General features: G+C 44.5%; 2 protein-coding genes and 1 long non-coding RNA gene across 5 annotated transcripts; 1 reads left to right on the forward strand and 2 right to left on the reverse strand.

Moving 5' to 3' along the window:
- Positions 1-1,292: 1,292 nt before the first annotated feature.
- Positions 1,293-24,117, reverse strand: EXOG (exo/endonuclease G). The gene is made up of 6 exons (XM_080386925.1): positions 23,873-24,117; positions 22,470-22,619; positions 18,882-19,021; positions 17,041-17,117; positions 14,014-14,128; positions 1,293-1,880 (listed from the first exon to the last, which is right to left on the reverse strand). Exons 1-6 carry the CDS (start codon positions 24,111-24,113, stop codon positions 1,419-1,421), a joined length of 1,185 nt encoding a protein of 394 aa, XP_080243051.1. The 5' UTR covers positions 24,114-24,117; the 3' UTR covers positions 1,293-1,418.
- Positions 24,118-25,200: 1,083 nt separating this feature from the next.
- ACVR2B (activin A receptor type 2B) lies at positions 25,201-133,991 on the reverse strand. Its single transcript, XM_080386922.1, has 12 exons — positions 133,494-133,991; positions 53,848-54,055; positions 49,984-50,093; positions 48,482-48,633; positions 47,201-47,344; positions 45,947-46,090; positions 44,900-45,048; positions 41,156-41,270; positions 38,366-38,504; positions 35,901-36,031; positions 33,803-34,753; positions 25,201-28,856 (listed from the first exon to the last, which is right to left on the reverse strand). Exons 1-11 carry the CDS (start codon positions 133,543-133,545, stop codon positions 34,559-34,561), a joined length of 1,539 nt encoding a protein of 512 aa, XP_080243048.1. The 5' UTR covers positions 133,546-133,991; the 3' UTR covers positions 25,201-28,856; positions 33,803-34,558.
- An 81-nt stretch (positions 133,992-134,072) lies between these two features.
- Positions 134,073-139,362, forward strand: LOC308063658. Of its 3 annotated transcripts, none has more exons than XR_013928031.1 (4): positions 134,073-134,196; positions 134,965-135,200; positions 136,437-137,592; positions 138,980-139,362. It is a non-coding gene; the product is annotated as an uncharacterized lncRNA (long non-coding RNA). The 3 variants fall into 3 exon arrangements; XR_013928032.1 differs by having other exon boundaries at positions 137,348-137,592; XR_013928030.1 differs by having other exon boundaries at positions 134,965-137,592.
- The last annotated feature ends 148,996 nt before the right edge of the window (positions 139,363-288,358 follow it).

Genomic DNA, 288,358 nt, shown 5'->3' on the forward strand with positions numbered 1-288,358 from the left:
ATGTTCTTGGCAAACACAAAAGTGTCATGGGAAATGTAACTGCTTTATAAAGTGATCTACTTTTGGATACTGCAATTGAACTGAGATGAAGGAAACTATACAGTTTTTTAGAACATCCAGACGATGATTCACAACATCCAAATAATGCTCCTGATTCATCCTTTATGTAAACAGCCCAGTTCAACCTGGCACTACATGACCCTTCTCAGAAACCATTAACTCTCGTGTTAAAACTACTGAAGGTGTTTTTATGGCACAACTCTAAAATTATATAGACTCTTACCACTAAAAAAAATTCTAAGTATTTCCAGTTTTTACTCTTTATTTCCAGATGCAAAATCTGAGGATCAGAGGATACCAGTCATACTGATTTATGTCTGAAATTCAAGATGTATATACAAATAAAGTACAAAACTAGTGAAAAAAAAAATCATTCAATCTTTCAAGCAGATGTAAATCTACGCAACTTCAGTTGCTGCTGAAACAGAACTGGAAATGCATTTTTAGTCAATCTTCTGTTTTCACACATAAGTTTTGTTGCGAAGTTTACAAACCAAAGACTGATGCTAGGGAAAAAGCCAGTGAATGACTACTACAAGCAATGAGAAAGCCATGCTTACCTCTCAGATCAAAAAATACGCAAGAAAACAAATTTATCCAAACTTAGTGGTGAAAGTGAAATATTAAGCTTACATTAATTTATGAAGACCCAGTCTACACTGGTAGCAACTTGTGTAAAGTCTGCTTCTATTGCTTTTTTAAAAGAATTGCAGAATTATATATGAATGGAAGAAGTCTGCTGCAAATGACAACAGTTGACAGCTACTGACACGCTGAAGTATCCAAAGCACACAAGGTCAGGAGAGGTTAGAGACAATCTGATTTGGTTAACACAACTAAGTGAAGACTGTAAGGGATTCAGATTATGTCGTACAGGTCTGTAATAAAAGATTTCTAAACTAAACATTTCCAATTAAATTTTTAAAAATCCCAGAAAGTACCACTGCTTCTACAACATCATATGGAAAGACATTTACAGGAAGAATTACATTTAAACATGTTCCAGTTATACTCCCAAGGTGTCTACAGTCTATTTTTATAATATTCCTAGAAGGGATTCCATACAAACCCCAAGTCTGACGTCTTGCTTGGAAAATAGCACATAGCCTTTTCTGGACGTCCAGTATCTATTCATGCCAGAAAGGGGTCATTTTCATTTCCCACATCTAAGTACTGCAGCAAACCATGTGTGTGCATCATGTTACACAAGAATGAACGTTATTCCAAACCCATCAGCTTCCAAATGTTTTATTGCTTTCACAACTCAAAAAAGGATAATTCATAGAGCTCTTGTCTTTGTGTTTGTCTGCAGCTCCCTTTTCAAAGTACAAACCCCAGACATCTTCCTGAGCAAGTACTCAGCCAGCTTTTCCCTCTCTAGCTGCTACTTGTTTTTCCTGTAGTAGCTCCTCTTCTTTCTTCTTGTGAAGTTTCCTAAGATATTCATCAGGCTCAATTCCTGCCTCCCTTAACTCTGCCATGGCTTTCTCCAGCCGGTGCAATGTACGGGCACTCTGCACTTTTCGAGCAGTGATGTACAATGTAAATTCCTTGAAGCCCATCAGTTTACAGGTATCCACTTCACAGATATTTTTAACATCTTTGGTTTTGTCCACCTGGGGGAAGAAAACTAAACCTGACATCTTTTCCAGATCTTCAATATTTACTTGGAACTCAGTGAGGTGGTGACTGAAACCTATGGGATTGTTTGGCACCACAAAAGCCCCCAGTACCAAGGGTTCTGTAGATGATGCGCTCCGTCTGGCAAGGATCACCTTGTATAGGTGGGATGGCACAGCTACATCATCCTTTCCGATTACCTGTCAAAAGGAAAGCTATGTTACAGATACAGATCTTATCAGTTGAAGGGGAGTTAAAAAAAAAAAAAAAGATGCAAGACTAATCCTACTATGTCTAAAAATGAGCCATGGCATATAACTACACATCAAAACCATGTGCAATGTTATCAGACCAGAAGCTTTCCACAGAGGGTGGAAAGTAGCTGGATTGGGTCTTGCTGGGATGGAGATAGCTTTCCCCGTAGCAGCCCTCACAGTGCTGTGCTTTCTGTTGGTAGCTCGAAAGGCAGCTAGAACACACCAGTGCTTTGGCTGCTGCTGAGCTGCGCTTGCACAGCATCCAGGCTGTCTCACCAACATGCCCCCCTCACCAGCAGGCTGAGGGTTGGCAAGATCCTGGGAGGGGACACAGCCAGGACAGCTGACCCAGAATGACCAAAGGGATATTCCATACCATACATCTGCTCAGCACATACATCCATACCATACATCTGCTCAGCCACAGCGCTAAGAGAAGGGGGAGCAGGGAGGCATTCATCATGATGTTGGTCTTCCAGAGCAACCGCTATGCACACTGAAACCCTGCTTCCCAGGAAGCGGCCAGACACTGCCTGCTGATGGGAAGCAGAGAACAAATATTTTATTTTCCTTTGCTTCTGCATGCAAGCCTTTGCTTTTGCTTTATTAAACTGCCTTTATCTTGACCCACAAGTCTTTTTGCATCTTATTTTCTCCCCGCCCCCCTCCCTGTCCTGTTGAGGAGGGGATTGATGGAGCGGCCTGGTGGGCACTTGGCCAAGTCAACACACCACAGCACCATTTCTTTGCAGCCCCTTATATAGCTGTTCAGGAATGAGCTAGTTTTTTGATGCCTGAATCTCTCAATCAGGAAAAGCAGGGCAAAGAACGCTTCACTGCAGGGTTATTCGCTCACTGTTGGTAAAAAAGTTTCCCAGAAAGTTCTCTGCTTTTCGCCTCTAACCCACTGGCATTATATTATACTGTTAAGAACAACGATGCAGTCAAAAGGTCAAAAGATTAGTCAGTTATTGCCTAAATATTTGTAAAGATCAGCAACAAGAAGCTCTGGTAGAAGAACGAACTCGAATCTCCCAAGCAGATGCAACTTCAGCTACAGCTGAAACTGAACCAGAACCAAATCTGAAAAACACGCTTGGAAAGAGGGAGTTAGCCAAGACCCCAGCTCCCTGATCCTGGTGCAGATCCCTAAGTGTACTCTACCTGAAGGGATGGTAGAGCTCATTTCTCATACTGCCCCACACTGCTAATGCTTGGAAAGCTGTTTTCAGTAACGGTGGCTCTATATTAAGTCCCTGACCTAACAGTTCCAAATCATATGCATTTTAACATGCATTTCAAATCAGCTCTAACTTACCTTCTGTCAGCTTTTTTTTAATCTCTATTACCCATACACAGGTTGCATTTAAAAGCTATGTTACCTAAGTAAGCATTTTTTTGAGGGGACCTGGATATAAAGTACATTCAGTCACTCAGTATCTTGGAAGAGAAGCTATCCAAAGAAAATGCACCTGTTTCTTCCACAAATTCACTACAATTCAACTTAAGAGCTTGTACATGTTGGGTTTCCTGCTGGGTCACTCAGACAAGGATCCAGGAAATTAACTGAAGCACTGGGAGTGCAGGATCAGGACTCTGAATTCACATGACATCTGTTAAAAGCTCTTACATGTATGTACACAGTAGACACCCCACCCTGGAATAAGGTGTCAGGAAGAAGTCCAAGGAAATACACCTCTTGATGATAAACATAATCTCTCCAGAATTCAAGATGTGACGCTCGTACATGCAATGTATTAGGTTTGGTGTTTTTTTCTTCAATATTGCTGAACTGAATCTGCCATGCTAAAAAAGTACAACAGGCTCACACACGGAAAGTCTTGAGTTTTGCATAACCCTTCTGTGCAGCTACCCTTCTAAAAGCTGTACTTCTATTCTAATGGCAACAGAAGAAAAAGATACAAACACCTTACAAAAACTATAAAGGCATCTTATTTCACACATAAACCCCAGTAATTTGGTACTATTTCTAGTATATGCACTACCTGCAAAAGCAAAGACTGCTTGTTTTGATTTTTTGACAGTTTTTGTTAGATACAGTTAAAATATAATTTCAGAGAAAGCAGGTATTTATTTTACTGCCACAACAACATTAATAGAAAGTATTTTACAAACTAATTCCATGTATCAGTCCAGACAGGCTTTGTCCATTCATATGTCTGATATAACTCAGTCACAAAAGAAACACTTCCTATGTATGCTTTATTCTGAGAGTATTCAGCACTTTGGCAAAAGAAAACATGTTTTTACAACTAAACTTTGCCTGTGGCTACTGAATCACCAAGGTTCACATCAGTCTATTCCAATAGTTAATTAATCTCAGTTACGAATTCTTTCAGCACTTGAAGTGTGTCTTCTACCTCTGTTGTCAGTTTTTTACGTGACCAGTCTTAAAGACTTACTGGTTAGACCAAAACCAGAGAAAGTACCTTCAAGAGAAAGGGAAAACTTTGATAATGTTTTTTTTAGGTTTTGTACGATAATGTAGTAGTAACATTACTACTGCCTCTCCCAAACATGCTCTTAGATTTCTTTACTCTGTTACAGAGTATTTGCCTCCCCGTCCCCAAACTAGGCTATTTAATAGCTTTTCTATAGTTTAAACTTTTTTTCTTGTGGGTTGGGGTTTGTTTCTTGGTTTTGTTAACAAAATCGATCTTGCTTATGCCACCAGCCTTCTCCTAAATAAAGCTCTGCCTAGACATCTAACAGTCATTGAAACTGGTAAGCAATAAATAAATGCCTTATGCCAAATCTACTTTCCCTTTCAACGACAACAGATGTCTTGATAGGGAAATCAGAGCTCCCGAGTGTCAAAGCACTTTGCATTTAGCATTCAGTGTGGGTGAAACCACAGTTACAGCTCTGCAGGATCAATGGCATAAATAATCAAAACTGACTGATGCACAGGTAATTTTAAAATATACTAAAAACTACGCATCAACACATTGTTATACCTGGTGGGTTAAAACTGAATTCCAAAATGAATGGTGTTGGGAGTTCAACCTATCTGAGATAGGTGGCACTCAAACTGGGGAGTTTCTACATGCGTCTTACAGGGGTGAGAAGGAGGGAGCCAAGAAGCATTAAGAACCCTGAGGGGGAGAGGAATGAGTTCATATTCCCATATTCACCCCAATGCATCCAGTAACTGACACTATTGAAGGCAGAAGGTTGCAGTTCCTTTTCTCCCGCTGCAGCGGGCAGCTTGCAGCGCCTGCCCTGCAATCCCACCTTCTGCACACTCTAGGGCAGGGCAGAAGAGAAGGGAGGCTGTACACAGCTGCACTATACCCTGAAGCTGCTGGAGCCTCCTGAGAGAAGGCAGTAGCGAGACTAAAGCCTGTTCCCCAGATTATCCCTGGGCCAACAATCTCCTGACCTGCAGCATTCCTGCGCAGTAAGCCGCGCACTGCCTTTTCCAGGGCCCTTCACATACTTTTTCCCCACTATAAATACATGTCTGTGTACCAGGTCCTCCCCAGCTGAGTTCTCTCCCCTTCTCAACACCTCCTACAACCGCCCCCCGCCCCCAACCTCTGCCTGTTGTATAAAAGACTAGAGGAAGAGCAAACATGCAGATGGAGCTGCTACAAGTATCTCCAATTAGGGGGTATATAGCATATGTAAAACAAACAGGTGAATGAGTGTTGAGTGAGCTAGCAGAGGGAACAGGGGATTGAGTCTGAGGACTGAGTGGGTGGATAGAAAGGCTGGGGAATGAATAGAGCTGCACACAGAATAGTTAGGTATGAAATGGAAATGCTGAATGCCTGAAGTGGGTGTTAAGGAAAAACAGACCCCGTGCTTATGTAATATTATGCAAATATATACATTCTATGCAAAATAATGCACATTTATGCATAGTATATGCACCTATGAAGGAGGTAAGGAAAGAGAGGACTAGTTCAAAATGAAGGAAGAATTGGCCTTTTGAGAAATGTAGCTCTTAATACAACTCAACTCTACACAGGCAATGGCCATACACGTAATTTATGTACCACTTCAGTTCCACATAAGCTTTCTTTTGAGGTTTAAAATAAAATTTAAGTAGTGCACAGGCTTTATACTAGTTCTCTGAATAGCTGTAAACTACTCTAATTACATCACTGAGTTCTAATACTGTCAGAGTGATTAAAACTTCAGCCTCTGAACAGCCAGAGTCCACAAGTGTCCTTTCCTTACAGGAATCGGGGCATAAAGTTCTATCCCCAGCTCATTCTGCCGGAGGAGAATACTATCAAAGAAGGGTGCCCAATTTCTCTGACAGAGTAAATATGCATTACAAAGAATATCTAAGTTTTGTCCTGCAGTTTAATGCTTATGTGAACCAGGCACAGGATGCACCACCAATAATTTATGCAGCCAGTGTAACCCAATGATTTCTGTTAGAAAAGGAATGCAGTTCTGGAACATGCCATATTTCCATCATTCTGCTCTGTAATATACCACAGTTTGCTTTTTTATGGGAGTAGGTAGAGAAGCTATAGATAAATGTTTCCATAGGCACCCCCCGCATACAGCTCGACAGACAGGGAAGGAAGCTGGATTCTCTAGAAGTCAAGTTTGCAACAGAAGCAATAGGTAGGAAAAACAAACTCAACAATTCATTTCCTATTGCCACCTAGAGGATTCTCCTACCTAACTACAGCGGTCTGAATCATTGTTCTGATCTGCACCATTTCATTTATCTCAGTGCATGCCTAATAGAGCCAGACAGCATATGCTTCTATTGTAACGGAATAGAAAATAGGTTAAGATTATCCATGCACAGATGTTGACTTTGATTTGTACTAGTCTATCCACAGGCAGCAGATGATCTTTCAGCAATCAATGCCTGAAACAGCTAGCTGTCACAGCTGGAGAAGAGCAGCATTTTTAACAGTATCTGTGATTCAAAAAAAAATTTATGTGCTAATACAAGCAATAAATTCCAGCAATGGCCTGTTGAAAATCACTACTGTCCCACATGTCTTCACACTACGGTGATAACAGGCCACAGGGTAAATTTTTGTGCAATCCTTCCATTTTGTTATTCCTATAAAATTTTGCTTAATCTTTCAAATTTTCAATAGCCTCATAATAGAAAAAAAAAAGCTATCAAGCTAAAAGCCTTCTTTTTATAGCATTAAATATATTCTTTTCCATTCATCATTTGGGAAAACAACGTGAAATTTCAGATACTATTTCTCTTCGTTGTCTGTATCAGTCCAACGTGAAAACATTCATTGCCCTAACTTTCAGCAGCTGCTTGTTCCTTTCACTTTTGCTTTGCTCTTACTTTCTTTGGTGATTTGGTGGTGGCTGAAGTCCTACAAGTGAACTGTAGTCATCTAATAATGCAACATTATGATAATGTAATTTTCAGCATAGTGTTTATTGGTTTTTATTATTATTGACATTGTTATTGACATTCCACAAGTGTGTATAAATTTGTTATACTCCTGGATGCCCAATTAAACGTGGACAGCTGTCATGAGGACAGGCCATTAAAATGTGTGCAATTCCTGACATTTAGAGATGTTTACATATTGCTAAAACAACAAACGTGTTGGTAAGCAGTTATACAAACTTAAAGAGCTCACAGGGACAGATAAAGATAAGGGCAGAAGTAATATGATTTCTTAAAACAGAGAGAACTCGGTGAGCTTTGATAAATCCGGTCTCTTAGCCAAGTCACTGGATGGGGATTTGTCTTAAGCTTGGCTTTCCTTGTGATTTTTGCCAAATCCTTAAACTGTTCTTGGTCGTAGTTTTTAAAATTGGAAGGACTAATTTGATACTATCTGGGGAGTGCTTAAGTATCACAGTAAGTAATGAAGACATTTGCTAAAGTCATGTAGGGTAAGTTTAAGCACATGCCATTAGCTAATTTTACCTTCGTGGTGGTAGTCAGGCAAATAGGAGGTAAATCCCTAAAAATGACAGTCTGGAGTTTATGAGAAAGAAAACTCCATTCTTAAATAAACAGGAGAAAAGGAATACATAAGGTGTAATGGCAGAACACTTCATACTATATTAGAAGAAAACAGAGTGTTACTCTTACCAGAAAGTTTTAAAAATACACAAATGTTACCATATTTTCACTTTATAATGGAGTTCTTAACATCTTCCCAGAGCAGTAACAAAATTATCTTCTTCTGAAAGGGTAGGAGGAATTCTTAAAAGCAAGGACTCTCGAATCTGAAAGTAGTATTTTGCCACCTAGTGACTAGAAAATGAAAATCAACCGTGAAGAGCATTAGCAGAAGGAATTAGCCTTTCATCAGCCAGAGCCAGTTCTGGACTGGCAATTATCTGAGATTCTCTTAGAACCTGGTAAACAGAAATCACATCCAATAATGCCTTAACTGCCAGCACACACCGAAGAGTCCTTGTACCAGAGGTACCATCATCAAATACGTTAAAATGATAGCTCCAGAAATTCCCTCTGCACTCTACTCTTTCTTCACTCTCACTCTCGCTCTGTATAATAATCTGACTTTAGAAACAAGCCATACTGCAAACCAGAACAGACTGAAAACAAGCATACACACAATTCTCTGTGTAACAGTGCTTCCATCTACGTCTGGCAGCAACAAAATTAAGACTTCTGCCGCACTTCTTGACGGACAGAACTCAAGGACATCATTCTTGTCAACCAAAATAAGACTGTAGCTTTCTCTGAATAGGCATTCATTTTGTTTTAGCTGTAACTTGAGGCATGATACTGATGAGGCCCACCAGATGTTCTACTGTAGATAATATTCTTGCTGATACAACCCCAGGTTTGACAACCCAGAGCTTTATTGTAATTTGATACTAAATTCTGTATAGAAACAGACTTTTTGGCATTATAAAAACTCCCTTTGCTATCAGTATAATTTTATTTACTTGATCATTGTGACAGCATTAACTGCCTTCACTCCAGTTCCTTTTGGATTTGTGTTAGGCAGCACTGATGCTGTTGATATTGTTTTTTCCCCAATATTTGAGAGAACTCTGTCAGATAGCATTGAGAAGAACCGAGGGATGTGAAGGCAAACCTAGCAATACAGAAAATACTACAGATAAAAATCATAGTAACAATCTGCAACAACACTGCACAGCCAAGCACTCCAAAATGCAAATGTACGTACTTGAGGAAAATTTAATTTGTTATGGCTGGTCTGATTGCTACTGCCAAATCATTTGGCAATCCTAAAAAAGAAAGAAAAAAAAGAGATGGTAACCCCCCCCCTCCCCCGTGCCTAAATACATATTTATGATATTAAAAGACAGACACTTCACCACCACCCCCTTGTTGATTTTTTTTTTTTTAATTAAAGAGGGTGTGTATACACATTATGATACTGCATTTATATGGTGACCAATGACTACTACTTCCACAGAATCCACTTAGGTTACTTAACACTGAATGCGCTACAGTCCCTATCACTACTCTTCCCATAATAAAAGAACCTTTGGGATGGGTACAGTGCTAAATAAAAGCAACCCCATAAATCTGTCCTGCACGTTTGGTGTCTCTTCTCCTCCAATTTTAACCCACTGTGTATTATTTTCATTTGTACATCATGTCTAAATTTAGGGCTGACAGCTCCAGACGTTTACACCAGCTGATCTAAGATCTAGTCTTTTGTACGTAAGTTTTATGGGACGTGTATAATGGACCTCGATCCATTAGTTGCCTGTGTAGCCTTGAGCCTATCTGGAGCAGCCAACAAAAAGTAACAGTCCCCAGTTTATTTCCTCCTTTAACAAGGTTTCCTTTCCCTGTAGCATCTTGGCTAGGAGAAAACCTCTACTACTTCTGAAAGTTGACTGGGGTAAACCATAAAGTACCATCTTATATGTGAGAGGTGCAATGATTTCCCAGGGACTTATCTGCCACAGACCTAGGTGACAAGTAAGTATATCTTCTGGTACAGTTACCATGCATCTCTGGCACAGCCTAGTCATTCAATTTTGAAAATTAAACAGCAGATATGATTCCAGTATGAACCCAGTATATCACTGAAATGTACATTAAAATGTTTCTTCAAACAACAAACAAAATTTTATCCAAATTTTACTTCCATTCACTAACCAGAGCCAATTCTTCTTAAATTAGTATTTACTACAACGGCATTGGGAATAAAGAGGGTGAAGCATTGAGTGTGACACGGTAGAATTATTGCAAAATTTGTACTTCAAATTCCAAAATCTGCTGACAGAGGAAAATCACTACAGTGACAGTCACTGGAGAAGAGTAATGTATAAAACAAGACAATGTCATTTTGATTTGATCTGGACAAAGATGAAAAACCTGTGTCCGCCTCTCCCATGACATAGAACAGACCTTTCCTGTTGGCATTCTATTTTACATATATTCACAAAATATGTTTTTCAGCTACCAAGCATGGTCATCAATCTACTCTTTGCAATAAAAGCCTCCACTGCAGACAGATGAAATGACAGAACATATCTGAGGATACTGCAAGTTCAGCCAATAGATAGAACAACACTGGCATCTAAGGAGTTCAAGGTTAATTCCCTTTCTGGAATTAAACAACAAATGGTACCAGAGTCCAAGCAGGAACTGGGAACAATGCCATGACCGATGCTCTGTTGTTCCTCTATAGTGATCTAAAAATAACCTTTTTGGATGTCTGATGAGAAAAACACCAGCCTGTGAAGCCATGGATACATGTTTCACTGTTCCTTTAGTCAAAAACAAGGAAACTAGGATTGAAAAGAGGATCTGAGACCAATCGGTGCAGGCACATTCACTGTAGTACTTCAGTGTTTTCTTTTTTCCACAGTTCTAGTCTCAGAGAAGAAGAAAAACATGAGAAAGGAGCCCAGCCTTAGCAGTCACATTGTCAGATTATAGGTTGTAAATTTCAGTACTATTGTGTATACTGCAGCACTTCCAAAACAGCACATACAAAGGACACCTTCTCATATCAGCTTCATAAGCACAAACAATGAGGACTAAAAGCCTTTCATTTCTACGGCACTTGTTTGAACCCAGCAGAGTTCACTCTGAAAGACGGCTAAGAGGTACCTTCCCTTCTCATCAGCTGCCAACTCTTAGCACTGGTTTAGGGGCAGAATCCCAGACTACAACAATCAACGGCAATGGCTGCAATTATATCGAAGGTATCTGTTTGAAAAGAATTTCTCTCCAGTGCTTTGACAGGTTGTGTTCCCTCTTCTAAGTGTATGTGTTGAGATAAGAAGGGAAAAATAAAACCAATCCCAAAATCCAACACACCACTCCACTTTGAAGTCTCTCTCCCCAAAGGACAACTTCAATGACAAGCACAAGAACTTCTGCCATAAAGAGATTTCAAAATAACAAAACAATCCTCACACTGTATTTATTTACACTTAGGAGTGTAGCCAAAGGGAACCCAAATAAAACAATTTAATGTTTTAAACAAACAAACAAACCCCCTCAAAAGTAACATTTTACTTTTCCCACTTGTAGACAGCATTATCTGTACTTAAATACAGCTTAAATACAAACCAATTTACATGATGAATCTCACCATAGGAAGCTGAGTAAAGGATTTATGCGTGTGGCCAAATGGTGAAACGAAAGCATGAATACCATCATGTAGCATTCCACCGTTTTCAGTCCAACACTGAACTTCACTTCAGTTTATATTAAGACCAAAAGTGATAAAACATTCATAAAAGACCAGAGTTGTCATCAAACCCAAAGATGATGAAGACATCTTGGCAACAGACAAGAACAGAACGATATGATAATCTAAGCAGCATGGACATTTTGTGCCACTATTATTCTGTCACCATATCCTGGTAGCAAGTTATTTTGAATAAAAGGCAGTAAGATGCAGTGCCTGCTCTTATTTCTAGCTGGAGAATATTAACATTTACATTTCAAAACCAAAATGGGGAGCCACAATAATTTCTCGGAAAATGTAATCTTTCTCTTCTAAGTAAACACTTTCTCTAGGGGAAAACTAGAGAAAAATGACCAAGATTAAAGTGAAGCAGTTCATAGATGATTCAGCTGCTTCCTGGAAAATCATTTCCAGTTATAAAACGTTCAAGTCAGCTCAGGATTTTTAATTCTTTGCTATGTAAGACAAATACGTATTTTTAGGGATAAAAAAAAAAATGCAATATCCTGACAGCTACAAGGAGGCAAATTCCAGCAATCTATGTGCAAGTCTGGAGAACTCTTATGGTACCGTTCTGCATGACAGTAAGCTAAATGCTCAGCTCAAGGCCGTTGAAAGGAAACATCTCCCTCCTGCTCCCAGCTATGTGCTTTTGGACGTATTCATGCTGTCACCAGTAAGCGCTGGACTCCTCTGTGTGCTGCTCTATCTTTCTAGGGCAGTAGAAAACAAGCCCAATAAGCAAATAAAGAGTCTGGTATGGATGGTCTTCTATTGCATTGAGTAATTAGGCATCTTGTGGAAAGATCTGACAGTCATCACTGCTGGCAGACAAGGGAAAGGACTGAAAAGTATAATGGGCAATGGCAAAGTCATCACTCTCCCTTTGGGTGACAAGGAACCACTGCCAGTCTAAAGCTGATTTTGCCACTAACATCACGTGGCATTGGTCATATCCCTTAACCACGGCTTATTTATCCACTTGCAAATGAGCACAGCTGTCACCTTCCTCACAAAGATGTGGTGAGAGCTGAAGTTTGGAACTGCCACTGAATATGCAATTATTATTACTGCATTTTCATATGCATAATACATGACTGTCTGGGGAAAAAATAACAACAAACCCAAACCCAAAGCTGTGATTTCATCACAGTCAAGGTTATAGACGTGCAGGTGGGGATATGAGACAGTTTTTAAAGAAGTAAAAAGGTAAAAGTGAACAGGAAAAATTAAATACTATTATGACTGCATTCCAAGTTCAATCAAATGGAAATCACCTGTGTATTTATAATGGAGAAACAGTGCCTAAATCTTACCGCTAAACAAGCCAGTATTGAAAACTGAACATCTCTTTCTTTTGTGTCTCTCGTATCCCTCTGAAACAGGGGCTTGTTGTAGCAAGCTCATTCATTGCTCCTCAGAGAACTAGTTGGACAGCTGAATCACTCACAAGCTGAAGCTGCAGTTGATCCAAGTACTTATTTTCAAGGAAAAGTGTTTTTTCAAGAGGCGCAAAATACAGCATTTGTTATTTGCATCATGCTAGCTTTCATCTAGCAACTGAAGACAGCAATAATATCTCATTACAGCAGGGGCAGAAGGTAATACTCCCTCCCTTGAATGCCTTACTATGCTCAGATCCTACAGACATCTAAACACATGCTCACAAACAGCAAATCCAGATAAGTAGTATTAATTCACCCCTCAACTTGATAGCTTTCCCTATCTGTCTGTCTATCAGCGATGGTTTCTAACAACTGTGCATGATCAATCCTACACCCTCAGGGTATTTTAAGCAGGTAATAAAAATAGTGGACCAAAAGATGAAGGGGGTGTATCAGTACCATGGACCAGTGATTACACTGCATCCACCTAAAACCTACGGAACTTGCAGCTGACTTTGGTCTGCTCAGAATCTCAGTTGCAAGGTCTCATCTAAGTGATGCATGCAGGATATCGGCAACCAACTGCTTTTGAATTAATGAATAGAAGTATTCCAATACCCTATATAGTTCTGAGAAACCTAATGAATAGAAGTATTCCAATACCCTATATAGTTCTGAGAAACCTAAACTACCTTTGTATTGCACGGTCTCTAAAATACATAAATAAATGACTGAATAGATGCCTACATAACAGCAAAACCCACTAACTCTCTGCTTAGAGCCTGACATGTATTATGGAAATCAGGAAACAGCTTTACTGCAAACTGTAAACAGACATTTAATAGATCCCTCTTTGTAAATAAAACACATTATTTTAAAATTACACTTTTTCATGTGTAGGCAAGATCGAACATCACTGCTGATCTTGTGCCAACTGGTACTAGACATTCCCTACATTTTGCGTGTACTAGGATATTTAACTTTGTTTTATCAAGCTACAGTATCACTTTTAAATAAATGTTACTACTGCACTGTTAACGCAGCAACATATATACATACCTGATAAGTAACACTCTTCTTTCCATCATCACTTGTTTCAGGCAAGGTCAGAGGTCCAGAAACTACCCAAACATCCTCAAATCTCTGGGTCAATTCCCGACAATACATTTCCATTCTGGAACATATTTGTCAGATAGGGTAAAGTCAGCTGGGAAAACATAATAAACTTTGAAACATACTGTGAAGGGCAAGATAAACATCTGACAGTTTGGGAGCAGTTTTCCAAACTATGTGACTGACTCAATTCAAAGAGGGAATAATGCAGGTCCAAGTCCTACTTGCCACTTGTCACAGGTTCACTTATTTACAAATAGGGATGTATTATCGCACACATTTGAAAAAGGTTTCTGTAGCCTTACCACTGGTGCTGAAAATCTGAGTTCTCTACTTACTGCCACACTTGACACTAGAAAGATACCGTTGATGGTCACTTGGGGTTAGTAAAATACTTATTTTAAACAGCAGGTTGTGGCATTCTTACTGCGAAAGATTTTACCACGATACTCAATTTGTTATGCTCCTTCCCAAGGAACCAACATCCCATAACAGAAAGCTCTTTCTGTAGCTCACAGTACTTAGGAAAGTTTCTATGCACCATTCCCACAATCTACTTTATTTTTTTTTTAATATAAAACTGTTTAAACATAGAGTAGTATGTTGCTTTTGCCTTTTAAACTAACTGATTCAGTTCACAGCATAAAATATTTCTCCAAATAAGAAGGTTTCTGGATCATGCCTATTTTATATAAAACAAAAGATTATAGCCTGTCTTCGATCTAACACCCCAAGTGTTAAATGAGTCACGTACAGTGAGCACCCACTGGTCCTTTACTAAAAGACAGAGTTGCACTTAAACAGACAGAGACCACAACATGAGCCAGATGAACCCAGCTAATCTGGCTGCCTCTGAAACAGAGAGGTTTCACCCCCTTCTTTGTTTCATCCCTATTCCTCACACCTCTCCTTTGGGCCACCTTTAGCACTCTTCATCTCTCAATAGCCTAGAACAAACTGTTTTGATTTAATGAGTTAAATCAGCTCACACAAATCAGAATTAGCAGGAATGAGCCCTTTCTTCATGTGATATGCCAAAGCATTGATCACAAGCTAATTTTTTTTCCTGCTGTTGTCAGCTTTGCTTCCAAGCAGCTCAGCTCCTCAGGCTGTCTCATGGCATGGCAATACAACCACCACCTGGCACAAGGAAAGAATGGGAACAAATGCAGCTAGGGAGCAAAGTGCTTTTGGTGGTAGCCAGGACAGAGAACAGATTACAGTGACCACGAATCACACTGAAGACAGAAAACAACAGTTAAACATCAGAAAATAAGAGAAGCACGTGTGTTAGTGGCAAGAGAACAAGAAATGATTAAAGTGCAGTTAGACCACACCACTGAGCCAATCTAATAGCTTACTATCTAACAGCTTGCTGAAAAATGCAGTCCTGCTCTCCCCTTTCCTACTGCTCCCCTTGTCTGCCCCAGCTGAAAGTCCTACTCCATCTTCTACATTGGCTCTGGCACTTATCTCACCAGTTGATCCAATTTTCTAATCTGGTAGAAACATAATCAAGCAAAACAAGATGCAAGTCAGTTCAACTAGGTTTGCAAATGGAACTGACTCCCCAAGAGTCAGATTAGTACCACAGCTGGAACTAGGAAAGCAGCAAAAATACATGGCTGGAGGGCAAACACCACTTAAAAACCCCAACAGATTATTAAACTAAATTGTATTATTTACCTGCACCTCAGAAGACAATTCAAGAAGCAAGCAAGGAGAAGGAGGGGGAGGAAGAGAGTACTGAAGCCAGGAAGGGATACAACACACGTGAAACACGGTATCCTTAAAACTATTCATCACTATACAAGTGACTGACAGAAAAAGTGGCACCAATACCTTCGTCAAGCATTTAAACTGTGGGGTTGGGAGAAGGTGCTAATAGCTGCTTAAATGGTGGGGCTGATAGTGCCAGGGGAAATTTTCAAACACTCCCCACGATCCCCTTATTAGACAGAGATCCTGCTCAAGGGAAATAAAGGGGGTTTCCAACCTTGAATTAGTATAAATGCCTAGGTTTGGTATAAGGAAATTTTATGCTCAAATACTTCCAAGTATTAAAACAATACCAAAAAATCTCTTAACATGTTATAGCATTTTATTTGTCTATAAAACAGTACAACCTTACTGAAAGCCTCATAGGATTTTATATGCATTCTTGTAAAACTGGAAAGCAGTGTGTAGTTGAATGACAATACACTTTTGGTAGACTTTTAATACAGTACTGTATATAATTCTGCTAACCTTTCCTTGAGTGAACCTTGTGAAAACCCTAATTTTCCCCTCCTGTTTCTGAGTCTTAACATTCTGTAAGTCCTACGCAAGGAGCACTGGATGAATGCTACTTTTATTAATGTTTTCCTCTGCTCCCAGGAAGGAAAGAATACAAATCCTATGTGAAGAGATTTAAATTTATCAACCACTCACTTCACCTCAAAGCCAATCTAGCCAGTGCTCACAAGTGACAGAGAACCTGCCTGACTGCTACTTGGAAGCCAGCACTTGAAGAAACACCTAAGACCTGAAGTAGTCACGACTCAGTGGGGAGCACTCAGATCTTCAATTCAAAGTGAACCAATGTCCACATACAGAGATGGGAAGCACTTTTTTGAGGAAGAGGTGTTAAAGCAAGATCTAAACCCTTTCCTTGCTTCTACTGAATTTTCCTTGAGGACAGAGATGTTAAGCCTGGTACCTCTACCCACATCAGCCAGAGAAGTAATTTTATCTTTTTCCAAAAATGTCCTTTAGAGTTTTATTGAATAAATAACTAAAGCAATTGTTATACTGTTCTTGCACTGTAAGGACTGAGCTGCCTTTCATTTGAGAGAAAGTTCCTATGATCTCTACAGATAGCCTACAAAGTGCTGTAGAATACCTGGACATGAAGAAGCTTTATAAATATAGCATTTTTTGTTTATGCCACTGCCTGGTGTTTTTCACTTAGTTTACTTAAAAGCAATTTCTCACCTGTTCCAAAATCCAGCATTATTTTCATAATTCTGAGGCACGATGTTGGACAGATAAAATGTTTCAGCCATAGCTCTCTGCACAGAGAAAGAAAATAATATAATTTAAACATTTACAAGCTGAAAACACATTTTAGAAGTTTTCAGATCAGAATCCATTTCTAGTTTAGTCTTCACATGATCAACATAAAAGTTCACATAAAATCTAAGTCAGAACATCTCAAAAAAATATTTTGGATTATGAGGTGCATAACTGAGGTTACAAACCTTGCAAAACGTATCTACTTTTTGGGGCTTTGGGGGCGGGGGTTGACAGAAATACAGCACAAGAATGTCCAATTCTAGAGGCATAGGAATCACTGTCACCCAGTGTCAGTTTCATAACGTCTTTGGAAGTGACTAGCTACTCTTTTTTTTTGAATGAGAAGGATGCTTTCACCCATGCTTGTCATTTATTTGACTGCCTAATGGGTAACTTTTTCTTTCCCTTGCAAGTAAAAGTTTTATTAAAAATATTCATCATTATTTTATAAATTCATAACATGCAGGTGATGAAATTATTTACGAGACCGTAATGGTCAAACATGTACATATCTGCCTAATTTTATCTTTCAAAAGTGTTATAAACCTCTCTGAACAGAAGCCCACATGTCTCCAGATACAAAGGATGTGGCACTGAAAAACAACGCCCATGCAGGCAAATAAAGAAAAAAATTTCCAAGATCTTAACCCAGAATCTTCACAGGTCCTGTACTTGTCAGTGTTTTTTACATAGTACTTTGTCAAATTGAAGGGGCTGACAGAACTCCTTAGAATAATGAGCAAATACTACCCACACTAATTACAACTGTGAAATAAAAATTTTATAATCCTTTATTTGAAAGATTGTATCATCTCACCGCATTTCAAGCCAGGTACAGGATCTCTGCACAGGTAGCTTACCAGCAAAATCTCCCCAAAGACCACAAATAAATAACCACAAAGGCATTTCCAGTAGAAGTAAAACAACTGGTTCTTTCATCTACCACATGCCACTGCGCTGTCACTCTACCCCACCGCATACTGTTCTGTCTGGTAGAAATACAAATTCAAACTGCTTCTTAATTGACAAATTGCTGCATTAGGCACATTTCACAAGAGGATCCAATAAATCCAAGGCTGCTTTGTTAGTCCGCCAAGGCATTAGAGCATGCTTTTCTTACAGCTCAAATAAATGGCAGGTGAAGACATTTTATAGACTGAAAGAACTATGGCAAAAGGTGGTTCTAATTTACCTCATACACACTGCCAGAAAGGAAAAAGCCTTTTAAATCATCCAAGCAATCCCCTTGCCGATACAGAACAGTACTTAACAGCTTCTTTGCTCTGCCCAATCTAGCCTTAAACATCTCAGCACCTGTTGGCCAGAATGAAGTCACCGTACCCTGTCTCCCTTGAACTGAGCTTTGGAAGACAATTGAGGTTAGTCTGATGAAGGTTATCATCTTCATTTTACAGGTAGACAATGTGACATACAAGAGGTTGAGAAGACTTGCTTAACACTACACTGTTCAAGATATACTCACATCTTCTCTGCCAAACAAGCTAATCAAGGTGTAATTTGATGAAGTATGTCACCAGAGCATGCACCTGATTTAGATGCCTGAAGCAGACTGTGAGAGCATCTACAGTGCTCAGTCAGGAACAGACCTTGTAACTCCAAGTCCAGATCTGTGCATCAATAATGAGATCATGTTCCATCTCAAAACAAACTGTAAAAGGAACACTGCACATTACTTTAAAGGGTCTTTTGACCCTTTCTGACTGAAAAACACAAATTAAAAAGAAAAAATAAAATCCTACTGTTGAAAATTTGTTATCTCCCGCTGGTGCCATGTGTCCTCGTGACCATCCGCTCCCAAGGTAATCTTCATTGACAGCACTAAACATTAGAGGGATGTTAGGATCTGGTCTGAATTTACAGTGCCTTCGGTCCGCACTGCCTGAGGAATAACACACCAAATTGTTAGGTTATCATTAAACCATCATAAAAACAAGACAAAAAACTGGTTCTGTCCCATCTTGCCAAGTGACCCAAGCTTAAGGATTCCACACATTCATCTAAATTGGGTATTTGTCTTCTCAACCATAAAAAAGAATAACTCTGCTTAAATACCTGTGCTTCAGTTCTCAATCCGTCCCTACTATACACTGGAAATTCTAACATGCTTTTACAGAGAAAAAGCAAAATACTTTGGCCTTATCATAAATACAGGCACATTAAAGGCAAGATTGCTAAAGATATAAAGCAGTATATATTCACTCTTTAGGACAATTAAGATACACAGATCTTCACTACAACCATTTCTTCTTTTTCCAAGCCTAGCCTGAAGTAGGATGGGTATATCTTTATAAAATTAGACTTTGTAAAATAATAAGACTTTCTCTTGAATGGGTTAAGTAATTTGTTCTTCATGAACACAGAAATAAACATAGAGCTTTCCTGTTCCTTTCCAAGATTCCCCTTCTGCCTGTCCAGACATTTGGGAAATGTCCACAAAAATGACTAGGCCTAAAGTCTTCTGGTAGACAACAACATTTTGCAGGGAGGGTTGGGAGGGGAGCTAACTTAACTGTTGAAGAGTTGGCAGCCCATTCTAAGTTGCTGTCTTCACTGGGGAGCCTGTGCCTTCTTCCCAGGTTTACTGGTCATACACCTACGTTTGTGTCCTTCCACTGTGTGAAGTCCCAGTCAACTCCTTGGAAAAGAAATTACGCTGAGTAGGCTGCAACTTTGAGACTACTTCATCCCAAACACTGACTGCCTCCTTGGAAAAGTGATGGTCAGAAGAGCCCTGCATGAATTATTCTGGCACTGACAACCTCCTGTAACACACCATCTTTCTTAGGAAACAGCTTGGGACCTAAGAACTTCCATAGTTAAGGAAGCTGTTCTAGAGAAGCAGCAGAGGTACGTGCAAAGGCTAACTCAGCTGTGCCTGTGCAAGGGCTCCACACAGGGAGTGGCACAGCATGCAGCTGGAAAATAACTGGCTTAGAGCACCATCACTGTGTCCACATTTTTTTCTCCAAAACGACAATATAATTCGAAGTATCTACAGCATACTGATTTCTTTCTTTATAAAATTCAGGGTGTCATCTTAGGCATAATTTCATAGATGCAATATACAGGACTGTTTTATAGTCTCTTTTCATTTAAGCATGAATCCGGGCCTGTACACACCAGAGAATTTTCCTCAAACTCAGCAGTTTATAGAGCACCTCCTGTTGCTATACAACGCGAATGGCAATTTTCAATAGTGATCACTGCTAGCTGTTAAAACTATTCTTTCTTCTATAGCCGACTGTGCATGCACAGGCAAACTGCAGCACTCTGGCTTTTTTGTCATGTCAATACTATCACTGAGCACGTTTGCACCCTATGCTTTCCTGTGCTCCATACTGAGAAAAAAAGTGTGGTACATGTCTCCATTTGGCAGCTCTTTGAAGAACACAAGGATACGCAAAGACCACAAGGAAGAAGGGATGAGGCGGACAATGAGCATGCATATGGATAATGCATTTCTTGGAAAACAGTGCCTGTAAGCAATTTCCTCTTTGCATAAGTCCATGGAGGTGATGTCAAAACATAGAGGTGGTCAGAGCACCTTTATGCACTGCAGGTAGAAGGAAGGAGCTTCACCTCTCTTTTATTTTGGTAAAGCATGTGACATGATACTTCAACACAGGAGTGATGCTTAGGAAGCCACACGGACAAGTTTATCAGTGTGCAAAACAACAGAATTCTTATTTTTAAAAAATCCTATTTAATCTCAGTATTTACGACAAAGTATAATCTATCAATTAAACTTGAAAAACAGAAAAATATATCCTTATTTATTTTGTGTTCACTGCTCTGACGAAAACAGCTAATTTCTTCTGTAACCAATTTTGTACATCTCATATACATGTAAAGATAATTTCTTTCCACTATGTTTTTTAAACATTTAAGTTCTTACTTATCAATAAAGTACATTTTTTTACATCACAGCCTTTTAAAACTCCGGAACACCAAAGGTTTTTGTGACCTTCCCCGAACAACACAGTTCTACCTCAAATCTCAATTGGAGTAGCTATCAGACATAAATCAAGAGTTGAATGCCTCAAGATGCTTGATCTCAGCTTGCAGGTTACTTGTATCTGATCATTTGGAAAACATTTTAGCAATTCGGCTATTAAGGCCCACTTGAAAGTAAGCCTGGCATTACTGCTTTCTTCTCAGAAACAAGTGGAATCAATGATGCTACTTAGGGGTTGGTTATAAATATTTTCAGGATCACGCTTTTAATTTTGAAAGGTAATTTGAAGACAGTGATTAAGATATATTTAGAGGGCTACTGCATTCATAAAACATTTTACAATTATACAGTTACCTCCATTACTAATAATTTGCCTTATAAAAACTGAACTAATGCTATAAACTTAATTTACAATGACTGTATACTTCTCATATTTCATTCACTACTGACAGCAAAAAAAATCACTGAGCCTCTGTCTTGCATAAAGAACAGGAGAGAGAGTATTAGATAATGCACATCAGAAAATACAACAGAACTGCATCAGCGTAAATAATGGCTGCAGTAAGTAGGTAATGCCCTATCCATCTTTGAACAATTACAGCAGTTGAAGTCCTTTGCTCCATTTTTATCTCACAAATGGACATTCCTCTTTTCTTCCCATTCTGAGCAAATCTCTAAGATCTGCACATGAACAAGTCTGGTCACTAAAGGCGCTGACTCCACAAGCATTCACACATATGGGGCAGTACCTAAACTGGCATAAACTGGACCACAGAACTAACTACACTAGCTAAGGAAGCAAAAGCAATTTTCATGTGCTTCAGCAGTAACACTGATCTTTGCAGGTCTGAATCCAGTAAGGAAAGTTTAATTTTCAGCATTTCATCTTTTCTCCATTCATGTTTAAAAGAGGTAAGTTAAGCTTCACTCCTGCAACATGACTTAACAGACACAGCTATATCAATCTGGTGCTTACAGACTGTTTCATAGCAGAAATTTCCCACAGAAGGTAGCTCTAGTTCTCCTTCATTCCTCCCTTTCATAGCCCTTGGGCCAAGTGTATCTTGCAGGCTTCAGGACATTGTACATCCAATACCAGACTAGTCCCAACAAGTGAAAGAACACTGAAGAGGCCTGCCAACCTGCAATGACAGATCACTTAAATCACTAGCAACATTAGACATATACTCTCATGAAACTGACATCCACCCAGAGGCACGCTGCCTCCAGTAGGATTGTGAATGGGTGGAAAAATCCATACCTAGAAATCACTATAGTATTTTTCTCCCTGCTTGCTCCTGGGTCCACCTTTCTGTGAACAGCAAAGCCCATTCTAGGCATCATAAACGTAAGCAAATAAATACCTACATACCCAGCATCTTCTGTTTTGAAATATGTTCTATCACCCATCTAGGCACTCGTTTTGCCTGGTCATAAGACAATGCATGATTTGTATAATATCTGGTCTCTGTTCCAGCTTCAGGGAATCCATATTTTTCCAGCAAAGACTCTTCTACTGGTTCTAAGAAGAAAAATAAACAGAAAGCCATCCAAAGATGAAATGGGATCAGAAACAAGACAGTAAGAAAAGTATGTCAGTGGATGTAAATATACTGTATAGGGAACTACTTGAGGTTACTGCCACAATTAAGACCTAAAAAAAATATGGAGAGCTATCCAGTGAAACTCCCTTCTACAAAAAAAAAGTTGTGCTTTTCATTGTGTCCTCACATGAGGATCTCAGCTCTAGGACTAACTCACCCACTCTACTGCCTACCAATATCTACCTAGCAATTGCCTTGGGCTGGCCTTCAGAAGAAAAGCTAACAGATACTTCGGAACAAATCAGTCAAAAAAAGAAGTTACGGACACGGGAAATCAAAACACACCCATCTCACCCTTCAGAGTTGGAAATTACACTCCTCCTCACAAACTGAGATGTAGGAGTTGAGCAAAAGCATGAGTCCTGCAGTCACCAGGAGTGTGTGCTTACACTCTTCTGAATGAATGAAAGCTTCACGTTGAGGATTTGTTGGGGGTTTTTTTGTTGTGGTTTTTTTTTTTTTTTTTTTGCAAGTGACATTTTTGTCTCATGGAGGAATATTTACAGCATCTTACTGACTTCCTTGTCCTCCAGCCATCTGTTCAACAGCCACTTGTGTTTTTAGAGCCGTTCTTCCTGTGCTTTCCAACAGTCCGGTGCTTTTAAAGCCTTCAGGTTTCCCCCCGGGCCCGGTGCCCCCCGCAGCCCCCTCCCCACGCCGCAGCCCCCTCGGCAGGTGGGCCGGGGCCTTCCCAAGGGGACAGCCACCACCCGTGCTGGCCACAGCTCCCCGGGGCAGCCCAAGGCACGCAACAGCTTAAACGTAGCTATAGCCCGACCTGAACTGCATGTTTAAAAAGAAATATATATATCTGTGTGTGGTGACATTACGGGGCCGTTACCAGATCACACCAGGCTGCTGCCCTCCGCTCCCCACTGCCACACGGGACGCTTGCTGCCATGGTGGCACGAAACCCCCTCCCTGGCAAGCCACCAGCGCCTCGGCGGGAGCAGGTGCGGCGAGGAGGCTGCGTTTCCAGCGCAAGTTACAGCCCAGCATCCCCAAATAAGCCCCCCACGCCCCCAACCCGGCGCAGGTACCAGGGAACCGCCCGCCCTCCCGCCCCAGGCTGGGAAAAGGCTCCCCTGAGGGGAGGACGCCGGTTCGGGGCCGCACGGCTGTGGGGAGCCGGGCCGCCGCGCCCGGCCTCCCCTCTGCCCGCGGCTCTTACCCTCCGGCAGGGCTCGTCCGGGGACCGGCTCCAGCTGGCTCTGGCTGCGGAGAAGCCGCCACGCAACCCAGCACGACACGGCGGCGCCCGCCGCGGCCCCGCAGAAGAAGCCGCCCAGAAAGCGGCGGTGCCGGGGCAAGGCCGCCATGGCGGCGGGCGGGGGTGTGCAGCCGCGGCGCCGCGCTACCCCGCAGCGCCCCCTGCCGGCTTGGCTGCGGCACCGCGGGCGTCTGGGCGCCATGGCGGCGGCATCGCCTCAGCGGCGCCGCGCAGGAAACCACCGGCAGGGAGGAGCGGCGCGGGGTTTGCCCGAGAGCGGTGGGGGAGGGAGGGCGAAGGCGCGGGGCTCGCCCTCACGGGGGCCGCAGGGACCGCTCGGAGAGGGGCGGCCTACCGAACCGCCAGCCGGCGAGCACCGCAGCGTGCAGCGCGGTTGGCTTTAATCACCTTCTGGTGATGTGGCATCAGGCTTTCTGTCAGGACCACCACCAGCCCGATTACTGCTGGGGAGTTTTCCCGCACAGGTGCCCGGTAGTGTTTGTATGGGCCTCATGTGGGCCCACTGCAAGCATTTCCAAGCCAGCACCAAGCGTGAGGCGTTTCTGCTGAAAAAAAGGACCAGTTTAGCCATGGAAAACACCAAAACATGAGGGCTGCGTCACCACGCTGTCAGCTCACTGAAGGCAGCTTGCCCTGTGGTCTGGCCACACTTTGGTTTGTGGCTGAGGGCATCTTCTTGTCTCATGTGGGGACTAGGAGTGCAGGGGACTTGGGCTTCTTTTTTTTTTTTTGTTTTTTTTTTTACCTTTTGTAATCTTCTTCCAGCTCCAGTCCCCCTGCCTCACAGAATCTTTTTCGGTGCCCTGCTGAAGTGGGGAAAAACCCCACCAAGCCCACGGTGTATGGAAGCTGCACCTCGGTCCCCGGCCTCAGCTCCCCCTGGCAGCAGATAGCTCACGCCGAAGCCATTTCCCTGACTGCAGTTTCCCCGCCTGGGAACCTTGCAGCACTCGTGCATGCTGCGTGGTTGCTAACAGCCTCCCTCGGAGGAGGAAAATCTCCAGCCGTCTTCATCAAGGACCTGGTTGTGCGGTTGCTGTGGGCACACTGTGAACAGGGGTGTGCTGGTTCACAGCAGCTGTACGTTCAGTGTTGTAACTTTCACTTCCAGCAGCTGTTAGGGAATTAGCGGACAAATTTTTGTAAATCAGGTTAGAACCATTTAGGCGACTGCTGTCCCTTGCTCTCTGCTCTGCTCTTCTGCTAGAGCTGGTGGAAGGGAAGGGCAGGCACTTCACTGCATGGTCCTGAGATTTACCTTACCCCCCCCCCCCCCCCCCCCGCCATCACTGGCAGCTGCAGCTACCTTGCTGGACTTTATTGATAGAGCTTAGCATGCATGTAATTCCCTGTGTAAACAGGTTTTTGCTGGGAATGATAAGCAGTGCTACCATAGCGCTAGAAGAGGCAACACACTTAAAAGCGTACAGCAATTCAAGCTAATTCCCTCTTCCCTCTGGAGGAGTTACAAATGATGGGCAGCAGAGGCCTCAGCTATGCCTCTGCAGGGATTTTGTTAGGGATTTTGGATAGCTGAGAAGCTATTAAAACACCAAAACACTCTTCTATAAAAAAAGGAAATACTCCAGCTAGATGCTAAAGACAACAAAGTAACAATGATTTTTAACATTGCACCAACAAAAGAAGCAATTATTTGTAATTTACTGTTTATTTTCATATACAAAAAGATAAACTTGAAATAGGTTCTTTCTAGTTTTTTTCCTCCTATGTGTTGGGGTGTAGCTGCTTCACACAGGGCAAATACTACATTCATACTGATTTATTCAGACACCCAGTGCAAAGCTGAAGCAGCAAAACTCCAACTTGGCAGATCTAATTTCAAACTTGAGACTCATTTCTAAAATACCACAGTAAAAAGGAACAAAGATCCACTGCAAATTCATGAACTATGATACAATGTTTTTTCCAAAATGTCTTCATTTCATAACTGCAATACAATGGATGTCTGCATTAGGCCATTTTATATATACATTTTATATATATATACTTTTGCAGAATACATATATAAAATATACATATATAAAAAATCAGCACACTTCAATCCAAAAGGGGTTACAGCAACGAGCTTAACTCTGTATACTTTTTTCTTTAACAGGATACTTTAGTATAACTTTTGTTAACTCAGTAGTACAAGCTATCTCTGTTCTACATTTTTATAGCTACAAGAGTGAAATATAACCTACAACATTTACATTTCACATATCTTGGTATACAAACAGTACTTATTGAATTTGAGCCAAGGACCAAAAGACTCTTTAAAAATTATTTCACCATCTGATAGAGCTTCCTGTAATTTACACTCAGTTTATTCTGCAATCTTCTAAATCATTTACTTAATCTCATAGTTTGAGTTTAAATCCATTCAAACTGGAAATCCTGGAGAAACAGGTTACTGCAAACTCTTATGTATACTCTATATATACAAGTTAAGTAACACAGCGTAATAAGACTTAGCTATTTATCCTAAAACTGATATACACATATTTCACTACGCTAGACAAGTCTTAGGATTTTTATTTTATTTCTTTAAATAAAGCACAAATTTAGAAGTAGCTGGTAAAACTTACAATAAGATGGTTTAAAATGACAAATGGTTAGGGTGAAATTTCTTTCTGCTGGTGCCAAAACTTTTTCTTGTGAGTTTTGTACTATGCTGTGTTGTTTAACTGTATGCATCTAATGTTACATGCAGAAAGCTCTTTCCACAAGAATTGACATCAAACTGTACTTAAGTCAACTTTACAGTATAAAATTTGTCAAACTTAAGGACGAATGTGAAAATATCAACAGGTGAAAGATCAGGCTTTCAACTCTATCATGAGGATCATGCAGAATTCATAAGTAGATAGTTTGAGCAGATTGACAATGGCATTGTGCGGACTTATGGCATAGAATTGAGGTCAAGAATGTTACTTAGTTTGCAGTAACCACCTCCTTCAATTCTCATCCACCAATAGATCAACTTTTGCATCATAGTTATTCCATTGGAAGGCCAGCAGCATTGCAAAATGCCTCCTCCTGGGAGATTTTAGTATTTTTTGTAAATGATTTACCAAAGATAATCACAAACCATCGATAGCCATAGAAACATTAGACAGTCAAGGAAAAAACAGGGAAAGGGAAGCATCTCCTTTTCTTCCTGTAGTAATAGTAAGTTAATTACTAATATTTAATTAATTAAATGAATTACTAGTAATAGTAAATTCATTACTATTTGGATTGGAAAGCTATTATTTTGTCCAAGTAAAATACAGACTGTAATGTTGCATCAGCTACATGGACACGATTTTAAAAAGACATTTGGGAGGCGAACACGTACATAACGTGTAGATTAAAAGAACGGTGTAACTTTTTTATTTTTTCCCCAGAAAATATATCCAGAACAGAATTCTCTTCAGCAAAGTACCATTAAGAAGTCATTATGGTTGAAGGTCTGCTTTTATGAGAAGGTTCTTGGGAGAAGGTGGTTGGAAAAAGGAAAGGGCCAGACGGGTTCTAGGTCTTGCCAACATGTTTTTTGCTATTGACAAAGTTGTTCTGGTTCCAAATCCACCTTCAGGAGCTATGAAATGCTCCAAACTCCTCCTCCTCCTCTCTCATGGCTGGAATTTTGGTTTGGATTGTTTTTTTTGGGGGGTTGGGTGGTGGGGGTCCTAGTGTTTTAACAGGGGTGGCAACACAAAGATGCCAGTGACTACTAAATTAGGATTTTAATTGACTAGGATGGTTACTGGTTAAACTTCAGTTCCTCAAAACAGTGGAAAATTTGAATTAAGTATGGCCAATGCCTGCCTTTTCACAAAATCAGAACCTATGAAGTCTTCCCAGAACATGTTTTAGTTTTGCAATACTAACCTTACTGGAATGTTATACACTGAGGTTTGTTTTGGTTTTTTTTAACAACTGGAAAGATTAAGAGGCCTCTGCTTAAAAATGGGCCAAAAAATGCAGAAATAGTGTTTTAATCACATCATCTGCCCCATTAAAATACTGAAATAAAAGGCTAACAAAGGAAGCACTTTTCAGAAAACACTTTCTTGATATATATCCAGCACAATGCCATTATAGAGCTTCAGAGAAGCCCTTTTGGTTTCAATGTTGGAAAACAAAAAAGTTTCGCTTTTTTCCTTCAGTCCTTGGGGATCACTTTCCATTTACATATATGTATCATATATATACCTGTATATAAGTATATGATACATATATATAAACACCCATATATAGCAAGGTTCCTGTTTGTGTATGTTACAATATTGTAGTATCAAGGAGAATCCAGATAGCAACACTGTTGTTTAACATGAGGTTTGAGGTAATTGGTTCTTGAAATACCTGGATCACAGACTGCATCCAGAAATAACAGCTGGGCAATGAAAAGTGTTTTTTCAGACAGAAAAAACTAGTAAAAAAAAAAAAGCTTACAGCAGTTGCTTTTACATGGAGAAACAAAGGCACAACAGAATCGCATTACATTTCAGAACAGCTTGATGGACATAACGCAAGTATGATCTCTTTCTGTGGATGTGTCCTGACAAAAAGGATTACTGCTTACTCGATAGGTTACTACTTCAGTCAGGCAACCGAGCGTCACCCTAGAAGTAGAGTTTTAAGAAAGAAGTCCCATGTAAGTAAGGGACCAGGTGTACTTCGAAAGTGCTCCAGGAACAACACGCACATTCACGGTCCCACAGAACGGGATGGCACCTCTCCCGCTGGCTTCCACAGGGCCAGGACTTCACTAACACCACAGATGTAGGACTCCGCAATTGCAGGAGCCTGCTCAAAGTCGTTTAAGCACTGGTTTCAAAAGGCACACTGTCAAGCCAGCTTCAAGGTAGTGCAATGTACTGTTTGGTTTAAAGCTTTTCTCAGTAGCTCTTACCCTACTGACACTGTGCTGTCGAGGCTAAGGGAACCAAAAAGACCAGAGTGAATTTAACGTCCAATGGGAGAAGTTAGCTGAAGTGAAAAGAAAACATTTTAAAGTGGTTTTTTTCTTTAATACTTCGAGAACACCTTGGATTGGCTACACAAATTTGGAATGCTCTTTTTCAAAGTAGGACTTTGGACATGACAGTGCTCCTTTTCTCTAGTGCCTCCAGCCCAGCGTAAAATCTGATGCTGGGAACAGAGAGCACATATCTGCGTGTCTGGTGAAGCCTGATTAGTTGTGTCATTTCAGAGAGCAGGAACTTCTAGGAATTGGTTTTATCAGGACTCTACTGGCAACAGCTCCTTACAGATCATATTGTCAATGCAGCAGACACAGCTGCTATAAACGGATACGGCAGTGAGCGAGATCAGCCCCGCTATTTGGTCTTGGTAAATTCTTAACACCCTGACTTCACAACTCACTGCAGCACCATGGCATACGCCAAACGACACACTTCTCACACATGGATACTTGCATGAATACGTGAAAAAAACTCTTCCTGGTTAAACTGAAGATGGTCATAGAAAAGCAATTAAGCGTATTTAGCAGAAGGGATGTGACATGCAAGATAACCTAAACATATACTCAGTGCCGTCCTCAAAGCATGTCCAAGTACATCCAAACTTGCTCCTCTAACTGGTTTCAGGCTAAATGTGTTCTATCCTCTAGACTTTGATGTAGTGCACACAATTTAGACATCATATATATATTTATTTATTTGCTGTGCATACACAGACCTTTCTCCCCTTTCCCTGCAGAAACATATTAGACATTACAAAAATAATTTGTGGTATAAAAGAATTCTCACACAATGTAGAATTTTTGTTTGTATATGTAACTAAAATATATATATATATTTCCAAAAGTAAAAAAGTCAAAATGTCCTTATGTTCCTCTATTATATAGTCTATTTTATTTACAATGTTACCAAACAATATTCTGTATGTAAAAGTGATAATAGTGTACGGGACACTTCCTGCTTAGCAACTTCTCAAGCAGAGTGTGGCTTGAAGAGGACTGCAACAACAGCACTGTCACAACGTTATCAACCAGCACCTTCACCTGCAGTACGAGTTTCTTCCATACTAAGTGAAATCAAATCTTCCCCCTATAAACAGGGCAAGTTCTGACAGTCTGCCCAGAAAGCAGCCCAAGAGGAATGAAACCTGTGTTCTCCGCTTTCTGCTGTGATACTAAGGGGGATCGGGATTCCTAACAGCGAGGCCTGATCCAGCCAACCTGGAAATGGCCCCCAGCAACGCTGCACTGCGTGGACCCACAAGGCTTCTGCTGCTTCTGCTGAAACCAACAACTTCAAGTGGGAAAAGCAGGGAGTCAGACACCCAAGTAAAATGCAGTGGAGTTACCAGGGTGCACTCACGGACCTTCTCTTTGGAACAAACATACACAAAGATCTCGGCATTTCCATAGGTGTCACTTTACCTAGCATAGCATATTCTGTAAGAGAATTTCAGCTGAAGAACACGGCAGAAAAGAAAATGGCTTTCTTTTATCTTAAACAGAGAAAACTTTATGATCAGGACTAGCTAACACCCTTAATCATAATAAGCCTGGTACTACTTAACTGATGGTTAGACTGGTTTCTAGCCATCTCTTAGAACATGCACATGTATTTTCACATGAGCCACGTACAATTTCCAACCTTGCTCTACTAATGCAATTTCATTAGAAAGTCACAGCTCTATCATCTCAAAAAAAGTGGTGTTAGCTCCTGTGGTACCTCCACTTCCAAACTGTGAACTCAAACTTTCTCCACCTAGGAAACCAGCCCAGCTAGTGCAATAAATTCATAAAGGGAGTTACTCCAGAGAGATGGGGAATCCTGGCTCCTAAAGTCAAGGAGAATTTTTACCCAGGATAGTTAAGGTTAATATTCACCTAAGAAATGCCACACAAGAGAGGAAGGTCAACAATAAAATTCTGCAGCAAAGTTTTTGAAGAGCTACTTCCTCTAAGTCTGAATGGGAAGAGAAATTTGGTGCTTGGAAAGTACCGTAAGAGGTGTTGTACCCAGCATATTCAAGGGAGTGTTAAGAGGAAAAGAGCCGCAATTGCTTATTACAGCTAAATGTATGGAGGTGCCTGATGGCTGGCTGGCTGGCTTGGAAAAAGCCTCTGCAGTACTGAACAGAACAAAAATCATGTTGTCAATGAGAGTTCAAATGCTAGAGTAGCGCTGAGGAAACCACTTGCTTGACAGCTCAAGCGTTGAAAGACCACTAAGTTAATCAGAGCTTGCCTTCATTAATAAAATAAATAAATACCAGTTTCAAAGAACAGCTTTAGCTAAACTGGTACAAATTTGTAAATAAGCAAAAGTTCAGCATTTCTTTCTCTGCTGCAACAGCAAGACACACATACCTACAAACATTTACAATTTGTAACTGAGCACACACGCAATTTGGAAATTCTTTTAAAAATCATTTTCTGAATCCTGTTGACAAGATGATCTATAAGGAACCATTACACCAGGGAAGATGTAATACTTTACAATCAACATTTGGTCAAAGTTTGTATGGTCGTGCAGTTCCCTGCAGTAAGATAAGCTACACGTGAGAAATTTTTATGCTTTCTCAAAAGAGAAGATTTCGGAGACTGTCTAATAGGCTATTAAAATCATATGGCACTTTCAATAAATACTTTAAAGCTTCTTAAAGAAATCAGGATAAAAAAGCAACTGCTGTAATAAGCCTGTTTTAGCCATAATACATAATGCTGAAGGAAAAAATCCAGAACAGCAAACAAACAGGTATTAACAGTTAAAAGACAGTACAGCTTTTTTCTTTCTGCAGCAATATGAACCAGCTCCCATGCCTGGGGAAATGGGAGCAAGCCCACCTCAAAACAAGTATTCACTCAATCTTAACCGCTCTACGCTCCACCCCAACCCTTACATCACTTCACTACTAAAACATAGTCACATTTTTATATAAATCTCAGTGCAGAAATGTATTAAACATGAAAAATACTGATCCTGCAAACTTTTATGACCATGCCTGACATTAAGTGAGCGCCTAATGTCATGACGCCAGAAGAGCTACCTACACACTTAATGCCAAGCATAGGTATGTTGCAGCATCAGACCCAAAGATGCCAACCACGACCAGGGACATTGGCTGGGACAAAATGGTATGGTTCCGTCTGGTTTTGTCAAGGTGTTCTCAACAGAAGCACATCAACAATAGAAACTTCCAAACCTACACACAGAAATACAGTTACATGTGTGTACATACTAATATGCAATATACATTCAGTAACTTGAAAGAATAGGTTAAGACTTTATTCAGATAGACAAATTAAGGCAATTATCTTAATGTCTCTTCAAGATAAAGGACCATGTCCTCATTTGTGATCTCTAGGTTTTAAAGCTATATTTTTCAAGAAATGTGTTTCAATTTTCTTTGTATTTTCTCCAATTAGTGATTTTTGCTTGCTTAATAAATTATAACTGTGCAAGGGTGCACGCTGACAATTTGGCAGTGGCAAGTCCAATTAGTTTATATAATACAGACTTTTTACATTTTCATTAGAGGGTGATCAGTTTAGAACTGCATTTTGGTTTAACAAACTGAAAAATTTAGGAGTTCTGGCCATTCAATGGATATAACTTTGTCAGTCTAGCAAGACACAGAATTCATGTTATATTCAAAGTCAAAAAAATAAAAATAATTAAAAAAAAAAAAAAAGATGTACTGTCCTTTCACTAAAACAGACCGAAAGAAAAAATAACACAGAATGGAAACAGCCTTCACAAATAAGAGTGAATAATGCCCAGGTACCTTATATAGGCAGTTATTCTACAACTGTATACAGTTATTTACAATGGTGCTTTATAAAACAAACAGAAAAAAAAATGGTAGCACTTCCTAAAAGATTTTGGAACTTTTTTTCATTTTTTTCTTTTTTTAAAACTCCCTTGTCATAAAAGCCAACTTACATTAAAATATACTTACTACAAGACAACACAACTAACAAAATATATAATAAAACTCATACAAGTAGAAAATTCTGAGGTATTTCTGGTTTGAGGTGGTCTGTGGTCATGAAGTTTTTAATTTTTTTTTCAGTTTAAACCTCGGAAGCCACGTAACGTGTGTGTGTGTGTGTGTTTTGTGGTTTTGTTTTTTTTTTTTAAGTTTTTTTTTTAAACATTGCATGTTTTGCAAATTAAAAAAATATTTCAATGTTGAATCAGCAGCATTAGGAACATTCACTGACTAGAGCGAGTTTATGGCATAATAAGAGTAACGGTATTTTAGAATATGCACCACTTTAAGACAAAAGAGTTTCATCACAGAGTGAGGAGAAAGCAGCGTCAAAGAAACCAGTCGGAGAGATGCTGCGATAATCACTGCTGCTGCTCAGCTGCCTGGACATCCTGCAGCTGGGCAGGTCATAGGTTTCTCGGATGCTACAGGAGCCATCTGCCACCAGTTCAGGTATTTCCACCCCCGCCCCCAACCCCAAATTAATAAGGGAAAAAAATTAAAAAAATTATAGAGCCAGTTTTCACACTTTTCCTCTTTCCACCATCTGCACTGGTAGCTTGGGCTGACAGATAATCAACCCTAAGGCCGAATTCCCTGAACTGACTCACACTTCAAGTGAGATCCAAAAATTTTCCCATCTTCCAGTATTTTACCAAAGTGCTCCTGAAAACACACTTTCCCACCTCTTCTGATTACATTGCTTGAAAGCATCCTTCCCATTACTATCTGGAGTCAAAAAATAAAACGTAATTATAGTTCTGCGCTGTTCTTTTACCACCCAAGCCTGAGATACTGGAGGAAGAACTAGTGCCTTGCTTACAACCACTGGCTCTTTAACTCAGCTTTCTCCATACACTGCAGCTGTTAATACTCTGCCCAGAAATGTCCTTCCCCTCCTCTAATGGTTACCTGAGAAGTAGCTCCATAGCAAACGATGTTTCCCCAAATGCTGCCAAATCCAACGTCACTCTCCCCACCCCTATTCTATGCTCCCCCCTTCAATTCTACCATCAAGAATTAACATTCTCCGCCCAGTTACTTTTTTTCCATGTTACAATGACACCCGTTAGATCCGTAAAAGACACATCTGCTGTTTTTTTTGAAGCTCACTTCCAAAAAAAAAAAAAAAAAAAAAAAAAAAGGAACTGAACCCAAAACCTAAACAAAATGGGGAAAAAAAATCCTTTTGAGGAAGGTGTATTCTTTATATAACAGTCTTTAAGTTTCCTCCACAGTTTGCAGCATTGCGTTTTCAAAGATGGTAGGTGGTTTTCCTTTATGTCACAGATGCTCCGCTCAGAAGACAGACCGATAAAGAGAAACCCAGAAAACTGAATAAAATAAAAACAACTGAAGTGAGTTTGTTGAGGTTCTGAGGTACCTGCACCTTTTCTGCATTCATTAGTCGGCACCTGAATGCTTGCTGAAATGTCCATTTTCTTAATACAGTAGAGCAATGTGCTGGTAAAATTGATCCAATCCAAAAAAATAATAATAATAATAATAACAATAATAATAAAAAGTCAAGATAAAATAGCAGCTGCATTCATGTGTTTGTTGGATTTTTGTGTTTTTGTTTTTTTGTTTTTTTATGTGGTTTTTTTTTTAAACTTTTTTCTTTTTTTTAAATCCACTGAGTCTGGAAAGACAAAAGTGAACCAGGACTTAGATACTAGACTCTTTGGGTGGCAAGTCCACGTTGGTGACGGATGTCACGATGGAGACGAGGCAGTCCGAGGTAGTGCCGTTTACGGATTTGCGGATCTGCGCAATGCGCTCCTCGACACAGCCCGCCGAGAGCCGAGCCTCCGCATCGTGGTCCCAGCACTCTTCGATGGTCACACAGAGCTGCGCCAAGCCCTGCGGACAACAAGGGGGAGAAAGCACCTTCAGCAACGAAACCTGCTCCAGGGACCACCTTTGCAGCGAACGGGGAGGTCCACTTCACACAGCCTAATGCTGTAAAGAAAAACTAAGAATATTTCCTCCATGGTATGCCAATTACCCTAAAATTAGCTTTAAGAATTACTTTCAATATGTGGTTTGGGGATTTTTAAGATTCTGCTTTCTAAGGCTGTAGAGCTTGGTCACATCCAGCTTTTTTTCATAGCCCCTAAAGTATTTTTTTTAATATCAAAATACACCCCAAGATTCAGTAGTTAAAGCTTTAAAAGACAAGACATTAAGTATTACGAACCCCATGATAAAACCATGAGAGCTGGCAGCACCATATCAGTTACCACGAAACCATTGCTTTGTGGGCAATCACTGCTGAGGATATCCCCAAAATAACCAAATTCAACTCTGCTGGAAGAGCACAGCTCTTATTTGAACCGTCATTTGAACTGGAATACTCATTTTTACAACCCACAGCTCTCCTTGACTTCTAGCCTATGAGTTAGTACACATGAGTGTAGCCAAAACCGTGGCTGTTTGGTCAGAACAGAGGCATTTAGCTTTTTCCTGAAGCCCTGTGAGATTTCATCATCTGCTCAGCTTCCCAGTCTTAAAAAAAATGACCTCTTTTATTAAAAATGCAAGCCTGAAACAATCTACCTCTGGGAAACCCACACTGCGTTTTGCTTCATTGTCTGCTTGGCTTCACATTTAATTAGTTTTTCCTCAAAAAATTGTTAAATCTTGTATGTTATCTAGCTAGTGAGGAACACGCCTCTAATGGTATGGATCGTTTTCTTTTTCTTAATGGAACGGACTTTATTTTCCATTCTTTAGACCCACTAAACCACCACAAGCTCCGTGTTCAGCACTGGCTGACTTCAGACAGCTGATTTACCCTCTAAATACAAGGGACAAATGGGAAGTAGAGCATGAAGGTGTCGAGCAACCCCTAATGCCCTGGCACTGACACTCTAGCACCAGGGAGCTGGTCTGTGCACCAGGGTGGGCTGGTTAGCTTCCCTCCAAAGCTAACGAGCGATGCATAACCACATCCCTTGTTCCCATCACACAGGAAAGTATTTTCCACCGTTAACCAGGAGCGACGTACAGGGTGTTTCAGCCAGTGATCCTTGAACACAGGGCGCATCTTTTTGTGAACCACCACTTCTTGCAGGTCCTCAAGGGATGGGTGCTGACCTATTTCTTCTTCGAAAGGCAGCATGTATTCATCCACTGGACCTGAGGTGCACACAGAGAACTGAGTTAGTACAGAAACGTCCTCCGCAGAGCTACCTCCTCCCCATGCATGAGTGAGCTGCGACTCCAGAGCAACCTCAACCCGCTGCAGCAAAGCCTGAAGTTCACATGTCATTGCAGACAAATGTGATTTACATTCCTCCTGCACAATGGACTTTGCTGTCCCCACTGTTTGTCTGGCCACGCATTTTCCACCTCACTGAGTTATGAATCCAAACCCTCAGCCAGGCCTCCCGATCCCACTGCTCTCCTGGAGGAGACTCGCCGGGTAGTCTGGCTTAGTTTAATAGAAAGAGCAAATCAGCCCGTCCTCCTCACATTTTAGCACAAATAGCACAGCAATTTGACAGACAACAACCTAGAGAAAGGTTTCAGCGTAAACACCATTTCATTTTAGGCACTGACTAGCAAGGTCAAGCACATACACCACTTGTGATCCGGCTTGTTCATAGGTTTGATTCAGCCCTGACATGCTGGAGCCAGATGCACTTGTCCCAAGTACCAGGTTTAAGTGCAAAATGATTTCTGAACACTTTAGTTATACCAGTTATGGCTGTGAACTGCCCGGGGCCACAGGAATGAGACAACTGTTTCGAGTATCAGTGCAGACGCTGGACGGTAGCAATAATTTCTGCTTATTGAAACATCATTTGGCTTTTGGTGATGCATAGATGCTCTCTCACAAATGGCAGCCCAGCTTAACTGACAGGCTTTCTCAGGGTGCTCCGCAGCATCACTTATGGTTTCTCCATAGCAAAGAGTGACCTCTTTCAAGAGTGGAGATATTTCAAGAGGGCCTTTCCAGACTAAAATAAAAGAGCTGACCACTTCAGCTGGTCATGAACTGTGACACCAACAACCTGACATTTAGGTAATCCAGAAACACTCATTCCAACGTATGACACAGTAACTCTCACAACGTCCCCTTCCTCTTCCTCCAAGAGGAATCAAGGCTACGGAGAGCTGCACTGGTGACCTCCAAGCCAAATCCGGTGTTTACACATCACTTCTGAGCTAGAAGTGCAGATGAGGTTCAGCTCCCTGTTATCCCAAAGGAAGCCTCCTCTCTGATTTAACAGTGCTGCGTATGGCACCTGGAGTAGCTTGGCCAGCTTTGGCCTGAGAAGTGTTGGAAGGGTATCACAAACATGACAGGCAAAAATCCAAGTGGATATTTGGGGGGCCTCAACAGAGAAGGGTTATTCTTTATATGAGTAGATCTGGGTACCACTGTTTCACCCCACTGTGCTCCTACGTCCCTGCTCCTCTGGCATTTTTTCTAGTTAGTGAATTTTTGAAAAAAAGCCCTCCTCTTACCACACACCTATGCAGCCATCCTAATTATAATCAAGCTCCTTGGTCCTACTGTAATACTAACAAAAACATTTGAAGTCCAGGTGATGTACTGTTAATTTATGAACTTGATATTCAGTCCAGAGTACCTATAACTATACAGAAAGAAAGAAGTTGGAGCAAGCAGACTTGGGGCTACTACAATGAAATGATTGGTTCCCTGGCCGGGGCAAGGTCCTGCAAGTGGCCAGGGTGTCACCAAAGGGCAGCTCTGCTATTTGGATAGAAAAGATGCCCCATTTTGCAGCATCGTTTCAGGATGAAAAACCTGAGAAAGGAGACACCATTAAAGTTCATTCTTCTGGATTACTGAGAAGAAAGGGACGTTCTCTGAAGTTGTTCCATCTACAACAAACTCAGCCCACTGCTGAGAGAAGGCTTGATCAGCAGAAGTCAAAGTTTAATACCAAGCAACTTATGATAGCAGGGAAATGGGCATCCTGATCCAAGATGATCTTTCCAGCCCTGTGGTCCTGCTATTTCACCGAGGTGTTTCACTTCTGGGCTTTCCATTCAGGCTACCACACTGCCCTGTAGAAGTGAGGTGTGACAGCCAAGCTGGAGCTGAGGGCAGCTCTTCTGTGGAGCTCAGAGCCTGCCCTGGTCACAGGCAGGAAAGCAGAGTGCCACAGAGAGCAGCACAGAGCAGGCTCAGGACTAAAGGACACCCGCCACTGACGGAAGATTCATGTACTCCTCCTCACTCTGAGTTCTCAGCCAATATGCAATGCAACCGTAATTAAAGGCACTTTGAGACTTGAACACTACAAGGGTTGTTATCTACAGAAAATGACAGCTTATGCCAAAAAACAAGCAAGTGAAAAACAAGTTAGCTGCTTAATAAAAATATGCCATTGATTTTTTTTTTTTTTTTTTTTTAAACAAAGCCAGGCCCATGCTCTGGACCACTAAATCATGCTGAAACAGAGCCCTCCCCAGGGAAGAGACAATCTTTATTCTTACCATCAACTGCTCTGCATCTGGAGACTAGCTCCCACAACACCAGTCCCATTGCATACATGTCTATTCTCAGGAAGGCGTCTCGTTGGAAGTTGATTGCTCCCTCTAACACTTCAGGAGCCATATACCTCCTTGTTCCCACCTACAGAGGAAAAAAACCCCACAACTCAAGTTACATTCCAGTTGGGCCTGTCAGCCTCTGCTGGCTGGAGACAAGTGACAGGTGGTTTCATTAGCCTTACGGCTACTTCTGCTAAAGTTGCACCTCACTCGAAAAACAAGCAAAAGGGAGCTGATTTTTCTGACACCGAATTCTCATTAAGATCGCCTGAGTCTAGATAAACTACCTGAAGAAAAAAAGCAAAGTGCATGGCTACATGTGTGATATATCATTCAGCGTATGCTACAGGTCTAAATTAAATGCAGCGCGGCACGGTGGGTACAGATGAAATCCTGCCTGCTTTGCATCCCACCACATCTCGCTCCAGCGGCACACACTGCATGAGAAAATGCACTCTCTGGAGACACACAAAACCCCCTGAGGGCAAGTCAGACTTGGTTATTTTAACTGTTGAAAGTTCAATCCCCTTTTACTAAAAAAAAATAAATGTATATCAATATATATATATATAAAAAAAAAAAAAAAGAGGAGAGTAAAATTGACATATCCTGAAATGATAGGAAAAGGTGTTGGTTTGACAGCCCCTGAATAAAACAAGTCTCCTGCATCCACAGGAGTAGTAAAGCATGAACCCTGCAAAGTCTACCCTGCCCTGGCTTGCCATGATGTGGTTCAGAAAAGATCCCCTCTCACTTGAAGGGGATTCAGTCCTCATTATACTGCCTGTTTTGTTGTGATTAGCCCAGGTAGAGCCATACTGAGCTCCTCATATAGTTGTGGTTACATATGCAGCAGAATTACAGCCCATAATGTAGGGCAGTGGAAAGGAGAGCAAGGGGAAAAGCACCTTTATAACATGGGAACTGAAATGCTTTTAGTATTTTCCTTTAGGAAATTTTCATCTGTTCTTGCTGTTACCTGAGGCAGTCAGGACAGGGGGAAGCCAGGATATGAAAACATGTGCAAAATATTGGAAAAGTTCAAAAAACAGGTGGAAAAATGAGGAAACCTGTGGGGAGGAGCTAACCCAGAAGTGTTCACTCTTCCTGAGATAAAGGTAAAAAGGTAGCCTGCACTGGAGATGGGCATTTGGAAAACCCCGGAGGCACAAGGAGGGGATGCTGGCCTTGCTGTGCCCTGGTACAAGAGCAGAACGAGGAGCTTTGCTCTCTGCAGGGCAAAGGCAGAAAATTAAGAACCCATAAAAATGTAGTAGATTGTTTACGCGGCACACAGCCAGCTCACAAGATCTGCCATTGCTAAACGTCACCCAAGCAGTCAGCTTGGCCGAACTCTTAAAACTAAATTAATACTTTTAGGAGTATTACTATTTGTAGTACTAGCATTAATATTCAGGAGTATTAATATTTACATTATGGTCTAGACAAGTGGTCCATGTGGTGGATGGGGAACTGGCTGACAGGCAGCACCCAGAGGGGGTTAGAAAATTGCTCCTTTTCAAACTGGCAACCTGTTGCGAGTGGTGTCCCCCAGGGATCCATATTGGGCCCAATGCTGTTTAATATCTTTGTAAGTGATCTGCATGATGGGATCAAGTGTACCCTGACGAAGTCTGCTGATGATACCAAACTGCGCGGGGAAGGGGACACTTCGTAAGGGAGGGCCATCCTGCAGGAAGACCTGGATGGCTGGAAGAGTGGGGTAACGAGAACCTGAAGAAGTTCAACAAGGACAAGTGCACCTGGGAAAACATAATCCAGGAGTGCAGCACAGGCTGGGACCTACCCAGCTGGGGAGCAGCTCTGTGGAAAGGGACCTGGGGGTCCTGATGGACAAGCTCAATATGAGTGAACAGTGTGCTGCTGTGGCAAAGAAAGCCGACGGGATGCTAGGCTGCATCACCAGTAGAGGTAAAGAAGTCATCATCCCATCCCACTCAGCGCTTGTCAGGCCACAACTGGAATATTGTGTTCAGTTTTGGTCCCTGCTATGCAAAAAAGATGTGGACAGGTTGGAGATGTCCAGAGAAGGGCCACAAAGATCACCAAAGGGCTGGGAAGCCTGCCATGTGAGGAAAGGCTGAGACAATAGGGTTTGTTCAGCCTTGAGAAAAGAAGGCTTAGGGAAGACCTTATCACTGTGTTCCAGTATTTAAAGGGTGGCTACAAAGACGACTGAGACTCCCTTTTTGCAAGGCATTACATGGAAAAGACAAGGATTAATGGGTACATCCTGGGGAGATGCCGATTGGACACAAAAGGAAATTTTTTCACAATGAGGACAATCAGCCATTGCAATAATCTCCCCAGGGAAGTGGTGGATTCCCCAACACTGGACACTTTTAAGATTTAGCTGGACTGTGCTTTTGCCAAGGTTGGACCAGATGATCCTTGTGGTTCCTTCCAACCTGGTATTCTATGATTCTACGAATATTTAATACCGAGGCAATAAAGAGCCAACAAGTCCTGTGTTTGAAGGACGAAGCTGCCTGCCCCTGGGACTGGGGGAACCTCACCTGCACAGTGGTCAGGGGGGGTCTGAGCACTCTCCCAGATCAAAGCAGCTCCTGGAATTTATGTCTGAGCACAAGCTTTTATGGAAAATACATATCTCAAAGAGAATTAAATGCATCTATACAAACTACCTCCCACTTCCAAGGAGCTATGGTAAGCCCAAGTTTTTAAAATGTTATTGTTGACGATAATGATTACCTGTCCATGAGTGTCCCCTGGAGGCTTTCCAGGTTCAAACCGTACAGCTAGTCCAAAATCGGCTAGCACTGCTGTCAAGTCGTTCTTCAGCAAGACATTTTTACTCTTGAAGTCCCTATGGACAAGCCAAGAAGCAAGTTTGGGAAGGGTTTATTACAGCACACGTCCAAATCACATTGCAACAGATCACGCTGTAAGTCTCTAGGCTTAGCAGCCCCCGGCGATCAGCTCCTTCCTTCCCCAGCTGCCCGGCACAGCTGGCTCTGACAAATTCAGCTGCCTCTCACTGCCCGTGTCCCTAAAACACAACCAAGCAGCCCTGTGCTGCCCGGCAGAGTCAGTCAAACTCTGTGGTGAATTAACCTCAAAATAAAAGCAAGGGGTGATATGAAGGGGGGTGTTTAATTAAAGCAGGCAGTATAAGGCACCATTTCTGGCTCTGAGCACCAGCTGTGGACCCCCACCTCTGAGCACTTCTTACTAGTTCTCAGTCCCAACAACAAAAGCAAGACAGGTTCAGGCGGTGCATTTACTCTTTAACCTAGTAAGGATGTTTGCTCCTATCTACAAAATTAGATCTTCCTGGAAATTAACAGATGCTGGTGGGACTCTTTTCACCCTGACAACACGCTTCAACAGACTTTTGCCATAGTCATCTATTACACTTATGTTTTAATTGCTGGATCTATCTTCCCTGGAGAATTTGGAGGGTTGGAAAGCAAGCAGGGAAGGGGGTGAGCCCACACTCAGACAAGCTGTCAGGATCGGACTGGGCAGCTGCTGGGCAGGTGTAAGTATTTGCAGAGAGATGGCGGGTCTGTGTTGAAGGTGGCATTAAGGGGACATTTGTGTCAGTCCTCTGCTGTAGCAGGATGGTTTCAGGGCAGCTCAGGTAAATCTGCAGGGGCTGCAGAGGGAGGGGGGAGTGGAAGAGGGTCACACTGAGATGCCTAATCCAGTCAAGCCCTGTTCCCTGGGCTTCCTGCATTTTCATCTGAAAAGGAATGTTTGGCAATCTAATTAAATTACAGACCTTAGACAGCAGATGGCAATTGTCCTGTATGCTCAGCATTATAATTTCCCTATCATCAATTCACTTGGTGACCCTGCTGATTGCAGGACATTGCAGGCCTGCACAAAATAATTAATGAGGGCAGATACAATTGTTCCGCACTAGAGAGACCTGTCAAAATTCTTTGGGAAGAGAGAAACTGCTGGACCATAGAGAAGGGCTGCTCACTGTGGCCTCAGATGCCAGAGCACCAGCTCAAAGCACCACGAACAAAAATCATCCTGTACCGCCCAGCCCCTGATTCTGAACTTTAAAAATCAGAAGAAAGGATTTTTGCTTTCTAAACTAAATACAGTGTGATGGGTATTTCTGGCTTGACGATTATGATGGGGGAAGTGAGAGTGAAGTTGGAGAGCACCATACACCAGGGAGCCCCAGCTGAAACCAGCCTCCATCACCACAAGGGGACACACAGGGTTTCTAGGGACACAGTACAGTTTTGCAGAGCCCGCATAACATTTGTACTCCTCTGTTACACAGAAAAACACCATTTACCTAATACCTGTCGTCTTAGAGACTGACTGCTTCCATGTATAGCAGTTTCCCCACAGGCTTAGAAAACAGCCATCATCTAATGACATAGATAAACTCCTTTGCTCAGTCAGCATTAGGGGATTATGCCCTCCAGGATGATACAGATTGTGCACGAGATTTTTGCAAAGCAGTGGCTCAGCTAGGACCACACAGAAATTATTACAGTCTGCTAGAACGATATGCTTCCAAAGTGAAGTGGGATGTAAATCAGTATTATTGCAAAGGCATTTCCTGCTGGTTTTCACCAGCACTGCCCTTCGGGCATGCAACAGTTAACTACCACATCTTGATACATGATGTAGGGACTTCCCGTTGTATTTCCTTTTTCCCCCCAATTTCGATACATATCCCCATTTTTCCATGCTTTCCTTCCTTCCACAATCCCCCATGAACCAGCAAGTGTGAGTTGCAATGCAAACATACCCAGGACAGGGAGACAGACTTAATCCAAGCCACGCCACGTAGAATTCCCACTAATAGCTGATGCATTAGACCATCCTAAAACGGCCACTGGTAAAGTGGCCTGAAAAGAAGAAAGCGTCTTTTTCTGTGCAATGCTTCAAACTAGGGAATAAGAGAGCAAGCACGGGAGATTTTATTTTCAGCTTCCACGTGGGGGCACTTTCGCACCAACAAGCGATCCCAGAACCTTAATCCTCCTCGTAGTGCCAGGGGCCAGTAAAGCCTTGGCTGAACCCCTGCCCAGCAGTGACTCGGGGAGTCCCACCTGGCAACCCCGCCTCCTCGCACGCATTGTCTGAAGCCATTCAAAAATCCCACCCCCCTGACTGAAAACGTATTTGGTGGTTTCTTTTAAAACAAAAATAAAAGGAATGGGGTAAACCAAGGGAGATCCCGTGTGTCCTGAAATTCTTCTTCCCTAGGTATGTGCTAAACTCACACAAATGGTGCATTCTCGTCTTTTATCTTTTGCTAAATGGATGGGGACACTAATGAGCACGATCTGTGGCTTTAAAGCTTTTCTATAGCCTTTCTCTGTTCCCCACCCTTAGGAATTTTCATGTATAAACCACTGCCTTTATTCCACAGGGACAAATGTCAGGGACACAGGGGTCAGCTCCAGGAGCAGCACAAAGGCAGCTGCAGGCTCTTTCAACAGCCCCCAGCTCTCAGAAATCTTCAGGTTCCGGGAGGGGGGGTGTTTTGGGGGCAGGGACAGCCTTGCGAAACCAGGGATTATCTTGCTGTACATGAAGACATGCCCATTAGACCGGGTACAAATTGCTGCAGCTGGACCGTGGGGTTTTAAGTCCCTCCTAGATGAAATGCAGTGGGTGGTGGGGGAGTACGGCAGTGGATTACAGCATGTAGCCTGCATAAATCCCTTCTGGAAAACTCCCCCCTCCTGCCATGACACTAGCAAACCAGCTGGTAGAGATGCTTTAGTCCAGGGCAAGCAATGTGGAACTGGGAGAGGGGCTAAAACAAGGATCTTTGCATCGAGGATGGTTTAACCCACTGCTTTCTGGATTCCCGCTGTTCCCACAGAGCTGCCACCCAGGTGGGGTGGAGCATGTGCCGAGACATCTCAGAGGCACCGTGGTGCCTGCGCTGGTGTCCATCTTAAGCACCCTGGCACGATTTCAGCACTATGAAGCTACAGTGAAAAATAAATAGCAGCCATTTTCTGCATTTCTACAGTTTCTCCATTTCTTACCTAATGATCAAAAACTCTGTGGGAAGACATGCAGTGGAGTTATCAGTCTAAAACACTTAGGGAAAAACAGGGTCCAAATCTTGGTACAGCCACAGAAATACACAGATTATAATGTGATTTATCATGCACAGTCCTTTCAAAGAGCAGTTCTGCAGCAACCAGATTTTCCTTCCCACTACATGTCAAGAGAAGAGTTGATGGCAGAGGGAAGCACCTAGCCTCCAGACATTTGCCATGAACCACTACCAACTGCACTGACTGTTTCACAGACAGGACACAATGCCCTTCACCGTTTCATATGTGACTGAAAAAAATTCTTGCGTTAGCATCGGATTTGTTGGGTTAAAAGGCATTCACATCCTAAAAGCCCAATTTCCTCCTTCATTCAACAGCATCATTTCAAAGAGATTGTAAACATTTGAACACAGCACTTGAATGGTGTCAAGGAAAGAAGCCGTACCTGTGTGCTATAGCAGGTTTATGTCCTTCACCTTTGCACCAAGGGACATCTTCATGAAGGTAGGACAAGCCACGGGCCATTGTTTCTGCAACATGGCAGAGCTCATTCCAGCTGATAATATTGCCCTTCAGGTAATCCGTCAGAGAGCCCTGCGAAACAGGACATCGCATGTTCTTAATCGCAGACCCTGCTACGTGACAGATGTGCCAACGCATCAGTTCAGAAAATGGTTTTAATGAGTGCTTGAGAAATCTGAACCTTGATTCTACAGGGGGAAAAAAATCACTAGCAGAAGTAAGAAAGAAGAAGAAATTAAACCCAGAAGCGTTCGTGAGTCCTCAGCCCCTGACAGCACAGCAAGTGTCTGGATGTCTAAAAGGAGTGTACTAATCTGCCAGGCAAGTGGAGGGAGGTAAGGAAGGGACAAAATAATCTCAAACCGAGCAATTCATCTAACCTAAGAAAGGGGAAAGCCTTCCATGCAAGAAGGTGATGCATCATATCAGCTGGTTGTGGCAATGATTGACTCAGTAGACCTTGGATTAAACAGAGGGATAACACTGCTGGCTCAACTCTGGATTTGCGTGTGTTTGTTTTATTTTAAGTGTTAGTCCTGTTTGATAACTAAAGCAATTCATGAAGCCGGAGGTGTGCCCCGAGCTTCAAAAGCAAACACAGAGCCCATCCGCAAGGGGTGAGTTGGGACTACAACAGTCTGTGACACCTGGCTCCCACGTGCTCAACTATGCATGGTAAGGGATGGTGACTACCACATATGTGAGCTGTAGTCTTTTGTGCCTCTCTCTCCCCCCAGGTCCCACCTTTATTAATCTTATATTTGTGTAGGAAAGCCTTGAAAGCTAAAGGAAGGGCCTTTGAAGTAGGGGGGGAGGAGCATTCTTCCACTACCACTGAGCCATAGCTCACCAGGGACAGACTGGAGAGATTACAGGGGAGTTTCTGGGAGAATATTAGACACCAAACCCTTCTGTTCCACAACCAGCTGCCTCTCTGCCTTCCCAAAATGTATGTGCAATGATACGTTACCTTGTCGTGGAAAGCTGTGATTAGCCAGAGCTCCGTCTCTAAGTTTGTCCCTCTTTTCTCTGCTGCGATAAATTGCAAAAGGTTTTCATGCTTCATGCCAGGCGTATTGAAAATCTCCCTCTCGCTCTGCCAAGATTGCTTATCCTAGAGCAGGGAGAAATGCACCATCAAAGATCACGCTTCCCTTTAAAGCAAACAGCTCTTTCAGCTCAGTCAGAGATGCTCACGGTCGGTCCTCTTAATATCACCCTCCAGCATTTGGATGTGATGTGTCCCTTCAGAATGAGGCTGTTTTCCTAAAAGGTAAGCGCTGGAGAAAGACTGGAAGTAGCTGTTCTCAGTCTCCCTTCTCCAAAATCATCCTCAGCTATTCCTAGAGCACATGTGTGGGGAGCGGGGAGGAATCCAAACTCAACCTCACTGAGAAATAAGATTTGTCAAGATTTCCTAAGGATGCTTGCAAGAATAAAGCCTGTGCATACAGCACCCAGATCCGCATTGTAGCTGAAACTGTTATGAATGCAAGATGTAATCTAGGCTCTATTGAATATTTACCAGTAGGTCACAGCTGGCTTGGACAGAATATGTGCAAATCTCCTTTAACGACACTATGACAACAAATACTGAGCAAAAAATTAATGAAGAAGGAGATAGCAGAGAAGCGCAAAGAAGTTTCAGTCATTCTTCTTTCATTTGAGTTTTGATTGCTTTACTCTTTCCATCTGCAATTCCTAGAGAGTCAAGTCAGGAGTGTTCAAAGGTTTCCTAGAGTGGAAGACGTGAGCTGACAGAAATGCTGCTGTGCAATTAAGCTTTCACAGCGCCGGGGCTGTGCCTTTGTAAGCTGTAAACTGTTTGCTAGGTTCGGGTCTGGATTTACAATCTACCCAGGCAAGACACACAAAGCCAGGGCTTTGGTCCTTTGTGTGTGCTTTGGGCATCACAGCTGCACGCTGCCTTACTGGACTTTAACACCACGGACATTTGCAGTGAAGTTAAAATACCCTGCAGATTTCAAAATGTGCTTGATTTTGCCCTTCTTGCAACAACTACTACTACAGGATGCATTCGGTAAGGAGATACCACAGAGAAAAGTGTAGGAACGGAGGGTCCTTGAACTTTTTCCCCCAGTGGAAGAGTCCAAATGCATTTTTGTTATGGCCTTAAAAAGCATAGCCTCCATGGGCACTTAGAGCATCTCAGCACAGGTGAGGAAGCCCAGCAAGTAAGAACCTAATGCAATGCCTTTCTCACCTGAATAGGGAAGATTTTCACTGCTACGTAGTCGTTCATCAGCTGAGCCTTCCACACGCAGCCAAAGCGGCCCCTCGCCTTGATCTCCAAGAGCTGCAGAGGCTTTAGGCCAACCAGGGGAGAAGGGGGTGGCGGGCCAGGGTCCTGCATGAGAGAAAAACCTTGTCACCGGCTGAAGACAGACAGTAAAACAAAGGGAGGGGAGGAATGGAGATATTGCAGATGGGGAAAGAGGTGTAGAGAAGTAACATTTTATTTAATACAAATTATTTAGCCGTACCGTCTGCAGCAAGAGCAGCCCAAAATTCCCTATCTTGCTTTGTAGGGTATTTGTATAGAACATCTATAACAACCTATGCCTCCAGCTGTCACTTTGTGTGTCAAACTCCTACCTGCCATCCTCTGGGCAAAACCTGATTTCTCCCATGTTCTCAAAGCAAGAGCTATTTTGGGCTGTAAAACACTGATGACCTCAAGGCTACCTCCTGCCAAAAGTAGGAACTTCTTGATCTTTGTGACCCAACAGCCAACTACACCGAAAACCTCCCACTGCTTTGCACTTCATTAGCCATGTTTCACATAACCCTAGCAATGGGCAGTAAACAGGTCTGTCAGCATCATAAAGATCGTATCTGTTTAAACTCTGCACTGGTCCAAGAGAACAACGCAACCCTGCAGGATGCGTGGGGCTGGAGCTCTGTCCTATCTGCTTTCAGCCGGGAAAGGTTCACAGTATGGGCTGTAATGGGTAGAGGAGGGAGGGAGAGGTAGCTGCTCAGCCCTTCAGAAGAAACCAGAAGGCTCAGGGCACAGCAGAGCCAGCAAGGACCAGTTCCTGATGGCTTTGGACCATGAGGATGACCTCCTGCACTCATTCTCTGATGGCTCATAAAAACGAGCTTCAACAGGGAAAGCATCTCCCCTCCCCCTGTAAAGCTGGTACAAACTTTATCATCTCTCTGATCTCTGCTCCTCTGCTGAAAGTTGGCTGAACACAGGCAACAGCTTGGAGATTTTGGGGGGAAGGGTAGCCAACAAGCAGGGCTATGGAACTACATCCCTTAGGAATCTCAGACGTGGTGATAACCCCATCTAAACCCATCAGCCTCACAGGGGATGCTAACACCACCACGTTGGCCAGCTGTACCACCAACTTCAAAAAGATAAGAGAAGAAAACTTAGGCCACCTGAAAAAGGGTGGGGCAAAAGTGGATGTGAACATATGCTACACAGCCTCCATGCCTTTTGTAAGGTCCAAACAAAGGGGAGCAACTCCCTCACCTCGTTAATGTCGACATGCCCGTAGGGAGGCTTGCGGTGACGGTACATCCAGAAGGCCAAGAGGATGGCCATGGAGAGGACAGCGATGGGGAGCAGCGAGTATACCAAGATGTTGAGCAGGGAGGGCGTTGGTGGCGGTGGCTCGTATATGACTGCGAGAAAAGAGCAGGGTAAGCGAGGGGAAGGACCCTTCAGGCATGCAACAGCACTGTCATCTACATGTCCAGATGCAACCCAGCCCCATCCTTCCTCCTACTCCAAAGCTGACAACGCTTAATGGCATGTCCCATCCCATCCAACAGTATTCATAACGCTCTGCGGTTTACTCTTTTCCATGTGGCTATTAGTAATGGAGTTACAATGGTCCAAACAACACTTTGCAAGGTGAGCCTCCATCTGACCTTTATTTAAGATGGGTATTTCTTGCTGGGATACAGCAAGAAAATTTCCTCCTCTTAACCCTTCCAAAGGTATTAAGTGAGCATGAAATCCCTAGCAGTGTTGCTTTGCCTTTTACAGTGATTGACAAGGTGTCAGTTTTTAGTAGAATGCTGCCGGAGCCACAATCAAATGCACTATTCCCACAGTAGTTCTTGTTCCAAATTACATCAGTGCAGTTGAGACACAAACAATGGGAATACTAAATGGAGCCATGTTGCTATGTTGGAGACAGGGAAGGAAAAAATAGCAAGACTTGCCAAATTAAACAAAAAACTGTGAGAGAAATAATATTTGCTACTAGGTTGCTACGGGTACATTAATAACAGGAGATAATAAACCCCATGTAAACAATTAAATACCTAACAGGAAAGCCCAGGAAAATTTGATAATGGTCTATTGGAACATCTCAGTAAATGTAAGTAGTTGATAGCAAAAGAAACCATCCTAAGGAAAAAATCCACCTGCTTCAATAATTTGTATTGAATGATACTTTAGCAAGCGTACAGCTGAAAGAATCATCATCTCTCTATTAGCCTCCGAAGAAGTACCAGCTATTACTTTCCTTCCTTGAAGTATACCCACAAACTCTGAAAGCTGACACACACACCCATTCCCTTTCAATCCCCAGACCAACAAAGTAGCAATCAAATACAAAAATTACAAATGCTCAAGGTATCTGGAGACCTGTGACCTATGAAAATTAATGAAGAAGGTGTCAAATACCTTTTAAGAGTTTGAGCCTTCTTCCGTGCTGTATAAATCACTCTGCCCTCTTCCCCTTGTGCAGGATTTTGGTTTTGTAATATCCCACTGTGAACGTCCACCATAAAGAAAAACTAATCCTTGCTGGTGGTATCTGAGGTGCTGGGACAACACATTTTACCCACAGAGTGAAAGAGCCTTAAAAAACTATTGTTAAAGAATTGTAGCAGAAGGATTTCTGGACCTTGTAACCAAAATGGTGCTTTGTGTCCTCTCGGATGTATCCAACAACCCAGAAGTCATCACAAACTGGGTCTAGAGGAAGAGACCCCCAACTCCCCGTCCACCCAGTCACTCACCTTCTGGGCCAGTGACTTCAGGCAAATGGGTAAATTTCTCATTGCAATAGTTGCCCTCGCAGCAGCAGAAAAACACTTGAGGGTTTTCTTCTGTGGCTACGCATTCCTGCCTGCGTCAGGGAGGGACAGACATGACAATGAAGGGAAGAGAAAAAACAACGTCAGCCAACTCCTGCCTCTGGTCTTGGGGAGCTGACCTGCCCCAAATCATCTTCTCCATGCACCTTCTCCTGCTGCTGCGCTGCACAGATCAGCAGTCTCCACTTACAGAAAACAACTTGGTGTTCAAATACCCCAGCGGATAGCAAAGACCCTTGAAAAGACTGTAAAGGAAACAAATGCTTCCATATGTACTGAAGGCATTAGATGGTGAGTAATAAATAACAGCCGCCGCCGCTAACTGAAAGAGCAGCAGAAAAACGATGGAGAGATGCCTTGTTCCCTGAACAGTGTCATTCCCACAGCCTGTATGTATGCTGTCAGGGGAGAGGAGTATTTGATCATGCAGTTAAAGACTGTGCCATAAAGTACATAAGATGAGGGCTGAGCGAGGACTGCTCTCACCGCCTTGAGCATCGCTAACTCTACGTGCTAGAAGGGCACCGAACACCAGCAGCAACGGTCCCACTGCAGGCAGGAGGGAGGCTGCAGGTTTGGGTTGGTTTTTTTTTTTTTTTAAGTTTAATTTTCAAATGCTATCTCCTTCTTTAAAAAAGTTATTCCCGCATGAAAGCCTTTAAGAAAAACAGGTTGCAGCTCTCTTTTTTTTTTTGTATTTGCCTGTTATCCAGGTAGCGCTACAGCCTCCTCAGCACTGAGGTTTCCTTCTACACTGTGCAAGGTGTTAGGGGACTTCCACGGATCAGACCAACTCCACTTTCACACATCCTCCCTCTCCCACAGATCAATGCCAAAAGAGCCGTGCAGTGATTTCTGCACTGCTCTAGCAGTCATTTCTTTCTCTTTCTTCAATGTCTGCTTCCCTTCCCTGCCACCTTTTGCTACATTACCCTCTGCTTTTAGTTATGAGGGTTGCAGAGCTGCTCTCCACAGAAAACTGTATCAAACTATTTCCTGAAGCCCAGCTAAATTATATGCATAACTTCCTTCCTTTGACCACTCGGAGGAAGTAGCAAAACAATCATATGTGTTTGACATTATTACTCATTTATGAACCCATGCCAAGCCTCCCTTTCTGTGGTATCACTGACATACTGCTACGAGAAGAAAGAGCTCTCTTCAGTCATAACACGGGGTAGTTTTCAGTGCTTTACTCCTTTTGGGGGGGAAAGGTGGCTATAGCCAAAATGTCTCCTGCAAGGTCTAAGCTGGGAAATGCTTGGTTTGTTTTTCAGGCTTTTATTTTTTTAAACTTCAAAGCAAAAAAAGCAGCTATTTGACTTATTCAAATGAACAAAGATTTAACAAGTTAAGCAATGTTTCCAGATGCTTTTTCGTGAAATCAGATAACAAGCCCTTTGGATTTAACAGCATCAGTATTGGAGTCTTCAATAGAAAACACATCCTTTGCTAAATCTGTTGGTTAAGAAATCAAGCTAATGAGTGAAAACAGCCTGCTCCACATCTGCAATTCATTATCCCTGTCTTTGAGTTGGTGTGCGCTCAGGGCAGCCATCCAGGTACACATGACATGTTATACTTAGCAAATATTACAAATGAGACAGTGGGAGAGAATGACACATTTTTCTATGGCACTGAGGGCACGTTTCATAGCAGTACACGTGCTCTTCAAGGGAACATGAACACAATCTCTCTGGTGGGGCTGTGTAAATAAACAAAGAGCACACAAGTCGATTCTTAAACACTACCTTTTCCTATAACCTTAAATGTACATGTGCCACGTCCTTGTTTCCTTAAGATACAGAACAGAGTAAGGAGCCATCACCCTCAGCATCCCAACCCTTGCACTCCTGCATTTTTCATCTTCCAGCAACAAGGAGGTAGCATCTGGCATGTAGCAGCATGTGCTGCCTGTGCTCCAAGGGGAGCTGCAGCCTGGAATAACAGGACCGTGCCCTGCATCCAGGGGACACTTTTGCAGAGATAGGTACAGATGCATCTCCCAAGGCTGCACCCAGGAGTCCGGCATCCAAAGATGTTGAAGATAGAGACAAAAAGGGCGTCAGCGCAGCAGCATCAATTGAAAAATCATCTTTTTAGCCATTTTTCCTGTCTTGGGATGCAACACTACCTGTATGAAAGACTGCAGAGGGCACTCAGGGAAAGGGGGGAAAGAAAAAAAAAAAAAAAAAAAAAAGACTGCATTTAAACAGTCTTTATTTAATTAAAGCTAACCTTTATTTCAAATGTTGCTTTCAACACTTGTACTGTTTGTTAATTCTCAGAAGATCTTTTAGCTTTGCCCTGGAACTGTGTCTTTGAAGAATCAGCCTGCAGGATAATGGATGCTCAAACCTGGGGCTGCAAAAAGGCTTGTGAGGAGCCCTGGGAACTTTTTACCATTTTAACAGAGCAACACATTATGACAAAGTTTAAGAACCACTACATCCCTGCGCAGAGACACTCAGTGACAATACAAGTGTCACTGTATACGAGAGCAGGCATTGAAAGGAGAAATCTGTTTACAGTAAACACTTCTGCTTCGAAGTAGGAAACTAGAGTGACCTTCTGTTCTCAGAAGGATCAGCATTAAGATGACTAATGGGCCAAGGAGGATTGATTTATCGGGAAAGAATAAAAATTTAACTATATATAGAGCTTGGCTACGCAACTGGCAAGGGAATAGGTGTGGTGGGAAAGCAACCCCGGGGCTAAGAATAGAATGAAGATGAGGAACGACTCACACTTGGGAAAAGCTAAGACAACGGGCACAAAAGTAGGGATAGCATACAGTGCCAAAGGGAGAAAACTCTCCACCCATGGGAATAAATCTAGTCCCAGCTTCAGACCCACAGTTTAGGACATGATGTCCTAAAATGTTTGGAATTAGAAGCTACAAAGATGCTCAGCTGGGAATTGGACAAAGGTGTGATCAACCTATACCGGTGTTTTATCAGGTGAAATCCCTGAATTTTATGTTCTGTTAATCCTTACTGAAAGGGCTGGGTTTGGGTGGCTTGGTTGCTCATTGGTGTGTTTTTTTTTTTAACAGAAACACTGAGTCTAGAGCTACTGAACATTACCCTTTCTAACCGTGAAACTTCAGAGGGCTATTTTCTTTAGCTGTAATTCTTTTCCCCTCTGTAGAGTTCCATCAAGGGAAATGAGAAAAAACTAGTTTATTTTCCCAGCCATTTAATGAGGTTGGAGTCTTCATACTACAAAACCTTGCTCCTTTTCAGCTTGCTACAGGCAGTGACACACAACCACGCCTGTTGCTTTTGCTGCCCCACTCTTTCTCTTGGCCCGTCTTAACTCAGCCAAAGAACAGTGAAACTTTTTGCAACATCACGCCAGGATATCTCAACCTCTAACCACCCCCAGATATCTGTGCTTTTCTAGAAAGCTCCAAATGATTCCAAGTTTTCCTTTGTATCGCCAAACGCTCTTGGAAGAACATATTGCTTTTCATTTGATGATACAGGACAGGTTTTTCAATGCATGCCAGAACTATCAAAGCTTTGCTAAGGAAAAAAAAACCCCAACCACCACAACCAAACCCACAACAAAAAACCCTAAAAGTACCTTTTGCAGCTTCTATTTAGAACATCAACGCAGAAAAGTGACAATTCTGAGACCTGCATTAGCAACAGAAGTAATTACAGGGGATGAATGGGCCGACTGACTTGGACTTGGCTTTCTTTTCCTTGATGCAAATATCATGAGCCTTTGCACTTAGAGGAACAATTAAACCTGGATTCAGAAAACCAGTTAGGCTATTACCTGTCATAACAGTTGAAGTCATCTAACCAGCAGCCTTTCTTCACCAGCTCGATGGAGCCCGAGTTGTTTCTCCAGGAGGCGTAGCAGTGGAGCCGCTTGTCCTTCTCCCCCTCGCAGCGCTCCACGCCACTCTGGTTGGTCTTTTCCAGCTCCCAGTTGGCATTGTAGTAAATGCATTCCCTTGTCTCAGCCTCTCCATGGCCTGGTCCTAAAGCAAAATTCAAACCCCAAGAATGTTCAAGCAAAATCAGAAACAGATCCCAGGAGACACATCTCCAGGTGGCTATGCTTTAGGTGATGCATACATTTGCCTCCTGGGAACTAAGCAGCTCATCAAAGTGAGCTTCAGCATGGTGTTGAAGGTTATTCTTTGCTGATGTGAGATGGAGAACAGAGAGCACAGGTTTGCACAGGCTTACAATTTGAGCCCATGGTGAAGTCAAAAGCCCAGCTGAGACCCAACCCCCAGGTCTCCTCTGGCCAGTGCTTCAACCGCAGGGCCCTGACATGGGGGGATGTACGAGGCGATCCACACCCAGTTACCTTGTAACCACAAAAACCCTGTTTAAGCAAGACAACCTCCCAGGGTGCTACATGCCGCTTGCTGGGGTGTCACACAATGGAGTTGCCCTCTCTCTCCAGCACTATTTTGAGAAACACCACCTAAAACCAAACGGTTTCTTATGTGTATAGGATGTAACTGAGAATAGATTCTATCCATCCTGCTGAGGAGGGCCAGACCAGTGCCTGTTCCACACTTAGATCCCAGTTCAGTCTTATTTGGATAAGTCTCCATAGAATAAATGGCATGGTTTTAGCTGCAGTTGACACAGCTCACACTGCCTCTCCACTCAAACAAGACCTTCAGCAAAATGCAACTGTTCCCCAAACAGCTCTCACCACCCCAGACATGTGGCCACACGAAACAAAGAGTCTCCGCAGCCTGTGCATCTTCCCTCCTTTAGAACCTGGTATCAAAGGACCGAGGACCTCCTGCTGCCCCAAGTGAAACAATTCCCCCATAGACACCATGGCACAGAACTGAAACACGATTACAGACACTTCAGTTAAAACTGGAATCAAGCAAGGAAACACAGATGGCTTGTTTTGTCCTAAGCCTTAGAAATCCTATCTCCATTTGGAAATATTCTGCTTTATGACATTTTGAGGATTAGTTTAAAATGAGAAGAAGAATGAAACAAACACATGACATAAGCAGACAATCAGAAAAGGTACCATGAAGCTTTTGACTTTGTAAATCCTGAGATGCCCTGCAGCCATCTCTCTTCGGGATTACCCAGCCCAAGGCAAGGTCAGACCTGGCTGTTATTTTTCTGGACTGCAATCATGAAAAATATAGGTAGCCCAATAAAATGTGTTGACAACTAAGTAAAAAACACGAATGGGTCCCACAGGATGGTGAAATGAAACTGCTGCGCTCCCAGAATAGCCAGACCTTTGCAAAGCACAGAACTAAATTTCTGGCTGGAAAAATTTGCAGTACTTTCACGACTCTATCTTCTCCAAAGGCGACACAACCTTTAATGTTGAGATTAAGGCAGTCAGGGCCATGTCTGCATGATCTAACTGCAACCCAGCTTGTCATTCCCACTCAACATGGCAAACCAGCCAGTTCTGAAAGGCCTCTACAAAGTAATGCAATTCAGCCTTCGTAAGATGCTGAGCAGCAAGTGGCTTACAGCCAGCAGAGAAGAAACACCAGCCTGAGCACAGGCACCAGCTCCAGGCCCCGGATACCTTCCGTAGCTTCATCGTTTCCACACCTGAACACCCACCCACTACTGATGTAAGTACCCTGACAACACCCAGCTATGGAAAGGAGTATTACTTCCAACTGAAGATCCAACATGCCAAGATTAAATGACTTGTCCCAAGGGAGCAGGAAGCTGGGAGAAGCCTGATCTGCCTTTCCACAGCCTGCAACTCCTCAAGTTGCCAAGTCTGCACGCTGTTACCTCACGGCAGGATTCACCTCCAATTTTGCAGTGCACAGAGAGCCCGTTAAAGATGGTGCTTGAGCCAGAGATTGCATTCGAACTATTCAGTGTAGCCTGATCTGCTGTAGGAAAACAACCTTCTGCTGCCAACACATGCCACGCAAGGAGTGCAAATGATCTGCCACAAAGCAGAAGTGGAACTGCAAGAAGGTTGCAGGAGAAACCATAGCTTATGCACAAGCTAGGGGAGCTGTGTCCAGCCTGCTCCCATACCAACACCTGGAATCAGCAGTGGGAAATTTTCATGGTACGGCACAAACTCATCAGACTAGGAAGATCTCTTCGCAAGTTGAAGAGGTGCTCCATCCTTCAATAACTCTTTTGGGGAGGAATGTTTAATCTGCATCGTGGGAGAGACTGCAAGGGAAGAGGGGTATGAGAAAGTCATAAAGCTGACTTCTGAAACTAGAAATTATATTGACAGCACACATGAACAAGAGCTCAATTTCAATAGCACCTGCAGGTTTTATCGGCACTTGCAAAGCTACATTTGAGTTTTCCTCTGACAAGTTGCTTACTATAATAAAAACAACCTCCCGATATCCCTTAACACAGAACTGTGTCAATATTGACGCTCCTCATTAAAGCCTTGGTATTTGTTCTCTTGATACTTACACCACACTTTGTTAGGGCAGATTAAGCATTTTTCCTAAATACTGGTTAAATCAGCAGGAAAGCGAAGGAACACTGCCTTGTGTGCAGGGAGAGCGATATCTTTTTATTTATAAAGGAATGAATAAATATCTTAGCTTCGTTCTAATACTTCACATGGCTTCCAGCTGATACTTCATAGCTAATAACTCACTATCGCCTTCTGGTCCAGCCCTTGAAATACATTTTGTAATATCATTTCCATCATTCCAAACCCAATCTCGCTTTTGCTCTAGATGGAAATTTCCTCTCCCTCCCCAACCCCATCTCCTGGAGAGCAGGAAGGTTTAATGAGCCATTTGCCTGGGAAGCGGACCCAAAATCTAATCCTGGCTCAGCCACCTCCATCTGTAACCTCGAGCAATATTATGTAGACTCTGTTTTCTTCCACCTGCAATGAAGGCCAATGCAATGCACAAAGCTGTGGTGAGATTTGATGTTTCCACTCTGCTTTGAAAAGGGAATGTTAAAAAGATGTGAAACAGGAGCTGTATCAGCTGTGGGACCAGCAAACTGAGGCTGCTAAATCCTGCGCTGAGCCCAGGCTCCCTTCCCCCAAGACAGTTGTCTTTTCTGGAACAAGTTTCAGCTGAAGACTAAGATCTGCTTGCAAACATGCAAACCCAACTCTGCAAACAGCAACCGTGCCAGGAAAAAGGCCTTTCACAGTTTTTCCCCTGCTGTCAAAGTTTAGATTAGTTGAATAAAAGCATGTATAAAGTTTTGGATGACTAAATGTATGTATGCTTTCCTTAAGACAGCTCCTAAGGATGCTTGCATTAAGGAGACACTTTTGAAACCTGCGTGTTTGCTACCTGCTTCCAGACCCTTTTAAAAAGCTGTTTGGTGAGGACCCTCATCCCGCTGGGTGCTCAGAACTGCAAGAAGCCCTTCTGTTTGTGCCCAAGATGGTCTCAGCAGGAAGAGGCATGACTCCAAGACTTGGGTATTAATTTACCTGCTGCTTTAGCTCATCGAGAAACACTCGTACCTTGCCTCTGTAATGGATCACACAGAGACCAAAGTTTGTAGCTAACTGCTTTACCTGCACTTGCTATGTTAAAACTCTCAACTGAATGGAAGGAGGGGGAACTGAAACAGGGTTTTGTCCCTTGGAGGGAGAAAGGTGGGGTGGTGATGACTAAGAGGAGGAAATTGGAGCTCTGCTCCTACATCTCTGGGAAGCCATGTAGTTTCTCCTGCCTCCTCCTCCCTCCTTAGGCAATGGATACATAAGGACCCATTCCCCCAAAACCACTGCAGGTCTGTAAGAAACACTGAGCTGGACACTTCTGCCGAGTGACACAGGTGAGAGAGACACAGATCAACCATGTCCTGCTTCTCATTTCAAGCTGCAAGAAAAAGCAGAGGGTATTGCCCCAAAACGGCTGCAGGAAGCGCTTGTCTCCTTCCACTGGACACAGCTGATGCATTAGCGCAACAAGGGTTGGGCTGGACTTGAGTGGGCTTCCCTCAACGCCCAGCAGCACAACCTGGCTCAAAGGCAGATGTTGAACCAAACCCGCACAACCGAAAGAGGAGACAGGATTAATTTTGGCCAAAAAAAGCCTTTCCTGAAACAAAAGCCTTTGGATGCAGTAACAAACCACAGCTTGAGAAGGACTAAAGGGGCTGTGTCCCACTGGCTCTGCCCTCCCCTCCCCCTAACGCTCTTGCTGTCTCCCGCATACCAGCGTCGGTAAGTGGTCGGCAAACTCCTGACACCCTTCATTCGGTGGCATTGCCTGGTAAGGACACCCTGCTCATACAGGATGGAAAATAAACACACCAGGGAGCTGCTAAGCTTTTGGCAGAAAGTCAACAGGAGTTGGGCGCAACGAGATGTAAAAGATTTGCTAAGCCAGTGTTTGAAGATGGCTGTCGGAACTTGGTTTAATTCACTGGGCTCCCATTCCCCTCCTGCCTAACTCTACTCCGCCAGCCACAAAGCAAAAGTTAGGAAAAAAAGCTGTTTCCTATCCAGCAGAGATTTCCAATAGGTACAGGCAAGAGGTACAAACACAGGTGGATCTGCTGGCCCTCCCCACACATAGACATTTTGCAGGGGAGATGTTTCCACCACGGCTGGACGATTGCCTGCACAAACTACTGCAGGCAGAACCGCCTCACTGCACTGGCAGCGCTTTGCAGAAAATGCTGAGCAAGCAAAGTATGAGCACGCATGCCGGGCAGGAGCATGGCATCTCCAGCAGCGCAGCCTGCTACCAGCCCCAGTTTTCTCCATAGAAAAGAGCCTCATGGCAGCAGCCAGACAAAAACAGTAAACATTTTAATACCACAATCCATAAATAGTCATTTAAGGAATAAAGTCTGAAGTCCTGTTTGAAATCAAAGTCTAAGGCAGAATTAGGCTTTGCAGGAGCAGATGGGTTTCTTGCATCCCACTGCATCCACCCAGCACTTCGGGGATGACGCAATGTGGCTTCTCCCGACACCTTCCTCAAACAAAAGCCGCGCAGAAATACCTTTATGCAAAATACCACGAAGCTGAAATAACTCCCAACGCATCATGAAGGCAGAGGAAGGCTACCCACCACCACCCATTTTTGGGGTGGAAATCAACATTTTTACCGTGGTCCTGAGAAACCATGGTCACGCCCATTCCCTCGGGTTGATTTTCTGCTCCAAATGACTGAAGCATCGCTAGGTTTTTGCTGAGCAAGACCCCCAGCACCTATCTGAGGCACGTAACGATGGGAAGAGCACTTGAAACGCCATGCGACACAGGAAGACCTCTCTCCTCTACTTGGGAGTTGCAAGGCAGAGAGGGAGCTCATTAAAATGGGTCCTCTTGAACTGAAGGACTTCAGCCTGCTGAGGCATGGGACCTTGCTGCTGATCTGAGACTAAACTCTGCTCTTCTAATTTGGAGCTGCTGACAGATCACTGAGGCTGTGTCATTATCCAACAGCTGCTAAATTATAGCCAAGATCCAGTGTAGCAACTCTGGGTCTAGGTGTTAGCAGTTGCTGGGCTCCTAACTCATAATTAGATACATGGGGAATATCTTCCCCAAGGCTGAAGGCTGCTGTAAATCTCAGCTCTTTATCTCTGCTTGTCCCCTTTTTAAAAGCTAAAATGAAAGTATATACAAAAAGATGGGACGTGTCAAAATAGTCTGCATAAACACTGAGTGATTTACCAGACAGTCTCTTTGCCTAACTGTCAAAACCACCGGGCTTTATATATGAAACTGTGTATGCAACTGAAGTTATTTGCAAACACTTAGTTATGTCCCTATATAGCTATTTGTACATGTAATTTTATAATATAAAATGACAGAGATTGTACACTGAATTGGGGTAATTGCCCTCTAATTTGGAGGGTAATTGCATGTAGCAATTAAGCAACTGTGGATGCATTCTTGCATGTGTGATTATGAAAGTCGGGCCCTTTGTTTGAGGTTTGGGTTTGTTTTCAAGAGCTATCCCTCAAAATGCAGCATGGTTGAGCAGAGCTGGGAAATAAGAGGCTGCTGGGCGCTCACCTTGCAGCTCAGCATCTGCTGGGATGAGCTACTCCGGCGCCAGCTCACACCCGCCCCTTCCCATTGCTCAGCACCTGCGGGGATGCTAAAACAGCCGCCTTCAAACACAGGGCTGCATCTTGGCACATCCTTCAGTGGGGGGACCACGATCCAAGCATGTGTAGAGCACACTGGGAGGGGAGGGAAAGGCAGGAAAAGAGGGCTGCTGTCCCCCAGCTCTCCCTCTCCCAGACACCTGCCCAGAAGTTATGTGCAGGACTGCAAACTGAAGCAATTGTAATAGTTATTGCTAGCATTCCAGATCCCAAAATTAAGCCAGAGAAAGGCTTACGACTGGGAAAGTTTGGAAAATGTTGCTCCAGAGAGACCAGCCAGTTGCATCTCTACAGAGCCGACAATGAATCCACAATTAGTAAGTGTTGCTCCAGCACTTATTCCCCAAGCGGGGTGATTTCATTCCTGCTGTACTTAAATAATAGGGTCTAAATACGTTTTTAGGCAAAGCATCAAACTAGTGATGACATCTGTGGTTAAGTACATAACTGCACACGAGGATTTAAAGACTCGTTGCTTGCATCCCCTGTTCCTCCACAAAAGCCTTGGAACGGCAGAGCCCCATATAACACAGACAAGCCCCCTTGACTCTGCAAAGCCCCTTTCTCAAGCCCAAACTTCACCCCACCTTTGGGGACGTCCGTGGCCAGCATACATCTAGCCACAGAACAATCAAACACCCAAGGCTTGCACCTTCCAGCCAGCTGGATGCAGGGATGGGCACTGCCCTGGCTAATTAAAAAACCCAAACACCTGGTACAGCATCGACTATTGCAAAATATTTTGGTTCTTAAGCCAGATCAGGTAAAACCAGCCCCCTGCAGCACTGAGAACGGCAACAGTGTAACGTCAAGGGAAGATATTACTTTGAATTTTGTTTTCTGTCAATACATTTGGCATATCCCACGATAAAAGAGCTCTAAGTTTTCTAGTCAATCAATGGCTGTTAATCTATTATCTCAGCATATATTGCCATGGTAACCTGCAATGATGCCATTGACAACCAGTCTCAAAAGGACAGGAGGCTTTAAGTCATTTTCTTTTAAAATTAAAAAAGGAACTTTAATATTAAGAAATACATCCTCTCTGCTCACCAGGGATGACAACTCAGGGCTTCTATATTCACACCATGACTCACGCTTCACAGCTTCCACGGACATCTGTGTAGCAAACCCCCCCCCCCCATCCCCACCCCCACCCCCCATCACATATCTCTTTTTTAACTTGGGCTTAAATCAGTAAAAGATAAGAAGGAAATTATTCAAAATAACTTAGATCTTTATTAGAATTTTCCCCCAAACTGCTAGTAAAACCTGTTTTGTAAAATACAGGGAGCATGTTTAAAGAGTCATTACTGCCAGCTCAGGGAAAGGATGCAATAAAGGTTTAATTCTTCTGAATAATTTCCCTGGTATTTTAAGTCAGATAGGGTGGATAGGAGAAGGATTTGGAGAAGAGACATGCAGCATCCCAGCTCCTTACAAGTCCATAAAACCAGGCAGATTCGTGTTCAGGAAGACAGAGCTGAGTGAGATGACAGCATTATTCGATGTAGTGAAATACTGAGCGTACACACACACACACATGCACACACACACACACACACAGATTGCTGATGAGATTAATCTCTTGGCCTAAAGGGGAGGATCACTCAGGAAAAGGTTTAGTAAATCATTCCTCTGGCCAGGCAGAGCAATCCATGGAGGTTTGGCCAGGTCACTGGCTGGACTGGTGTGTGGCAGGACAGAAACGTTGCCAGCAGTTAATCAATTTTTGGAAGCTGAGCATTTTTGACTTGAACTCAGCTGGTCATTTCTATATTTTATTTAAAGAAGAGATCATTTTAGTTATCCATTAGAAAAATCCTATTTTATAGCATTTCAGTTAAGGACAAAGCCAAAATGTAATTAGATTTCTCCCTTTGCATCACTAACTGTATCTGTCTCCCCAAAAAACGTTTTAGTTCTTTAATAAAACCATCAGGGAGATCAATCAAAACCATTTAATGCCGTGGTGCTTCTGCAGTTCATGTTTAAATGCACTTTGGGTCACAAACGAGGCAATTTGGACAGCAGAGCTCAAACTGGATTAGTAATAACACCAAAAAAACGCCTAATTTCTCTTTTTTTTTTTTTTTCTTAATACAGATACACACTCCTCCGCTGCACCCAAGAGAACAGAAACAAAATCAAGTCAGCCTCGATGAACACAAAGTTACGCATCCAAAAAGGGCACTGCCACCGACCGCCTGCCTCCACATGGCACAGGGTGGGGAACATGTGAAACTGCAGACTGCGCATCCAAACTTCCCAAGATGCTGAGCTGCTCTCTATCCATGTGTGACCATCCCCAAGAATGCCACCTCGTGCAGGACCTCTGCCACAAACGTAGCAGGTAAATGCCAACAGCTCTGCCATCCTCCCTGCTTGTTAGGGGACACCTCCTGGCTTCCTTTGTACCACCATGCCAAGAAAATGCCTGGCTCCATACAGGATTTCCAGAGAGGAGAGGTTGTGTTTTCTCCCTAGACCATGAGTTTTCAAACAAGCACACAGTTATTTAGAATTTCTTTTTTTAAAAATTTGAGGTGTGCATTTATAAAAACATTAAGCAGCCCATTTATTTGGCTCATAACAGGAACGGCTGCTTTCTGGCATGAAAAATGGACCCTTGTGGGCTAAGCACTGTGCAAACAAGCTACTGAGAAGGTTGTTTCAGCCGCCAAACTTCGTAGCCTCAGTGACAGAAAGTATTAAGAGTTTAATTACAAATGAAGATATTTCCAGCTACACTCCTGAAAATCAAAAATAGAGGGCAGATTTTGACCAGATGCCACAAATCACTAAGTACAATATGCAAGAAATTCTGAAATAGCATTTAAAACAATCATTTGTTCTCTCCTGCTCTCCTCAGCAGCCAGCGTGAGGTCTCCAAAGAGCATGGGAGGAGGAAGTGAAATCACGTATGTTCATAAATATTTTCCCCCCACACAGTGAAGTTTTGAAAAGCTTTCAAAGCAAGCCTACAAAGAAATTTCCTTCCAGGCAAAGGGCTGAGGATACGGGAGCATCTCCTTGTGGACTACGGAGATTTAAGGAACAGCAATTTGGTGGTACCTTTCCTGGCTCTTTTATGTGTGCCTGCTACATCCCACCATCCCTGCTACATCCCACCATCCTCGCCTTCCCATGCTGCTGCCACCAGCAGAAATGCTTTTCAGAGCTCCTGATTTCGAAGGTCTTCTCCAGGGAGAGACTGATGTGTGTCTAACACACCACAGCACACCTGGCAAGCCACAGACAGCTTCAGTACCCAAACAGCAGCACCTCAATTCATAATCTACACGTGGTCCTCTGAGATTTATCAGCAGGGACATTTCAAATATGCTTTAAAATGTGCTGAGTCTACTAAGATTGGGCCCCAAGTGCTTTTCTATTGATTCTGCTTGACATTTCCAAATACCACAATTCCAAATTTAATTCACTGGTAATTGGAAAAACTGTAATGCATGTAAATGGACAAGAAGATGTTGGAAGTCCAAAAGGTCAAGCATCAGGAAAGCATGCCCCCAAGAACTAAATGATGTTTGTTTGTCTTCTTGTCACCCTCTTCCACTTGAATAATCAAAGCTCAGAGTTGGCCAGTTTTCTCAGCAGGACAGAGCTAAAAAGGAAATAAAAAAGCATACTCACTCTGAACTGTGGGACAGGGTTCAAAATCACCATTTTAAACTCCATTGACCAAAATTCAAATACACTGTAGAGATGACTCACTTAATCAGCAGATTACATGAGCAAGTGGGAAACTCAGGGAAGAATTAAATTTGATAACTCTGTCAGTAGGAGAAGATTCCCTCTATCTAGAAATTAGGTTTCTAAGATTACCTTCCTGTTATTCCGTAGCTTTACAGGCACTGAGCTTCTCCTCACCAGCCAGCTGAAGGGGAGGCAGTGGCAGGCAGAACATCTTACCAGATGTGTGAATTCAGACCTCAGTTCCCGTTGACAATGGGTGATTGATGGCTGAAACAAACTAGGGGCTCTACTTTATTCACCTGAGAAACCCAAACTTTTGCTTCTGAGGAACCAAGGGCTTCAGCAAGAAGAAATACTATGGGACCACGTGGGGGATGCTTGCCCAGCTCTTTACATAGAGCCCCGAGTCGCAGCAAAGCTCATGGCTCCCTACAGCTTGCTCAAGGGTTCAATCTACTGGCAGGTAATTAAGCCCTTCTGGGCAAAGACCATTTGCATATTATACAAAATACAGTATGACAAAATTCCCATACTTCTCCATTTCCTAGAGAATAAGACATGCAAATCTTTGCTGCCAGTCTGACCTGTATTCCCCAGCGCGTGAACAATCACTGATGCTCTGACACCCTGGTGTATTTTAGCTCAAAGGGTAAGAATACGATCGAAGCACAGTGCACAAACAAGTGCTAGCAGAGTTTATAGCCACTGTTACAGTGATGAAGGATAAGCATGGGTTACCACATCCCAATCAGTTTCCTCAGTTCAACCCACAGCACAACGTATGAAAATACCTGATAACTCCTTGAAGCAAGCAACACCTTTTACATGACATCCTAGATCTTCAGATCAGTCAGGTTTTGCAAAAGAAGAAACCGCTGATATTTAAGAGCCTCTTTCTCTGCATACACCAGTATTTCAAGAGTTAACAAACTTCAGTCAAAGCACGGGAAGGCAGCTAAACCTAGGCTGAAAGAGAAGTGAGGCAGGAAGAAAAGCAACTCTCTAGCCCTTGCAATCACACACTAGCCTTAAGCCCTCCAAAAGGAAGTAAAGACATTCCTAAAATTCTTCAAGAATGAGAAGCAAGTCGTCAGCCAAATCAGAAGTCCATTTCTCTCGTCTTTACGCACTTAATGGCAAATCCCACATGAGCAATTTTAAAAGCCTCTTTTACAATGGAGTTTTCTCCCAAGTGGCTACAGCACATCTAGGACTTCTCTCATGTTTACAGAAATGTACCTTTCTCCTTTGGGTCTATTAAAAAAACCTCCCGTCAAACGACCTGAGGAAGGAATACAGCACAACCCAATACCATCATGCAATTTCCAGTGATTGTTTCTGTTACAATAATGAAAGGCACGGAAGAAACGGCTGGATAACTGCAGCGATTCTCTAAAGACAAGTTATAAAAGAGATGCTGAAGAGATAGTATATAAAGGGGGGTGGGCGGGTGGCTGGGGGGAAATAAAGTCACCTATTAGCTTTCATCTTGATAACATGCACTCACAAGCATCTGGAATCCACTTTGAAATAAAAATATTCCTGAGCAGACTGTCCCACAAAGTTGAAACTCTGACTGTTTCAGAGGCGGAAAACAGTAAAATAATCACATGCTCTTGGACACGTCTTCTGCTTCCTGGCATTTTATAGTTTTCTCAAGCCATAAGGAAGACTAAACCACTTTGGACCACAGTGCGCACATGCCATGGAAGGAGAAACACTTACCCTCCATCCGTGTCCAAGCTTTCTGGATGACATGAGCTCAACAGCTCCACCCCAGAAACTGGGTACATTCCCTTTCAGTTCAACTTTCTATTTAGATGCCTGTTTCCATGGTGACCAGGCTCCCATATTACATAGAACAACATAAAGTAATATTCTAAGATTCAGTACTGTACTCCTAGACAATTTCCTAACTCCAGATAGGTGGGAATCTCCACCAGCCCCATCTCTGATGCTGCTCCCATGTATTCAGTTTCTGACGTACAACAATAAGGAGATGGTGGTGCCCTTCTCTGGGCACTTTCAGAAGTATTTAGAGGGATTTATCACTGGAAATGCAACAAGAACTCAAGAGAAGAGAAGGTTCCAGGGACACCTTATTGCAGTCTTTCAATGTATAAAGGAGGCTTACAAGGAAGATGGGGAAGAGGCTTTTTACCAAGGCCTGCAGTGACAGGACAAGGAACAATGGTTTTACATGGAAAGAGGATAGGTTTAGCTTGGACACACAGAAAAAAATCTCCTGTGTTGAGGTTGGTGAGACACTGGAACAGGTTGCCCAGAGAAGATGTGGATGCTACCTCATCGCAAGTGTTCGAGGCTAGGTTCGACGGGGCTTTGAGCAACCTGGTCTCATGAAAATGTCCCTGCCCATGGCAGGGGGGGTTGACTAGGTATCTCTAAAGGTCGCTCCCAACCCAAACCACTCTGTGATTCTATAATGGAGACAGTTGGGTGGCTGAAAGAAAAACAACAGTATATGGTTGTCAGCCTCGATTACACAACTGTTGTGGTGACAAGAGGACGTTTGATCCCCGATGATTCTTATCATGTTGAGCATTACCAGTTGTGATCCAGAGCACACAACACTGCTCTGCTGCCAAAGTCAGCATCCAGATTTCACCACAAGGCCACTAACTGTTCCAAGTCACCTCCTGACTTGCCACGCTTTGGTTTCTCTGTAGACAAAAAGGACTATCAACATACATTGAGGTCTGAAGCACTATGCAAGATCTAGCTGAATTTCTAAGCAATCGGTTTCTGTAAATCATACAATCATTTAGGTTGGAAAAGACCTTTAAGATCATCGAGTCCAACCGTTAACACAGCACTGCGAAGTCCACTGCTAAACCACGTCCCCAGGTACCACACCTACACATCTTTTAAATACCCCCAGGGATGGTGACTCAACCACCTCCCTGGGCAGCCTGTTCCAATGCCTGACCACCTCTTCAGTGAACAAAATTTTCCTAATATCCAAACTAAACCTCCTCTGGCGCAACTGTGGCCATTTCCTCCTGTCCTATCACTTGTCACTTGGGAAAAGAGACCCACACCCCCCTCACTACAGCCTCCTTTCAGGTAGTTTGTAGGGAGCGATAAGGTCCCCCCTGAGCCTATTATGCTCCAGGCTAACCCCCCCCAGTTCCCCCAGCCGCCCCCCACCAGCCTTGTGCCCCAGCCCCTTCCCCAGCCCCTGCCCGGCTCTGGACACGCTCCAGCCCCTCAGTGTCCCTCCTGTAGCGAGGGGCCCAACCCTGAACACAGGGTTCGAGGGGTGGCCTGACCAGGCCGAGCACAGGGGGATGCTGTGTGTGACCCCCGGGCAGGGCCCGGCACGGGGCCGGGGTGACCCTCACACAGCTCGCTCGGCCCCTCGGCCCGGCCTGCCCAGACCCTGCAGAGCCCCCTGCCCCCCGGCAGGGCAGTGCTCCCACCCAGCGCGGTGCCATCTGCAAACTGACCGAGGGTGCCCTCGATCCCCCTGTCCAGGTCATAGATAAAGAGATTAAACGGGACTGGCCCCAGCACGGAGCGCTGGGGAACACCACTCGTGACTGGTGCCGGCTGGGTGGCACTGCAGTCACCACCGCTCTTTGGGGCCGGCCGTGCAGCCAGTTTGTTACCCAGCGTACAGCACACCCGTCCAAGCCATGAGCACCAGTTTCTCTGGGAGAATGCTGTGGGAAATGGTGTCAAAAGCTTTACTAAAGTCTAGGTAGTCACCATCCACAGCCTTTCCCTCAGCCACTAGGTAGGTCATCTTGCTCATCTTGTCATAGAAGGAGATCAGGTTCGTTGATTAGGATCCACCTTTCATAAACCCATGCTGGCTGGGCCTGATCCCCTGTTGTCCTGTACATGCCGTGTGATAGTACACAAGCCTATCTGCTCCGTAACCTACCCTGGCACCGAGGTCAGGCTGACAGACCTGTAGTTCCCTGGATCCTCCTTCTGGCCCTTCTCATAAATGGGCATCACATTTGCTAACTTCCAGTCAACGGGGACCTCCCCGGTTAGCCAGGACTGCTGATAAATGATTGAAAGCAGCTTGGCTGATGAAAGATAAATGAATGAAAGTGTCTCCTCCACCTACTAACCTGGACACTCAGTGGAGATACCTTTCCTGATATCAGAGAACAGATCAGACCTTGACACAGCAAACCATTTCAAAACTTCAAGACACTTTTCTTCTTCTTCCTTCTCCTCCAGATTTCAGTAAGAGGGAAACCAAGGATCAAATCATCCTTGTTTAAACCACTTTGCAAGAAAATCAAATATTCCCTCCATAACCTGCCACATGATCACTTCTGGCTGCAGCCAAACCCCTTCCTTTCTCCTCAAGAGCTTCATCAACAAGATACAATGATGACTTTTGTGCGTGAGTTGTAAGATGAGAGAGGTGCCTGCAGGAACATACACACAGAGGTCTGGCAGCTACACAGAGATAAGCAAACTGCAACACTGAACCCATCTTCCCACTGCCTCCCCCTGCTCAGACATACACAGGGACACAGGCGTGAAAATTACTCCCACCTCTCTAATAAAAAGGTACGGTACGAGACAGTACTGTACACTCTCGTTAATCAGCAGAAACAGAAATGGAAGACATACCACCAATAAACTCCATTTTCCACTAAATAATTAAAGATTCCAAGGCAACGTGAAAAGTTTCACTGTGACAGCAGCCAGTTGAGCAATAAAACCACTAAGCTACCCACTAGGTTTGAACACACAGGTCTTGGTGCTCTTCAGCCAATTTTCCTGAACTTTGGTAAGGTGTTGCAGCTATCAGAGAAGAGCAAACAAACCTTTCGATAACTTTCTGGAGAGCACAGGACTGCCCATCTGCTTCTACACCAACAAGCAGGTGAACACACCTGCCCCAGGCAAGGCAGAAACAAGAACGAGAAACTCTCCACCTCTTATATCTTTCTTTTTGAGGTCTGAGCAAAGATAAGACAACAGAGAGTTTCAGCCCACCGCTAACAGGTACTCATTCCTGTGGGTACAAGTTTTTCCCATCACAGTTCAAGCTTTTCAACATAAATACTCTACTACAGGATTCATTTTCTTTAACATAACCCCAGGAAACATAACCTATTATTCTAGCTATCCCAGGACCTCCGGTGAGCACTGAGATGTGTTCTTCTCCATGCTGAATTAAAAGTGGAGAATAATATTGTTGATCAATCTCATCCATCTTTAAGATGGTCCCTGCTTTGCAAGGCTGAGACAACTGATGAAGGATGAAAGAAGTGATGAACAACAAGTGATGAAGGGTGAAACGATCACAGCTAGTGAGATTCAGGTTCAAAACAAACCTGGAGAAGGTGGTTCCTCATGAAAAAGGCAGGTGATGTGGGGAACCCCTTCTCAGAAGATGCCCCATAATTTTTTAAGAACCACGTGCACTTGCTTGTTCTGCCATTCCTTCCAAGGCACCTTTTGGCAATAGGTGGGGTCAGGCCACCAGGCTGGGTGGGCTTTTGTTCTGGCCTAGTCTGGCCATTGTCCAGTTCCTATACTAAATGTCTTCAAACTAGAAAACGCAATTTTAAAATACTTCAAATGTTGCAAGATCCAAGCAGCTACTGGAAAACCAAATGCAGTGTATTATCGACTACAATATTGCTCTTGATTTCCATTTGACCTATCCAGACGGTCTGCATTTCTTTTCATGTTGGGATTTGAGGAACCCAACCCCTTCAAACAACTGCCCCAAGCCCAGAAATACCATTTGGAGCCAACAGCTGCTGGAGAAGGACACAACACCTCCACAAACTCCTCCCTGCCAGAGCGCGTCCCTGCTCCCCTTCGGATCAATGCTTGCAACCATTTCTCACTGGGCTAGGATTTTGCATGCGGTTTTCATCTGTTCATCGGTATTTTCCACCTTAACAAGTTTTTAATGTTTTATGTAGCAAGGATGCCCCTGCCATTTAAAGAGGAAAGCATGCAGTAATAATTATTCATTAACAACACATCATAAGTGACCTTTACACTGAAGCAGAGGAAGCTGCCGTGCCTGCCCAGCTGTATTCTGGAAGTTGTGGGTCAACAGTTTCAAAGGGAGTAGATTTTCATGCAGGGTAGCCAACCTAAGCTGTCTTGAAAAGAGGCCTGATTCTTGAGGGGATAAAAAATGCTCAGAATGTCTCAGATTGAGTATCCACCAGCCACTACACAGTTTTGAAAAATCTTAAGCAGAAAGGAGAAGTCACCATAGCCCTGGGCCAGGCTGACATCTCACAACCAGCTTTGATCTCAGCGTAGCGAGGAATTAACATATTGTGTTCCTTGCCATCAAAGGTGCATTTCTAGCATGGGATAACTAATGCGGATTAGCTATCTCACTGCAAAATCTGAACAGTACTGGTGTCTCTACTAAAAAGCAGTCCTACAGATTGAATCAAAAGCAAGAACAGACCTACAAGCCTGGCAGGAAGAGCTGGAGCCCCCAGTTTACAACAGGCTCTTCTAGCAGGACAGGGACTATGTTAGTCAAGCCAGATACAAGCCAGACGTGCCTAGCATGGCAAAAATACTACCCCTGTCCCTATGGCCACTGTTTTTTCAGAAGAAAATAATCAAGCTCTTTTATTCTTGGAAGAGGACTAGTTCCATCTCCAAGTTGCCACCTCAGGCATACATGGATACATAGAGGAAGCACAGCACCATACACACAAGTGAGAAGCAGAGCACAGTCCAGGCACCAGAATAATTTGCAAAGTAAAAATAATGTGTATCACTTTATGCACAATTACGTTTTCAAAAGGAAAATGTGTTGGGAATTTTTTTTTGAAGACAGCCAGTAATGTTTTGCAAGGATCACCGAGTCAAGCCCTCGATCTGGCTGTTTAGCTGATGACTGGAAAACAGCCCTGGCTATGTTTATTCTTTAGACAAAGTCCAGCTAAAAATGCATCCAGGCTTAAATAATCTGTGTAACAATGACCTCAACCCCCCAAATACAACATTGCATGGCATGCAGGTTTCCCAACAGGATGAAGCATTGTCAGGGCTGACACCCAGCTATCCCCTTTTGATGCACAATCTACCAACACAGCACTTTCATCTTTGTACCACCATTACTGCTGTTGGAAGTAATACACTATTTCATTTCCATTTGCATTTCAATATGGCCCCAAGGGCTTAACGTACATCTGGTCCTCACTGCGCTAGTCCCTCCCCAAAGAGGATATTGCCTAAAGAAGGGGAGACAAAAGATGCACCGTGTCTTAGGCAAACTCAGGCATCAGCTCTTGGCTGAGACCCTGAGCGCAGCCTCCCACATCCTAGCCTGGTGAAACATCCCGGTTTATTTCGCAGCTCTCCATGCCAGCGCTGCTTTTCCAACAGCAGCAAATGTCATTATCCCGGTTATCACAGGTGGGGAGAGCCGGAGGAGGCGGCACAGCTCCAAGGCCAAGGTTATACATTGGGTCAGGAGGGAGCCACTAGGAATATTTGCCTCATCTATGTCAGAAGATCCCAAACTTTCTGTGTTACATAAACAACAAAAGCTTAACGTAAGACACTATATATAACGGGTCTGCTGAGCACAGCCTGGGATCTGCAGATCTCACACACAGGCTTTTGGCTTTATATCCATCACCTTCCACAGTGCCCTTCTCTCCTCCCCCTGCACAGCCCAACCCAGCAGTTGCTTGGCTCCCATCACAAATGTTACCTTCAGTGGGAGAGAAGGACTTCATATATTTTTAAGACATTCATACATTTATAAAGTATTATAAATTAGGATCTGTGAGCTCTTCCAAGCAGCAAAGCACTTGGTTATTTTCCAGACTGCGAAGGATTTTTATTCACACTCGGTGTCTCCTGCCCCAGTGCTGGCCCTAACTCCCCTTCAAACCCACCATCCTGGGGCTGAGCACAGGCAGAGAAGATAAATGACACCAAGTGTGTTGGAACAGTCATGCAGCCGATTAACCCCCTCTCCTCCTTTGGAGAGCTTGGGGCAGTCACATTGATTTTGCTCGTGATATCTGGGGACTGGCAGTGGCCACGCTGGGCATGGGGAGGTGGTCCCTCCTGCCCAGCACAGTGTCAGCCTCTGGCTGCTGGTAAGCAGAGAACTGCAGACAGGAGGATCCTCAGAACCAATTCAAAATAATCTTAAAATAGGGTGATGCCTCTCAATCGAGCAGGCAGTGCAAGCCTTGCCAAGATGCTTCAGCTTTCAGACGATCACTTTTCACATCAGCCGCACGTGTATTTATTCCTACCCAACCACCCGCCCATCCCCTGCCTCTACCACTGAGCTGCTGTACCTTTTCTTTTTCCCCCGACAGAGTATAACATGCTTATCGCTCTGTCTATAAAATAAACATATAATTTTTTAAGCAAGGACACATATCAAAGAGCACAGGATGCAGTGCAGTGACTCATGCAACCAGCAAAGTAACAAATTGGCTGCATGCATGCTCGCATAGGGCATTCTGCAGCTCTTCCTATAATTAGTCCTTCAAACGCTAGAGGGGAAAGTAACAAATTCAAAGAGGTTCCACTTCCCAATTATTCACATATTTCCAAATCAAATGGTTGTCTGTCAGAGAGCAACATGCCATTGCCCTAGGATATCAAAATGCAAACTGAAAAGTCTCTCCAGGAACAGGATTTGCTTTCATTACATTTATATCACCTAATTCATTTTAAGATTATATATAATTAGTCTCTCCCTCCATTCTCCACCCCCCCAGTTCAACATTCTCTCCCAAGCAATTTCAGAACATACCACACGTGTCAATGGTGCTTCTTCTAAGGCAGGAGTGTCTTGCCTTTCAAACAATACAAGGAATTTTAATTTCATTTTTTATCATTTTCTTCCTTTGAATTGCTAAATCTTTTGGGTACGCATTAGCACCAAACTGCTTCCACAAGACTTTTATTGGTTTGGTTTTTGAGGTTTTTTTGTTTTGTTTTTTTGTTTTTTTAAAGCAAACACCTTTGAGAAACTTTCTATCTTCACTTTTCATTCGACTGCCTGAGATTTCAGGCTACCATCCCTAATGTTTTACAGCCGCTTTCCATCACCGTCAGACTCAGCATGCTATCTTCATTTGAACGTCTCCACTTTCATTTTAAATCCTCTCGATTCCAGCAGGTAAACCTGCTGTAAGGTTTAATACAAGAGAAACCCAAAGTGCCCGGATCACTTTCCCACCAACACACTATTACATCTCTCCCAGCAATGTTGTAATTTTCTTGAACTAGAAGAAAAGTGAGCTCCACATCCTGAAAAAGACTTTCAGCAAACACGAGGAGACTCCTGAGACAGGCAAGTTTTTTCTGACCAGCTATGACTACAAAGGAATTATTTCATTACTGTTCATTTTCTAATAGGGAAGGAGAAGGATCTTTCCCTGTGAGGGAGAGATGGCATTTGCTGCTGCTTCCTGCTCTGCTCCAACCTTCTGCTGAGATTTCCCTGAGTTTAGGGGAAAAAAAAATCACATTAATCATCAACCATTTTAGTGCAGAAGATGTTGGAGTTAGATGAAAAAAGCATCAGATTTCTACCGGAGGTGAAACAGCACAGTATCAAATACAAGGCGTATGCCTGGTGTGTCACCGCCGCCATCCCAGCACAAACCACCCAGCGGGTTTTGCTAAGATGAAATCAAGCATTCCCCTACGGCAAGAAGATGCCACAGGGGTGCAATGATTCTTGACAGTCCAGGATCCCGCAGTGTCTCACTGCTTTGGTACCACCACCCGCAATTTCAGCTGCAGCCCTGTACCTGTCCTCGTCACCCTTTTGAAATGATGGGTTTCTGGGTTTTTAAGCAACAGAAGAGGGAAGAAGGTTGTAGAGCTTCTTCCATTCTGCAAAACCATTTTATACAAAAACCCAAAAAGCAAAGGGATGTTTCACCCAATTCCCACAGGCACCCACAACCCTGGGCAGCCAGTGCTCGGATCGATACCGTTTAGCACCAGGGCTTTGAGCATCTCTATATGACTAAGAGAAAAATACCATGGCTCTTAACCCTGATAACTCACAGCCCTGAAGGTAAAGCCAGGGTGGAGATGGGCTCGTTTTATCACAAAATAAACCAAGTGAAGGCAACCTCAAAGGAAGGAGCTGGGCTGTGCTAAAATAAGGACCAGCACTAGCAGGCAGGGTTGTCTGGATGTATAAATAGCTGAAGCAGAAAAACATCATAAACCCCCATGAAAAGAGAAGTAGGAAGAGAAAATAAAAGGGGGGGGGGAGGGAAGAAGAAGGAAAAAGAAAGCATTATTGAACTATGGCATCCTTATTAAAATACGGCATCCTGCACTGCTTCCAACCAAAGGACCCAGGAGAGCGTGGTGGCCAGAGAAGCCCCATGGCCACATACCCTGGGTGTCACCAGCACCTTTCAACCCTCCACCCTGCCCAGCAATGACCGTGCTGGGTACGAGGACACTGGCACCGGGGCCAACCAACCTGCCAGGGACCACCGGCACATCGCCAGCAGCGCAGGCAGGGAGAGGACGAGGAGGCAGCCTGGCATGGAAACCTCTGCCAGCACGAGGGCACCCCGAACGCACCTCAGCCCCTGCAAGCCAGGAACTTCTCTCCCCAAAATCTGGCTGAAGGGCTCAGGGAGGAGCATTTCTGGTTCAGCACATCTGGAGCTGCGCACGCAGGAGAGCACCAAGAGAGGAGGGGGTGATGGGGGGGCAAGGGAGCCTGGCTCAGGCGTGTTAAAAGGCAAAAATATAAGTGACCACTTATACCCACCACAGATTATTTATTTTTTTTTAGCTTAATGAGTTCCCAGAACCACCTTGAAAATTTCCCCATCCCCCTGGATGACCCTTGGTGCAAATGGCTCCCACAGACACCTCCCACAGAGCCAGCCAACTTTGAGTGGGCCTTGTGCCAGCACCCCAGAAAACAGTGGTTTGCAAGAAATTTTCATCAGTCTTACTGCTTTTAAGACACTGATCAAGATCAGGACTACCAGCTCCTTGTCTTATTTTCAAGTGTTTTTACTCCCTATTCTCCAACTGCTTGTACGCCGCACTGCAATTCCCCATTAAATCCCAGCAGCTTATTTCCAGCTTTACTCGAGTTTTTTTGCAAGCCTCTCGCCCTTGACTAGGAAGCAAACATGCTGTTATCCCTCCCTCCTGGCTGATCCTCAGGTATGACTGACATATCAGCTGCAAAGGATTTTCCACATCATGGGTTCCCTCTTAAAATCGCAGCAGACAATTGCTGCCTGCAATTGGTTTGCAGCTTGTGCGCACACGGAGCTGTTCCAGCAGAGCTGTTCGGGCTCCCGTTCCTCCTGAATACCCGCAGGCAAGCATGTTTATCCTGGAATAATATTGTTTTGTTTCAATTTAGCCTCATGGATATACTGCAATGAAATAAAACAGATTAAAAATTAATCTCCACTCCAGATTAGGAATATCTACATGCATGCAGCCATTTAGGAGCAGCTATTTCATGTTAAATTCATATTGCATTTTAATTTCAACAGCACATCTGATCACATCTTTAGAAGCTACTTCTTAAAAGCTGTAGTGCTCAAGAGCAGGAAACCTAATGAGTTCCTGCAAATAGTTGCTCTATTCAGGAACTAGTAACACTTTAAACCGGGTAGGCAAACACAGGGTATGTTGAGCGAGAGCATTACAACAGCAGTCCAAAGAGCTCTTCCCAACGCAGCATCCAAGGAGCTGTTGGCAGCAGCGTGAGGCAGGTTTGTGCCACTGGAGAAAAGCCTCACGTGGATGTGATTTCACTGCTGAAGGACGGAGCGACCCACCTTCCTGGAGACTCAAAGTCACTCGAGGACTCGAAAAGCACAGTGCTCAGAGGAGGGATGCCTTCCCACCCACACCCAGTGTTTCAGTGCCAAGACTTGCTGGTTGCATCCAATTTCCCCCGTATTCTTGCCCTATCGACTTCTGCACGGTGTCCCCTTGCTTGTCAAGTAGCAGAATTTGCAAACCAGAAAGCTGCTGCCTTGAGTTCATCTGTACCAACCCCCCCACCTGCTGCGCCAGGGATGCTCTCTGCATCTTCCCAGGTTGCAGTTGCGTTGGATGGGAGTCCTTCACTTCCTACAATCAGCAAAATGGCAAGACATACTGACAGCTCTGCAGAACAGAAGTTAGAAGTCTTTGGGAATGCCAACTATCTGATCTCCACAAAATCTTTGTTTCAAAGAGCAGCAGACAGCAAGATCAAAGCACATGTGGAAGTCTCCACAGACCTGAGCAATTCCAGGAGCAGCTTCCAAGTGCCTCAGAAGGTATTTCCCTTGGCTTCTGGAAGTAGGGCTGAGTCAATACCAAGTACTTTTGGGAAATCCCGCCTTACAAACCATTTGCCTAAGGGACAGCAAGAACGCCGCAGCAGTGCTAGAAAGCAAGTGACTCTCATGCATTTCAATGCACAAGGAAGCCTGATGAATCCATGAGATGTTTTCTGGGGCACAACAGTGAGCTGGTTTTGGCTGAGAGAAGTTGATTTTCTTCACAGTAGCTGGTACAGGGCTGTGTTTTGGATTTGTGCTGGAAACAGCGTTGATAACAGAGGGATGTTTTCGTTATTGCCCAGCAGCCTCACACAAAGCCGAGGGCTTCTCTGCTCCTCCCCCCACCCCACCAGCGCTGGCTGGGGGGCACAAGGAGCTGGGAGGGGGCACGGCTGGGACAGCTGCCCCCCACTGACCAAGGGGACATTCCACACCGTACCACGTCATGCTCAGCACATAAAGCTGGGGAAGAAGGAAGAGGGGGACATTCACAGTGACAGCGTTTGTCTTCCCCAGTCCCCGTTACTGGTGCTGGAGCCCAGCTGCCCCAGGGGTGGCTGCGCACCTGCCTGCGGTGGGAAGTGGCGAATGAATTCCTTGCTCTGCTTTGCTTGCGTGGCTTTTGCTTTACCTATCGAACTGTCTTTATCTCAACCCACCAGGTTTCTCACATTTACCCTTGCAATCCTCTCCCCTCTCCCACTGCGGGGGGGGAGCAAGCAAGCAGCTGCGTGGGGCTGAGTCACCGGCTGGGGTTAAACCATGACACAGCAATCTCAAACTCAGGGCATCCTTAGCTGGAGATTAAGGATTGACAATATTTTATTTTTTTTTTCTCAGAAGAGTCATCTGCATCAGCCACATGTACCTTCCAGGTATTTTCTCCCAATGCTATATTCTCTCAACTCATTATCCTAGGATGGAAGATCTCTGTCTCCCAATTCTATTTCCGTCTTCCACTTATAGACAAAGGACACAACTTCCCCACAGTTCCTCTTGGAAGCACACAAACTTCTCACGCTGGACTAGCTGGAGAGCTCAAGCAGATGGTTTTCAACTCAAACACCAGTGTGGGTATTACATTTCATTTACAGTCAGATTTCTTGGTCCCATTCCTTCGGCAGAGCTTTCCATCGGTAGCAACAGCCTCTGCCACATCATGGGTATCCCCACAGGATTTGGAACAGATATACTCAGTATCATTTCACTCCTCAGCTGACCGTGCTGTTTCCAGCTCTACTGACTGCTAAGCAATCTTAGAGGCTTAAGTGGACTCTTATCTTGGAACAGATTTTAAGCCTGAAGAGCACCCAGTAGAATAAAGACAGTCTGCAGGTATCAGAAGATAAAGTTCCTCTGTCCGTGCTAAGCAGAAGGTTAAATTAGTGCATCACAGTTCTCTTCAACAATCTTAACGCCTACAAAATCTCCAGCCCATCAACACTAAGCTTCTGCCGGGTAACTCCTTTTGCCATCTAACCGCTTCCCTGAATGGTCAACCTATGGCTGGGTAACACATAGCATCTTCCAAGCACACAAATATACCATAAATCCAGCTGAAGACAGCACCTCTCCAACTCTGTTTGACCTGGGAATGGAGTAAGTTTGACTGCTTGCAGTTTAGCCTTGTTTTTAAAATGTACTTGTCAGAAAGAAAGTGAGAAATATGCATCGTGCCCTCCAAAAATGAGACATTTTTGGAGAGTAAAGCACATGGCTCAGGTAGAAACTAGCTTCACTTACTTAATCACGAAGCATTTCCCCCAGCTGGCCTTGTAATATGTCGCTGTTAATCCACCTTCACCACGAGTGGATATTTTTTTTGATAATGAATCAGGTGCAAACTAGTCATTTCCTCCAGATGAGGTTGAATTAGGAGGGGGCTGTGGCAAAGGCAGCTCCAGCAGAGCGGACTGGGATTTCTTCCCAGTATATCCCTCTCTGGGGAAGGGACACATGTAGATTTTCCACATGAGCATTTCATGGGGTAAAGCTCTTTCCTTGCCCGCTACAAGGGGACAAGCAGACCACAACCTGCTTCTCTGGAGCCATTGCTCACACAAGCAGAATTTCCCCCGGCTGCCTCGTGCTGCACATCTCTGAGCCCAGCTCTGCCCTCTCCCCTGGATAAACCACATCCCACATGCATGCATGAGCAACGTAAGAGAACAGGACAGAAAGGGAGATGACTAGATGAGTAATTTTATGTATTTATTTATTTTTTTCCCCCAACCAAAGCTAAAGCATCTCCATCACTGCTGGGTGGCTGAGATGAGGACGTACTTTACATTCACCACTAAACAACTGCTCCGTTTCAAAAGGATGAGAGATTCAGAAGGTGAAAAAGATACAGTCCTCATGAAAGAGATACTGTCCTTGAAGCAGCGGTTGCAATGTGTGCCTAAGAGACAAAACCTACCTTAAAAGACACTGTAACAGCAGGAACCCAGCTAGTAACATACAGTGACCTAACAGCATTTTCCATGCTGGGACAGAGCCCAACCAAGGATGCCATGTCTGTACCTAAGCAAAGGCAAAGATTTTCTTATCAATTTGAGTACTCAGAAGCAAGGCACTGTTTGGAGGATTTCCTCCCAAAAGCAAAAAATCTGCCAGGTTTCTGGCTGCCTTTAATTAATACAGCATCTCTGTTTCAAAGCCAGGCTGCTTAGCCTACCTGCCCGAATAAAAAAATGTCTTTTTTTTTTGGTTAACATTAAAACATTCGTGACCACAAACATCCATTCTCCATGTTATTTATAGCACAGTTAATCTGAGAGTCACTGGACAAACAAAAGCCATTAGTAGTCTGGTGCTCAAAGCATGGCTAATCTTTCTGTATATTATAAAATACAGATACATCATTCACACACACTTGCATTTTAAATGCAATCTCCTTCACCTTCCACATATTTTATTTTCCCTTGGAATTAAATCCCAGCAGCAGGTACTATTACAAGCAACTTTTCATACTCAGCAGTCAATGCTGGATGTTGCATTAGTTCATCCTCCATCACTAACAGAGCTGGCTAGGTTTGCCGACCCCAGCTGCGGCAGGGCTCTATGGCAGATACACCTCTATAAGGGGTCACAAGTGCAGGGTACACATCCCGCCACATAAATCACAGAACAGAAAGATTTCCACTGATTTTTCCTTTAACAATATTTTTCATGCTTTTTGTTGTTGCTGTTGTTTTTAAACGGGATGGTGTCCATGTAAAGCACCAACTCTGTATCAGAAGAGCCTCATCCTATGCTTACAAAGAGCCTCAGTACATTAACGTAGACTAAGCCACAGCAACCATGGGAGGACTTAATGCAAAGACAGCTCATATATATCCATACTAGGGACAGAATAAGCCCAGATAGAAGCAGCACATCTGCTCCTACCATCCTCGGTGTATTCTTCAAACAATGGGAAGAAAAGCACGGAGAAGCAATGACCCTCACTTCATTCAAAGGCTGCCCCTGCTCAATTCATGAAAGTTTGCCTTTCCTTTTCAAGTGAAAGGGCCAGAAGAATACTTGGGAAACCAAAAGACTGCTTGAGAGAAAAAAAAAATTAAACTGCAGGAGTCTTCAAAACCATCAAATCCCATAAACTTTGTTTAAAAGATTTACAGCAAACTAGTGTGTTGGGGGTTTAATTTTTTCTTTCTGGTTTTTAGGGGGGGGGGGGGGGGGAGAAGTAAATATAGTTTTTTAATCAATCCCTCCACAAAGAGATTTACAATGCTAAAGTGCTGAAGCATAAACTGATACAGTGACAAACCCCCTTTTCTCCTTAAATGTGCTAATAAGGTTGATCCTTTCTCCAAAGCTTTGTTCTTGGGAGGTTTCTGCAATGAGTTCACGTCTTTCACCAGCACAGAGCCCTGCTCATGTGGAAATCATCAGGCTGAATACATTTGCTGCCTCATCTGCCCCTCAGCATCAGGGCTCAATTGGGATTTGGGGTGGTGGGCGAATCACTGGCCAGCAATGAGAAAAAAAGAAGGAAAAAAAAAAAGCGGGGGGTGTGTGTGTGTGTGTGTGGTGTGTGGAAGAGGGGAAGGTTACTTTTACAATGCAAAGTGAAGCACCATTTAAAATGATCTCTCTGGAGTAGGAGCAGGTAGCACAGGACATGCCAGGCCTTGAGCGCAGCTCCCCAGCACCTTCAGGATGATGGGCAGCAGCATCTACCTGCCGCGTTAATACAGCTGGCAAGGAAGCCCTGTCCCACCCCACAAACCTACTGAGGCAGAAGTAATCCCACCCCACACTATGGGTTTAAGAATGGAAACATTACCTGCAGGGGTAAACGACCCTAAAGTAGAAAGTTAAACCAAATGTAAGAAATCCCACCCCACTGAGACATGCATGGGAGCAGTTCTGACTTTTCAAAAGGAGTGAACCGATCAAAGGCACGCACGGTTAAAGGAAGACAGTCAATTCGCAGGGTCAATATCCATTTTACCCGTTAACACAGCAAACCAGGTGCCTTGCTCAATGAGGAAGGTTCAGTGTCATGGACTGATTCCTGCAAAAAGTTAGGCTGAGACATCCCTCCTTGCCCTCAGCCTCTGTGCAGCAGCAGATCGTCATGCTGATGAGCAGCTTCAAAGGTGCTCCACCCTGCAGCTACCGAAGTTCGACTCATCCCTGTAACCTCCGGGTTTTCTGCTTTAGTAGGTAATTGCAAAGAAAACCTCCTCCTCAGACAGCCTCCTCCAACCCACGTTGCAAACAGCTGCCAAGAAGTCCTAGTCTACATCCATCCTCGGATGCAAACGAAGGTCAACGAGGACTTTGGCTCTTCTAACACCCCACAACCGCTACAGCATCACTTTGAAGACAGATAAAGTTTAAAAACAAACAAAATCCCTGTGACTCACAGCTGCTCTGCTGCATCAGGGCTGTGGCCAAGGAAGGATTCCTCCTGCAATATTTTTAGCTGAACACGTGTGCTACGTTTATTTCTTGAAGAAGAGAAACCTCCTCAAGGCTGTGGCAATGAACACATGTGAGAGGACATTTAACTCTTTCCTGCTAAAGAGTCCATGAGACAAATGTGAAGATAAATGTCCCTGTAGACATTTTACGGGAAGACAGGGATTTTCTTTAATACCCCATAGGTTTTAGCTCCTGCTAACACCTTTTTCCTCCACCCCTGAACCAAGAGAAACCTCCAAACCCCTTTTACTAGTCTAAGTGCCCAATGGCCAGTTCATACTTATGTCCCAGGGAGGAAAATGTATATTAAATAGTGCTTTCCAGGGACTTCCCAAGCGGGACCATTGCCATAGCACAGCAGGACTCACATAAACACACCGATCCCTGCTAAAAAATTATCATATGCATGAACCTGTGATGTTCCCAACTCAAGGAACCTGAAAATCTTTCCAGTGTTCAAAATCAAGCTGCCCAGGGACAGACGAGGGAGGTTCCACACCACCCAGCCTGCTGCTCCGTCCTAGTCATTGTGTGGTGCAGGATACGGTCCTTGGGAAGGGGCTGCATCCCATTTTTAACCCCCCCTCCCCAGCCAGACTCCTGCATCTGAGATGGACACTATGCCCTATGGCCACCCTGTCCTTGCTGCTGACTGATGGTTAGAGGATTATTTATGGCAGAGGTCTTTCTCCATAAAATAAACATAAACGACTTAGCAGCACGAACGCAGGCTGGACACACAAGGCAGAGTATAAATAACCTGCTTACCCTTAAAACCTTTTTCCAACTCACCTATGCCAAGTGTTTCTGCAGAATCCCCGTCTCAAATTAGAAACCCAATGTATTTTGAACAGCCACTGGCACTGAGCGTCCCCCGCCTCCAGCGAGCAGACCGGCCACGCCGGCGCCGCTGACAAGCAAGGAGCTGGCTCCTTCCAGCTCACGGCTTCATCTACCCAGCATGAAGGTATTACTGGGGAAGGGCAAGGAATAAAATCAGAGACGAACGCAGAGTCTGCTGTTCAGGTGTGCCGTCTCCTTCCTTTTACGCAGGACCTGAAAGCAGCCCGGAAAGACAGAGCCCAGCCTGGGGTGCTGGGATGTGCATGAGTGGCAATGCCAACCCCCAGCAGCACTCGGGCGAGCTGGCCAAAAGGGATTTGAGGCTTTGCCCCAAAGCTGGCCGTGTGCGTGCCAACCGCCTCTCAAGTCCATCGTGAGTTCGGATGTAACCAAGGCTCTTAAGGACAGGAGTGCGGCTAATCTGAGCTCATCTCACTCAGCGCCACCCTACTGAACTCCAGATGCTGACTCCACAGCACCACGGCGCAAGGCCCACATTCACCTCTTAGCAGGTGCTTTTCATTTTTTTAATTGGTCCCTTTCTTTTGTTTGAAGCTCAAAGCAGCAGCCCCTGGCCAGAAATGCTTTGTTACAGAAAAAACAGAGCAGCCGGAGCCCTGCAGCATCCACATACACCTTCTCCTTGCGCAGCTGTTTGGCTGCAAAATGTGGTCCCTGCTCAACCGAGTCGGGGATGGCTCGTCCATGGGCTGGCACAGGGCTCGGTCACTGCCCCTGGCAGAGCCAGCCCAGCTCAGCCCCTTCTCACACTGCCCCGGGGCGATGCGGGGGCAGAGCTCACAGAAGGGCAGCTCATCACATCACGCCTGAATTTTCACCTCTGGTAGCAAAAGGTGGAAGGCCAAAACTCAATTTATCCAAGCTGAAGTTCTGTTTACTTATGCAATAGGAGATGAAGGGGGCAAGATTATCACAAGATAATCGCTCTCTTGATTAATTATAAAGCAAAGCCAGCTGCTTCCAATTCCTGCGTGGTCCAAGCTGCTTCAAAAGGAACCAGCCAGCACAGAAAAGTTTCAATTGCTTCCCTCAACTGCTGAATTCTAAACTTAAGAAAATAATCACACTACAGACAGTCCCACATCCATCCCCCAAAACTGCTCACTGTTTAAACTGAACAGATCGCTGCTTAAACATGAAAAAAAACCCAGAAGTCACACCCGTTCATTCAAGATTCATCTGTGCTCAATTAAAGATTACAGGAGCAGCTGATGAAAACATTTACAAGATATTATTAAATGTTACAAGGTGGGGAAGCCAACAGGAATCCAGATATTCAAATTTTTGCCAGGAATTTTATTCCACATGAACCACCCACACACCCCCCCCCCCAAAAAAAAAAAAAAAAAAAAAAAAAGGAAGCAGTTGTAGAAGGTTCTTTTGCCTCAACAGAATTGGTAAGTGCAGCTATCAATAGCCATTGCAATAAATAAAACATTTGGAGGAAAGAAAATACCTGCATAATCATAAATTTGATGAAAGTAGTCTTTCCTGGCATGGGGTGTGCTGTGGTACATGGCCTGGCACAAATTATTCAAATAGCAAAGTACTCTGGGACTTGTAGTCCAGAGGGACAAGCGGGAATGACGACTCTAAGAGCAATGAAATGGGGCCAATCCAGATGAGTCCGGCATCGTCCCTGTGCTGCAATACAGGCATGAAGGCAGAAACCACCAAACCTGCTGCATTTCTTCCTAGCAAGGGAAAGTCGGCAATTCTCCAAAAGTGATTCCACAAGGAGAAAATCCCCATTTGCCTCTTTCCCCAGCCCAACCCTCAGAGAGTGGCCATGACGCCGATGGGCAGCACATCCCTGGAGCAGCCCAGGGCTGACTCCATGTCCCCCATCTCCTAGGGGTTCTGCTGGGCATCATTGCTGCCCCTCAAACCTCGAGGAAGAAGTGCTCCTGGAGGGGACAATTTAAGCAGATTTTTGTGACCGTGAATTCACCCAGAGGGCTACATGACACTTGTATGAAAGGGAACCTGCACCACGGAGCTGCTGCAGCAGGAATCAGGTAAGAGCCATGCAAGCATCCCCGCTCGTGTTTCCCTAGCAACTCCAGCTCCTGCTTCCCTGTACACATTCCCTTCCTCTTGCTTCAAAGTAGGCCAAGAATCTCTCCATCGCTCAGCCACACAAACCAGAGATTACAGGAGTTCAGTGAGCCCTATTTCCATTTAATACAGAATTTGATGGAGAATGCATTCACATTAAATCCTGGCTCTGCACGTGCACTCAAGCTGACCTGCAAGTACAGGCGGGACTCATTTGGAGTAGAGGTGTCTCAGCATCCCACCCAAAGCCTCTTGGCACTCAGTAAAAAAACAAAGAAGATGGAGGACCAAACTCCAACACTTGCTTGCAAACTTGGAGGTACCTGAGCAGATACCACCTAAACCCCAAAATAACGCATGGGGTCTGACATCCTGTGGAAAACCAGCTCTAAGGCTCAGATCTGCCAAGATATCAAGGTGCTTTAAGTATTATTTTTTTATGGCTCAGGTCTACAACATCTTTCCCATCCTGGAGAATAAAGTGCAGCCAAGACAGGCACCCTGGACCCCCCCCTACCCGCCATGCCCTTACTCCCATGCAACACCAATACTTCACTGGTTAAACCAGCATCTGCTGCTGCTTTTTTGCCTCCCCCTATCATAAAAATGACACTTGGAGTTCAGGCATGAATGCTCAAACTCAATGGTGGGCATTAATCAGCCTCCATCCATTCAAACCTATCCCATGACAGAGAAATTAGCTCAAAAAGCAGCTATTTAATCATCCAACACGGCATTTCCCCCAGCATCGCGACCATCCCACCCCGTCTGATGTAGCTACAGCAATAAAAGGTCACATTTAGGCACAGTTGTATCAGTGAAAAAAATACCAACTGGGTCGATGTCTCCTCCAAAATACCTCTGTCTGCACAACGAGGATTATTAGGTATAGTTATGGAATATATCTGGTCCTTTAGAAAAACACTGAGCTGTTTATTTACTGAAGTCACAGGCATGGCTGAATAAAGCTGGAGGTTTGTGTTAATTTTTTAGACAGAATCTCAGGGAAAGTGGCAGTTCAAGACTTACATCCCCCCTTATCCAAGTCAGCCCATAAGCATGGGCTTAAAATGAGACTAAAAGATGCTCAAGCTACTGGGCTTTGTGGAAGGCACACACTAAAACTAAAACAAAAACAAACAACAACAAAAAGAATGAAAGAAAGAAAAAGACAAGAAACAGAGCAAGAAGTGCTCCAGGGGAGAGGCGGCAGACAGCTTTCTCATTAGGAGATGACATAGCATGCTGCAGTTACATCTAAATCCACACCACAGGAATACCTCTTGATCCCCACTGAAGCCAAGACAGTTTTCGGTCCCATGGATTAAAAGGAAAAAAGCATACCCCCAAAAGCCCATTTCCCAAACAAATTAATTAATCTCCAGCTATTTCTCTTGCTTTTGCACCAATGCAGAAAGAAGGGACCTAGCTAAATTGTTTTGATGTAGCTGGCATTAAAGGAAAACCCACTTAACGCTGGGCAATTCAGTGCTGCATGCACATGTGCTTTGCTGACCAAAAAGCCTTGCAACGTGCTCGACAATACGCACTTGAAACTTGGCCGCTACAGCTAAAAACCACACATGGCCAGAAACAGAAAGCACTCCTACAGCGGAGGACAGGCTGTCAACGAGGTACCATCGAGCAAAGCTTCTCAGTTTATCTCTCAACTGCACAAAATCCATTACAGCACGAGATGAAGTCAAAACACTTGGAAAAAAAAGTGGAAAAAGGCAGCAACCGTAAAAGCATGCAGTATTGCACCAACACTGGGATGCCCCATCAGCCAGAGCTTGGCCGAACAGGTTGCTGGAGGGCTGACCCATGGGGCAACCCCTTCTGTATCTCCATCTGGCAGCTGGGGTTTGCACCCCAAAACTCCCAACAGTCCAGCTGGGAGAAAATTCCTGGCCAAGAAGATGGCAGAATCACAGCTCTTTCAACCCAGCAGAAGAAACACAGATCGCCTTTGTGAACTTCATCAGTCGAGATAGCACCGACGGCAAAAGGCCAAGCGGGCGCAGAGCGGGCAGACATGTAACGCTGTTGCCTAACATCTCCTTTAGGGAACATGGGATAAGAAGAGCTCATAGAAGGAAAGCCTGAGCGTTGAAAAAGGACTTAAACAATTCTGTTGAAAAATGGTTAAAACCAGGAACATTTATTTTCATCTGCATCTTGATATAGAAATGTGGATGATGAACAACCGTGTCCTTAAGTGTTAGAAAAACAGAGCATGATAGAAGGAGCTGCCACTCCTACTCTCCATCTACAGACGTCCCCCTAAAAATAGGCTGCCTAACATCTGGTTAATGTTATTAAAAACCCTGATTCCGAGAGCATTCAGACAACATGCTTTAGTCCGTACCTTTCAGCAAAGGCCTCAGCCATGACATTAAGACAATCTATATAAATATACGATGGGTCTACACCAGAATTGCAAGATGTGCTCCACTGAACAGGGGCCAAAGCTGGGACACAGGAAGACTTCAATCAAAATGTCATGTTCTTTCAGTGAATTGATCAGCTGCAACAGTGGGAGAAAAATGAAAAGAGAGACAAGTTTTGCTTTGGAAACATCAACACACTCCGCTCTACCCTGCAGGGCCACCACCTGATTGCCCTAGGGTGAGGGACTTCACTGAGGACACTGCAACTCCAGCTGCAATGGGATGGCAGGCAAAATGCATTTAAATCAAATTAAAACACTAATGTACCATCAGCAGCACTGACAGTGAATACATGTTTATTTTATATTCACATATTGTATTTATGCATGCATGTGTATATATGTGATCTTTTAAAAATTCAACAGTAAACCTTTCACTGGCCACAAATCTCTTTTTTTTTTCTTCTTTCTTTCACAAAAAATTAAGTATTGTCTGGGTTAACCAGCCACAAATCTCTGCTTTTTTTTTTTTTATTATTGTTATTTTTCTTCCCCAAGAATGAGGTATGGCTCAGGTTCAGAGATGAGCACCGTGGATCCAGCCCGGCTCCATCACATGTGAATCCTGGTCACGCTGGGGAACACTCTGCATCAGCCCCAAAAGGTTATATAGGAATATAATTAATAAGGTGACATATCCCACATAAATAACTTATGAGAAGCCTGCCGCTTGGGGAAGAGGTGGTAGCCAAAAGGTATCCTAATTCACTCTAATAACAACGGATTGGAGAGCAAATACAAATATCTGGATGATGCATCCATCTTTGCACTGTCAAATATCCTCAGCTAGGAGGAATCTGTGCATCTGCCTGGAAAATATTCTTTTTCTATTTTTTTCTTCCTTTCTTCCCCCTCAGCCATTTTTGGGGGTGAAGGGTGGCATATGGGGAGCATTACAGTTTCAAGTTAGCGTGAAAATGAGCTAAAGCGGAACTTCTGGACAAGATGAGCTTTCTATTACCTCACTCGTTGCAGGACGGTTGCTATAGCCCACCCTTGTCTGCCAAGGGTGTCTCTACACCACAGCCAAATCAGAGTGAGATGCCAACTGCTGGCCAGGCAAGGGAGAAGAGTTTATGAGGAATTTCCAGGGGTTGCAGGTCAGCTATTGAAAGGCAAAATAATCTATAAATCACTCCTTCATATAAATGGATTAGCTTTTGGGCACAGTAATCCGACGGTCCAGGTACACTATCAGAACTCCCTCTCAATAAAAGAACTTCAATCCTTTAAATATTCCCTCTAGTGCACAGTCAACAGTTTTGAAGTTATTTAGTTTATACCAGAGCCAACAATAGGGGCATCCTCTTCCTTCTCTGTGGAGCTCCTCTCCTTTTCCATTTGCGCTACTAACATGGAGCTTCTCCACATCTTTCCTTTCTCCCTGCAACCTTCCACCTTGGACCTGCCACCATGAAGCCACTGAAGCTACCAAGCACCCTAGGTCACCCCGACACCCAGGGCTTTGCACCCCCCTCCAGCCCTCAAGATGAAGTCAACTTCTGTTGCTTTGCAATGTTCCTGCACCGAGAGCTGGGGGAGAGGGCAAGAAGAAACCCCCACGCGGTCTACCAGAACATCGCTCCCACTGCCCCTTATCAAAGAGCATGGAGCATTACAGACCATGTATTACGTCTGCAGCGATTACCCACAACAGCTCGAGATTATTTGCTATTTTATAACAACGGAGCATGGGATCCTCTGGCATCGCTCCCACTCTTCGAGCGTAACTAACCTCCAAGACTGCTCAGACTGTCAGGAGGCTGATTACATGAAATAAAACACTGCATTTGACTATTAATTAATATTGACTTCACCGCTTGACCCCCGAACATGTAGAAATTTATAGGATCACTCTCCAGGTTTATTAGGGCACTATTAATAATCTGAGGAGTATTTGGAGTCAGTCACCTTAAGGAGCTAAAAAGAGCTCTTTGGTATGATGCATAGACATCATCTCAGGCTACTTTTGGCTTGGAAAAGCATTTGGCTAATTTTCAATTTGTCAAGTGAGTCCCTGACAAGTTGGTAACATATAACAGAGCAGATCTTCGGGAATCTCCAGCAAGCTTTTTCTCAGCCGTGGATGGCCACAACAGCGTGGCACAAGGATATTACAAGAAGCAAGATAATAACCAGATGGAGCAGTGCAATCATCTAAGCTATTTTGGTAGATCCACTGCAGATGAACACGATACAAAAGCCAATTAACTCCAATGTATCTGACATGTAAAACAAGTTTCAAATTGAAATTCTCCGCCCCCCCCCCCCCCCCATTTTTCCCCAAATACTGGGACTTCTCAACATACGGTGTTCTGATTTTTTTCAGCAAACACAGAATTAGCCTTTTCAAAAAAGGAAGCGTTCAAGTATGGAGCATTTTAAGTCCATTTTAAAAAATGGAAAAAAACCCAACTACTTCTGTTAAAAACTTGTGTTTCCAAAAAAACCAACAATGAAACCCAAACCAAAAATACCACACACACACTATTTTCAAGCTTTTACCTGAAAACTAGAAATCATCTTAGTTTCTTACATGTATCACATATGAAATTGTTAAGGACTATAGTTTTGGGTAGTTAGTGACAGGGAGGAGACTTATGAAAAAGTGTGCATGAACATTTCTTCTGAGCCATAATGTTCTTTTCAAAACCCAACGTGCTTCTTAGAAAGGCCAAATCTGTGAATATCAATCTCTAAATGTTACAAAGGGTAAATTTAGTAAGTGTGCTTTCCTCGAAAGTAGTAATAAGTAAAGTGTGTGCTGAGAGAACTAATAGCCTCCAGCTTTTTATCTTCTAAATCTATTTGTGACTTACAGATGCTTAAAAGCAGTGGTCCAAGGCCTGGGAGCTCAATGCCTGAGATGTTAAAAGCACTTTAAATCCTTTAGGCTGCTTTGAAAAATCTCTGCGTCTTTGCCACGTGTGGATATTTTGCACTGTGGAGCCAGGAATCAATGCAAGCATTTAAAGTTCCTTTTGTCAGGAATGACTTAAACTGGGAGAGCACACAGGCTTGTAAACAAAACTGCTAACACCTTCTGCATTACTGAAAGCAAACCATGATGCAGCATTAATTGAACAAGCACCTTCAATCTGTCCAGTCAAAAAATACCCACAGGGGTTGTTCCTGGCAGAGCTCAGGTTGATGCTGCGGCCATCAGGGCCATGCCATTAAACTCTGAATTTTTCATGATACTTGAACAACAGTGACAGCATTCGAGCCATCTGGGAAAGATGAAAGGACCAGCACAGCTTCTGAGACCATCTTCACAGAGCCCAGGCTTGATTATCAGTAACTACATGGTTCCTGGGAATCTCACTCCACTTGGAAGATTTCTTGCAGACTGGCTGATTGTAACCTTACTAGCAGATTGCGACCTCCACTGAGTCTGCACTGCTCCTCCAGCCCCAGAAAACAGGTCCTCTCCAGCTCACACGAGTCCTTCAGCCCAAGAAACAGGGTTTCTCCCCCTGACAGTGGTCCTGTAGCCCAAGAAAATGGATGTTCTGCTCCATATGCCCACACATGCACTTGTGTTATTTCCACCATGAGAAGTATCGGTTGCAATGGGATAGCTCTGTTTTCTCACCAGGCAGAGAAAGCATCAGGTACTCCACAGCTCATCCCAACACAAAACCCCAACTGTTTCCTTCCAGCACTGCATCACTGCAGCCAAGGGGCTCAGGTCTGCATGATCTGCTGAGATGGCACCACATAGCTACAGCAGAAAGGAGCTTTCAAAAATAAAAAGACAGTATCATCAGGGGGAACATAAAAACCAGTGAAGGTCTGGGCCACCACATCAGCACAACTGCCAGACTAGTAGCCTTTACTGGTGCAAACGAATGATGCTGGGCCAAAGAAACAAGCAAAATTAAAACCTACATTAAACGGCTCAAGTGCTTAAAATAATTTTTACCTTAAGCAATCAATCCTTCCAGTCCCCTCCATGTTAATAGAGAGAAATAGGAAAGATTAAGAAGGTGCTTGATTTTTAACCTCCTTTTCCACTCCCTTTACCATCTCTGCTCCAAGGAGACCTGCACTGCGCTTGCTTTTAAGTGAAGGATTAGAGAGTGACCCCTCCCCCTTCATAGGGGAAAACTGAAAAAAGATAGCACAAATTTAAAAATTAGCTAATTTAGGACCCAGTTTACAACCAGCAGGGCTCTAAACTGCTTGAAAGAGAAGGGCAAGGGAAGGCAAGACCCAGCATGAAAACTGCCTTCCTGAGGCTCTCCTCCGATGGGGAAAAACAGGAACCAGTGGGCTCTGACCCACTTGACACAGGTAATTGGCTGTTCAGTGGTTGCTTTATCAGCAACACCTCACTAATGAAAACAGTAGTTTTACTTTTCCTTTTAACCATATTCCTACCTTCTCCTCTTCTTTAGGTCACAGTATTTGGCAGCAGGAACTTCTGCTTGGCACTAGAATTAATCCTTCCTACTGACTCATTTTTGGTAAAAACCTGTGAGCATGAACACTTGAATTTGACAGACATTCACATTATTCACTTTTGCAACTCAAGGTACAAGACCCCTCTCAACTCTCTCCCAGAGTTTTTTTCTTAATTACACCATTGGTTAATGCAACCTCTGACAAAGGAAAGGTTAAACATTTAATTTGGCAAGGTTTAGTGCCAATCTTCATTAAAGCCACAGTGGTTTAACCTCTATCTCCAAGGCAGTGTGCCTACATCATTCCCCTACTAGCACGCATCCCTGCCCCACATATTTCCTTGGGATGCCTACGGCAGTTTTGCTGGAGCACCCTGGACCAGCCGTTCTCAGTGCAGTCACTAGGGACACTGTGCAATCCCAACACAGCGACATGTATTCTTCCCAACCACCACTACACTATTTTGGATATCAAAATCAAGGCTTTCATTAGAGGGCTAATTACACCGTACGTTCAAACACACTGTTTTGCATGTCTCAAAAAAACACAACTCCATACAGTCTCGTACTCCAACATCTCAGAGAAAGAGCATCTAGCAGCGCTTGCAACCTGCTCTCTCCAGTGACTACAGGCAACCAGATTACTTATGGTGTTCTGCTCCTGAAACAACCCCACGAAACCCTCTCCATAATGTCAATGCACATATGATTAAGTAAACACAAGAAGAACATAACACCAGCAACAAAGAGGAGAGCTGGTTGGAGATGATGCATCTTCTTCTTCACATACTGAATGTACTTGTCATGACCTGGTAGCTCTTCAACTCAACCCAAGCTGATGCTACCTGATCACCTAAGAAAATGAGCACCTTATACACACGTGGGTTTATTGTTAACAGCAATTTCTTGTACACATAACCAGGAGACAACTTCAGCATGCACATGCTGGGTGCATACATAAGCTTCATCTAATAGTTCCAGTACCCTGCAAATACTGATACATTATTTTCAGCCTCCCTATGTGCTTACAGACTAGGGGCTGCGACACTGAAAGGCAAAGCAACCTCCCAAAGACCACAGGGGACAGCCTACGAGAGAGTAGGGGATCAGCTTGGGATTTCGCACATGCCCAGAACCCTGATGACTACTTCATCCTTCCTCTCACCAATGGGATGGGCAAAAGTGGCCCACAAGTATGGCTATAATGGCTATAAACCCAACATGGCCACAGGGTGGTATTTTTCCAATGGAACAAGCTTATCTGCTCATTCCCCTTTTTGTCTGACTTAGCAGAGGAGTTAAAGCATGAAGTCTTGTACTTTGTTTTGCCCGTAGTTCAAACAAGCAGCGTGGTTTCAATCGGTCTCTATAGCTTTGATGCATGACCTTCTCAGCTGCACCAGGAGATATGAATTCCTCCTTGAGCAGTGAAATTTGGGTACACGGCATCGCCACAAGTAGGTGGTCTTCTGGCTCCCTTCACTAACAATGAGCATTAGGTGCTTAGAGAACAGAAAATTCTATCATGCCAGATGTTTTAACTGTAAAATACACTTAATACAGTTTTTTGTTTTTATATATATATATATATATATATATATATAAATCAGTGTAAGATGTGGAGGCATTGTACCATAATAAGCCAAAGCAGATTTTAGCCTCAGAGTTAAGGGTAACTTTCTAACAACCCTTACACCGTCCATGAACCATGCAGCCCAGGAGTGCATCAATGCCTGCACAGGCAGGGAAACACCGCCAACAGCCTCCAAAGTGCCTCTGGTGCTTGTTTCTCATGTGGCACCTTCCACTATTAACGTGTCCTTATCCGCTATCTCCCATTTATTAGAGAGCAACACTTCCCTATCAACAGGTTACGCTGCCACAAACAAGCGAAGGCCACTAAGGAGCGGGAGTTCAGGGGGATCGGGCAGCAACACTCCAAGCGCCTCGCTTGGCTCAGCCTCCTTAAAGCTGGACAATTTCACTCCTCCAGGAGTTGTGACTGTAGGAAGGCTATTTGCCAAAAAAAACATAAACACCACTTTATCGCAGAGATAACAGCATTTCCCTGGATAGCAAGTTCTTGCTGTCAGAAAAGGCTCCTCTGGTGACCTCCTGACGTGGCTCAGCATTGTGGCGATGCAGGGGAGCAGCTGGAGGGGTGGCTGGTCCCTTTGCACCCCAACTCAAGTCCTTACAGACCTTCACAGAAGGAAGAGGAGGAAAGGGACAGAACCACAAATGGGTGATAATTACCTGCTTCAAATAACCTACATGCCAACCGCAAAGGGAGGGGAGGGAAAGAAACTTTCAACATTTTAAATGGATTATATCAAACCAGAGCTGCTCACTCCAGGCAAAACAAAGGACAAGACTTCATGCTTTAACTTCTCTGCTAAGGCAGAAAAAAAGGGGGGATGAGAAGATAAGCCAGGTGCAGCCAAGCAAGGGCCGGGTTTGTTAAGTAAACACAAGAAGGACATAACACTAGCAACAGAGAGGAGATCTGGTCGGGGATGATGCATCTTCTTTGTATACTGAATGTGAAGCAGGAGCTGGAATTGCCTGCTCCTTAGTGTGGGCAGAGACATCAGCCGTGTTATCTCCTTCCAGAGGTTCAAGCCCCCTTGTTTTCTTGGCATTGCAACTAATCAGGGACAGACCCACACGCTGGGCAGTCACTGCCAGCTATCAACCCGCCCTCATAAATTCGGGTTGGCAAAAGTAAATGCAGCAGCACCTCTAGAAACCTCCCCCATACACACACACTGCCAGCACCAGGGAGGAAGCACAGCTCCAGAGGTGGCTTCCAACCGGCTACTGAAGGTGGTGCTCCCATGTCCACTTCTTCACAGACTTCCGGAACCATCACTAGCAAAACTGTCGGCTGAGCCTGGCATTTGATCCCTGACCTGGGGTTGCAAACACCACCGTGCAGAACAAATTGTCTACTTTGGAGAAGGGAAAAGCCAGCCCTCTGCATCTCGGTTTCATCTGGGAGCAATCCTGCAGCCTCCAAGAGGATGGTGTCCCACCAGGACTTGGGGGTCGCAACCTTCGCTTGAGTTTAAGGAAGGGCTCCGCTAACCTTCATCGCTCAAATTCCCCTAATGACATTTCCAGGCTGTGGCCCCCCACCCCGTCCCACTCTCTCCAGAGAGTCCCACTCTGATCCAGCTGCCTGAAGAATTTAAGGGGTGGGGGGAAAGCCCCACTCAGTCTCTCAAACAGTCCTTCATTTTGCAGCATCTTACGTTTTGTCGTGGGAGATCAAAGCAGCCCTGATACCACAACAGCGCAAAAGAAATTCCATGTTTCAGGTTCTCCTGCACAAGCATTCTGTCTCCTGCTCTGAAAGCAGAAATTACAAAATCTCAACCTAAACCTCTATAAAAGAGATATCAGCAATTCAAATGAGGCAGATTTTTTGTATTCCTTTTACTCTAGCTGCATAAATCAGATAGCGAAAAATAAGACAGTGACACAAAAGACCCATCATAAAAATAGCTCAATTAATTTTCCTCTAAACAGTTCAAATAAATAAAGTGCCATTTCTGCATCTTGAGACTATTCAATTACAAGGAGGGGTAAAAAACCCCACCACCTTAACCAGAAATATAATGCAGCTACAGTATTTGAACAGCTATGAAAACCAAAAAGAGAGAGATTTATTTATTAAATTAATGCTGCCTTATCTGCATTGCAGAATGATCAATACAATTAGCAGGAAGCTTAAAAAAAAAAAAAAAGGGAAAAATCCCCAAAATATTTAAGAGCAAACTCCACAGTATATGGCTTTTGGGAAGCAGCGTGAAGGATCTGAGATCATTCAGGGCAGTGATGGTTTCAGTACCCACTAACTCATAGCAGGACACAGCATAGATGACCATAAACAGTTAAACATACTGTTCTGCTGTACAAACAATGATTAATTCATTACCATCACTATTAAAAACTAACTGCTGCCTTCATCAGTATATCAGCTGATCACTAATGTCCCCCTTACTTTTTTGTAGCAATAATTAATCAGTTTTGAAGTTTTAAGAGATCTTACCCAGTTAAGTAAATCATTAATTGGGCTTCTTAAAGGACAGATATTTTTAGCATAAATGTTTCTCAATGAGTATGCAAACAAATTATAATAGGGGGAGGGAAGAGGGAATATATTCCTTCAATATTTCTACTTCTCACTCCTGTTTTTCGTTTCTCGTAACTCATTGAAATACTCAAGTTTCAGACTAAAATTTAGCAAATTCAGTCTGTACTCAAAAAGGAAATTTGGTGGGGTTTTTTATTGCTTTTCTTTTTAAAGCTGAAAGCCAAAGACAGCAAACTCTTCCCCTCATCCTCTTTCCTTCCCACAAACCTGGCAGGCTCTCCAGGCTGAGCTGTGGCTCCTCCTAGAAAGCCTTTCAGTGGAGCTGAAATAACTGGACAGAGAAAAGTCAGGTTTTCCCCAGCCCAGTCCAGGCTTTATTAAAAAAGTGTCTCTAAGTGTTCTGATCAAAACTCATTTAATTCAATAGCAACACCACCATTTAATCTGTGCTTCCATTCATGGCACTTAAAAGCACTTTTTAGTTTCTTCTTTTATATATATATATATATATATATATATATATATATAAGACTTCTTAAAGTCCTTGATTAAAACTAGGTTATCTATACATTGAGTGGGAAAAAAATATTTATTAAGGGTTGATTCAGAGTGTTTCCTTCTAGTCTGTCTGCACAGCCCCAGTGGCACCAGGGTCTGCTCGGTGCTACAGTAACGTAGCAAGAAATCAACACCACCCCCTGGGAAGCAAGAGCCTGGGTGCAGGGCAGTGGGCTTGAGGTTATGGGTGTCCTTTAGGGTGCCCAACCAGCAGCTCAGCACCAGAGATGATGAGGGTGAAGGGAACGATGCATGACAGTCCCATTCCTCTGGTTGAAGAGGGGCCATTCCCACTTCCCAAGCTCAAAACTCCAAACCCCACCAGGATCACAACCTGTCATGAAAAGCGCTGGAGATGGGACACCCATAAACATGTGCAACATCCCAGTTCAAACACAACGGTGTGTTTCCAGACCAGAACAAAAAGGAGAAAAAACTTGACTGAGTTAAAACACAGCAGCAGCGGTAAAATCACAAGCAAAACCTACCCGATTCCCAACTGGGTGCTACCTCGGCAGGGATCCTCCAGAGCATCCTCACCACTCAGTCGGTCCCAGGGCTCGCTCATTAACACCTCCAGGGATCAAGCCTCAGTACTAGCCGCTCGAAGCCGGCAGCATCCCCACAGGCAGCACCGCCCTGCCCGCAGGCAGCCATTCATAAAATAAAACCCCAACAAAAGACACACACGCAGACATCCACACACACCTCTAACCAGAGAAAGACCATCTTACTCACTGCTCTCTCCTTCCCACGCTACCTCAAAACACTCATCTGCTGAAGCAATGCGCTGCTTGGCCGGCAGCCAGCTGGAAGCCAAAAGGGGCTTTTCCTTTCCTGCCGCTCAACCTCATTCAGGCACTTCTTGCTTGTACACAATGCTATTTATAGCTGCTGGCGAGCAACCAGGCGCAACCCAACCACAGAGCCCCAGCGGTTCCAAAAAAAAAACACAAAAAAAACAAACCAAAAAAACAAACCCAACAAAAAAAACCACCAAGATAATAACAAGATAATAAACTCAAGTGCAATCGGTTTGTTGTTCTGCTCCCGCAGACCCTGTCGCATGCAAACGCGATGGCAAGGGAGAGGAGAAGCACGGATGGGCTGTTCCGTGTTAAAAATAACCCAGCCAAAAAAGCCACCGCAGGGAAGCGTGACCTTTACTACTACTACTACAGCAAGAAAGCACGCTGCACCCTCTGCCTGGGTAGGTAGCACTGCTTTGTAAGGCAGAATTCAAAATAAAAGTGGTGGGGAGAAAGGTAGATGAAGGGGGGAAAAATATGTGCCAAGAAAAATCTTTAGATACAAAAAAAAAAAAAAAAGAAATTAAAAAAAGGGTAAAAAAAACTTCTCAGGAATGGTCCATTTTTCCCACCTCCAAAATGCAAAATTCTTGTTGCTTTGGACACCTCTTCCCAGGGAGCAACCCTGAAACATGGGTTTGGAAGGGGGAGAGGAAGAAGCAGCATTTCTCACAGATGATGATGATATGATTATTATTATTATTACTATCATTATTACTATTATTATTTTGGAAAGAAAAGATAGTGGAGAGGATGGAGTGTCACTCATAGGCAGAGCTGACCCCCAGACGAAGCCACAGCCAGGGGGGGTTCATCTTCCCACGCCATCCTGCGAGTGCTGGGTGCTAGCAGTGATGCCATGATAAAACCTACCCCTCGATCCTCCTGGTTTACACCCATTTTCTTCCCAAATCACATTTATTCCCAATGGAAAGACACTGCTGTCCGCAACAGAGACCTCAGCTGCCACTTGCATACACCAAAAGCATTCTTTGACATAATTTGACCACTCAGCATTGAACTGTCCCCAAATACATGACCAAAGTTTCACAGCCACAGCTTTACTCTCCCCCAGCAGAGTGACTGGAGATGAGATTTTCATAAAAAAAAAACCCAGTGGGTTTTGGTCCTTTCCTCTCTGCTGTGACTCCCTGGGGTCAGCACATGCATCCTACAAAGGACACACAACATTTCTTAAGAAAATTTGGGAAGCAGGGGCATGAACTGGCAACGATGTGCCTTGAACAAGTGTGTGCCCATCAGTGCCGCTAAATAAATTGTCATAAATTGGGCAGTTAAAAAGAAAAAACACATCACACTTTGATGACGGTGTAAAACGGTGGAGCCACCAGGTCAGCAAGTATCAGCGACCCTAAACTCGCTCTCTCCTTCTTTCCTCTCCCATTTTTCCCCCTGAACGAAAGCACTTTGATTTTGCCGAGACAGGTGTTTCAGATACAGCTTGAAAACTAATTAAATCATATCTGCAGCTTGAAAACTAATTAATCCTTTATTCCCTATTATAATAGATAATTACAATGCACGATTGGAAACGACTTGTCAGGTTTTCTGTTTAAAATGCTTGCACTTTATGGAAAATAAAATGGGGGAAATGGTTACAGGGCCTTCCCATCCTCCTGCAGCTCACCAACTGAGGCTGCTAAAAGGGGGCTTTTTTTCCAATATAGCACAAACAAAAACTACAGTTACTAAAAATAGCTTGGAGAATGAAAGACAATGGTAGGTCAGATTTCTCGGATCAATCCTGTTCATTTGAGCATATGGTCAACAGGCTACCGTTAAGAAGCCCACATGAAAACAAACAGATAAGTAAAATATTTGCAATTAAAATAATGAGCAAGTCAGTATTCAGTGTGCAAGATGGGCAAGGGATGCTCCTCGCTTCCTTCTCTAACACCTTTTCCCATGGCAGGATCATGCAAAACCAATAATCCAGCGTCGCCAGGAAGGTGAGCAAACACCCACAATCACCTATCAGCAAAGGCACCCAAGAACCATTCTCCCCAGGCTCCCCCACATTTCTCTTAAATGCTCTGGCATCCTTACTCCCACTGCGAGACAAAAAGTACATCCATGCTGAAAGTTTCCATAAGTCCTTTGCAACAAAATAAAATTTCCAGTCTTCCTCTGCCTGTTAAAGAGTTGAACAGGTCCCAGGACTACTTGTGAAAGGTCTAGGAACGCAACAAATAAAGCAACTCTATTGCCCATATTATCAAAAGGTGCTTGCTGATATCTGTAAATCCTTAGTGAAAATGTGGAAAGGTCCGTACAGCCATGTAGGATGAAACCTACCAGGTATCAAAAAACAAAGTCATGGCAAGAGCCAAATAAAATGAGGTGACTTGATTTGCACTTAACAGAAAGCAGCCTGCAACTGAAACACCCCAGATGACCATTTTCCCAAAAAAATCACAAACTAATTCCAGACTTTCTGCGTACGCTTTTTCCGCCTTCTCCTCCACCTGGTTGCTACTCTGCAAACTTCACGATCTCGATGCAACTCCATACTGTTGTGAGCTCCCGTTTTGAGGAAGCCACAAAAAAATTAAGGGCAAGTGATTCTGCTCATTGCTTCTTTTGTTTAATACCGTCGGGGCAGGGGGGGGAGGTTGTTTTTTTTTCTTTTAGAAACAAAGATTTTTCTAAAGCACTCAAAGGCAAGAAGCACCTTTCGAAACCACCCAGCTCTCCAGTGGGTAACACATGGGGTCCCCCTCCAAACTGCCTCCACCTTCCCACGTCCCCCAGAGCAGCACTGAAAAATGACCACTGCCATATAAAATGATCAAAAGTACAGTCAAGGTTGTTTTCTTTCCAAGGAAACTCCTTGCCATTCAGGAAAATCTCCAGAACCGTGTGTAGCTGGCAGGAGGGAGAAGGACAAAACAAACAATTAGCACTATGGACAAAGACCTTCAGCACGTTCTGGTGCCAAACGTGCTTATTGTATAGTCCTTTAGCAAGCTATCCTTGAAACAATCGTCTAAAGATTGATTGAGGCCCTGTATACCTTATTAATGAGGTTAATTATAAACTGTGTTACCAGCAGGGGGACTAAAGGGTGTGAAAACACCTCAAGAGGGCCAGCTCCCCTCTTCCCTGCCCAGGGAAGGTGTCAGCCAGCCAGGTTTTCCTCTTTCCCCATGGGGATGACCAAAGGTCTCAAATCCAACAGCAGTTTTAGACCACACCTCATCCCAGCAGAAAGCATCCCAGCACCACCGCCACATCCAAAACAACTCCTCCACCTCCTCCCTCTCTCCTAAAGTAGTGCTCACCCTGCAAGCCACAGCTTTCCAACCCCAAAAGGTCAATACGTCACCCCATTTCACAACCAATGGTCTGTCACCAACAGGATGAAGATACAGACAGATGTGGGGAGGGGGAAGCAGACAGAAAAGAGGGGAAATGGGTTTAAAATCAACACAATTAATTCCTTTGGTATTTATTCATATATTAGATTAGTAGTCTTGGAGGCAATTAAGTATCTTTGATAAGAGGATGCCCCATGGCAAAGCCTATTGCCCTCCTCCTCTTGCCATTTAGGAGCTTGGGACAAAAGGGAGGGAGGAAATTCCACTATTTCAGATTGTATTGTGATAAGAGAAGAAGATATTTCCAAAGTTTGCACAACAGGTTAGTTGCAAATTAGTGTTCTAACCCTTTGCATTTATCACTTTCCTTTAGAAATACAAATCTTAAACAATGAAACTAATACTGTGTATGAATGAAGACTATTAGAGAGAAATTAAACCCTCTGCCTTGTTTTGCCTATACTGATTTATTTTCTGATTTCCACCCTAACCCAAACTGATACTCTTCTCATAATATTTAATGAAACCCATAATGGGAAGATGTGTTTCTTCAAGCATTAAATCATCTGAGGATACTTAAACTGACCTTTTATATACACTAGAGCCAATCAAAGAAATCTCTTCTGCTACTACCGACTTCATTTTCATTGCTATTGTCAGCATCTCATGGACTTTTCCTCCCATGCAACAAATACACCCTCCAAAGCCACTGAAGCATAGCTTTGGGTATGGATTTGAAATACAGCTGAGGTTATCTCCTAGTTTTGATCACTTGAGCACAGCTCTCCCTCCACTTTGGTATTACTTAATCTCCATCACAATCCTAAACGTGTTTTTCACCCAAACACTCATTTCCTACTCTTTCAGTAATTAAGGCTGCAACAGAACAGCCTGGCAGCACTTTATGCTGTTTTTATGAATGCTGTTATGACTCGAGTTACAAGGTACTGAGCCACTTTCATGTTTTTGCAAATGAGGTTAAGGGTTCCCCCCACTGCTGCAGGATTCCTGGCTCTCCATATTCCTGTTCAAAGTATCTTTTAGATTCCCGTGCAACACAGGCATTTCTAAGGAAGGTATGGCCCAAACGGCTTTCCAATTAACCATATAGCCTGGGCACAAGGAAAGAATTTTTCAAAACTGATTATATTACAGCCATGATTTTTTTGGCCAACCTTAAAGGGTCCCACTTTTCTCAGAGAGCACCAGCTCTTTATCCACTGAATACGAACTCCTTTCAAAAGATACTCTACCTCTAAGCCTCCAAAGGCAATGATAATACTTGCAAGACACTGGCCCAACATCTTGCTGTTACGCTGAGAAATACTCAGTGGCATCTCTTTTGGTCAGTAGTAGCAATATTTTCTTTAAGGAAACTTTGAAGTGATTTCAGGCAAGTTACAAGACATATTAAAAATGACACACCATCTGCTTCCCAATGTGATGTTTTGCATTGTGTAACTAAACCAATTTAAGAAATGAAGTCTATTTGACATCTAATTAGTCTGGTAGCCTGATCACTTGTATATGTTTTAGAGGGGAAGAAGCACTCTAACAGCCTTGATCTTTTTCTTTTTTTTTCTCAAAGAAAACAATTAAAAATAATTAGTCACAGAACTGTTTTTCCTTCCTAAATATTTTCTTTTTCCCTACTTAGGAATCAAGACATATGTTTCTCCCATGCCACCCTCTATTTCTGGTAGAAAGTGAATCTAGCCATCCTTTTTTTTTTTTGATTACCACAACCACAGAGCTTTCTCAGAGCCCTGGAAAAGGGAGAGGAACATTCCCCGGGTCGCAGAATTGAAGGCCCCATCAACACTGCCCAGTGTCACACGGTGGTTTGCCAGGTCCATTGTCTGCTTGCTTAAGTTAACAGTAATTCTCAGGAAATGCGTGGCCACCTCAAGAGTGATTTATCCTGGCAGGGTAGCACTAGGGTATAAAAGTGGTAGGCGCAATCCAAACAGAAACAAAACAACTCATACCAGAACATTTAAAATTCAAAGTCTAGACTCCAGCTTGCATACTGCTCCAGCTTCCTCACACGCTACACCAGCGCAAAGAGGAAGACCGCAGGTAGTTAGCAACATGCCACATAAAATATCAAAGCGGATCAAACTCGAAATCAGAAGTACCTTCTGGCATCTGTTCACCCCAGATAAGGATGTTCAAATTCATGTATCCATTGGGAATGCAGAGCAAGAAATGGTTAATGAGCACCTTTAATAGGGACAGCCCACATGGTACTTGCGCCAAGGAGAAATGACTATTTTCCATGCACGAGCAGATGATGGAGAAGGAAATGCACACATCTCCAGAAGCATTTCAAACACGTCTTGTAGAAATCAAAGACGACAGCTTCCAGCGCTGCAGACTCACTGCACGCACCCACACACCAAATGCAGACACGCCAGAAGACCAAAGACAAAATCTGATTCCAGCATCAGCCACAAACAACCGCGCACAGAAGCACAATGCGTTGCTCCATGCACCATTCCCCCAGAGGAAAAAAGGGGAGGGGAAACATCAAGTGGTTTTAACCCATGACATTTTTGTTGGATACATTCGTATCCTGATGGATCAGTTGGGAAGTTAATGACAAGGTCCAGAGCCTTTTCCAGGAGCAGTCACCTCCAGCCACGCTGGGAGCTCCCATCCCACCTGTATCTGGGGAGAACCCCATCTCCAGCAGTCTCTGCCTGCAACCCACACCTGCTGCAAGCCCCAGACCTATGAGGTATGGAGCTATTTTGGATAGGGAGGGAAAATAAATGAGTGAGAACCACAATTAGGCAAGAGTAACAGTTGGAGGGAGGGTCAGATCAGGTCACTCCCAGAGAATGTTGTTCCTGGAACCCCAAGAGTTATAGTTTGCAACCTTATCAGCTCCTGCAATGAAATACAACCACTCTTCTGGCCAGTCTTGTTTTCTGAGTTTTATTTTCTATTGTTCTGTACTAAGCAACTGCCTGTCCTTATCAGCACCGTCCTGGTCCCGCTTGTTTTCCTGTTACCTTCCCCTGCATCAGGCTGGTTCTTCAGCCTGGCCGGGACAGGCGTTTTGGAAAGTGTGATGAGTTTGATATAGCCTGATGTAATTACCACCTTCCCGAAACAAGTCAAAAAGAAGGAGGGGAAAAAAAAAAAAGAACATTTCAGTTAGTTAAATATGCTGCTACCCAAGAAAAGAGCTGGAAGGAGACGGGGGGAATTTGCTAACTTTCACTCGGCAGCAGAGCAGAGCTGCTTTCAATATGCCATATTGACTTACCGCTGCTGGAGGCACAATAAAGGCAGGCCCTAGAGTCAATGCGGGCTCCTGCGGCTCTGTGTAAACTCCGCTTAAAATGTATTTCAAGGAACTTGATCTATTGACATGGCAACTGTGAAAACTTGAGTCCATTTGAAATTTAAATAGCATTTCCACCCCTCTCTAAATGCCAGCCCAGGGTGGGCCCCACAGCCGTTGTGTGGAAAATGCTTTCACTGGAAGACATCTCCCCCAACAGAATGCCTCCAGACACAACTGCTCTCCTCAAAAGCAGCCAGCACAACTGATTGGGGTCCCTTTTTGATGCAAATTCATATTATTCTGTTGGGGAACAGCAGGTGTTCAGCCATGCTTTCCTTTAGAAAAATTAGGACCTTGCTTTCTCCCCCTCCTTCTTGCACTTGGCTCCCTGTTCGCTCCAACCACTCTTACCCTCGGCGCACACTTGGGTGCCTCCTGGGCTGTGAAGTACAAATCAGCGCTATTCAGGAACTGCCCCAATCCATAAATATGACTTTTATTACACACGACAAAAGCTACATGGTAAGTGCCCACAGCAGACCGTGCCGAGTCTTCCCAGCGCGGTGAGCACCAGTCCCCTCTCCCATTGCACGGCCACCAAGACCCAGCATGGCACGACTTGAGGTTAAAATACTCATTTCACAACCAATTTCATTTGACTTATGGAGCTGCACTACCAGGTGCCTTACCAGCAACTGTGCCATGTAAGTAATTTACTCCAACTTTAGGAAGGGGCCTGAAGAAAATGAAACGGGGCATTGCCCAGTACCTCAAGGTCACTGTGGTCTATATAAAAGCCGGCCCATGCAGGGAGCACAAGCCAGCCCCAGGAAGGTGCCAGTACTGTTGGGGAATTATGTGTGTCACTCAATGACAAGGTCTACATTAAAGTAGTACCACAAGGCATGAAATGGCACCAAGCTCTCGCTGTGGTAGGAACCATTCAGGCATATAAGGGAAGGTTCTTGTCCTCCCTCCCTCGCTGCGCTGCCACCTTGTCATTTGCAATTTAATTTGAGAAGAAAAAATGAAAAGGGAGAGCAATAGAGGTACGAACAGAAATCCACAAGGCACACAGATAATGTGATTTTACACAGTCACTGTCTAAAATTGATGGGGTTTGGAAAGTTAAAACCCTCAGCCTACTATGGAACCGTATCTTCAGGATTCCCTGAATTACCTATCTGAGCAAATCAAAGGGTCTCTTCTCCTGGCATGTGTGAATACCCACTCTCTGTAGGACCCCTGGAGTCTTAAAGAACAGTGTTGACGAAAGAAGCATCTTCATAGACCCATCTAAGGAGCACATGAAAGAGCAGCTGAGGATGCCCGCAGGAGACCTAGACAAATGGATGATTAAGGCTGGCATCGTCCGAGGGACACAGCAAAACACCACATCACTCAAGCGACAGGAGGGGGAGCTGTGAAGAGCGTTTAAAGACGAGGGAAAGAAGTTTAAAAAAAAGACTGGAGGAAACATTGAAAAGGGGGAAGGAAAAAGGAAAGGCGAGGGGATGTTCGCAGAGGTGATGCAGCGGGGATGGCTGGAAAGCCCAAAGGAGCAAGTGCCAAGAGCCTAGACATGGGAGAGTACATAGCATTTGCCCATCACTGCAATTGATTTTATAAAGTAAAAAAACCCACCCGACAATAAAAAGGATAGAAATCTACATGTGACTACCTTCTGCTCAAGCCTTAACTCAAACCTGCTATTTGCAGTTGAAAGTGCCTATTAAAAAGTTACATAACCAACATTTCATCTGACCACATTTAAAATACTGTCACTTCAGTCCTCTTCGATAATAAAAAGGGAGGGGGATGAGTGATAAACGAAAAGTGCTTTTATTTCAGCTCTTCAAAATCAAAACAAAAATCATTAGACTTGTAGGAGTATTAGTCTAATTCAAGCCTTAAATTCCTAATTTGAGACCCGTTTATTTAAGCATAATCTAAGATAGACATCTGAAGTTATAAAATCACAAGACACTTCCAGCAAATTTGCCAGGTTTTATTGCCAATAATGATCACTGTCTCTATTACGGGCTCCAGTTAAGACCCTATTATGCTGGACTCTTTATAAAATACAATCCGAACCAATAAAAGTCTACCTGGCTGGCTTACAGCAGTTGGATGATACAAAGAAGAATAGATAATAAAGAACTGAAAGGAGGTCTGAAAGTCTTCTCTCTATATATTTTTTTAAAGAAAATTTTAATCAAACAGACCATTACTCAATGGCTATAGCTGCAACGCTTTTATATATATATTATTTTTATATTTTTGTTTATACACACATGATTTTTCCTCTTATTTGTAAAAAAGCTCAGGCAGGTCCTCTTTGGAGCAGCTTGGGGTAGATTCACATCAGAGCCCACAGAAGCAGACCCAGCAGTTTAACAGAGATGAAGCGCACATGGTCTGAGGGATTCACCTACCAAGAGCTGCTCACAGCACCAACACTAAAGTGACAATCAAATGTTCTGTTCATTGGTGAAAGCAGACATATTTTCTTCCTTTCTCAGCAGTACAGTCATAAGCAAAATCAGGCATATGTTGATGCAGACTAACCAGTTTTAAACAACATCAATTTTTTAGGTCTTATTTTCCACCAAGCGATCAACTCTCAACCTTTCCACAGCTCCACCTGAAACAGTATTTTATTTTTGCGGCAAAAGAACACCCATCCCTGTAAAGGCACAGCACTTCTCAAGTGAGAAAAAAGGCAAAAAACTAAGTAAAAAAAAATGTTGAGGACATATGAAGGGTTATGCTGCTAATACTCTTCAAGATGCATGGCTACAGGGCATTTTCAGTAACACCCTGGTCTGCCAGGAGGATGGCTTCTCCTGTGACCAGCACACATAGCAAGGATGTGGAAAGAAACTCAGATTGTCAGAGAGAAAGCTGGGATGTAAATGCAATATTGAAAGTAGAGGGTTTACCCTAAATGTAAAAAAATGTGGGAAAAAAAACTTGTGTACCCATCATTTCATACGCCTGGCTAAACATCCTTTAACAAATTAAACCGCTAAAAGACGCGCTGAATCAAAGTCAATGTCAAAGCACAATGCTTGACATTTGTTTTCAAAAATTAGCTATTGGCAGCATCTAAAATGCACCGTCACACCAGAACTACAGCCATATAATTCACTTTTTAGCTGCCCAGAAACAGGGATAACAAAAATCTATTGGCCAGTCACACCACGGCTCGTACTAACAACATTCCTGACGTCCAACGCTGCTTCATTCTGCCTTTGGCAGAAGTTTGGAGTTTCGTTCTTGAAGTTGTATAATAGATACTTTTGATTTGTAACTGAATGGAAGATTATAATCAACCTTGGGACATTCACTCACTCATGGAATAAAGCCACGCAGTCCACTATAAATATTTATAATTTTTTCCACATTTGTTAGTATAATTAAAGGGAATGAAATTCAATGCAACAGTTGGGGGAGGGAGGGAAGTAAAACCTGTTATTTACAGTGTCCTTTAAAATTAAATGTATAGACATTAATTGCTTATTATACACACTGTTATTCACCCAGCAACACACAGAAAACTGAGCCAAAGAGAAGAGCCTGCTGCTTATAAACACCCTGCAATAATTTGTCCCAACCGTTCACTCAGACAAGAAAAGGCACAGGGCATCTTGTTCGCCTCATTTGCGCCAGCAGCGAATATAAGATGCTACCGCAGCAGCACAGTATCGTTTTACACACTGCAGCGCCCGCGTGAATGACTGTGCAGTGTCAGATGCTACCAGCCCAATTTAGGAGTATTTTATACCACCACGTCCCAGGCAAGATAAATACAATTGGCCTCGTTATCACTATATATAAACCACCTACGAGCTCTGGGCAGAAGTGCAAGGGCATAGAGTGGTTAGGAAAATGCTGGTTCCAGCTCCATCCTTCCTGCTGCTGCTCTTCTTGGGGCAGGGGGGTGGGGTGGGGGTGGGGGGGGTGTTTAGCAAACAAGCTGCCCATCACCTGGGTATTAAATTTGCGAAGTCAAACAATCACCTTGCCACAAGCTGAGACATTCAGTTTACACTGCAGTTCCCGATGAGGAGGTCCCATTTTCAAAAGGGTCAAATATTTAGGCATAGAGGTTTTTAAAGCTCGTCTTCAGCCAGAAGAAGGGGGATTTTATTCTGGTTCCGTCACCTATTCATTCTTTCTTTAATAATGCATGCTTCTGTTAAAAAGGGCAGCGCACTATTTTTAGACTATCCCATAACATGTAAGAAAGCATCAGCTAGGGTTTTTTTAAGCCTGGTACGGCAAAGGTTTAGGAGTCTGGAAAAATGGGGCACAGGTAGGAGTTGGTCCCAGGTTGCAGGGACAGATTTGCAGGCTAGGTGAGAAAGTACCGAAAACGTACACAGCTTTCTCCGACTCTTCTCAAACCTGAAATGTGCCGACAGAAAAGTAAGGAGAGAAAGAAAGAAAACAAAGTCACTGAAGTGCTATTGCTTGGAAACCACTTTAATGAAAGCCACCGCAGAGTATGACAAGATACCTAACCTACACTGACAGGGAAAACAGGCAAATCAAATCCACACAGCCACTTTTACATGCCCTCTGCTACAAAAATAGCTGGATAATAACCATTTCACAGCTGAAGACATTTGCAGTATCCAACACCTCTCTGAAATCTAAAGACTGCTGCTGTACACGGAGGAAACCCTTCTGGAAGCATCAGCTTTGAGGCAGGAAGATCCTTCTTTACTGCTGCTGTAAAGGACAAAGAGCTTATTGGAATTAAGGGATGTCTCACCCCCTTCACAACAAAATACTAGTCCTTATTTGCTTTGTTACAAATAGGCTTAATTTCTCCCCTGCCCCCTTTTCAAGACGGGAGCACGGTACAGAGTGGTGTTTCTAAAGGATGCTGCCTGCCTCTGTTCCCATTTTTAGGAGACCCATGGGGAGGAATCCCACCTCACTCCCCAGCTTCCATCAGTTCAACACCCTGGGAAGGGGAGCAGAGGAAGACCACAGGCTCTCTTAATTCCCTTCAAATTTCATTCCTTGGGGGGTGGGGGGAAGCATCTCCTTTTGGTACTGAAACTGAACTCCTGCCCCAGGATTTGATAAGCAATGCTGACTTAGGCTGATAAAGCCCTGACTCCAGCTGCAAAGGCAGGGCAGTCAGACACCAGGCTCTACAGCAGGATCACATCCAAAACAATACATGTGGAAAAGGTCAGTGCTCCAGCCTTTACTCATTAAACCCTTCCTAGAGCCCAGCACAGTTTGCTTGCTGGATATAACAGCATCCTCCAAAAACGTGTCAGTGATATACAAGCTTTAAATCAGATCCCTGAACGCAAAAAATAAATGCCAAGTCAGATGCAGCTACATATGCCAAGGGACTTTTTGCTCAAATAAACCCAAATAGATTTTAAACCTGCTCTGCTGGATAACTGTGTCCATCCAGCACCCCAGACCTCCTCACTGCCTACCCAGGTGCATTCTTGTACTTACAGGGAATATCACGTGTTTCTTCCACGCAAGAACAGTGAGAAGCTAAAATAAGATTGTATCTTTAGAAAGCCCCATAACAAATGGATAAACCGGGGGGGGGGGGGCAGTGAAGAAACAACAAGCCCTAACCCAAAAATCCAAGCCTACAACTAGAATGTTTGCTCTCTAGCCCAATATTTAAAAAAACAAACAACAACAACCACAAAAAGCACCAAAAAAACCCTGTGCAGGGTGCCCAGGTCACACAGCCAAACTGCCTTGAGGCTTATATCCTAATTCCACCTTTATTCTTTTCAGACCATACATTAATTTTTAAAGAAGGAGTTCAACGGGCCCATGTTTTATAAAGCACAAGAAGGTTATCACTGTTCTCCACCAAGTGACCCAGCCAGGTACTAACACTTCGGACCAGCACAGCCGATGACTGAGCATCACGCCCTGTTTGCTGGAGCATCTGCTGGTACTGCTGCAGTGCAGTGGCTCTTCTAAGAGGCTACACATGCATATGCACATTTTTCACTTTTTTTCTGGCAACACCCAGTGTGTGTTCCCTGCTGTGGTCAGCCCAAACAGGGAGTCCAGCTAACCCTCCCCCTACAAGCCCACCAAATGCACCCATGAGAGTGGTGGTCAGGGACAAGGGCTGAGCTCCCTGAATTTTTCTGTATCCTCAGATTCCTCCTCCAACACCAGCTGTTGCAGCATGGGGACAGGAATAGCCCCCCATTAATCACTCCTCATTTTGGAGACAACATATTCCTCAGTCATGAGAAGCAATTCTGTGACCAAGATGACACCCCCATGAAAACCTCTGCCCGCTAAAGAGCGGGACAAGCTCTGCCCTATCCCCTTCTCCCGGAGCAGCAAGATTTCAGTACCTTATATCCTCTTAAGAGCCACCACCGCTCCTCACCCCCTGGGAGACTTAGAGAGCTTCAGCAGGAATACATGCAAAATCCTCATCAGCTGATCAAAAGCTTTGCTTACTACCACCCTTTACGTAACCAGCTAGCAGCATCCTAATTATCCAGCTAAACGTAATGAATTCAATTCTCTTCGCCTTCACGCACTTTCACTACCACGCTAGATATGAAGTAAGGCACAGGGCAACTCACCCCGTAGCACTTTAGTGAAAACTAGAGAGTCTGGAGATGTGGAAATGCTGGGTGAAACCTTCCGCCAAGTCTGCAACTGAAACATTAACCTACATCAGGACCAGCAAACATTGAGTATACCCCGAGGAAAGCCCTATTTACTGCTCTGGGTGGGGTTTTCCAGTGCTTTTTGCTCAGCCAGAGATGGAGAAGCAACAGAACAGCTGCAGCAGAGTAGATGGATATTTTTTTTTTTTTTTTCCCCCTTGCTCCAGTTCCCTATCGCACTGTAAGTAATCTCTGCTCTCATCATCAAGAATGCTTGCAATGACTGCAGAATATAACCCAATTTTTCTTCATTGGGTCCTTCCACCCTGCTTTGGGTTAACATCTACATTAAGCTTTCATTTCCTATCCTGGTTTTCAGCTTTGGGGTTTTTCGTTTTTTGGGGGTTTTTTTATATTTTTTTTTTAATTGAACCTCGCTGTACTCCATACAAGCCTTGCATGTAACGAAGTAAACAGCACCACAATGCATTCCTCAACACTAGCTGAACCACTAAATAGCTGCCTGGAGTTTGAGGCTGAAGCAGCTGGGTGTTGGATTACAAACGCAAAAAAAATGCCAAGGCATAACCGTAATACGTGCAATACATTGATGACCTACTGCGCTTAAATAACTCCTCGGAAAGCAGATCAGCCATTCAAAATATTGGGTTTGGTTGTTTTTTTTTTTACACCTAAGAGAGAAGGAAAGTAATCTGTGCTAATAATGCAAATCCAAAAAATTCAAGGCACATTTTTTGCGTGTAAAATAATTATGCTGGTGAGAGGGGGCAGGGGAAAAACACAGCCTCACAGGGTCAGCAGGCTGGGAGGGACAGCATTTCACGCTTCTGAAACATTTCCAAAGAGTGATATCCCTCCCCACCCATGCCAGTAGCAAGAGTCTTGCTCCACACAGTTGGGCAGAGGATTTCCGAGGCCAATTGCGTCAATTTGAGCCCCCTCAGATCCTCCGTTTTCCTGTGAGGAGTAGGGCAGCGCTTTTCAAAGCACGTGGAGTCCACAACAGAAAGTCCCAGCCAAAGAGCACACGTAGCATTTTAAAGCAGTGTATCAGCATACCGTAATCTCAAGTATGCCTAGTAAAGCTATCCATGGAGTTTGCCGAGTGCCTTTGGGTTTCGGATGAGGTATGCAGGGTCTCTGACCCCTACGCACAGCAAGATGAAATGGGTGTTTTCATTCAAGCTACAACATCAGTTAAGATAAAGCAGCTAAAGAGTAAAATTCCCCCCAAAATTTGATTTTTTTACCATAAGGTAACAACTGCACGATAGTTATAGCATTTTAAAATCATCACAAAGGCAAAGCTGGGAAGTTCTCACCCACAGTTAAGCAAGGTCCTGGAAGGTCACCTAACTATGTCACCACGAATGCTACATGTGTCCCATCTCCAGCAATATTTACAGCAGAGAAGGGAGGATGTGGTAGCTTATCTCCCTGCTACAAGGCACCTACTCAGCCAGAGTCACAGCTCCCCACTGCCTTGCCTTCCCTCAAATCAGAGCGACGCCTAGTTAGAAGCTGTTGTTCAAAGCCATATTGTGTTGGACCACAAGCAACATTTCAAAACCTTAGTTTGCTGCTGCAAAGTTAGCTGTGGGAGTTTGCACCATACAGCTGCTACTCTGCAACAAGAAATGAATTGCCAGCGCTCCCAAGTATCGCGCTTTTGCTAAAATGCATCCAAATGGAAGCAAGTCTTTGGCCAAGGCAGACTGCGAGGAACTGGAGGAAGCGGTTCCTCCTGTAGCACTTCCAAAGTTTTCTGTAGAAAGAGTGACAGAGGGACTAGCATCCACCTCCTCTTTTGTTCTGAAGTGCTATGTTCAGTGCAGAGCAGGAACATCTCAATCTGCAAAGACTAATTCAAGTTGTTTGAAGACAGTCAAAACTTCAGTGTCCCAGCAGCAGATGGGACACAACCAGCAGCGTCTCACCAGTCGTCAACCTCTTGGTCAACTGGCTGGAGAAAACTGCAGACTCTGGAATACAACACTTTAAAGCACTTCGTAGGGCTTTTTCCTTTGGGAGGTTGGGGAAAAGGTTCCTCTTATGTTCAAAAATCCCCGACAGCAGGATATTAAAGCTGGATTAATTCAGAAACTGAGTAGCTTAGCCTAGCAAGCAGTGGCAAGGCAGTGTCTGGACTTTCCTGCTCCTGCACACACAGGACGGACCAGCTGGCTCCAGCTGACCTGGCCAGATACCTGACAGTGAACAACAAGAAAGCGCAGCAAGCAAACAGAACAGAATTCCCATCTGTGTGTGCCTGATTGAAAACCTGATGGATTAAAAGGTGACCAAAACTGGAAAGGGGAAACACTGAAGAAGGGAGTCAAAAAGGACATATGCTTCACAAAGAAAAGAGTATCAGCAGACTGAAAAATTTCTCTCTCTCCATTTTGCTTGATAATAATATTCCTCCCTGTGAAAGAGGGGAGATGCTGCCAGGAGAATTTTTGACCATGCATCCAGAAGAAAAATAACTCGAAAGCCACCAGGGCTGCTCTGTGCTTGGTCCCAGTCCAGTCCAGCCCACCGCACCTACCCCAGCTACGTGGACAGGGAAGGAGGATTGCGAGCCTTCCTGCACAACCATCACACTAAACTGGAGCTGGATATACAACTGGGAAGGCAGAATATTTCCAAGAAACTGGATTGGGCCCAAGAGCCCATTAGATTGAGTCAGACATGGAGAGACCCACGAGAGGAAACTGAGACGTTCATGTGTGCCAGCCTGGATTAAGATGAGCACAGGTCTACCTGTCTCCAACAGACCCTCCTGCTCCCCGCTGGATGCTCTGCTGAGCTCTCTGATCTATTGCAAGCTCTTCCTTTACTCCCTCTGCCACTGGGCCACCCGTTGAGCGCAGCAGAGGAAGGGTCAGCTCATGGAAGGGGGTTGGAAAGGCAATGAAAACTCTGCTAACAGAGAAGGGGGGGGAGGGGGGGAAAGCTCCCTCCACTTCATCCCCTCACACGTGCTGTTGTCTCAGGTCACCAACCACTCGATGGAGGCAGGGAAACCAGCTACCATGAAGGAAACAACTGCCCTTTCATGCCACAGACTTACAGCCCTCTCCCAGTGCTGAGACAGCTCAAATTTTAATTAAAGTGCAGGATCGTGCTTGTAGCAGAATAAAGAGGGTAAAAAAAAAAAAATCACTACGGCAAAATACAGTTTCTTTTTTGGGGCCCACTGTTTTATGAAACTCTGGCTAGTTTTGCCAACAGCTGGTCCACAACCTGCACAGTATTTCCAGAAGTGTTTCCAGTCCAATCTACTCAATTCAGCTAGAATAACTCGCTCATTTCGTAACGGCAGCTGGTTTGCAGCACTGCTGCTTTTAAAGGGGAGAAAAAGACTGGATCATTTTTAGGAATGCAAACAAAACCAAACAAACAAAAATAAAGATGCAAGCCTTGGTTCAGCTGTGATTTTAAATAAGAGAGTACTCTCAAACGTAATCCTACCAGGACAACAGCAGATTTTCCACGTGGGGATTTTCACCCTCTTAGAAGAAATTGCATTGGAACATCCTGAACAGCTTTCTGAAATACACACTACTGCCTGGAAACAAGGGATATGCGAGAGCTGCCACAGCCACCCTCCAGCTGATGACCCCTGCTTTCCTGGGATGGCTCCACTGAGGAATCCCAGATGTCCTTCACCTTCCTCCTGCATCCCACATCCTATCAACTGCACATTCTCACCGCTCCATGGCCCATCCCGATGTCCAGCTGGGGTGGGATGGCTGTGTGGATGTCCCCAAGGCCACAGTAGTGGTCCACCTGCTCCTGCAGCAACTGGGCTGGACCTCACCTCAGAGAGTGGCTCCCATCCCATAGTCTGGCTGGTGGCCCACAGACCACATGAAGCCAACGTCCGGATCACAACACATTTTAAAGAGCATCCAGCAGGGTATCACAGAGATGAGTGCTGGGCCAAGGAAAATCAGGAATGTTGGACGAGATGCAACGAGATGCAACAATAAATACTCATAGAAGGGGATGTGGGCAGAAAGTGTAACGGCAGAGCGCCCGGCTTGCTTGCGGCTCCAGCGCTCCACTCCCTACATCCTCGCAAAACAGGGACTATCTTTCTTCTGGCTCTTCCCACTCTCTGGTTGCACCCAGCAGAGAGCACGATGAGAAATGCAACCCCAGCCCAGCATGCTGCTGCAACAAGCGGGATGTGGATGGGACAGAGGAGCAGCCACCTCGCCAGCCAGCTGCTGGATGTCAGGAGAGAGGGCATGAACAGAAAAGATACTGTCTTTCCTCCTGGAGACATCACACATGCCAATAAAAAGTGAGAAAACCACAAACGTTCAGTAGCTTTTATTCCCAACAACAGGTGTTTCATTGCCTTAAACTTCTCCGCTGTGGCTGCACCTGTTCTGCCAGTCCAAGTACCAGTAACGGCAATAGGGGCAGGGCACGTAACGGCTCCCGCACCAAGGCAGGACCCCTCCTATCTGCTGTATGCTGATGGCACGCTCCAAACTGTAGAGTCATGGAAAACTGGATAGCAGGCTCTGCAAATCCTGACCCCGGCACAAAGTCAACAGAAAGTATCACGATGCCTCAAAGCTAACGCTGTTTCACTAAGACAGGAAAAAAAAAAAAAAAAACAAACCGAAACAAGCAGAGCAGCAGTCTAAATTTCCTACCCACACTTATAAGTTCTAGACCCCATTTAAAACAAAAATATTACAGTTCGGAAAGGTGCTTTATTTTCTGTAACCTCTAGCTGAATGCTTCCTCAGGGAGGGGATTGCATCTGCAGGAGAGCAGACAGGCTGCAGTGGTAACTCTGTCTTTGAAGCACACTGCAAACTTCCAGCTTTTCCAAGGAGGGCTGAAGAGAAAGCAAGAATATATTGGCCCCACTTACAAGCAGGGAATGTGCACCACGTCATCCACAAAACCAAAGTAGAGGGATAATCAAGGAGAGTTCAGTTTTACAGAATTAATGCACATGTTTAAGTAGGTATACAACAGCTTCTCAACATGCTTCAAGTGAGGCACACAGACACGTCAAGGACCCAAGCAGACTTAGGTGGCCCATGGAGGGAAAAAGTCTTTACCACAGAGTAAACCCCCTTGTTTTACAAGGCTGTAATTCACCCTTGAGATTAATACATTCTAAGGGGTTGCAGCAACTCAGAACCAGCCCCACCATTTCCATGCCAAACCTCCTGTTTTCAAATAAGCAAAATGTCAGATGGCATCAGGTCAGCCTCAAATGGGATTTCTCTTTCCCTGCCTTGACTGCTAGCCACTTACCCAGCTTACCTTGAAGGACATGTGGTACAGATCAACTGAGGTGAAGCCTGAAAGGACAGAGGTTACATTATTCCCTTCACAGATGGAAGGTTTGCACATACACACGGCGACCTTTGTGTTTTGCAGAACAGATGATTTCTTACTTGAAAAATACAGTTTGTGTCAGCCACCACGACCACTCGAAGAGAGGCTGCAGCGTGCTCTGGCAGATGAGAAATGAGGAACCACTGCTGGGTTTTGGAGCGATATCCCTGTTACAGAAACTCTCCCCAACTGGTTTTTGTCTTTTCTTGGCCGGCACGGGGGCAGCATTCCCAAACTTCGTACTTTTACTGACAAGTGAGGGGAATTAGTTTGTCCGTCATTTCCAGAAAAGTCCACCTCTTGCACCAAAATCTGATCTTTGTTACTGTCAGCGTCAGCCCCAGCTTCCAGCCCTGGCTAAATGCCACTACAGCTCACAACCGGGGTGAGCCCCATGTCTTTACAGGGATGGAAATTATAAGAAAAAATTAGGTAGCTACATCTCATAAAAAAAGATACCAGCCTGAGACTCTTCAATACCTTCCAAGCTACTTTTCCCCCTGTATTTTCCTGACCCTAGGGATTTCTAAGTGGTGCTCCAGCACCCACCAGTGCCCCACTGCCGGTTTGTGTTTTCAACTACATGTCTGACAACAAACGTGCACGTCTCCATGAAAAATTCAAAGGGGACACACGAGCGCTGAGAAAGCTCAGGAACATCTCCCCCCATTGCTTTCTAATCGCTAATGCCCATCCCAGGGACCCTGCAACAAGCACAGCGCAAGGCAGCCCCCTGGCACCGTGCGCCCCAGCACGTGCCACCACCGCCTGCCCCAGTGCCGCCCGGCCAGCCCCGACGGATGAAAGCCCATGTGGCCTTCGACAGAAGGGTTTTAGCGGAGGGATAAACAGATGTGTAGGAGATGCAGATACCAACAGCATTAAGTCGCACGATACCAAGATCCGGAGGCAGAAGAGGTGGAGAAACAAAGAGGTGACGGAAGCAGCAAAAGGAAGCACCGACGGGCTGCTGTGTCTCTCTTCCTGCAAATCTTCCCATTTCCCCACTCCTTCCTCTCCAAACCGTGTTAGTGGGCAATGTTCCCCTTCCTTGTCTTCCCTGGGAACCAGCCCTCCACAGCTCCAAAACCAGGATAATTAAACAAAACAAAAAACCCCTCCACAAACATCCCTCTAATTCTAAATAAATAAAAAAAAAGGAAAGAAAAAAAAAACAAAACAAAAGGGGGGGGGGGGGGCACCAACCCATTTAAAAAAAGTATACCTTTTATATGTTATGCTTTTAAAAGAACATTTATATACTACTAAACTGCAGCACTATTTTAAACATTCATTTTCTGCCACTAGCTCAGCTGTAACAACAGAAAGGAACTTCTTTTTCCTTTTCAAGCTCATATCTGGTAAAGAAATAAAAAAAAAAAAAAGCGCCAGGAAAAAAGGGAAACAAGTATTTCCAGGCTATGAGGGTTTTCTCCTGGGTTTTTTTCTCCCTTTTTTTTTAAGTACCATTAAAAAAAAAAAAAAAAAAAACAAACCAAAACAACAACCACCCAACCAACATTACTTTCATGATGCTGACCACAGTGTTTAAGCCAGCGAGGCCTCAATAAATATTTTTACAATGAAGCCTGCAAGAAAAGATAATACTTAAGACATTTATAGGACTTTTGTTTCTTTATAAATACATCATGAAAACTGAAAAGACAGTAATTATTATTTCTAGTGTAACTTTGCAAAAGTTAGGGAAAAGAGAACACATAACACATACCTTAACATTTTACTAAAAGGAGACTTTCCTGGGAGGATGCTCCCAGGAGCTCCCACTCTCCTGACTTCGTTGAAGCAACATCAACAACAATAATCTAATTTACAGTCCAGACAAAAGGCATTTCCAAAGATGTGAAGGGAGGGAGAAGGGCATTTTAGTAGGGCATTACCAGTTTAATTCAGTCCAGTTACCTGTGATTTAACTCCTGACAGCTCATCCTCCACCAAACAACAGATGAGTTAACGGATGAGGGATGAGTGTGGATGCCTATATGTGCAAAAGCACCCTGAAACATCTTTAAATTGCAGCCAAAATGGATCGGATCACAGCAGGCACTATCCAGACCTTGCAAAAAAACCCAAAACTGCGACTGACAAGCATGGTCATGCTGGGAACGGGAGCTCAGCCCGGGATGGGGGATGCTCCAGCCCAGAGGGTTTCCTTTGACTCCTCTGAACATGAGGAGCAAGAGAAGAAATGCATAAAGAATTGCAAGCATCCACTCCCAAACTGCCACTTGGGAGGAAGACAAATAAAAAGCCTTTCTCAGGCAGGGTTTTAAGGACTCCTGACTAATGGCAAATCGTTTGTCACTAGGACTCCAAAAAAGTGAGTCGGAGAGGACCACCCCTCAATGGGGAAAGGGTAGGGACCGGTTTCACTGTTTCCAGTTAGGTTCCTCCAACATGAGGAGCAAGAGGCACCGTGGGGAGGGAAGTGAGCAGAGTTTGTTGCAAATGCAGAAGGACCAACACAACCATCACAGCGGAATGACCTCCCTGGTGACGGAGATGCTGTGAGAGGGTCCCTGCCCACAGCGCCCATCATCCCTCTCCTCCCCTAGCAGGGAGGCACTCCTCTACTGAACTGTCAAGACTGACTTCAGGCTACCCTTCCCTGCAAACTGGAGATAAAAATCTGTAAAGATACGTAATCTATAAAAGAGCTGAGCTTCCCTGGCCCAGCTGCCGCTGACAAGCTCAGCAGCAGTGCCCATAAAAACACCCTGACACATTCCCTGTGCACACACGCACAAACAAAAACCCCACCAGGCTCAGCTGCATTTGTTCTGACAAGTGAGAAAACATTTACTGAAGTCAGAACAGACAATTTCTTCTAAAGAGAGAGAAAGGTAGAGAAAGCACAATTGGAGGAGGGGAAGAAGTAGGCAGGTTGCACGAGAAGTGATAAAAGAAAAAGGTTAATAAAAAAAACACAACAACAACAAAAAAAAACCCAACCACAAACCAAACCCACGTATCACTTGCTACTGGCCATGTTTCCCATTAGGGGAAACCTGTAAACACATGAGTGGTGTGCGAAGCAGGATGGATGCAGTGAAGAGGAGGAGGTGACCAACATGAGGTATGGAGAAGTCCTACACCTTGTAGGAGGTGCCTGATCCTGCAGCCTCCTGGACCTGGAGGCTGATACCCACCAAGCCACTGAAGAGAATAAAGCTGCCCCAATGGCTGGTGGCGGCCTAGCACAGAGTAAGGATGACATTTTAGAGCTGCTGTAAGAACGGTTTACCTTTCTGGGGAAAATTTCACCAGCTATAAAGAGCTCCGGGACATCAATCACATTCCGCTCTTCATGGAAAGCCTCTAAAGGACCAGAGCTGCTCGCATAACCCATTCTTCGAGTGATACCTTAACCTGCAGCACTAAGAGAGCTGTTACCAACTGGGTGGCACCACAAAAAGGTTAAAAAAAAAACCTTCAGGAAAGCACGCAATGGCAAACTTCACCTGCGGTCATGTGCAACCTGTCCCTGCAGACAGGGTGGCATCGGTTCCTGCCCTGTTCTTCCTTTCCAGGATTTTTTGCTACCCAGTAAAGAGCTGGATTTTTGCCTTCTACGAACTCATCCCTCAGAGACACATAGAAGATGTAAAACATCACCTTCCATTTAAAGAAAAATATCTTCCAGCCCTCAAGGAATGGGAAAAGAAATACAAAAAGCACAAAAACGCAACCGGTGTGCATTCTCACACCTGAAACCCCAGAAAGCAAATAAAACCAGCCCAGTTATATTTGTCATTGTTTGCTTTCAATTCCCAGTATCTAAAGCCAAGTCTGAAGGTTTTAGCAGGAGGGAGGGTGAGAACAGGACAATGAACTCATCACTTCTAACATACTGGAAATAATCTGCTCCTCGGACCTGCCCGTCCAGCGTGGTGATGGAAGGGAAGGAGCAGTAGTATTTCACACTCCCAGGTCCACGTTCTACATCCATAATCAGCTCTCCAGTACTGCCACATGCTTCAGGAGAAGATCCAAGCAGATTTATAGGAGGCTGATTCTGGATTACAAGTCCCCAAGGAAATTTTCCTCCCAACACCCACAAGCCAGAGGCTGATTTATACCCAACATGTAATAGACTATATTCCTTAGAGACAACTCCTTGTCTTCAGCCCCGCTGCCATTGCTGCAACTGGAGGCTTGGTTTGTTTTAACAGTTGTAGAGTTTATAAATACTGAAAGCAGCACTCAATTTAGGCTGGAGACAGCTAAACTAGCTTAGACCAACAGGACGCCAAGCGGTGAGGAACAGTAATGAGATGATGACACATTCATAACCTGAGGCTTTCATTAAAAACTTGCAGCCCAAGAAGGCTCGTCCCTTCAGAGCAGAAACGTTCAGCTCTCCTAATTGCTCAAAGAGCAAATTTTTGCACTAAGCAGCGAAACCTGGGGAGAGGTCCTGAAGAACACATGTATCTGTTAGGCAGAAACTGGGGAAGTATGAACCAGAGGGGTGTAAATAAGGTGGCGCACAACCCATTTCAGATGTCGCTGGGGGCTTCGGTGTGCACCCACACAGAGAGGAGCCGCTAACAGTGGTACCAGCACAAAGTCAGGAGCCCTTGGTACGCAGATTCAAGAAAAAGCAGGACCCCCGAACAGAGGTTGTTGGATGCCAAAATTCCCTGGACAGAGCTTTCTTCATCCACAACCACACCACAGTCTCTTTTCCAGTTTTTAATTATTTCTAAAGGCGTAACACGCTACTCTGAGCAAAGCCACAGCACATACACCAACTGACTGCAAAACTCGGCATTTGCAACATCATCTGTGCTTGAGGTGAAGCCATCTAGATGGTACATTATTAAAATAATAACTGTAGGTATCTACCTCCCAGCACAGGACCGTTGAGATGAACTAGAGGTCCACATACAAATGCTTGTCTTTGCGGATCAGGGACTTCTACCTTGTGCAAACACCACCAAGGGCCTGAGCATCACTGCCATAGAGCACATCTCTCTGCTCCGGTCATCATCTGTGCGTGCGAGTAACAGCACTTCCACATCCCACTGGGGTGGTACTCTCAGATTATCATCCTCAAGATATATGAAAGTGAAGTTGGCAGGGATATTGCAGAAGACAGTCCTTTACAGAGGTGATATGATACTGCTGTTCCTGCCTCTGCAACCGTTGCTGATGCTGGTGAGCATCTCAAGGGCACAGGCACCTCCAGACTATGATCCACCCAAATATAGGTGATGGAAGGCACCAGAATTTAGAGTCTCCAAAACCTTGAGAATGAAGCTCTGCCAAAGCACAAGTCTAACTTTTATAGCTGTTCAAAATCAGATCTAACTGTCCAGTAAGTAGGGAAGATCCATTTATCTATCCAGCTCGAAAAGCATCTGCTGGTCAAAGAAGCAGCGATCAAACAAAGAAATGGTGCCAGCTACGTTTTTCAGTGCACAAGCCAGCGCCACATTCCTGCGAGTGCCAGCATCCTAATGAAAACAAACCCCAAAACACAAAAAAAAGAGGCAAAAGCACAAAACCCCACCTTTCTTTCCCCCACAATTCTGCACCATGACCATGTGCCACAAACAGAAATCTGTTTGGGGTTGGGTTTTTCTCCCCTTTGCCACCCTGCAAAATGTAAACCCTTTTGTTTGGGTCTGAAAAAAGAGAAAAGTAACGCCAACCACTCTTCAAATTACATTTTGGTTTCATGAGGTTTTGTGGAGAGGGGGGGTTGTTTGTTTTTTTGTTTTGTTTTGTTGAAGTTTAACAGCACAAACCAAAACAAGCAGCTGCTCTCTCCAGAACGGTCTCCTGATTCTTCTCAACACAAGAAGATGAGCAGAGAAGGTCAAACATCCCAGCTCTCAAAATCACTGTTGCAAATGGGACATTCTAGGCAAAAAACAGCCCAAAAAGGAAAAACCAACAACTTCTAATTCTACCTCATCTTCAGACCCTTCCCCTACACAGGGTTCATGGAGCCGGAAAAGAAAGGGAAGCTGGAACACAAATGCGCATACAGAAGTACATTTAAGAAAGCAAAGCACCAAAATTGATTAGAGTGATCCGCTGCTTTAATAAAGAGCCTAATGATGTCCAAATTATAGCAAAGCTCAATTGTGTAACCAAGGAGCCAAGATTTCATCCTTGATAAGGACATGGATTTCTGTCTCACAGGAGAAGCCTGCAGTTCACTAACAAAGATGACCTTTTATATTATACCCTTCCAGGCCACAATTAGCTGGAGAAATAATGTACTAACTTGGCAACATGAGTTTTTGTACACTGCAGTAATTTTTAGCAGAATCTTGCCAAGACCATTACCATCTTCTAACAAGACAAAAAAAAAATATATACAAATACAAAACCCAGTGCTCTCCAGACCCAAATTACTTTCCACAATTCAATGCAGTTTTAATTAAGATTATTAAATTACAGCAAAAATGATTAAGATGATATCCCGCAGCAAACCACTAAAGGTATAACACCTTAATCCAGAAGAAGCTGGCATACACATATCCATGATAAAGTATTCATGAAAAGCTAGAATTTTACACATGAACCAATTTTACATCACTCAAACAATACCTTGGGAGATATTTGTCACAAGTAAAAAAACAGTGACATCCATCAACAGAGCACAGTTTTTCTGAGACTACACAGAAAGAAATCTACACAGAAAAAAATTGAAAAGGCTACAATTACTTTGACAATGTTTCTACAGCTCAAAGGAATTTGGGGGTTGAAATAAATGGTTTCCTTCTCCTTCCCAGGGCTCCCAAAATCAATTTTATACGTTTTTTTTTTTTTTGAAGCAGAAGTTAGATCAGAAATGCATGTGAAATCAGGTCACTGCAATAATCATGTATGTGGTACATTTCCACTGTTGCCTATTAACTATGAGGTTTAAATGAATGAGGAAAGTCTCAGATCCATATTTCACCAGTGGAAATTATTAATATAAACATAGCGCAGCTCAGGTTTTAACCTTACCATCCAAATGGGCCTTCTCTCTCCTTCAGAGAAGGGTAAAAGGTATTAAATTAACTGGCAGGGTTTAAAAAGCAGCTACATGGAGGCATGTATCCCATTAAGACTTGGGAAAGGATGCTGAGATGGGAGCCCTGGGCTTCAGGTAGCTTCTCGTGGTGCTTCAGCACCGGATAAATTCAAGCCTGTGATCTTCAAGGAGCGATAGCTTCAGTGTATTTAAAAAAAAAAAGAAAAAAAAAAAAAAAAAAGCTGTGCCACTGTGATGGAAAAAAAAAAAGTTACAATCCAGCTATTTCTAGGTGCAATCTTCTGGAAACCCTCTGCAGGGACAGAGGCAGATGACAGAAAATGGTAAGGGAGATTTGCAAAGAGGAGGAATGAGCGACACAGCTCTGGCCAGTGCCTCTCCCAGCCCATGCCCGGAGAATGGGACAGGACAGGGACAGGGCTGGAATGTGGCCATACTGCTTGGGTGGGAGGAGATCTGAAGGGCATAGCACCCGTTGTGCTGTGCCATGCCACTTGGCCACGGACTGTTTTATTCAGGAGTACAGAGGTAAATCCAAATTGTCTTAAAAGTTGTGTCTAGATACACGGGAAGGTACCGAGTAATCAAGCTGTGCCTTGCTCTGGACCTCTGTGACTCCACCGAGACTGACTCATACCAGGGGCTTTTGCAGAGGTAACTACATGGGAAAAAAGTCCCGCAACACAGATCCATCCCCAAAATGCTGCTACACTTGCCATCTGGGACTCCTTCAGAGCCGTTTGCTTGTTCACACTAGCTGTTAGGTCTCAAAATAGGAAAAAGACCAAACAACTCAAAACACCCACAAAACTAAAAAACAAGAAGAAAAGAAATTGGCATGTTGCGATACATGGCCATACTAGGGAGCTACTAACAGCCCACAGAGTCACCCAACCCCTCGGGCATTCAGGACACAAACCCCCTGAAGAGCTCTTTAAGGACAAGTGCATTAGGGAAACCTGGAGATTTGTTGATTTTATACATATATATATATGTGTATATATATATATATATAACACTGTGAATGCCCGGTTAACAGCTAGCTTCCCTCCCAGCAGTAATTAGCTGGATCTGACAAGAGGCAAGACCCAGTCCAGGTGAGAGGTTAACTTTGTATTTTTCTTTAATAGACAAAGAAAAGTCTAAATGGAGAAAGATAAAATTCCAACATAATCCTCCACCGAGGCTGCTATGAAATAACTCTTTTGTTTAATTATTATGAGTTGGATCGGCAAACACTAGATCCCGATGGACAGAGAGCAGCTGTTACTATAACAGAAAGACATTCATCTTCCCTTCTTGGGACCCTGAAACTCTATCAACAATGCCTGTAAAACGACCCTCTGCTCCCCGCCCCCCCTCTGAATTTTCGCCTGGTTTTCATATTCAGACCTATTTTTAGCCGACTTTATCTTGCCATACCACACTTCAAAGTTTTGCACGTTAGCTGGTTTGAAATCATTCCCGTGCACAAAAAGCATCAGGGACAGCAACCGGGCGATCCTGGAGCGCAGGCTGCAAGAATGCGCGTCCCTCACTCGGGGTTTCTTCTTTCATCAGCAATTCATTGAGAAGGAGCCTATAGACACAGTTACACAGCCAGATACACTTGCATCTCACTTATCTAAAAGGGTAGGAGTGATCTCATTTACCTTTGGGGCTTATGGTTACCTTGGAAGGGCTTGTTTTAGCTGTTATTTACATAATAAATAGCCAATCTGTACAGGATTGCATGGGAAAGGAAATTCTATTACCAATAAAAAAAAAGAAAAAAAGGTTTCTCATGTTTGCTTTTAGCAGCGCTAACGCTGTCCTATTAGACGATAGCAGAAGCTATCTATGGAAAATTATCTATAGCCATAAAAATTATCTGTAAAACACTTCCGCAGTTATCTCAGGTACAATATAAATGTTAAAATACCCCCTAGGAACAGGCGCATCAAGCCAAACCCTCTCCTGATGCAAACAGGCGACAGCCACGGGGACGTGCACTTGCAGGAATGGTACATTCAATAGCTTGGGGTTGGGGTTTTTTGTTTGTTTCCCTTTTTTTTTTTTTCTTTTTTGCATCCACCACCTTCAAAATTCAGGCTGAATGAGCTTTATGCCACCGAGCTGCACCCACAAGGGGAACTGCCCAGCAACAGCAAGTGCGCGTACCAGAAACACTCCATCAGGCTTTGCTTTCCTTTATCGCCTGTGTAACAAAACCTGGAAACGGAGAACGGAGGGCCAGCACTTTGCTTCAGTCTCTAAAAGGTGGCTAAAATCTACAGGGGAATTTCTTGCTATGATGAAGCACACTGAGCCTGCCCTTTCTACAGGCCCTGCTTCAGGCTTTCACTTAAAAAAAGATGCTCCAGGAGCCTGAGGAAGGGACTAAACAGCGAGACAGTAAAACAGCGATCAGCTCATCTCCACGAGTTTTGGGGTTAAGGTTTTCTTCTTGTTTGTTTTGCGTTGTTTTTTTTTTAAGAGCATTTGTCTTTGAAATGTTTCAAAGGAAGCCAAGGAGCATGGATGAGGCGGCTCTGCGGCAGGGCATACCCCATGAAAGCATCCCCACCCAAGGGTCCACGTGCAGCATTCCAGCTGGAGAGGCTACAGCTCCAGTATTATCACCAGAGTCGGGCACTCGTACCTGTACACCACGCCTGTCAGCGGGCAAAGGCAGCATCCTGGCAAGGCAGCGCCAAGCATCAAATGCACCATCCTCCTCCTCTCCTTTGGGTTGTGCTAAGCTTTATCTCGCGTGCATCCCAGGCTTCCTACATAAACAGGAGTTTCACAGCAGGGAATAGTTTCAGGTATGTCACCTACCGCCACCACCCCAAACTGGCTTTTCAGGAACCCAGCAGGTGAGCTGAGCCTTAGTCAGTGCAACTGCAATAGGTATCTGGGAAAAAGCCTTGCCCCAGGCATAGGAATATGCTTTAGCAGAGACTCTCTTACAAAAATAAAAGTGCCTGGTAAGTTGTGGGTGCATGTGAAAGCAAAGGATTCCAAGTTCAAACTTCTGTGCACCCGAGAGCTACTCAATAGCCACTGAGCTGTAAGGGGATACTCCCACCATGAAAACCAAGGACAACCGAATTTCTCAGCCTGCACATATATAGGGAAATTAGCATTCTTAACCCATTAATTACTCTCAGGAACTAAAGTGGCAATACAAATCCTGCTGTGTTTCAGTTATCATACTGGGGAAAGAAAATTAAAGACTTGGAGAAACAAGTGAGCCACGCAGTCCACACAGTAGCCCTGGTCCTGGCAAGTTTACCCTTGGCTACCACCAAGACAACCACAAAGCTGCACTTTGCTGAGCAACCGCATCTCAAGTCAACCATATTTTCTCTCTGCTGAGCACAGAGGCTTCTGCAAATCCACCTGGTAGCGTACAGGTCTGAAGCAAAGCAAATGCCTATGCACGCCTGAGTGCCTACCAACTTCACAGGCTCTTCCAAGACCAGCACCATAGCCTCCCAACAACTTCAAGAGTGTAAAGCTCAGCTTGCTGCCTCAGAAAAAGGACTGAACACCGACTGCGCAAAGTTTAAATGTCCTCCTTTCCCAGAAAAATAAAAGCATTGATGGCAAACGGAGTGACTGGAAGGGTGAGTTTGCAGACAGCTCAGCCAAACTCTGACAACAGCCACAAGTCTGCAGAAGCAAGCCAGAGACTGCAAAACATGAGAACGGCACAAAGATGCCTTAAAAAGCCTGAAATACCCTCATCTTATGAAATGCTTTTGAGAAGTCACCAAAAAGAGAAAGCTTGATCGAACATTTCTTCACTTCAGACCCACGGTTACATTCCTCCTTCCCCAGGAATTCCAAACTGCCTGCAGAGGTGAATTATGTATAAATACAGTATTCCTAAAAGCCAAATTTAAAAAGTTGCACACATTACACAGGGCTTTTCAAATAGATAATGTCAGAGGAAAGAAGGGTTAGCTGCCTAGATTGACCATTTGATAGATCAGGCACAAATGGAGCTAACTTTATCCCTCTCATCCACTCAAAGGCTTATAATCTCACACCTCTGAGCAATAAATTAGGAAGAAGCATTACATTAGCACTACGGGCACCAGATAGAAAATTTAAACTTCTGCTACCAGTTAGAAAACAAGTTCTATAATGGGAAAATCTTTAAATAAAATAAAATTTAAAAAGAAGGTAGAGACAGTCACAGTACCTAAAACACTACAGGGCAGCATCAGCCCCCGCAGACTTCTTAAAATGACAACTTTTGCAGCTGTGGTTTGGGGCTCATTCAGTACAGGCCTGAGATTTTTGCATTGGTCTGGAAAGTGCCAGAGACACTCTCATCTCTCCCAGTTTTTGTTTATATCTCCATAAAACTGACATCAATACATTCCATTTCCAGCTTTACTGGAGGAGGTTTAACACACCCCCTCTGCTCCCATGAGCCCCTTTTTCTTCTTCCCTCATCACACAAGGGTGCATATTAGACATGAAGAGTCGAGTTCAAAACCCAGGTCTAATCTGCATGAGTATCCACTTAGATGAAAATTAATGTAGCTCAAACTGTAAAGTGCTGCATCTTTTTGTGAATGCATTTTATTCTCTTTAAATAGAGGAGGAGAACTTCTGTACAGATCTATTAGTATGAGACTGAGACAGGAGAAAGAAAACAAAATGATTCCTCTGGTTTCCTAAAGTTATCAGGACATTCCATTTTTCCCAGAAAATTTAATTCCAGGCAGACAAAAAAGGGTAATGTGGCAGTCAAAGCCCAGCCACGGACCCAAGAGGATGGGGAGCGGCATTCTTGCCCTGCCACTGACTCCCAAGATCTCAGAGAAGTCACTCCCACCATAGAAGAGGTGGGAACACCTTGTAAATTGCATCCCATAAATCCTGCACTATAGCAACAGGATGCAAACGTCCACCAATACAAGTTTTACTTCTAACAGCTCTGGTGCAAACATTTTAACAGGTTCGTTTCAGCTCCCCAACACACCCCTCCTTCCCAAACCCATCGAGGAGCCAAAAAATGGTTCTTCAAGTCCTGGCTGCCCCCTGGCCAGCACCCACCACCAGGCAGCCCTGCCTGCACCTAGCCCTGTGCCCTCCTCCCAGCAGCCTCCTGCCTGCACAGCTCCCCTAAGATCCGAAACCGAATCTGCGATGAAATGGCACACCAAGCTGGAAATTGCAGAATTATTAATGAGAAACACCTAATTCGCATCTTCCTCCAGCTGAGCACAAACAGGCTCCCTCCTTCCGCTGTGTCTCTTTTATATTTAAATATACAAACCTGTGTGCATGAGCCAGCCCCTGCTCACAGGCAACCCAATGTAAGAGGAAAGGATCTTCTCTAAAAGCAAAACCACACCAACCACCTCCAAAGTCACCAAAAGGGGAAAAAAAAAAAAAAAAAAGAATAACGCAACAATAATAATAACAAAAATCCCATAAGGTGGCCAGAACACGCTACCAGGTTAAAGCTTGATTTTAGCCAATACAGCAACACTTCCCCATACAGCTTACTTTTTTAGTATAGGTACAAAATATTTGGTGTGACCTTGGGTGAGCCACTTCACGATGTAGCAGGGAGCACTTGCAGACAGCCCCATTTTCTGGCGCTTGGCCCCTCTGCTTAGTGCTTTTGGGACAGGGTCTTTTTCTCTACACAAACAGCACTTTGCAAAAGAAGAACTGCATTTTTCAAGGCACCTAGACAGCAGTAACGTATTTTTCTTAAGTAGCATGATGGACCAATGCCACATGCAATAACACAATCAGAGCTACAGGACTCAAATACTGGCAGAGTAAGAGGCACTTGCGTGCTAGAGGGAAGCATGTTATTATTTTACAGTGTACACTGACAATTGCTGCTCTTAACTTTTAGTTTGAATCAAAGCTATACCGTAGTAAGGGAGAAAGATGACAGAGAGAAAAGAACATGAAATTGGTGAAAAAGACCAACGGTTATATTCAAATCTAAGCATAAAATGTGCTGGGTCTGCAAAATGCAGGCAGAGCATTTCATCTTTAATTTACTTCTCTGCCCCTCTGACTTCAGTAGTTCCAAGAAAACTTACAAGGAAGATGGGTGTGATTTATATTTTTTTGATACACCTTAGAGGAACAAATGACTAAAGAGATACAAAATTATTCCAGAATGAAGTAATAATGAAGCAAAGAGATTAGACATTAGTTGACCCTCAATGGTTAATAGAGGGGAAAGGCAGGAGAGAGGAGAGCTTACACTGGTGAATGCTGCGGCCACAAACACCTCTCTTAAACACATCCAATTTCACTGATGTGAAAATCTCCACATGAAGGAACAGGCGAAAAAGAGCTTAAGTGGGAACAGGGTGCAGAATGCCAAGTGCTACACTGAATAATTCAGATCCAGGCAGTGCTATTGGCCAGGCAAGAAAATCACACCCCCCTGCTAGTTTTAAAATCAAAGGCCAAGGAGGGATAAAAGGGAAAGACAACACCTTTTTAAAACAGAGATTACGGTCTGCAGTTCCCATTTCCCAACTTCCCACAATGTTTTGTTACAGGGAGAGCGCCGGAGCCGGGGTACCGCAGGGTACCGCGGTAGTGCCAAGGCACAGCACCACGCTGCCCGCATCTGACCTGGGAACCTGGAAAACGCTGTGTCAAAGGAGTGGTGTCAAAAAACGTGGCAGCAAGAGACGACCAACTCTGAGGCAGGTACCAGCCAACCCTGACTTCACCAGAGTTGCCTTTGCAACTTTTTCAGTGCATAAGCAGTTCTCCAGTTGCCAAAACTGAAGGTAAGACCCCACGAGCGCTCTCTCTTGGGTCTAGACTCCTACTGAACTCACCCGAGTTGTCTCCCTGCCTTCAGCCATCCCAAAGGACAGCAACGCTTCTTCAGCCGTGGCTGATGGGGCTGGGTACACAGGTTTCCAGGCGAGGGGTGGGTGGCGTGGTGAGAAGCCAGCTGTGCCCCCGGCGCTGGGTGCAGTGCTGCCGGCAGAAGGGGCGTCCAGCATCACCTTGCTTCGGCCACACAGCCAGAAACAGGGGGGTCATCAAGTTGCTTCTGCAACTTTTAGACTACAGCTACTACATTAAGCTCGAAATAACCATCCTGGGTGTGTTTGGTAGAACAGTGTTGTATTTTATGGGGCTTGAAAGATGCAGCACTAGTAAAATCACATTAAATTCTGACTATTCTAGTGCAGCTCCACATGGTCACCTACTATTAACGTTAAATTTTAGAAATGCTTCTAACAGTAGGCTTTGAAACATGACAGCCAAAACACCTTCCACTGCAAGGCCTAAAAGTGGAGTAACTTTGATATCCATTAGTTTTAATTTAAAGGTGTCCTGGCTTTCTAGGAACAGGGACCATGCAGACAGAGCACACAAGTAAGTGCCCAGCCTCAAACTATCTCTTCCATCCACCTCCTTCTCTCTTGATTTATCAAGATAAACATCCCTTGGTTCCTTTTATACCTGCAATACTTCTGCAGAGGAACCCACCATGCAGACAGGCATGACGCAAATCACAGCAGCAGGATTCCCAGGCTGGTCCAGCCATCCTGTTACCAACACTCCAAAAGCCACCCCCTCTTCCTTCTCAACCTGTGTGCCCACCCTGCTTCCTAAAACCAGTACAGCCAGGAAACCCCTCCAAGTTGATCTGCAAAGCGAGGAGTGCCTGCATGGTGGGGAGTGGGGGCGGGGGGAAATGGTGAGAAAGGAGAGAACAAAAACAAAACAAAAAAAAAAACGGAAGGAAAAAAAGTGAGGCTGGCCTGTTTCTTTCTTCTCTACCATCTATTCAGTGGCAGCAGGGGAGGTCTACAACTGTTGCGTCACATAAAGCACAAAAAACCTGACAAGCATGTTTTAGCTGATGGAGACCAGAGTGGACAGGAGGCTGGTGACAGCTCGAATACGGGGAGTTAAGAGACCTCCGCTTTAATTGGCTGCTTCTTACTATCTCATCAAGCAAGCAGGAGCCTTACAGCCTGGATGGGCTGCTCAAAGGCACAAGAACTGGCAGAAATCTCAGTGTTTAAATACTTCAGTTAACTACCCAGGCTCAGGTTAGACCCTCACTCCAGCCCGGGGAGACTGAAGTTTTAACCCTGCCCAAGCCACAAAAGCATAGACCAGAGGGAAGATGCAGAAGATGCTTGGAAATGGAGCAGGGGGAGAAGAGCGGAGTTAAACCACAGGCTGTGCAGGACCTGGAGAGGTGTTTATAAATAATGCCACTAAAAATAATACACTCTGCAACTTGCACCTCTAACATAGCATTTTCTTCTCCACAGAACTGTGACAATGGTGATCTCAGCGGTATAATTATCTAGATTTGATGACAGATTAAAAAAATATATATCCCAAACACCTGTTCAAGAGTTTTGTGTTTTTAAAGGCCATTGCCATTAACCTTGGGCCATGCACTTCATTGTGTTTAATTAGCAAGCTAATGAAGCCAGTTTTATTCCCTTTCTCAAGCACAAGAGGATAAATACAAGACGGTGAAAGAGGAGACCAGACCCATTTGCAGCACAGCTCATTGCTGCATGGCATTACTTAAACTTGCACCAAAATAAAAGTAATGTAATGGCTCGGGAAAACGTGTTAGCAATGCATTCTGCAAGACAAATCCTTTTACACCTTCTGTATTTTCTAAAGCTCATAGATTAAAACATGATTTCTGAACATTTGGCCTGAAGAAAATTTGCAAACAAAGGGCTAAAAATGAACATAATGTTTTCCTCAATGAATCCTCAGTATTCCAAAAATTAAGCATAACAGATTTTTTTTTTTTAAAGAATAGCAGCCTGTGCTCGCTTTGTTACAGCCAGCCAAGGTAGCGATGAGAAGCATCAACAATGGAGGTCAAGCGATTTTTGAAAAGCCCACCACTTTCGCAGAGTCCTAACATGTACACACACAAAAGACATACTTCAAGCAAAGCCCAGTGCTATGAATCCCAGCAACACACTGCAACTTTGGGTATTTGAGGTTGTTTTCTTTATTGGTTTGGACTGAACAGCTTTAGGAAAAACTGGACAATGAAGATCACATTGATAAATACTCATAAATATCGCCAGAAAGGCTTTAAAGGAGAGGGAGGGATTTACAGAATTCCTAACGCACTGATTGAATGATTCAAGAGGACCCTTCCAAATAAGCAGAATTATATTAATTTTCTGGCGTTTATTGTATTAATGGGGGCGGGGGGGGGGGGGGGGGGGGGTAAGTCAGCATAGGTATGCCCTATCAGATTATCCTTTCCATAACATGATACGTTTAACAAGCTTTCAGCGTTTGTTTTTTGGTTTTGTTTTTTTTTTTGTAAAGCAATTGCTTTTTTCCTCCAACTTAGATTTCTGCCACTATATGCACACAGCCATAGGATCGGGTTAAAAAACAATACCAACCCACCACCAAGCCAACCCCATCCCCAAAACAAAACCCAAAACCCCCGGAAGCCATCTCTTTTATTGAATCACCCGAGATAAAAGGATTCCAAGATAGATGGAAAGAAAATACATTGACCATAAATCTCCTTTATGCACATAATAGAATTTTCCAGCCAAGAGAGCTGTTGTGATGATAGCAACGCCGAGCACCACGAATGTTGACGGCACATACAGAGCCCCAGACACACACCACCCCCCCACCCTCCTTCCAAAATACCTGCTCCCCCTCAGCACTGCTATGTAAATACAAGCCCGCACAACCCCCTTCCCAACACATGGAAACAAAGCTGCGTACAAGTGTCCCAGCCATCAGATCAAAAAGCCTAAGCTGGCTTTGCTCACCATCAATTTCTTTTTTTTTAATTATCGTTTCTTATTGCCCGCTCCCCTTTCATCGCCGCCCCCCCCCCCCTCCCCCCGCGACCCGGCCTCACGCTTGCGGTGTGACTTAAAAAATAATAAAAATAACGAAGCGATGGCACTGTTGATGATGCCAAAGGCAGGCGGTGGCAGTGCATATTTAATGGGCACTCGGAACAAAGGAAGCCCGGCTGCAGGAGCGCCCCGGGGCCGGCTCCGCCGCCCGCTCCCCCCACCGGGCAGCCCCTTCCCCGGGGCGGGGGGACACACACCCCCGCGGGGAACCCCCCCCGCCCCCCCCCCCCTTCCCCCCGCTTTGCAATACAATGAAGCCGCGATGGCCGAGCCGACGGGGACTCCCCGGGCTGCCCATCGCCAAGCGGGGAGCGGGCTCGGCTGCAGCATCGCTGCCTCCCACACCCTGCCCCCGGGAAGCTCCGCGGCTACAACAAGGCCGCCCCCCCCCCCCCCCCGGGCCGTCCTCCCCCCTTCCCCGAGCTGGGAAATGGAGGGAACGTAACAAGTTACAGCCCAGCGCCGGGGCGGCGGGCTTAGCCCCCCGCAGGGGGGAGTCAAGGGGGTCTTGGTGACCAAGCGAGTGGGGGGGCAACACCGCTGCCGCCCCGTACACCCAGCAATAATAAAAAGGAATTGGGGGGGGAGGGGGAGAATAATATTAATTAAAAAAGAAAAACAAGGAGGGAAAGTGGGGAGCGTGGGGATTTCGAGTGTGCCCGCGTTTTCAGTGCTGGAGAGGGGCACAGGAGCTCTGACACGCACTCCGAGGGCTGCGGGATGGGGCACCCCACGGCGAGCCCCCGCCCACGCAGCGCTGCCCGGTGCCCCCGGCCGTGCCCGGGCTCCCGGGTAACTTCCCCCCCGGTTCCCCCGGCCAAACGCGCACCCGCAGGCTGCGGCTGAAGTTTGGAGGCCAGCCCCGTTCCGTGATATAAACGGCATGAAGACCACAGAAAACACAAACACACCCCCGCCACAAAAGCCATCTCCCGGGGGATGCTCCCCCAGACCCCCTCCCCCACCCCGCACACCCCCTTTTTTCCCAACTTTCTCCCGGCTCCCCGCAGCGCCAGCCAGCCCCGAACGGCTCCTTTCCTGCTAACGGTCAGACCCCGACGGGGCCACGGCGTCCCGGGGGGGCTGAGGGGGGGAACCGCGGGGGTCCCTCTCGGGGTGGAAGGGGTCCCCTCCACCCCCCCGGGATCCACAGCCCGCCAGGAGCTGAGCGCACACATGGCCACTACCTGCGCGGCTCCGCACCATGTTCGGAGCAACCCCCAGGTCTCCTCCCGCTGCTCCCAACTTCTCTCCCCCCCTCAGCAACCCCCCCACCCCACTCCCGCAGCACCCGCCCAGAAGTAAATGCCCATTTTTGTAAAGTTTCCTCGATATCGCGCCGTGTTTACATTGCCATTAATTCCCACAGGCTGCCTGAAGGGAACAAAAAGCAGCACGGGAAGGCTCGTCCTGCGAGCAGGGAGAAAACGGGGGTGAGGGGGTAAAAAGCAAAATAATAATAATAAAGCAAACGAAGCAGCTCGCAGCGGTGGGGTTATTCCCCAGTTTGTAGGCTCGCTGGTTGCTCTGCGCTGGTTTGCAGGGTGGCTGCAAGTATAATTGCACGGCCCATTCAATTCTGCATTTGAAGAGGCGACCGTAAGCCCGACCGGGAGGTAAACACGCCGAAATGCACTTACCTGCACAGAAAGTTCCACAAAGCAAGGCGAAAGTCAGCCACGAAGCAATCATATTCCTTTACTTTTTTTTTTTCCCCCTTTCCTCGTGTGCCCCTCTGTCCCCAAGGGAAACAAAAATAAAAATAAAAAGATCGAGAGAGAGTGAAAGAAGGGGGGAGAAGCGAGGCTCTGCCCTCTCTCTCTCTCTTAAAAAGAAAAAAGAAGAAAAAAATCCTGGAAAAAAAAAAATAAATCGGATTTAATTCCTCCGCAGTTGCAAAAGGTATCCAGTGGAGAGGAACAGCCCCGGACGGTTCGACCTGCTCCTGCCTGGCCCCGGCGTTTGCTCCGAGCTTTCCAAGAGTTTCTTTCCCTGGGCTTTTGTGCTGGGAGCGCGGCGTGCACCACACACCGACTCCCCCTCCTCCTCCTCCTCCTCCTCCTCCCAACCCAGCCCCTCCGGCTCCCCCAGCAGCAGGGGCGAGCGCACACGCCCGCGTGCGCGCACAATCAGCCCGCCCGCTCCCCCCCCCCCCCTCCCCGCAATGCACGCGCAGCCCCGTGCAATGCACGCGCAGCTCCCCCCCCCCCCCCCCCACACACACACACACGCGCGCGCAACGCACACGCGCTCCCGGCGCCGGCAGCTCCCGGGGCGGCGGCGGCCGCAGCGAAACTTGGCGAGGGTACGGACCCCGCACCCAGCGCGGCTGCGGGGCGCCAGGCAAGAGCCCGCGGAGGGGGCGCGCAGCGGGGCGGGGGGCTGGCGGCGGGCCGGCGGTGGGGGGCCGCGGCATCGCGGGGCGAGGGGGCGGCGGGAGCAGGGGCTGGGTCGGGAATTGCCATCTACCAGGGAGGGGAATAAAAACAAACAAACAACACAAAGCGGAAAAAATAAATTAAAAAAAAAAGGGGGGGGGGAGAAGGGGAGGTTGGGGTTTTTGTGCGCGCGCGTGGTTTGTTGTTGGTTTGGGGTTTTTTTTAATAATTAAAAAAACCTGAACCGAGTCCAAAATGGCTTCTAAAAAAAGGGAGAAGCCAGCGCGGAGCCAGCGGGGGAAACCCGGATGTTCGGTACAAAGCGGCTGGAGGGGGCGGGGCGCGCGGGGGCACCGCGGCCGCTGAGTGGGCAGCGGCGCTGTCCGTCAGGCCGCGCCCCGCGGGGAGCCTGCGGCGTGGGGGGCGGGAGGGGACGCGGGGCGACCCCCGGGGGAAGGGGGCGGCCGCCGGGAACCCCCCGCACCCGCCGCTTGGCCGGAGGAGCTAGCGGCGTGACCCCCCCCGGGGCGTCGGAATAAACCGTGTCCTTGCAGAAAAAAGAGCCCGTCTCCAACAGCTCCAGGCGGGGGGGGGCTGCCCCGGGGACCCTGCACCCAGAATAGTGCCCTGACCCCCAGGGGTGGCAGGAGCGGTTGCTCGGGGACAGTGCCCGGGACTGAGGGGGCACCTCCGCCGTCACTTTCCGTGTTAACGAGGTTTTCTCTATTGCCAGGATTACAGGAATGGAACGCTTTCCGCAATTTATTTTAATGATGATCGCTAAATAGCACGGCGTTAGGGAGCACCGGAGCAATCTGGAGGGGAAGGAGGCGGAGGGGAAGGTGCCGGAGTTGGGTCGTTCCCCACGATTTGGGTCTGCGAGGTCCATCGGGAGAAGGGGCCGTGGCACAGCCGAGCTGCACAGGGTGCTGAGCCCCAGCTCAGCTCCCTGCCGTCTGCCCAGCGGGGGTAAGGCTGAAAACATTACTAAAATAATTTGCTTTTTTAACTCTGGAGGGAGATAAGACTAAATAGGAATCATTCTTCTAAAAGTTTGAGCAGTATTTTTTTTCCCAGAATAAATACATATATTATTTTTTTTACGGTAAGAGGTTCACAGGAAACTTCAGGTGGCTTTTATAAGGGCTTGTAACCTCTTTGAAGCTGGAGACTTTTTTTATATATGTGTAGCACTTGTGTAACAAGGTCTTAACTGTGAATGGGATTCCTAGGTGCAGTTGCAATAAACTGATTAATAGTATCATTCATGGTATCATAGCTCATTCATACGTTTGCTGTAAGGAACACACTGGCGGGAATATAGCGGTTGCGACTTTAAACACGGTACTCTTGGGGGGAAAGCTGCAGCTAACGCGCACACCGATGGGCAATGCAATGGGTAAAGCTACAATAAAAAGCTCAGGAAAAAAAAATTTTGGAGCAAAAAGCAGCAAAAACAAGCCCACAAAGAGCTAATGCTGGGCAGGTCTGTAGCACAGAAGCAGCATGGTGGGTATTGTCATCCAGCTAGTCAAACCAAGGGTGGGCGCTGAGGAGACGTGTCTGTCAAAGGTGGGGGTTGGGGATGATCCCTATTTATCCAGAAACAAGCGCTCAGAAGTAGGGTTGGTTTGTTTTTGTTTAATCTGGTGACAGCCAGGACTGATTTTTGTCGCTGCATGCTGGTGGGACAAGTCACGGAGAAGTCCATGAGGGTGCAAAAGGGAGTGCAGCACAGTGATGGAAGGAGAAGGAAGTGTCACTTGTTGGTGACACCTGGCCATGGGCCACAGCAGCTCGGGATGTGTTTGAAGCCTCAAGGGACAAATAATGGGTCAACATTTTGTATAAGGCTGCTTCCTTCATTCAAAAGCAAATAAGGCATCAATATTTCTTCTTATTTCATTCAAGGAATAAATTCTTAAACAGCTACCGAGTGGCTGAAATACAGAGAAATATATGGGGGGATAAAATATGACCACAGTGTTTCAGTGTACCGGCGTCCGCATCAGTAGCTGAAACAAGACATTTAGTTCATACCAAGAAAATATTACCCCCGGGAGCAGGCAGCATGGCTAACGGTGGCCATCGCTGGGGCTGTGTCCCTGCCCAGGCTGAAACACTCCCTGGCCAACGTTGTTCCTATTTTTAATCGCTGCGCTATGAAAAGCCCCGTTTGACAGTACCTGACTTCATGCTTTACAGGCAGGGACCTGGCAGCACGTTTATCACAGGGCTGTCATCGCTTTTGAGGAAACGGGCCCAGAGCGCTTCGGATGTTGTCCTGAAGCCACCCAGTAAGACAGGCATGGTGTGGCCTTTTGCACTTGGACAGCGTGCTGCTTCACGGTGCAGGCAGTGCTGCAAACAGAAACCCACAGGGAGCTGGACCCAGGGTGATTTTCGCCCAGAGATAAACGATACCTTGAATTTTCATTTATTAAATTGCAGTCCGTCTTGCTTACATTGTTTCACAGGCAGATGTTTACGCTGCTGAAAAGCTAAAATGTTTTCTCTACTTGCAACATAAAAGCCCAGGAGTGAGTGTTGTCACTGGAGATAATGTTACAGCCTTAGCAATATGACACTTAAAAACTTTGTCAGCCTCCAAGAATTTTGGAAATAGCAATGAACGAAGGTAGCAAATGTTAATAGCAAGCACGGCTTGCAAGAAGTGCCCTCACAAGCAGTGTTTTCAAGAGCTTCTTTCTGTTTCCAGTTGTCTGAGCTGCACGGCTCAGACCATTTTTAAATAATTATACTTAACAGTTAGAAAAACCTCCTGCACTAAAATAAATTTTAGCTAAGATGGTTTTATGCTTTGCGGTCTCATATGACACTCAATCTTTCTCGTGTGACTGTTGTAACAAGTCAAATTCATGTATTTTGATACCCCGCATGTGATAAAGATACTTGGATCACTTAAGCCTGTACAAAACTGCAGTGCTCGCATGTCATTTATCTTAAAATCCTATTGTAGCTCTCGTGAAATGCAATTTCTTCAGCAAATGGAAATTTATACTGACAGGTGTTATAAAACATGGAAAATACTGGGGGAAGGGGGCCCAACATTTCCTTTATCTCTTCAGATATTCACTAATGGATTTATTTTGCAGCTCGGCCTCGGTTTGTTGCAGGTTACGGAGCTCTGGTGCAATTAAGGGGACCCATTTCCAGCCTTCTTAAGCAGAACTTGCATTACTTGCAACAGGTGAGGAATGTGCACTGCGGCCCCAAGACAGCAAGCTGGTTTGCAGGCTGCAGTTTCCCTACCGGTCCCTAAAGCTGCTTGTAGGAAATCACTCAGCCTAAAGGAACTCCTGGGATCCCAGCCTCTACCTTCCCGTTTCAAAACGCATGGGTAAGAAAAACCAATTTATATTCATAACCTTGAGTAAATAAATTGTCACTTTAACTACGCATTTTATTGTAATTAAGCACTTCCCGGTAATAACCAACCCACACTATGAAGCAGTTTCTTAATATAACGGTAAGCTAAGTTCTCGGTTGTGAGCAGAATTAGGAAGCTTTTAAAAGCACAGGCCAATTAATATAAAAATAAAAAGATGTTGCACAGTTCTTCACGTGGAGAAAAGGTGCTTTTGCTAAAGAACTTGATCCTTATTTTCAAGAAATGCTGTTGCTGTTCAGCCAGCACCCCACCTGCAGAATTTCCTAGTAGGATTTATATCCAGTATTAGCCTGACACTGCTCCCAGTGGCTTTGCCTAACTCTTAACGGGAACAGACCTGAGACAGATTTAAATCTTCCCCAGCTTTCTAAGGACTCGCTGCTGTCACCTCTCCATGATGCAGCTACAATTAACTTCGCTGGAATTTCTATATTTGAAAGCAGCTTTAAATTAGAGCCTTCTGAACTTCCAGACGTGGATGCAGATGGTCTTTGCTACTGTCTGTACGAGCCCTTGGTTTTCGCACCAAAAAAGCCCACCCACGTTGACAAATTTGCCCTTTGCGGTCTGGCTTCAGTGTAGCCAGTAAAAATAGCGAGTGATACGGCAGACAGAACGGGCCCTAAACGATATTTTTTGATAGCTTTTATTAGCTCCAGACTAAAGAGCAGGGCGTCAGATGTTGACAGATTAGGAGGGGGGAGTATTCAAAGCAAAGGGATGTTACCAAGATGCCCATAAACCAGCACTTTTGCCATTCTCCAGAACTGGAACTTTTCCCTTGGTTTTCAGTTGTATTTGGATTAAAGAGTAAATACCAGCAACTGGCATGTGTCAGCCGGTGTCAGAGCCGTGTGCCAAAGCTTTGCTCAGGTTAGATCTTTAGCATCGCTTTACTTTCCTGTGGATTTTGTTAGGACTTCTGGGCCATAGCTTGTTATTTTTTACTGCTATAACTAGCAGAGTCGTCATATGATTATTTCCCTTTAAATCTGGGAGAACTTGTCTGGCCTATTGGGTGGGGAACTTAATTGCAAGAAGGCTCTGAAGGATGGTTGGTGCTGGACGGTAGCTCTACCATCAGCATGTTACCCGTCCCCAAAAAGGAGAATCCAGGCTCTAATCCATACCGCCAGGTCATGCCAGCTCAATGGGTATCAGAGCACGTCCACACTCGAGTTGGAGACATCTGTGCTTAGACAAGGAGCATGATGGATGTCATATGACTAATTCAATGATGATATATGCTTAATTGGTAAAGGACCACATTTTCTACTTTTTTTTTAACCCAGGACATAGCGTTAAAGGTCTGCCTGATGTTTGATGTTCCTTTCAGGTATTTTCTTCACTGAGATTCATGCTACTTAAGGTTACTGTGGCCGCTGGCTTTGTCTTACGCCCTTGAGTGCTACTATGCTTTTTAGTGATGAGAAACCAGCATTCAAACTCCCCTGAAGCACCAAGCTGTGCTGCTCCTCCCGCAGCTTGCAGAGGGACTTTCCTGAACCTCAGGTACAAATGCTCCAGCTGTTGGAAAAGCCAGTGGCCAGGAGTGGAACAGCACAATATTTATGTAAGTGGACTACAGGACCAAACTTTAGACATTCATTTTAATGACCTGTTTTCAAGCTCTCTCCCTCAATTTCCCTGTAATATACAAATACAGCATTGGTGATGCTTAGCTAATAAAAAAAATAAATATCTCTCTAACTTCCAAGAGTGCGTGTTGCAGTGAGTGGAAATCAATGTATCTTAAATTTGGTGGAAGCTGTTTCTACCAGCTGGTGGTACTTAACCATTCAAAGAGATTACCAAGTGCCACAGCAGCAAAATCTCTTCTGCTTGAAACGTTTAAGATTGCCTGGATGTCTGTCAGGAAAATGTGCTCCAAAACTGGTGGTAGCAACACCAGAATAGCTTCATGGCGACAATCCTGGTGACTGTGACAGCCTCCAGTAATGGCAATCTATTAATCTCTTGCTCCATGCCCGTAAAGCACTCTGTCCTCCTTCCATTCAATGCTCAAAGTAAATAAATATGGGTCCCATCATCAGATTGTTTTGCTTGCACAGAGCAGATTTACAAAGCGTCTAAGTGAGATGGACAAGGAGAAGGGTGAAAGAACACCTGCCCACCCGCTGTGCGCAGCAGCCGGCATTGCTGACAGCGGCTGGGGTTGGTAGGCGAGGGGCAGGGTGTTACACCTGCCCTGTGCCGGACCAGGCTAGGGCAGCCTGAAGTGCTGCAGTCTTTTGGGTGGCTGCCAGCAGATCCCATGAGGTTTTCCAGCGCCTCAGAAAGGGCCTGGGGGTACAACAGCCCTTGAATCTGCAGAGAACACCATCTCCAGTCAATGCCCATAGACTGCTCCCTAACCCCATCCATTTGAGTTACCATCCTCTGTAAAAGAAGGCAGTAGTTGTTTACCCACGTTGTCTTCAGCTGTCCGTGTTTGACCTGAAGATGCAGTGCTGGTGTTTTAAAGTGTACATGGTGGCCACAGCAGCTTCGAGCCAAGGCTTGTCACCTCTCCAGCTCCCTCACCTCCCTCCCTCCCCAGGTGTTTGGTTGGCAGAAGAACATCTTTTAAATTCCAGTATTTTATTTAAAAAGCTAGACTTGGAAGGTTTCAAACCGGTTGTAATTAAGCATTAACAATGGGAAGGTTCCTATGGAGGTGCTGTGTCCCTGCAGTGCCTGTGCCTAAGAAGAGCCTGTGCATCCCTCCTGCAGCCAGCTGGGCTGCAGCGCGGCGTGTACAGGGTTCACTGCTCTTACCTGTGGCCTTGTGCCTCCTGACGCACTCAAGGCATGTGTGGAGGGACCCATAAAATATGTCCTGGTGGTTGGGTGTATTTTTAGAGTTTGTCCCAGATTATTGGCCATTGTCCCAGATTTCAGTGGTTAGGGTATAAGAATGCCCGGTGGGGCTGAGTGCTTCCTGCCTTGCTCTCAGGAAGGCTTTAATCAGCAAAAATACCCTCTCAGAGAAGGCAAATAATTAAGTTTTTGTGGCAAATACTCTACTGCCATTAGCGGGAGGTGATAAACACTCCAGACCACAGTATAAATAGAGCAAGGCAGACGCGCTAAGCTTTAAAGTGCAATATTATTGTGTTATGTGGTGCTGAGTAATGAATTGGACATCACTAGCAAGGTGGTTTTCCTTTTGTCTTTATTGGGACCAGAGGGTTTTTTTACACTATGAGTTGTCTGCCTCTGCTGCTCATTGTGGGGAAATGCTGATGTAGATCACCTGAAGGAAACATGTCCCACACACTGGCAGCTGGCAGCGTGCAAGCTGGGAGCTAATGTTGGAAGGGATCTTTTGGTGTCATCCAGTCCATCCTCCTCCCTTTGGCAGTGTTCATTCAACCTGTGTCATTCCTGGGAAATACTCATGCAACCTCTTCCTGCAGTGCTGGGCCCTGCACAGTGCTCCAGGCTCTCAGGGCATCATGAGCTTCACATGAAGAACATTTTCCCTCCTGGGTATCCTCAGCCTTTCCTGCTGCAGTTTGGTCCGTACTGAGCACGTGTGGGACAGATTGCTCCTTTTCTGTCTGCTCCAGCTTTTACCTGCTGGAAAATCGTCTCTCTTCAACCTGCCAGGGCCAAAACAGACCGACTCATTTGTCCCTTCCTCATATTTCTGGCTGCACAGCATGACCCTCACTCCATCCCTTGGGCTGCTTAGCCATATCTCAGGGGCTGAATTCCCGTGCTGAAGTCCTGGGCTCCCCATACGACCATCTCTGGCATGTGCTTCTCAGCTTCAGGGGTCTTCTCTTGGCTCAGCCCTCCCAGTTACACTGCAGGTTGTTGGAATGCTGAAGGGCTCTCTGGTGGACTCATCCAGGCAATTTCTGGCTTTCATGACCTTCCACCTTGGTCGTACAACCTCCTATCAACTGCTTCTTGCCTAGCTGCCCTGATGCCTTTTCTCAGCCTCCTTAGCTTCATAGCATAGGACACACCACATGTCATAAAAAGTGCAAAGTATAAAAACTGTTCTGTTAGGAATCCGACTACTGGTCCATCTATTTTGTAGAGAGACAGGAGTGACACATTGCCAATACAGATGCAGGTGAGTCCTGCTGCAGCCAGTCATGCCTGTGAGAGGGACCTGCTTTCCTTCCCGGCGTTCCCTGGCATTCAATTCTTGGACATTTTGGCATATTGTCAGTGACAGATCTATTCACAAGTGAGAGCAGCCAGGCCTGCAGGCTGTGGTGCCAGGGTATTGTGGGCTCCTGGATGGGCAGAGCCTCTCCATTGATTTCAGAAGAACGAGACAGAAATATTTTCATAGCCAGACTCAAGTTTTTATCTATTCATAGCTACCTTGGTGTCCCCTAAATTGGACACTTTGGCAGGAATGCTGCACTTCATGTCTTGACTTTCCTGGCCCCATATCCACCCAACCTTCTCTTGCTCCCAAAGGCCACTGATCTTGTCCTTTATTTTTGCCACCAAATGCCACTTACTTGTGCTGAAAAGCAGGATCTGGCAGCAGGGAAATTATCAATAATCAGCAAGTAACCAGCCTGTTTCCCTTTCTGTGTGGCCTATCCGTGCTGTGGGATAGTGCACAGACCCTTAATTATTCACCTGCAATAGTTTAAATGTTTGCAAGTGGCTACTAACCAGATTTGAAAAGAATTCAATAATGGAGGGAAAAGAATTAAAAAAAAAAACCCAAGGACGGCATGGGACAGGGATGAGAATGGCGAAGGACATATGGCAGAGGTACTGGTTGGGGGTATTCCGGTGGCCTGGGTTCCAGCTCAAGCTTCTGCAGATCTCTGATAGGCTTTGCTTTACTTATCTCTTAAGTCCTGATCAGAATGGGAACAACGGGCTTTATCCACAGAAGTAATTAAAATGTTGCACTCTCTGGCAGGGGAGTTAAAATCAATTTCTCAAATACAAGATGAAGAACAATTGGCCAGGCTGCTGCCGTGCAGAAAAAGATCCGAGGCTGTGATGCTTGCGAGTGCAGCAGAAATCCAGTGCTGCAAAAACCCAGTGCGGGGTGCCTGTTCAGAGGGGCACGCTGCAGAAGGCATGGGACAACCTTTCTGTTCAACTTGGCGGCGGCAGGGTCTTGGCTCAAGAACAATTTCCACACCTCAGGAAAGATACAGCTCAGCTGGGAAAAGCCCAAAGAGGTGCAAAAAGAATGATGGGAGGGTGTTGAAAGCGTGCCTTTGAGGATGGGCTGTGAGCAGTGTGGGGTCTGAAGAGGGGACCAAGCTGGGACAAAATGAGTTGCCAAATACATGCAAGGCTGGTGCAAAGAGGCGTGGTGGTCCTTGTACCTTCTGCAAGTAGGGCGAGTAATGGGCTTCAGCTCCAGCAGGAAAGACGTAGATAAAAGAGCAGGAAAAACTTTCCTAGTGCTATGGATAGTTCTGCACAGGGATATTCCCACAGGCTGTTGTGGAATTGTCACTGCAGGAAGGTGTTAGGCAAAGATCATGCAGGAATCGTTGAGGTATTGTTGATTGTGCTGGGGGCCTCTCAGAAGGCTTTATCCAGCTTTCTTTTCCTATTTCCTCCGGTTGCCACTGAAATCGATGGAATTCAGCGCTTCAGTGTTTGGGAAGACCTGCCACAGTATCAATTCCCTGTTTGCAATCACGGAGATTGCAAAAGCGATCACAAGCATATTTAGCTGATGTGCAGCTCCTAGGATTGTAGGGGTACAGAAGCAAGCTAAGAAACAGGTGTGCCTAAGCTGCAGAAGTTAGTTACTCTAGAGCATTAAAAATCCAGCCTTTGACAAGGAAATACTGCACATGAGCGGAGCTTTTACATGTGAAATACTGCAAAGAAATCTCAGTTCTGTGTAGTGTTAGAGAGGCACAAGGAAATCTCATTAGAACCCACTGACAATGATCTGTTATAAAGGGAACAGGAGCAATTTGTGAGCTCTCAGAAAAATAAAGTGCGTGTCTGTTCTGCCCCTGTCCTCACTCTGTGGCTACCCTAGGACACAGATTTCTTGAGAGAAGGATCTGTGCCTTCTTCCTCAGTTAGCTCTTCTACATCATGTTTTATTTGCTAGGAGACTTGAATGATGGGCAGCAAACACTCTTGTTCCTATTTTAAACCTATGGAAACAGCAGTGCAGAGAAATTAAATTACTTGCACATGGTCAGAGAGCAATTTTATGGCAGGGCTAGGACCAGAACCCAGCTCCCTTGCTCCCAAACCCGTGGGCCACCCTTCGGCTCTTCACAGACTCTTAATTTAATCACCTTCCAAGGAAGTCTGTTGGCCCCTTCCAAATGACTGCCACGGGAGTAATGCCAGGCATCAAATGAAGTCACTGGGAATATCAATGCAAAAGAAGCCAATATTAGTTGCAAAGAAAGAGCTGATGGAAGGGAAAAAATAGATTTTACAAAAAAAAGGAATAAGTTCTAGCGCCGGTTCCATAATATCATTCCCCCTTTAATTTGTGCCTGGTCAAAATTAAAAAAAAAAATAGATTGCTAATATTAATAGATGAAATGAATCTTGAATTTTATAATAGTGGAGGAAATGAAAGGACCAAAGTAATATTGTGTTGTTAACTGAGATTTTAATAATGATTCTGTCCTCAGTTGGTGCATTTGTTCCACAGAAAGTAAATCATTAATGAAGAGGAGGGGAAAACAGTTTTATGGTGATGGATTTTTGAAAGAAAAGTTTTAATTTTGCTTAACTTCTAGAAACTCTAAAGTATGTCTGAAGCTCAAAACTAAAAGACAAACATCTTAAGAACCAGTCCATCAAGATGAGATTTAGCCATGTGGCTGACACTGTCTGGGGTAGGATGGAGCAGTGTCCATGGCTCCTCTCAGAGAGCTGAGGTGAGTGGAAGAGATGGTTGGAGACGGTGTTGATGGAGAAAGGAAGATTTGAGGGTTTGCCGTTGGTTGGTTGCATTCTCATAGCTGTTTCTAAATGGCATCGGGAAAGCAGTAAGGACATCATCCTCACCCTAAAGCAAAGGAGATCTAACTGGGCTCGTCCTGTGGTTTCTGTGGACTTTTGCAAGGTCTGCTTCCACCATGTCCTCTACAGGGCATGGGTGAACTCAAACCATTCTCAGGGCTGGAGGGTGTTCAACTTCCCAGGTAATGAAAGAGCCCACCAAGGCTAGCATGTCCAGCGGTGCCTCTTGACCTACCCACCACTATCTTCAGCCACCTCCAAGGAGTCCCAAAAAAAGGGCTCCCTGGATCAGCAGCCCATTTCACACCAAGCCCCCGGATTCAAAATGTTGAACATGGGGAGGATCACAGTCTCAGTGCAGTGGAGAAGAAAAGCATCTCTTTAGCTGGGATTTGGTGCCTAAGAAAAAGCAAACAAGGCACATACGTGCCTGCGTGTGCATGAAAGAGATGGGGGAAAAGACAGAATTCCCCTCATTCCTTAATGAGCACAGCACCCCAACAATGAATGTGGAAATTTGCAAATTGAACGACATACTGTATTTAAATTATCAAATCAATAAAGAGACATAAACATTAAACAACATTATATGAGAGCCTGGAGTGTCACCACAAAAATTAAGACTATGTAATTAAAAGTACAATGCAATTTATTTTTATATCGTTCTTCATTGAAATCAACAAATCTTACTACTTACCCAAAAATGTAAAGTAGGCTGCAAACTAATTCAAAAAATGAAGACAAAGTGGCTATTGAAAAACCTATGTTTCTTGGTCCCTTAGATCTGGCAGCAGTCATGATTTAATATTTTAACTACTATAATAGGTTATACTGCAGAAGAAAAGTGCATTAATTACTATGGGAAACCTAAAAAAAAAAAAAAAATCTAATTAAGAAGAATAAAATCATTCTTATTGACGGGGAAAAATAAAACTATGTAGAGGGAAATGAAGGATGAAAAAGCTGAAGACACACCAATATGAATAAATGCGGTCTGTGCAGCGTAGAAAACACACTTCTGTAGTTGCTGGGGGGTGTGGATTTGGATCTGGCTGGAGATGACAGTTTGCCGTGGCCAAACCTCTTCTCCAGGATCTCACCCACTGGAAGCACCTTCTAATTAGCTGCAGTAGAGGGAGGTGAGGCTGCTCTGGATTCAGCTCAACATGCCCGTGCAGGGCCAGCCCCACTGGCAGTGTCTGAAACAACAGACCAAGAGCATCAGATCGCATTGTGTTTCTGGATATAGTATGGGTAATTAAATAATGATCTCAGTAGTTGCCATCCTTCCTGAAATGTCACAGGAGGTGTGTGTAAGGAAGCAGTCCTGTGTCCCAAACCGTGCAATATGTCATGCCTGGGGACACCATAGGGATGAATCACCGTGGGCAGATGCAAATCTGCCTTTCAACTAGCCACAGCCCTTTAAAGTAATTTAAAAGGAACTTTTCTGTGTTAAATATCCACCGCATTCTTTGCTCAGCCCCAGCTAAGATGATCTTTTGAATTTATCCCCGTTGTAAGGGAGCACCTGCACCCCCATCGTGAACCTTCATGGGATCCCCAGGGATGCAGGGCTGCTTTGGGAGCAGGTGCATCTTTTAACAGCCAGAAACAGCAGCCAAAAGTGTTAGGAGGTGTTTGGCTATGTTTTCCAGATGTGAAACTAGATGGGACCATGTGTGGTTTTGTCATTGCTGGGACTGGATTCTAGGGCTCTGATTTTGAGCTTTCATCCCGATTTGGAATAAGAGTGTGTTTATTTCATGATCTTGAGTGTTCTTGTGATGGGAAAACTGATTTTCTGCCCAGCTTTACAGCCCTCATTCCTAAAGATCCCACCAATGTCAAAATGTCTGTAGAAGTTAAGAAGAAAGGAGAGGATGCCGTAGGGTCAACAGCTACACTAAGTGTTTAAACAAATACATGCAGTTTAATTACTTCAGCTGGTATTAGCAGTATTAATGCCTTTTCAAGCCAGAAGTTATCCTTTGATCACTTATATTTACTTCACATATGAAATGGACTACACAAATTTGGCCAGTTACCTTGTACTGAATCCAGTAACTTGTACATCATTAACATCTCCACATATGAAAAATTAGTAGTATAAATTTTGCACAGCCTTTCCAGGATTACAAATCTTCATCAAAGGCAAGAGGAACTGTCTGAGGAATAAGGACTTCAAGATTCAATGAGTGCATACTGTGCCAGAGAAGAAGAAACTAAGCAAAATTGTTGCAATAGAGGATGCTCTTAGGGATATTTGCTTGCACAGAAAGCCAGCAAAAGGGCACTGCAGCACCTCAGCTGTATTTTGGTGGCATTACTGACACCCGGAGCTGCACAGCTTTTTGCTTAAAGGTAAGCTCGTTCTCCTTTCCCACCTGTACCCACAGGAAACAAGGTTGCAAAGCAGTAAGCATAAGCAGGGGTTGGTTTGAAGGGGTTTTGATTGACTGGGGGTTACTTTGCAGCACAGAAACATCCTAGCAGTAGTGCCTTTTGATTAGCAAAGAATTTATGTGTTGAACCTTGCAAAACACACAAGGATTACTCCTGGAAAGTATCACATAGACCATGTGTAAGTATCTGCACAAGGGTTGCAGAAACAGCCTTTAGTTATAGAACACAGAAACAAGCAAAGATTAAAATCATCCTTTGAGAGAAAGATAGAAGGGGGTTTATGTGGTAGCAGCTGAAGGCCATTGCATGGGGATGTGCCATAGTGTACATGCTCTGCTAATCCAGGATCTATAGACATAAGAATTTTGTATAGCCTAGCCTGAGCTAGCTGCACAACCAGACACCCAGGGCTGATGCAATCCCAGTGTGCAGCTCACGTACCGCATTTTGCATCATGTGGCTGTGACTCATGAATGGAACTGGGGGTTGGGGTCTAGGGACACATGAGAGGACCTGGGGCTGTGAGCTGTTTGTCAGGCCTAGAACATTTTTAGCTACCTGAGTGTGGGACTGGCGGTTTGCCCTCAACCCAGCATCCCTCAACCCAGCCGTAACTCCGTTTGCACTGCGGGATACAGAGCGAGTTGCACCAGCAAATGCCTGAGATGCACAGAGAGCATCAGGGCAGGGGGAGGTCGCGAGGGCAGTGGTGGGATTAGACTCACCTCATTTCAAATATTTGCAGTGTAGGCTCTGAAATGCGAGCTGTCATACTGGGCTTTCCAGGCAGCAGGAAGAAATAATTATTTTTATTATGCAATTCGTCTGCTCTGTGTTAACTGTCTACTTTAGGAAGAGATGAATCACCGTAGATTCCATCGACTGTATTGACTGACTCTCCATTGAATAGCAAGGGAGCCATGGGTGACTAGCTCAAGTGCAGATTTCTGCTTCAGTTGGGTGAATCTACCAAATGCTTCATGCCCATAGTGTAAGACTTTGTGCTCTGAGCAGCTCAGACTGTGGCATTTCAGTCAATAACTTCTGCAGAAGCACAGTATTTTTGGAGAAGTGACACCCATCAGGAGAAGTTTGCAATGTAAGTAGACAAAAAAAATATCAGGTGGGAAACAGAGGTGCCCCATGAGCAGTAGGAGATAAGTTCTGTGCTTCCAGCTCCTGCACCATGTCCCTCAAACTCCATGTCTTTTTTATAGCAGGTTCCTATGTCTTCACAGAGGGATTAGTTCAGGTGTGAACTAGTCATACTGACAATTAGGTCAGGATGATTGCTGTCATCTCTCTCCTGCCAAACTGAAAGGGTCCTGTTGAAGCCATGTCTCATCCCACTGCGCTATTGCTGCACCTTAGCCTCGGCGCATCAGCCACTTCTGAGGGAGTCTTGGGTCATCAGGAAAGAAACTGGCTGGGTCATCAGGAAAGTGTACACTTGAAAGAGAAAAAAAACCCATCAGTCTGTAGGAGGGTATGCCATTGAAAGCAAAAACCAGCCTACACGTGTAAGAGCGGCAGCCTCTACAGTGTGGTGTACGTCCAGACACTTAGCCCGTTGTTTCAGGAACCATCTCCCTTCGGCTGTGATCACTCTCAACTGTTTGCAGTCTGTGTGCGGTGACGTGCATGGAATATTACTATGAAAAAGTGCGTTCTTGTTAATAGGTATAGTTTAGGATGATTGTTAGCAGAGCATAAGGCCTTATTGATTGAAAGTGGCATATGGCAAGGATATATAATGATTCACTTTGGCTGCTAGTTTGAAATCCTATTCACGGGTGAAAAAAAAAACCCACTCTCCTTTGCAGTCAGGCTTCATTCTTTCTGCAGTGTGTTTTTCAACCCGGGCCATTTTACAAGTGATCCATAGGAGAGATTTCCTGCTCTCCTGGGTGTGTGCTCGAAGCTCTTTTCAGTCCTGCAAGGGCAGGTCACAAGAACAAAAGCTAAAGTTATCATACGCCTCCCTTTGAGGGAAAGGTTGGTTGTCTTGCAGCTCTCTCCTCTAAAAGTCTTTTCCAGGGATTTAGTGTTTATGAAAGGTGGTGGACTTGAAAACCTGATGTGCAGTAAATGCCAGGGAGAGGTACAGCCCAAACGATCCCTGTTTTCCAGCAGCACTCCTTGGTGCCCAGTGGGAGAGCATGCAAATTCCCACCTGTGGCAACAGCCTCATGGAAATGGGTTTGACATTTTTACTAATTGCATTTGTGAAAGATGAAGCTGCCGGTGCTCCGGCAAGCTGGAGTAAAGGTGAGCACTTCTCTGGATCCCGCTTCTCTTCACCAGGGGGAAAAAACGCATGTTCCTACATGGCGTTAGCAAATGCAGAGCAATTAACCTGAGGTGAAATCCCAGTGAAGGCAAAGCAGCCAAAGTATTAATACACATGAACTGAAAGAGATAAGCCCTGAGGACCTCATCTATCTTCCCTGTCTGTTAGCAGGTCCAAGTGAAGCTTGAGTTGTCTCACCTGGTTTGCCGTGCATACACCTTGCAGCTGGGTAAGGTGGCACCTTGTGAATCCTGAATGCCACCCCCACCCCCCCCCGCCCCCTCACCCCCACCACATCACTGGTACTTCTGAGGGATGTGTTGAACCTCAGGAGAGGTGTCCTGAAGGATGACAGCTTGGAGTGACACTTCCCTGGTGCTCAATAGCAAATATTTCTGCACCTGATGCTAATAGGGACCCCAGCAGCCACTCCGCCACCGCTGCCACAAGGGCAGAGCAGGGAAGGGGTTTGCTGCATTGGCTGAACAGTGGAAATGGAAAAAGGTGATCCCAGCGACCCCTCAGAGCAATCTTGCAACCTCCACCATACAGAGAAAGCCTGTGGGGGCTGGTCCTAACCACCAGTGGATAAGCTCATCTGAGAAGATAACTGATGGAGGGCAAGAGTGTGATACCTGCCCATTTCTGTAGCCCTGCAAACCTCCCTGACCTTTATCTGGCTGGTTTAATAGCATGATGTTCAGTGATATCTGGACACTTTTCTTGGCAACAGCACCATGCATGATTCAAGTGGCATTCACCTCACTGCTGGATGCACAGCCCTTGTGTTTTCCCACCAGAAAATAAAGAACGGAGCCTTCATATATGTCTCTTCTGGGAAGCGATGCTTTCTAGGAATTGCTTACAAAGAATTAAGTAACCCATTTGATTGTCATCCAGAAGCCCTGGGCTTGCTACATGATCTTGGATGATTCTTTTTAACAGGGAGATACTTCTTCAAGATGGTCTCAAGGTTTTGCCTGTGGTAGGCAAAACAGAGCTCCCTTGAATAAAGTAATTCTGAACAAGAAAATAAACTGAATGCCTTTCATTATACCTGTCACCAGTTTATTTACTCCATGGCCTCTTTCTGCCATAAAAGTCTTGAATGATTTCAGCATACTAAAACATCTGCACTCATTTTCAGAAAATAACAACTGCCAATGTATGAACTCACTATTTTCTCAGAACGCCTATTGTTCAGTGTCCGACCCTTATTGTTTCTCATCTTCTGTGAGCGGTTTACAATAAAATCCACTTTATTTACAGTAGAAAGCAAAATATGTCAGAGCAAGACAATCGACTAGAAGCCTTCAGTCAATAACAGCTTTTTTTTTGTGCATGCTAAAATGTAGTCATTTCTTGCCTTCATTGAAATCGGTGGCAAAATTCCCAATTGGAGGTGTCTGTTCAGTCCTGTGCCAGATCCTGGGCTCCTGCTAAGCGTAAGCTGGTACGCCTTACCATGCACCTTCTAAAACTGGATGCAGTATGTGCAGGCTATCTTTTCATGGGCTCCATAAGCCATCCTGCAGTGAGCGCTCACAATTTAAGACCTTGTATCAGGACAACACTTGAGCATCGCTCAACTGGTTTGCTGATTAGGAACCTTTGTACGAGATTGAACCGTTGACAGGTGAATCATCTCTGTCCCACACTGTCTCAGTCGTTACTCTTGGTTTGTGGCCAACAACAGCTCCCACTGAAGGCCTTTCTTATACACTTTTCCAGCAAACACTTTGCGTGGGGTCATCACATCTCGGAGATAAACACTGAAAAGCTGAAGCGTGCTATTAAGCTTCTTAAAACATTAGAAAGACAATCGTTTTGACAGAATAGATGTTAATCACACTTATATAAAAGCTTTTCATCTTCAAAGCATTTAACCAACATTAATTACATGTAATTGGCTTTTCCAGGTACGTCATACAAAATGCACCTTTCATGTCACTTGTGGCTCCTATCTTACCCAGGGTTCCTGAGAGAAAGCTGTGCCTCCTCAGTGCAGCACAGCTTCCCGAAGCCACCCTAGGCCTCATCTTGCACATCACAAAGGGCAACATTTGAAACAGCAGTTGCACAGAACGCAGACACCTCAGCTGAACGGAGAGATCTGCGAAAAAAATCACGCCATCCCACTCAGGTGCCGGCAAAGTCGTAAGTGTCTCCATTTCCCTGGCAAAAGCTTCCAAGGAGACTCTTTGAAGTTTTGCTGTACCCTGTCTTCACCAAGTCCCGTACCCACACTCTGGTGTCTGCAAACACTGCTGCTTGCCCAAAATGCCCGGGGTGCCCTAGCCGGCAGGTAAGGTGCTCTCTGGACTCCAGCAGCACTGCATTTGAAAGGGTACAGGGAAAAGAGAAGGGATGACATTTTCCATACTAACCTTGTCTTCAAGCACTTGCCCAAGAAGTTGAAAATCTGCGTCAATTCCCTTCACTCTGAGGGGGTCTGAAACCCCAATGTGCCACTCTGTCATGCTTTTCCTGCCTGAATTTTTCATTGCAACAACTGCTACATTCAGCCACAAGCAATTTGAAAACGTTAAGATTTTTATTCCAATTTACAGTGTGTGTGAGACAAAAAAAAAAAAAAAAGAAAAAAGAAAAAGGATTTCTTACTCAGTGAACTGTCAGGATTCAGCTAGGAAATACGAGTTCCACATGTCCTTGGAAAAACTTGCTAGTATTCAGGTTCCCTAGGGCTCAGGGCTGAAAGGAAAGGATTTTGGAAGCATTAGTCACAAAAAAACTTAAAGTCCACCAAAAAGGATAAAGAAAAATTCCAAGAAAAGTAAAAAGAAAAATAAAAATAATTGTAAACAGGGACTAGATCATGGGGAACTTTTCCTGGAGATGAGTACTGGATGGAGAATAAGGTTCACAGCAGGTAGGAAATGAAACCCAAGCACTCTGTGATCAACAGCACCGCCTCGGATAGAGCCATAGGACCTTGCCTATCGATCAGAGATCGGTGAAGGTCCTGACAGGTGTCTTCACTCTGGTTCTTTCAGAAGGCAACATGGAAGGTGGTATTATGCTTGTTTTCTTGTTTTCATATTGAATGTAGCATCGTTTGCAAGCTGTTTATCCCTTTTCATACACGTAGCTAATAGAGCTAAAAAATGTGCTGTTAGTTCAATGGCTCGTAAATGGATGAAAGCTCCACCTGGCACTGCTGCATTGCGTTGAGGTAAATAAAGCTGCTTTCCCCAAAGCCCAGGATTTTCATAACTTTTATTCTTAGCCCTAGACGGCTGCAAAGGCCAGAGGCTGGGTTTCCCATGGAGTTGTTTGGGTGTGGGATAATAAATTGCCAACCTCTTGAACTGTCCTGCATGTCCTTCATTAGCATGCATTAGAGAGAGGGAGACCTGCATAGTACAGTCAGGATGAGCAGGAAAATGGTCCTGCTGTGCAAAAGAGAATTCAAGGAGCCCAGGGACCTAACCCCAAATTATAGGGAGGCAGGTTTTTAGAAAAGCATTTAAGTGGAAGGTTCCAGTGCAAGCCATAATTGTGCTCGTAATTCATCAAGATCCTTTAAAAATCCCACACAGTGTCACCTGCCCTCAGTAGCTACAGTGGCTGTTTATTTTGCAGACATCTTCACAATTTTGTTCTCAAGATTATAATTCAGTTAGTGGTAGCACAGTTGTGAAAGGCTACCCGCACCCTTGAAGCTAAGTAAATGGTTAAGTGCTTTGTTGGTTCAGAGCTAGAAGACTCTCCACCTTGCAGGACTGAGCCCTGTAATCTATTCGTATTTCCTTTTCAACTTCTGCAAGTAACCCCAAACAGGCTGGGAACACTAAGTGCAAAGTTACGGGAGATGACTGTGGCAATTTCTGAGTGACAAGAGCGTTTAAAAGAAATGTCAAGAGTCTGTGGGCTGCAAGCTTTTATGTTTCAAGGAGAAACAAGAAGAAAGGAGGGACAATAAATCAAATGCAACAGTTTTAACCTCTTGAAAGCCATGTTCCTGACACAGCGCGGGCCACAGTCCTTTGATCAGATCCATTATTTTCTGCAAAGCAATGGAAGCAGCAGGGTGGGCTCCTCCATGCATGCCCAGGGGCCGTGTATACTACGCTTTGCTTGACATGTGCTATGCATTTATGGGTTAACTTCAAACATGAGCTGATTTATAATTTTTAATCAAAAAAGGATTATAACCTAATAAATCCTAATAACATATTCTGTCTGGAGGTTATGTGATGTAGTCATATAATATATACTGGTAGCCTTGCTCTCCTGAGCCTGGAAGATGGGGTGAAGTTTTTTGCTTGTCAGTAAGCTGTTCTTTGGAAATGTTTAAAGGGATCAAGACCCTCTAAGCACCATGATGTGAATGGCCATCCCCTTAGATGGAGCCTTTCCTGCTATCACAGGTTTTGAAGTACCTAGGCAGAAACACACTGGGAATCTTGCAGCATCCCTGTGTGCTACGTATCTCTTCTCTCACTTTCAAAGGATGGGTGTTGCTGGTTAAGGGCTAATTATTGGTAGTTAGCTAGTTGAATCTAAGCGTTAAACATACCAAACACACCACTGATGATAGTCAGAGCCCCAAGGAGCCCTCAACAACAAACTGCTAGAGGCTAAGAGTTGGTTTGTAAGGGCCCATCATTTTCTGAAGTTAAAAAATTATGACCACACAAAGGAAGACTTAACTCTCTCTATTGGATTTCCTGGATTTTGGTTCTCCCGCCCAGATAGACAGGTATTGTCATGGGGAATCTGCAAGTAAGCCAGACCTGACAATTATCAAAGAGGATTTCTGAGCCTTCTGTTCCCAAAGAATGATCATCTTCCCTCCAATCCATCCTCTGCCTCCCAGAAAAAGGCTGTCCTGGAAGAACATTTACTTCCCAGGAGACCTAATTAACATTACAAGACTAATGGCGGCTAAGTGTAAAGAATTTTTTAAAAGTTCTTTGAATGCAGTGCCATTTTTAAAGCTTCTCCTCCCTGCTCTTTCTTTCCACACAATAGCTAAAACACCGCAGTAGGGATGTGGTAGGGGTCAAGAAATCCAAGTTTTTTTCAAGCTTTAACTATCTTGCTGCTACCTCATGTTTCCCTACTATGTTTGCACCCATCTGGGTTTTTTGGCCTCCCTCTATAGTTGCCTCCTAGCCAGGAATGTTCTCTTGGTATGTATGCACAGGCATGGCATGAGGAGCCTTGGAGGGTGGCTGATGAGCAAGACCTCAACAGAGACTCCTGGTCTTGCCACATCTTTATCACTGCTGGAGAATAATGCAAATGGGAGCCTGACCCAAGCCATAGCAATCTCAAACGGAGTTTGGAGCTATTCCTTTATGCCTTGATTTACTAATTATGGAAAGATTTTCAAACCAGTCAGAGACAGTAGTTGTTCAGGATCAACAAAGTCTACATCAGTAGAATAGCTCTCACTCAGGTGTTGAGAGTGTGGAGAGGACATTTCTCAGAGGTGATCCACTTACAGCTCTGGTTTGGAAAATTCTTTCAGGACAGCTATGATCTTGGAGATCATGGAAAAGGCAACTCTTCAGGCTTTTTTCTACTAGGCTACAGTTAAAACCCCTAGTTTTTGCAGGGCTCGGATAAAACAAGCCTGGGCTGACAAACTTCAGTTGCAACCTTGTGTAATATTAACAGTGCTTTGCAATAGGTCTTGGACATGGAAATTCATACACTTCTGTCTTCATCGATTGCTTTTCAAAGCATCCTAAAATACTGCTCCTTCCACCAGTGCTTGTGAAAAGAATGTTTTCTCTCTCTCCCTGGCTCAGAGGAAACAGTTGCCTTTAATTCTTATTGTGCTAGCATTGACTGTATTACTATTAATAAAAGCATCTGTCCAGTATTTCCAAACTCCTCTTTTGGGAAATAATAGCTGTGCTTTCACAATCTCATTGAAATTCAGGATGCAAAGGGGTGTCTGTCTCCCCACCTAGGCCCAGACACCCTCACCATTTCTTTCCTTCCACAGTTCGATAACATCTTCTGCTCTTCATTTCTCAACTTGTCAGAGCATTAAGGCTCTGCTATAGAGCAGTAAACGCAGCTAGCACGCTGTTCTGAACAGCCCGGTGAGCCAACCAGGCTGCTCACAGACGATGACATTAGATCCCAATGCCTTTCCTGGGAGAGAGGGATGACTGTGCAAACAAACAAAAGCTCAGCCAGATTCTCAAAAGAGAGAGTTTTCTGAAACCAGAGTGAGATTTATCCAAAACCCTGCCACCACCCACTGCTCAGATTTCCAAGAACAGGACTTGTTGGACCTGACAGAACCCACCCAAAATTCCTCCAATTAAAAAATCGTTGTAATTAAAAAAAAAATTAAAAAATCCCAGTTGTAAGCAAAGTTCAACTACAAAACAACGAAATGAAAAGCAGAGAAATGTGCCTGATTCAGATGAAACACTACAAACATGGAGCAGCCTCACTCACCGCAGCCATCCCCCTTCACCAGCACCTTTCCGGAACAAAAAATTGGAGTTTGGAGCACAAGTAATTCACAGATTGAAGTCAGCTTTTAATTCTGCTTAGCTCTTAGCACAACTTGACCCTAACCCTGATCCAAAAGAATGGATGTTGCTAATAGACGCATTCAACAGGCAGCTTCCTAATCTCCTTCTTTCCCTCCAGCCAGTCTTTGCTCTATCTGCAGCATCAGACTGTGACCTTAATAGGTACTTGCTAGGTCTATCTATTACGACCACAATCTTTGCCAAACCTGGAGGCTTTCAAGCCTAAAATGGTGAGCTGCCACAGTTTGGATTAAAGACACCAAAGGCTGTCTGGATGGAGCTGCAATAGATCTTTCCTCTGAGAATGAGATAGCAAGAGAATCATGCAACACACTCCTATGGCTTATATCACCCAGCTTTCCGATTCAGCCTCCCAGAGGCATTGCACAGCCAGTATTTCGGGGAGCTGGAGCTGCAGTTCTAGGGTGCACAACAATTGCTGCGATCCTGCTCGGTGAGATGCAGCGAGCCGGGAATTTTTCACGGAGATTGTTTCTGCACCCATTGATGTCCTGGGTAAAAGCACCTGCAAGACTTAACTGCAGTTTTACGTTCATAATCAAAGTCTGTGACTGTATTGTGCACTTTAAGGAGTACATACTTGGTTTCATAAAGGCAAAACACGCATCAAGGACTTCTTTAATTGCACATAAGCCCTGATCTTTGCAGCTCCAATTTTATAAAATGTGTTCTGCTCTTATTGCCTGAAACCATTGGAGGCTACAGAATTGTCCCCAGATTTTTAAAGCCCTGATTTTTCAGTCGTGCTTTAGAATGTCGTGAGACTTTTTGGAAAAATGAGATTTTAGCCTTGCTAATAAAGAAGCAGTAATAATTAGAAAATATCTTGCTCAGTGCAGATTTTATAACTCCGCAGATACCATGGTATTAACATTCTGTTTGTCCACCTGTTAGAAGAAACAGATCTGAAGAGTCATAACTCTAAAACAGTGGGTGACAATTTAATGAAAAATTGAGCTCTGCATTTAATTTCCTTTTAAGTTCAGTTGAGCATTCTGCAAGATCAAAGGGGCTTTGTGGTTTGCAAATGATCTATGGTATCAGAGAAACAGATTATAACCCAGGCACAGTTTGGTATTTAAGTAAGTATCCACTTTTAATACCAATGTTTAAAGTAGGCTAATGGAACTAAAGCACAAGTATAATTTCCTATGATACAAGTCTATAATCCAGTTTAATATATCAGCAGAACACTAAAAGCATATTGTAAATTTCTTTCAGTGCTTTGGCCCCATTTGGAAAGTATCTTGAGACACCATAAAGCATTTTTAAGAAAACAAGAAGTCTTACCCTAGCTTGTAAGCGTTTGAGGCAGGGACAGCACCTATGCACTTGCAGAATGCCTGGAGAAATGAGTGTCTTGGGTCCGGTGCATGAAGAATAGTTAAGCAACAGCAACACTGTGTATTCAGTGAGGACTTTCTTTTAGTGTGGGTGCTGGAGTTCTGCCTAGAAGGCATCCTGCACTTGACATCTCCCCCTTTCAAATCCATCAAATCCATGCACCATTACAGTGGGCAGTGGACTTACAAAAAAAAAAAAAAAATCCAGGTTAAAAGGTGCCTCTGTTTTTCTTGTTGGTGTTTTGGTGTTTTGTTTTTGGTTTGTTTTTTTTTTTTTTTTTTTTTTTTTCTTTTTGTTTTGTTTTAAATGAGTCCCTGGAGTGGCAGATTCCATATTTCCCCTTTCAGAAATATGCTCCAACTTAAACCAGTTTTTTCCCCTCCATGGTTCAGAGAAGAGGCTGCTATAGACTCAGTTCTGTCACTTGCACGCTCCTTCCTACTTACTAGCTTACATTTATGTCCAATTCATTCTTGTTTATTCTTGTGCCAGTGTTGCCCTTCAGGCTAATAGGTCTATCCCCACCTTGATGTTCACCTCTTCGATACGTTTATAAGCAGTCATTATATACACTTGTCTTTCCCAGCCTGAAGGAGTCAAATTTGTAATCTCCTCTTGCAAAGCAGTTTGTTCGTGTCCCTGATCAGTGGTCCTTCCTGTTTCAATCTGAATTCATCAGATTTGAACACCAGTGACGGGAATTGTACAGACTGTTCCAGAAGAGGGCCCATCAGCCGCCTGTACAATGGCATTAATACAGCTGTATCTTTGCTAGAAATGTGTCTCTTGATGCATCTCAGGATTGCATTATTCTAACGTGACACGATATGATGTTGGTAGCTCAGATGTCTCATGATTGACCAATACATCTGGGTCTTCGTCCTCTGCATTCTCAAGGAATCCACAAAGTTTCTGATTATGGCAGGAATTAATGCAAAGTGCAAGGTCATGTATTCAGAATTTTAGTTTCATCCATCCCCTTTCTGCTATTCCAATCTGTGAGGTCATCCAGGCTTTCCTGTGGGATATCTAGAGCCCCTTCAGTACTGATACTGCTTCTCAACTTGATGTCACCAGCACATTTTCTTCCCATCCCTTCTACTTTTGGTGCTAAGCTCTACCTGTATCTTTTGCCTCGTGAAAGAGGTCAGTGCTTAGCACAACCTGTGGTTATTTCTCATCAGGCTATAGTCCCTTGCCCTTTTTATAGTGTACTGCTCGTTCTTGTTTTCTCCAAGTAATCATTTCCCATGTGTCATCACCTAAAAATCAAGAGGAGATGACTGTTTAGGTTGATGGGGAATGCTGGACACCCTCTGATGAAAGCTCCATTCCAACTGGTACCAAAATTTGAGTTAAATCCATTTTACTAATGCCCAGAAGGACTAGTCTGCTGCACAGACTTAGTCTAGAATATCAGTTGTCTTTTCTGTGAAAACAAAGAAAACCCCTTCACATCTCCCTGATTAGAGGTAGATTAGAGATTTCGATTTACCTTATCACTGATTTGGAGAGGTGAGCTGCTTTGCTGGATTTGTGATTCAAGCAGCTCTTTTCTCAGACAAGACTATCATGGCTAGTTTGGGATGCCGTGCTGTTGATTCTATGTGTAGTGCTTTCAAGACCTGTGGTCTTGAAAGGAACGTGTCTGGGATTTTCAAACTCAGAATATGCTGAAAGTCAACAGAATCTGACACTTAGCTCCTTTGCTTTGAAAGTCTATATTTACAGCCTTAATGCTTTCACATCCTCGTTTCTTCTTCTTGTACCCCAAAGTGAAGGAGGTGGCATCCAATTAAGCACAAAAATACATGACTCAGTTGCCAAAAGAATAGGTATGTGGTAAATGGATGTAGGGATATCCAGGACATCTGGGGCAAGTAGGTACGATATAAAATCCACTTGTGCTCCTCTGCAGCAGCAAGTGAAAGATGCTAGATCATTTCAGATGGCACTAGACACATATCTCCAGGCAACTGAAGCATGCCCAGCGCAGCCATGAATCACTTGCTTCCTCTGGCTAATGGAAAGAATTTGCTTTGGAGAAACTTGCTGGACAAATGAATACAAAGCTACTGCAAAAGAGAGACCAAAGTTTTGGAAGAAGCTGAAGACTAAAGATTTGAGGTCTGCAGAGAGCCTGTAATGCAGAAAAGATGGGAGGAGGATGGAGTCCTGGGAGCAGGACGGAGTTCTGGGAGCAGGACAAGGAGGAGGAAGAGTAAGAAAGACCCCAGATTGCATCCCAAAGTCTTCTCCAGTATCACTCACCCTACTGACCCACTTTCAACTGAGTTCCTCATTCTGAAGCTGGACAGACTGAAGTCAGAACCTTTACTTAGACAGAAGGAGCAGGAGAAGCACAAGGCAAAGTGACTTACAATACATCAAAACACTGAAGTATCAAAACTAGGTCATCAGTTGTAGCATAATAGGATAGGTGCTTCAGTTTTCACCTCATTAATCCAGTTGCCCCACTGGATAAACAACTCTGCCTTGTAGTTAATCTTCAAACAAATATGCTCTTAAAACCCAGTGGGTATTTATCTAATATAGGATAACTGTCTTAGTGAAGTGAAATTAAATGCTTTTGGGTAAAATTCATTTAGCCTCTTGCTGGAATGGTTTCCTGAATGAGGTGAGGGAGAGGAAATGCTTAAGTCCTGTCTGGAGCAAGGATGGTGGCACCAAAGGCAGCTGGAGCATATTGCTGGGAACAAACTCCTCCCATGGAGCTAAGCACACACTAGATGACCAAAAATATAGGTTCTTAGCACTTGTGTAGTAGATAGCTTAGCACCTTGTAGTAGTAGAAATCAAACTTTCAAGTGTGGTCAGTGTCACTGATACCATTTTACACGTGAGGAGACCGTGGTGTTGAGGAGCACCTAAGGAACCAGTGGTGAAGCTGTGAGCGTGGTCCAGGGCTCTTCATTCAGAGCTGCAGTGCCAAACTGCCTGGCTTTCACCAAGCCATGGGGAAAACTACAGCAGCATGAGAGCTGCCCTTCTCAGAGGACAGCCCCTCTCACACACGCTGTACCTCAGGAACTGGCTCCTGGCTACAGCAAAATGAGCCTGCACCCATCCTGCCCTGGACCTTGTCTTAGGCTGTGTGCAAGGACACCCTTTGGACACCACATTTGGCACAAAGGCTTCACCTCAGCTCCTGGTAATTAGGAGGTGGTGGAAACCCTGGAGGTGGAGGATGCTTGTTTACTCCAGTCTGTTCATGTCTCGTCATGGAACGGTCAGTCCCTCTTTGAATCTCCTTAAATCCTTGGCCACTGCAACATCCAGTGGAAATGAGCTCCACAAATCCATCACGTTTTCCACAGTGACATTTCTTACTAATCTTGAATTTCCTGCCTTCTGCTCTTTAATTTTATGCTTTGTGTTGGGAGACATGAAAAAAAAAAAGTGCTGAGCCAGCCTCCTTTTCACTGTTTCTGATAGTGCACAGCGTTAGGGTGGGGAATTTTGTCAACCAGCATGTGTGCCTTCCCTTTGGAGCCCAAAGTCCTCAGTCTCAACAGGATTCCTGGCTCCTTCCCGATGCCACCGGCTGTCCCACCTCCCTGCCTGAAGTCTTCCCGGGCAGGCTCGGCAGCACCTCTGCCCGCACGCTGGGGCACGCTCACACCTCCTGGGTCCCTTTTCACCAGTCTCCCTCTTTCCCTTGCCACAGGCCTGACAGCACGAGCTTTTATCACAGCCCTTCTTATTTAGCTCCCTTCCACTGTAAACACCACTTATCTTTTCAATCTCTCTCCATATAAGATTTTTTTTTCCCAGGTCTCAAATTATTCTTGTCATCCTTATCTGAACATCCTTTAATTCCCTTGGCAGTGACATATAGCATTCCAGATGAGAGAGGAGCCTTGGTTTTATACCATGCTGAAATTTACTCCATCCCATTTCTTACATATCCTAACCTTTGCTTGGCTCTTTGACAGAAGCTGTACCCTGAGCTGAAAACTTAAGTGAGGAGGGTGCAATAATGATTCAGACATATTTTCTGTTGGTCACTGTTGTTAATAAGGTGCTTCATTGTTTCTCAAGCTGTCTGCAAGCGCATTCCCCTTTTCAGCTCATCTTCCTTTGTGCAGTACTCCAAACAGGGAGCTGCTAACTACCTTTCCTTGCTGACAGCAGCTCAGGTCCTCCAGGGTGGAAGAGGCATCTGTAATTAGTGGCTGCAGAGATAACCAGTCACTAGCCCCCACAGAGGACTGGTATTGAGACAGTGCAAGTCAACATAACTCGTTTTGTTTTGCCTTAATTAATATATTTGTAATTGATGGAAGATTTTTGTAGACATTTTGAAGCCCCTTTAAATTATCCTGAGATCCCTTGCCATCTATCATTGCAGCAGTCTTACGATAGTGCTGCATCTGCAACTAGTAAGTGTACTCATATTCCTTTCCACTCTTCTTATATGGATTATTTTACATTCACCAGCAATGGTTTAACTGAAGGATAACAGGGCAAGGACTCTTACCTTGATCTGGGTTTATATGGTACCTAACAAAGTAAGACCTTGATCCACAGCTAAGCCCACAATATAATACTACTGCTAATACTGACTTGTCATGTACCTTCACGCTGTCCACTCACCTAATTCAGTTATGACCTTCAGAAATTCTTTATTGCCTATTCTGGACACAGGAGTGATGTTAGCTATAAATTTTACCGCCTTGCTTGTCCATCCTTTTTCTGTATCACTCTTTCTTTTCTTTTAGTTTGTGGCTTCTCGCCTGTTGGTCTTAGATTTCAAGTTGTTTTGAACATGAAGGTTCCCTTGTTGAATATATGGTCTCACATGCTATGCACTCTTCCAAAAATAAAAACAAATTAATAGTATCTTATCATATGAACCATCCCATTGAAGTTAAGAGAATTCCTGGTGTGAAAAGACACAAGATAAATAACAGTAGTAGAATCTGTCCCTAAGAGTTTGTCTTAATTAAAAGTTTAACTACATGCATTAATAATTTACAACTGAAAAGGTTATGAATGTGTAATGTTTAATAACAGTAATGCAAAAAGGTGATATTTTCTAGCACCCACATGAATGCTTATCCAGTGAATTTAGAAATAACTTTGGCTGCGTGGTTCAGCCTGTAATTAAGATTTGATTAATCCCTAAAGCTCAGCCTAACTTAGATTAAACCTACGTTGATTTGAATTTCTTTACAATTACACTCCTAGTACAGTGAACTTACCTGTTCATCATGGTGCTTTTCATAGTGCTAGCAATGGATTTAAGGGGTCTGTCTGATCTTTGACTAGGGTGTCACAAAGCATCCTATAGGAAAAGTGTCCACATCAAGGAAAGGCCATCCAACTCACTTGGTTATGCATGCCATAATGAGAAATGACTGATGTGATAGGAACAACAAACATCATTTCTTCCAGAACTAGCTGTTCCCCTCTTGGGCTGCATGATAGGAAACAGAAACCAATGTCCACCAAAACGGATGAGAACTCTTTCCTCTTAATCACAAATACACAGCTGTAGGCCTTGCCATGAGTTTATCTTGTCACAAAGAAGGCAAAAATCCCACCGTGGCACAAGGTTTTCATTGCCAATGGCAAGTGGTTACAAGAGCTGGAGGAGATAAAAGCACAGCTGTATGAAATTCAATGTTGGGACTTAGCAAGGCAGGAATAGACCAAAAGTCTGCATGCAGCTTCTGTTGAGAATCTTTGTAATGGATGGTACAATTCCCATGGGGACCCACATCCTCTCAGTCATTACAAGACCAAGAAATCTTGAACCCGGTTTGTCCAAAAGTCCAACTTTTCTGGCTTTAGCAGAACTGCAGATGGTTGTAATAGCTCTCCCCAGTGATCCTGGGACTCAATCATTCAGAATAAATGTACCAGATGCAGGTCTTGGCTATGCCAAAGAGAAATAAGGAATGGATACAGTGTTTCTCCTAGACTTTACAATAATCATCCCACAATAAGATCAGGGAATCACAGAAAGCAACTAACCCTGACCAAGGACTTGGGGAACAGCACGTTCCCTGGAGTCTGCAGCTGCCTCTAATCTACATCTTGGTGGCAGAGTTTTGTCCTGAGGCTCTCCTCCCATGCCCAACCTTCCTGTCTCAGACAGAGATGTGGTGAGCTGGAAGGCTACATTGAACACTCAAAAAATCCTCACACAGCTGCATGTCCTGTGTCTAACAGGCAGCTCTTCTTACCCAGCTTCTGAAAGAAACCATCTGTTAAACAACTCCCCCGATCCACATCAGCTCTACGGGTGCTCTGGAATTACAGCTGCGGTGAACCAATGCAGCCAGGCTTAAAATGCATTATTAGGAGGATTCATGGTGACTCCATAACATCCAGAGAAATTCTGCTTTCTAGAATTATTTGGCTGAATATTTATTTTCGGGACCTGCTGGCTATCTATTGGCAGTGTATTACCCTAAAGTGGCACTTCTAAATAGCCAATTAACCTCCACAGGGCAGTCAGCATCCTGTCCACAAGAGGATACCTGGAAGGTCAACAACATTTGTTTCACGTGTAAGACTGCCTGGTAAGGAATGACAACTTGTTACAACCATTACAGCCAGAGTAGCCAAGTGTGAGACTCCACCTGTCTGTTGCGGTGCCTCTTTGCCCCTGGTTGCCTCCACGTTTTAAGGGAGGTATCACAACAGGGTAGCAAAAGTCACTTACTGTTCAGCAGCAGCAACACACCTGCTGGGTAGAGGTGGTCAAAAGGCAAAATCCTGGGATACAGCCCCTGAAGTGTAAGGAGGGGAGTTTCAAAGGCTGAGCCTGCCCTGCCTTTGAAGATGTGGCGGTGCTCATCTGTCACTGCAAATGCAAATACAAAGCGTAGACTAGAAGGAAGCCGTGATTCCCCCTGTTTAAGTGTGCTAGCATCTCTGCAGGTGGAGGTGATGGCTTTCTTGCAGGTCACCAGATCTTAGAAATGGGAAATGCTGTGTAAACAAGACCTGCAGGTTCCTGAGGTCTGGGCTTGTCGTGTCTGTTACTAAGGAAGGGGCACAGCTGCAGAAATGAAGAACAAGAAGACTAGAGCAGTTTCTTTAATCTTGTTGGTGATTCACCCAGTGCCTGTGCCTCAGAGACAACAGGAGAGATGGTTCTGGGGAAATTGTATAGACAATATGTACTATCTAGGTTATAAAGGAAAATCCGGGTTACTGTAGATGAGTCCAATTAGTGTGCACAGTGTAGCTTTATAACTAACGCAGCGTGCCATGCAGCCTGCTGCTGGAGATACAAAGGGGAGGGTTGCATGTGGGGTAGGACTGATCTCATGTTGCACCCCAGCACCTTAACAGGGCAGGCAGAGAGCTAAGTCTCCAATAACAACGCAAGATTATTTTTTTTTCCCCCCGCTCACATGATACCCAGCAGACATGGTTATGGGGGTATCAGCACATGTTGCCTTCCAAACTCTTCTTAATCTCAAAGGCCTGTTCCGTTTTGGAGGATGATTTAAATGTTCACAGCTCAGGTTATGTAAAGTCCTGTGAGAATCAATGCATTCAAGCCTAAAGAGTTTCAGTTTGGGTTTCTTCTTTTCCTGTGGAGTATGAAAATGGTGCTGTTATAAGGTTTTCAGTTTAAGGCTTCTGCTGCTTCAGGGATCTGACTAAAACAAGTTACCCTATACACAGACGCTGCATCCGTGGTTGCTTTCCCTCGCTGATATGACCTGCAAGGCTCACCATTTCTGCTGCTACTCAGGACAAAGGAACTGGGATCTAAAAGGGATATTTAGCATTCAAAGAAGAGCAGCCAGACTGAGTCTCCAGGTATCTCCAAATTTCATTTGAAGTAACAGAGTTGGCAGAGCTTCCCTGAGAACTGCCATCATTGTTATATTAAACCCAAACTTTGGCCGATGATTTTTGATCCTGTTGAGTCTAGGATCCCTCTAGAAAGTAGCTCTAATGGGGGCCTTCAAGTCTTGTACCCTTTCTTGTTCCACATGGCTCCAAAGACCAGCTTCCACAGACTGCAGAAACGACAGGAACCTTCCCCCTCACCAAAAACACTTGCATACCATCAGGAGAGCTCCTGGTCACCTTGAGAGTGTGAAAACAGATAAAGATCCTAATGTCACATTTTATCAGCACTCTAAGCCATGTGCACACTTGACACAGACACACCATAATAGTTGCAGACCTGCAGGAACAGGCACCTACAGGCAGAAGCATCCTGAAGATGTGAACAATTTCCTTCCAGAGGGACCCCAAAACTTCCACCTCTTCCCCTTGATCTTATGTTACACATTCTGTAATTCCCATTGACTGGAAAGAATTTTGCTTATGTGGTAGTTCTCTTTGCTTATAGTAGTACCCTTTATCAGATACTCACTTGAGATATTTTGAGGGCCTTCTTTGGTAGCTTGTCACTGATAACCATCACAGGAGAAGTCCAGCCTGGAAGAGCAACAGTCTGCTGGGTGGGAGCTAGATCTCCACCCACAGAGGCTTTCCTCTGAATAGATTGTCCTGACTGGCCACCATTCTACATTTTCTGTTCTGTTCAGGGTATTCCCCTGTGTTTTCTCTAATATTTCCGATCAAATCCCCTGCACTTGCCAGAGCAGATCAAGAGAGAAACATTTTTTCAGAAGTGAAGGCACGGAGTTGTTTGGCAATTAAAATAGCATTCACAAGAAGAGTGAGTTTCCCAGCACACATTCATGTGCCGCTATCACAAATATCTATGCTGACCAAAATAGACTCAGAGCAGAAAAAAAAGGGAGAACATGGACGTTCCATTCCTACTTCTGTCTCCATGCCTTTTAAGTCATCGAAAGTTTCTCAGCATGGTATGAATCTGGGAGAGCAAATGGGTAAAACCCCATTCCTAGGAAAGGGGGATCAAAAAGCACCCAGAATGACAAATTCCTGATTTTCTGAATTAATTTCCTTACCGGGAATTTGGAGCTCCAGAACATGTACCCGCTGGTGATGAGTGAAGGTAATAAACGCTGCCATGTAACCTTGGCTGTTCCCTGCAAGCTGCAGTTACCCAGAAGCCCAGTCACCTAACATAAAAGGAAACTATCCACTTTAATTAGCAGAGCAATCAAAAGACTCTTACACAGGAAAGCATTTATCACCAAATAGAAAATGAATGATACTTTAAAATTAGAATATGCAGAATTCATAGCCAAAGGCACTCAGGGGAAAAAGAGCTTTGCACCAAACCAGACGGGGATTTTTTTTGGCTTCAGTCTAATGAACTTTAACAATAGATATCAAATTCTGTCTGGCAGCACATTTTAGCAATGGATCTGATTTTTCAGAAATACTAAGCAAGCCTCACCAGTAACAGGAGGAAAAGACTGGCATGTAGAAAACCCTTATTAACCTGTATTCAGACCTCAAACCCAGATCCTTGGAAATCCAGCCTGTTAAAAAAATCTTCACCTATACTTTCAAAATGCAGTACAAATAAGCAGCAGGGAAATTTTATTTTATTTGTTCATGTTGATGAAGACTTCATTGTATCCCACCTACAGCCAAAAATGCTGCGCAAGGAGAAACCAGGCAACACTGTATTTCAGAGAACAGAAAAAATTCCTTCACCAAAAGGGTGATCAATCACTGGAACAAGCTGCCCAGGGAAGGGGTTGAGAGTCACCATCCCTGCAGATATTAAGAAGAGGTGCAGATGTGGCACTTAGGGACATGGTTTAGTGGTGGACTTGGCAGTTCTGGGTGCACAGTTGGACTCGATAATCTTAAAGGTCTTTTCCAACATAAACGATGCCGTGATTATCAGGAGGATGGGCCAAGCTCGAATCGGAAGAGGAGAGCAATCTCTTCTGGGTCTTCACTGTACTTAGGGAAAAAACTGAAATGCCTGAAAGTCAGGGAAAGGCTAGAGACAAAAACACTGTCCTATTGCCTTGGAAGCTCACTGGGATTTTGCAGTACAGGAGACTGGAGATGTTTTGAAGAAGGTAGGAGATGCTGTCACTAAGTGGTCAGTCTTCCTAGTGATTGTTAAAATGCAAAATGCAGAGCTTTCCACTGGGTTTACAAATCTCACCTTGCGAGGAAACCAAAAGCCAAGGACTGAGGTTTAGCTCCTCCAAAATGCTTCCTACCAAGGAAGTTCCATAATTACTGCAAAAAGGCAACTGTACGTCAGCCTGCTACAGACTCTCAAGTACAGATGGGATTATTTGATTGTAACATTTCAAAATGCACAAGCTTCTGTTCATATGAACACAAATTACACAAGTCGTCTTAGGTCTGCAAAGTTAGGATCCCACAAGTTGCATCCAACAGGAAAGTTGGTCTGAATGCTAAGTAAGGCCATAATGACAGCTTTACTCACAGTAGCTATTCAGCCATTTGATGTACGAAGAGCATCAAGGGAGTGAGACAGGGTGTGGGTCCTGATAAACAAGAGGGAGACAATTCAGGAAGTCAGCCCATACTTACCCGGCTTATTTGTTTCTGCTTTCTTCAAAGGCCCTCTTTTGTTCTAAGAAGATCAGTGATTTTATAGACCCACTGGATTTGCCATGATCTGCAGACTGTAACTTCTAGGATTAAAATATAAAAAAATTGCTTTGTCCAGGGAATTTAGGATGGGTCCCCAGTGTACTGTTCCAGCCACATGTTCCTCAGATATAGCCGTTCTACAAATGGTCAAGGGATGTTGGTGCCTTCAGTTCCTGCTGAACTCTCCCATTTCTGTTTTTACCAATTAGTATAAGCAGGAACACATGTGGCTTAACTACAACAGATTTGCTGGATCAGAAAGAGGTAATGCAGAAACAGTGTAAACAAGAAAACCACAAGCCAACAACAAGAAGGTCCTTGTCTGAACCCACCCTCACATCTCCACACAACTAAGCAACCCTAATTCCATCTACTTCCAGTTGGTACTTGCCTTTTGCCTTTGGTATCCAGGCTGTTCTGTGCTTCAAAGACACAATAACCACCAAGATAATTCTTGAAACTCTGTATACTAAAGAATTCAATTTGTCTGCAGAGATTTTAGAAGTGCTTAATAGAACCTGTCTATTACCCTGCTGTTTGTGTAAAAAGCCCTTCTAATGCTGAATGTCCTTGGATGTCGTAGTAGCAGGGCCAACACAGATATGCACAGAATAGTCTAAAGCATCCCTTGTTACATCTTGGTGGAACAATGACTTCCTTATGGCTCAGCAGAAGGTTTGAACAACTTTGTTCACCTTGCCTAAGAAGTGTGGCTCACCTACTAGCTGGTAGCAGTCAGAAGCTAGTGGAGTAGGGAGAGTGGTGTCTGGGTAGAGTCTTGCAGATCAGGTTCAGTGCCGTCTGCCAGGAATGGCCTCAGAATTACTCAGGGTGGTAAATCCATCCCCATTTTTCCATTCACGGTTTCAATGGAAATGGAGCTGGAGGATGCCTTTTGGATGGTCATATCCTATTGTTAATTTTTTATTGTTTCCAGATCTAGATTTAAATGTCCCAAGCAATAGAGCTGCCACTGGAAATCATTCCATAGTGTAAGAGATTTGCTTGTTAAGAAATTATCTATTCGTTTGGCCCAGTCTTAGACCTCTTTAAATAGTCTTATAAACACTATATATGGACAGAGCATGTCAGTGGGATGCCTGATCCATTTCTGAATAGTCTGCCTTGACTATACAGCACTGTGCAACACCACATTGGTGCATGAGCTTGAATCAAGCTTACAATACCCACAGAAGTGTGGTGGTCTGCCCGAGCTAATTAGGCCTCCACCTCAGTTGCAGTCACATCTCCAGATCTGGTATAGACACTCTTTATTATCCTTCCAAACTTCCACTCCGCCTTAACAAAGTCTTCAATATTATCAGCGTAGAGACAACACAAAGGACTCACCTTTGCTGCAAACCCAGATGCAATTGCAGCTTGAATGATTCCTACCTCATTGTAAAGTATTGTATCTCCATCATGAGTTCACAATGATTTGATAATAGCCTGAAATAAAGAGAATAGAGATCCACGAGAGCAGTGTTTAAAAAGTATATAGACCAAACGCAGTCATCGTACTAGCAGGCTGTCTATTTACAGCATTAAAGGAAACACTGAGCTTCTAATGATGGTTTACACACATGGAAAAGAAAAGAGAAAGCTAGTTTTCAGAAAGGACTAGAGGTAGCTGGTACTACAGACCCATCTTGGGTTGCCCATATACATAGCCAGCACAGCTGCTGCAACTGCACGGAGCTGTTCTTCTAGGAGGTGGGCCACCACCACCTCCCCCTTCAAATCTGGCTGCTCTAAATTCTCCTCTAGAGATTGTTTCAAGATATAAGCAACACTGTCTTGGCACTAAATTTATCTGAACTCATCACCCTCAGGTCCTTCTATGCTCACTGCCAAAGCAATTGGTAGAGCCAAGGGAGCCCAGGGCACTCTTCACCTCACTCTAACATTGGTCAGAAGGTCACTCTTTAGAAAGGCTTATTTCTCTCCTTCCACTACACATGGTGGCTGGGTCAGGTGGACATCTGCAATGTAGACAACTCCAAAGGTAGTTGTGGTGGGCTTCACCTTAGTTGTCACCTGGGAAGTAGATTCAGAAATGTATGAGTCCAAAGGTTTTAGGGATGAATTCCAGGCATGAGGAAGAAAAGAGACTTTAATAAAACCAGCTCCATGTTTTAAAACCCTGTCATTGTGTTCATACTTCAGCCATGGGTGAAGGTTTTGGGTCCCTATAACATTCACTTTGAGAAAGCTCCTGTGTTGAAACAAGTGATTGATACAGAAAGGAAAAAAACCATGATTTATTAAAGGCACTCACTCTGCACGCAGAAGCAGTTGGTCGAGAGTGGTATGGAACATGTTGTTCATTGGCTTCAGCAACTCTTAAGACCATTCTGCTTGCTTGGTCTCACCTCCCTCATAATGTAGGCTGTAGACACTCCCTATGGGAATCACGCACCAGGCTTTTGACTTTCAGCTGATTTAGAGTGTATTTTCTAGGAACACATCCAGACTTGATTTAAAGCTGTCAGATGATGGGGAATTTAGGTAAGTTGTTCCAGGAGCTAAAAATGCCTATGGTTGAGAGTGTATGCTCATTTTTAGGTTGAATTTTGAGAGATTCAGCTTTCATAGAATCATATAATCATTTAGGTTGGAAAAGACCTTTAAGAACATTGTGTCCCAGCTACTGCATCTCATCATGCTTTTTGACCTCTTCTATGGGGGGAAATCAACCCTGTCCCAAATGCGAGTTGTAAACACATAGCATGCTGTACTTATGCTCCTTGCAGTGACTCTTCTCATGAAAGAAAATTTCCCCCACTTTGAAAGTGAAATGTCCCACCTTGTACTTTCTGAGCGAGGAGAGTTGCTGCACCTTTTACCTCACTGTGCAACAGCTTCCCCAGGTAGCCTTTAATCTGCAAGATGAAAGAGCTTTCTAATAGCATATCAGGAAATTTACTTGCACAGTGTGATTAAGTCTCACTTAAATTTCTGTTTGTTAAGTTAAACAGAATAAACATTTCTTCCCCTCCTTCCCCTTTTATGGCTGGTGCAGAAGCTACGGGATGTTCCAAATCCCAGAAAACCCTGAACATCTTCTGTCCAAAACGCATCTAGTTTTTTCTTCCTTAAGTCAGAAATTGCTAAAGATGTGCATTTTAAGATATGCTGCAGACAGGGATTATTTTTTTTTTTTTTACACTACATAAAATAAGGAGACATGAACAGAATCTGTATTAGGAACCCATCTAATATGAAAGCATAAAAATCTTCTTGTTGTTAAAGTCTTTTATAAGATGCTGTAGGATCGCAGGCTATTTACTCTGACATCCCTTTAAAAGTTACTGAAGCTGCCAACATTAAAAAAAAAACTAGCAAAACCCGTGTCTTTGGGGACTTCTCCAATGATAGTTCTTTATTTATGACTCCATTTAAAAATTTTAACTCAGCGCATTTGTTTACTTATGATGGGACTGGCTTCTCCCCACCCCACATGCCTTTGTAGGGGAACAAAGGGGTGCCAAGAGCTAGCCCTATAGCAAGCAGCCCCATGGGATGCGTTAGTGCTCTCTCACCAGCGTTTTTCCCATTATGCCCAGGCCAGGGAGAGAGTCACAGCTTGGCATGTAGGAAACTGAGAGGAAATTAATCCCTTGGGCTGGTCTGGGGTGCTCATACCCAGCACTTGTGACACAAGTGAGATAGCATTGAGTGGTCCTGTATGGGTAAGGCCAACTTCCAGCACCAGAAGGGCCATTTCCAGAGAAAATTTCTATAAGGGAAGGAACCACAGTCACAGCCTGAATCCTCAACAGGGAGCAAACCCAGATCCTACCAGCACTCCCAGCACCCCCAGATTTAACACTTCCTTTTCAATCTCACCCCACCCTGGCTGCAGATCACTGCCACAGCCACAAAGAGAGACCTACCTCTTCTCTTTACCCCCAAGCAGAAAAGCCTCAGGCCATTTGGTGGGAATTAAAGCTAAAATTCAGGCAGGGAGCCAAAAGCGAGCCTGTACGGGACAGGGAACAGCAGAGATGTGCTTGGTCAGCAGGCAGCAGCTCACCGAAACCTGCACCCACTCAGATTTCCACATCAGCTTGTCAGCATGGAAAGGACTGACTGCTGTCATCACCCAGTGCTCGAAACATCCAGAGGTGCTCAAGCAGAGAAACCTCAAAGCCTGTCGTTAGATCTTCCTATACCTTAATACTCTTGCCAGTTTGTGGTAGCAAATGGGTGCACATTTTTTTAAATTAAAGACGGCATGAAAAGGTTTCAAACACGCTGGATTTCTGCCTGGCTGCAGGACTGGATTGTGTTAGAGAAACTTCACAGCGCTTTAAAAGGGATTGTGTAAGGGCAGCCATGCCCCTCTGAAAAATAAATGTCTCTCTGGCCTGAGTTTTGTTTCCCCATTGTCTCCCTTGAGCAGCCCAGTAATCCCACTGCTCTGCTGTTTTGCTTTGTCCTATTCAGAAGGAAACCCCTGACACAATGAGACCCCTTTGACACAGGGAAAACATCAGGGGTGTTGAGCTGTGAAGAGCTGTGTCAGTTGTGAGCCTGGTCAGAAGCAGTGTGGTGGTTTGTTTGTTTTTTTTTTTGTCCCCCAAATTGGATAGAAACAGGAGAAAAAAGGAAGGAAAATTAAAAAAAAAGAAGGCAGGGGCCAAGAGGAGTGTATGCAGACCTCCCAAAGTCTTGATAACAGTAGGAATGTCCCCTTTCCAAATGCCACTTGTCAGCGCAGCCATGCGTATGAGCAAGGGGGGGAGCTGGCAATCCCCCTGCTCACCTCCATGGGCAGGGTAGGGCTGGGCTGATGCCTCCCAGGCTTGCAAAGCCCCATGCCCCAGCAGCCAGAGGATGCTGAGCCCTGCTGCAGCCTCCTGCGGACCTGGGCATGCTGTCACCGGGGAGAGCATCAGCACACGATGCCCTTTTCCCATCCATCCTCGCTGGCAGACCTTCTCAAGGATGTGCTTTTGCCACACAAGGGCTGAATGCAAAGCTTGAAGGTCGTCTCAGAGCAATGATGATTTACCATGTTGGAATAAATCTGTAAAGTGGCTTTTACAGAGCAGCAGGCCTCAAGCCAAGGGGCCATTTTTGGGTACAGATTTGTGAATGGCAGAAATTGGCATTCATCTCTCCAGGCAGGTTTCTGAAATGTATACTGTCCTTTAAATTATTCCTTAATATTTAATATCATGGTAGGATGAAGTCTGATTTTATGGTTAAAAATGTCAATTTTCACAGCTGATTGAACTTGTTTAAATGGCAAGCAGTTTACTTGTATTGAAAACCATATAAACAGATCAACTTATTTACTGACATTAAAAGAAGAGGGTACTTTATGCCTCAAAGCCTTTCGGGTTTTGAAACTGAAAATGAGCTCAGACAACTAAGTTCATACTGCATTTTTCCCCCCAATTGATTGTAGTTTATAAAACAAGCCCATGTATCTAGCAGCAAAAGGAGTTGCTTAAGATGCTAAGACACCCTTTCAAAAGTTCTCCCTAATTAATTATCAGCTGCTTGCAAGTCCATTCTGTTTTTCCTTTTGTTTGTATTATTTTAATGGTGACTATAATGTACATATAATGAGAAAAGCAGCATCTTATACAAATAAATCTTAAGACTTTAAGCAGGATTAGGCAAGCTAAAAAAAACCCACCCTGAAATCCAGATGCATGGAATCACAGAAATCAGCTTTGTTAATGCTTTCCTAACTCTGAAGCCAATTAAAGTATTCATGGACGTGAAGGAACCAGGGTTCATACTGGCACAGATTTCCTCTGCCTCCTCTTAAAAATAGCTGCAACATTCAGTCCGATGTCTGTGCTGTTAAAAAAAAAAAAAAAAAAAAAAAAAGTATTTGATTTTGATTCAAGGAAAGCAGGGGATAGAAAGTGGAAACAGGCTATAGAAAGTGGCCTGAGTGTGGATAACAAATCTCCCGCCTCGTTAGTGGGTCAAAGGATCCTTCCAACAGTTCTGGTCGGTGGAGGAGTTCAGTTTGAAATCTATCCATTAGAGGGCAATGCACTATCCATAGTGATGTCCTGGAGACAGAAAGCAGCAGCAGGAATTTCAGGAGGGGGCAAAGAGAAGGTCAGAAGTGACAGCCAAAGAGCAAATCCAAGAATTATATCTGATTGGGGTGGTGCCTGGAAGATGTGCTGGATGATGGGACACAAAAGTGAAAACAGAAGGATGGAGGGTAACATGGAGCACCAGACCCCTGACAACATGTGGCTGGTAGGATCTACGGGATTGTCCTCAAAAGAGGGTAGGTCAAGAGGGTACTACTTTACAGACCACTTGTCATCACCAGCTGGGTGACTCTAGATGCAGTATGCTTAGGCAATGACCAATGGGAACTCAGAGTTCAACTGGTAACAGAGATGAGTCCTTAATATCAGAAATGTCTTAAAAATTTGAGCTTACAAGGGAAATCACCATCTGTCTCTGAAAGCAGCAAACATGGTGAAAAAAAAGTTCATCTCTACCAAAGTGTGCCCAGGGACGTGAAGTTTTAAAGAGCATGTTTGCCTTCCAGTTTTTGCCCCCAAGGCAACTACTGAATTTATTGTCTGGGGCAACCCCTAAGGCTTCCCTTGAGGACATCAGTTCCCCACGTCCTTCCCACCAGTGCTAAAGGATCTGCTTCTTTGGAGACCTTCCTGGGACCAGCCCTGAGGTCAGGGAAGCAATCCATGCTGCTCTGCCTGGAGACACCCCTGCCACCCATCCAAGGGTGGACACAGGTCCACAGCCTGGCTCAAACCCCAGCCAGGAGATGTCGGCACTGCCCCCGTGAGCACCCTCCCTGGGGGGTATTTGGCTGAGCCTTCAGGACTGCTCTCAGCAGGCAGCTGGGATGTGGCCACCCTGTTTTTTTCAGAAGAGGGTTTGTCCATATGGGTGCCAGCATGGCCGTGCCAGTTGGCAGGAGGATCAGAGGATGGATGGCAGCCTGCTGTGGTCGCTGGTACAGGCGTAGCCTCAGGAAGCGCTGGCTGGGAGCTGGGAAGCTACACTGTAATTCTTGCTTACTGACCACCTTTTTATTGCAAAGAGCTTTGAATGATGGCGCAGAAATTGTTCAGTGAAGAGAGAGTGAAGAAGGCACTTGGATATCACTGTGGCTGCTGCTTTCGAGAGAAGAGTAATTTGTCTAATATACAATCTGTCACCCTCCATTCGTGCTGAAAAAGTGAGGAGCTGCTGGAAACTAACCACACATATGGTGACATGGCTCCATCATTAGCTTGGGTAGGAGACAAATCTCCCCGCATGGCTTTGGCATGCTGTATTGGAAACGCTTATCTCTTGGGCTCATGTTAAAGACTGGCCAAGATGGACCCTTCTTTCCACCTGCTTTGCCTCACAGGCTGTGTTGTCACCACACAGCCTCCATCAGTAAATAAATGTTTCTCATAACTCAAAGCAATTTATCCATGGAAAAGTTAACTGGTTACACTGCAGGCCCCCATGTCACATATATGATGAAGCGAACCCCAATATATATACATACATATAAATCAACAATTTCAGCCCTCCAGTGTAACCCCTCCCTGAACCAAAATACACCTCTAGAAGTGGCATCTTCTGCAATATTTTAGAGTGTGCAGAAGTTACCCTCTGGGTGGGTATGGATATTTCCTCTGGTTCCTCCTTCACTGCAGTGTTTTGCTAATAGCTGTCTCCAAATGGAGCTCTTCCCTCTCACCAGCATTTCCTCAGGCTGCGTTTTGCAGGACCAAGGAGGGTGAGAACTATGTATTACACTAAAAATAATAATTAAATAACTACTAATTCAGTTACCATGTCTAATCATGATAATAACTGCCTGCAAATTGTTCTTTCAGGGCCCTCCCTACAGCAGCAGAAATTTTATGGTGACTCTTCCGAAGATGCCTGAGGAGCCCTGCATAAATATTAATAGGAGGGAGGTCTGGGTCTTCCTGAACTGCACTGAAGTGCTCAGCCTCACCGGACAGAGGCTCATCCATTTTTGAAGTGGTGTAACTACCAGCTGCAGAGTTACTTCAGATTTACGCCGCTGCAGCTGGGAGCAGAGGCAGGCTCTGCTCATGTAGCGGAGCCTATAAAGTAGCGCCACACACACCTGCCTTACCCTGAGCCTTGGCACCTTCATCTCAATGTTCATTTCCAGCCCTTCTCACTTTCCGACGGCATTCAGCTGTATGGCCAGCCCTCTGCTAAATATTTTATGTGTATTGTGTGTAGCCGAAACAAGTTTACGCGAGGTGAGAAATGGTGGCGTAGCTGAACACGCGCAGTCTACAAGGGCCTTCTGTGCTTGGTGGCGGGCGCTGGCTCGGCCCCCCACCGCCAGCTGCCACCCCAGCTGAGGGTGCCACTCGGGTGCGCACAGGCACGCTCGCCCGGTGATCCCATCCCATCCATCTGCTGAAGCCAGCAACAAAACTTTAAAAGGGTTGTGGGATGCAGACCCCAATGAGGGAACCCCCCAGAGGTGACCTTGCAGGAGGGCTGGCTGGCTGCTGTCTCCTCCTGTGGCCAGCCTCCAGATTTTTGCTTCTGAGGTCGGCCACAGGAAGGTGTGAGGGCACAGGACCACTTTGGAAGCTAAATAATTTTCAGGACTAAATGAGTTATTTGGAATAAAGGGCTAGGTAAAATAGCATCACCTTCCCATGCCCTCAGACTTCCCCCAGCCTTTCTCCTTTCCCAAAGCCCAGGATAGCAGAGTGCTTTGCTGGTTCCCTATGAAAAGCAGGTCTCGGGTCATTATCCTGGTGCACAAGCATGCTGCGAGGTCCGTGGAGCTGGCTTGACTGCCTAAATCACAAATGAATTTTTATTCCAGTGACGCCAAGGCAGGTTTCTCTTTATGCTAATCCCTTGTGCTTCAGGGTGTCACAGCGCACGGGAAGCACAAAATCATGCTTTATGAGTGTGATCTGTCTGCAGATTCAGTATCACTTCTCTCCCAATCTTACCTGCCACAGTCAGCGAGAGATCATAAATACACCCCTAATGCCACAATTAGCATACGCTCTTGAAAGAAAATTGTGCTTGTAGCAAGAGTCCCCAAGGGCCGATATCAACAGAGAGACATTACAGAGCAGGAACTGAAGATCAGGGCTGAGCTTTCAAGTCCGTGCTCCCTCGCTAGGCAGTGGTCTCTGCAGGGATTATTCCTGCTTTTATCAGGAACAGGCAATGCAAAAGGACTGCACACGCTAACTCGGCTTTGACTTGAGGTTGGACCATCTTTTTTGGTGGGGCGGTAACCGATGCCAGACTTTCAGCTGCCTGCTTCACTAAATCTGGCTGAATAATTGAAAAACAAAACAAAAACAAAACAAAAGCCCCACCCTAACGTTTAGCTTAATTTTTGTTCTTCCTCTTTTCCTTTGGTTTTCTAAGCTGCTCCTGGCAAAGGGGACCAACTCTCTTGCCAGCTTTGACGAGGTAGATTGACAGGATGCCTGCACAAAGCGAGAAGGACAGCTGAAGGAGACAGTTTAGAAAGCAAAGGTAACGAACGAGCCCTGCTCCTTGGATCTGTATTTGTCTGTCAGAGCAGGGGCCCCATCCTGCAGGGACCTGCACAGCTTTTTTCCTAGGAGTAGAGTTAAGCGCCTGCTTACAGGTTTGCAGCAGGGATATGGTACGCTGCAAACCCTCCCGAGCAAGCTTTAAAGAGTATGGGTTTGTCTGCTACCTGCTCTAACAAGCCTTTGATGTTACCGCGACTTCTAATGGGATCCAATTGCGACCATAATCATAAATAAGTGAAAAATATAAAACAGGTAACAAAAGCCGCATAAATGTGTTGCCACTTGAAGATTTTTGAATTCCTCCCTTGCTCAGCATGGTTCCCTGAAATAAATGGAAATGGCAGGCCTGCTGAGGAGGAATACTGACATTTTGTGGTGCCTGATTTGTGATGCAATGGGAATGCTGGGGGGCAGTGCGGACAAATTTTCACTTTATATTCTGCTCAAATGAGACAAAGATTACAGTTAGGAGTCAAGTACTATCAAATTATTTATTGAATTCTGTTGGGGTGGAGAGGGTATTTGCTCTTTTTTCCAGAAAAAAATATTGATTTTAAGGATGGCTTTGATATCAATTAGGCTCAACATGAGAGACAGGCAGTCACTTTGTATAGGGAATTTAATTAAAAGCTCTGTACTTAGTCAGAAGAGTGTTCTAAGGATAAAATTGTTTTCCCCCTTTGGGTCAATTTTCTGTTATGTTTATATAATGCAATTAAAGAAGGACCCATGCCAAGCAATACTTATGTCTCATATAAAGCTGTCCATATGCAATGACTGGCTCTTTGGACTTCCAATAGATTAACAAGTGTTAGCTGCATTTGGCTTTGGTCGTCTTTTGTTTCATTGCTACAAGAACACATCCTTACAGGTGCACACCTCTAAGTGTGTAAGCAAAGAAATTAAGGGAAGGGTGATATTCTGCAAAGCTCTTTCCTTTTGAGGAATTAGAAGGAACAACCGACTTGACCTGAAGCAACTGATGTTCGTACATAGTTACTAAAGAAAGCCCATGTCAGAGCTTGTAACTAAGATTAGTCTTTAATATAAGGGTACATAAACTACCAGCTTGTTGGGAAAGAGCTCTGAGGGGCACAAAGCTCACACCTGTTTGTTATCCTGGAGCTGAATCGCTAGCACTGGTTAGATGAAAGTCTTGCACAAATTTGGATTTCAGCCCAAGACTCCCCATTGCTTCAGTGGGTTTTAGAGCATCAGTTGCCTGTTTTTCCCTGCGAACGAGCTTGGGAAGGATCACAGCAAGCAGCTGGCAAGAGGCTGAACAGGGGCTAAACCAGACCTGGCCTCGGAGGATGCTGAGGTCTGCAAATGCTGCAGTCCTGTGACTTCTCTGCAGCCTCCTCTTGGCACTCAGGATACGAACAAATGGATTATTCCCTTGACTTACTTATATACATGGAACTTTGGGGCTGTGGGTATGATTCTGAATAAAGTTTTGAATACAGCTACTTTCCTTTTTGCACATGATATTCTGTTCTCAAAAAATGTACTCATTTCATCTATTTTAACTCCTAATTAGAGGTGCAACAACTGACATTTAAGTCTGGCCAGGTGGGAAAGGATCTGCAGAGTCTCTGAAGCCCTTCTGATTTTCTGGGAACGTCATGGTCCGCTACCTTTTGTTTGTCAGAGGATACACTCCAGGCTATTCCTGTGGTACACATAGGACAGGACACCCAGGAAACATCAGCCCCGCTCTGAGTTTCCTCCCATTGAAGCTGGTGGTAGACCTTTCATCTAAGCAGAGTCAGAGCAACATTGCAGAATAACTGAGAATCCCAGCCATAATTTTAGAGGAAAAGTGCAAAGCCAAACACGCACAGGAAAGAAGCCAAAAGAAATTGGCATTGTGGAGGATGATTCCTGCCTTATATATTGCAGTGGTGGGTACTAGGGAAAATAAATACATAAGACAGATACGTAAACAGCTAGGAGAATTACAGAGACAGATATGTGTGTACACAGGGCTGATGCCAAACCTGCTGAAGTCAATGAAAAGCCAAAGATGGATGTACCAGATGACTCCAGAACAGGTTTAGATAATGCAGGGGATAAGAGAAAAGGCCCTGCTCAAAGTCGGTCTTTGGCATTCAAGTAGTTGCTCAGACAACTCAAGCAGACTAAAGAGCCACTCAGCAATGCACAAACATCCCTTTTATCTGCTCGTGCTCCTGCCATAGCACGTGCAGTCCTCACCTGTCCTTCTAGTAAGGCAGAAAGCCCACATGAGGCTCCTGCATCACTTACCTCCCTCCCCTCCCCTCCCATGTTAAGCATCCTCTGCAGATCCTCCATGCTGGAGATGGTTTCACTCAGATGGAGTTTATTATGCACGATAAAGCTGGCATATATTTGCTCTGATGTAATTATCGTTTTACAGCAAGAGGCTGCAAATCATTCAAAAGCACTCAGGCCTAGCTTCTCAACAGTGACTGGGATCTCAGGGGCAGAGAGGTAACTAAACACCTTAGGGGTTGTTCATAGCTCGTCTTCCCCTCCTTCTCTGTCAGGGATTTTCAGCCTGTGCTATACCAACCCCATTCCCCCGCTGTTACAGCAGCAACAAGTTCCAGGACCCTTTGCACCCATCAAAGAACGTATGGAGGCTGTGACCCCACACGAGGCCCCATGTTCCAAGTGATTTCTCACTTCATTGCCATATGGATATGCCAGCACATACAGTCTTTTTTTTTTTTCTTTTTTTTTTTTCCCCTCTGATTTCCATCTGCTAAGAGGGAGCTAGAGTGTAGGGCTTTGCAAGGAGTAGATGAAAATGTTAAAAGCCTGAACCGCCCCCCCCCCCCCCCCCCATGTTATTCAGGGAACATAAACCTAATGTTGTTTATTGGATCTGATTTGTGTACACAAGGAAAATGGCTTTCCTGCTCTCCTTGTAGCCTGCTCTGCAAATCCTTCAGTCTAGCAGAAGCAGTTGCCTCAGGGACACTCCCAGGCACGCACAACTCCTTCCATTTTAGTGGGGCCTTTCCAAACTTGGCCTTTTTGAGGGCTGAGAGGTTGCTTCACTGGCTTCCACTGACTTCCCTGGAACCACAAGCTGGCCTGTTATCCTGGCTACCCAGAAGAACACAAACCTATCAATTATTAATATTTCAATATTGCTTTTGGGTTCCACAATCATTATTTGCACTCACTTATTTCACAAAAAAATACAAAGTGGACAGCCTGGTATTACAGACTTATGCTTGCCCATCATAATATGAATCCTGCAGCAATTTTAAACCATGGTTTGATGACACACCACTTCTGGCTTTGGAGTCAAAGTGCTGGATCTAAAAGACCACCTGGCATACAGCATCGGTCTAGTAGGGGCTTATTAGCTGTTCAAAACCGTTCACAGATTCACCCTGTATCAGGAACTGCTCTGCCAGATCAAGTGTTTAGTCTTCCCGCAACTGGGAGCATACTTTCTATCCTGTCCCATTCCTACCAGTTCATGGAAGCGCAGATAGTTGTTGTCCAAACTCGGGTCTGTAGAGGTGGCTGAACTGGCACTGCACAGACCTGACACTAGTGACGGTGGAAGTGTGCTTTTTACATTTGTGGCAGCAGAGTCCCCTTTCACAAGATGCACTTTCAGCATGTTAAGTTTCAAATGTTTTGTAAAAAGAGAGGTGTGGGAGCAGAGGCAGCACCTGAAGGCATTTGCAGCCATGTGCACTTAACAGGCCTTAGAAATGAAGGAAAGATAAGCAGATTTCTAATGACAGGCAATATGCTGAGTGAAAAAGTGTGAGATGATCCACTGTGACCCACAGGGCACTAGAGTGAAGATGCCCTTTACTTACCGGATGGAACAGACTCATTTACCTAATCATCATCTGCAGTTAAGACAGCAAGAAGGAGGTTGCACAAGACAAAACAGACTGACACAGAAGTCCTCCCTTGTGCAATAAAGTTCAGCAATATAAATGAAGCGTTGTGTACAGGCTTTCGGCACGTTTTAGTTGTGCCCTTCATTCAGAGAGCTGGTTACAAGGGAAAAGATCTCCCTACCGGTAATCTTGAGAGCTAGGAATTCCCCATGATGATCATCAAGCTTTATGGGTTAGTACCAGCTGGCATGTTATCTGCTGTAGGAAGCAGCACCAGCAGCCTCATCAGCCCCCTTGCACTGGGACCTGCCCTATCCCTCACGTTGCCACTGTGCTAACTCCTCACTGCTGAGCTCAGCTTTAGCCCAGACGTATATAAACTCCCTTACACACATGGTCCTAATCCCACTAATGGGAGAACCCATTCTTTTTGCAATCTAACTCCTCCACACATGCAGCTCTGTACAACTCACCCTCTTAGTGTGGGACCTCCCACACTGAGGGATGGAGCTGCTGACACACAGATGCTCACAGCACCCAGGCTGCACCTCCACATCCATTTCACCTAACACTCAGACCCTTTCCGCTGCCTGAGCCTGAAGCAGCATTAATAGTTACCCTCCTTGTGGTAACTGGGAAACTACTACTGGAAAGGGAAGCCCCAATAATGCTGTTTTAAAAGGCACATTTCTACCAGGTTCCCACGCTAGCCTGTATATTGTGTCCCTTCTTTCTGCTATCCAGTAAGAAATCCTGCAGAGACAGTGATGATACCTGCACCTTCAAGTGGTGCAGCTCCTGCTGGCAGCAGTACCGCATCCAGCATCCAGCAAAGCATCCTTCCCAAGCCCTGTACCCACCACCCGTGGAGGGCTCAGTCCCGCTAGCTTTGCTGCTACCTCCTCAGGGTCACCCCAACACAAATCACTATGACCATCATATGGCTACTCAATTTTTTTGTCCTCCAAGTCTGCAAGAACCATGTTGGGAAACAACAGCAGAGCTCTCCTCAGGCCCTGTCCAAGCCCTTGCGAGTCAACGGGAGTTCTCCCATTAATTTAGGTCCCCAAGGCATATGCCTCGGTGACCGATAACCTTGCAAATGAATTACTTTCCTGTGCTGGTTTCAGAAGACCCAGCTAGCACAGTTATTTCAAAAGACACTGCTACAGGCGTGATCTTAACATTTAATTACATAACATTTTAATAAGCACTTGAGAGCATTTGAATATGTCTCCCACCCTTTCTGATTCTGCCAGGTTTGTTTCTCTTTAAAAAATAATTTGAACAAACACAGTGCAAACCAGGCTCTAGTTGTTTCTAGCTACTAAAGATCTCCTTAAATTTCCCCAATGAGTACAGCTTCTCCACATCAGACAGATCCTCATTCATTTTGGGAAGAAACTGGGACGGAGAGAGTGGGGGAGAAGAAAAGACAGAGAGAAAAAAAGAAGAGGCTTATGTTTCAAAGATCACTACAGGCCAAATATTCTCAGGCACCCCGGTTTTTACAGAGAAATCCTTAACAGTATAAAAATGGAAACACTTCAAAGATAAAATAAATAATTTAATAATAGTCTGCTTCTCCAAAGGGTTTTGAACAAGTTTTAGATTTGCCAGTGAATGTTTCCCTTAGGCAGTAGGCCAGTGGAAAAAAAGGCACAGTGTGCCTCTTCTTTCGTAAGATGTGCTTTGTATTATTTTATTTCTTGATAAGATTCAGAAACACTTCTTTCCCCTCTCACCCTCCCACCACAAAAAAAAACCAAAACAAACAACTTTTTTTTTTTTTTTTTTTTTAAGAAAAGCCAAAGATGGTGCAGATGCAAATGATCTCTTACATACAACAGACACCAAAAAAATTGTTGAAATAGATCCAATGCCATCCAGATTGCATCTTTTTCTTTGTGGTTGTTTCACTCACTATCACGTACTGAGAAGCTCCTCACATACTACAGTGAGGTATGTCTAAAGCGAAGCCATTTGAAGACCCCAACTGCCTTCCGTGTAAGTAAGACTACAGTATTTATAGGCAAGACTCTACAGTATTTATAAGCAAGACTCTACAGTATTTATAGGCTTGTAAGGAAAATGCACAAGACTAAACTGTAGCATTACTGGTTGTAACATTCTTGGTAGGTCAAAGAGGCTGCTATTCTAGTAAAAAAGCTTTTATTCGGCAATTACAAGAACAGTAGGAAAGACTGAGCTGCATTAGTATCTTCTTCAGATTGGCCTCTACATGCTACCTAGTTTCATTCACCATTTCTTGTAATTATTGACAACGAAAAAAATGATGGGAGGCTGCCTTGTTATCTGTTGATGGATGTTGTGCTGGTTTTTACTTGTCTTTACTCACAAGTCTTACCTGCAAGAATCCCAGGACCCTGAGACCTTTGTCAAAGTATGGAGCAAGCAGACTTGCCCTTGGTACAGTAGGATCAGGTTAGGGAGCATTAAAAAAAGCTGAATATACAGAAGTTCATGGGATGCACCCATGAGTGCTGAAGGACCTGGCCGATGGCACTGTAAAGCCATTCTTAATTATTTTTGGAAGGTCATGGCAACTAGGAGTGGTTCCTGAGAACTGAAAGACAGCAGATGCCACTATGGTCTTCAAGAAGGGCAAGAAGGAAGATCTGAGGAACTACAGGCCAGTCATCCTTACCTTGGCCCTTGGAATGATGGTGGAGCGAATCCACCTGGAAGCATTTTCCAAACACATGAAAGAAAAGAAGGTGATTGGAAGTAGCCAGCATGGAGTTATGAAGGAGAAATCATACCTGACCAACCTGATAGCCTTTTATGATGAGGTGACTGGTTTGGTGGATGAGGGGAGAGCAGTGGATGTTGCGTATTTTTTCATTTTAACAAGACTTATGACAGGATCTCTCCTCACGTCCTCGTTGACAAAGTGATGAAGTACGGGCTAGATGGACAATGAGGTGGACTGAACACTGGCCGAGATGCTGAAGTCAAGGGGTGAGCAGCAGCACAGAATGCAGCTGTAGGACAGTCACTAGCGGTGTGTGCCAGGGCTCAATACTGGGGCTGATACTCTTCAACATCCACATTAATTGCTTGGACAGAGCGACATTCTCAGCAAGTTTGCAGATGATGGAAAACAGGGAGAAGTGGCTGACAGTTGTGTTGCTGTTTAGAGGGACTTCAACAGGCTGAACTAACCCAACAGGAACCTCATGAAGTTCAAGAGGGGAAAAATGCAAGCTCCCATGCTGAGGGAGGGGCAACCCCATGCACCAATACATACTGGGGGCCAACTGTCTGGGAAACATCTTTGCAGAAAAGTCCCAGGTGTACAAGTCAAACATGAGCCAGCAATGTGTCATGGCAGCAAAGAAAGCCAACAGCGTCCTGAGCTGCATTAGGGGGACCATCACCAGCACATCAAGGGGGCTGTTCTATTTCCTCTGCTTAGCACCACAGAGGCACATCTGGAGTGCTGGGACCAGTTCTGGGCTCCCCAGTATGAGAAGGACATGGACATACTGGAGTGAGTCCGCTGAAGGGTCATAAAGGTGGTTAAGGGGTTGGAGAATACGATGTAAGAGGAGAGGCTGCAAGAGCTGGGAGTCTGGAAAAGAGGCTGGAGAAGAGAAGGCTTAGGGGGATCTTATCAATGTGCATAAATACCTAAGGGGGGTGGAGTGAGTGTTTAAGAAGATGAAACCAGATTCTTCTCAGTGCTACCCAGTGACAGGACAAGATGCAATGGACATAAACTGAAATAGATAATTGCATTTAAATGAAATAAAAACTATTTTACAGTGAGGGTGGTCAAACACTGAAACAGGTTGCCCAGAGAGTGTGTGGCATGTCCTTTAGAGATATTAAAACTCCAGCTAGAATAGATCCTGGGCAACCTGCTCTTGCTGATCCTGCTCTGAGCAAGGTGGTTGGGCTAGGTGGTCCCAGAGGCACCTTCCAGCCTCAGCACCTCTGTGATTCTGTGCTGGGTGGGGGTGCAGTGTCTCCATCCATTGCAGAGCACAGTTCCACCACACTGAATGCAGGGAGCTCGCTCGCTAGAAGTGGACCAGCTGCTTTTGTGGTTTTGGGTGTTACAGGCTGTGGTACAGACTCCAACAATGATGATAATAAAACCAGTCCTTTCCAATGATTTCACCACCTCTTTATTTTATTCTGTGGTTTTCCCATGTTATCCAAGCACAGATCCCTGTGATTGCTTTTCCTGCTCCATTATTCTCTCTGCATTAACCTCCGCCCACCCAGCAGCTTTCCTTTACCAAGGTGTGCTTGGAGATACCTGGGAAGTAAAAATCATAAACCAAATTATAACATAACCAAATTCAAAGCTGATATTTAGGTTCGGACTTTGGCCAAAGGAGTAAAAGTGAGAGGAGATCAGAGTAAGAAAAGTGATGAATGGTTAACAACAGGTAAGACATCTCCCTTCCACTGTAAATGTTTCCTTCACTTGGGTTTCCATGGAACACAGCATTATATTCAGCATTATCCACCTTGCCTTTGAACAAGTTTTTTGCAAATGAGATGCTGACAGCCACATGTGGGGTCTGACTCCTTTCTCAGGGATGCTGACACAGAGCAGGAGGACCTTCCCGCAGACAGCTGGTCTCGCAGCACCAGAGCTGTCAGAGCACGAGACCCACAGGCTTCAGCAATAGCAGCTTTGGGAAAGAAGAGGTTATATTATGGCAAAAGGAAATGAGAGGGCTGGACTAAGAAATTTGGGTAGCTGCTTGACCCTCTTGAACGAGCACAAATCAAGGATTATTCTGTTGCCATCTGGTGAGTTATAGGGCTGTAAAACTAGTACGAGTGGAGAAACAAGCTCTACATCTTGCTGACGCTGTGTCAGTAAAAAGCATTTTGAGTTATTTCGTCTGTGTCACACTGATATTTACCACCATAACTGCTTCCTTTGACTTTTTTTATTTCTAGTTCACTTTAAGCTGTTCTATACAGATACACAATATTACCTTTAATGTGCAAGATCAACCTCCGGTCAACGCATCTTTCACCGGGGAGATGACATACAGCTAAAATGCGGAATTTTCACTTCTCTCTTTCCTGTCTTTTCCTTCCTACCAAGCATGGGTTATGCATGGAGATAACATACTGGGCCCAATCCTTATCTCTGTTGCAGCTTTGGCACTGATATGGATATACATGGATGTAGCAGAACAGAATTGAGCTTACTGTCTGTTTCTTTTTCATGCACACACATCACGAGTCAGGATTTTGTTCTGACTTCAAAGCAAATGCGGTATGTAGATTAATATGCTCTACCTCAAAGGAAGTTGTCACCAGGCACACAAAGTGCTTCTTCTTTTATGATAACCCATAATTTATCAAAGAAAATCAAATCAATTTGTTGGCAAAAGAAACATGTTTTTCATGAATTTAGACAACACCAAAGGTTTCGATGACAAAGCAATAGAAGGCTGTATTAATCAGACATAGCATCAAACACTTTATGGGGAAGAGCACAAAGCTCAGCTGGAACATTCATTGTCTCAGGACCTCAGTCCCCAGATGGCAGCTTTGCCCTCTGGTACCACTCACCCTCTCCTCCCATCTCCCTTCATACTATGGGAGCTGAGGGCTTGAAGATTGATAGCCGCATGGGGTGGATGTAAAATACACCCTCGTGCAAGTACCTGCTCAAGGTACAGGTCATTGGGAAATTTAGCCAGAAAGCTGTTGTACACAGAGTAGACTAGTCTCTGTCCCTGTGCTTCCATGGTGGTCTCCCTTGCCCCAGGCACAGAAACGGAGGCCAATTTTGTAACACATCCTACCAACCAGAAGCTGTCCCTCAGAGATGGGCAGAGTTTTTCTCTCACTTCCCAGTGTTTCAGATGCAGGGTTTCCATTAGTGACCTCTCTATTCAGTTCAGAGTCAAGGAACATTCCTCAAACACAAAACAAACAAAAAGGTGGAAGAAGAATAGGGCAGATGACGCCATCAAATGAAAGGAAGAGCAGAGCAGCATCCTACAGCTTGAATAGAAAAGTGATGACTAAAATAGTCATGTCTAGTACACATCCAGTACCGGGGCTGGATCCCAAGGGACATTGTGTGCAGACATACAATACAAAGATTGTCATGAACAAGGATTACTTCACCACCTCCTGCAGCCACTTCAGAAGTGAGTTAAAGGTAAGACTTGAAAAATGCCTAGAAAAATTGTAGCACATCTTAGGGCAAGAAGTGATGTATTTATAAACTAACAGAACTGAGAGCACTGGGGAGGGATGGAAGATACCAAGTCCCAGTCTCAAGGCAGGTTCAGGTAGAGCTTAAATATTCCGGATGTTTTTTAAACTGTTCTCTGAACTCTCCAGTAATGAAGATGCTATGCCTTCCCCAGGACAGACCAAGACAAGGATGGCCAAGAGATGGCAGGGAGCAGACCCACCTGTTTTCTTGCAGAAGAGTTTAGCTACATGCATGAAAGCTGGGCTGGGCAACCTTTCCTCAGGGCCCCAGACCATTTCATTTACTAGCACAGATGTAGCCTCCTTGTAATAAAGCCTTCTTATACTTGAGAGCAACCTTCTCACCCTTTTAGTACCATTTGTTTGTGGTTCTAATGGATCCTTCTTGAGATGGAAAGGTTGGAGGACCAGAGCTGCATGCTGTGGATGTGGTCAACCACCTTTGCTTCATTTTTGAATGAATTTTGTGCAATTTTTGGAAAGCTTTCCTTTTTCTGTTGAAAGCACCCATCTGAGACACCCAATAAGTTGGCAACACTGGACAGTATCGCTGTAATCTTGATAAACTTAAATTTAACAACTGGGTACATTTTTTGGGAGCTATGCAATTGAAAGAGTCTGGTTACAGCGACCTAATTGAAGAAAGGATGATTTTCCCTGCTGGCATGGTTTTATGTCTTTGTATTATGACTAGTTCCTTTTTGAAACTAAGTCAAATGAAATGTGCCCTCTCATGATGCATTTTTAACATGCTGATATAATTCCTTAAGTACAATATTCATGGCACCAAAATGCTCTTCAGTATTAATTACTGTGACAGTGACATCGAGTTTTTTTGTCAAATGCCTTCACAGCTTAGCTGGTCAAGGCTGCTTTTAATCATTCATACCCTCCTTGCTTCACAGTAATTCCTGCTAAGCTTGTGACACAGCCTGAACTCAGTGGATGGGCCAGGTTACATCATGGAAGAGCAGAAATACAAAACTCTTTAGTTCCAAAGCCTGCTCTGGAGACAGACACGATGTAAGAAGCTTGTCAGGGTGAGTGCAAACCACATCCTCTCAAACCTGTTCTTGCTAATAAGAAGTAACAAGACCAGCTGTAATTTATATGCACTGGTTGGTTAAGATTTTCTTTATACAGCCAACATATGCTTTCAGTCTAACATCACCTAGTTCAAAGAAAACAATAAAAAAGGACAAATGTCAAAGGACCACGAACATCAGCTCAGCAAGCGTGTCTTGTCTGTAGTAGGCAGTGGCTGTGCCAAAGTTCCAACGGCAGCCTCTTGCCACATCGTCAGCAATCTTGGAGATGCAGAGGAGTGGTACGTGGAAGACAAGATGCTGTAATTTCAGCCAGAGCCTGGAGCAGTCTCTCTCTCTCTCCTTCTGTGATGATAATCAGTACCATGCAGTTCTTCAACTTTAGGCAGTAATAATAAGGCCAAGATCAGTTTTGTGCCAAGATCAGTTTTGTTTGTTTTTAAATGGGAGTGCAAATCTCCTCACTATTTTCCTTCTGCGAGATCGAGCCTGCTGATTACCTTTTGCTTGTCTGGGCTTGGGATGTCAGCCATTCACTTTTTGGTTCCCCAGTGCAAGTTTCTAGTCTGTGATTACTTGTGGCAACTCTTCCTTCAAAACCATCCACGTTTATACATAGAAATAATAATGTTTCTATTCTTCCACCTCCTCCCTGGGCTTAATTTCAATGCTCAAGTCTTGCTTAAAGCAACAAACAAGTTGCAGATACGTTTAGAAACCTTGGGTGTTTTGTTCTTCTCCTTTCCCTGTGCTGGTGTTGATTCGCCTTGTGAAAATATTCATGCCTTGATTTTGTTTTTCAGCATGTTTAGTACTGTCTTCCAAATTGCCCTGTGTGAAGGAGGGAGGCATAATCTGTGTCTTGTTAATGCTCAGTTCTCTCAGAGGGGTCTCTCTCCCTCAGCTAAACCAGCTGATGCTTTCAGAGGCAGGCAGCACCCTGGGGCATAGCAGTGAGGACAGAGTGAAGTTTCAGCATTGATGTATCTAAGAAGTAAGTAAACAACATGTTACCCAAACAACATATTGCCCAAGTAAGATGTGAGAACTACATTTTTTCTTGGGCTTATCTTTGACTGCACCGCTGCAAAACACTCCTAGATCTGCAGCACAAATACCAGGCAGTTCAGGACTAGTTACCAAGCTTATCCAATGATGCCAGGGCCATCAATGTCAGCACAGCTTTAAGAAAAAAATTAGGTGTTGCTATGCCCACCATTTCAAGCTCTGAATTAACAAGATCTTGAAGTTGCGCTGAACCAATCCTTCTGAACGTAGTCAGAGTCATGCCAAAATGGTTTCCAGAGGTGAAGAATCAGGAAATAAATTTTAAATAAAGGCCATAACATGTGTTAACCTATTGCACTTCAATCTCCACTCTTCCTTTTGTGCTTCCCCTTTAAAATTTTTGCTCCTAAAATATATATGCATGTAAGTTACTAGAACAGCTCCTGCCAACTGCACAATGTGATTCTGTATAATAAGTATTCAAAAAAACCCCACCAATCCAGAGTGAAAATATCAAATTCATTATTTACAGCAATGACTCTTACACACCTCTTGCACCTCACGTTCTCTTTACCTCTTGTGCCATCCATCTTTTGCTCAAGAAGACAAAGTAACAACACACATACGTAAACAGAGAGTGTAAAAGTCAAACCCACCAAACAGCTTTCCAACAGTACGGTCCTTGCTCCAAGCTCAAACACAACAAGGTCATTTGCAGTCCTCAAGCTTCTGAGATTATTTATGAAGCAACAACCACTACGCTCATTGTACCTCCTGCTCGCAATGGGACTCATCGTTCAGAGCTGTTGAGCAGTTGGGAACAATTACAGAGGATAAACTGAATGAAATATGTGATGCTGTGAATGTGTCAAGATTTCGACCAGTGGAATTTACATACATGAATAAATATTGAATACTGTTTAGTAATGAGGCTCCTGCATAGCCTCAGTACCGGGCATCCTGCGACGTAAAAATAATTGCTACCTTTATTATCAGTTACCAGCTTTAACAGCAAGCAAGAAGCAACTTCAAGTCTGTGAGGCAAAAAGGGAATTAGGAGATGTATCTCCATTAGCTTGTGCAAATAGTAAAAGCTCCCTCTTAGCCTCTCTTTCAGTAGGGAGAGTAAGTGGACTGTAGTTTTCTCTTTGCCTATATTTAGATTATGATGAACAAACAGAAACATGAGCATATTGTGGATTAAGATAAATTCCCCCAAGATGCTGTTGTAGAATTATTAGGACAAAAAAGATGGATTCCAAAAGTCAACTGAGCAAAGCCGTTATTCACAGAAGTGGAGAGATCTCCAGACACACGGCTATTTCACAATCCTGGCTGGGGCCTCAGGGTTCAGGAAGGTTCATTTCCACCATGACTCAAGCCCCAAATAACTCTTCTGCTCAGCCAAACGCTTCCTTGGCTCGCTGGAACGTGGCTAAGCGTCCAGTGGGTACGAACGCAACGTCTGAACTGGAAACACCCAGCTACGTGCCAGGAAAGGCACTAAAACTTCGCCTTCCCCAAAGAGCCTGTGGTTTGTAAGATGGGAAGCCTTGTGGGGTCTCCAAAGCTCCCAGCTTTTCAAAGGGTGGTCTACAGCTCCTCTTCCAAACCTAAGTGGCAATGGATTGCTTTTCATTTCAGGCTCACTCGTGGACACAAGCTTCCCTGACTGCTTTCATCACAGAGGAGGAAGGAGATGCATAATGCCGTATGAATGTGTTTGGTGTTCTAGCCCAGAGAGCTTCCCAGCAGTGTAAGCTTAGCAATAACGGGAATAAGAACAATATGTAAAAGAAAAGGACAAAAATGAATCAGAAAGATTTGATGATAAAGATCACGTGGTCCCAACTCAGGGCAGTATTGTTGTCCAGGATAAGCTGGAGAGCATTCCTGATATAAAAAACAGCTAGTCAGGGGTGGCCAAGAATGGAATTAAGCAAAATATCCAGTGGGCTGAAAATGGCTCAAAACCAGTTTCTGGAAGAGGTGTGGTCACTTAATAAGGCAGGGAACTGCATTTGCTGTTTCTGCATTCCTAGGGTAGCTCTTTAAGCATTTGAAGGGAACTTCAACACATCTGTGAAGTTAAACACTTGTCTACACGTTCTCTTACATGTGGGTCTGTGGGTTCAGTTCAAGGCTCTGCTATGTGTCTCCTGCACGAGTTCGTGCATCCAACTGGGGCTTCAGGGAGCTGTGGGGAAAACGATACTGTGCTTCTTCCATCCCATCCATCTTTGCTCCTTTATCTACTGCAGGCTCCTCAGCGCAAGGTTTGTTCCCTGTGATGTGTCATACCTCTCGTAGGAGCTCTCCTCTTTGCCCACTAAACTTTCCAGTCCCTGAGGACAGGAAGGTAAGCTGGCTGGGTGGAAACATTTGTTCTTTCCTGCTTTTCTTTCCTTCTCTTTCACACTGTAATGTCAGTCATAAGGCTCTGAAAACCACATTATGTTCTCTTGATCATCTCTTGCCAACTCATTAATTCATCAATTGCTATTGTTCAGTGCTGCGATTAGATGCAACTAATTGCAAAGAGCTGATGAAGCAACACAGTTGGATTCCCCTCCCTGCAGCTGCACCGGTTGGTACAGACCTTGCAGGAATACACCAGCAGCCGCCTCTGTGCATACACCCACCTCTGCTGAGATGTTTCTGCCCTGACAGCAACTCTTGTGGAGGCAATACATGGAGGGTTTACAGGTTTTCCAGCCATAGATTGTAGTTTATTATCAAACCGGGCTCCCAAAAGCTGACCTGGTATCTGCTGGTCCATGACCTGCCACCTAGGCAAGGTGAAAAACACCCATGTTATTGCTTTGTCTATCAGGTGAGCCACCTGAAGGTTTAAAAAGTGGAAGTATTAGTTCAGCTTACCACATCTTCTCTTTAAAGAGGACCTCCTCATCAAAACTCTTAATAACAGCTTTCCCATAAGTCATGCAACCTCTCTGTTTAAAAAAGTACTTTTTGTCCTTTTTCTTCCCAAACTGATGGTTGAGGTGAAGGAAATTTTCCTTTTCTCCTGTTCCCACAGGTAGCTATGATGTATAGATACATAGATGTATATGTATGATAGATGCATACATAAAATTTGCCATGCAACCTTCAGCAGCAGCAGAATGGACTTGACCTGATTTTTGGCTCAGTGTTACATGCTGGATGAGTGAGAACTGATGAGACTCTGGACAGTTTTAAATCCATCCCCCCTCCCCTTTGACAAAGCCAGGAGGAGCAGGAAAAGCATCCAAGCTACCTGTTTGACCCAAGGGCTGGAAATATTATCAGGTCCCAAGTAATTGCTCAGGTTTCAAAAGGACTTCCTAGCAGCCTGTGGGTCTTTCTTCTGGGGATTTCTTCCCTTTTTAATGAATGTTTTGTTGGGTACAATCCAAAAGCAATTTACAGAGAGAAACTTCCTACTTGCTACAAGCTATTGGCATTTTCATGTCCTGTTTGTATGTAAGCTGGATACTCAGAAGTATTATTTAGGTTTTGAGGGAGAGGCATGCTGTTGAAGAAGCACAGTTTTCACCGAAGAGGAATGCTCTATGCTTTCTGAAAATCAGTTCTCTAAGGTGTTTTAATTTGTACGCCCAGAAACAATGGCATCCAACCACACTGAAATCACTGTATTGGTAAATCTTGGCCAAGTCTTTGCTTAGTAATTATTTTAATGCTGGCTTTTTTTTTCCTTTTTTTTTTTTTTTTTTTTTTTTTTTCCTTTTTAATCTGGCATATACAACCACCATCTATGTTAGACTACAGAGACAAAAGATTGCATGGGCCACAGACCGGATCTTTCACTCCACATATTTTCTTTCATCCCAGTCTGGTCCAAAACAGAACATATTAGCATGACGGTGTCTCACCCTGCCTGCAGTCTATGCTGTCACTATTCTGGCAACAAGCAGAGTTGTCAATCTGGCACTTTATACCAGCTCTGAGTACACTTAAAAATCTATAAACAACAGCAAGATAGAGAAACTTCCTTCAGTATTTATTTGATAGATAGATAAGACGGGAGATGCTCCGTTCATTTTGGCAAACAATATGCATTTTATGACCTTCTCGTGACGGTTTTATGCCTATTATGATAGGTTTGCCTTTTTTATTAAATAAAGAAAAGCAAATGTAAAAAGCTAACATTCAGATAACATTTAAAATGTAGATAAAGTGACAAAGCTCTGCTGAGCTGAAGTTATGACTGACATTTTGTCCTTTGTTGGGGTAGCAAAAGGAGAGAAATGCAAGGAAAAAAAAGGAAATAACTTTCAACTTTCCATTTAATTATCGGGGGACTCTGTCAATTAGTGACACTATTCATCATTTTAGGGGTAGACCCCTAATTCTGCAACCCTCTCTGAGCATCACTGTGCTGCTGTTGACAACCTCCTCATGCTACAAGTTGTGAGTGCACCTTGGGATTTTCCGCAGGGAGGATTTGGGTCCAGAGGCTCCCTGTGGTGGAGGGGCTGTTTTTTGATCATAGCACAGTGTTATTGTGCAGTTTTATAGAGTGGAAGAAGTTAACCATTGTTGGAAACCTTATTTTTATCCCTGGCTTCTTGGACAAGTCACTATTCCTCTCCTTAAAATGGGGATGAGGATCCCTGGCTGAGAAAGGGTAAAATAAAGATGACACTAGAGATATTGATAATTCTGGAAAAAGTTATATTAATATATTTTTCCCTCCTCCTCTGGTTTCATAATTGAATAGTTATGAAATAAAATGTTCTTCCCCCCTTCTGTACTTGGAACATGGTGATTTATCAACATAGACAGTCTGAGGCCCGGTAGATAAAATGCAAAGCGTGAACTGAAGTAAACAACTGAAGTTCACAGCATGAACTAAATGATGTTTTATTACCTTTAATATTTCAATTGCTTCTTAACATAAGAAGCAGAAACCAGGGTGCCTTCAGCAGCTCTCTAAACCTCCCTTTCCTTTGCATTGCTTTAGCTGTCCTCCTCCCTCTCCCGGGGAGCCACGCTGCACAGAAAAGCAAAGATCTAAATTCGCCTTCACCAGGAACCAGCTCTGGGACGTGGGAATTTCAGGATTCCTCACTGAGCATCTCATTAGGGCATCTAAGGGGGAAACTTCGTCACTTCGGGCTGCTTCTGTAACTGAGGGAGACAGAACTCTCCCACGAGGCATTCACATCTCACATACACCACATTTTTCCCTAAGAGGTACGCTTTGCTCTCCAACATTTATGGAGAACATCTAAGGCACTTTGGCCATCCTACTAACAAGTCTACATGCTTGGCAAGATCAAAAGTCATCTTTCCTCCTGCCATTCTCCCAACAGTTTATTAACTAAGATCAGCTGTGCTTTCCATTTTGAATCTGGCTGACCCTGAAGTTTCTCTCAGTGTTTTAATATAGTCTCACCTCTCCAGCAGACCATCTCTAATGTGTTCAATCCTCTTCAATAAATCAGTGTCTCTTGGATGGGCTGATTCAGACTGAAGTCTGCAGCTGCATGCAGTCTGAATGGCAGCAGAACTTCTCACCTGGCTCTTCCATAGTCCCGCAAAAGAAATGAAACACATGGGAATTAAAAGCATGCTGGATGGAAAACTGTCGGCTGTAGCTCATTAGCAGAGACCATGACTTGGTGACTGGCTGCAGCAATTGAAGCATGGAGCAGTTTGTTGCAGAGTGGACCACTCTCTCCTCATTCTCATTCTTGAATCCTTAGTTTTCCTGTTCTACCACCACCAAGTCAATTGTTGGTTTATTGGATCCACAGATAAATAACCAGAGGAAATGTTTAATATACTAATTTTCACCTTTTGGCACCTGAAAGAAACACTGCATTAAACTTTGTTATATGATCTCTGAACAGTGTTTCAAGCACTTCCACTCCATTATTTCCCATTTTTTTTTATGTTTAGGAATTGGTTCAACTGTACTTCCTAGTAGAAATTCTGTTGGGCAGACTAATTACTTAAATCATCGATTTTATCAATTACTTAAAAAGACCAGCTTCTGGACCAACAGGACAAAGGGGAGGAGGGGATTTCAGAACAATGTATTCAGGAAAATTCTCTGTCTTGCAGACCAAGAACTGCAAACTTTAATTCAAACTGCTCTCTCAGAAGGCTTTACAACTTCACACACAAGTATATTCGTGGTCTCCAGTGAATGAAGATGAGGATGACTCTTTTCAAAAGGCTCTCTGGAAAATGCCACCTTGGGTTGGTATTCTTCTCTTCCAAGAATGCTGAGAATTGACACACAGCTATACACACAGAGAAGCAAATGTATTCTTCTCAAACCACTCTGCTGCTGCTTTCTCACCATTGTAGGCTTTCTACACAGCCATTCCGATCATCTTTTTATTATCAGACAAATCCTTAAGAATTTCCTCTGGCAACTTATCCACTGCAACCAGAGAATGTTTTCCTTGAGCAAGGACGAATCAACATTAGGTAAAAGCTTCAGGATTTCACTGAGGCTTTAAAAGGCTGGAGAGTACCAAGCTAAAGCACATGTGACTTTTAAGCCTCATTCTCCTTACACCTGCCATGCTTAATGAAGTCCTCCTGGCTTTATAGCTACCATCCCAAGAAGCAAAGCTTGAATCTGTAGACATGCCAAGTGTTTGTAAGTCCAGCTGAAGTCATTAGACCAGAGGATTTTAGCAGTTCTGAAAATCAGGGTGTGCCTTACTTAATTCTGCTTCCCTGATTTCTCTCAAGGGGATGGTCAGACATGCAACAACTGCGTTATGCACCACTCGCAACACCCAGGCTGGTACCTTGGCACTGCTGCCATCTTCCAAACCAGGTGCCCCTAAAACAAGTGCAATTGCTTGGGATGCATTCTCATTCATGAACCCTTCATTGTCATGGGTTTGGATAGTTCAGTAACAAAAGCCAGACAAAGCTCTCCAGCATCCTCTGCAAAAAGTAGGTTTTCCCGTAGGCTGGTGGCCAGTGCCTGCTGCCGGGGTCTCAGCACAGGAGGAAGGCAGCAACACCGCAGTTGTGGGCATTGCAGGAAGGACCGGGCAGAGGATGAGTGCTGAGTGAGTCTGTCCATCATCTACTGTCCATGGTATAGCCAGCTGCTACCGAGGGGGACTGCATTGCCAGCAACAGATTAATTCTTGTCTGGGAGGGTTCCTTTCCATTCACGTTGGTGGCTTTTTCTTTTTTTTTTCTTCCCTTACAAAATCACTCATCTCCCCAGTCCTAATGTATACTTTATACCCTAACTCACCTTTCTTCAAGGAGAAAATTATTGCAGTGATGAACAGTTTTTGCAAGCACAGGTACAGCTGAATACCAGAGTACTGGCTGAAAAACAGCATTATACATTGAGCATTATGTTATTTTAACAGCGCTCAGTATCGCTTTGCTTCCAATCAGCCAGAGATCCAGCTATTCTTCTGCACTGGGAGCACCAGTAAATATTTGATCTTTTCAATCTGCAGGCAGCCAGCCAAACAAGGACTGACTGTTCCACCAGTTTCCTTATTTTCTTATCCCATGCTCTTTGGAGGCATTCTTAAGTCAACAGACTCTGTCCCTCTTTCCTTCCCCCTCTGTCTCTCACATAATGCCCTGATTTCACATTGCTGTTATACTCCATCACACAATGGAAAATGCCAGCCGCAGATGTTGCCACAATGTCATTACATTAACAATTGTGAACAACTGGACTTGATGATCTCAAAGGTCTTTTCCAACCTAAATGACCCCATGATTCTATGACTCTGTACGTTGCATGTGCACAACAAATTCCTCACCAAATATTTCCAGGGTTGCAGTATAACTTATCACAGAACGCAGGTAAAGAGTTAAAGCAGGGGGCTGGCAGCTCAAGTGCCAGCTCTCTGATACACATACATCCCTGTGCATGGACTCTCTGAATTGTTTCTTAGCGCAGAGAAGCACTCATACCTTTAAATTGTAGTAACATGAGTGGCAATAATTTCCCACAATATAAATTCCCCACAGTACAAATTTAGCAATTCATTCTCCTTGGAGTGGTCGAAAGAAGCTCACCAACTGTATGATTTTGTAATAAAGAGCTGGAATAAAATTTCAGAGAGGCTGACTGATTTCTCTTCTTCAAAATTCCATAGTCTCGGGAAACACTTTACATTTTCCAGACAATGCTAGCTGATGTGACTAGTGATTTTGCATTTTCCTCTTGACTTATGTAGATTTTCAAAAACTGCTGAGCACCTGGGAAGTTAGATTCCTGCCTGGCATCTGCAGAGGTCTCCTACAGTAAAAACGAAGAAATGCAAAGCATCTAGCCGCTGGACATGCCACACCACCACCGCAGAAGCTCTGTCCAGCAAAGGATTAAATGCGCTGTTGAATTAGGACCCATGGAGCATCCAGGCTCCATGTGTAGCCATAAATAAAATCATGGCTTCATGCACTGGGCTGGCCTGCAGTGACCCACGCGGCTGTGCTGTCCCTGGGGTGTTTTTTGGCTCGTGCTCTCGGGCTCTGTCGCCAGCATGGCGCAGGGCTTCGTGCAGCCGGCTCTGGGTAGGAGGCAGTTTGGACACAGCCACCCTGAGGCTGGCAGGAGAAAAAAAGAAAAAAAAGGGTTTAGCAACAAAGGTATAAAGTATGTCACCGCTCATGGCTTCAGGGTAAGGGAGCAGTCCCTTCTGGAAATCCGCATCAGCCACAGCCACCATCCATGGCTTGGGCACAGCTTCTCAGAGCCCAAGGGGTCCCAGCGGGCATCCAGAGGGGCTGGAGCAAGGCTTTTGTCTCGGAGTTCTCATGTGTGGCTGAGCAAGAGGCAGTGAGGTCAGAAAACATGTCTGAGCCAAGTTCATGGGTATAAGGTCTTTATCTTCTTGGGAGGATACTTTAATGTTCACATTTTTGCCCTCTACCTTTTTCCTCTCTATGAATGAACAAACCCCAATAAATAAATAAAGCTTCCATCTGATACTTTTCCTCAGGAGACAAAAAGTTAAAAAGCGGGGAGATGTTACACGTACAGACAGCTGGTACATTCTTTTGCTGTCAGTTCTCTCCGGCAATCAATATTATGAAATGTTATGATTATTATCAAATATCATTATGTTAATTTTGAATCTGTTACGAGTCCCATGTACTGCAGTCATTACACTTTGAATAAATGATCTTCTGAGTTTTAAAAAATAATAAAAAAAATAACAAATGTATAAGATAAAACTCCCTGCCTAGCTATTAACTAGCAGGAAGATTTAGGTAGGCAGACGGATCCGCTCCTTGTGGTGTTCAGCTTGATAAATTGTGGCTTTCCTCCAAATAGAGGCAGAGTTTAGTATTTCACACCATGACAGGTTCTCTCTGTACTTTGTGGATAAGGTTGCTTGGATCAGAACCAAACTTGCAGCTATTCACGGAAGGTGGTAGAGTTTCTAAAGGAGCACGTCTTTATTGTATCACAGTGCTGCCTGCTAAAGGCTCGGCCGAGACCCCAGCCCCGCAGTGCTAGGCACTGTGTAAACACAGAGGAAGAGACAAGACAGCTAAGAAGTTGCAAAGAAAAAACTGCATGGAGAAGCTGGAGAAAGACTGTCTCTGGGCTCCTGCTGCCCGTTCCCATGCTCTGTATCTAGCGGACCAGGCTGTTTTGTAAAAAAACTTCTGGGACCTCTAAGGAGGGAAACACGGCAATCGCTGCAAGGGTGACAAGGATATGCCAAGTTATCTGCGCTGTTATGCTTTTCAAGATCAGGGATATCTGACCATGGGAACTAGCAGGGGAATTTTAGGAAATCATCAAGAGCAAAGGCTGCTCTCCTAAAACTGCATTTCTTCACCCTTAGGGATCTGGAGCTTCATGGATTTTTTTTTTTTCTGCAGCCCTCCAACTCACCTGGATTTTGTTTCACACTTGAAGCTCAGTTGTGTTTTGTCAGGAGGGTGGTGGAACCCAAGGGTTGCTGGTGCATCCCATGGCTGATTTATGGCTTGGTGGTGCAGAAGCCAGGTGCAGACTTGCCAGGGGGTTAAGGGTCTGCCTGCCCCCCATTGCTGGGCTTGCTGTGGCCAGCTCAGTCCCAGCCGTGTGGGGCAGGAATGCCTGCACAGCCTCCTTGTAGTTCTGTGCTGCATCCACCGCTCATAAGCTAGATGAATCTTGCGGTTTCCTGGTATTTGCATACCAATGCAGGAAAAATGCAGAGGGTAGAGCTGAGATTTGCTGCGAGTTTGGGACTTGCAAGAATGCCAGATTCAGAGATACTCTGTAGGGCAGACAGAGGGTGAAGGCACAAAGGTTAAACAAACAAAAATAAAAGGGTTTTGCACCAAATCCTGCAAGCAAAAACTGCCCAGCTAACTTCAGCTCTGAGGGGCAAGCATTAGGCTTTCTTCCCAAGATTAAAAAATATAGCCTGCTACTTCAGACAGAAAGCTAAATAAAGCCATGCCGGCTCTTCTTGTCTCAGATGCTAATGAAATTAATGGCAGTATTTTTGTGGCCAATCATTCATTAGCCTCTTTTCCCTGCTCCCTAAACCTTCATAAACACAAGCCAAAACGCTCCCTGAGAGAGATCTTGACTACAGTCAGGTTTTGCTTCTCTCCGGGCTGGTGTGAGATTATAATGCTTCTCAAGGTGTTCTCTTCCTCATAATGAAGCTCCATCTGTTCTACAGATGGTAAAGATCACAAGAACCAGCACTAAATATCCCTCCCCCACCGAAGAGTTTTTACCTTATGGTAATGTTGCTCTTTGTTTTCCCCGTCTTTCCCAGGAGCAGAGGCGCGTGGTGCAGAGCACAGAGACTAATCCATTGCCCCAGCAAGGCGGCACAGTGGTGGCTGCCTCTGCGCAGGGAGGGCTTCATCGATTTTGGCTAGGGGAAAGCAAAACCGTCTTCACTGACTTTTCAGGAAACTGTGCACTGGCCACCTTTGAATACTCCAGCTGTAGTTTTCCTCCCATCTCCACTCAGCCGCTACTTGTATCACCCCCAGCGTTGCCCCCAGCAGACAACTCCCTCCCCTCTCACCATCGCACAGGTTACTTCAAGGGCAAACTAAAAATCTGCTGCAGTGAGGACCTGCCAGTTGGGACACAAAGGGAATTCAAGGGGTCAGGTCCTAAAGGATGGGAAAGAAATTTATAGGTGTTAACAGTTTGTTCTCTGCCCCACATTTCTGCGTGCCTTTGGCTCAGGAATGGAAGAGGGTTTTTTTCAGCATTAGACCCTGTAGAGCACTTGGAGGGGTAGAGCTCCTGGGTATGCTGCAACCTCCAACTTTTGGCCTCCTCTGGTGTAACCTCACTAAGCACCCAGACATTGAAGGAGAGAAAATGGAGTCATCGTCGATGATCTTGCCCTCCATACAATCCAAATAATTAAATTCACTTAGCTAGATAAACAAGTTTGAGTTCTGAAACAGGATAACCACAGTGGATCCTGAAGACAATCCTCTAAAGCAGCTGGCAATGGAGTAACTTCATTTATGTGGTTTAAGATTTGCCTAACAGAAAATACTACTACTTTTCTCTTCTTGACAGGTAGATAATCCTAAGAGGTTTGACTACCACATTAACATCCAAACCACAAATGATGGGTAATCTGAAAAGCTGGATTGTCTGACACACACACACCCTTTACATCTGCTTTCTACATCAGAGCCAGAATTAGTTCTAATGTTGTGTTTGTATTAAATATGTGGATTAATGGAGCTCAGCAAGAGTGCTGAATTATCTCTTCCTGTCTCCAGTGGATTTGGACTGCATCTCTCCATGCAGACAGATGTGTAGCTTGTTATATTTTGTATTTTGCACTTGGAAAGACTGTGGCTTGGTACTAAATCAACAGTTGCTTGTTCAAAAGAAGTGGTTCCAAGCATCTATTAAAGCTAAGCAAATCTGGGCTGGGGGAGGTAGCAGGGAGAAAGTCCTACAAGGAAACATTCTGGGGCTGTTGGCTCAGCCCATAGCCCACCAACAGTGCCATTGCTCAGGGAGAACCAACCCCCGTCATGCATAGTAAAAGACCAAAGTCCTGATCCAGGAAAGTCTGATGGCATGGGCGGACCCAAACAATGAAGATATTTTGCTCTAGTGTTCTGGCTCAGTCCCAGCTCAGGTAATTATGTCCCACTTATCTAAATTTCTTCCTCAGTTTTCCCTGACATTTAGCAATTTTCTTCCTTTCCTGTCCAAACCAGCAGTTTAACAATCCAGCTGGCTGCTGAATAGTCACTGTCCTTTGAATGATGGCTAAATGTCTCCTCTGTGCACACGTATATGCAGTTTGCAAGGCACCTTGGGACCTTATGAACCGGGGAAAGGAGAGAAGCAATGTGAAAGTGATCGGGTTTGTTTTCTTTTTTTATTGGTCTCACAACTGGGAACACTGCTGGCACAAGATCTTAGAAGCCCAGAACAGGTAAAGCGGCGTTTGCCCAAATTAATAACTCTATGAAAATAAAGCCAAAATCACAATGAATGTTTCCATAACCAATTCCCTCTGGCAAACACCTTGCTGAAATAGTAGTTTCAGCAAGACTTGGATGCAGATGAGCTCCGAGTCCCAGAAAGGACATGCGTGCCCGTGACTGAGGTGCGTGGTGACACGCTTCTGGGCACCTGGCCATGATGTGGAAGTCAAAGTACAGAGCTGGGCTCCAGCATCACTGAGGCAGAGCCCAGGGGCACTTCAAGCTCTGAAGGCACAGAGTGGAGCACCGAGACAAGAGGTCTGGAACTGCACTGGGTTGTAGATGTTGGTGCCTGAATCAGGGCCGTTGGCGAGGTGACAGCAGTGCCACCCTCGGGACTGTATGTCTAGAGCTGGCTGCAGGCACAGACGCTGAACTGGAGAGTACCTGCAGATGGGGAAAGGGAACTGGGAGAAAAGTGAGCTTCTAAGCCTTCCACAAAACTGTGCCTGCAGCTCAGTTCTCCAGGTTACAGCAAGACTAGGGTGATAGCCTCTCCTTTTCCTTCTTTTAGGTACAGACAAATGTACAGGGAATTACAGGATCAAGCAAGAGCGGCTTTGGCTTTGTAGCCCAACAGTTGGGAGGGACAGATCTGCATTGTCATGACTCATACCCTAAAAATACCTGTGTCTCTTCATTGACTGTGCGGGGAGCCCAGGGTGACCAGCTTGATGTAGATGTGTGCTGGGGAGATGTCTGAAATTAGACAAAGTGAATCCCATCCCTAAAGCCAGCCTGGGTAGGAGGTAGTGTAGGATGGTGCAATGCAAGAGTCTACATGTGAGCTGGAAGTCTGCACTCCCACTGCCGGCACTGGGGATCTAGTCAACGTGGTCGGCGGAGCCTAGGAAGCGATTTGTCTCACTGTAAAGCAGACTCCTACGTTTGGTCAGTGAATCACCCTCTATACGCCCACATTTCAGTGAGATGTATCCTATCCCTGAAGTTAGGAGAGATGAATCTCACCCCTAAGTCTTTTTCCTCTTTTTTTTTGTATCTGCTGTTAAATTTCCAACGTGCTATAACACTAAATCAGCTGCTTGAGTTAGCTATTACTTCACTTTTCCTCCGTCTCCAACCGAACCGTGATAAACTAACACAATTCAGTGTTTATTTTCCAAATTCCCTTTCCAAATTGAAGCCAAAATCAGAATCTTCCAACCCTTCCTCAGTTTCAAGCAAGCCCTTCAGTACATACATACCGCAGCAGTGCACTGGGGCTGCCTTCCTCCTCCAATTCCCGTATAAAGCTTTTAAAACTCTCCATTGCAGCAGACAGCTCAACCTGGCTGCCTCCCTCAGATCGCAATGGAAATTCCCGTGTCTTTCCACCATTTTTTCCTTTCCTATCCAGATACTGTGAAAGATGGCAAGTGGAGAGTTCCTGTCAATACTACTGCCAGTGTGGTTCTCAAATAATTGCATGTCAGGTGCACCAATTACAAAACTAATACAGGCTGTGATTACATTTTGTGTATGGGTTTTCAAGGCATATGATAATGAATATTAATAGAAACTGTTTCTCCGGTAAATGATTATTTTCTCAATAGTTGGTATAAATAAAACCACTTGGATATGAAACAGATTTTTTGATGTCTATATCACAAATGCAGTGATGTGTTTCCACAAGAAAAGGCACACCTGCCAGTATACGCTAGTAGAAATGTAAATATTTGCAACTTTTGCAATAATTAAATCCAATCCTCCAAGGCCCATCTCGCAGCATCCGAAGACAGAATTTAGGTTCATTAGCTAACAAAGAATGAATGAAGAGGTGCAAACCAACTAGAGTGAAATTAAACCTCAGAAATCACCCAGAGAAGGCACGGTTGGCATTACCAACCTTCAGATGCCTGCAGGTAGATGGCTGCAGGTGAGTTGGTCACTCGGGCAGTCATGCCCTCCCAGTTAACGGAGGCAGATACTTAAGGCATGATTCTGTCTTCCATTTTAAGTATCTAATTTAGGATGAAATGAACCATTGGCTCCCTGGACTACATTTCCACTGGCTGCAGAGGGAGCTGAGGGTGACCAGCTGAGATTCAGATGGTTAGTTAGGTGCACACAGGGATAACAGCCTACCTTAAAAGCAAACTTTTTTTTTTTTTTTTTTTTTTTTTTTTCCAGAATAAATGCCTGGAAAGCAAGTGTTACCAAGTTTAGAAGAAGAGAAGAGTCACAGATGCCGAACTGGGCTTATTTACCCATTTGAGAGACCGTATCACAGTCCATTTCATCCTCCCACTGCCTTTTATTCCACCGTAAGGTCAGAGCAGCTGGACCTGTATCCTCCTCTGAATTGCCTCTCTTGGCAAGTAACTCTTGTGTAAGGGTGGACTTATGGGTAATGGGCAACAGCATCAACTTCATGAGGATATCAAGAGAAAAATTCATGAAGGGAAGACAAGGCAAGGCAAGGCAAGGCAAGGGAGGAAAAGGGAAGGGAAAGGGAATTTTCCTGTAAATGCCTGTGTTTTTCTTCCAAAGTGGAAGTCTTCTTCAGGAAGCAGCTGTTATCCCTGAAGAGCTGTGTTTACTGAAACATGAAAAAAAAGGAGTTTTGACAGATTATTTCTGGCCTCCTACGGTTTAGTTGCAGTCAAATCTGTCATTAAGAAGTGGACAGGGGACTTGAGGGAATATCTGCAGACATCCATTCTGAGGAGATCAAAGGGAGCTTTACTGATGAATTTACTGTCCTACTGACTTATTTTTTTAGAAATTCTAGACACGTGGAGAGGCGTTAAAAAGATGAAAGGGTAAAAAAAAAAAAAGACAGCAACATTCTGCTCTTCAGAAAAAGGACAACTTAGTCTATTACATCCTCCAAATCTAGTTCCAACACCTTTTAAAATAAGGGAACAAATATTGAAAGAAAGGAAAAAGATTCATCAGCTTCTGCACTATACTTGTTGGTTATGGCTTTTTTAAAACATCTGGTTGTCCAGCTAAGCTACCATGCGTTCTCCTTATCCTCTCAGTGCTGCTTCTTTCCCTTTCCTTCTTTCTTTGCAGCATCTTTGCTGCATCATCTTCCATTAGACCACAATCTCTTAAAAGCAGGAATTCTCTTTTAGCATTTCTATAGGCAGGAGAGATGTTTGTCATGACTGAAGACCTGGGGTGCTATCATGAGACAGTAGAAGAAACAGGAGGACAACTGAGGTTTAACAATGGAAAGTGAAAATCAGACAAACTAGTTTCATGTTGTTGGTTTTGGTTATTTTTTTTTGGTTGGTTGGTTGGTTTTGGTTTGGTTTTTGGTGTTTTTGTTTTGTTTTGTTTTTTTTTTTGTTTTGTTTTGGTTAAATTACAGTGTTAAAGCTCCTGATGTGTTGCATTTGAATGCTGCTTGGTCACAAACTCTCTGATGCCCATACCGTTACCTGACTCAGCGATAGAGGAAATAAAAAGCAAAGTACACCAGGTTAGGCTGCTGTTTTCCAAATGGATTCAAGAGGCTCAAATGAACTTGCCATAAAACCATGCTGGCTTTATGAGAAGCATAGCATGCCAATCCCAGTTTAGCACAATTCTTAGACACGTGTTTAGACTTAAGCATGTGAGCAGGATCCTGAAGTTAACGGGATTAATCGGAGGTTGTGTACACTGGGCAATGCAGGGCATGTCTTGCTTGGTATCACTGTAAAGTGTCACAAAGATGAGGCTTTCTGAGGGAAAACATTTCCCTTCTCCATCAGCTTCTTTTGTTGCAGCAAAGAGGAAAAACAATTGCCCTTGGCTTGCTCAGACCCTGAAGTGCCTTTCATAGTCATCACCTCCCTTCTACAGAAGTGTAAATTAGGCAAGAAAAAGCAAAGATACAGACCCTGAAAAGATGTCTTAATAGCAGGTGCTTGTCCTGACCCCACTCATGCCGACAAGCACTGTTCCAGGCATCCTGCTGGATACCCACTTGGTCCGAGTACTCCTAATTCACATTAACAAGACCCAGACCCTCAAAAATTAGGCAGTTTATAATGGTGTCCTCTCAGTGTGGGGTTAAGGCCCTAAATGGGAGTCACGTTCTTTACCTACTGGGGTGCTGGGGTATGAGTCCACAAGCCCCAGGTAAATGGCCTGAAATTGGCCCCTTTTCAAGAATACAAGTTTCATGAGTCATAAAATCCCTGTTCTGCAGCCTGTTGGTTAGGATGCTCAGGCAGATGTTTGGGGTCCTATCCTGCTTTCAGCCCAGGTTATGTATTTGATATTTAATGGTATTTCATGAAAACACACAATCACTTCATGAACAGGAACCCAGTCTTCAGTGGTATGGTTCTATTTTTTTCCAGCTGAATAGTGCAAAAGGAGGAAAAGGAGAGAAGCAATATAAAAGTGATGAAGCAAAAAGGAAAATTCAGCCCTGTTTCTGTGCTGTTTGGGAGGAAGATTCAGGAGTATGCTGCTCTGGGTTGGTAGGAGAGGATTTCAGTGATACTTTAGCCTTGGTGTCAATGGTCTGAGACACAGAGCTGAACTTCACACACAGCTCAGTCCTACTGCTGCTTAATTGCCAATACAAAAGATATTATCTCTACTAAAGCATGAACCCGAACCTTCGATTTTCAGGAAATTGGTAGGCAAAGCTGTGGGAGGAATTAAAAAAAGAAAGTAAGCCCATCTTGTTTGCTAAATCAGTTGGTGGATGTGGCAATGTAAGGGCTGAACTCCCCGAAAGCCATGCTGGAAATTCTGCAGTTGCTTTTCTCCAAGCTGAGCTCAAGACTGTGTGGTCTGTCCTGTGAAAAGTAGATGAGAAATCCAAAAATAAAAGAGCTGACAGTAAGTTGTGATCAGCACACTATACATATGTAAATTGTTGCTGACCCTGAGAAGAGCTGCCTCCGCATTATGATAAGGTCTGAAACCTGATTGAAATTTTTCATAAAGGGCATTATTTTGGAGGTGATCCTTAAATGAGCAGAGCAGGAAAATCATCAGCCTCTTTCCTCAATAGTCAGAAAAATAGGTTACCGATGAGAGGGACTTTGGTCAAATGAATTTCTTTAGAATTCAGCCACTGGATTTTTCTATATCTCAGAGCTCTCTTTAATGACAGCATAGTTCTGGGGTACAATTATATAATTATTATTGTGCTATTAATGCGCAGGCATTTCCTAGTGTTACTACCACTGAAGCTTTAATCTAGCTCATAAAGGCCTTTCACAATGCAATATTAATAATACCAGAGTATGCTGGATGCAGTCTTGCATCCTTACTGCGTCCTTTTAACATCAGCAGGATGATGGAGCAGAACGACACTAACCATCTCCATGACACAGACATTTAGGCCATTAGTATTTTTACTTATTAATAAAGATAACAAGCAACAGAAAGACTGGGAATTTGTTGCCATGTCGCTCAGCTACAAAAGGGTCTTTTTTGGGGTTTTTTTTAAGAAGTATGAGGGTTTTCTGGAAATTTAAAGCCAAAATAATTTCTGTTTTGCTGTGAATGTGCCAGGCAGACATCTGGAAGGGCTTCCTCTCTGCTCTCCATGTGAACCGTCCTCGTGTAGCTTGGAGGAGAAAGCAGCAAGCTGGGTGTTCAAAGATGCTCTGTTTATGCTGGGTGTTCAGAGTTGCTCTGTTTATGCTGGTGCCTCTGGTACTTCAGCTGCTCAGCGATATTCAGATCAGACCTATCTTCTTAAGATATCTTTCTCCTGACTCTTATTGCTTCAGATCTTTGGCTTAACCACTTCCTTGCTGTTTTTCCAACAAACCTGCCCATCTGAGAGGCTGCAGATGTTTCAGTAGCAGCATGCTCCCTTGGAAGAAGGATCAGAACAAGCTTCAAGGATGTCATTGCTGTGGCTGTGCTCGTCATGCTGTGCCAAGTGCCCCTCAACAGCTGTGGATTTTTCCTATTTCCTTTCAAGCATCCTATATATGTGATTTGGACCAGTTTACACAGGAAAGACTGGCCAAGTTGCAAACGTCAGTCTGCCACCTTTAATAAGCAACTCTTCTTATTACATGTGCCTTCAGAGTCACCTGGAAAGCCCTGAAAAGCCCACTCTTTCCATTGCTCTGCTTGCCCATGCTTCTGCCTGCCTCTTTGCACAGCAGCTAGACCTGTTGCCACCCCTCACCTTAACCCTGCGTCCTCACCTACTACTAATAAATCCTATTTCACCTCCCAACAATTATGCCCCAAACTGCCTCAAGATCCCTTCTTCCCAAGGAGCCTCGCATCCCATATCCCTGGCTTGGGGCAGGTGCAGAAAGGTCATCTTTTTCCACCACCACCCTCAACCCCTCTCACCATTGACTCACAGCTCTTAAGAGAAGAATGGGAGAAGCGTATGTTTTAGCTGCCTGAGGCACCCCAACTGCTAGGGTTTTATTCTCCTTGACCCACCTTAACTATTGCCCTTATAAAACCCCCTCGGGGAAGAAGGTGGAAGATGGCTGAGAAGGAACTACTCTAGTTACAGAGGAAGAAGGACATCTTTAGGTCTTCACTCACAGTCCTGTTCTGGAAATGTTCTTTTGAATGAGCTCTCTCTTCCACCCTGGGGTAAGTGTTTCCTCATGCTGTCCCTTTGAGTGTTTGTATGCTGTGCTAAGTAAGCCATCTTTCCTAAATTAGCTCTGTAGCTTTTCCCCACCCTGTCTCCAGGTACAGCTTCTTCCTTCCCATTTCTTTCTCCCACCTACAAAGAGAGAACATTCCTGATTTAGTAATCTCCATGTTTCTGCCTGTGGGAGTTTGTGTAGGGCTTACAAATGGAAAGGACAAGTCCAGGACACAAGTACTTCACTTGTTTTTGGGCCAAGACTGCCAGAAGAGAAGAAAGGAGGGTTGGTTTCAAGTTCAGCTGGGGGCAGGCTGGTCTGAATTTATCTCCTGTTCATGACAAGGGCTGCTGCATCTGTTGGATGCACAGAGCTTCCCTTGACTTTCCAGAAAGACAGATTGTTCCCTGTCCCCTGCCTTAGCTCCAGGCACTCTTGCTTGTCCTCACGAAAGGCAGACCAAGCACCAGTGGCCTCTAAATCCCATCCAAGCTTGCAATGTTGGGAGGTTCCAGAAAGCCTGTCTTCATTTGTGTCTGGCAAGTAAAGAGATAGATTAGGAATGCCATGGATGCCAGCAGACTGACCACACCAGATACACATGCACGTACTATGGACCTGTGTTCTCCACCCCGATATTCATGAAGCTTGACCCACACCTGCAGATCAGGTTCTCACCAGTGTCTCTGACCACACGCTGCACTGAACCATTACACAGATATGCTCAATATTTTGGCTACCACTTAGCTCTCTTTTTGCCAAGCTATAAAAAAGATATGTACGGGAGGAATTGGACACTGCATTGGCTATGGTGAAGACCTCCCCCTGGTAACCCCAGTAGAAGCAAACCAAGCTTTAGTTGATGTTCTAAAGAACCAGTTCCAGGCACCTTCAGGGTGAGACCTGTACCTGCCTTCAGACAGGAATTAGACACACAGTCTACGAATTTATATAGGCAATGAAAAGGGAAAACTTCCAAATAACCAGCTCACTGTAAAAAGACTTGAAATTCCAAATGAAAGCATTTCAAGGTGGAACATAGCTTAGAATTAGTTTTTATAACAACTAGCACTGGGGTAATAGAAATTTAACACCCACAAGAATTTAAAGGAGTTGTTTTATCTGCTGGAAGAAACCTGTACTATTCCACTAGTCTGATCAGAGATTGAAATTTATAGGATGAAGGAAGCAAGCTATTTGAATTGGATCAAAATCACCTAAAAGTTCAAAAGGGTTGTACACACAAAGCGTATAAGAACAAGACATACAAAGATCTGAGTTCTCATGCTTTGTGTCAAACAGTGTAAAACTGCAGTCTTGACAGAATTTCTTGTTTTAAATCCAGTATTTTGTTTGCAAATAACTTTATAGCTGGTGCATGTAATGCAGTAGTATATTCAAGTAACATTATTTTAATAAGGTTTATAAAAAAGCACTTGAGTGTTAAAGCTCCATTGTCTCTAGACAAATCTCCAAAATCCTCATCCAATTCAGTCCCTCTTACACAGCATATGTAAGAACATTGGAGCTTCTTTTGCCCTGGCTTCAGGTAACTACCCAGACTCTCAATCTGAGACTGATTTATTTATTACCCCCAGTTAGACATATTAAGCCTATTGCTATTCTCATTAACAAACAGTGGTTTCCCTGTACATTACTTCAACGGCCAACTATTTTTATAATTACCTTGCAAATTTTAGCTCAAAGTAACACTCTCCTGTCTTAAGCTGTTTTAACAAATTCAGCCCCTTGGGCTTGATCCAAGTGAAAATCCAGTGAAATTGGTGGGAAGACTTGCATGGACTTGAAGGGATTTTGGAGGCGCTCCTATGCACATGCCGTAATTTGTATTTGGAAATGTGCTTATTTGTAATCTCATCCATGGATAAACAATATTGTTGTTAAGCAAGCTAACACTGCCTACTACTAATCTAAGCCAATAATTTTCATTGAAATATTCTGCCTTCCATTTCTTATAACTCTGCAAACTTTTTATAACATAAGAAAAGTTTTTCCACACTGAGTGCTTGCCTCGGGTAGATTCTTTTCAATATAATCAAAAGCAGTCCAGACTTTTCTGCGGATAGCCCTGAGGAAAAGGAGGGGGGAAAAGTCCGGTTTACTAATGCTGGATTTTGGTATCCTTTTTTTCCCAAGACTCCCCATCACCCCTTTCCTTAGGATGAGAGACTTCACATTTGGGAGGAAGGGTGGTATTTTTGATACCATCTTTTCCACTCCATAAATGCTTGTGATTTTCAGATGGAATATTGTTTCTTGAGCCCCTGTTCTGATCTCTGTCTAAAGAAGTGTAGATCTGGGGAGAGAAAGAATCCTTTTTCACTTCACGCTTTGTTGATTTAACTGCCACTTTGTACTTTAGCCTAGGTAGATCACAGATCTGGCAAACACTGTGATCTTTGTGCCCTGGAGGGACAGCGCAGGCTGCAGGGCAGGTAAAGCCATCCTCCTAAAAAGCCTGTGAGTCTCTGAATCCCTTTCCCTTCCCGGGCTGGGTTGTATGTTTTGAAAAGCACCCACCTTTCTACTATTTTGCCAGACGTTTTTCTACGAAAAGCTGAGGCTGTCATTCCTCTGACACCACTTGTCTGCCAGAAATCAAAATCTCTAGAGAGCTGAGTTTGACATCACTGAAAAATGAATAACATATTTCAATACCTTTTTGGTTGTGGTCTGGACATCAGTGGGGTATGTTTTTCCATATACTTCCATGGTAACTGAGCTAGCATTGCCTTTCCTGTGTCAGATCTTCACATCAGTAGGTTTAGCCATGACTGTACATTGTCCTGTACTATACGGCGTCTGGACAGAGAGAGAATTTTGGATGGCACACTATTTATGGCAAGCACACTCAGACACGTGGTGACACCTCCATGTTCACCTGATATGAGCAGGAGGCATAGAGAAAACAAGAAGTGACCAAAGGATGACATCTCACCTCATGTCCCAAGTAAGGCAGCAGAAAACCCAGGATCCTTCACAGACACATGCTGTGCTGTAGGACTATAACGGAGAGGCAGATAGTTAGGGGTTTGTATGGACGCTGCTGCTTCTCCAGCTAAAATGAATCCAGCATCTGAACTAGCTTGTCTGAAAACCAGCCATCTGGTCATGGCACCGCAGTCTCAGGAAGAGCATTCAAATGCAAAGGATTACAAAGGTTCAGTAAGATTTTTGCAACTTATATTTTTATCCTGCTGGGAAATTACCACTGAAAAACTTGAAGGAGAAGGATATCTCTGATGCCCTGACCAGCACTCCTCATCTGCATAGGCTCCACATCCACCAGTGAGCCCTCGCTGGGCTGACAGTCCAAGCGGCACAACCGTATCGTTCTTTCTATACCAGAAAGTTATATATACCAGTTACTTTGCAAAGCACACAGGGAGTGTACAGCTCTATATAAAGCCATACTATTCCCTGCTGCGTGGTGCTGAATATGTCAAAAGAAAGAAAAAAGAAAGATAAGAGAATTCCACTGTAAGTGCAAAAATGTTTATTGTTGTTGCTGTTGCACAGCTCTGCACCCAACGTGAGACAATTCCTCTCTCATTAAGTCATGATGAATGATAGATATGGCCAGCGGCTAAGACTAGTTCTTAGATTAAATGTTGTGAGAAATGTCTTTCTACCACCAGGCAGGTGAGATCATTTCTTTTTCCCATTATACCGGTTTCTTCTCTCTATTTCTGAGTAACACAGCATGACTTGATAGTTTCTGCCTCTAAACTATTGACATATGTTTGCTTTGAGAGGGGCCTCCTAAAGTGTGAAGAATGGGCCACCTAGCTCCTAACTACTCACGGCCAGCGTGGCTGTTAGGCTGGAGCCTCTGCAGCGCTTAACCCTTTGCCAGGTGTTACAGAATTAGGGGACTCCACCAGGTCTTGTAGGATTTTCCTCTGGAGAAGCCAGAAGGCAGCTTTCCTGCTTTCTCGTGTCATCAGCTGCACTCTCTCGATCTCTAGATGTTCTTTGAGTTACCTGCCTAGCCCACTCCACAGCTTATCTTTGCACATTTCCAGGTGTAATGAACCACCTGTAGCAGTACTACATACACAGCGTCCATCACAGAGGATGGCAACACTTCTTTATTGAAGGAGTCACTTGGGAGGCTTTAGAGGACTGATGCTAACAAGAACAGAATTTTGTTCCTGGTGCTACTCCCAAGTGATTTTGATCACGAGCCCTCACTATACCTCCTTCAGTCAGTGCCTCGTACATTGGAGCCCTGCCTCTGCACAGATTTCCTCATGTATCAAGTTTCTGTGTGCAAAATTAAGCAAAGCTGTGTATTTTTGGAGGATTGAGGCTTTAAGACTGCAAGGGAATATCTACATGATTAATTAGAAGAGGTCTAAGGAGGAAGCCAAAGTGCTGGCCCCTAATCACCCAAGCTTGCTCCTTGTCTTGGTGGCGGTGTCATCAGACCTTAACAGATAGAAGTCCTAGGATTGTTTTCATTTTCACTCTTAGTTGAAAAAAAAAATAAAAATCAATAAATCCCATGTGCTATGAGCCCCACTGCAAGCACCAGCTCCGTGCACTTTACTAGCAAGCAGAGCTTTTATTCCTATCTCAAGATGAGACAAGGAAAGAGAAAGAAGTATGCAAAGCCGGATTTGTAAACCTAGGATGCCTGACCTAAATAAGGATTACTCGTGAGTGACAAAACAGAGTTGGAAATAAAAGGACAAATTCTGAAGCCCTACATTATTTGAAGAAAACAACCATTCAATTAAAAAATACCTTGAAATCCCTTGGAGAGGGATGTGAGTTGCAGAAGTTTGGTCTGGATCTCAAACTCTCCAAGAGTTCCAGGATATTTATTCCTGTTCAGAATTTTGGCTTGGAAGGTTGGAAGGAAGAGTGAGCCATGAATTTTGGATCTAACTTCAGACTGAGCTATCATAAATCCAAAAGAACTGGACGTTCTCATCTAGGAATTCATTTTTTTTTCTTTAAAATGTGATTCACTCAGCATGACTAAGGGCATGTCTTCATGGATGGATGGACAACTTCTTCCCACTTATCCCACCAAACAGCTCTTTTCCAGTGGTCATATGGCCACCTTGGCAGGGTTCTGCATGTGGGTTAGTAGGAGTACAATCAGACAGACAGAGGCGTCACAGTAAGTGCTGTGAAATGAGCAATAACGGTTGCCTCCTTTTGGATGTGACCCTAATATTCAGAAATTGAAGAACTGTCTTTTAGGACTTTAACAAAAAAAAATTCATCTGGATTATATGTGTGGGTACATATGTGTTTTCACATAAGTTTTGACTCTGATCCTATAAAATTCCTGCCCATTTGAATAGGACCATTCCCACATCTAAGTGCTTTGCTGGATCAGGGCCACTGCCAGGAAAGTGGAAAGTATTTCCTATATTATTGTGATTACACAGCAAAAGGAACTGTAATTAATATCTGCATTGCATTCCAGCTTATTCAATCTGCAGCAAAACCAAAAGTTGTAGTAAAAGTGCCTACATTCTTTTTTTCAGAACGCTTTACCTTTTAGATGTTTGGTAAGTCTCTTGTTAACACCAGAAAGGTCAGATACAAAGATAGATGGAATGCATATACAGAAGACACCACTACCATAATTGAAGTTTCACACTTCAAAGAGAAACTTTTCAATTTAAGGGGTGAGTACCAATCACTTAAGAAAAAGGGATCTTGGAAAGAAACACATAAAACTCTTATCTCCATCTTTAATTCCAGTGTGCATAGGATTATACCAGAAGTGGTGAGTGAGTGTCCTAAAATAAACAGAGAAAGTCTCTAGGACTTGAATTAAAGCCATTGCATTTTCCTAGCCAGGAAATTTTGAAAGTATTTCATTTCCAAGCACAGTAATTTTGATTTCTATCTAAAGATCACATATTAAGGCACAAACGTCTAAACCATTTTTAGTCATTTACAAAAGGATCTAGCTAGCTCAAATCCTGCTTCAAATGAGACCTAAACACTTGAAATTCATCAAAAGTCCCAGCCTCTGCATACACCAAGTCTGCTTTGTCCTGGAGACATCTAAGGACATTAAGCCTGAAAGACCACTGGCTGCGTAGCTGTGGTCACCAGTCCTCACCAGGCATCCTTAACCTAGAAGATGGCCATCTCCTGTTTTGCTAGAGGTGCAAGACAGCAGCAGTACAGGGTGGTGGAGGCATCACCAGCCTCTGGCCCATTTCTCTAGCAGTTAAATGCTCACCCACAGCAGGATGCCATAGTTTGTGTCTCCTCAATCCAGAGGAGACTGGTGACCCAGTTTCCTGTCTCCTGAGAGGTCCTTAACCACTAGGATATAAGGTGGCCCAGACATACCTGCTCTTGCACTCTTCTCTTGCAGCTGGGCTGTGTCTGCAGGCAGGAACGCAAAAATTTCCAGGAGAGAAAAAGAGGTTGAAAGACGTTTCCCAAGGACTAGGTAAAAACTGAGGAAAGGAGTGGCTGGTGGTCAAGGGAAAAGACCTAGGCTTCAGGTCCCTGCTGCAGACCTCTTCACTGTTCCCCATTGATGAGTTAAAGAAAATTGCATGGGATTGCCAGGAAGCTGGGCCTGGAGCCCAGTTTTGATTTCCTCCAGCTAAGAGCGCTTACGGTTAGGCTAAAGTTAGATTTCTTCTTTCTCTCTGGCCAGCCCCATGACTTCGACAGTCCTGGCTGCTCTGCAGCCCTGGGAGAGTGGTGAAGGCAGAGATAGTCCCTACAGTGTTGGTCACAGGCTGGGGTGCCATCCCCCTCTTCCCTGCTGAGCACAGCTTGGGGACCAGGGTCTTCTTCCTGGCTGGATATGCTACTCTACAAAATAGCAGCATTGCTACTGTCACCATCACACCCTTTTTTTTTTTTTTCAGCCTAGCAGACCGGATTCCCTGCTGAGTGGTGGCACCCAAGGTTTCCCATTGCCTCCCTGTATTGTCAGGCAAATGCAGACCGAATTGTCCTCTGGACCTTTGTACAGTCCAGAGAAGGTCTCATAAGTATGGAGAAAGAAAACACCAAAATTAGGTAGGCTGGACTCTAGTCTGCAGCTGTTCAGAAGGGTCAGATTCTATTACAAGAAAAGGTACTTCGGTATATTAGGCCACCTGGACCATATCACCTCCATTCTTCCTCGGGATAAGGCACCTAGAATTCCAATGAAATAACATACAAATCAGCCAGTGAAGCTTAGCCAATGACTTTCCACGCTACTATTAAATGTTCATTGGAGAGGAGAAGCCCCTCTGCTTCATATGTGCTCCTCATGTAAGAACCACGCAGGGAATGAAGACTGTGTTAGAGAACAGCACACGTCAGAGAAGCTGCCATCTCATATTAGTCTCATCTCTTTTACCATTCAAAAGAAGGGTGCAGAGTCTCTGATTCCCAGCTTCTCGGTGCTGCTGAGTACTAAAGGAAGTTGGGTTTCCCTTCATTTCCCAAACAGGGCAATAGTCTCTGCAAGGTTGCAAGAAAGGACCAAAGTTCCCAGAACTGAGCCTAAAACTGAGCCATCTTGATGGTAATTATGTATCATCAAGCATCTTCGTGATGAGAGAACACCAGGTCCTAAAGGGCTTTTTAGCAGAGAAACTTTATCAGCTAGATTCAGGACCTGGAAGTTCAACTCATATTAAATAGAAAAATGCCCATGCTCCTTTCCTTTCCTAAAAGCCATCTAATGCAGAAATTTAGCAGAATACCAAAGATAAAGAAAAAACATTTGCCATAGAATGTGTTATCCCAGCCAAAATGAAATTTCTTTCTGGAAGAGAATTTTTAGCTGGATATACTACCAGGACTGATATGGTAACTATGTGTTTTGTTTCCCCCCCCCCCCCCCCCCCCCCCCGTGAGCCGCCTTGAAGGTTTTCTGGCCTTTAAAAATGAATAATATTTGTTCTCAGCTTCTATAGCCACTGAAGGTATAACAGTCTTATAAAAATCAGGCTACATTTAGTTGATTGTGTTTAGATTTTAGGGGTCTGACAGTGAAAACAAGTATTTGAAAATGTTGGTCTTACCTCGAAGCAAACCTCATACGTTCCTAGATTAGAAGGTTACTATTTGTGCTTGGTGGGCAGGTAAAACCTTCTAATATTCATTTTCCTTCTTAACTGTAGCACATGCAAATGTTTTCCACATTTCCTGCAGAAAGATATTTAAAAGTAATTTTTGAATATTCCATTTAGGAAAACACATTCTGGATTGCTTCAAAACAAAATTACTATTCATAAAATTATGTGGTTGCTTTCATATTACCTTGTGACAATGCATTAGCAGCCGTGGTTTATACCTGTTGTATAATGTGGTCACAACGCAATTATCAGAGTGTATCTTTTTGTTCTTAAAGCCCTGAGAAGCAGCTGTGATTTAATATTGATTGAGGCATCCTATTTAGCAGCCCATCCTCCTGGAGCTGTAATGAAGTTGCTTTGTACTTCGAACAAGGAGAGAAGAGGTACTATTAGAACAGTGATAGTTCTCAGTGTCTTAGAAAAAGATTCCTGTGTACCATAATAAATGTACAGAAAAGGTATGTTTTTCTTAATTTATTTAAGTGCATAAATTGTGTTTCTCTTTCCTGATTGTATTGGTGGAGCCATTCTGTTTTCCCCACTGACTGCAATCAAGACAACCGGAGCGTGGGAGACAGCTCCCCGGTGCAAACAGCTAGAAGACAAAGAAATACTCGGGATACACCTCTCTGGGTGCCAGGCTCCAAGTGGTATGCATGGCTGGATTTTCTTATGGCTCTGCCCACCACTCTTACCACCACAATTCACCCAGCCATATTTTGACCCCTTCATAGAGAAGTCCTGGAAAACATCCATGTGGGAAACTGCTGGAGGTTTCTAGACATTCAGATAATTTAGCTGATGTTCACCCTACAGTTACCAGGTTAAATTAAATCCTTACTTCCTCAAATCCTTCCTTTAATTCAAGGTTCATTCCTGTTTCACATGTTAGTTACAAATCCCTGTGTTCAGGAGGGGCAGGATTCAACTGTTGAACTGAAATCTACTGAGGTCACTTCTCTGGGGACGATTAATCTGCTTCCTGAATTTGGATCTGGCTTGAAACCTGGACAACCACTCACATGAGTGGGAGAGATGAGATGCAGGAGTTGGGCTTGGCCAACATCAGGATGATTACTTTGGAGCTGGTTAGCTCTGTGTAAGCCCTGGTCCAGCTCTGATCCTCCCAATGGCTCAGTGTCCTGTAGGTCCATGATTCTGCTTTGATTCTGCTTTAATTCGCATACACCTTTGAGGAACATTAGCTCCAATAATGTCATCACAATTCCCATACCGGTCATGATCAGAGAGAAGATAGTGAGTTTGTGGATCCTTGATCTTACCCAGTAGGTTTCTGTATTATGCTGCAAGCAAGCTGCATGCATAATAATACACAGAGAACACTAAAACTATACTGCTACTGATAAAATACAGCATTTTTCAGGATTTTCCTTACATCCCCCCTTCCCTATTTCACACACACACAGAGAAAAAAAAAAAAAAAAAAAAAAAAAAGAAAAGAACTGGCAGCAAAATGAAAATCAAGATTCAGTGTTTATCTTCAGAATGCATATGGTTTAGGTAGCTCCAATGTGACCTTCTACTCAGGTCTGACCTATGAAGAACACAGTTAAATTATGTATAATGGTTTTGTGATGAAATGCAATGCCAATTATAGGAGTGAGATGAGGCCATAAACATACTGCACATAAAAATCAGAGAAGGAACTTAAATCCCAGTCCCAGAACCAAAAGATTAGTGCTCTAACCACTGACTGTAGTCAAAGCTTCCTTCTGGAAATGAAGGTTAAATTTCTTCTTGTAGTCCCACTGTGTGGCCAGAAGAGTAATTTAAGTGCTTTCAATAATATGGAAGTTAGAGTTTTCATCCTTTCTCTTTAGGAGGTTTTCTACATTTAGTACAATATTTTTCAATCAAAATTCAGGCAGTTTACTTGTAAGGCTAAAAATGGATAATGACTTTTCGGTCAATTGCTTTTGACTGTCAATATGAAGCCTGCATTACCATTCCACAATATCATTAAACAATCAATAGCAATTAGTGTCTAGTCAAGCTTGGTGTTTTAATCATTTAAATCAAAATGCCCATAATTGTTATTGTATGTAAATATTTGAAGATGTTTATAGTGGAGATGAATTTTACCCATCTAGCCAAGAGAACTAGAATTAGTGAGAGCAAAGACAGGCTTTAAAGTCTCATTTCCCCTCTTGCTGAGACTGGGACAAGAAGGAACGGGATCTTCCCATATCTTGGGGAAAACCCTGCCCTATCAAGGGCAATATGAGTTTGTTGGTGGGCAACCACTGTGTACTGGGGCTGCCACTTTGCTTTACCTAATTTTGCAGGGGCTCAGGAAACCCAGAGACTGCAGAGTGCATTTAGGCCATGGGGCTGTGGGCTCCATATCACAGGTTAGAACATCCTTTTTGTGCACAGAAGACCCCCTTGCTCACAGAAGTCATCATGCATGATTTCAGTCTAAAATAGTGCCAGGAGAGCACACAAGGAACTGGAATTCAGGGCACTGGTACTCAGTACCTCAGCATACACCAGAATATGTTCTGTATTCATTCTCCAGAACATGTAATAGGATTTCATATTTTGGACATTTCATTTAGAGTTTTTTGTGCCCTTAGCAGTGATCCTTAAGCAAATGACAGAGAGTCTCCCCCCACTGCTGGCTTTACCCAGAGCCAGCTCAGCTGAGCACGGGGAGCTGCATGCAGTGCTGCTATAAAACTCACCGAGGTCAAGCAGAGGATGAATTTGTCCTATTAAACAGAACAAGAATCTTACCAAGGAATTGCATGTGAATTGCTTTTTGAGAGAGCGGACTAAAGTCTCACAAGCCCAGTTGCAGGAGTCAGCTGTGTGTCCCCCAACATGCCGCATCCACGTGTATAGATATGACTAGTTCCTTCTGCCTGATCCATCATCCAGTCTCCTCCAGAACAACATCCCTTGCCTGTGGGAGGGATTTGCTACAGCTAGACACCATTCAAGTTCCTGGGTCCTGTTCTGGAAGCCATATAGGAAACAGCAGCAGGAGAAGGTGCTTGCAGTTGCCACCATTAATAGTCTTAGATGGTTAAAAAGGCATTATAAAGGATATTAGCTGGCTAAAGAGACATTTGGAAGAAGGCTACAAGGGTCATAATGTTCATGATTTGTGTGTAACAGGACACATTGACCACTGCAACATTCAATTAACAGAGTGATTTATATCCAAAGATTTTTGGAAACACATAACAGTCTTTGAATGTTGCTGCAAACTACCATGACCGCTGCGATCATTAAAAGGCCAAAGAGATAAGTAAGATAACAGTGAGCACAACAGAAAACAACCCAGGAAAAACATACATCCTGCTAGCCTCTTGTTCGAGCTGGCATGCAACCAGAGCTGCTCCATGAAAGTGAACCAAGCTGCTACTCCAGGCGGTACATTCATTTTCCAGTCAATACAAGGAATAGAGATTAACAGGTTTGCTGTGGGAACATTAAAAAAGATCCCATGTCATACAGGTCAGTTCAGAATATGGAAATATAGAACGTGTTTTCTTTGGATTCAGGTCCCAGACATCTAAATACTTTAAACCTGCTACTTGGCATTCTAAGCCACCACCAGTGGTTTATTGTCCTGGTTACTAATCCAGGCTTCAGCCCAGGAAAGGCTTGGGTGTATGCTTAACAATAAGCTCAGGTAGACCCAATTAAGTCAATGTGTTCAGGAGGCTAAGTCCTTGCAGGATCAGCGCCTTAGACCTTCTGGACATCTTGGCTGTGTCAGAGCTGCACCTCAAAGGACAGGGGGGGTTGTGCAATCCCAAAAGCTCTAGGTAAATGGTAAGACATAACCCAGAAAACAATTTGTACACGTCTGTAACAGCAAAGTGTTTAGCAGGTTGAAGCAGCATACCTCATGACAGAGCGGTGGCAGAAGGACATTTTGTGTTTCACAACTGAATCCAGTGGAGTCCTGCAGCTCAGATGTTCCTAATGTCACATGGCCACTTTCTAGGGGGACTTTCTGTTGTCATTTGAGTAAGTGTCCCACTGTTAGACGTGGCACTGTTGGAAGTAATTTGGTCCTGACTGCCTGAGGAACCCACTTTTACTCTTCTGGATATTCTGGGAGGATTGAAAAACCAATTCCATGCCTAGTATGAGTGACCAGTGACTATTCAGAAGCATAAAATTAATGATCAGAAGGGAATCTTTACAGAACTGGGATTCCCAGCTCTCCCATCACACACAATTTCTCCTGGCTTTGGTAGTTCATGAGCAATCATGTTTAAAATGTTACTTTCTTCAGGCTATTTTTTTCTATGTAAACCATCAAATTGCAGCCTGAAATAGGTTCAGCAGAACCTATGCAAAATATCAAAGCCAGCCTCCTACACCCTCAAAGTGTTAAGAGCAGAGCCTGCATTCAGAATCTGAGCCCAACAAATTTCCAAAATCCCACACCAAAGGAAGATGCAGCACCAGGCTCCAATGCCCCAAACAGAGCAGAGGGGTTTATTTAGAAAAAAGAGAACAAGCCATTTTACATTTGCATAACAATAGGTCACGTAGCCAAAACACCTCTTGGAAACTTCAGCATAGCTGCAAATAGGAACTTTCTTCCTTGAATCTCATGATCCTGTTATGTTTAATGACTAAACTAACAGTAACATCCATGAGATTCATGGACCAAAGGCAAAAGAAGACCTGATTAAAATGTTCCGCCTCCACTTCCCAGTCCCACAAACGCTTTTGCCACTTCATTGTCGTTCTCTCCTTCCCCATCTCTCTCATTCTACTGTTCTGCAGCATGTACAGTATGTCTTCACCAATTCGGCATCTGGGTATATCAGAAATGAACCTGAAAGTCTGTTGAATTCCTTCCAGAATTAGTTCCCTAATAGTCATTTTAGTTAAAATTTTTCATCTGGTTCCAGTGAGCATCCAGGTTTTAAAAAAGACAAGCCAGTAGTACTGGACAATCAGTTCTCAAAGCTAAAGGCTCTCCAATAACATGCCAGCACAGGAAGAATTTTAATAGAACCCACAGGAATTTAGAGATGACTTTTTTTTGTGTACACCTTTTCTCTCTCTCTCTCTCCCCCGCCCCTCCCCCCTTTTTTTATTTTTTTGTTTCCCTTCTGGTGAACTCAAGCAACAGGCAATTTCCATTCATTTCTCCAGTTCAGCTATTCAGACTAATGGCCCAGATGCACATACACAGTTTTATTTTTCAGCAAAGTCACCACCCAATTTCAAAGCTGTCCCTAGGGTGATGCGGAAAATTTCCAGCAGTGCTATCACACTTCATTTTGGGATGCCCCTACCTTAAAAAACAAGTAATGCAGCAGGACTGACATATGCAACCACGACCAGTTTCCCTGGTCACTGCTGAGGAGCTTTATCATTCCTGCGAGCAAACTGCTCCCATGCAGTGCGAGGTCAGGGCCCCTATAGAAGCTGCTTCCACTGAAAAGCAGGGGGAGGAGGAGACACGAAGATCCCTTAAATCAGAGGAAAGAAAAGAGGCAATGAAAGATTTTCAACAATTTTCTAATAGAAAACAGCTCTGCAAAACTAGAAAAGTGGCTGTGGGAAGCAGTCAGAAATCTGCTCTTTATCCCATCTCAGCACTGCTAAATGGTGAGAAACTTGGCAGCGGGCCCACACTTTTACTTATCTTCTAAGTCTAAAATCATGCTGCTTTCCCCCCCTCCCCTCCCCCCCCCCCCCCCCCTTAATTCTGTGCTAAGCGTTGCGCATAGAAGGGAAAACACCGCTTTAGATGTGAGATCAGCAGTAGAGTCTGTGGCATTTGGGTATTCTATTCCATCAAAATGAGCTTTTCTTCCAAGGTGAAGTGTACAATGTAACATTACTTAATTGCCCACACTGCTTGGTGGATGCTGACATATATTGTAGAAATGTTAACTGTTTTACATTTCAATGCATTCCCTCTCCCAGTCCTTCTACTCTGCCGCTTTGCTAGGATGAATCTGGCCAGCTGCCAGATAGGAAGCTTATTTTTCACTGGTGATCATAACTCTGGCTGGTTGTAGCAAATAACGAAACTGGCGGTGTTCGGAGGTTTATACAGGAAGCCCTGCTGCGCCACCTTAATTGGGATCACTCTTCTAGCGATGTAGTAAAAAGGTATTAAGTTAAGATAAATGAACTGCTTATGGGAAACTACAAATGTCTCTCTGCATCAAGTTCACTGATAGGGAAAGCGAATGCCGCTCCTCTCCTCTTTTTTTCCCGAGCTCCTCCTTCCATTATCACAGCTCCCCGGCTACGCATTCCTCCCCTCCAGCCTAGCAATGCTGCTTTTACAGCCCTGACCAAGATTACATGCATTTGTCTGCCCTAAAGACCGGATGGCATCCTACAGCTGACTCAATTTTCCCTTGTTCTCAATACCCTGCTGCCCTGGCGGAGTCAAACCATGGGGACTTTTCTCTGGGCTGGAGCCTCATACGTATCTGGCCTCTTGGCTCTTTTATAACACTGCTCTCCGGAGGCCCTCCTCACTGCATTGTATGAAACTCAAAACACAAGCCACAAGCCCATGAAAAGACAGCAATAAACATTTACATTGTGTGGCTCTGATGGTGCTACAAGATACAGCCCCAAGCCTGAGGTTACTCTGAGCAGGACCAAATTTTTCCCCCATTGTGAGGATGCTGACTTCAGAGACGTGCGAGGCACATCCCATAAATCCTTCATGTAGTCATCCCATTGTCTGCTAGGTCCAGGCAAATTGAATCCAGGGATCTGGCCAATTTTCAAGGGCAACTTGAGAAAGACACAGTTACACAATCCCACAGAGGCCAAAACTTTAAGGTGAATACGCTGCTCCAGCAACCAGGGCCCACAAGAGATGCTGAGAGCCCTGAGAAGGTTCAGCTGAGCTGCATTGTGTAAAGAGACTGCAGGCTCGACCTGCAGTAATGCAATGAGTCAATGTTTCCAACAGGTCAGATTTAGGTTAAAAAAAAAAAAAATAAGAGCCTTCTAAGTGCTGATTCACCCCAGTGTCATTAAATTTTGTTTAAGCAAAGTGCACTTCAGGTCCCTCTGCCCTCCTAGCAAGCTGATCCAAATCTGCACTTGACTAGATCCATGGTGACACAGGGAGGTAGCACCAGAAACCTTGACTCATCACCCGTGCAGATCATTGTCCCCCCCTGGAGCTAGGAAACATAGGAAAAGAAGAAGTCCTGCTGGCACTATTCTTGCAGCAACACATTGCTTCCCCCTCAGATTTCTACCATTAAGGCAAAAGGAGAACAGACCTGATGTGAGTCTGATCACAAATACCTTAGGCTTCTGTAAATTGGACATCTGCGTCAGAGCTTTCTCTTTATGGTGGTCAGACATGAGCTCAAATGGTAAAGGGGCTCTGCAGGGATCCCTTCAAGGAGCTGAATTCCCTTTCCCCCTTCACTTGGCTGTCTGAGTTTGCATTTAAAACTGTCATTTAGATGGATAAACTAGGCCAGATGAATCCCATCTGAAGCTATATGGGTGTAAATCCTCTGCTCTGTTTCACTAGGAACTTGCTCCCCTGTCTGGGAACATCAGCCCCACAGGGACAGTGGGAGGAAGAACCTTTTCTACCAGGGACCGCTTTTTCCACCTCCGTGGGACAACAAAACACACTGCAAAGCTAGACCCAGGCAGAAGAGTTCCTTAGCATGTATCTTCACTCACCTGGATGCAGGAGGAGAGATCCTAGCAACTTTCCTAGGACCAAGATTTGGAAAGCAGCTAAAGACTAAAGCCAACATTTCTGGAGGACAGACTGCTTGCAGCAGAGCGTACATATTCTCCCCTGTTGCACAGATAGCCCTGTGCTTTCCAGGCTGGCTTTGCTGGTCATGCAAAATGTTCATACTTCTATAAGAAATTAACTCATTCTTCACACAAGACAAAGGTCTGACATTCACCTTCAGTTTTAAAACTTAGGAAGCAGGTGAGGCACAGCAAGTATTTGCTTTCACCTAAGTGTATTATTTTGGTGCACACTCCGTGTTCTAGAAGCATAACTGAAACCTCTCTGATCCCATTCCCATCTAGCTTCCCCTTTCTCATTTCCCGGAGGCCCAGCATAGACATCACCTCATTCAAAGCCCATCACAACCATAAACTGGTGTTTTACTCGCCCTGTTGTCCTTTTGAGACTCTATAGCTATTGAGCATTAGCTTGTTTACAGCCACCCCCACCAACAACCTGACTGATATACCTGTGCCTATAAATACCTACAGTTTGCTGCTGCTTTACCTGCCAGAGCTCACCTGCAGCATCAAAGTCCTCCTTGCTCACACCTGAGTGCTTTGGATGAGGAGATGAATGGCAGCAAGGTACACAGGGTCCATTCCCTGCTCTGCTAGGGACTCACTTAACACTTGCTGCAACAGCACTAGAAGGCACTGGGGTGCAATTCACCAAGATAAGAAGGATTTGGATGAAATATCAAGCCTGACCCCATCATAGCCAAGAACTCTGCCAGGACTGAGTTTTTGTTGTGTTGATCCATGAGCGCTGTGCAGTGCTGCCCATGGGCTCACCTCTGGTGAGCAGCTCCCTCTGGCTGGGTCCGAAGCCTCCTAAGGGAGTCATTCTCTGCTTTTGGCCATGCTTAGCTAAGGATTTATGCTGGTGTCACAAAGTCTTATGAGAGCAAGATCTTAAGAAGGGACAAAAAGACAAGCTGCTTGCACTCAGAGCTTCTCAGGTCAAGGGGGCTGCCTGTTCATTGCCTCCGCTGCATTTAGGGAAACAGGACTTCTGCTGGCATTTTTTGGTGAATAAACAAAATCGTATCAGTCCAATACTTGGCCCATGTTGCTGCTTCCTCTTCCTAAGAGAAACAACCTTACAAGGCCCAAATATTGACCTTCCATGAGGGCAGAAGTATTATTTCCCTTCTTTAACTTCAGGCATTCTTTAACATTGGTCACAATGGCAGAGAATAAAATTGTAAAAGAAGATTTTTCTCCTTTTTTTTCACTGCAGAAATCAATACCTGTATCCACAGTGGGTTTGGGTGGGCTGTGTCCCCTGTAGCACCCCCCAGGGACCAGGCACCCCTCCATGTGCCGCTGCCCTGTGGTTGGGAATCACTGTGTCATGGCAGGGAAAGGCTTATTTCCATCCTCTGACCCACAGGAGAGACCAAAGCACCCCAAGGCCCCCAGTGTCCCCCACCCCTCATCATCTCTATTTGCTGCAAGGGGTGAGGAAGAGCTGGAAGAAGTCATGGGGATGGTGCCATGAGCAGCAAAGCAGGGAGGAGGTGGACAAGGAAGGAGACCTGCATGTCACCACCACCTGCTTACATTCTGACAGCACGGTGACAACTGTGCGGTGACATTCCCATGCACTGTCTTGACAACCCATCAGCAAGGTGCAAACAGCAAAGTGTTGCATGATGAGGGGCCTGGCATAACAGCTTAGGAGAAAGCGCAGGTAGGCTGTAGGAAAGCCAGCAGTTCACACGTATCTCGTTAAACATGACAAGGGTGTTATATCCACAAGGCTCAGAGATCTCCATTTTGGCTAAAAAAGAGATACTGAAACCTTTTCCTTTCCAAGGACAGTAATGTCACGATGATATTTATCCAGGATACATCAGCAACCTCAACAGAGTGTCTGTAAGTAAACCTTGACCTCTCCACACAAGTCCATACCCCTCCCCTCTGCACTGCTCCCCTCCCCTCTGCCTCATGCATGGCCCCACTGCCCTTCCGTGTATGACCCCCCAGATCCCACCGTGGGCTACAGCTCTCGCTTTCCCCCCAAAGCTACCCACCCCTACACCCAACTGCATAACACCACAGCCTGCCTCCTCCCAGCACTACATACCACCCCATAAGCCTTATCCACCGGGCTTGGACTGGGATTCACCAGGAGGGAGGGATGGGATGGGTTATGGCTGCTTCCCATGGGCACCCCCAAGCTGCCTCTGCTTGGGCTCATCCTGCCACAGTGTCTAATTCCTGCCATTCAACTGGGACCAAGCTGACTGGTCCAGTTATCCCAGCTATGGGGTTTCTTGAAGGTATCGTATAGCAGATTCATGCCAGGAGTTTAGAAAAGTACTTTCATTAGCAAGGAACTATAACAATGCTTCAGAGAGGGCATACTTTGAGTTGATGGTGACTTAGGGCCACTAAACTTTTCCCAAAGAGGAGTAATAGATAGTGAGGAAGGCTGCAGAAAAGACATTTGTTGCAGTGAATCCCACGTACTTCAGACCTGGAAATGGAGAACTTGTGGCTCTTCCAGAAGCTGTAATTACATTTCATACAGCTCATGGACACATTGTTTTTTGGCAATATTACAGGCTGACGTTCATTTCTGGTCCACCAAATGAGTCCGAAAGGCTGATTCAGCCCTTGGAAAAAATTTCTAACTCCTGCTTCAAAACATGAATAAAAAGTACCTGCCCTGCCCAAAACACTTCACCTCACCTTGCCAGTAAATCCTTCCAGAGCAGAGATCAGTTCCAGGCTGCATCTCTGTGTGATTTTCTCCTCTTTGCAGAGCATTGCCCCATAGCCACTTCTGTCTAGCTGCTTCCCTAACATCTCCTCGGAGAGATTTGATCTGGTTGTTTATTGAACTTTGTCCAGTGTTTATTATTTAAGGAATTCACAAGATAGATGTGAACACTTTCAGCCTAGCTGTGCTTTGGGTTACCACGACAATTGTTTAACATGTCCCAGCCTCCATGGGGCTCCTTGCCAATTAAAAGGGTTCCAGTGGGCGCTTGTTAACCTCTTTGTATATTAAAGTAAAACAATTTCTCTTCTTAGATCCTAAATTTCCACAGAAACTCTTCAGTCGTGCCCAGAGCTAGGCAACCTGCTGACTGTGAGCAGTCACACAAAATCAGCTCCTTTTCCTGTTTGTGATTTTGCCACTAATAGAGGCTGATCTTTCCCAAATCTGCACCTATTCACTCTTAATTAGCTCAACTGGTTTATACAAATATATGATGCTGACATCAGGATTGCTCACACATTGATCATTGCAGCTATGGATAAGAGGATCCTGGCTCCTCATCTGTTCTTCACACTGCTGGGACCACGTGTCATCCTACCCTTCAACTGCATAAGCCAAGAACAGGGCATGAAGGTTTTCACATGGCTTCACCAGTGCTTCTAGCACAAACACATGAGTGAAAGTGATCTTGTTCATACTTTGGTATGCAGAAATAATTGCATGGCTAAGCACACCAGAACGGCAGTCATACTACATGGTAGCATTGGTTTTCAGCTTGTGTTTATATAAGTTAGGGTCTGAATGCTGGTCCCACTGCCCAGCTGTTTCTGTGTGCTTGGAAAACTCCCTGAGAGAGCACCAGTTGTGCTTTCCACAAGCAACGTAGCACAAAGGTATCATGCAGACATGAAAACATCCCAACAGCCATGACTTCTCAGTCTTTATATGGTTATTTTTTGACAGCCATCTACACCTCCCCTGGATTTTTCCCTGAAATTATACAGTGAGGGCATTCCATGGATTGCTACCCAAACTAGTCTATTTCTTGCTGCTGTTTCTCTTTCCTTTGGAGCCCCCAAGGATGTGGGGGTTTGTCACATCACCCTCCAAACAACCAAGCTGCAACAAGGTCTTTTACCATCACATACCATCATACTCTTCACACCGGTCCCTCTGCTGCCTTCTCTTATTCTCTCCTCATCTAGGGCACACTCACTCTCTCTGCTTCTTCCTCACTTCTCTTCCTTGTCTCCTCTCTCTTCACTGGCTCTCAACCACTTAACAGAACCAGCCACAGCTGCACCTTGTCTACATCAGCCAACCCACCGCCCCTGAAACCAAAACACAACTGTATGCTATCAATGCTAATTAACCCAGCTTCATTCTTCTGCAGGGTTTCACATGGACCTCACATAGGTATCCCTCATTCCCATAAGGGGAACTTCTTGCACATACCTTTATGGGATTGTTACGGCCAGAGATCACACAAGGATTGGGAGACACCTAAATTTTGCCCACACAAGGGCTCGTGTCTGGTTGCGTGATGGAGGAAACAGAAGGTCATGAAGGGGGCACAGCCACTGCTCAGCTCTATTTGAGGCCAAAACCAAAAGTCAGGCTTTAGTAGTCTATTCAGTTTCCCGTTGTCTTTTCAAATGAATTGGTGCCCTACTTCTACATAATTCAATAACTCCACTTCTTCTTCCATTCTAAGCAACATCCATGACATCAGTGAAGACAGCCTAAGGAGACATCCAACATAATTGTCACCAAAATAACAGTTTTTTCCATGCAATGACAGGCAGGTGTCCTGTATGTGACAAGAAGTCGAAGCAGACCTGCTACACAACCGGATCCATGTGTATGCAGGTACTACATCGTGAAGGCTGGGTGTGGTTTTGTTACTCTTAGGGGGTTCTCCAGGGTTGCTGGGACCTAAAATGGTAGACTGCCAGAGACAACCACATCATCCACAGCTTTAAGAGGAGTAAGAAGTCACGGGGGAAAGATAAGGGAAAGTTGGTTATGAGCTGACCAAGCTCACCCATGGACCATGGCATGAGCATCCCTGAGCTCTGGAGAAAGCACAAGTCCTGGTGCATCAGTGTTTGTGTCTGACTGATACAGGATGGCAGGCTGTGTGGATACCTCCAGCCCTGCCTTTTTCTACATCCAGCTGCAACCAGTATGTCACAAGAATCTGTAAACAGTCAAAAAAACCCACCCAAAAATATGGTGGGTTTTTTTTTTCTTTCTACAAGCCACCTGCTCCCTGTCAATGCGGAGCACAACCCTTTGTGTAGCAAATCCAATAAACAAAACTGTAAAGCATCTGTCCTGCAACTGGATCCCAGCCCATGACAAAGAGCAAATCTGATCCACAACAAACAGCTGGGAAGAGCATTCAGTCCTCACACTGTGCTTCACAGCTTGTCCGCAGCTTCCTACCAAAACTAACCAGAACTTCTGCTCAGCACCAAGAAGAAGGAGGGGGGAAAGAAAAAGGTAAAGTAATTCTGCATCACAGCAAGCATAGGTACTACAGGGGAGAAATGCTGTTTGCCACAGTTTTATCATGACCAAGCTGAGCAGCCCAGCTCTGTTTTTGTTAAATTAAAATGCAAAATTTCTGAGGGTTTTTATGAGATTAGGAGAAAAATCCACATAGGTCCACTTCACCTGTATGATAAAGTGTCACCCTCAGTGGACAGAAAGCCTTGATTCAGTCTTTCATTCAGAAGAGTTTCGAGTCCTGGTAGACCAGGAACTAAGCTTACAACGTGCAGGGCTAGATTTAGGGAGTTGCCATGTCAACACACCTCCACCGTTAGCAAGAACACCTCAGAGACTGGGATGTGAACTAGAAGCCCTATTTTTAAGTCCCTATATTCAAATTCAGTGCAACACAAAACTCAGACTCAAATTCCCCTGAAAAAGGTGAAACTCTCCCTGCTTCACCCCAGGTGGAATTTGGTCCACGACCCTGTGACCACCTTGGGTCAATAAAGTAAAGAAATGTCCTTTCTGCTGAGCAACAGCTAGAACATCCTTCTTCCTTAGAAGAATATCAGGCCGTGGAAAAGTAAATTCACTCAGATATAACATTTCCAAGGGGGTAATTCTTCTCTCTCACTCTCAAAGTGGGGGAAAGCTCTTTGCCAGTATGTAATTTCTTTCCTAATCACATTGCAGTGTCACATACCAGTGAGCTAAGGGCTCCCGCAGCAGCGTTATTCTCCAGCATATGTGACTTTGTATAACATGTGCTTCGCTCGGCAGTCATCAGCAACAGAGAGCAAGAACATACTTCTTCCTCTATGACATTATTAGGCATTAAGAGCACTATATAGCAGTGCATTTCAGCTTCTTTATTTTCTCCCAGTAAAAGCAGCTTGGCCACCTGGTGTGCTGCACACACAGTTAAATTCCAAATGTAATGTATTTTGTAGCGAAAGAGATTAGAAAGCTGCTGTAATGAATCTCATTACCAGTGTCTTTATATCCTCATCTACTTGGAAGCAGAGATCATCCAGACCCAGGTACTGTACTTATTTAAAAGAATATCATCTACCTCTCAACCCTGTCATTACAAGACAAATTGTTTCCTTTGGCTTGATGTTCTAGCCATGCTTTTCTCAGCCTTAAAACATGTTAGCAGCCAGATTTTCTCAAGAACTGAAGGCCAGATTTCTAAGTGCTCAGCACCCACAACTGGGCTAGATTATTTTACAAGTGTTTGATTCCCATTTAGACACCTAAAATAAGAGCCAGATTTTCAGACACACTCAAAAGCCTCCAAGATCTTCTGCAAATCTGGACCTACAGTTACTCCCATAACTTGCCAAATTAGTGGAAATTAAAGTAGACAGCTTCTCATCATGTTACTTGTTGCGATGATAAACAAGCAGTCTTACTGTTAGATCCATTTCCAAGCGCCACCCCCCTTTTATAGGCAGTTATTTGTTGGTCTGTTCAAACACAGGCCAACACTTCCAACTGTGACTTCCACGTAAAAAAAAAAAAAAAAACCAAAACCAAAACAGATTTTGGTTTGTTCATATGTTCTCCGAAGAAAAAAAGATATCATTTAAGCTTTATTTGGTCAACATTCAATTTATGATCAATGGCACAGAGTCTAGCTGGAGGCCTGTAGCTCATGGTGCTCCCCAGGGGTCAGCAGTGGGTCCAGACCTGTTCAGTTTATCCATCAGTGACCTGGATGAAGGGACAAAGTACCCTCAGCAAGTTCACTGATGATAAAAAACTGGAGGAGTGCCTGATACACCAGAAGGCTGCACTGCCATTCAGCGAGACCTGAATAGACTGGAGAGTTGGGTGGAAAGGAACCTCATGAAGTTCAACACAGGTAGATATAGAGTCCTGCACGTGGGGAGGAACAGCCCCACGCAGCAGCACAGGCTGGGGTTGACCTGCTGGGGGGCAGCTCTGCAGAGAAGGACCCGGGAGGGAGTTCTGGTGGACTGCAAGTTGCCTGTGGGCTGGCAGCATGCCCTCATGGCCAAGAGGGCAAGGGTGGCCTGAGGTTCATTAGGAGGAGCGTGGCCAGCAGGCTGAGGGAGGTGATCCTCCCCCTTTGCCCTGGTGAGACCACATCTGGAGTGCTGTGTCCAGTGCTCCCCAGTTCAAGAGGGACATGGAACTACTGGAGAGTGTCCACTGGAGAGCTATGAAGATGATCAGGAGATGGGAACATCTCCCTGATGAGGACAGGCTGAAAGAGCTGGGCCTGTTTCACCTGGGGAAAAGAAGACTGAGAGGGGATCTCATCAACGTCTACAAATATCTGAAGGGCAAGTGTCAGGAGGATGGGACCAGGCTCCTTTCAGTGGTGCCCAGCAACAGGACAAGGGGCAATGGGCACAAACTGAAACACAAGAATTTCCATCTGAATATGAGGAAAAACTTGCTTATTCTGAGGGTGACAGAGCACTGGGACAGGCTGCCCAGAGAGGTTGTGGAGTCTCTTTCTCTGCAGACACACAAAACCCATCTGGATATGACTTGTCAACCTGCTCCAGGTGAACCTGCTTTAGCGGGGGGTTGGACTAGGTGATGTCCAATGGTGCCTTCCAACCCTGACCATTCTGTGATTCTGCATAACATTTCCAAGACAGTTCACACAGTGGCAGAGACATATGGCCAGGAAACGTCAGCCCAGAAAATTAATATTGGGAATACAATTGCAGCTGGTGGGCTAGAGTGAAGAGTCCTTTGTATCTCTGACAGCTGAATACGTGTCCTCCCCTGGTCCAGATCTGAGTTATAGCAGACCGGCCTCTCTTCCTGCCTTTCATTTGTGTGACTGCTCAAATGTATGTAATTACATCACTTTTTCATGCTATAAGTGCTGCACAGGACTGCAACTGAAACGCAAGAACCACCCCTCCCTTCTGATCCCATTGCCATGCTGTTTCCTGACCTCAGACTTCAAGAACAAATGTGGGCCAAAACTGATTTTCCTCTCTCAGGAATGCTTCCAGAATTCCAAAAATGTTCATATAAGCATGACAGAAAGCCTCTAGACTGAAAATTACGGAGAAACTCAATCACCAAGGAGTGCAGGAGACTCCTTTAACTGAGCCCAGCCAGACCAGGGACTGCTCTAGACTAAACCTCAAATTCTGCCACAGCTGCTCATCTTTTGTACAAGTAACTTAGTATTTATTAGGCAATCAAATAAGATTTACTAGCTATCATTTTGGTGGTTGCAATAAACAGGACATTACGATTTCAGTGAAAAAGACACATTCCCTTCTACTTCTTCCTTGGCTGAACCTTCACATTTGTTGTTTTATAAGCATTGGGATTTCAGAGCAGCCAATTTCTGATTTGTACTTCTCTGTATCTATTTATTAACTTAAACATGTCTCATACGGCTGTTCTCACAAGGGCTGTATCACATCTCAATACAGATGAACTCCTTCATTTCTTTCAAACTCTTTGGTGCAAATACACAAGTTGCAGAAGAAAACTGGGAGCCATCCACAGCGGTTCTGCGCATTGGATGGAGACAAATTTCTTACAAATATTCTTTGTAAGGAAGTTCTACCTGTTCTAGAGGTAAGTAATAAATTTCAGTATGAAAATATAGCAGATCAAGATGATAAAACTTGTCCTGTGATCAAAACTCTGGGAAAAGACCTGATTTGAGTTCCCTGATCTGATGATACAGATTTTCTTGGGCAAAACAAAAAATACATGACCTTGGGCGAATTATTTAACCTGTTAGCTCCTCAGATGAGGCTAAAGTCACCCCTTTCCTCCCACTCTTTCTGATGGTATGATCTGATCTCTCCCTATTTGCTACAATGCCCCCCCCCAAAAAAAAAAATCTAGGCCCTCGGCCCTACAGTATTCAAGAACAAACGTATGTTAAGGAGAGCAGAGAAAAGGAGCCAGTAAAATGTGCATCCACCATTAAGAAAATCTCAGGCATTTCAGGTGACAGATTCAGTGCCAAATAGTAACAATATGCACATGCATATTCTAAAGACAGCTTTCAGGTTTCCTCAATAGCCTGTTCTTCCAAAGCTGGCTCTTGGGAGCACCACCCTGCAAACCCTAAAGGCAAAAATATGCTTTGCAGCTTGTTTAGAGACTAGCAAATAGGGAGGAGATCTGCTGGAAGATGCAAGGAATAAGTCATGTGAGTAAAAATGCTATCATTTACAGATAAACACAGAATGCATTTTATTTTTGAACCAATGAGGTTTGGTAGGCACAACAAGTTACCGAGTCCCTGCTGCTATCCTTCATCTCTTGCTCCAGTCTATCAGCATTGTAAGTCAGCATATCTGGATGTGAAGCACTCCCCATATGAATGGGCTATTCATCTTCTGACACTGCACAGGCAGAGCATGTGAAATGTCGAGAGATTAGACACTGCCAGAGTGAGAGATTCCTCGATGCAATTAAAGTGTGAAGAACACATAAATCACAGATTTAAATGACTCCATCCAAACAGCCGCCACGCACGGCCCCCTCTGCCCAGGCAGGGTGGGCTTGGCGGTGGTGTAACCAGCCCTGAACCCGACAGAGGAGCTGGTGTTTGGACCGTGGCATGAGCACAGAGATGGAAGTGACCAGCGTGGAGCCTTTCCTAATGGGCTGTGATTGAGTAGACCACATTAGGCTGCTCTGACAGGTGAGGCAGACCCAGTGAAATAGCCCAGGGAAGCAGGGTGAGGAGCAGAGGCGAGATGAAACAGCAATATTTGAATAAAACCAGTGACAGAAAGGCAGCCATGCTGATATAATATCAGCAATGAGAGGGAGACCGTAAGAAAAAGTACATGGTAAATTAAGCACCAAGGCTGTTAAAGGTCCAGTTATTTTCCAGCTAGTTGCCTTCTGATTGTTCGTTAAAGTACAATATCCAGCCCTGAAAAACAGCCAGTGAAAGTTCAGTCATTTTCCCTGTTGGCAAGAGGTCACAGGATCTGGAGACAACCTGGCTCTCCAGATCTTGACTCACTGCAGTGGTACCTTGGTCATTAATATTCATATAAGAGCTAATGGTGCAGAGTTGGGTGTTTGCATTCACCCTTCCTGGTATTTCCTATACTTGGATGTGTAGGAAAATACCATCTTTTCAGAAAAAAAGGGGAAAAAAAAAAGAAAAAAGAAAAAAAAAAAGGGAGGTCTGTGGTAGATGCTCATAAAAGCTGCCATGTTTTCTTTAGTCCTTAACGTGGCTGCAGCCCCAGGTTTAGCAGGGTGTTAACTCCCCAGCGCCCACCATGCCATGGGGCTGCAGGCAAGGAGATGCCAACTGCCCCAGGCTCATCAGAGGACTGCTGGGTCCCTCATGCTGCCCACATCTGGCATCAGGGGTGGAGACTCAAAACCCATCAACTCTGTGACCCAGGGCTTACAGAGGAGGCTAAACCCTCTGGCCTCCTTCCCAATCCCACCATTGGTAAAGTTGTGATCATCACAAAGCTGACTTTCCTAAACATGCCAAGCCCTTGAGGCTCCAGCTTTGGTCTGTAGGATCTGTCTATAGCTATATCTTCTGTGCAAAGGGTGCAGAGGCTTCAGCAGCTGCATAGCCAGGCAGGTGCTAAGGGTGCAGGATGCTCCCCATGCAGGCAGGTTCTCTATCAGCCCCACAGCAGGGCTTGTTCCTGGTGGGGACCTGCCATGGCCATGGCCAAGAGCGCTGCCCCTTTTGTGCCACCACTGAAGGGCTGTGACATGCCCCCCATGGTCCTGCTCCCTGTAATGAGGGTGGGGTGAAATGCAGGAGCTGAGCACTCGTCCCAAACGCCTGAAACCCGCCGCGTGGGCATAGCGAGACACAAGCTTGCTGCCTCCCAGCACGTCAGTGGGCGGCATTTCTCTCTCCCTGCAGATATTACACCATCTCCGAGGATGGTAAGGGGGAGAAACAAGCAGCTAGAGGCGCAGGCTGGCTGAAGGCACACCGCCGGCACCCTGCACTAGCCTTGAAATACAAAGCAGCGCTGTCCTTGTTCATGCCTGGCAGCAAATCTCTGCCACGTTTGCTCCTGTTCATCGCACTCCCAGGGAGGACTTTTGGGGCAGGGACCTGCTCCCTAGTTGGCGTTGATTCATCTGCTGCGCAGTGTTGCGGGGCTGCGGTAGCTGGCAGAAAGCTCCCACACTGATTTTGTCAAAAGTGCCGGGCAATAATGGAACGACACCTCGCCGTGTTTGCAAACAAACACTGCCTCCCTTCCTGTTTAACACCATCTGCCACCCAACCCGATTTCCCTGCCCCCGTCCCTCCCCAAAAATGACAGCAAGAGACAACTCCAAAAAGCAGCTGCTAAGACAAACCACACTCTTCTGCGCTCAATTTTAAAAGGTGCTGGCGAGGAGGCTGCGGTCCCACGCTGCCCCTGCCCGCGCGCAGCGCACTCCTTTCTGCATGCTCACAGCTGAGCAACTGGCAGGGCTGGGAATTTCTCTATTGCCAGTGAAAACACAGACCAGCTCAATGTGAGTTTGCTCTCAAGCTCTTCCATTGCATGGTCTTCTTCCTGACCTCTCTGCCCAGTGGTAGGAGCTGGTGTGGACGTGGGGATGGAAGCAAGAGAAAACTCCACTTAGCTCCCCACCTCCAGCAGCAGATTTGCTCAGCTTCCCTGCGTGGGTCCTTATATCTTCCCCCAACAGCACTGGCAGGCTCAAAACCAGGGCTGACCAGGTTATGGCACGTATCTGGCACCCACGCAATCGCAAACATTTCCCCAGGGCTGCTGCACCGACTGATGTGCCTCCAGGGAGCAGACAAAAGTCTTCCAGATGAGCCCAGCTTTTGGGCTAACCTTTCTCATTTGCTGTCCTTGAAACAAAGAAAAGGGAGTAAAAGAAAATACCTTCATACATCCAAGGAATTAGTTTACTGAAGAAGGCTCCAGATTCCTCAAGGCTTCAACCAAGGGGGGGTGGGAATAGTTCCTTGAGCAAAGAGAAAGTTTGGTTGAAGAAAACCAAACATTCTGCTGACAGCACTGCAGGTGGGAACCTGCTGCCTTATTTATCACAGAGCTGCAGAAAACAGAAAATGAGGGTGTTGCATAACATAATGCCCCAGATGACAGGGTGTTGCATACCATAATGCCCTGGATAACATATTGACACTTCTGTGATATCTTTATTGTATGCCTCCATTGCATTAAACCCCACAATTGTTAGTTAGAGCTCATATGCATTATCTTAAAAATCAGAGGCTCTTTCATGTCACCTGTTTCATACCTCTTCTCCATAGCATTCACATCCCCTCTTCACATGGCAGAAGTATCCCCTTTGTCGAGCCAAGGAATCGAGAAAGTGCCTCTATTTTGGGCCCAAGCAGCAGACACGCACATCTCCTGGACTTGTCTCCTGCATGCAAGAGGGGCCCAAGCTCCAATATTTAGACATCATCCAGTAGATGCACTGTCTTGATATGATCTTAAGCCTCAGCCACCACTTAGAATCAGAATCATAGAATCATTTGGGTTGGAAGAGACCTTAAAGACCATCTAGTTCCGCTCCCCTGCCATGGGCAGGGACACCTGCTGCTAGACTAGGTTGATCCAAGCCCCATCAGCCTGGCCTTGGGCACTGCCAGGGATGGGGCACACACAGCTGCTCTGAGCAACATGTGCCAGTGTCTCACCACCCTCACAATGAAGAATTTCTTCCTAGTATCTAATATAAATCTCCCTTCTTTCAGTTTAAAGCCATTCCCCTTTGTCCTATCGCTACATGCTCTTGTAAAAAGCCCCTCTCCAGCTTTCTTCTTGGCCCCTTTAGGTACTGGGAGGCTGCTATAAGGTCTCCCCGGACACTTCTCTTCTCCAGGCTGAACAACCCCAAGTCTTTCAGCCTGCCTCCATAGGAAAGGGGCTCCAGTCCATCCTCATGGCCCTCCTCTGGACTAGCGCCAGCAGGTCCATGTCCTTCTTATGTTGGGGGGCCCAGAGCTGAACACAGCACTGCAGGTGGGGTCTCAGGAGAGCCGAGTGGAGGGGGAGAATCACCTCCCTCAGCCTGCTGGCCACACTTCTTTTGATGCAGCCCAGGATTCTATTGGCTTTCTGGGCTGCAAATGCACATTGCCAGACCACGTTGAGCTTCTCATCCATCAACACTCCCAAGTCTTTCTCCTCAGGGCTGCTCTCAATCCATTCTCCACCCAGCCTGTATTTGTGCTTGGCCAGGTGTAGGATCTTGTACTTGTTGCACTTCAACAGATCACCTGTCCCTGCTCTCCCTTTAATCCTGACATATAAGCTCTCAGTTGGCTCCTCATCCAACCCTACGTGAGGCTCCATGCACTCCAGCTAGTCATTGATATAGAAGGTGACACCCCTTCCTCATCTCCCCTGCTTGTCCTTCCTAAAGAGCCTGTACCTTTCCATTCCAACACTCCGGTCATAAAAGCCATCCCACCGGGTCTCTGTGATGCCAATAAGATCACAAACCTGCAAGCGTGCACACGTCTCTAACTCCCATGCTATGTGCATAGAGACGTTTAAATTGGGCTCCAATTAAGCTGACTTACTGGCTAGAGTGGCTGGAATTCCTTTATCCTGCTCACCTGTGATCCCTGTCCAGACTGTGTGCATCTATTGCTGTACTGGCATCAAACTGGTAGGAGTGGGAAGGATTGAGGTTTCCCTCCCCTGGCAACTTCAGTTTAAACAGAAGGAGTCCCCCTAAATGGAGAGAGTCCCATTACTTTGAGGCAATACTCAGAGATAATGCAGACTGTCAGCTGCTGGCATTTTTGTGTGGATGGTCTTTACACAGTGCTCATCCTTTGCATGAAAGCCAGTGGTTTATATTTAAGAGACTAGCTTTATTTCTTCACCCGGGACAGGATAGATTAAGGCCAAATGAGTGTTATCTTTCTGCTCATCAACAGCTAGGCCAGGCTCGCACCCATTGTAATTTGAGGTGTAGTTCAAAAGAAATCTATCCAGATCTTTTTCCAAGCTCCCATTAATCATCTGCTTCACACCCCCTTTCTAGCAGCTCTCCAATATACCATTTGAAGCTGGATTATATTAAAATGCTTGAGCGTTTTTCAGTCCATCCTGGCTCAGAAAGCCTTCAGAATGTCCACATTCATTTTGGGCAAAAAGTGCCCTGAATTTGATATAGTTCTTGGCCTCTGAGTGATGTATTTTGCATACAGCAAGTGTTACATCCAAGCTACCCCTTCCCTTTGCTGGGGGAGGAGATGTCTTCTTTTTTTTTCAGTCTCTGCAGTACCGGCCATTGCCAGGCAGAGGACGTCTACTTTAGCCTTCACTCTACAGACCGTTTTCCACATGGAAAAGGATAAATCCCAGCAAAGCAGCTGGCTGGGTGCACTGGTCAGCCTGCTTTTGTTTCCATGGAAGAATCCTTTAAGTAGGCTATGATCCGCCAGAAAAATAAAGTACTTCCATCTGGGCACTGGTGGAGATGTTTTATTCCCAGAACAACAACTTGCCGTTCTTTCATCAACTAATTTAGTCTTTTCTGCCCTAGTCACTGACCTGAAGATGAAGCCATCTGTCCACCTTCCAACAGCCTTCACGTTACATACCAAAATGCCACAGGATGCGGCACTGATGATCTCTGCCAGGGTCAAAATGGAAAGCACGTCCCACGACCTTATAGCTTTTTAGATTTCTCATAATCCTCTCTGCCTTTTTCCACTGGTACCAAGTCACCTCCGGTTTAGTTTTCATGTGATGACTCTATAGGAATTCAAATATTTGGGATTATGGCAATAATTTTTAACCAACTTAAGTACATTTCATAAACTAGTTGCCTCCCAGGTGGCTGGCCTGTTTAAAGGCTACAAGTGAACAGCCATAGAGTAAACCCTTTCATGCTGACCGGGTACCCCAGGTACTACACTTCTGATGTTACAACACTTCTGGTTTCACAGGAAAGCAGATACTTGGTCATGAAGTTCTGCCACCCCCAGTGACTGAAATACATTCTCTCGCACTTGAGGGCATCATATGTTTTCACTGTAAAACACAGGCTCCATTTCAGTGATGATTCCTTAGCTCTTCAATGATCTCCATCCAAGGTTTCTCATTGCCTGTTTTGCTCTCCTGGTAATCAGACCCTCCCCATGCTCACCTACCCCTGGCTGCAGAGACCACTGCTATGCACCCACTGCATTAAGCTCTCGAGCCCCACCTGGTCCTGCCCTGACATTCCATGTCCGAGGGACGGGATGCTTGTCTTCTCTGGAGACTTGATTCACTGTGGCTTCATGCACAATTGCTGCAGAAGAAACTGGTTTTTTCTGCTTCAAATACAGGGACTCAAAGCGCAATCCAGGCAGAAACAAGCAGCCGTGAATGATACTGTCCTTCACCACCCCTCCTCAATCCTGGCTCCAAGGGCATGAGGAGCTAACCCTACTAGCATCTATTTCGGCATGAGCCCATCCTCTGCATAAATCCACATTATTCTCCCTTCTAAATGTCCTAACCCTTTATAAATGCCTAAGTGTATTTTCACAGAAAAGTAGTATATCTAGTGGGGTTTAGTTTGACATTTCCCTTCTAATTCTTGCAAACAATCTCTGTCTGATAAGTTTTGGGTTTGGCTTAGGTATCTAGGACTAATACAGATTTTTACCTCTGTATTTGTGTTTGAGAGAAACCAACCGAAAGACTGTCACCAAAGGAGTTCTCCAAGACAAGCACACATATCAATGTGCCACTCAGCACTGGTTTCAGTCCCCTTATGCCCTTCATTATAGATATTCATTGATGGGTGTCCTATGTGCTTCTGTGGAAGCTGACAGGAGTTTAACTCTACATTTATGCCATAAAGTCCATCATTGCCCTTTAGGAAGCATATATTGCTTGCATCTTCTACCTCATCGAAATCAGACAGAGAGACAGACAGACACACACACACCCTCCCACACACACACACACCAACACCCCCCACCCCCCCTCCCCCCTTCTTTTGCCTCTGGATGAAATAGTGGATTTCAGAGGTTGTTTTTGAGAGCTCTCATGGCTTTTTTTTGTCTGCACATCCCATCATGAAACATATATGACCCTGGGCTACTTCATATGCAAATTTTGCTACAAAACAAGCTGCTCTTTCACAGTAGAAAAAAAATCTCATTGCAGTTTTTCCATTTTATAGTTGGTCAGCTCAGGTGTTTCTGGTGTTTCTCAATACCCATCTTTTCAGCCTTTCACAGTTTCCTCCTTTGCTGCTGCTGACAGCACTGTTCTGGGCCAGGTGAAGTTCTCCTACACCAGCAATCAGCAATGGTTTACGGCACTCGTAATGATGAAATTCCATCTGTCTCCCAGCAGATCCCTCAGGAGGTTGCTAATCAAACAACATTCAATTAGCCCCTCCAGCTCTGCCACATATTCAGCTACATCATCTCCTCATCCTACTATGAAACTCAAAGGAGCTGACAAAATTGCTTAGCTGTGGTGCACAGTACTGTTGCATCTTCTGCAATTCTTCTAAGCATTTAGCTTCTCTTTTCTGAGATTGTAATAAACTCCTCAAAGGTGAGTAGGTTTAATTGCTACAGAAATCAATTTTGCTTGTTGTCTGTTGGTTCTTATCTGTAATCTGCTCTGAAAGAAAATAGCAGCCCAACAATATTGTGGCAGGCCTCATTTTCTTCATTAAGGACCTCCATTTTTCCCAGAAGGTTCCAGTTGTATAAAAGGATTTCTCAAGTCACAGCAAACTCTTTACTCAATCTGGGAACTTGCTGCTGTGTTTAACCTGTTGCTTTGTTTAATTTGTTCAACTGCTTTACGAACTCCTACTCACAAAACAGAAAGTAATGTGTAGAGGGGAGCTAGGGATGGATCCCAAAAGCATCAGGCAACCCCATTTAAACTTTTTTATCATCATTAATATAACCTTTATTGTTGTCTCCAGAGATCTATTGCAGTGCTTTTAATAAGGAGACTTGGAAACGCATGAAGGTAGAATTAAGCCCTTTTAGTACCATTGGGGCAGAGGCACATTGATTTTGGGGAACTACAGCCACGCTGTTCCTGAGTAATGGAGTTATTTAGGATGTCAGTTGAGAGTCTTCTAGGATCATTTGGTTTGGATTAGCAAAAAAGACATTTGTCTGAATCACAGGAATTGATGAGGAATGAAAAGCCATGATAAGATCCGGAGTTAGATGATATCTAGCCTCTTCCCCACCACACTGCTGGTTTTTAACAAGACTTTATCAAACCTGTTAAGTGAACACGATGGAGCTAACACGATGGAGAGATAGGCCCTTCCCACCCACCCAAAAAAAATCCTACAAGAAATCAGATAATAACAGACTTCGAATACAAACTTCTGAATACAGTTTTGCCAAGCCTGCAGATAAAGGTCAGAATCGCCTTGGCAAAGAGGTGGTTGCTGCTGGGGTGAAACGCAGTCTGAGCAAGAGGAGAGGTTTGGGGCTCTGTTTACTTTGCACAAACCTGTTCACCCATCACTGGTTTCAGAGAATGACCTTCCATAACCTACATGCTGGGTTTGGTTTGGAAGCAATGTCCCTTGAAAGGAGCTTCACAAGCAACTTTCCTGTCTTGCATGAAGTAGCTACAACGGCATGGCTCCGGCTAGCAGCAGGAGGTGGGCAAATTGGATTGCATGTCACAAAACACACTTGATCTTCGGCAGCGACTTACCCTGCGTTGCCCATCATTATCAATAGAGGAAAAAACAGAGGAAATATTCAGCCCTGTGTGCCTTGCCTAGACAGCAGACTACTCTTAAAGGTTTAGAGGGCGAAGTGCGGTGCTGGAGTCCCTTTTTTGGTACGGCCTCTTCTTTTACTGCGAAACAGGGATGAACAGATTTAATGAAGCGTGGAAGTAGGATCAGACAGAGCAGGGTCTGTCCCACTCCCCTGCTGAGTGCTTCTGTGATCCTGATAAGTGACATGTTTTCTCCATGGCCCAGGCTGCCATCAGAAAAAGCAGGCACGACATTTCCTTCCTCCGATACCTTGTCTTTCATGTTCAGCTTAAAGCTCTTCAGGCAATGGTCTACTTCTTACCTTGTTTTTGCTGTGCTGCCATCATTGAAGAGCCCTGTCTCACTTCAGCTGTCTAGACATGACCATAGTGCAAATATTAAGCAGCACTGACAGCTGAAAGCCTGCTTCCGTCTTATTTCCTTAGATGTCAGCAAATAATGCCATGGCATCAGGGATGACACACCATGGCCTGACATCACAGAATTGACACAACATGCTGAAATCAAGACATGACAAAAATTCAAGGCACGCACACAGCCGCTCCTGAACCTCTTTTTGGTTGGCAGGGAAAGACAGGAGTAGACCCTGTGAAGCTCATCACACATTGCACAAGTCTCACAGCCTCCAACAGATGAACCAGCCGAACCTGCAGCTTGGCTGGGTTTTGCCTTCATTGCTCAACTACGCTGAGGAACAGAACAGCACCAGACGTCGGGTCGTTAGACAGAAGGAGATATGAAGTGCTTTAATTCTAGGTCACTCTTTCTTGTGTCACTCAGTAGTGGGTAAAAGCCATTGTCACTTGACTGTCATTGTGAATTGAAACAACAGTAGACTTTGCAGCCACCAGAGAGGTGCAATTGCATGCCTGAGGGTAAACTGCAGGGCAGGACTTGGAGACCCTGGTGCATCCATACTGAGGCAGTCATGGCTCATCTCCTCCCTGAGCTATAAACAGCTACATGAAAAGACTCAGAGCTCAGCAGTGCCTCTTGCAAATCTGTCTTGCCCTTTGCCCAGGTCCTCTCTGATGTACATGCATCCTACAGGAGCGGGGAGCCAGCATCGCAGCTCCCCTGTGTCGGGGGGCTCAGCAGCCAGCTGCCTCCACCTCCCAGGCAGCCCAGCATTGCTGCTGGCAATGCTATCCCCACTGCTGATGAGGCTCTTTTTCTTCTGCAGATCAATAGGGAACTTCCAAGTCTGTCTCATCCCGACTGCACTAAACAAGTGGCACTTCAATGCTGCTACAACACCTTCCTAAAATACTCCAAGATAGATTGACGGGGCAAAACCCATGGGTTAGACTGGAATAATGCTCATCCAAAATCCAGCTTTCCTCAAGGGTGCCCTGCCTCTGTCTCGGCCCCAGAAATGCAGAGCTGTCCTCTGCCGGTGGCTTGTAGCCTTTGCCATGTGCAAGGTGCAAGCAAGTGGTCAAGGCTGAATTGGATTTCTTGTCCCCTTAATCAGCCCTTCAAAAGCCAAAGGTAAGTCCCTGTGCATGCAGCGGGCAGGAAAGAAGTCCTTTGGGTAGTCTTGCATTTGGAAACCCTCTGCCAAACACAGTCTTTCTGTCACAGAAAGCTCCTCCTTGAAAAGAAATGTGCCCGTGACCATTCTGGAGCAATCTGACCTTTTTCATGGAGATATATGCCTCCCTGTCAATGGCTCATAAATGGATGAACAGCTCAGCTCTTTTTAATAGAGTTAGGCACAGGGTAATAATAGACTTGTGCAGCTCTCTCTCTTTGCTTAATTCATCTTTCTACAAATCATTAACATTGTTGGAATAACTGCTATCATTAGCTTGGACTCCTCCTCGCAGCTGCTAACAGCAACATTGCAGCGCACAGCACATGGAAAATGGGGTTCCCTGCTCCTGTTTGCACAACAGAGGCTGGGGGCAGGGCTTTTCATTCTCCTGTCAGAGGAAGAAAGGTGCTGAATAAAGCAGAGCAAACTCTTTTCCTCCTCCACCAAAAAGCATAGCGCAGGGATCAGTGCAGCAGATGCAGACACGGCAGGGCTCCAGCTGAGGCTGTCAGTGCAGAGGTTGTAGCCTAAGCCCAGTGCAGGTAAAAGCCGTGCCAAGCCTTGTCGCTGCACTCTCCAAACTATTAAGCTGCAACAAGGTCTTTCACCACCACATACCAACACACTCTTCATGCCAGTCCTTCTGCTGCCTTCTCCTAGTCTCACCTCATCCAGGGCCTGCTCTCTCTTCTCTTCCTTCTTCCTCAGCTGTTCCCTCTTCATTTGCTGCCCAGCCCCTTAACAGAACCAGCCACAGCGGCACCGTATCTACAGCAGCCAACCCCCCACCCCTGAAGCCAGCCCACAGTTGTATATTATCAATGCTAATTATCCCAGCTTCATTCCTCTACAAAGCCTCTTCTACACCTCTTAAGATGCCTCTAACCCATGTGAACAAATCTGTGGTCTCCACATGCAAGAAAATTATACCCTCCTGCTGCCATGGTTCTTACGGGGCTGAAGCTTACCAACTGATGATGGTAAAACTGCTCTCTTTTCTCTCATTTTCATCATTTCTGAGCCAAGTGTGTGTCAGGCTTCAAGGTAGAGCATGGCCATAGCAGTGATGACCCTGTACAGCATCAAGCAGGCTTAATGCCAGGCTGATGTTCCTTTTGAAGTGTCAACAGTTGCTGGGAGCTGAACAGAACCTCGCTGCTGTGTGGCACGGTGCACCCAGCACTGGCCTGACCTAAATTCATCCCAGGCATAGTCTGGTGCTGGATCAAAGCAGCCCATCCCCTGGCACTGCTCTGGGCAACCTGTCCGCTTGGCATGGTGGAGAGAGCTCTGCTTGCTGCTACTGCCAGCCTCAGGAACATCATGGGGAAGAAAGCAAAACCCTCTGCTTGCATTTCCTGGCATGTGCTTTGGTTCAGCAACCAAACAACCCAAAGCCAAGTCCTGTGGTTCCTCAGACCCCAAATTATTAAATAAGTCCATGGCAGCGGATGGGGCTCAGCCCTCAAGAGCTCTGGGCCTGATCCCGTGGTTGGGATCGGCACATGTGTCTGATTAGCATTGTGGGATCATCTTTTAATTAAATTGACTGTGTTTGGTTTACAAGCACAGCGGTCTGGACTTGATGACAGCAGTACACAGGATGGGGTCCACGGCTATTTATGCACGTTGGGGCATGATGCACGCTCTTGTTTCATGTGCACAGCCCTAAATGATATCCCTGGGATTACACATGTGCAACTGAGAACAGCAGTTGGCCTGGGCTCGGCAGCGTTGTGTGACTCTTCCAGTAATCTGAAATGGTCATTTCCTAGCAGTCTGTTTGTTTCTGTGTCAAGGGAAATAATCTAATTTGAGTGCTGTAAAATCTACAATTATTGTGCAACAATTCTAATGAGATGGAGTGGAGGGGGGGCGGGGATCAGGAGAACATCGAGATGAATGATGCTGTGTGAAGGTGAAAGCAAGGCAAATCTTCTCCCCAGAAGACTGAAAACAAAATCTACCACTCCCGTAACAACATTCTGCAATTAATGAAGGCTCACGTGTGACCCCAGGCTCACGTATACCGTGAGTAGAGTTATGCTGAGATGAGACACCCGTAATGCACATGGCTTAAAGACATCTGCATCCTCACAATGTGCTGGAGTTGGCTGCTTGGACACAACTTTTTCTGCTAAAGTGTTGGAGCCAGACCACATGTATTATCAAACCTGCTCAGACAACTGGGAGTGAAAGGGTCCTGAGCCAGTTTTGTGTACATTGTGTTCTTTCGTAAAAGATCTCTGTGGTGAGTCCTGTCTCTCCTGCATTCAGCCCATCAGTACTATAAATTTCCAGTCCAGTGATTCCAGTTTGGTGATGGTGCAGAAGCAAGGCTGCGTTCAGGTCTGTACTGGGGCTGATCCAGAGACCAGCACCCCCCAGCCATTAGCACTGGCTGGTGTGGGGCACAGTTCTCAGATGTGGGAAGTGGCTGTGTGGCTGTACAGGCTTCCCCAGCAACAGTGTATATAGATCCCATGCAGACACTGCTCCCAGGGAAGCATCCAAGGACCTGGGCAAGATTTTGACTTTGTGGTCATAAACTTCTGGTCTGCTCATTGCTCCATGTGCAAAAAGCCGGGGTGTTCTGCTGTGATTTAACTGCAGTGGAGAAACTGCTACGGAGGTGGCAGTACAGCTGTGCTCCTTTGGGGTGGAAGGCCAACCTGAAGATCCCTCCGATACAGGGAAATACAACAAACCCACTTCAGTGAACAGTCCTTGTGACAGGCAGCTGGGATGAGAAGTGAATGCACTACTGTGTCCTTGGCGAGGCAAGGACAAACCTCAGTGTTGGTGTGGTGGGTTCACCTTGGCTGGACACCAGGTGCCCACCAAAGCTGCTTTATGACTCCTGTGCTCATAGTCATGACCTTGTGCTCATAGCCCTGGAGAGTGCCTTCTGACTGTTCTGGCATTGCCCATGTCTTACAAACAACTGGGCTGAAAGCATCTTGCTCTAACCACACGAGTTAATTGCTCTCCACTGTCTGAGCTGTGTTCATGGTGGCCGTTACCCAGTTCCTCCTGTCCCACTCTGGTGTCAGACAAAACGGGAACCACATCTCAGCCACAATTGGGTTTTGTGTCTCATTTGAAGCGCTCCCCAAGAGGACACTTCACGTTTCTGTCTGAGCCACTTTATTTCTATCACACAAGCAGCACTCAAGCTAATGCACAGCGAGAGCCCTAGCGGGAAGTTCTTCAGGAAGAGGTAAGAGCCAATATGTAAAGTGGTTAATGAGCTTGTCACAGACAGCAGTGCATCAGGTTACCACTACCAGAAGTGGCTAGAGCCAAGCAAACACTCCTCTTCTCCAGCAGTAAGCACCTTAAAGCCTGTCCCTGCCCCAGGGCCAGGAGCACTGAGAGCAGGCAGGGCCAAAGGGAAAATTACATCTTGTAACCCAGAGGCAAGCCAGACCACTGAAGCAATTACACCCAACACTTAGGGGCAGCAATAAGAGAAAAAACCCTGGACCCGTTCCCCCTCCCTCTGCAGGGTCAGGCAATTCTCCTTGCTGCTTGTGTGGTCTCTTCCCAAAGCATCAGGAATCAAAAGAACAGCCCCAAAGAACAGGAAAATGGGGCTGTAAAAGATAAAAATCAGCTTTGGGAGTAGGAGGCGGTGGAGAAGCAGAAACAGCTCTCCATTCTTCTTTTAGGCAGTTCAGGTTAAGGTATCAGAATTCTCTTAACAGCAACAGGTCAGCAAGGACTGTACCACTTCAAATAGATATCACGTAGCTCACAAGATAAATTCCAAAGTCTGCAGGAGAATGGTACATGGATGGCATCGTGTAATTTAGGGATGGCATGCCACACCACAAGAAACCATGATGTCTTGACCAAAGCTGAGAGCTCAGAAGGATGCAAAAAACCAAAATGGATAAGCCGTTTAAACAGAACTCAGAGAATCCAAACTTGACATAAACCTCATTAAAGCACAGATTTTGGAAGTGAGTAGAGTGCAAGACATGAGCCTGCACCAGACAGAGCACCAGGCAATGTCTAACCAAGAAAACTGAGGCGTGAATGGCCAGGGGATGGGTCATCTTCCGGCTGCCACAGGGCTCTTCAACTGTCCCCTGCAATACCTGGTGGTGGCCACTGACTGCCATCCTAGGCTGGTAGAGCCTCTTTTCACCATCATTCCCCCATGTGGGTCAGTGGGCTAGAAACCCCAATAATAAAACAGAAGACAGTGCCACTGGGAGTAGGCACAAGGGACTGTGAGCCAAGCCTCGCATTTAAGGATAAACCTGGAAAGCAAATGTGGCCCATAGGTTCATGTTTTCATAACACTCTAGCATTACAAAGCTGAGACAAATCATCTGTCAGCCCAAAGAAGTGTGTGATGTTGAGACAAATTAGATATGGGAAGAGGAGGCTCCTGAGATTTTAGGCCACTACATTCTCATAAAGAAAACAAATGAAGAAAAGTGCAAAATACAAAGCAGTCATGTCACCAGCTCCAAGCACTGGGGGAAAATGCAAGGGAAAACTTTTCCAGAAGCCCAGGCTACACTGAATATGATGGAAATGCAAAATTAGCATAATGTTTTTTCCCCATTTCAAAACCCACAGAGCCTCTTGTCTCCTGCCACCTGCTTTACCTACTCAACCAGACCAATCACCTAGTGGTTACAGCACAGAGCTGGACTGTGAGAGCATCTGTTGCAGAAGTATGTGTAGATACACTGGGTGCCTCCATCTTTTCTCGTTTGATTCCCTTCAAGAGTAAATATAGTCCAGGAAACAGTCGCTGCTCGAAAGGTGTGGGGGGATGGAGCTTGACCTTTTAACGCCGTTACGTCGTTAATGTGCGAAGAACCTAAATCAAGGATCCCATCTCAGCACCACGCTAATTTCCACACATTATTCTTTTTAGGCCTTCAATCTCATTCCCCATAGAAACCATAATTCATGGAAACATGTAAGAGATGGACTTCAGGCAAAGAACAAGGACAGGACAAATCATGCTAATTTAATTTACTTGGTTAATTACATTTCATATCTCATTCATTTGAGATATACAGATGAGTAAAATTCATACGGACACAGACATTGAAAAGCCAAAAATAAAGTCATGAGCAGTTTCATCTTCGAGTTGTGCAGAAAATGAAAGTGAGAAAAGGAGAGAGAGAATGTGTTAGTTAGCAGATGCTGTAAGGGGACAGGAAAAATACAGTTTGTTCCTTCTGTAATGTCTCTGACCTCATCTTTCCCTTTTCCACACTCTTCTGTATTTATTTTGGTCGTCTCAGTTCTATCACTACATTTTCCCATTCTCACTTTTGTTTTGCTCCACAATCCAACCTTCTTCAGTAGCAGGTTCCCTGGGCCACATTCCTGTGGCCAGTTGAAATACTTCCAGTAGATGACCAAAGGGAGGCATAAATGACTTTGAGTTACTCCAGCTACAGCCCACATCCATCAGAAGCAGTTTCTCTGACTTATCCTTGTAATCCCAAGAAACTGCTCCGAGAAGCAGGATTTCCTACTTTTTCTTGCTGAAGTGAATGGCACAAAAAACCCAGGGATCTGCCAGTTCTGTGCCACCCAGAGCTTCAGATCCTAATTTGATTGCTGTGTTGTACCTCAAGAGCAGCTGCGAATGGTGGAGAATCTGGGCCTCTGCCTTCACACATCCAAATCCGTCTTTAAATCTCACTTCTTCAAACAACTTCTTCCTACTTTTTTCAGCATCTACAAGTTTCAGGTGCCTCCATCATCTTCTCGGATGCCTGCTTCTCATCTTTAGAGTTCTTACTTTACAAAAGGACTAATCCTCATCTGCAGTCACACAGAGTAATAAACATGGCTGTAAGATTCTTTAGAACATCAGCCAGTGGCCAGGTGTGAAGCTTCACAGATGTAGATTGCCACATTGGTTCAGCTCCATGAAGTCCTGCGCTCTTGCAGAACCACAAAATTGTCACCTGGAGGAGTCCCCAGTGCTCATGACTCTTAAGGAAAGCCATAACCCTGTGCCAGCAGATGCATGCCTAGATCATCATAAAGGCTCCTACCCCTCCTCTGCCACCAGTGATGCCTACCCTCCCATGTCTGACAAGACAGGTATAGCCTTCCTGCCTCCCGTTACCTAATCCTGACTTCCATAGATCACATCGTCTTGTTTTCTTCATCCCTATATGAATCAAAGAAAACCATCAGCATCCACAGCTGATCTACCAAAGAAAAAGATCTTTAAATCCTTCAGTCTAGTCTGGGCACTTGATAGCCTTATTATGCATGTAAGGGACTTTAGATGCATGGACACGAGCCTTGAGATGCCAGTGGCTTCTAGGACCAGAACACAGACCCAGGCCTGCTTTATTTATGAGTGTAGACATAAGCGTTATGCCTTTAATTGTAATGTTTTTTGCTTCTCTGCATTTCAACCAAACCCATCCACTCCATGTCCCAGGGCTGCTCTCAGCAACGCCTTACACAGTAGCTACTTACCCCTGATACTGCATCAAAATACGCTGAGCAAATGGAATGTATTATTACGAAGTCACTGAAGCAACAGAAGTCAACAAATGAAAGAATGAACGCGCAGGAATTGTCTCAGATCAGTATTGCAAAGATCACAGCCCTCACAGAAGTGAATGACAAATTGTAAATCACCATCCTTGGCCCGGGCTGACATGGTTTGGTCCAGCCATCACATAGAACATGAGTGATATCAGTGTCCAAAGCCCGGTGGGAGAGGTACATCTGACCCAGTGTTAGCACTGATGGTGTGAATGCCTCCGTCAGAGCTGAACAGCCCGATTCCTCCATATCCACACAGAGAAGAAGACACTTCTATTGTGCAGTTCAGCTCATCCTAAACCAGACATCTTTAGGGTCAGATAAATCACAGTCATTTCTCTGTGTTGGCTATGATGGAAGCCGTGGATGACCAGCTTAGCCAGAGACCTCTATCTCACTGGGTGAGCTGCATCTCCCTCCTCTGCCTCATCCCCATCAGCACAAGCTCCTGTCCTTTAGTGAAAAACTGCCACAACAGCCGGGGCCATGGGTGCTGCCACAGTGGCAGTCGCTCCAGGGTGCCAGCGAGGAAGCACAAGAGATGCACCCTGCACCAACCTCTGCCCTGACCACCTCGCTGACTCCCATGCCAGCTCCCCAAAATACGGGATCCATGCCTTCAAGCACGCTCTGTAACAAGCACCCTAACATTCATGTTCAGGTAGGTCTGGGTTGGGAAGTTATTTGGCATTTCCCCAGTAGGCTCCTGAACACACAGAATTCATAGATGTATCAAATTTGCCTTTTCCTGTCCAGGTCTAGCACCATGAAACACACTGAACAGACTTTAAATACCATCCAAAGGGAAACAGTTTCCTTCAAAAAGGTCCTCACACAGTTTAAGCTAAATCAGACCCATATCCGACTGTATAAATATCATCGTTATGCCTTATTCCTATAAAAACAATAAGTATTGAGAGCTTTGTTGTTTGCCCAGGAGGTAAAGCCCATGCCAGGCAGCACAAGGCAGGCTGCCAGGCAGGAGGTGGACATGGTTACAGAAGCAGTCTTTTCCAGATCCGGCCTCTGAGACTGGTGAAAAAGGTTTCTGTGAGTGAAAGACATTTCCCATACAGCTCACACGTCAAAGGCAGGGAAATGCGCAGGGAGGCTGAATGCTGCACTGATCTCGCAGCTCGGGTGTGTTACAGCTGCGAACTCTATGTCCCTTTGGTGACAATGAGGCAAGTCACCATAACCATCAGCTCTGACTACACCTCCCTATCCTCATGTGTGGAAAAGTCTTGATTCTCCAGCAGAAATTTAGATATTCCACAAATTCTTCAGAAATTTGTCATTCTTCATCTGGAAATGCCGCGGTGTCTTCTGGGGCTGTCTTTGATTTATTCCGTGCTCCTGTTGCTATCATGATTACCTACAGACCAGCTGTATTACAGCCTGTGTGACAAAAGGGAACTACCTTTTGGGAACCCTTGTTTGTAGCATGAAAGGACGAGGCAACAGGGACTTGGGCTGCAGAGCACAGTGGATGAGGTAGACTGTAACTTCCACAAGTCCCTCCAGCACATTTTCCAAATAGACATGTCAGTACTTTTCTGCTGGTGTGTTTTGGTGTATGGCCATTGGAAAGCAGAAGACACTTCTCATGTTAAGAAAGGAAAGATTTAGGACACCTCTAAAATGGTCTTTCTTCACACCTCGCCCCTTGCACCCAGCTGAAAACACACTGAACCACTGTATCTCCACACAACTGCATCTTTATGTACATCACTCAGCGAAAGGGTAGTTGGAGCTGTTGCCTGCTCCCTGGGTATAACTCAGAGCCCGGCACAGAAGTCCTCAGCCTCACTTCACAGACATTTAGAGAGAAATGAGACTACAAATGATCAGGTCATACTTGCCAGTAAGCACTTAGGAACTATAATCTTGTGCTCTGGCTGAATGGTAGAGCCAACCAAGCTACATTTACGGTATTTCCTTCCTATCACGCATATTTCAGCCTCAGTAAAAAAAGAAAAAAGGGCATCAAAACACAGCCAGGTTGTAAAATCTGACCATCTGCAGCACGGCTGGTGGAAAACCATTTTTACTTTGCCTTGAGAGGCATTTTTCCAAAGCTGTCAAACAGCTATCACCAAAGACCACTGGATTATTTACTAGTCCAACATCTGTCAAGAAATAATTAGGTTGTTAAAGGTAGATTGTTAGTTACCGGCATTAGGCATCCATTAACATTAATTGAACTCAGAATTATTTAGGAGCAAAGTCTGGCCCCGTTGAAGTTAATGGGAGCTTTTCAATTAACTCTTGACTGACCTGATGGATTTGACTCATGGCAGACAGAAAAGTGATGGGTTTCTGTTCAACCCATGAATGGAGACATCTGCTAGAGGGACATGATCTCAGAGGGGATATACTCTGAGGGAGTATTTCAGACAACCCAACCACTTTGGAATACTCAGCAAAATCTCATTCACCCCTGAAGACCTGCTGACCTGCTGTGTCTCTCCTCTGCACTGGGTTATGGAGGTGCTTGCTTCCAAGTCAGCCTATACATCCTATACATCCCCCCCCTCACATCAGCAAAGGGATCCGCATTGTGTTTTAAAGATTCAGGTTTTAAATTCATCAGCCTGAATCCAGTGCAACCCTTGGGGAATGTGAATCACAGTATTTGGAGGCTGGTCCAAGGTGTAAGTCAGAGCAGCCTGCAAGGTGCCCTAGCCCACCCTGACCTTCAACAGGATGTTCTCCAGATGGAGCTGACGTGCTTCTGATTTTGGGATAGCAGGGATCGACTCTTCTGCAATGGTGGGACAGATGGATGAGTGGCCCTTACACAGCTGAAATTCAGCCCATCACCCTCAGTCCTGAAGCTTAGAAAAGAATGCACTTTCACAGCCACATGTGTCTAAAAGAGAGCAATGAAATAGTTGGTGGGTAATTAGCATTGCTGGTATTTATATCATTAAGGATCCAGGGAGAAGCAAAACAAGGTTGTGCCACATACTCGCTGATTGGAGATGATTGTGTTTCTGCTGATGCTGATATTTCAGTATAATAATTTGCCCTTGCTGTTCTCCCCCTCCATACAGTCAACAGGGACAGGTTTGCTTGGTCTTCTAGTTAAGAAGAGAGGGTCTCACCTTGCTGTCACGTGCAGCATGTAACAACAGGCTATCCAAATGGAAAACATTAGTTTTGCATTAATACCTTAACACAGACTTCTGGACTTCACTGCTAGGTTAAGAGTTAAACTTTTAGTTATCGGATCCCTTGTGTGATGTAAACTATCATTATGAGATACATTTTCTTTCCATTATGCTGTAATAAAACCCTCCTCCTTATAATATAAATATATACATTTCCTCCGAGGCATCCTATTTGCTAAAGAACATCATGGAAATCTAATCTCCTTTTAATCAATAAAACACCAAATGATGTTTCTATTTAATGCAAACTTTGCTTCTTACCATGTAATGAACCTGTTTCTATTAAGAACACAGCCATTAATGGAATAAGTAATGCATTACTACTATTCCACTGCTACAGTCAGGTTTCTCTTAGTATTTCCATTATAAATGCTGCTATTTAAGAGTCTGCAGTTTTCTGAGTTGAAGTTTTGCCTATAAAATCCTTCTATACTGCTTGAGGGCTTGGGGTTGGGGGCTTGGGTAGGGAAGAAGGTTGCAGTTGTCGTCACGTGCAGTGGCGCTCTCCTGCTCAGCCACAGACTCACTGTACGACCCTGGACAAGTCATTTAACCTTTTAGAGCTTCAGTCAGCCCAAATAGAAAAATGGTCTGGAAGAGAGAGAGGCCTCAGAGGCAAGAGAGATCCAAGTTTAACTACATTTGAAAGGATGGCTCTAGGGAATGATAATGGACTAGAGAGTCTTTTGCTTTTGGGACATCAGTTCAATTTATCGTAGGTCAGTAATGAAAAGAAAATGGAAGCATGGCATTTTGCCAAGTATAAGGACTAGGGGGGAGCTGCTCAAACCATTTGTGATGGATGGCTATAAGAGGAGATAAACAGCTGTAATTTGGGCCAGAAAATACTTATGACCCAATCTATGCTTTTGAAAAGAATCTCTTTATTCCTATGTTTTTGTGAAGCTATTGCTGAAGGAAGTTCAGGACCTCTTTCTTCACAAGATGCTCACTCAGAATATTTTATATCCTTATTGGGTTGTGGTTCATCTCCGTCATGCTGTTTCTATTATCTGATAAATGACAGGGCTTTCAAGAAAGAGAACAAGCAACATGTATTAGGAAACTCTGAGACATGCAATCACTGGTGCAGAAGTCGAAGGGAATTTGAGGATTAACAAACATTTTGATGAGCAGGCAGCAAAATAAAACAAGGAGCCAGACAATTCACAGCTGAATTTCATGCTCACATCCTCATGAATGCTGTTGCCTCCCATGCAAGCAGAACAGACTGGGAGATCAGATCCTCCACCAGGGCATGAAGAACATGCCTGGGGTGAAAAAGGTGGCTGTCCCTTGCATGGGTTGGTAACCTGACATTGCAGGTTAAAGCAGAAATGGCAGGACAGTTTGGATTTCAAGCTGCTTCAGCAGCTCCAGCTCAAGGTAAAAGAGAAGATGGAGCTCTAGATGCTAATTAGAGCTAATGTCCAAGTTGCTTTCCCTTTGCTCTTATTCCAGCTTAAGTGAAGAACTTCTTGTACTGCAGATGTGTGTCAACCAGCTTCAACGCATGAGGAATCCTGGCTGCAGGGGAACTGGGAAGGACATCCTCAACTCCTCTTTCTTTTCTCCCTCATCTCTCAACACTGAGATAAACTGGATAAAGTTAAATATGGTCCTGGAAACACCACAACAAGGGACATCACAGCCCCAAACCCTTCTAGATAGCCAGGACACCAGCCTGGAGAATGCTAGTCCAGCACCCCTGGAAAAAGAGGTCATCTTTAACCCTGAAGGCAAGACACTGAGGGTCAATACAAGGTCCTCTCTTATTAATCGAGTAACCAGAGCATATTTGCTGGGACTTACTGCCATCTTCAGTTTTCAGGCAAAGCTAAGGCATGGATGGCAGGGCATAGTGGCCTCTGAGTCTGGTGGTGGGGCGATGATTCCCTAGCCATGGTCTTCCAAGTTATTGTGTCGATTGCCTACCCACATATTGTTTCCTCCGTTATACTCTGCTTACCTTTCTGAGTTTTTCTTCACCGGTGTGAGTGTAAGAAACACCTTTCTAGACATGGGAGCAAATCTCTAAACTGATTGCCTGACTCAAGGGTCATAGACAAGCCCTGTCTCCAAATATGCAGGAGAAAAAGCAATGATCAGTGTCTCCTCTTGACAGCGGGGGGAACATGAAGCATGAACACCACTTAAGGTCATTGGAGATCCCCACAGTGGAGTCAGGAACCAAAGTTAGTTCTCCTAATCCAAACAGAGAGCCTTAATCATGGGACGGGTCAGGTGGGACATGTGATATGCAACAGTCTGATAAAAAAGGATGGCTCAAGGAGGAGGGCCTGGGAGAAGGACCAGTCCATACATTAGGTCCAGTTAGCAGTGACTGCACTGGTGGAGGAGGCAGGGAGGAAAGAGCAGAAGAGGAAATTGGCAGGGATCCATCACATCTGGAGGCTTTATCCTAGAACAGGTAACACGTTCGTTATTTCACATTTATTTTCTTGCCATGTTAGGGAAGAGGAAAATAGACACGCTTATTTCTCCTGCTCATTTTCCTGGACCATCTGGTGCTGAAGCAGAGATGACATATCACTGCGAACAAGGGGAAGATGTCACAGTTTTCACTAATAGCTGTGGGAGGAAAATAATTATTTTAAAAGTATGTGGGCTGTACAGACCGTACTTGCTAAGTCAAACTACCAGGAAACTTATTTCAGACACAAAACATTTGATATTAAATAATCAGTAATGCTAGAGATCAGCAGTCCCAGCCGTAAATGTCGGGCTCAGTTCTGCTCTTGCCACAACCATACCTCAGGCACCACCTCACTGAAGCTGGTGCACAATCTTTTGGGTTTAGTGGAACAAGGAAGGATGAGACATTATAGACAAGTCTATGCTACAGATTACTCGTACCACGCACATCAGTGATTGCAATCAGGTAGGGAAACAGGTCAGGATAAGAGGTGAAGCCAATAACATGACATGCATCACCTTCTGAGAAATGACAAGAACATATTGATTTTGTCCCCCTTAGCTCTGATCCCTTCTGTATTGTTTCTGTAAAGTCCTCAGGGTGTCTATGTACACTTGCAGCTCTAGGTAATTTCATAATAAATAATAATTAAACTTTGAAGCACCAGAAATGTGAAGAGAAATGAAATACTTGTCCTACATTGGAATGCTCAGAAACATCAGTCTCACTGAATAGAAACAAGTGAAATTTGCAATTGTCATTCAGCAGCTTTAGGGGGCTTTTGGAAATACCTTGAAAACTTCCTAATTCCACCGAGAAACTTGCAAGATGCATGGAATGATAATTGAAAATAGGGCTTTTTAAAAATCAAATGGAACAATTTGACTCATAAGTAGTCTTCTTTTTTTGGAATGAAATGAACATTTCCTCTCCCTCCCCCCAAACAAATCTGTTTCACTGAAATGTTGGCATTTGAAAAATGTTGATAAACTCTAGTTACAATGAGAGCTAGTCAGAGAATGGAAACAGATTTGGTAAATAAGTATAAACAAAACAGCTTGAATTTGATTCCTGGTATTTTGTGGAATTGCTTTGCTTGTTCTTTGTAAACAAGTAGAGCTACGACTTTGGGCATTCAAAAGACAAACACAATGCCCAGAATGTTTTGAGATTTGTGCCAGGCTAAAATAATAATATTCATTATTCGGTATGGTATCATTTTCCCGTTCAGAGCATTCTTTTAAGCCAATAGCAGCCAATCACTCAGAGGAAGTGATGGACGTGCAGAACAAACAGTTTAAATACTAAACACCTGACAGTTGTTTTCTGAAAAACTTGTTGAACGCTGAATATCAAATGCTTGTGGAGGCATTTGGATCCTGTCTTGTAGTAATGAAGATCCTCAGATACAAAAGCATGGATGCGTTCAGACTATCCCCCTTTCCCATAGATATTTATGAAAACAGATAACTATCATACCCCCTGCTGTACATTGTCTCCTCACTCCATAAAAAAAAAAAGAAAAATCAGCTCGGTGGTATTCCAGACAGGCCTATCAGTCTAGCTACATTGCAAGAGTAAGCTTTTAAGTGTTTTCAACCCAGAATTATTTATCAATAGTAGTTCAAAGGTAAGTTTTGTAACAAATAGGTACCTAATTCGATAGGACTTTGCTAAAAGTTCTGGAGAGAAGGTCACAGCAAGACCTCCAGAGGTTTTTGCTGGAAACACTGTACTTGGTTCTTTTTCGTAGAAGGGAGCTGCCATATCCAATTGGAAATAAAAGACATCTATTACAAACTTAATGCAATGTTATTGGAACTAAATTCAATCTCTTCATTTTTGATGCAGTAATGGGTCAGCAAGCAGAACTCAAGAGCGCAGCCTCAGACAAGTAATGTTCTGCAGTCAGAGATGCCACTAGCAGAAGTACACTTTATAAACAAGGAACCCCTGAAAACTTGTTTGGAATATTTAAAAGAATAGTACTTTTCCCAGTCACAATCAGATCTGCAGATATTCACCAACAAGCTGTTTCCCAGTCATCACCACAACCCTTCAAACAGAAAATCCATGCCCTAGATAAAGATCACTTTTTTAATGTTATTTTTTCTCCTTCCTGAAATAGGTTATACAGCAAGCTCTCTACTTCAGCTGATTAAAACACACCATGCGTAAGGGAGTGGGAGACACACACACGGAGTCAGACCCTCGATTTATATAATCTCTATTGACTTCAGCTGAGTGACACCAATTTATAGCAAGAAAGGGTCTGCCTACAGACTCTTAAAAGATTGATTGGTAACCTACAACAAACCGTTTTCAGGCAATAAGGTATTTTTCTTAGAATGATTCTCCCTGTGCTTGACTATGAGACAAAAACTTTGCAAACAGAAGCAGGGGCTACACTCGGATATTTATGATACCCGAAAGGAAATACCTTGTATCTGAAATGCTCAACAGTCCAATTTACATGTTTATTGCGCAAAAGAGCCATTTATTTACAGGCAGAAAGCTGCCTATACATTTTAAAGCAGTTTTTTTAAAAAAGGAATGAATCTGAAAGTGCAAAATAGGAGGACATTTTTCAGCTGTTTTGCTGTCTTCCTTCTCTTGGTCGCTGGGAAGAAATTCAGTAAAGTAACACTTCAAATAGTAGAGATCATTCATAGCATCTCCATCCACTTTCCACGCCTGCTTTGGCAGCCTGTCTTGTGTCATAACTATCACAAGTTTATTTATAGTTCAGCGGTGTTATGAGAGGTCAAGCAAAGAGGAAGAAATTCTGATGAAACCACTAGGTAGTCCAGAGAGGAATTTTGTTGTGCTGAGGGTGTTTTTTGGGTTGTTTGTTGTTTTGGTTTTTTTTAAATGTTCATTTCCAAAATAACATGGTTTGGAAGCTATTCCTTCCTTTGATTTCTCTGTGTTCCTCCTCTCTGGCTGTTTTGGCAGTGATACTCTGGAAAAGGGGTAAGGCTGAAGCCTCTTCTCAGAGCTGACACGGCAGGTCACGTGAGGTTTCTCTGTTGGTGGCTGTTGGTGACTTCACAGAGATGTTCCTCTGCATGAGGCACTGGAGATTCAGCCTCAAGGGGTGCTGACGTCCTGCCATCCAAAGTAGCTGGTCTAAAAAACTGCAATTACAGAAGCAATGAGCTGTGCTGAGCTGGGAGAATTTTTGGGCAGGCTTTTGCTCACCACTGTTCTCGTGGCTGGAGGAAGTGGTTGTGACCAGCCCAAAATACCAGCTCCCTGCTCTCCTCCCTGCACACCTGGGAAGGCTGGTCCCTGCCCGCCAGCACCAAGGAAGGAGTTGGCTCCAAATTCCCCACAGGACTGAACCAGTTACTTCTTCTCTTTCTCCTCCAGGGCATTTCCCTCATCGGGAGTTGGCTTGGGTGCTGTGTAGAGGGGTGGAGAAAGCATAGACGTCCCCCACATGGTACAGAGGAAAATTCAAGGTATAGGGTTGCAGTCAACCTCAAAGGCACCCAGGACTTTTTGGGTAAGAGTAGGCACAACCTAGGGAACCCAGGCTCTCCTGCCACCGCACGCTGCTCTGTTATGAAGCAGAGCTGGCTCTGCAGCCTGGAATGGGGAAGATCAAGGACTTCCTTGAGCAAATACAGGAGAAACAATTTTGAAAGCATTGCATGAAAGGCATAGTCAGGCTGCTGCTTCTTCAACGAGGCAGTAATGCAGTGGTGGCAGTTCAGAGATGGTTAATACCTCACCTTCTAACGGGGATTGAATAGATTCACTTGGTATATGCAGATATAGATGAGGCCCAGTTTTCAATATCGTGCTGCCTGTAACATATGACAGGGTCAACAGGCTGCTGTAGAGATCAAGAGAACAGATCAGCCTTCCAAAAATTCAATATTAATTATTGAATATTTATGTTTACCAGGGGGAATGAGTGATCAGAGTTTCCCTTCAAGTCTGTGTATGAATCTTTGTACTTCAAGAACAATATAAATCAGGCCTTTTTATTTGTCATTTGTGTGAGATGAAAATTAACATCACAAGCATTATTAATAAGGCATGAATGACAGAAAGAAGAGAGGAAGCAGAGCAGCTCGCTCCCTACAAGTTTCCCTCTCTGTATATTAAGGAGATTTATCGTATACCAACTCCCTGCTCTATCCACTTTTTTTCTTTTCTCTCTGGAAAATTTGGGCTTCGATAACATTCACATGCCACTGATGAATATACCTGCCCCTCAGCCATCGAATTATAGCCCTTTACAAATACTAATAAATTCATCCTTGCAGCAGGCCTTGTATTAAAAGCACCAGGTACCAGATCTGTTCTCCGGGGTGGCACTGGGGGGGTGGGGTGGACTGAGGTCTCAGGGATGGGTGAAGGCACAGAATAACAGCACACCAGCACCAAAACAGAGGTAAAGGATCCATACAAAGAATGTGCAGAAGAAGGTTATACAGACAAGACTTATCGATCATAACGGTCCTTCTGGCCTTCAGAATCCACTTAATAAAAGTTAACTTTCCCTGGCTTTGGGCCCTTTGGCCATACATCTCAGCCTGTTTCATAAAGGAAATTATTGTCCTCAGCCTTACAAGTGAGGAAAGTGAGCAACTGAGAAATTAGGGCCCCAGGCTCAGGGATACTCAGGTGTTTGATTTTAACAGGATTTCACCTAAAACTGCCAGTCTGTCAGGTGTGTTGGCTCAAGAGCTTAACCCTCCGATTTATAGCCCCATTGCTTGGCCTGAGCACAGGGGCAGTCAGAGGCAATGGGAAGGTGGAGAGTGGTCTCCATCCATCATGGTCCCTCTGGGTCATCGGAGGATGGATACACAAACCTCAATGTCCTTGGGAAAACCCAAAGCTAAGAACAGGTGTTATGAGTGTAACACTGCTCACCCAGATGGAGACCTGAAAGTTTGGCACAGACACCCAGAGGTGCAGATGGTAGCCCCCCTCTTCCCTCCCCCAGCCACCAAAGGTCCCATAATAAGGAGGCAAAAGCTGCAAGTGGCTGTTTGGAGCACTCTGGGGACTGTCCCTGGGCTGCAGTCACCCTTTTCAGTGTTCAGCAATACAAAACCTGCCTTAGAAAAAAGTGCATCTTGGCAAAAACATTGCTCCTGGTGAGGTGTGAGGTCTGGTGAGGTGGTGGTTTCCTTAAAATGGGCTGGAGAAATTATGTTCATTCAATAGTCAGTTTTTCCAATGTTTTGTTTTGTTTAATTTTAAAATGCCACTTTGTTCTGCCTTCTCTCCACTCTCTAAAAAGTCTACACGAGTTAGTCTCTTTGGCTTTTTGGCTTCTGTCCCCCACTGCTTGCAACCTTCAAATTCCCAGAGAAGGTTGGTGTCCGATGGGTAAATGTGTCTCCAGCTATGAAGATAAAATGTCTGTGGCTGCTGAGAAACTCTCATGCTTTTCACACTATTTACTGTACAATATTGATAGATTACAATATTACACCTAATCATAATTAACAATGATACTTAGCAGCATCTATATGGCTCTTCACACCTTTAAAGTGCTGTGCAAACACTCATTAATTAATCTTTGCTTGGGGGATGCTGTACAGCAGTCTCCTTCACAGGGCACCAACAGCCAGCCCCTGGAAGCAGAGCCGTGCTTGCCGGGACACGCCGGCTGCTGGGGGCTGCCTGTGGAGATGGAAACTGCTCCTGCAGGGAAGGTCCAGCCCTCCACTTCTGGGAGGTACCGATAGCTGCCTTGCTGTCCCCAGGGGAGTTGTGAAACAGCAAAACCCTGCAGGAACAGGCAGCAGAGACAAGAGAGGGGCAAATGGCGGTGATGCTAACTGCTCTTACTCCCCAGTGCTGGTGCTGGTCCAGCTTGGTGGCTTGAAGCCATCTAATGAAGGTCAGTGCCTTGTCTTGGGTCAGCCCAAATCCTGCCTGCTCCTGAGCTCAGGGTGCTCACAGCTAGCTCAAAGCAGTGGGTGAGGAGGGAGATGGAGGTGGCAATGTGGGCAGGCGGTGGAAAGGGGAAGGTGAAGGTCACCAACATGGGAACTGCTGCAGGAGCCCATTGCAGCAGCCACCCCTTCCAGAGCTCCTTCACACGCTGCTCCCCACTGTGGTTGTTTGGGCCCTGGCAGGGGCTTTCTCTCCAGTCTGCATTTTGGAGGTGAACAGCAGGTGCATTTTTTGCGCCTCCTGCAGCCCGTTCAGTGCTGGTATCTCTGCCTGGATGAAATGCGTCTTTTCTCAGCTTTTCACTGTCTTGCTCTGAAATCTCCACTCCCATCCCTCTGCAGAGCTCAGTAACAGCTTGCTTCATCTTCCTACTGTCAGCACTCTGCTTTGACCCTTTAATCAGGGGACTTGGCTTTTATCTGGAAGACATATGCCTTAGGTGTCTTGTATAAGGTGCCACACAAAGCAAATTCAGCCAGGCCTGCCAATAACACATCATCTAACCAGATGGGGATAAACAGACTTGAATTCATTTGCTCCTTTTTCTCTACTCAGTAGTAGGAAGCACCAGAGAAAAGGCTGTTACTAGCTTTGTATAATGTCTCTGGGTGCAGGGGTTTTGTGCTTTGCATTCCAGGAGAGCTTAGGTCAGCAACAACTTCTTTTGATTAGAGTTGGTTGGCATTAATAAAATAAGACGACTGTTGCCACTTGTCCCTGTGACATTGCAGGTACCAAAAATGACCGGTGCCATGGAGGGCTTTTATTTTTTAACTCAGTGAAATCTCAGTTGTGCTTTTTTTGTGCAATTCAGATAAAACAAGGAGGAAGTGTGAGGCCCCCTAGGCATAGATATATGGTTTGTGTTGAATTGTCAGTGGAGAAGTGACCAAGCTCATTTTTTTTCTTTGGTGACCTCAGCAAGATTGATATCTAGATCTCATCAGCTGAAGTGAAAGAGTTATTATTACAGAGCCCGGAGCAGAGCTGACATATTTGCAATGAATGAAGCTGTTTCTAGCTTAGGGAATTCAAATGGCCAGGCCAGGGACATGCTCTTTATAGTAAGATCAGAGATACCAGCATTCAGGCCGACAAAATGGGTCTCAGCCAGTCAAAAGATCAAAGAAACACTTCTGAGGAGAACAGCTTTCCTTCTGAAAGTGCTAATTGGAATATTTGATAGCAGCATCATTATCTTTTTTTTTTTTCCCCAATACTTTTTAAACCCATTATCTTTCTTTGGGTTCTCTCCGTTAAAATTACCCATTTTTCTCCTTGGGAAATTTAAAGAACAGTAGAACATCCTTAAAAAAACCCTTTCAAAGCAAACAGATTTGATCTAGCCAAGAGAAAACAGACATGGACACAGTTGCCTTTCTGCAAGGGAACATATTCCTCACTTAACAAGGCCAGTTTATTCCCTGCGTTACAGTCCTTGCCATGGTCACATTTGATATACAATTGTAGGACATGGACAGTGACATGCTAGGAAAGTTCCTGATAGGAGGACGGCCATGGGAAAGCATCCCTCAGGGGTGGGTGGCAAGGCTAGGTATTTATTATTGGGTATACGTGATCCAGAAGGAGACACCAACCCCCACATCATGATCCTGGAATCTGTACAAACTGTGATCGTGAGGAGCTTGTGTTTTACATAAAGCAAAGTGCATGCTCATTTACTGATTGGGATTAGAGGCACACAGAGATTAGAACCCTGATCAGACACCCGCTGTAGTCAACAAGGAGGGAGGGGGGGGGAAATTGCAACCAGCTTCAGTGAGCATATGGCAAGTCACTCTCAGATTCAAGGTCATATGGGAAACATGCAACATTGCTGATATTTCACACCCCAGGTGAATGCATTAACCCTGCTTGGAAACAGTCGTATCCACTCACAGACCTCTGCCTGAATTTAAGAGGAAGCAAGCCTGTGATCACGCTGCCTGCCAGCTTCAACAAAAATTGACAGAGTGAAAGAGGTCTCAAAGACCATGAAACTTTAGGAGCTTAATTAAAAGCAGCATCTGGGCAAATTAAAGGACAGAGACTGAAATTAGTGCCTTTGCAGACAAAGAGGTAGGCAGCACCTTGCTGCTGCACATCTGCCTCTGCCCTGCGGGGGCTCTGCAAGGATCTGGAGATGTAACAGGGACAACTCCATCCTCATTCATTGCTGCTCAGAAAACCACTTGTTTCTAGATGAGACTGTGCAATGGCACATGTATCGGAAGATCTGGGATCCCATCTTATGGATATTATGATATGTATGTGTTGGGGAAAAATTATGTATAACTTAAAAAAATGGGGGGTACTACCTGTAAGTAGTGTTCCTGCCTATTTCAAATATCCTGGACACTCAGAACCGGGATAAAAAAAAAAAAAAGGAAGAAGACAAGTGAGCCACTCTCCTCCTTTACGGACTTGGTTGGTTGGTTGGTTTGGTTTGGTTGTTGTTCACTCAGGTCTCAAGTTCAGTCAGACTGCCCACAATGGTCTTTTGAGATGTGCCACAGCATATTTCAACCTTGGGCTCCTTAATCTGATCCAGCGGAGTGGTGAAAATAGGGCAGGCCAGATGTTCGGATACTTTCACTTTGGCAACAAGAGAAGCAAACGTAGCGAAGAGGTCAAGGGCCAGGAGAAGAGAAACGGAAGAAAGGCCACAGCTTTCAGTGAAGTGCCAGAGCTCAGGAACGGCGTGGAAGCAAAATAATGAAGTCGAAGACCTCACATGCTTCTGCTGTGGCTGGAAAATGCTTAAGCCTGAAAGTCAGATTTAGATCTGTCACAATAACGCTATGCATTCAAGATTGATTGAATTATAACTCGCAGGTGCTCCTTGCTCCATGCATCTCATCCTTCTTCCCTCCACAACAGTCCTTAAGCTCCAGCACACAAGACAGATGAAAAAAAGATTACCTCCTTTTGCATGCTCCGTAACACCGCTAGGTCTCTACTGTATTTATAAACATGTATTTTAACACGTAACACTCTATGGAGGAAATCCAAGTGCCGTCAGAGCAGGCTGTTTTGATGGACTGAGTAAACATGATATTTTGGTGACAGGTAATTTTCATACTCAACTGATTAATTCCAGAACATGGGAACAATGGGCTTTTTCAGCTGCTGAATAATGCATGTATGGCATTGTAACTGGTAAGCAGCAGGGTTCCCGGTTAGCGATAGAAATTCACACACCCATGCTATTTTAATAAGCTATCACTGTTAAAGAAGTCTATTTACGTTATTCATCTCCAACATTTGCACAAACATGTCAACTGGGGAAGTGTGTGGGGGGAGGTAGGAGGGAAAAATGAGGTCATATTCATATACACTTTCTTAGCTGTTTAATTTATATAAGCCTTAAAATTAGGCAAAAAAACTTACTTCCAAGGGAAAGAAAGCACCATGACCGCCACCTGAAACCTGGATAATACGAGCATGATGGAAACAGACCATAGCAGAAAAGAAAAGCCAGTACAAGCATACACATAAAGAGCCAGGCATAGGCTGCTCCAGAGCTTTGTGAGCCAGAGCCATTCTGGATTTTGGCCATCGCACTGCTCCATGGTGCCATCGTTCCCTTTGGAGCCATCTGAGCCATGTTCTCATCACTGTCTCCCCATGAACCAGCCAAGAGCTCCCAGAGGAACAAGACCTATGAGGTTTCCCAGCCACTCTGCTGCAGTGCATTGGGGTTTGGGACAGGGACCACCAGTCTGAAGACCATGGTTGCTCCACCTGGGCTACCAATGTGTAGACAGCGGAAAGAAGGAATCAGCTCCTAGTTAATGGGACCAAGCATCAGACCAACCCTTAAGTTTAGGTGCATTATGAGCTAGATGCTTAGTTTCTTTTATAGCCAATGTTAATCATCTGTAGAACTCTGTTTTTCTTGGTTCTGCATAATTTTGATCAGGGCGTAAATTATTTTGCATAGAAGAGGCATCTGGTACCATTAGAGGCTCTGAGGTGTCCTGGTTGGTTCCCAGCTGCTGCTCCAGAGGGGTGCAGGTTTCCCATAGATTTTGGCTAATGTTTGCCAGCCCCAGGGGATATCTTGGATATCAGAGGGCATTTAAAATGACGCTAGATGCCTATGTTTAGACAACCGTATGACATCCTTGACCTCCATTGGCTATAATGGGAATCTGGACAGCTGGACACCTGAATTTGTGTGCCTTAACCAGTGAGCTGAATCCCACCCAAAAATGTCAGTCTCCTCATTTTCACTAAAGCAGGTCACTAGAGGCTGGATTTTCAAGAAAGCAGATCCTATTTTGGCATCCATTCAGCTGCCAGACTTGCAAGTGTCATCAAAGGCCAGGCTGAGTCCCTCTGGATGAGGTGGGGGCTGAGCAGGTGAAGGGTATCTGCTCCACCACTTCCTCATGCTTCAGCTACTCATTTCAAAAACAAAGGTAAAGTGGAGTCTGAAGACAGACCTGCAGACCTGGAAGGCACGGACCTGGGAGTTCAGGGAGTGTGCAATGGATCTACATGTACACGGCATGGGAGACACAACCGACACGGTCCAACATGACACTGAAATCCAGCTGATCACCCTCCAGGCAACAGCACTGGTGGAAATACATTAACTGTTCCTTTCCCCCATGTCATTGTGTCCTTTATTTATGTCCCTCAGGAATAAAGTGCTTTTAAAGCAAGAAGCAAACTGACCTACCCGAAGCAGTTAATCTCATACTTGGCTCCCAAATTCTTTATCATTTGGAATTTGGTTGCTGGTGCAGTTTCATCCCCTACTACCTCACACTGAAGTTTTCATTTGCATGGTAAGTATCTGTCATAACATTAATTCTTTTTAATCATACTCCCAAATTTTGCTTCTCCTTAGCTGCCTGGGAAGATTTCCTCTTACCATTTGGGGGCATGCATCTCTGGAAGACTCTGGGAAGAGTCTTTCTTCCTTTTGGAAAGGGGTCTGTTTCCCAAAAGAGCGTAGGAATGGTATAAGCCTGTTTTTCAGGACATGACTGTTTTACTGCATAACAGCCCAATGATTTATATCATTCTCTTGGAAGCTTTGAGCCTTTATTTTATTTTATTTCTTTTGGCTTCACAAATAGAAAAATGGGGGGCGAGGCATCCCCATATCTTTGCTATGGGATGCCCTGGAGCATATTACTGTGCATGGGGGTTAAGGAATGCCCAGCTAAGGAGGAAGGAGTCGGAGCCCAGGGGCAGCCCCAGCATCATGTTGTGCAATGTGTTATTTCAGTCTCTCCCGAGGCCAGTAATTGCACACGTCAGAAAAACTTTAAGGTAACCAATGTCGAGGGTAATGGCTGCATAAGGAGACCAACTGACAGAACACATTGAACTAATTTTCTTCCACCGTCCTCCAATTTTTTGTTTAAAAACCTTCCCCTTCAGTCTGGGGAGAAGCACGAGAAACTTGCCTGAGGTTTTCTGAGAAAGCAAGGGAGGAGGAGGGGAAATGGTGGTCGGTACAGAACCTTTTCTCCCCTTTGTGGCTCTCTTATCTCCCTCAGCCCAACCGTAATTAAACTTTCTCTTGCACCCACTGTGCTAGTCACTAATGGGAAAATGCAAATAGACATTCTCACTCTGCAGGGATTATATTCCAAAAAGATAAGACTGGGGAGTATTATTCTCCTGTTAGAGCAGTGATGGTAAGGAATGGGGATTTTTAAAAAGTTATTCGCCAAGACTTCCAGCCGGCTTTGTAGCCGTCTGCTGAAAACAGGGCATTTACTCTTCGCAAACAAAGTTTTAAAGGAGCTGATTTTGTCAGCACTGATTTCAGTTGTTTGCTGCAAGACACCGTGGAAGCGTGGCCTGGTTTTCAGTAATTTGTCTTTTAATACTTAAACCTAACTTAACCTGGCTCACTTTTCTGAATATCTTATGAGCTCCCACACAGTCTATAATGGGATTTTCCCCATAGCTCCCTGCAGAACGCTACTCTGCAGTGCTTCGGAGAGGCAAAGGAAGCGGGAGCTGAAGGAGAGCAGGAACGGAGCTATTTTGAGCACAAAGCCTCTAGGCAGATGTAGCTTGTGGAACTATCACATTCAGCCCGAGTTATTGGAGCAAATCAATACTAATTATTTTAAGGCCGAGGCCTTATGCTGGGGCTTCTTAGAGTACTCACGGTGATCTTTTATTGCTTCTTTTGTAAATTGGCAGTGTGAGCTGTTATCATGCTGTGCAGAGCAAGGATGCTATAAGGCAAGAGAAGGTCCCACTATTTCATCTCACCAAGCTCTCCAGCACCTTTGTACAACCTCTGTCTGCAGCAGGGCATGCATACACTGGTGGAGGATGGATTTCATACTATGACTCCTTTGTGAGTTGAGAGGATCCCCCAAAAAACCCTCCTTCAAGGATGGGACCATGTTTAGGCTGTTTGCTTTAAGAGACAAGGAGAGGACTTCATGGTCCTTTCAAGTAACCTCAGCCACAAATAAGAAGCCAAAGGAGCGTGACATCTATAAACTGAACACCGGTGTCATCTCAAAGCAAGCAAGGAGACGGTATGTTCCTGAATCAATGCAGCTGAGGGCACGCTTCACCTTCTCCACACTCCCCAGCAAGGAACATGCTTCATCCTCCTCACCAAGGAGACATTCCCTTGGTCATTGCCAAACTCATTCACAGAAAACAGCTCATGTAGTTATCAACCCTAACGCAATAGACTGGGTTCCTATCGAGGGTCCAGACTCCCCCAAACAACACAGCTGTTTACTGTGTCTCTACTGATACTTCAGATGAATTTCAAGCTTATACCTGGCAACCAGCTACCCAAAACTCTCAGTCCACTGGCTGCGCAGCCCAAACCTGAGAGCTGTCCTGTGATGAAGGCTGATGCTTCGCATCACAGCACTGCCCAGCACAGCCTCTGCGGTGGGTGGTACTACCCCATACCTGGCAGGATCATACCACAAAAGTGATCTGCAGCACCCATCCCACAGGTTTTTTTACTACCTGCAGGAGCTTCTGTATTTCTTCTGCTGTCTGCTGATCTTTAAGGAAAAGCAGCTCAGAAATGCAAGTGCCTTGCAGACCCATTGCTCCAAGGGTGCTGGTTTACACAAAATAAAGGAATGCAGCTGCACCCGAGCACCGTACTTAAGAAATCATGAGTATAGCAGAGCTGGCTTTGATGCATGACATAGGTCTGGGAAGGGCAAGGGTAGTCAGAAGGTCGACCATAAAAACCAGTGCAGCGATATCCACTACTATTTAGTTTCTCCGTTTTATGGGAGGGGTTATAATGCTTTTCACTTATAAAGGCTCTTCTCAGCATTGATTTTATTTTTCTTGATTCAGTGGCTGAATCAGGAAACATAAAGTTTATTTCATTTTACCCAAAATGAAATATCTGTTTCATACCCTGGGTTTTTTTTAATGATTTTTATACGTTTTTTGAAGAAAAAAAAAAAAGTTACATTTCCAAGCAAAATACTGATTCGAGATGTAAAGTTTTGGTTTTGCAAACGGCAAGGTGCAAGACTGAAATATTTTCAAAAATGTTTTTCTTTCATTCTTTGAGAGTGAAATACCTTAAATAGTGGCATGATTTTGCCAAGTTTCAGGTTAACCAAAAATGACTTGTTTATGGCAAGTGAACTACTCTCTGTAGCTTCGTTCTCCACTAACCCCTTTTTGTCTTTTTAGATTTGAAATTCTTCAGGGAAGAGACTGACTTTCCTTTTGCACAGGGGAAAGCACTTTGAAGATAAAATTTGTTAGAGCAGTGCTAAGTATTGTGTAGCCTCGGAAGAATGTGTTATCAGCTTACAAAGCCGTTTTGAAAAGTAGCATACACTCAAAGGCACTGACATCTGTCTGTAAAAAGAAAAAGAAAAAAGAAAAAAAAGAAAAAGAAGTGTAGGTGGGATTTAGTGTCTGCTATATAACTTTCTCCTAGACCCTGACTGTATGAAACACTGCAAGCAAGGCAGAGCTTTTCACAGTAACAACTGCTCTCGATGAAACTTGTTTTTAAGGATTCTGTAGCAGCACAGGGATGCCAAAGCTTTCTGCATTTAGATCCAAAAAAGCATCCTAGGTCACAGCAGCTCAGCCCAACATGCACAAAGGCATGATTCAGCAGATTAAGTTTTATTAATCAGCAGCTCATTTTCAGGTGAGCCCACCTCTTCTCAGAAGATATGTTCTAGGAGGTTTTGTTATTGTTTTTTTTTTTCATTTTCCCAGTGAGTATCACTGCAGTAAACTGAGTCATCAGCACAAACAGAGCTTCAAAGCTGGGCACAATCTACGTGAGACCCAACCATTCTGTATCATCTTTACAAGGGAAAATAACTTGTGACTTCTCCCTTCCTGGCTAGACTGTCTTTCTAAAAGGCTATAGGGAACTCCAGGGATGCCTGGTGCTTCTTCAGTCATGGGTATCATTTTGCTGTTTTCTGGTTAGTGTGAGACAGGCACTGATGGAAGATTTTTTTGGAAATACTTGGAAATATTTTGGAAATTTTTTGGAGGAAATATTTACCCATTTTTTTTGGAGGACTTCCCTACCTGCCCCTACTTTACCGTTGCTGACCATGTCTATGCCACAGCCAGTTTCACAGACCCACATATCCAGGTTGCTCTACTTCTAGTCCAGTCAATGCTGGTTTTCAAATGACAGAAAAAACCCTCCTGCTTGTATATTCAAAGCAGGAAAAAAATAAAATACCCTGAAAAGGGTGGGACAAGTAATCAGCACTGATGGGCTGTGTCTGTGGGCATACACACGAGTGCTGCTGCTCATCCTGCAGCTTTTGTAGCACAGCACCAAGGGTCTTCTCTGGAGAGACCCTGAGTTAGCTAGGGCACAGAGAGGCTGAGCAGCTGGGGACTCCCCGGAGGGCTAGACAACTTTTTAAGGTTGTACAGATGCTTTAGTGCCTATAAGACTGAAGAGTGGGTGGTGGGTTACCCCATGAGATCAGAGACCTGGCTGTCCATGGACCCAGTCAATGATTCCAGTCCTTGCCATGGTGCCATACAGTGCCAGAGAGACTGTCTGGGGCACCTAGCTCTGATCCCGAGGCCAGGAGCTGGTGATTTGCTCCACCATCTAGCAGAATCTCACTTGGCCAAAACAAGTGATGATTCTGCAGGACTAAAACCCCACAAACCTAATGCCTGGAAGGAAACAGACTCCCTTCTTTCCTCTAACATTCAAGACTCCAGTTCTACAAATTCATCTTCCTATACTGCTTGGGAGCATGAGACAGTCCGACCTTGCAGGCCAGCCATGGGACTGGGAGCCACAGGACAGCTGAGGAAGCCACTACAGCAAAATGGAAATCTTCTTCCAGAGACCCCTGGCTTCCCTATGCCTCTGGACCACAGTCATGCATCTCATGGGCGCGCATGAAGTCCAGCTGTTCCTGCTACTCTTGAGCCACTTATGCAGCTGCTAAGGGGCTCTTCAGCCTAATTAAACCAGTGGTCCTTTATACAGCTGTTGCAGAATGGCATCTACTTGTAATTGTTCTTCCACCACCCCTGAGGGAACCTGGCCTCCTAGCTCAGGTATGGGAAAATCCCCCAAATATGTAAGTCTTTTTACTCCTCATTCCTACTGAAGGATTGAATACACCCATAAGTACCATTTCTCTTGACTCCAGTACTAGCTGGAGAGGGGCCCAATACATTGGAGTCCCTCTAAAGATGGCCTCTCTTAGCAGATCTCTCTAAAATTAGCCATGGGCAGCCTGTAAATCTGCTGAGGCTCTATTGCAGGTGAAAACGTGGAGCATCACCTTAAAAACAGTAGTAGGCAACAAGGCAAACTCTGAGCTCGCTGGGTGTCCTGGTTACACAGGGGCGATGTACACCAGCCACTGCTCCTCTGCTGTCCTGTGCTGCTGGTGGTACCCCTGCGGCTGTGGGGGTCTTCAGCTGCAGAGGAGGAGGAGGGTTTGCAAGAAGGGACTGTGGGGCACAGCCTCCTCTGCTACAGCACCCCACAGCCTGTGGCTCGTGGTGACAGGAGCTGCCTCCCCACCTCCAAAAAGCTCATAAAGAACGATATAAATTCATCCACATAGAGCAACGTAGGGAAATTAGCTGTGAAGCAAGGGCAAACACCTTAAGCTGTAAGATCTCGGCTCAAGTATAAACAGCAGCCAATCAGCTATTGTTGTTGTTGTTATTATTGTTGTTGTTGTTATAACTAGTATTATTATAGTTTCAAGGCTTCCGTTAAAATCAAACCCATGTCCTGGGGCAAGACAAGAGCTGAACTTGAACCTGTGAAAGAACTCACCTGAATGACTTGTTTTCTGAAGACAACCTGAGTAGCAAATTTTGGTCTCAGAAGAAAAGGCTGAGCATTCCTCCCACCTGGCATGTCCTGTCTTCTAGGACCTGGTATTTTTTTTCTGTACCTGGAGCAGTAAATTTGCTTAATCTCAGCACACATTTAACTCATGGCTTGCCGCAGACAAGAGAAGCCTTTGCAGCCTCTTTGAGTCACTCCCTTCTCACCTTTGCTCGGTAGGAACTTTCAGAGCCATCACAATGTCCATTTAATGATGTTGGGTTTTCAGAGCTTCACTGCCTGCAGATGACAGCTGAACTGCCAACAGTCCTTTAATTACCTTCTGAACTTAATGCTTTTTATTCTTCTTCCCAGTAATATGCAATTTTCATGGAGTGCTTCCCAACCAAAGACCCCAAAGCACCTTACAGAAGGTCAGTGCTGGACCTCATTTTATCAAAGGAAAAATGCAGCACAGAAAGGGGAGAAACCCCAGCCCACATCGCCAGACTCCCAGCTAAATGTAGGCAGCCATGAGCCTGTTGGTTTGAGCCACCCATACTGACGCCCCACAAGGTGACCATATGTTCAAGGCTACCATAGCATGTCCCCATTCCCCAAAAGACATTTTCAGGATGTCTTAAATGTTCTTTGAGACATATAAGCAGAGATTAGGGCTTTTTTCTGCTTGTTCAGATCCTATTGCTGCACCACACTGACTCCATGTGGTGCTGGCTGAGGGAAAACTATCCAGGAGAAGGAGAAATGGCTGTGGTGGATGGTTTTCAGAGCAGGAAGACCAATGAGCAGCAATGTTCACATCAGACTAATTTCCTTTACTCAGACTACATGTTCATGACACTGAGCATTTCCCACCACACGTATTCAGACACTAAGTTAAATGGGGAGGGGGAAAAATCACAGTTTTGTAAAATGTACTCTTGCTCCTGTTGGGAGGTAAGTTGGGAGTTGTGACCCTGAAAAGTGGTTTGAAGGATTGCTTCTAGTTTGTTTATGCAATCATAGCCTGTGTGCTTTCATCCCAAATAACTTTTGAATCCAATGGTCACTTGCTACCAAGTATAAGAGGTGAAGCATTCCCAAAGCAAAGCAGTTCCTTCAAATTTCATAAAAACAGGCAACCAGGTAGATGAGAGTTCCAAGCAGAAGGAAAGGTGGAGACCCCCAGCCAGTATTAGACATGTAAGAAGCCAAACAGAGACACACACACACACACACACGTATGAGCACATACATCTTTCAGTGCCCTAGCTGATGGAAAATCCTGACTTCGTCCCCCTGCCAGAGAATCCAAACATCAGACACAAACCCTGGAAATGAGGCTCTTTGATCCTGCCTAAGGCTGAATTACTGATCTCCTGTGGAATTTGCCCTCCTAAGGCTGGAACAAAGAAGTCAGATGAATGTGAGGAGGCAGGATAGCAGCAGCCACCTCCTTGCCCCTCCAAGGCTCACCTTGTCATTTGCTTGCCATGTCCATACTGCAAACACTGCTTCACTTAACCCATGACTACACTGTGTGGACTAAAGCAGATAGCGTGGTGAGAAGCCCTGAAAGGACTGAGCCTTCCTGCAGTGACACCTCCAGAAAAGTTAACAGCATCCCTTGGAGATGCTAATGAAACATATCCTGCTAAAGGGGGTAATCCCAAGGACTGCAGAGTTGTTACAGCCCAGAAGTCCGTTGCTTGGTCCAAGAGGAAAATCAGCTTTTCTCTCAGAAGCTGGGGAGAAGTATGACACCAGCCAAGGATTTCCTCATGGGTCAAAGCCCCCAGCATGAACCCCTGTGCTTGCCCCTGACACTGACAGCCTGTGCCCCAAAGCATCAGGAGGCAGAGATGAACCAACACAGACCCAGCGACAGAAACACTTCTAAACCTGCCAGAAATTTACTTAGATGAGAGAGGGAGTGCTAAGGAGCCTTAAGTCATCCTTTTCACCTTATTTGCACCACTGCATGCTCCCGTGGTGTGGCAACAGTCCCATGGACATGAGCTGTCCCCATTTCACATTGGAGTTGTGTCCATCCCCAGCCTGAGCTGCAAGAATGCAGGGGGGAGCAAAGACCTGGGGGTGCTTTTCTGTAGCCCCTTCCAATCTCCACGTTGGGAGCTCAAAATGTGGCCATGCTCCTTGTACTTCCTTTTGTAAAACACCAAGGGCTTGCAAAGTCCTGAGAATACTAATAAACAGATCTGCTCTTAGCATGGCATTTTGTGGCAGCCCTGTGAAGCCAACCAGGTGCCCATCACACTTGGTGCTGTGGAAACCCACAGTCAGTGACAGCTCCTGCTGCAAAGAGCTGCAGCAGTGGTTAACAGGACCCCATCCCCACCTCTCTGCAGGCCACCATCTATCCAGCTGGTGGGGGCCGCTGCTCCCAGATTACGATTCTTAATTTAGAGAGTCTCTTCTGACATTTTGACTACTATGGCCTGATGCTCGCAAGCTGTGCTCAGGGAGGGTGAAATTCAGCTCCTCCAATCGCACCCAGTTTCTCTCTCACACTTTCTTTTCTTCCCTTCCTGATTCATTTAAAATCAACGATGAAAAATGTCACTGGCTTCCAGGAAAAGCATGGGTCTGAGCAAGGCAAAAGTCAACCCTTTAATTTAAAACAGTTGAGGGGGAGACAATTTGGTGAAGCTGCTCAGCTAATGCACAAACAGTTTGTAATTACAGGAGCAGGCTGGGAAAACAGGACCTACCTAGGGAATATTCTTATTAAATAAAGCAGAATTCTGTCACCTTCTTAATCATTAAATATTGATGAAACTGTAAGCAGCCCCTCTGAGGTTTTAGCCTTTGTCCTCTCCTTGTGTGTGTGTGTGTCCACACAAACACAAAGAGGGAAAAAAACAACCCGCAAAGCCTACCCATGGAGCTGCAGAATATTAACCATGCTGCTCTGTACCGCTGGATTTTGCTGAGCTTGCATGTGCATATGGATTGGAGAAATAAAAATTCTTCACTTGGCACAACCAGAAACTTCTTTTAGACTGAATGACTAACGGAAGGGTGATTAAACAGAGGTAAGTAAGAAAGGACATATTAAAGGCAGGACTGCCCAATGAATCAGCAGAGGAAGGGGCAGGTATTGATGCTCTTCCATACCTTAAGCCATTCCACATTTTGGAGGCAGTACAGGGCTATTGGACTGCAGATATCCTGGAGTGTCAGATCTTCCCCTGCCCTTATGAAGCTACACTTGTAGTTCCAGTGCTTGTTTCTGCATCAAGCAACAGCTGACAACAGAAAAACAAGCACCAGGACCTGTCCTCACAAGCCAAAGGCCAACCAGGGCAGCAGGACGTTGGTTTGTTGGAGATCTGAGCATCTGTGTTCTCCTTCAGGAAGTCGAGGAGCCCCCGAGAAAGCAGCACCCAAGACACCACAGCCTGTGACCTCAAGCTGGATGCACTCAATATTCATCAGCATCCACATCCAGTGACGGCTGACACTGGGACGAGATCCCCACAGGTCCTTGGTCTCAGGTGGTACCCAAGATGCTACAGCATGAAGCTTCACACCATCTCTGAGGTGCCAAAAACATGCTAGTCGCTCAGCAGAGGGGCGAGTTATCTTCAGGCAGCAGGCTGTCAGCGGGGCAGGCAGTACCATGCCCTTTGCACTGTTCAGCTCTTGTCTTGGTGCTGCTGGCTTCAGCCACCAGTTTGCTGAGGGACCTCAGCAACAGGAGCCCAGAAAAGCCCTGAAGGGGAAGAGCCAGGCACTGTGAATAATGTGGGTGAAAACAAGAAGTTTAGGGAAGAAAAATCACAGGCAAATTTTTATCCCTTCACACTTCTTTATGCAGTGGGAAGGGACAGAAACTCTTTTCAAACCAAAATAACCATGCTCCGTTCCACTTCTGTGAGTCAGCTTCATGCTCCTACCCAAGACAAATAAATAAAGAAAAATGGGATCTTCCCAGAAGGAGAGAGACATTGGGAACCACAGGCAAGAACTGGGAGACCAGTGCCTCACCAGTAATGAATCCCCAACAGCAGACACTTGTTTGACTCTGGGATTTTATGCCTTCTGCAAGGGATGGATGAATGGAGCTGGGGAGAGAAAAATAGATGGGAAAGAAAGACTGAGCACAAGGATACACCAGGAATAGTAGTTGCTACAGGAGGTTATTGGGACTGTCCCTGCAAGAAAACATCACAGTTAGGAGGAAATGGAAAAAAAAAAGAAACTGGGGCCAGGCTGGCTGGAAAGCAGAGGAAGGAAGGATCAAAGCAGCAGAGGAGGAAGGAGGACAAAGACAGGGAGGCTGCAATAGCTTAGAGAGGGAGAGATGCATCAAGCAGCAGGGGAGCCTCCTCTCTGCCTGCTGCGGTAATGGGGCCTTTGTTCTGCTCCTTTCATGTCCATGCATATCCCGGTCCATAAGGGCAACCCAGGAGCTAAATCAATCACTTGCTGGTCCCAGCGGAGGGCAGGGCGTGATTGATTTGCTCTCCCTGATGGCTGGCTCTGAAAGGACACGCTTTCATTAGTTTCTGGGTCCCCATTCCTTCCTCTAGGTCTAAATGCTGCAAAACCTCCTGCCTCCGCCACCAGCTGATTTAGTGCCATGGTTTCCTTAAAACCGGCTGAGAAAGGTGGGAAAAAAAATAAATCCACATTAAAAAAAAAAAAAACAACACCAAAAAAACAACCAAAAACCCCCACACCCAAACCAACAAAACCTCTCCCTCAACTTCAAAACTTGCTGCTGAAACATAAAGCTGAAGCCGTGGCCATGGGTGATTTTAGTGCTGACTGCTCCAAATTCCAGCCAGGTTTGTCACAGTCCCAGAGCCTCTCTTGAATTATCAGGCACAGCCCTTTGTGTTCCTAATCACCCCTGAAAAGACCTCACTTCTGTGATGTGGTGGGCACCCTGGGGTGGCTGCATTGGGGTTGGGGGGTGGCTGTGAGGGGGGCGGGGGTGAGGATGGCCAGGGGTGAGGCAGCCCTGCCCCTACTCCTACGTGCTGCAGGCTGCCAGCTGCTCTGGGAGAGCTTGGAGGGTGGTGGAGAGGACAGAGACCTGCTCTGGTCACCAAAGTGAGATGAAGATGCTCTGCCCAAGGGTGAAAGCTAGGAGATGGAGGCAGGTGGTCCTTGGATTGCACATTCAAGAGCAGGGAGAGGACAGTGGCACCCAGCAGCAGCCTTGGTCTGCAGTTAGCTCAGGTTCACCAGTGGCACCAAGGGGTGAAACCAGTCCTTCTGGTTGAGCTTATATTGTACTTTCTGTAATGGACAGTGCTGCAAGATAAGTCAAGTATATATCTATGGTGAAGGACCATCCACTTCAAGAAGTTTTTCCTCTCTTGAGTGTACCTTAAGTATCCCATCAACTCCAGCTTTGGGTAGAAGCAGCACCATTAGCTACCACAGCCCTTACAGTGATAAAAAGACAGTTTATATGCAAGCTTTAATTATTCACCATTTTAAATCCTTCCCACCTACATGTTCATGTAGCCTTCAGCCACTCTTAAGGAAATCATCCACAACAACGCTACGTTCTCCTTTAAATGTTGCTCATAGAATCGTTTAGCTCGGAAAACAAGATCCTTAAGATCATCAAGCAGTGAGTGATGCTGCCCTCCAATCCAAGCCTGGATTCACTGGAACCCACCTGATAGGGTGCAACTCAGCTGCTTACAATGCACTGAATGCCGTGGAGAATGTGGCAATTCACAGTCAAACAAACTTGTGTCAAAAAATGTTATGTACGCACCCAAATCTTCCGCACGGTTTGACTGGAGGAAAGAAAGAGTCTCAGAGAGAAGAGGCTTTCAGATCAGCTAGTGTGACAAGGGTGCATGGTCTGGAAAAAAACAAAGTGCCTGCATACTCAGGAACAGCAAAATAAGGATGTTAGAACTACCAGAAACTGCAACAACTTCTTTAGACCCAGACTCTGCTAGTGATACCCTTCTGCTGAGCAGGGTCTTACAGCTATCCTGCTCTCTTTTTTTTTGTCTGAGGAGTGGGTGTCATACCAGCTCTGTGCTGATGCAATCTAGCTCTGGTGTCCAGGGCAAAGTGCCCCCTGGTTTTGGTGCACAGTGGGTTAGATAAGGGTAGCACAGCCCAGCCTTCCACAGGCAGGTAGCAGCTTAGCTGCTAATTTGGGAATGTCTGAACTTCACCCCCAAGTTTTGATATTCTGCTATGCCGTTTCCCAAGCTGTATTTTCTTTCTGAAAACTATCACATATCTGTATCACTACATCTTTACACCAAAGCCCAAAGGATTTTATACTCTCCAGTGAGTGGTCATAACTATTCCCAGCTCTCTTTACTAGGAATAAGCTGCTTCTGCTGGCTGCATACATTGCTCATGTAGGCAATACATTTTCCAGATTCTTTCCACCTTCCACTCCTTTATACCAGAGATGTGCTCCAACATGAGAACAGATTAAGTTGAAGCAGAAGAAACATTGGAGCCAGGTTGGCTCAATAGTTTAACGGCACCAGTGCCAAGGTCTGCACAGACAACGGTATAGCTTTCTGGGTTGTGTAACTTCAGCCTTGTTTTTAATAGAAGCATCCAGTAGATGCCATAATTCTCAAGAAGTAAAATTCTTACTTTCACCAAAACCAACAAGATGATATAATAGTATGATAGTAATCAGGATATGATTCTGATTTCATCTTCTAGTCTATGACAAGGTGTAGCAAGGGCCAGCTGCTCCCGGAGGGATGGCTGTCCCTAAGACAAGGGTGACCTGAAGACATACCAGGACACAAGCTACAACCTATCTATGACACACTGTCCTAAACATCATTCTGAAGTCACTGCTTCCAGATGTAGATTTTCAACTGCCATAAATAGATGTTTCTGCCCTCTTTCTCTGCTTGCCGAGTCCTGGCTCTAGCAGAGCTCACTGGGTTTGCACCGGTTCAGAACTTGGCTCTGCTAGGGTTTATGCTAGCAGGGAATAGGTCCTGTTGCACCAAGCTCTGCACAAACATGAAGTAAAAGACAATATCTGCCTGAAGGAGCTCACAGGCTCTGTAAATGAAGCAATGAATGACGAAGCAGTGAATGACACAGCAGTGAAAGGAAGATGTCTGACTGAACATGGCATGGTGTCACGGGTTAGGTGCCTGAACGCTACATGCTGACTATGCTGTTACAGCACTGCTTTGTACTAAATCCTTCTGAGGTTAAGCTCACCCAATTTAGGAATACAAATAACCTCAAAAAGCCCCATTTCGGAAGCCTCCGTTCCTTGGGAAGCCAACGACAGCATGATGACGACGTTGCTCTAAATTCACCTCCGGGCAAACAAGGCTTAGTCACTGCCGTGAAATTGTTGCCTTCTTTCCTGCCTTTCCTGCCTGCTTCCCATTTGACACTTTTCACTGTGACAGTCATCAGCCTGTGTATAATATAATCAAAAGGCTGCTTCTGGCTCCAAGCCCTTCCAGAAAGAAATTTTCACAGCACCCTACATTAAAATGCAACACCTGCCCTGTACCTTCCCACTAAGTAACTTTCTGTTCCTTTCCTCCACTCCATGCTTTTGGGTTTAGAGGGTATGGGTTTGTTGGTGTTTGGGGCTTTTTTTTGTACTATCACATTATCCCATGTTGCAATTGTAAAACCCCATTATAAAAGCAGCCAATATTGAAATAATTTTATCACAGGGCTAGTAATAAAGTTTAACACCAACTATAATATTGTTGTACACCAGAAATATTGCAACAGAACAGTAATATCCTGTTAAATTCATTTTCCATCCAACAGCTCAAGATCTGTTGAAAGATGTGAAGGGTGAAGGGTTTGTAGATATTTTTTTTCCTTTATTTTTGCAAAGCACCATAAATGTTTAAATTTCATTAAAAAATACATCACAAGTTTGGCAGAAATTGTTCTGGTGGCACATCTAATGCCTTCATTGTCTGAAAAGTAATGAATGGCCAGTAGCTACCTTGCAAAGCAATATACATCATTAGAACCAGATCACAGAAAGAAAGAGTTAGTTTTAACATGGCCCCCATTACCGCAGTATCTTATCCCCTCATAATGCTTTGTATATTTATTCTTAGGCGCCCCAGGGAATTCAGTGTAATTATCCTTTTTTTCTTGGGGAGAGAGATGGGTAAAATGTTAAGCAGCTTGCCCCAGGTGACACAAAAAGTTTTATGATACTTCATGGATCTGAATCAGCATCCCTGGTGCAGCGGCCGCATGATCTGCTCCTCCCATGGGAGGAGGACGCGGACGGCTAAATGCTTTTTCTTGCAATCATCCCTGTCTCAGAACGCTGACCACTTTCTACTGCCTCCAAGGAAGGTCTCATCCACCTATAGGAACACACAGGATTAATTAAAAGCATTCTTTTAAACCAATTAACTTAAACTGGTAGAAACCCTTGTGTAGATACTCTCAGTGGATTTAAACCTATTTTTTTAAATTCAGTTTAACTTGAGGCTCTGCATTTGCCAGCTGTGTCCCCAGCATCTCTCACATCTTTTCAACTGCTTCTGTTTTTAAGCTAATTTTAATTAAGCTCACACACTCTGTGTGGTCAAATCCCAAAGGGTCTGTAGAAAGGCAGGCAGAGACACCAGGAAGAAGAGTACAAGTCGGTTGAAGGCAATCCCAGGTGCCACAGCACAGCTCGTGGCAGGTGCCAACTGCTTGAAGTTCAGTGTATGTGGACGAGACACCAGCCCTGTCCTGATGAACTTATGGTCTCCGTAGAAATTAGTCTAGACTTTAATGACTACATTTGTCCATAGGCAGGAAAAGCAAGACAGAAAATGTAAGTGATGGTGAGCAGCTTGCTACAGAAAATCGACAACAGAGCAGGAGACCAGACATCTCCCAATGGCCAGCGCTGCCAGATCTCTGCCATCTCCCACAGCAGGGCTAAACGTGACCTGGGGACAACACTCAAGGCTGAGCTTTTCAAGGTGATACAGCCTGGAACTCAAAATATGCAAGTATGTCTGGCATGGAGTCCGCCCAAAAGGCACAGTATTCACGGAAACCGTCCCTGCCTCTAAACAATAAAAAAACCACTGAGAGATGGAAAACTGTAGATTTCGTTAACCATTCTTTCACCTAAACACATACATGACACATTAAACAAGACAACTCAGGAAATATTTTTTAACATGTTCTGGCCTCATAAAGAACAAATAGGAGGATAACATGCTGCTTACCCATAAACCTTTCCCCTTTTAAAAAGATCATTCAGTGGAGTTTTTATTTGTTAATGCATGTGCCAAGCAGACAGTAGACCAAAGTGTGGAAGACTCCAGTCCTTTCTGAGCTTTAACCTACTCTTTTCCACCCCTCTGCAACTAGTTCAAGGATACTAATGTTTTATTTTGTAGATTTTAAATCTACTTCTCCTCGCCTAGCTAAACCTGGACTTTGATTTGTCAGTCTTCTATAGACCCCAGAACTGAGATGGTCATGGAATAGCAACTATCTCTCACTGTTGCAGATCATGCCCCTGACTAAGATTGCATCCCTGAGGGCAGGAACCAAAGCCCTTGGAAATCTGCTGGTTGGAAACTCAACATCCATACCTTTATATGTAACCATTTTAGTTAGCACAAAACAGCAGTGATAACATAACCACTTTCAGATAGGATCTTTCCCCAGTTACCAAGCATTGTCTTAAGACTATCCTCAAAACACCTTTAAAAATCTGTTTTCCTGCAATATTTGGCTATTTGTGCTGTGGTTAGGATTAACTTGAGCTTTGGACATTCAGGACAGCATTGTGTGCCTGTCTGTATAAACATTAAAGCCGCAATCAGTGGCCAATATACCGTCCCACCCAAAATATTTTTGCATTTCCAGCAGGAGCTGTACCCTTCACAGGAGCTTCTTTTTAAGTCATAGACTGAGGCTGAAAGGGAAAAAAAAATATCACCTGACATTCACTGTGAGAGGCTTTGCATTGTCAATTTATTCCTCCAGAAACAAGGGAACTTGTCATGGAGAGATATAAAAGGGGAAAGGAAAGGTCTTAAGGACCTGTGAAACACTGGAAGAAAGGGAAGAATCAGACAACAAAGTCACAGATGCTGCAAGAAAACCAGATATTAAGAAGGTTTTCAGAGACCAGGTGGCAATGTATTAGTGGATTTCTCATGGTTATTCTCCAACAGCAGCTTGGGTATAGGAGGGGGTCTGTGAGGTGAGCAAGCAAATATAAGCCACGCAGAAGCTTCATTGCAAGTGGAGAGCAAGAAGACAGCAGGACAGCTGACCTGGTGAAAGTTTGTAGGAGGCCTCTGGGAGGGAGCTGGGGGATACCCACCTTCAACAAGAATCGGGATGTAATGGAAAGATTTCCCAGAGAAGAGATTTCCTGCCAGCCTGCATCTTAAAGCACTTTGTAATGCAGTGACAGTCAGACGTGAAAAGGCCCTTGCTGAACTGCAGCGGGTTTATGTGCATTCTGCAAAGGTGGAAACAACATTATAAAGGGGACAAGGTTGAAATAAGTCCACTTAAAGCATCATTGTACCATTGTCTACTGGTAATAAATAACATTCTTTTCTTTCCTCTTTCTCCATTTCTTTCCTTTTCTACCAGTATAATTCTTTACTTAACTTGTCCTGAACTACCCTTGATTTGCATCCATTTAAATGAGTAAGATCTTTTACGTTGTTCCCTGCAGTGGAGCAGTGGTGATTTACCCCTGCCAAGGATTTTGATCATAACCATAAAGGAAAAGTCAATCCAGCTTGAGGAATGGCTATGTGTTATCCTGTAGTGCAGCCCAAGGGAGCTTTAAAAAAAGAATACAAGAGTGTGAAGCCAAGGCACAGATTTTAAGGCCAGAAGAGATTGATAAAGTCAGTTTGGTTGATCTATTGAATAGCATAGATTCCAGAAATGCTCCAAAGTCTCTTAGGATTACAGAAGACATCTGTAATGGAGCTGGAAAGTGAACCCAAACGCACATGTCCTGCTGCAGCAGGTGACCTGCAAGGCCACAGTTCAATTCTCTCGGGTGGAAGCAAGCCAGGCATTTTCTTTATATCTCATTGAGGGACCATTTGCTTTTCCTGTATCTCACATGACTGTGACCTGGGACCATGCCCTCAAGCAGGCAGCAGAACAAATCACAGAGCACAAATTGCTTGAAAAAACTTGTGCAGGTGGATAATGAAAAACACAGCCAAAACCAGTTCTCTGTAAGAAGATGCTGAGAGCAACTTTCCCTGAGAACAGAATCATCACTTCTGTTGTCATAGCTTATTTCTTCCTCTGTCTTTCCTGAACTTTAATATTCAATGCAAGAAAATGATGCAAAACCATTATCTGGATGGTTAAATGTATATTGCCCTCTTCTGAATGATTTATTTGTACAGTTTCACACTGCCCTGCCATCAGACAAGCAAATGTGTTGGTTGGGGTTTTTTTCATTTACTTCTCTTTTCTTTAGTTACCAGAACAAAGTTTCTAAGTTGTCTTGATAGTACATCCTCTTCCTTCTCCTCCAGTGCAAACCCGTGTGCTTCCCCTTCACTTCTTCCAAACCATCTTTTCCATTTGATGCCTTTTCCATCTTTTCCATTTGATGCCTTGCTTTCCTCTGACCATAACTTTGTGTGGATGGTGCCTTAACCATTGCGGCCCATCAGTTCTGTTTTAAACTACTTAAGTGGCTTTTGAAAGTCAAAGGTACTTTGCCTTCGGCAGATCATGCACACAAGCAGAAGAGCCTTAAAAAGAGGCAAGAGTGAACTGATACAAATAAGAAAGAAACCTTATTTTGTCTAAGGTCCTGCCATTCTGACTGGCTCCAGACACAACCATGGAGCAGATGTACCTGGACCCCTTTCAGACTTTGCGCTGAATTTCCTATGCTGAGATACCACCAGGAGAATCTAGAATTTAATTTATCATACATATTTACCAGGCTGTCTTCGAGGACATCCATAATTATTCTGGTTTCATCTGGCAACAGAAGAGGACAAAGGCGTGGCAATGTGAAGAAAGATACATTAGCTGTCGGAGGACAGGTAACACATCTTGCTAACATATGTTGTTCCATCTTCCCCCCCCCCCCAACAGCCTGGAGCAGTGTTTTCCTTTTAAAAGTATCCTATCACCTCTGACAGATTAAGGCTTAAAAGCATCAATATTTTAGGAGAGTGGTACCTGCTAGCAAGGTAGATATAGGTTTGTCATTCAAGAGGTTTTATATTTCCTATTAGGTCCCTTTCCTGGAAAGCAGCAACCATTTATTTTAAACTTTATCTACTGGTAGGGGTTTGGTTTTTTGGGTGTATTTTTGTTTGTTGTTTTTTTTTTTTTGGGGGGGGGGGAGGGGTGTGGGGCATTTCTTTTTTTTTTTGGCTTGTTTGGATTTCTTCAGTGGACAACTTATCTGTCAGCAGTGAGGAAGGGTGAGAGTGCTTTTCCTTGGCTGTCCTGAAAGGTGAGCACTAAAAATCTGCCATTGCTCTTGCTCAAAGGGGGTTATCAGAAGATTATTACAGAGAATAGATGAAAAAAAAAAAAAAAAAGGAAAGGACCGGTATAATCCCAGAAGCAAATGTAAAGAGTTCTGATAACTTTTTTTTCCCTCTCACAAGAAAGACTGAATCAGTTGTGTTGCTCGTACTCCGTCGTACTTCTGACGGGCTGTTTTGCTTATCTGGCATTTCGGCTCAAAGGCATCCCACCTGGTAGTAGGCAGAGACACTGAAGTTAGGACTGTCATTATCTGGGCACCAGCTACAGTCACAGAGAAGAGAGAGACACCTCAGGAGAGGGATTCACATCTGAGGAGGGTGAATCATGCTCTCGAGATGCCAGTGTTTCTCCATTTCTCAAGATGCTGCTGGCACAAACAGCAGTAAGTCAGTACAATGAGGCTTCTAATTTAGGAGCCTTGGTGAAATGCCTGAAGTTTGATGGGTGAATCTAGACGGTGGTGAATCTCCTTCTCATCATGTCTGCAGCTTGATGGAAAGAAAGATATAAAAGATATTCATCCCTTTGCCACATAGAAATCTTCTGAAGGAAGGTGAGAGCAGGATAAAGGAGAAGAGGAATGCAGAGAAGAGAAATGTGGAAGTTTCCAAGGGGGAGCAATGAAATCTATCTTGCTATTGCCTTCTGGCTTTGTGAGCTGAGTTGCACGGCTTCTTGTCTATGCCACCTCCACAGCCAGAAGGTTGCTCAAATACAGGATTTGATTCTGGCCCAAAGCTCAGGCAGGAGCATAGCTGAGGATTTGCACATAGTTTCCATCTGCTCCCCCACTAGTCCTCTCCAATAACGCGTGCAGTTGAATGGCTGCTGTCCTGGGAAGGACAAGGTTGAGGTGGCCAGTGGCTTCAGCCCAGAGACTCAGGGTGGCTAAATATATTCACTAGAACGTTAGAAAAACATCAGAAACCTCGGTGCAATTCCAGAGAAGACATTTCCCTCCAGGAGACTAATATGACATATTTTCTTATTCCTAAGTACTAAGTGCAATGAGTTAAAAGAATTGGAACACTTTGGGGCTCAAAATAGTGGTAGGAGGTAGAAAAGCAGTCAAGTTAGGAAACCCAGCACTGAGCAGGTCAGCAATGTGATCTCATTTGAAGACCCTAACTCCAGGATGTCCTGGCAGCAGACTTTGCATTGCTCTTCTTTCAGCTTTGAGAAACTAGTGGGACACTGTGATCCCTCAGATACTTTCACCCTGGCTCCAACTCCAGACCCATCTCTACAGGACACTGTATACCCGGGAGCTCTGCACCACCTCACCCAAGGGACTGAATAAAGGGTCCTTCCCAGAGATCAGGTTTTGAGTTGCTGCTCCCTGTGACCTTCTCCAGAGCACTGTCAGCTCTGCCACTCCCTCAGAGGTGCCCCAGCACTGTCTCCAAAGTACCCCCTACTGTCCTGAGCCCCATAGAAGGACTGGGGGGGTTGCCATCAACGAGACACTTGGCAGAAGCTCTCTCTTGATGGTGTTCAGGTTTCCCAGCTCAGTCTTTCCAGGCTGTGGCTATGCAGACACTCCTGGTGCAGTTCTCCTCCCCATTCATTGCTCAAGGGGCAGCAGTCTCCCAGCACCCTTCTTCCCCACCACCAAGTTCATTTTATCAGACCCAGAATGCTTAGGTTTTGTGCACATTTGGAATGCAGGTAAGAGGTGGATAACTCACACTTTTCTCCTTGCTCACTAATATAGGCAGAGGGGTCGTTGTGAACAGCCAGATGGTCCACTCAGGGTCTATGAGAGCCACGAAGCATCTGAGCGTGGCCTGAAGACAGTCACACCTGTACTCAAGGGAGGGGCATTTCCAGAGAGCATTCAGGCCACTGAAGATACAAATCACACAGTGGAGGTTCCTGTCATCCTTCATAAAGAAACCCCAGAGCAGCTGCAGCGTGGTGGGACACAAACAGGATGCAGGGAGGGTGCTGATGCCATGGTGACATATTCCATGTTTCGGGTCACACAATAGCACATGTGGTTAGTACTGAGGGCAAAGCCCGTGTTTCCCACCTCCCCTTACCAGTCACTTGGAAATCAGAAAGGTTCCAAAGACACGGCTTGAAAAAGAAAGTCCAGAGCCCAGACTGAATGTGGGAGGCAGGAAGGCATTCCAAAGCCCGTGTTCGGAATAGCAGGAACTGGAACTCCTAGAGTATAGTTACTCCAGAAAGGGCTCCCAAGTGCCTCTTTTTATATGTCTCAGACCTGCGGGTGACTATAATTATCAGTGTTGCTTGGCTGCAAGAAACCCAGGGAAACAAGCATTTACAGCAAGACTGTGCACCACCTACTCCCACTGGTGAGCATTCCCATGAGTAATTCCAGTGGAGCCAAGGAGGCTACATGTGTGAATAGCATTGGATCTCCTGGAGAATGAGGTTCACAGCCTGGCCCTGAGAATTATTTTAAGATTCTAAAAGATCCATTGCAAATCAGTCAATCATTTCTCTGCTCACAGGCATGCACGTTGCAAGTTTTGCCCTGCATGTAATAGCTTCCCATTTAAAGTTTACATGAAATAAAAATAATGTGTGCACTTTACTGTATAATGTCCATGTACACATGTGTACATGCAACGCAATACAGGCACCATAATACACAGTTTGCTAGGCAAACTGTAATAAGAACAGATAGTTTCAGTACCTTTTTCGTTGCCATTTTTCACTTGAGTGACATTCTTATCCATTTTTTGTATATAAACTTCTACAAGGTCATCTAGGATGTTGTGTTTTACCTTGATTGATAGCACAGTGCAAAGAAGTGTGATTGATCCATGCAATCCTACCTCAACCTATCTTTCTTTGGATCCCCCAGGGTTGGAATCCCACATTTGAAAAAAGAAAAAAAAAAAAAGAAAAAAAAAAAAAAAGAACCTAGCCCAAGTACCCATCCCGTCTGTTAATGACTTGGAAAAGTTTTTACTGCAAGATTTGGAACGTGATGGTAAAATTCTGCAACACGCACATGGTGTGGGAGGAATAGAAATTACACTCAGAGTTTGAGTCTGAAAATTTGTGCCTGAACAGGGAAAAGCAAGGGATGTGTTTAATCAACAGGCTCAAGTATTCCCTTCTTGTAAGACAGAAAAAGAAAGCACTTAAACTTGATAACTCCTTAGAAATAACAAGTGAAGAACACAGATCGGACGTCAGTAAAGCTCACTGGGGAGAAGAAACACAAAATGGAGTTAGAATTAACATGTCCTTTACACACACGTGTGCACCATGCATTGCAGAGCCATTTGTTTAGTGGTTTCTCTGTCTGCACTCCTGGCTGGATTACCCATGCCTTATCTCCGTGCCCTGCAGTGCCCCTTTTATATACTATATCCTTGATCCACCAGAGAGGCTGGCGATTCAGCTGATAGTAGGGTCCTCCAGCAGGAGCAGTTAGATGCTCCTCAGACTCGAAGTAATACAGCAGCATTGCAATGGGTAAAAGGAAGGAAACTGAAGCACTGAAAAGGGGAAATCTTTGTTAAATATCCTTCAGCAAAGCTAGGAACTGCAGTCAGGTGTCTGACCAGCAGCCCTGTGCCCTCAGTAGCAGAGATCAGCCAAGTACAACTGGTCTTGTGTCCTGCCAAGCTGGTGCAACAAGAGCCACAATGAAGTGCCCAGCTGGATTTTCTTTTAAATGCAAGCAAGAGGGACAGAATTATGAGGAATTAACTAGAAACTTCTTTTCTCTCTCCAGATGGGCATCAGGACGGGATTGAACTCCTGCCCAAGATCAAATCCCTCTTCACCAGCCACCAGTCCCCCTCCTTCCCTTCAGAGCTAGACCTCTCCCTAGCCTTGGGGACCAGGACCCAGACTTTTTGCCTGATCCCCAGG

The sequence above is a fragment of the Falco punctatus genome (genome assembly GCF_963210335.1).
Source record: "Falco punctatus genome assembly, chromosome: 4".
NCBI classification, from domain to species: Eukaryota; Metazoa; Chordata; class Aves; order Falconiformes; family Falconidae; genus Falco; species Falco punctatus.

Excerpts from the sequence above, each read along its gene's own strand:
- EXOG (XM_080386925.1), bottom strand. The coding sequence starts at position 24,113 with ATGGCGCCCAGACGCCCGCGGTGCCGCAGCCAAGCCGGCAGGGGGCGC. Across the intron at positions 17,118-18,881 it reads GAGATAACAAATTTTCAACA|AGAGCTATGGCTGAAACATT; the intron begins GTAGGATTTTAT and ends TTCTCTGTGCAG. Across the intron at positions 14,129-17,040 it reads AATGCTGGATTTTGGAACAG|AATGGAAATGTATTGTCGGG; the intron begins GTGAGAAATTGC and ends AATATGTTCCAG.
- ACVR2B (XM_080386922.1), bottom strand. The coding sequence starts at position 133,545 with ATGATTGCTTCGTGGCTGACTTTCGCCTTGCTTTGTGGAACTTTCTGT. Across the intron at positions 54,056-133,493 it reads TTGTGGAACTTTCTGTGCAG|GACCAGGCCATGGAGAGGCT; the intron begins GTAAGTGCATTT and ends ATTTTGCTTTAG. Across the intron at positions 36,032-38,365 it reads CAGATGCAGAGCAGTTGATG|GTCCAGTGGATGAATACATG; the intron begins GTAAGAATAAAG and ends TGTGCACCTCAG.